The 288,358-nt window shown below is 38.8% G+C and overlaps 5 protein-coding genes across 13 annotated transcripts; 3 read left to right on the top strand and 2 right to left on the bottom strand.

Annotated features, from left to right (window-relative positions):
- Positions 1–69,022: 69,022 nt before the first annotated feature.
- TTLL7 (tubulin tyrosine ligase like 7) lies at positions 69,023–146,301 on the bottom strand. Of its 2 annotated transcripts, XR_015259241.1 has the most exons (23): positions 146,177–146,301; positions 144,491–144,614; positions 125,805–125,980; positions 125,522–125,650; positions 124,493–124,614; positions 123,729–123,796; positions 119,072–119,230; positions 117,230–117,446; positions 115,030–115,194; positions 114,064–114,222; positions 103,920–104,014; positions 103,112–103,259; positions 102,956–103,029; positions 99,847–99,982; positions 98,950–99,036; positions 94,413–94,608; positions 93,111–93,391; positions 90,118–90,252; positions 88,266–88,346; positions 82,641–82,801; positions 77,043–77,216; positions 76,612–76,730; positions 73,465–73,595 (listed from the first exon to the last, which is right to left on the bottom strand). XR_015259241.1 is itself a non-coding variant. In XM_086753803.1 (22 exons), the coding sequence occupies exons 3-22, from the start codon at positions 125,827–125,829 to the stop codon at positions 73,475–73,477; spliced, it is 2,733 nt and encodes a 910-aa protein (XP_086609929.1). In that variant the 5' UTR covers positions 125,830–125,980; positions 144,491–144,614; positions 146,177–146,301; the 3' UTR covers positions 69,023–73,474. The 2 variants fall into 2 exon arrangements, 1 of the variants encoding a protein (XP_086609929.1); XM_086753803.1 differs by lacking the exon at positions 76,612–76,730 and having other exon boundaries at positions 69,023–73,595.
- A 14,080-nt stretch (positions 146,302–160,381) lies between these two features.
- On the top strand, positions 160,382–232,870 carry PRKACB (protein kinase cAMP-activated catalytic subunit beta). 4 transcript variants are annotated; one of them, XM_086753004.1, is made up of 10 exons: positions 160,382–160,556; positions 212,773–212,834; positions 213,643–213,771; positions 217,490–217,588; positions 218,658–218,740; positions 219,278–219,404; positions 221,673–221,768; positions 223,262–223,384; positions 225,488–225,652; positions 229,803–232,870. In XM_086753004.1, the coding sequence occupies exons 1-10, from the start codon at positions 160,511–160,513 to the stop codon at positions 229,926–229,928; spliced, it is 1,056 nt and encodes a 351-aa protein (XP_086609130.1). In that variant the 5' UTR covers positions 160,382–160,510; the 3' UTR covers positions 229,929–232,870. The 4 variants fall into 4 exon arrangements, with proteins under 4 accessions (XP_086609130.1, XP_086609131.1, XP_086609129.1 ...); XM_086753005.1 differs by lacking the exon at positions 160,382–160,556 and adding an exon at positions 161,218–161,282; XM_086753003.1 differs by lacking the exon at positions 160,382–160,556 and adding an exon at positions 196,240–196,496.
- An 8,799-nt stretch (positions 232,871–241,669) lies between these two features.
- SAMD13 (sterile alpha motif domain containing 13) lies at positions 241,670–255,597 on the top strand. 4 transcript variants are annotated; one of them, XM_086753205.1, is made up of 5 exons: positions 241,670–241,792; positions 243,321–243,460; positions 245,272–245,356; positions 249,014–249,125; positions 254,329–255,597. In XM_086753205.1, the coding sequence occupies exons 3-5, from the start codon at positions 245,304–245,306 to the stop codon at positions 254,470–254,472; spliced, it is 309 nt and encodes a 102-aa protein (XP_086609331.1). In that variant the 5' UTR covers positions 241,670–241,792; positions 243,321–243,460; positions 245,272–245,303; the 3' UTR covers positions 254,473–255,597. The 4 variants fall into 4 exon arrangements, with proteins under 4 accessions (XP_086609331.1, XP_086609330.1, XP_086609333.1 ...); XM_086753206.1 differs by lacking the exons at positions 241,670–241,792; positions 243,321–243,460 and adding exons at positions 244,837–244,958; positions 245,052–245,082; XM_086753204.1 differs by lacking the exons at positions 241,670–241,792; positions 243,321–243,460 and adding an exon at positions 243,725–243,832.
- Positions 254,692–283,561, top strand: DNASE2B (deoxyribonuclease 2 beta). Of its 2 annotated transcripts, XM_086753202.1 has the most exons (8): positions 254,692–254,750; positions 255,769–256,037; positions 273,200–273,352; positions 277,122–277,299; positions 278,574–278,655; positions 279,702–279,863; positions 281,384–281,581; positions 282,156–283,561. In XM_086753202.1, exons 3-8 carry the CDS (start codon positions 273,240–273,242, stop codon positions 282,509–282,511), a joined length of 1,089 nt encoding a protein of 362 aa, XP_086609328.1. In that variant the 5' UTR covers positions 254,692–254,750; positions 255,769–256,037; positions 273,200–273,239; the 3' UTR covers positions 282,512–283,561. The 2 variants fall into 2 exon arrangements, with proteins under 2 accessions (XP_086609328.1, XP_010128860.2); XM_010130558.2 differs by lacking the exons at positions 254,692–254,750; positions 255,769–256,037 and adding an exon at positions 269,807–269,939.
- On the bottom strand, positions 263,225–271,763 carry LOC104487562 (uricase). Its single transcript, XM_086753203.1, has 8 exons — positions 271,633–271,763; positions 270,927–271,145; positions 270,045–270,161; positions 269,841–269,919; positions 266,857–267,043; positions 266,246–266,369; positions 265,760–265,843; positions 263,225–264,785 (listed from the first exon to the last, which is right to left on the bottom strand). The coding sequence occupies exons 1-8, from the start codon at positions 271,705–271,707 to the stop codon at positions 264,654–264,656; spliced, it is 1,017 nt and encodes a 338-aa protein (XP_086609329.1). The 5' UTR covers positions 271,708–271,763; the 3' UTR covers positions 263,225–264,653.
- Positions 283,562–288,358: the final 4,797 nt, after the last annotated feature.

The raw sequence follows: 288,358 nt of genomic DNA, 5'->3' as shown, positions 1-288,358 counted from the left end.
TTCAAATGTAATATAAAGGTGGGCTACTACATCACATATTAGCCCAGTAATACATGGTTAAGCACTAGCCGTGACTGGTGCTGAACTTTTTCTCCTCAAGAGCTTGGCAAAACAAGTTCTCTTCTCCGTGTATTTTGATTCAGAGAAAAGTAAAACACTCACCTTTTGAGCACTCTGAGATATAGAGGCCAAAGGTCTACAGTAGGCAAATAGATTAAGAGAGCAAGAATAGTTTTACAGTTAAGATACATTCAGGCAAACTGATTATAATCTTCACCCAAAATTCAGGAAAAATATTTGAATCTCTCACGTGCCTTATTTAGAAACACTTTCCCCTCTTTTCTGTCTATTTGCGTCCCCTCCTCCTTTTGTCTTTGTTTCAAAATACATATGTATACACACACATATCTAAAGGGGAATGCAAAACTCTCTTTCACAAGATCTACATACATAGTGTGCTAATGTTTGGTGGCACTTTTTTCATTATTGCATCTATGTACTCACTACATTCAATTTAGACTTCTGTCACCCTACTTCAGTTCCACAAACATATAATTGCTACTACATTTTCATCAATATCTAATTTACTTCGAAAATATAACAATCTCTGTCCACTTTTAGATAGGGTATTATTTTTCTTATCCACCATTGCTGTAACAATGAAATATGTCCAGAATTATTGTCAGATGTGTTTCTTTTTTTGAAATTACATCATTACATAGTGCCCCATGACAACCAGATACGAAGAAAGAATAACTTCTCAGAAGTCACATTTCTCAATCAGCACAAGTTCACAATTTTAATAGTGTCACAGTCAGATGGACATAGAAGTGACTGTGTATTTCATAAGGTTCCAGAACTACTGTCAGCCAGGACTTATGTGTCACATCCATACAGGAAAAATACTGGAAATGTAAATTATCCTTCTGTCTTCTGTAATACATTTACAAACTGAATCTATTGAGCAATGTATAATGAAGAGATTTCTGACTAACAGAACACTAGCATGTTCAGTATGTGGAAAATCAGGTAGAAAAGTGTATTTTTGTCATTTTCAGCAGTAAGGAGACACCTAACTTTTCACCTGCCAGTTTTGCCAATATTGTCAGAGCTGAACAGCAGCTGAGGCCACTCAACTGTGCTTCCTTGTTTCTTCAAGCCATCAGCAATGTGTCACCATTCAAGCAGGTGCAGAGGGTAGGCACAGTGCAACAAGCACACAGCAGGGACTGGAATCGCTCTGTAATGTCACCGCTGTGGTCACTAGAAGTTGCGGTAGCTCAAGGCCACCCAGCTGGTACATGTAAAAGATAGAAACATCACATCCACTACTCCCACATACAGAGTGAAAGGAACCTTGTCAATTTGATGTATTTATCCACTATGTGCATTTTCTAAGTTACTGCTACCAAGAGATGAGTGGTTATAAACACTCTATGAAATGCAAGACTTAATTTAAATGGTAGTTAATGACTAGCTGAAGATGAGGGATGTTATTATTTTGATGGAGGTCTTGGCCCTTTATAGAAGCTTTTCTTGCATAGTCTGTGCCTTTGAAAGTGATTGCTAGCCCACATGCTATAAACAGTAGGCAGAAAGCATTGAGTTTTCTAGAGACAGCAATCCAAAACCTGCATTATGTGATCAAGTTTCTAAACCATTCCTACCTGTCCAGGAGTTTGATCATGCTACATTACTCCATAACTGGTCTCTAGGATGACTAATGTCTCTCCTCTTTGCACACATTACTTATTTAGACTACAGAGAACAAATTGGCAGGACTATGTACTGTAACATACAACCATTTCAAAATGAGCATTATAAAAACATTTTTTTGGAAACCACGAATGGAACTAGTACAGCAGAAGAGCTTTGCCTATAAGGTGCTACAAGCAGTGAAGATCTCTTGCAACTTCTGTGTTTGGCTCATCAGAGGTGTAATAGCTGAAAGGTAAATATTCCTTTATTTCATACTTGGAAAGTATTAAAACAAAAAATTCCCTTTAAATAGATAGTTGTATTATTTGTAGGAAAAAAATACAGAGTGTGTCTAATGCAGTTTTTTGCAGAAAAAAAAAGAAACTTTTTTTTTTAATGGAAGCAAAGGAAGTTTTTTACTTCCTCTTGTGCTTATATAACTTATCACCATTAACCTTGCAGATAATGTCTTCCATCTTCTTCTCTAATGATAGAAATGAAATAAACTCATCCCACTTCAGCACTGCTTTGAAACTCTCCCTTCTGATGTGTCATCAAAGCAGTCCTGAACAGGCTTTAAAATGAGAGGGTTAAACAAGCTGCAATTCTGCAACGCTTCCTCCTCCCACCTGTTGAATCCCATAACCTAGAAGTGAAAAAGCCACCTGCATCCACACTTGCCAGCTCCATATGATTACTGCAGCTGTATTCAGGATGCAACAGTGGGAAGCAGAATGATAGAAAATAATACTGAGACAACAGCAGTAGTAAGTGAAACTCAAAAAAGAGAACAATATAATTGGGGGCAAGCTAACTGCTACCTGGACAGCCAGAACTATCTTCCTCAGTGCTCTCCACTGCAACTGACACACAACAGTTACAGCCCTGACCTGGCAGCATTTCATTTTTTAAATACCAGTGTTCTTAAATTAAGCCAGAAGGACTCCCGATCTATAATTTTTCTTCTACTCAATAGCATACTGCTGTTTTGGAAAACATCCCATTCTCCAAGGAAGATTATGAGAAATCCCAATCCATTAATACTCTTCCTTACGAGTTAATTTCATCTCTACATAAGTCTATAAAAGGGTTCTTACATGGAGGTCAACAGAGTTGAACTAAAGCTGTGCAAAATGTTCAAAGAGCCACATGAAACTATATAAAACTCACCAGGTCTAAGGTGTGCACTAATAATTTGAACCAGCAGGGCTTTGCTCTAAATTTTATTGAGCCAGAGTACCTTTCATTAAAGTCAGAAATGTAATTTTGAGAACTATCTGCAATTGTACACATTTCTGGAAGGTAATTATTTCACTTTCCCCCGACCCCTGCTTCCAGGTTGAACGCTGGGGCTGTTGCACAAAGCCACTGGTGTAGGTTTCATGGTTAGACTTCTGGAAGCCTAATTGGCTCTGTGTGACCAGCATGACGCCAGCTGCAGCTAAGCAGAGAGCCTCTCTGTAGCTGACTTACATAATTCCTCTTTCCAAAAAGTAAAAATTCTAAAAAGGAACTCTTCTAAGCACTAACACATTGTGTTCCTGTCTTCAGCTGCAGCTGACCCCAAGAGAAGAGCTGCCTATCACCACGCACAGTGAGCGGATCAGCCCTTCTGTTCTGTGGCAGAAGTCTGCGCTTCCAAGGGAGTGGTCTCAGGTTCACTCCCCCTGACAAAGCAATTTTGTTGTTAGAAATCTCCACAAGTTTCCATACAAAGTTTCAGCACCTATTTGTGTAACCAGGGAGAAGGAAGTGAATTGGTGTTAACTCTTTACCTAGCTTCCTAAAAAATCTAGAATAGAGATTCAAATTTGAAACATAAATTATTCCTTAGACAACTGTGCTATCATCCTTTCCCACTATCTCATCCAGGTTTCAAGCATACAACAATCCAATGGCAGAGAGCTAAGAAAGGCTTGTTTCCAGCAACTCTTGCTAATAACCCTACCTAAAAATGTTTAAGTATAACATATGCACTCCACTTTCCTGATTACACAAGCAGTAGGAGCAATTTAACAGCCAAAAACTGTTTACAAGTATGAGAGTTCCAGATTCACATATATTGATGAAAGAAATTTGGATACACCATTTATTTGGGAGAAACGGAGCTTCATCAGTCTTCAGTTTATGTAAGTCTGGTTTTCATAGCTCTTGCATGAGTAGATATATTAAAAAAAAACAGCAGTAGCAGAAGCAAATCCTTATACATAAAAAATAAAATAAAAATGGAATGAGATACTTGGGAAGGGAAGAACTTTCACAGAAACATCAACCAGATCAGATAAGGTGTGAAAGTCAGGGCGTTAGCTTGGCATATCATTCTCATCACTGTAATTTTTATTTAAGCAGTTTTAACTCACATTGCAAGAGACTTGCTCTATTTAGATATAAGTTGAACTAAACATTTTCATAATAATTGAGTCTTTTAGACAAAATAGTATCAAGGACTTGTAAATGCGAGTATTGATTTTAGTGATTACTAAATAGATCTCATTGAATTTGATGAAGGCAATCAAAGCAACAAGATGCAAGACATGAAAGAAATGAGAGATTAAAATTTAGTAAGAACTGGATGACCTTAAAAACTCAAGTAGCAAGAGAGAGATTAAATTGGATAATAAGATGTTATTAAGCTAAAAGCTTGAAATTAAAAGTCACCATAACCAACAGATGACCCAAGGTAAAGTTAAGCAAGCATGCTGTGCTGCAAAGCTGCAGTGTCATGTATTTCCAATATTTATCTATAAGTGTAAGACTTGCTTAAAAAAAAAATAAATAAGGAAATTTGTTGGCAAAATCCAGATAATGACCTTTGTAGAGCATGGTCTAGTGACAAATACATAGCATTCTGTCTTGCCTCCTGAGTATTTGGAAATAGCCGACATCAGAATTTACTTTGCTTATTTTAAGGGTAGAACATTCAACATCTGTTTAAAATCAAAAAACTATGCAGAAACTGGTAAATAGTTGTGATCAAAAATCCCATCCATACTGTACTGTGAAAATGACCCTGAGATTCAGTGATGAAGAATGCATAATTACGGAGAGTAATTAAATTCCCATCTTTGCTAGCATTTGGAAACGACTTTTTCCCCCATAGATATCTGATACACTGAACTATCTTATTTTTTGGTCATTGTCAGCGTCTTTTTTTTCCATGATGTCTCCCTTTAACCTAAACAATTCTCACAGCTGCCTTCTGAAACTGGGAATGCTGTTCCTTTGCATACCTTACACCCTCCTGAGACATCATAAAAAGTAATGTTGAGAACTGGGCACAAGCAGCATATGCAGTAATCATTGTGTTTTGCTTTTCCTTCACCATTCCAGAAGCACATTTTCACTGTAAACCACAGAAAACCAGACTCCACTGTGTCTTCTTTCCTTCCACCCACATCTTCCTTTCAAGCCTCAACTCACACAAATGTTTTGAAGGGGGGAAGGAGGGAAGAAAGAGAAAGAGAAAAAAAGAGACAAAGAGCAAGAGAAAGAGAAAGAGCGAGAGAAAGAGAAAGAGAAAAAAAAGAAAAAGAGAAAAAGAAAAAGAAAGATAAAAAGAAAAAGAGAAAAAAAGATTAAAAAGAAAAAGAAAAAAAAGAAAAAGAAAAAAGAAAAAAAAAAAGAAAATCAACTTTTCCAGTGCTTTTTTTCCAGTTGATTGCTACTCCTTGGCACCAATTACAAATAACTGCTTCACAGCTGAACCAAAGCAGTACAGTCAGCAAAATCACAGCCTTTCCATCCTCAAGCAATCAGAGAGACTGGATGCAAAGTAGCAAAGGTGAGACAGACACCAACCTAATAGGCCAAGGAGGAATACGCCCTCCAGTTCTCCCCAGTCCGGGCAGCCTGGCTGGTCAGAACGTAGATTTCTGGTAAACAATTTCTCTACCCATAGGATAAAGAACTGCAAACTCAGTAGACAGTACAAATCTACTGGGACAAGGGCACTGCAGATCCCGCCACACTAAAACCAGTGTCAAAAACAAAAGTGCGTAATGAACTCACGGCCCAGCTGGAGTGTGGCTCCTCTGGTCGCTGGTCAACAGTGACAGAGGTAGCAGAAAACAAAGACCATATTCAAGGCATCTGCTTAATGACAGGAGACATCAAACAGCTGTCTGTACAAGCAACCTTCTGGGAATTTGCAGTCTGCCTCAATATCACACTTCACACCTTGAGTCCTGGCTCTGGTCCTTGATCCTGCTTCCTACCTGCTCAGCCCTGATTCCTCTTACATTTTCTTAATCCTGTCCTCTGTCATCTCTGCATTACAGCTTGTCCCTAGCTGTCCTGCTTGACCAGCTCCAGCACTGCCTGCTGGCTTCTGCCTCGCTGCTTGGAGTCCTTGGCAGCCTCTCTCAGACCTAAACAATTCCCTCAACCCTGCATTGATTTACTTTTTAATTACTGCAGGTCCTTAATTATGACCCCAGAGCCAATTTGGTACTCTGTCAGCCTGGTCTACCTCAGAAGCACAACCACCCTATCCAGATGATGCAGAATTCAGTTCATCAGGTCAGATTTTCTTTGAACTCCCCAGAAGTCAGCACCACAGCACAGGGGGTGTTCTCACATCTCTGCTGCTTACAAGCTTTAGCAGAGAAGACAGCTTTATTAGGTTCAGCTCAGTCTTCTGTGTAGTGCTCAGTCCTGCATGGTCAGGTTTAACTAATAAGTACCACAGAATGTGAACAAAGAAACATTATAAAGATAAATATACATAACACAAAGAGCAGTTCTGATCACTTTGATACCACACCCTGCAAACCATTGGCAAGTGCTATGGCTTTAGCAGTAATTTTGGATACGGTTAGGTAACTTTTTGCACAGATCACTACAGAAGTGCCTGTCCTTACCATTAAGTAATCTCCCTGACTGATCTAGCAACAGTGTTAGTGGATGTCAAAAAGAATTACATTAATCTATTTCTTTGTATTCATAATGAAGTGTTATATGGTCTCTCTTAAAAGAGAGTGAAAAATAATAATCAGCACACAAACACTGTTATAGCACAAGCATAAAACCAGCCTAGGGCAGCATTTAAAGCTCCAAGTGAGAAACCCTCTCCAGTTCCCATAGGGGCACAGGTGTCCAAGCTGGCTCTGCGACAGCAGCACAGCACAGGCTTGTCAAAATCGTGCTACATCTCTCTGAGGAAGGGACAGTTGTCAGCTAGTACTCCTCAGCTATCAGTCCTACTGCTGCCCCACAGAGCTGCTGGGCTAAAGGGGAGAAAGAATTGACAGAGCAGGATAAAAAGATCACGGCCAGGTGTGAGGTGAATACCCATTACTAGGGAAGTAATCAAGAGCATCAAGAAGCTTTGAAATCGTTTGTGAAAAAATTATAGTCAAGATAGAACGTATTTCACGAACAAGAATGTGATTTGGGAAATCCATTCGCTGTAGACCAACTCTGACTACAGCACCATCAGCTGGATCAGTTGCCTGTCCTTGAGTGACCAAGGACAGCAAGATTCACTCTGGTATTAGTGCCAGGCGGCTCTGCAATCCTTCATCACGTAATTAATAACTTCTACTTTGTTGGTGCATATACAGGTCAGAGGTGCAATAGCTGGTACAAGTCTTTGTCTCATTGACTTTCTCCTTATACATCGACCTCGCTGAATTTGCTCGTTCAACCCTGCCAAATGCAGTACTAGCTGTGAACTGCTACAAACTGTAGAATTCCCTGTCCTCCTGAAAAAAAAATAAACCCTTTCCTCATTTCTCTGTTTTACGCTCTAGCAGACTTGAACACGACCTGCACCACGCCCCCAACTTGCATGTACATAATTTTCTTACAATCCTCCCCCAAAGTTTAGAAAATTATATAAAGCCTATCAAAGACTTATGTCCACTGACCAGCTCCATGAACAGCAGTTCAGGGGCAATGATCCAGAATGCCTCTTGCAAATATGTCATCATTCACCATGGAAAAGTGGAGTTGAAGCACTCTTCCTATGTCATGCAGGAAATCACAGAAGAGACTGACAGTACTCTGGGAATCAAAGCTTCCTCGGGAGGCTAGTCATTTGTAGAGGACACTGCTGCATCCTCTCTAAAGTAGCTGTATTAAATTATTCTCATGCTTTCTTGTTTTACAATTCATCATAAGAATTGCATTTAGAATTATTTTTAAATATTCATATCATTTGACAATGAAAATTCCCATTAATGCAGAAGTCATAAGCACTACTTAAAGAGATGCTCTCTTCCAGGAGGCCCTCATTTCTCACAAACATGCAAAACTAACAGTATTTCATCACTTTTCTTTCAGTTTAAATAATTTATATCCCTAATATTTACTCTATTACCTGTGCAGCATAAATATTAATGATATACTACTACAAACTTTAGAGTACTTTCTGACTACATCAACAAGGAACACTTGCCCTTGGCCTAAAGACAAAAGATTGTCCCTGTGATTAATAACAAAAGTGACAAAATCTTGTAACTACAATCAAGAAACATATTATAGACAAATACTTCATTAGTTTCTAAATGCATTTCACAAAGGCTTGAGATGTGCTTTTAAAATCACGTAGGAAAATCCAACCTGAAATTATTATATTGAGTGGAAGTATTTGCAATCTTTTTATTGCATTGCAATGTTCTAGAAGATCTATGCCTCACATTTAACAGGTTTTTCGTTTCACATGTTGAGCATTACAATACATTAATAAAAACAAAGGTTACTCCCCACTTTTTCTGATTAATTTCACCTTAGTTTTAGAGGAAAGAAAATTTAAATCTTATTTAAAGGCAGAGAATGGAAGGCACTGTCACTAAACTCTCCACCTATACACAAATAAATTAAACAGAGAGCTTTCCTCCAGTTTTCCCTGATGTAAAAACAACACTCATCTATAATTTCATTGACTTAATCTACTCAAAATCTAGAAACTTCTGATGACACGAATCTGTTGATACATTTAAAAGGTTGTTGCATTTCCCTAGTGCTACTACTAATAATGCTTTATCCTAACTTTCTTTAATGCACAAAACTCTACTTAGTGCAGTTCAGCCACCTGATGAGCCAAGGTTAGCATTTGCACCATGCTGACATAAAAACAGTTCATGAAAGTAGGAATCTGCAACTCAGCCATTCTTTAAAGAGTCACAAGTGTCTGGTGAGAGATTGTCACCTTATACAGTCAAGGACAACCTGGGCTCCTGGACTCTGAACTAACACTTGTAATAGAGACAGCCTTTCCCCACTCCACCCCCCCCTGCAATTTTCCCAATTTACTAAAGTAACAAAATCAGCAGTTACCTCCCACCCCCCCCCCACCCCCCCGTGAAGCTGTGGTCTTTAAATGCATTTCTGACATTTTGACAACTATTGACAGTCCTCTGTTAACCAGTGACTGCCCGAGATGGGCAGAATCCTATCAGCTGTCTTCCACAACAATCAGGAGGAACTCAAAAACCAAGTCAGATATGTAGTAGCAGATGAGTTCACTGGTCTTTGTTCTTCAGTTTTGTCCAACTCTTCTTTCCTATGTTTGGCTTGATGATCAAAGTCCAAAATCTGAGGGCTACAATATGCCTAGTTTAGCATGCAAATGCAAAGATCAAAAGCAACCTTCATTTTCATGAACACACACTCACTCTCTTAGTCAACAACCATATATATCCCACTTCTGTTTTTGCCACTGTGAATAGGAGATCTAAATTAGATTCAGATGAAAAGAGAGAAAATAAGTGGCATGTCATTTCCACCCATTCCAGCACAGTTAGCCATGAGTTGTGGCATAAGCAATAACGCATATAGTACAAAATTTCAAAAAGCCACAGTCAATCAGCATGAGATTCCAGTGTGTGGGTTTTTTTTTTTATTTTGGTCTTTATGTTAATAATAGACTGGGTATAAAAAAAAATTTCATGGATTGCTAAAGCATATGGAGGCAGGAATATCTGGGCCCATCAGTCAGGTGGAGAAAGACATTGGCTTCAAGCACAAGGGGAGCTCACTGAGTAGACAGAAAAAGATAACCAGTGTTGACCTCTAATGTTGTTTAGCACACAGATTTAAAACCTAGCAATTCAGACTCTACCAGGAGGATAAGGCTTCTCTCTTTCCCGTAATTCACAAACCTTCCTTACAAATGGTTCCTTCTGGTTCAGTGAAGCCATCTGTAGTTCTCCCTTCATATGTTCAAAATCTGTACAGAGTTGTCTTCAAGATCAGTATTTGATAGCTTTTCTAATAATGTCAGTTAATCTCTGATCCTTTTTTCTACAAGGTCTTCCTTTTTTGCTTTATGCAAAAATTGCCTTTCTATTGCCAGAGTGACCACTTCTCCTCTCTTTAAAAAAGATATTACAACAGAATAGACTGTTGGAAGGGACACACAACAACTATCTGGTCCCACTGCCTAACGAACTCAGGACTGACCAAAAGTTAAAGCGTGTTCTTAAGGGCATTGTCCAAGTACCTTTTAAACACGAACAGGCTTGGGGCATCAAATATCTCATTAGGAAGCCTATTCCAGTGTTTGACCAGGCTGTTGGTAAATAAATGCTTCCTAATGTCTACTTTAAACCTCCCCTGACACAGCTTTGGACCATTCCCACACATCCTATCACTGGATACCAGGGAGAAGAGATCAGCTTGGAACAAATGAAGAAAAGCCTTAGAAAGAGCAAGATGTACAGTAATCAACCATGGAGGAATTACATGATGTTTAGGTGTTTGAGTCCCATTCCTGTTCTCCCTACACCTCAAATGAAACAGAGGGAATAGAGCAGAACACTCCCCCAGTTCAACATTCTCACAGGTCCCAAGTCAAAGTGAATACTATTAGAGAATGGTGCATGAAATCATTTCTACTGAAAAGATGGAGACTCGGTTTTACCTTTATCTGGTTTGTTCAATATCTCCTACAAAAGAACCCCAAAAAACCAGCCTTAACCTAATCTGCTATTCAGTGAATTCCTGAATGGGTAAATAAAAGGATCAGATCATTAGGGAGGAATGTGGACAGTTTCTGTTGATTCTCCCAAGGCCATTTAATTATTTATAATTTCCTTGATTACATGTGAGAGGGGTCAAATCACTTTTGTAACACGTAAGGTTTTTATGTCATTTTTTCAGCTGGCAAGGTAAATGGTTATGGCTTTTTCCCTCTAGCTCCAGATGGGCTATCGTTGTTAATGTCTGTTATGTTAATAGAGTATGCAATATTAAGGAATATAAGATATTTATAACAAGTTATAACAGAGCTATGACCCAAACAAATCAGATATAAAATTTTAATGAATTGGTCCCTGAGTCTATTAATTTAGTTATAGGGTAGAAAACTAGCAAATATATTTTCTCTTTCTCAGGCACAACAGAAAAGCATTAGTCATGGTCAAATGCTGTTGTACACTACTAAAAGAAAAGACTATGTTAGAAGGTGTTATAGAGTTTAATTTTCAGGAAGATTTCTTGGTAACATTACTAATTACAAAAAAAAAAAAAAAAAAAAAAGCTGAACTACATTTTCCAGAAGATATTCCTCTATATAATATGATGCTGAAAATACACATATATAAAAGCCAAGGTTGTAAAAGCCTAGCAAAGCTCTCTGTTGGATTTACCATCATTTGTAGTGGAGTAATATTATATCCACGATCACAATGTTTTCCATTCCTTCTGGGAAACAATGCCTTTTTGCATATGTGCATATATACGCATATAAACACTTATTGAATTACGAATCCCCAGGAATATTTCCTTGGGATACATTCTTCACAACTTCCTGCACACTAGCTTTAAAATCTGCTTAGAAAGTATACTATCTTTTTTCTAGAAAAAATGCATTCAACTTCTGTAGAATTCTTCTACAGCATTTTTATAAAGGCCTTCTGGAAAAAGCCAAAGCAAATTAACAGTGATTTCAAAAATACATTCTACAGATCATACTGTAAACTCTAAGCTATTTTCTGTAGCCTTATTAGATTACCGATAGCATTCAGTACCAAGCATGAGATTTTTTTTTCCAACAAATCAATGAATCAATCAATGAAGGGGGGTTTGGTTTTTTTAAGAGTTCACTTGCTAACTTATAACCAGGAACATGTAATTCATTTGCCTAATGAGTATCAATCCAACTATGTAACTTGCAGTTATACAAGTCTTTAATCCAGATGTTTCATTTTGCTTCTTCCTATCCCTTTCCCTCACTTCTATACTTAAATTTCTCATTTCATCTTTACCTGACTCAATTATCCTTCAGGATAATCTGTCCATATTTTTCTGTATACTCACTTAATTAATAGCACTGCCAGTGCATTATGACTGTTAGAAATGTTACATTGGAAAGTGTTGGAGGTTATTTAATTACACTGTATTAACTATTCATATCCATCAAAATTATATTCCTGTATGCCCCCATGCCTACAGAAATAAACATAAGATATTTAATTATCTCTTTTCCCTGGCTCTTGATCATATATGTTAGTGCTGTGTAACTGAAATTATATCTCCTTGAGCCAAACTGATTTTGATCTCTCCCCGAAATACCAGCTCAGCTACTGCAAGTGATGTCACCACTGTGTTACACGCAATGAACTAGCGCCTCTGACACAGCAAGAACGGCTCTAGATGGCTGCCAGAGGACAGTGTATCTGGCATCCGCCGCTAAGGCCTCCTGTAGGTTCTACGCCAGTAAAAGCTTACACAGATAGAGTTGTGGCTCAGTCCAGCTCGCCGTTTTTCTTTTTTTTTCCCCCAGAAATTGCGTGTCTCACAAAGGCAACACTGGCAGGGTGTCACATCCATACCAATATGGCTTTTGCCTGGTCTTCAGGATATTCTAGAAATATACTGAGTTATACTTAACACCCTAATATGTTTGTTGTCCTTTGTGATTCTCGGCAGTCTCCAGGATTATTTTGTTTGTTTGTTTCAATTGCCATGTAAACCATTAAAAGCTCCCATAAACACAAATATTAATGTACTAATAATGCATACTCCCCTATGCTGCAGAATAACTAACTTTTACTACAGTTCTGTTTTATATAGGGCATAATAAAATCAGCATCTTGGCATTTTACGTTAATATTCTCTCAATTACTTTAATGCTATTAATTAAGTTCTAAGTTTACAAGTTAAATGTTTACTTTTCTGCCTGCCAACATGCAAATAAGATATCAACTCTGAGAGTCAAGTGAGGTCATCTCCTGCTTCATGAACAACCAGCAGAAGTTGAATCTATCACTTAACTCTTTGCTTAGTGTTATCTGTGGAAATTCACAGAGCATTTCCCAGTTGGGGCACACTATGCTAGAGATTTTCCTGTTTGGAGAAGACCAGAAAGGCAATGAAAGATTCCAAACAGCAACTTTTTTTACTTGGTCATAAAGGTATTAAATAGATACCACGCTTCACAAGATTCAACACTCTGAAGACTTGACTTGTGACTGCTTTCTGTGAAATAATTGCTTATTGATATCTCTGTGCTCTCTTTCCAGTTTCTTTTTAAGTACTGCCCCCACGTACTAAAAGCACAAGAAGAATTGATCCCCAGTGGAATCAAACTATTTGAAAATCCTGAAAAGAGCCCGGAAACAATCTCTTACAATCATACATCATGGAGAACCTTATTCATTTCAGAGGGGGCAGGGGAAGAATCTATTTTCATTTGTACCTTATAATGACTTTTTTTTTACTTTTTTTCCATCACAATACTTGCAAAATATGAGAACAAAGTGTATTTCTAGGAGAAACATGAATCAAGCTTGTTGTCTGTATTCACTGCCTCTAACCAATTCCTTGTTAATTTACCAGGACACCAGGATCCAGCCAGCTATGAAGAAATGAAAAGGGGAGACTAGAAACTAAGTAACATGGAAAGGCACTGGTTGATATTTTAACAATTGCTACATGACAAATAAGAGCCCTTTGCAGATGCTTATGGCAGCAGCAACAACATAGTATACCATGATCTAGTGAGAATATCGTCTTCTACTTAGCACACTCTCTTTTCTGTAGCATACAGAACTAGGGTTGGACCATCACACTGACCATAGCTGGTTCCACACAAAGAGTGAGTGGGAAGTCAAAAGTTGCCATTAAAAGACTCATGAGGAATGAGGGGAATACGTTCCTCATGACAAAGCTAGAGCGCTTTGGCTCACATTGGGGCTAAATTGATAACATTCCACATCCCATGTTATGCAGAGGAAATTTTAAAGCATTGTCGTAGTTCAGCCCCAACGGGGACCAGACTACGCAGTCTCTCTCTCACTCCCCCCACTCTCCGAGAGAATAGGAGGAGATTTGACAAACAAAAGAAAACCAGGAAAAAAAAACCAAACACGCGGGTTGAGATTGAACAAAAAGTAAATTTAACAGTAATGACAGAAAAAAACAAGAGAGTGATGGAACACAAATACAGTAAAATAGCTCACAACAGATCTCCACATCCAGTCTCTTCCAAGTAGCAGGAGGCTCCTTTCACCACCCTCCTCACTTATATACTGAGCATGATGTCAGATGGGATGGAATAGCCCTTTGGCTAATTTGGGTAAATTAACCCCAGCTGTTAGCTAATTAGTTAACTATCCCAGCCATAGGGGCTACCAGCTTCAGTTCTCCACCCAGCTCAGGTAAATATTAACTCTATCCTGGCCAGAACTAGGACAAGCATCTTCTAAGTTAATTTCTTACTCACAAGTACCTTGGAAATCAAAACATTGCCTGTATTTCACAAACTTAAATATTTAATTGTTATCAGATAACACAGCTTACATTCTTCACCAGTTTGAAGACAGACATGTAGCAAGGAAACAAAATTTTAGTTTTGCTGTTTCATCATTCAGAACAACTAGTTGCATTAAATACCTCATTAAAAAAAAATTTATAGCATGATAAAGTAGCAGAAAGAGAAGACATCTGGATGACAATTTAATTTATCAGCTGCCTTCTATCCATTAATCTCAGGGTCTTTGAAATCTACTATAAAGTTCATCCCTGGACAGTAAGTATTATAACAGTCGTTTTTCTGAGAGGTAAGCTGGGATACAGAGATCTTTTTTATGTCTCAAGTCTCTAAAAAAAAAAAAAAAAAGTCATGCCACCAAAAAAAAAAAAAAAAAAGCAGAAAGAAATCACACAGCTCCTTCTCTCAGCTTTATCTGAACAAAACAAAAGGATACGTGAAATTGTCCACATCGAGTTACAGGGGGAAAAAAAGTACAGAAAAAGTAAGAGAATAAGCAAAGGAGATCCTACTATCCTACACTCTCTCCAAATGCAAGAGTGTCAAAAACGCCATCTTTAGCCTTCATCCATTGCCATCAGCTTATGACACATGCACAGCTACTACCACTGTCCATCCCTCTTTCTCCCCATTCGTGTGAGTACTGGACCTGTCACCAATAACAGCTGTATGATCTATGCTGGTTTCAATGACCAAAAATTCTTCCCACTAGAAAGATGCTTTCAAATTACAATAATCAAATGCAATGCATTTTTTTTTTAATAAGAACTTGCACAGAAAGCTGGTATACCTTCACATCTACAATCACCTGTGCATAATGGCACACACTAATACTTCTGTCATGTGAAAGCAACTACTGGCACACATAAAGCTAAGCAATGGTATAAGCTCTACATAAAGAAATACATTTTCTTATTTTGTCATTATATTAGTAAACCACTGAAAAACTTTGGGACTGTTTGAAGAACCCTGCAGACAGAGCATTGCAAACATTCCCCGCACCATCCCAACCTAGGGATAACCCTGAGCACTCGAGATGCAGACTTTATCCATTACTGCTGGGGTAGGGAATACAGAGATAAAAATAAAATATGCTCATCTCTTTCTTTCCACTCACCACTCCATTCACATAATCACTACCTGCTGCACTTAGGTTTAATCCTAATTATGAGCAAACAAGCAGTCATAATCTCAAAAAACAATTTCAACATATTACTGCCTATTAGCTTAAAAAAGTCCATTCTCTTTCCTACCAAAAAAATCAATTAGCAATAAACAAGCCCACAGACTATGAGTTTTATTAACAGCTATTTTTTCAGGCATTAACAGGACAAGAGTATAATACCACAGAATTTTTACTACAGGAGTAAAAAAAAGATATTTTGTCTAAAAATGAAATTCTATATTAAAGCAGCAGGGGAAAGGATTTGGAAGCTGTATGGCAGCTCTTTCAAATAACCGTCATTTGCAACTATATTGTAGACTTTTTGTTTTACCTCAATAAAGTAAAATAAATCTTTATGAATTGTATACTGCTGAATTTTGGATTAAAGCATTACAGTTAGGGCTATTTATTCAGAAATACAGAAGACAGTAAAGCTCATTTTCAAATAAAATTATGTATCAGGAAGTAATGTAGAAATGAAATAGTACTGGGTAGAATTTCAAGCTAGAAACAAGTTACAGAAACGTTCTGCTGCTTGTGTACATTCTAGTACAGTACACGTATGTATACAGTGTGGCTTTTTGTATTCAGAGATCATCGTTAAGTGTTTTATGAGCATTACAGCTCTGTTAAAAAGCAGATTTTTTTTTTCTTGAGGAAAAGCAGACATGCATTTTCCTTCTGAGCCTGTTGCTTTGTTCATTTTTTAAACAGCCTTGCAGCCCATCATGAGGGTACTGTATAACTAAATACAAAGTGATAGTTCTCATTTCTCTTGTTTACAGTGAGGATGCCACTTTTTTAAAAAAGAGTTGACTTGTGTTTTACATCACCCTTTCATTAGCTCATCTTGCTCCTCTAGGTTATCCTAGCCATTCATCACCCCGAATTACACGCAACAATGGGTCCAAAAGTCGTCTGATTTGCTGTCTTCTCATACTTGCACCCCAAAGCAAGGGAGGGCACTCTTTTAACCATTAAGGAGGCAGAAGGAGGGAAGACACAGGCTCAGTTCTGGTTCTATTCAAATCTTTAATTCTCCTGTAAGGGAAGTATCAAATATTTTAAAGCATTTGCTTGTTTGCAAGTGGTTTGCATACGTGTGTGAGAACATTAACAAGAAGGAGCTGATGTAAAGTGATAGAAGTACTTCCACCTGAAACTTTTTTCTGTGGCCCATCTTGTCTGTGAAAAGGGTGAGCTCCGCACACGGGCCCCCTGCCGCTCACCAGAGCTCTCCAAGCCTCTTTGCCAGGGGCTGCTGCTGGCAGAGCCAGGCCTCACCTCTCGGGGAGCCACAGCCAAGCCGTCATCTTCCCCTCAGAACTTCCCAAATCCAGCAAGACAAACCCTTTTGAAGCCCCTACCCATCTGAAAAAAAAAACATTACCAAATGCAAAGCTGCCTTGGAAAGTGCAGGGCTCAGCTCAGACCTCGTCTGATCTCAGCCCTCTGAAAGCCGGTCATAAAACCAACCAACCATCCAGGGACGTCTTGCTCCTCCCATGATAATGAGCTATTCCACACCTCCCCTAACAACCCACAGGACTCCACATTCTCAAAAGCCGGATTTGGTTTTAAGATGCCCAGCCTTTTCCTCCTTAAGTCTATCTTTACTGCAGAAAATGGCTTTTTAATGTCCTTTGTGCCAAAGTGCATCTGTTATAAAGACAAAATATTTCAGAGGCAGCACCGTGACTTAAGAAAATATTCAGGACACTGCACTGCAGATTCCAGTCAGGCTAGCTTGCAAGAAACAGAAGTACATCTTTGCAAAAACAGCAATGTCTAACAAAAATAAAAAATTATTTTCCACCAGTGTTAATAAATGATGCATATTTCTTTTGTCAGTAAGCTGTATTTTTTCCTTTTAAACTTTTATAGCATTCAAAAAGATATTTTTAAACATAACACAAGTTAGAATAAATGACGGATCAAGGAAAGTAGTGACTATAGGCAATACAATGACTTGACGCTCATCACAGATGATGACTGTCTGGATGCAGTATTTTAAAATTCAAGTATTTTGTAATTGTTGCAGATTTTTCACACTTCCAACAGCATACATTTTTAATGCTTGATTTAAAAATGTTTATAACCACTAAAAGTGTTTAGTGGTTATGTAGGAATCAGAAAAATGTAATTGAAGGTTATGGGATAAATTAATTTGCATTGAAGTAACTACAGATTTCCATAGAATTTGCATTGTCGAGTTTTTTTCCTCCAAAAAAGCTCTTCCAAATCTGTGATAACATTAGTGAAAAAAAACCACACAAGTAGGAGGGAGTAAAGGAAGGACCAGGGTATCTCTTGCTGAGCTCTCACCAGACATACAGTGTTCTCAATAGTGCCTACATTTGCTGAATTAACATTTATCTTCCAAGGACATACACTTCGAAAGAAAAATTGATTGAATGTGTTGCTTGAGTTTCCAGAGAGATGTAACAGTTAACTTAATAGTGACTATATTTAGGGAAAAACACCCAAAAAAAAGTTATTTTTATTTGTTGCTCTTACGGAAACTTGGAGTCAAGATCAAAGGGTACTTTGATTTGTTTGAAAGTTGTAAATGATCCATTTCCAGATTTTATAAAGTTAGTGTGCAATCTGTGAGTACTTGTGCCATAATCGAGAAAGAAGGCTCTTCAGCTTCACGTGTCAGTGCTGTAAACATGTAAATCTGGAAAATATTTTCCAAGCAGGCAGCCATGTGTAAAATTCACAGAACCTGTCATGAAAGAGCTGCAGCTGCAGAAGTGCAAACTTCTCGCTGCATCTTGAAGAATCCAGCTGGGGGGATGTGAAAGATTTTTTGGGGTTTTTTTTTCCGTCATGGAGGGTTCCAGATGGATTGAGTTGTTGGTGCCATCAACTTTTAAAGCAACACTTCACCCAGTAATGAAACACTGATTATCCAATCACAAACAACAGAACAGAGGAATCTCTTTAAAAATAAAACAGAAAAAAAAAAATCTTCAGTTAATTACATCAGTATGTGAAAGACTGCAGGCTAATTTATTACCATTTTGCCACATGTCCAGATGTCACCGTGCTGAGACCACCAAAGTTATATTATGTGAAACAAAAAAAAAAAATTAAAGAAAAATATAAATTCAGAATTAAACAGCAGTCCAGAGATGCTCTTGAAAAGCAAAAGTACAAAACTGAGATTTGAAATATACGTATTTATATTGTGTATATGTGCATATATACATATACCCACATACACACACTCCCACCTTACAGTTCTGTGGAATAGTAGGTGAAATACAGTTTTGACCACCTCTTCATCCAAGTCCTTTCACCACTGCAGAGAAACTGGAGAACAGAGTTGTGTTCCTCCCTTAGTAACCTTCTGGTCTCAGTTGCTTGGCACTGGATCTCTATTCACCCTCTGCCACCCCCAGCATGTTTGAAAGGACCAACACAGACCAGTCACTGTAAGCATACACAAAGGAGAATCATTCTGGGAAGGCTGAAGTGGAGTGATAAGCACATCCCACCCATTTTCCCACATACTGCTTTGTCATCTATTCTTTTTTAGCTCATCTTCTCTGAAGGTGCCAGGAAATACCAAGACCTATATGCAGCAAAAACTTTTGTCAATGCTTATAGCATCATTACACAATATTACTCACCAAAGCTCAGTGCAGTAGGAAGAGTTAAGCAGAGAACTCAATGATCAGTTTTCAAAGAAAAACAAACAAACAAACAAACAAACAACAACAAAAAAAAACAAAGCTTTATGGTAAGCTATCACAGTCACACAGCTCTTTTACATAGGTGAGAATGTAGTTGTAAAAACATTAAGCAATCTTAAATACAAATCACTATTAAATCACATACCTAAAAAGACACAATTGTCAAATTTAAATCCATGACCTCCCTATAATGTTTCAGAAATGTCTAGCTTTTTAGTTTAAAGTTCGTCCCTTGACACTGAAGCCAATTCTGGGAGACCATCTCTGCCAACCATCTTTTTAAATCTTCACAGAACTATGCAGTATTTGCTGTACATTTATAGTTATATTTAAAAACTCTTAGGATATATTTAAAAATGACATGTATAAACTACCAGATGGCACAGAAAACAACGACAATTTGATGAATATAGAAGTCAGTGCAACTATTTCTAGCACCACTAATATGTAATATTTGTGATACGTAATATTCTGGTATACTATACACTATTTCAAAATGAAATCTGCACTTAAATGCCAATATCCTCTCCTTCTGGCTTCTCACTTTATGACACTAACATAGAATCTCATTCACCAAGCCAATTGAAATTTTAATAAAAGAAAGCTGGAGTTTCTAATAAACTCCCGCAGCGAGCGGATAATACTAAACATCTTTAGCAGCATGGTGTTTTTTATTATTATTTTAGCTGTATATTAATATGCTAGCATTTGTAAACTCTCTAGTGTCACCAGATTTATTTCAAAAGGCTTCTCTGCATTCTGCTTTTGTGAAAAGTGTATGTGACAATGAAATAATAATTTCAGTCAGTCTTTACTATATAGATGTCTACGATGAAAAAAGAAGATACATCTTACCTTAAAAAGGAAAGTTTTGATATTACTTATTTGCCATTTGGGAAGGCAGTATATTGAATTTTTCTGTTGAGGGTAAAATTTTAGCAGCAAGACTGGCAGCATTCAGCAGGCAAAGATTTATTACAGATTCTGCTGCAGATAAATGCACGTGCTTTTTCCTGCCTCAGCTCTGCACTCATGGCCAGGTGAAATGTGCACGGGATACACTGCCCAAACACTGGCCAAAACCTACAGCCGCTCGTAGCCAACAGCGTGTCACGTAGTTAGAGAAAGATTGCTTCAAATATTTTTCAGACCTCATTAGCAGCATTCACAGCCCTGCAAAGCGCCATCCACCCACAGCGAGCACTGGAAGGCATCAGAGCCCAAACCCAAGCCTTCGCTTTCCCCTGGCAACAAAGAGCTTTTCCCTATGAGACCCAGGCTACTGGTCTGCTTCATCTCTCCTGTCCCCTAAGCTTCCAGGATTTTAACACTGCTGGCATTAATGGTTACAAGAGACCAAATAAAGCCTTTGAAATCAATCCCAAAATGGCCCTTTGTCTTCAGTGGGCACAGGGTAAGATATTTAGGAGTCAGGTTCTCCTCTTTTGAGCACAGGAATCTGCCTACAGTGCTTAACTCAAGCAGGTTGCCTCCAGTGTTTGTGTGTCAAATCAATTAGCAGCATGTTTAACAACATATATATAAAACCTGGTACTAATTTTCACAGATATTAAATTTAGCTTTCAGATGTTGAAAACACAACTTTCTTATCTCTTTTGATGATAATAGCTGTGATTGTCAATGACAAAAAAAAATTTGCTTATTTGATTCCTGGGCTGCCTGTACTCTACCATTAATTCATTATCTCTTTCATCTTATTAGTTATGTTCTCAAACTGTACGGTGAGCAAACATTAATTTGAACAGTCATCTGCCCTTAAAATGCCAAAGTTTGTATTAGGTTTTGGCAACTTTAAAGAAAAAAAACTGCATTCATTGGCTTGCAAATGAAATGTATTCACAGAAGAAAAAATTCCTCCCATAAGCTGAAGAAGCTCATCATTAACATTCAAGGAATGTGAACACAGACTTCATAGAAAACCATTAAAATATAAGGCAGCTTTCAGCCTATTTTAAGAATTTCAGAGAAATTTTGCATTCTCTTTCCCATGATGCTATGGTGATGTCAGGCTGCATTTCAAATAAAATGACAATGAAATCATTTTGATTCCATGCAATGTGCAAAAAAAAAAGTCAATTTTTCTCTTGGCAAACTGAAGTCTGAAGTAATTAAGCACTGCTGTGTGGGTGGCAGCTTCTTCCTCTGAAGTCAGCCCGAGATAATTACCATATTAAAGTCAAAACATCATGTGCTGTGCTGATAGATAGATGGATGGAGAGATTGGGCATCTATTAAATGATCCATTTTGTTATGCTCCCTGGGAAATGTGCCATTGATGCCAATTAAAAATATATATTCCAAGTGAGTATTTCTAAGTGACAAAACTTCTATTCAGTAAATTGAATTTATTATTTACTGATCATGAAGTACTTAAAGACACAAAACACCTGGATAGATAACAACCTAGAAGGAGAATTATATACTTTACAAAGTTTACAAACTTCTCATTGCCCAATTGCGGCATTCACATAATGTGCTCTACAACAGCATTTTTAGCTAAGATACCGAGCTATTTCCCTTCAGTCATAAAACCCTTAACTAAGGTGGAAATACAGTACAGTAGACAAAACAAATATCATCTAAGACTTCTGAATTCACAAACGTTCTGTGGTAAAAAAAAAATTAAAAAAAAATTAAAAAAAATATCTTTTTCAATTTTAATAATAAAATATCCCTCAGCACATATTCATAATTAAATATCTTCAAGACTCCATTTTTGGTGTCTGAAAAGTAAATGGACCAAATCTAAGGCATATCAGCAATGATTAATTGGTGCTATTTGTTGAGATGTATCACAGTGAGGCTTAGCATGATGAAAATGCCCCAAAATTGCATACGTAACTAGCATTAACACAGAATAGCAACACTGTCTTTAATGCATACTACTGTCACTCAAACAGTAAAATGTTTTCACTATTAAGATGTGAAGAAAACACTTCCACTAAAATTTAAAGGGAGTATTATTATTTGTGCATCAGATTTGGATTTAATTTCCAGTGATTTCAGAGCTTGGCCGCTTGCATTAATCCCAATTTATCTTGATATCAGAACACATTTATGTTGCGCTTTAAAAACAAAGGGCTAAAGGCAAGGTTTTGCTATCAGAAGCATTACAAGAGCAGCCCAATCTCAATTCTACCTACTCTGAGGGTTATGTTTGATCTCATTTAAATGCTTTGAATGAGATTTACTCTTCATTGTTGCTATGATAAAGGTCACAGAACTAAAACTATGTCTCTTTAAAATTAAGGATAGGAATTTCTGAGGCTCAGAAGAAGGGCTTTTTCATATTGACCAAATATAAATTAAAATAACGTCATATGAAAATACACATGCACTGATATTAAAATGCTAATGAGTTTTCTCAGCAAGAAATCTAAACAATCAGTCTTTTATCTTTAATATTAGATTCAGATCTTGCTCTGAAGCACCTTTCTTAAGGTACTCAGATTCCAGAGAGGCTAGCATTTGAGTAAGCCCAGTATTTATGTTACTGTCTACAGAAAACTCTGACAGACAGTCTTAAGACCTTTCTGTTTAACAGATTTAAGCTAAAATCCTAGGCTGAGTGAAGCTTTAAAATTATCCTGAGGAAACTTTAAGAATCTGTAAGGGCTCAGACTCACAGCAACTGGAATCCAAATACATGTTTTGTAACAGAAGAATATATTCTGTTTGTCTTGTATTTTCAATACAAGTATAATTCAATTTTTCATGTATGGTATAAAAGATAGAACTTTCAGTATACTAACATGCTATTTTTGCTACCTCTTATCAGGTATTTAGCACAATGGCACAGAGATATGAGAATGAAAAAAATCTACAAAAAAAAAAAAAAGCCAAAAATGGTCCTGTAAAAGAGTATAAGTGGGGAACAGGCAGAGTAAACAGAATGAATGGGAGTCTACTCGGCATCTCCTTATTCAAAGCCAATGGAGTTATTGCAGATTTACTTTACTCTAATGAAAACAAATTCCAACAAATTCTGACAGCAAATTCAAATCCTTCCAAAATTAATATGTTAAATACGAGCAGTTGTATATGAATGATTCATAAATAAAAAAGATTAAAAATTAATGACCTGATTTTAAAAATTTGTACTTAAAAATAACCTATGTAAAGCTTGCTTTAAATGTCTCCCAATTTTGAACATTTTCCAAGGTTTGTTCTTCTGTTTTCACCATTTTTTTTACGCTTTCCTTTGTAATCTAGTAATTCTCCTTACAATTAATGATATTTCAAATTCTCTAATACTAATATGAACTCAAGGGGTGACATTTTGAGAAACAAAAAGATTGCATGAGGCAAGAAATCAGGCAGCAGAAGTGCCTTTTCTGTGGAGAAATCAGCCTTTAATTTAAAAGGTGATGACTGCTGATAGCTTCCCACACACACTTTCCCCCACCCCAGTCAGCACTGACAGCTAATTTGCTTTTTGGTTTCCCAGTGCTGCTGCTTAGCTGCTGTTTAAGAAAATGCAGAACATTTAAATCCTTTACTAGTTACCTGTTTTCTTCTTATTTAAATCAGATTTTTTTTTCTGGTAGTTTATGATACTTTCATTAGTTTATGAGTTTTGTTTTAGGAATATCCAGATGTATAAATGTAAATAAATTCTGGTAATTAAAATCTGCAATTTGTAACAAAATGCAAGTTTAATTAATCTCCATTCCTCTCACTTCCCTCTCAAATTTTATACATAATTATAATGCTCAATTTAAAAAAAAATAAAAAAATTTAAAAATCAAGAAGTAGTTTCAAATAATCCCCAAGAATATTCCTCCTCACATCACATATAACAAACAGCATTTGATTAGAAATTATAAGGACAAATCAACGTAAGATTACATCTTGGCATACTTACTTTTCAATCCAACCTGAAGTCACCTTCCACAGGAAGTAAAACCACTTACACACCTGTAGGCAGCCTTCCAATTCCTAATAAACCTTTCTCCAAATTGTGTCACTGCACCTGCATCACTTATCCACCCCTCCTGTAGGCAGGTGTTCCAATTTAACACAGACAGACAAGAAACTTCTCAGGGGCCAGTCTCCTGGCAGAATTTTTGGAAATATTTTGAAAACTGAAGTTCATAGGTCTGACTTTCACCAAAATTTGGCACAAACAAAACTATTTTTGACTTGTGCCACCATCAGGCAGACTGTTACTATTCCTTTTACTACACCACCACACCCAGCCTCAGCCTTTAGCAAAATTTAACTCTTATTCTCTGTAAACTCAATGGCCTTGACCTCAGAGCTCTGGGGAAAAAAAAAAAAAAAAAAAAATGTGTGATGCAAGTGTGGACATTGTCCAGTTTTTTTTTTTAAAAGAGTTCTACCTCATCTCTAAGGAAGTTTGAACTAGGATTTCACATGCTCTCTACCTGTCTCTCAACTGATCATCAAGCAACTGAGGCTACCGCAGCAGCTGAGATGGTGGAAGACCAGTCTGTGAGTGCACAGACCACTCTGCATCTCCGGTGCAGAGAATGGACCAGACGAAAGCCAGGTTTGTAAAGCCTTCCCAGTGCAACACATGGTGAAGTCAGAGAACTGGATAGTTATAAATCAGAGAACTGCTTGCTCTCTTGAGCAGGTTCCCTTTCTTTTTCTTTATTTCCTCAATAAAGACAGCAATTCATCAATTACTTTATGTGCTATATTCTTATATGGTTTTCTAACATGTAATATACATTCACTATATGTCACCATAATAACTAATCTGATGAGCTTTACAGTGTCTGCAAAACTTTGTGTTCCTACACTATTCTGCCAGTGAAATTCCTTTTTTAATACACAGAAACAATTTCAATTTACAGAGGACACCAAGGCTCAAAGAAGTAGGACAATTTGTCAGCTGTCACAAAAGACAAGTCAGTACGTGAAGTAGGCAGACAGCAGAGGTGTCCTAAATACCAACCTCCGTTACCTCTTCCAGCCTTAGGTCATGGTTCCTTCCCTCATTTACGCACCTGAAGCCTCTCAACAGTCACACCAGCAAAGCAAACATCACAGCAGATCTGAAGATCTCTTTTTCCTAGCATGTTGCAGAGCATAAGGATGTGTAACTTCCTCAACAGCGCGGGGCACAGTTGTATTTTATTCTGTCTTATGAAGTCTAACACCTTTCTGCAGAGGACAACTTTACAAAGCAGGATGTTCTCCAAAATCCCAGGGGTTAATTTAAATCATGGGTAGAAATTCAGGACAAGTAACAGGTTACCAGGTACTCACTTGCCTCTAGCACATCCTATTAACTGCTTCAGCATTGAACAAGAGATCAGAAAAGTGAGGCAACAGATGTTGCCTGTCTGGGCTGAAGACTAAAGAAATTCTGCAAACTGGAGCAGAAGATAACGAGAGTATCCCGCACAGCAAGAAAAATCAAGAGATTCGGATGAATGTACTCTGACGGTAATCAGCACTGTACGCCGGTAGTTCACCTTGTAATAGCAACACTACAGGCATTAGTGAGAGTGTTACTTTGTCACGCTACTTGCAATTATGTTTTGCTGTAACTCATGAAGCTGTCAAAACTAAGAAAGCAATTAGGCATTTCCCCATGAACAGGCAAGGTTTCTCCTTCCCACACAAATGGTGCAAGCAAACACCTTAACCCGTGTGCCTGGTGGGGTCAGGCACCAAAACCTCCTCCTGCCTAGGGCTGCCAAGTTTTGTGTGGCTCCATGTGTAACACTTGTATGCCAATTATTAAATGAACTGATTCGCAGTTACAAATAATCTGCATATCAACTAGGAACTTCATTTTACAGACTAAGTAAAAAGAGATGTACAGAAAATACAGAAGGAAGGACCATATGCACATCACAGAGTCTAAGGACAGGAGGTAGCTGGAAGGAAAATGTCTGGGGGGAAGCTGAGGTGCAGCCGAAGGTCTCTCGCCATCGTTGCTCCTCTCTTGAACGACATCCCTGTTTGTCCTTGGTGTCAGCAGCTGGTCCTTTCCCCACTTGCAACTTTCAGGGGAGCAGCAAGAAGAAGAGCAGCGGGAGGAGGCCATATGGTTCCCAGCACATCAAGCACCAGTGAGCTCCCGATGGCAAGCTGCAGTGATGGCAACATGGCCAGCTCATGCTTTCTCTGCCATGGAGACAAAATGCAATTTTCTGGCAGCCCAGTTGCAGGGAACAGAAAAGCAATTATTCTGCTATTGGTAAAAAAAAAAATACATATGAAAATGTGTATAAATTCTTAAAACCTGGGAGCTTGGAAGAGTGGAAAGCAAGCTTCTTCAAAGCAGTAAGAGGCCAGCAACAGGGGAATAAACAGCAAAACGTTGTGCTGCATCCATTTTCCAGATTTTTTGAAAATTGCTGTTATCAAATAGAAATACACAGCTAGGTAGAATGGATAGTTTCACACAGCTTTAGAAAGCTCCAGTTTACTTCAGACAGTCTAATTTTCCTTTAAAAATAAGTAGACTCCCTACATTTCTATTTATTACAATTAGCAGTGTTTAAAATTCTCAATCAATAAAGCATTTTACTTTGATAACTATAACTTAGATTGTCCCTTGTCATAAATAGGATAAGCGCTCAGAAATATTTAGAAGTACTATGTCTTCTATACAGTAAAAGGCACAATGTTTGTATTCTTGAAGACAGAGTGACACCTAAAGGGATTTTGAAATAGTCAAATCTTGCACACTGAATCCAAACTGACAAAGTCAAGGGCATGTCATATTTTTGAAAACTGATGAGTTTTCAGGTTTGCTGTGGTTGATTGTCCCAAGTAACCATGAAAAGAGGATCAAATTCCAATTTTAATGACATGCCTCAGGGTGCCCTGAGGACAACTGCCATTTTTATCTTAGATTCTGCATGTCCTCAGTGAACAAAAGGGGGAAATCAGCTTTGAATGGATTCCTTGCATTGTTGTCAAAAGTAATCCAACTGCTCTAAATATCTATATCCTAAAATATTTTCTTACAGCAGCTTTTATTAACCTGAAGCATTAACAGAGCAGAATATTTAAATGGTGTTTTTAGCAACCAATTCTCCAAGCAGATCTCATGTTCCCTAACCAATAGGTATTATAACTGGAGTCTTTCATAACTGGAGTCTCTCTCTCAGATACATGCACACACACAAACAAAGAAAAATCAAAATACAATATCTAATGGCTAGATTTGGGATCCAGGGTGGTATTTGCATACATACAAATACTTCTACCATATGTTAGGAATATTCTTTAAATTATATCATTTGAGATACACTCCTAAATATAGAAGCCAATTTAGGGGAAAAAAAAATCTAAATCAAGTTTATAATATCAAAGACAACAGTACAGCAGAAATGTACAGCATGCATGCGGTAAGGACGACTTAGGTAGCTTTACAATGGACCTTTATTTCATTCTCCTGTTAAATATCTTCCTGAACTCACTGACAGGTGAAAAAAAAAATCCAACATTAAAAACATATTTTCCTTTCTTGGGCTGAAATCGTAGTGAACTCCAATGATTTTTTTTCTGGGGACTGGGGGGGCACTATCTTTAACTGTCTGTTCCTCTGAAGTAGAACATCTTCTGATGCAGTTTTATTTATTTATGAAAAAAATAATGAACAGTTGTCAGGATGCTATATCTCATTTACAGTCACAATGCCCCAATGAACTACTTAAATGTGGCTCAGCAGCAAAGCGCTGGCAAGCTGAGTTAACTCTTTCTGGCTAAAGAGACAATGAGTCTCAGCTTTGAAGATAAGCATTTACTAAAGGAGAGAAAAAAAGGCATTTCATCAGCAAAGTAATACTCGTAGCAAACCTGTGGCAAGAAAAGAACAAGGAAAACAGCTCTGAAAAGCTGTTCAAAAGAATATTTACTGTATATCAGCTGTAGCAAAGTAGTGTCTTCTGCCTTAAGATAACATTTACTCATGCAGCTGATTTTGTTTTCTGTTGTTTTGTTTTTTTTTAAAAAAAAGAGACTTAGTCCTACTGAACTTTACTAAAACTACAGTGTTTCCTTTTCAAGTCAGAGGCAGTTGGCACAGCTAATGTAAAACAAAAAGTGGGACCTGAGGCACTCAGACAATAAATAACGACAGACCCTTTCAGCAAGTCTTAATCGAGGAGATTAAAGCAACCTGTAACTCTAGATGCATGTTAATAAAACAAGTGGTGAAAAATAGTGAATGGAACATACAGCAAGACGCCTATCTCTGTGCTTCAATTAGTCTTTGTGAAGACTATCTTTTTTCTTCCTCCCCCAGCACTTTCAAACATATTGTAGCTGTCTTAATTATTTGATGATTTTCAAAAGAGGAATGTTTGAGTTCTTATTTAAAGTACAGTGCTTTAGTCTAGTACATTTTTGGTAGGCTACTTGAAACCGCCTGTGATTAGCGCTGGAGCTGGGCCCCGTTCAGATCCTGACCAACTTCCCAGGGCGATCCAGGTTCTCGTCCCGTCTGCTACAATTCTGATAAGGATTCCCAGACAGCCAGCCAGACAGGGCTGTAAAGTCTTGAAGAAAGGACAGAATTAGAATGGTCTTTATTATACCACGAATGAGTGTCTATGGCTGCAAAGAAATTCATTTGCAGTGTATCTACAATGCAGTTTGAACTTTCCCTTTGTTTGGCAAAGCACGTCAAGTCTGATTTAACAATTCTCTTTGTGGCTTTCCTTTTCTCTCTACGGTTTCACATATGTACAAAAGGATAGATGCATGAAGACTTTTGACGAAGTCCCAAAAAAATAGCCATTACTATACATTCTTGTATACAATTTAGAAGCATCATCTTATGAGGAAAACAGTATTAATGGGAGGTATGCAGATAAAAAATTATCTCTGCATATCGAAGTCATGACAGTGTCAGCTGCTAGCATTTTATAAGTCATGGTCATTTCTGTACTACAGAAAAACACAAACCTCATTTTGCATTTAGAAAGCAAGCATTTAACTCTCCAACGAACAATGCAAATCAACAAAGCTGAATGAGTCTCTAGGCGTGAACTGCTTACAAGTAGCACCTACCACACAATTCACGTGTTGTCAATACTGACATTATATTTTATTCCTGAAGCACTCCTAGTTAATAATATCCACAAGCAAAACAAAAAAGTTACTGTTTGTTCAGCAGCAGCAACCTGGACTTTCGACAGAGAACAGGACTGCACTGGGAGAGGCCCTCTCCAGAGCAAGGAGGAGGGACAGTCCCTGTTTTGAACACCTCGACACAGAATCAGCAGGAAAGAGCAAGGAATGGAAAACAGAGCAATATGGATTTGCCCAAGCTCAGTGACAGGGAAGGGGGCTCCTGACTCCCCAGCTGGTCACAGAGGCTTTTCTTGAGTCCACCAAAGGTAACACAGGGCTTATCTGACGGAGAAGAAGAAATGTAGTCCTGCAGGCAAGGCAAAATACAAACCTATACAGATTGACAACACTTTTTATAAACAAAAACTTAAATTTAGCAGATTTATTTTACATCTATATTGTTTTACTTTTGTTATTGTTTCTCTTTTGAAAGTTAAATGAATTAAGTTGCTATGGAGTAGATCAACTGGGCTTCTGAATTTTATTTTTAAGAGGATGTATAAAATAAAATACATCTACTACTAACTCACTGAAATTCCCAAATTCTGAAATATAAAAAATAAGCCACAGGATTTTTAATTTTCCAAACATACTTTAACCAGTGGTGAGGTTTTTTCTTTTAAGGGAAAATATATATTTATCTCAATGCTTTTCTAAAGAGTAAAGAGACTAAGAAAATAATATATTCAGTTCACAGTAGAATGAGTCACAGATGCGAAATCTCAAATATTCAGCTATCTTTGCTACAGCTTATGCACATATCTGTTTCAGCAGAAGAAAAAAAGCAAGCTCAAATAACAAGAAGATTGATCAGGCAACAAAGGAACACAGAAAATGAGACAATAGCAAAAATTAATTAAGTAAATATATCTGAGTACATCTCTTGTGTGCATGAAAGCAGAAACAGACAAACTTCATTAGTTCTTGAATGTCCAGTTGTCTCCTCTGAGCAGTCATCCTGCTCCCACAGTGCCCCCCTTCCCCAGTTTTCCTATATAAATATTCACATTATAAATTACCTAGAGCCAAGAGGAGCTTTTCAGCTGCTTTCAACTGCACATCCCTGAGTCAGGATGTGCAGACATGGTGGGCAGCAAGGACTGGCATGTAAAACCATTGCATTTCAGAAACACTTGGGGAAATGGGACAGAAATAGACACCTTTTGCTCAATTTCCTTTCATTTTTGCTGGATCCCTGTTGAGTTCCTGGAGCATAAAGAGAGAGGCAGCAGAGACAGAGGATACTCACACATTCAATCCATGCTCCAAGTATCTGCCAGCATTAGTTCCCTCGGCACACTTCTACCCTGTCCCTCAGGAAGGGCATCCCTTCATTCAGAGCCAGGAGCAGGACACAGAGAAGGCCAATGCTTGGTTCCTGTCAGAGCCACAGGCCTTCTTCCTAAATATTCAAACCTTTCTCCTCTCTCTTTTCTTGGTGCATAACCAAACAAAACTGGTCTATCAGGAAGGACTGTGAGAAAGCCATAACAGTACACCACAACACAAATGATAAATGAAGGTCATCTTGGAAAATCTCCAAACCAGAGACATCCCAGTTAGACAACGAAGAGCGTTTCTAACATACACAAAAAAGATGCCAAGTTTCCCCCAAGTTCTGTATGGAGCTCAGCTCAGTTAAGTATACACATCCCACATCAAACACAAATACCCATGAAAATTAAAATTAAGCTACAGCCCTCCAGTGACACTCCAACAATTCATTTAAAATTAATGCTTCAATGGATATATTAGAAAAATCTAAATTTGCCAGTGCCTCCTTTTTGGAACTATCTTAAATCTGAAGTACAAGACAGATGTTTCCAACTTCTCAATTAAGTAAAAGAAGTAGTCAGTAAGACATGACCAGTAATTTACATAAGACATCTTTTCCAGTATTTCATGCTGCTCTCTTTATAGTAGGCTCAGTAACTCTGGTGTTTACAAATCAAGAGAAAAGTTAACCAAAACAAGCTATTCAAAGATTCCTAATCCTAAAGCTTGTTTTAAATTACACATGTATTTCAATTCACATGCTCAGTCTTTGAAAACTGAGATCTCTGAACATTATTCTGACATTTTATCCCCAATTCAAGAAAATTACATGAATACAGCTATTTAGGAACACATCAGTATAGGAAATATACTGGAAAGGACCTCCTAGATTATTCTGTGATGGTTGTACGACTATATGTTTTATACCGTCACATGGATATGTGAATGTTCCAACTATGGCACATGATGGTAAGAAACCTTCCAATTCCAATTTAATTGCAGGCCATTCATATCTGTTTGTTGGTATTTTAATGTTGCCCTTCAGCTTCCATAACATTTTCCCTTTGTGTTGTTTGACCTAAAATAAGCACTTCTCTCATCCATCCTACACTGAATTTATCATTCTTGAATAGTAGGGGTGATCAAGAATGTACAATGGTTTTAATACTTACCTGTCCTTATTGGAAATGCAACATCTGAAGAATACTATTAACCACATTTATTGTTTTCAGTATTCGTATCCCATAGCCATCCCTGCAACCTATTCACATATCTGTTTTTTTCTTCTTCTTTTTTTCCTTTTTTGTTATCTCTTATTTTGAAGCCCTTTGATATTGAAGGAAACAATCTGATTTCAACTGAAGAACATTTTACATCAGAACATCAAACTCTACGGCAGGGCTCCCTTTAGTCCATCTAAGTCATAGAATCATAGAATGGTTAGGGTTGGAAGGGACCTTCAAAGGTCATCTAGTCCAACCCCCCTGCAAGGAGCAGGGACATCCCTGACTAGGTCAGGTTGCTCAGAGCCTCATCCAGCCTGGCCTTGAACGTTTCCGGGGATGGGGCCTCCACCACCTTTCTGGGCAACCTGTTCCAGTGTTCTATAACTCACATCGTAAAAAATTTTTTCCTAATTTCTAATCTAAATCTACCCCCCTCTATTTTAAAACCATTACCTCTCGTCCTATCGCAACAGGCCCTACTAAACAGCCTTTCCCCATCTTTCTTGTAGGCCCCCTTGAGGTACTGGAAGACTGCTATCAGGTCTCCCCGGAGCCTCCTCTTCTCCAGGCTGAACAGCCCCAATTCTCTCAGCCTGTCCTCATAAGAGAGGTGCTCCAGCCCAGTCAAGTCAGAGGTGGAGGGAGAAGGAGGGGAATCAATTGCTAAATGAAGGTGGCTTCATTTTGAATATCAGAGGCTTTCCAATGTACAGGTTTCACTACATATAGCACAGTGCTGGACTAGCTGGGTTGCTTTGTCAATGCTTTGCTTTCAGAAGCCAGCTCAGATCTTTAGAATCACAGTATCCTTTAGCCCAAATTTCTCATATTAACTACTTGACAGTAAGTAGAGCCTTTCTATGGTAATAAAGGTCATTTCTATTCACTGCCCACATCTACTTGTGTGCATTATAGCACTTTTTTTTGGTCCCTTCTGAAAAATATATCAATAGGAAAACTCCAAAGCTCTCCCCGCTCCCTCCAATCTCTTTCACAGCACTAAGAATTGAGAAAATCACTTTATGTGAAAGGTCTGGAGTATTCAGTCTTGTAGAGAAAAGCAGAACATAGATAAAAGTTCATTTGACACAAAAAAGAAGGATGGTCAAGGCAAAGTGTGCCTGACATAAAAAAAGAAGGATGGTCAAGACAAAGGGTGCTTTGTGAACAGCAAGCCTCAGTGGCCTTCTGAATAGGGAATGGTCCTTCCGTAGGTTAGGAGGCATCTTTTTTCACTGTGGGTGATCCAGGATTAATCTCAAGCAAAGAAGTAATGATTACAAATTACAGACCAATTTTTATCTTGCCTGCTGTGACAAAAATTACTGAAAAATTGGTTCACTCACCAATGATGAGGCCTCCAACATTGTACACACTAAAATTATACAGAACTATCCTCCAGATTTTTGGCCCCTGATGGAATTCAAATGGCCTTGGAAACACGGCCAGTGGTTTCTTCTGCACACAGATCAACAGTTGCATTTCTGGGCCTGTGGTCATGAATTCACAAGCCTTGGGGAATATTTTTTTGTTGTTTTAATTTTTCCTGAATTTGTGCCTATATACTGTGGCAATTAAACTGACTAGTGAATGTGCTCAAATTGCGGGGCTAGTCCTCAAAGGGTGCCTCCATTCACTTTTTCACAATGTTCAGGTGGGTCTGGGGAAAGCAAAACAAAGATTGTTTAATTCCATGTTTAAATTCCTTTCGGCCTGTAATTCATAACAATTAGGTCTACTCATAGAACCCCAGAATGGAATGGAACCATATTTATTTCTGCAGGACATATCACTGCATTAGAAGAGATGAATAGTATTGCAATATCCCAGGAGAGGACAAGTACTGAATGGGGAGAGGATGCTTTCATGGGATATACGATAACTTTAACAAGAATAACACAAAAACACACCTCCTACGAAACAGGACTTAATAGGCTGAAATAAGGTGCTGTTTGCTCCAGCACCAAGATCTTTGTTCTAATTGGTTTATAGATTGTTATTCTTGGATGCTCTAAATATGTTTTACAAGCACAGAAAATGCAGAAGGGTAATATTCTTCCACAGCGGCATTTCACTCAATACAGTACAGGAAACACACACTCAAAAATTGCTCTTTTCCAGCTCAGGGGCTTTTTGAGCTACAAAAAAATAAGAGCAAAATTCTGCCACAGAAAAGAATGAGAGTGGTCTCTCAAACTAACTGGCGAGGAGGGAAGGCAGATCGTACAAACCAGAACGACTGGGACAAGACTTATAACCCTAGTACTGGTTGAATTTGGAAACAAGACAAACGGTAAAAAGTAGATCATAGCACAAATACTCAGGCAGGAGGTTATTGTGTACTGAAATGTTGAGCTAGGGTTGGGATGGGAGTACCAGGCTGGGGGTTAACGCATCTTGGCCAAAAAGCATCTCCCAGTTGAGAATATTAAAACATTTTAAGAAAAGCAGGATAAAGTGTTATTCTCTCCAGTTTACAGATAAGGAAAGAGAAGAATAGAAAAGCAGATTACTCAATGTCACACAATAAGATGTAAAGTGGGCAGAAACAGACCCCAGGTCTCTTGATCTCAAAATCTCTCCATTTCATTTAATGAACTTGCGTCTCAGATGCAGAGAGATATTACAGTGCCTTAGGGCAAATCCAGATTTTCATAACTAAGCAGAATGTGAATCAAAATGGATAAGGAATTTCATCCTAAGTAAAACTCTTGCTTAAGATATAAAAATGCAAAGATGTGTTTTAAAACGTCAAACAATTTGGAAAGAGATCTTCATTCAACAAAGCAGGACAAGATTTTCCCTTCCTGGCTCTCTGAAAACTCATAGAATAGACATTCAAAATTTCCCCAGATGAACTACTAAGTTGGGTACTTGAAGTTTTGTAAGTTTTACAATATGCAAGAAATTGGGAGCATGCAGAGGCTGGGGGCGAAGAATAAATAAATGTGAGCTTTCAACATTTCTGCAACTTGATCTTGAAAGATCTTCAAGAATGGCACAATGTGCTAGGCAGGCATGCCATATCCTGGGAATGCATGGGAGAAAGCTGGAAGAAAGTTGCAGGACAGCAATTCCCAACCCATGTTTCATGGGTAATCCAGTACTTGCAAAAGCCGTCAGTAGTGTTAATAGTCAGGGGATAGTAAGGCAAGAGTGAAGACAAGGGAGAGCACAAGGCGAAGCATGATGCTGTCTGTAGCACAGCAGTTGTTCAGTGGTGTCACCAGTGGATCTGCAAAGATCTGGAAAATACCTCTCTAATTTCATTTAGCCCACTTTAAGACTTGAAGGAAAGAGAAATAGTTTTACTTAATGTTCTAAGCCACTCAGTGTATGAGGTGGTTGGACAACCACACCAGTTTGTGTTCAGTCTGCACATTACGTTTATGTGCACTTATATCTTTTGAATGCAGCACGGTTATACTTACAGCAGTTTGCAGCTTCCCCAGGAAACCATTGTAAATGGGACCTGTGCCCAATTGTTTTTATCCCAGTTAAGTAAATAAATGAAATATGCTAATTAGTATCTTATTAGCTCACAGCAGGGAGTAATCCAGGGCACTTTGGAAATTATTCTGTCATCCAGGAAGCTGCTCTGTAACAGAATGCAAACTGGCCCAATTCTCTCTTTTAACAACTGTGGATGTCATCCAAACAACAGAGACGCCACTGAGCACAGTCTATAGGACACGGTGATGTTGCAATGAAACCTCCTTTCAGTCTCCCACGAGTCTGGCTTAGGGATACGCTGGCAAATCCCAGGACTAGAGATGCTGTCTGCATTTAAATTTGGGGGTCATTTTGTCAAAATCACTTTCAAGCACATCGTTTATTTTCCTCCCTACAACTGGCATTTCAACTATTGCTCCAGAATACTTTCTGAACTTATCACAAACCAATATTAATCTTAACTCTCTTCTTTTTTTTTGAACGCCAGAAATATGAGGCTGGAGCACACCAGAGGTACATCTGTACAGAACAGGTAAATGAGGGATAAAATAGACATAAATTCCCAACTTTGATATTTTCAAACTGTAACCAAAAACAATTATATTTTTACATAATTTATATAAAATATATAGTTTAAATATACATAATTATATGTATTTTACCTCTTTGCTAACAAAGCAGAATTGCCAGCCTAGTTGTTGCATATTTGTACAGTCAGCCTGGCATCAAGATGACGCTGTAAGTAGTACAGGCACTGTGAGAAAAAGCTTAATAAAAAAGCAGCATTTTCCAATTCAGTCTTTCAGAAACATCCATTTTCAAAGAGCTTTGGGGCTTTTGGGGATTAGACTCTATGACACATCTGTCAGGTTGCCACTGAGCATGTCAAAATTTCCATCATGGTTTGAGTTATGCAACAAAGCTTAGTTATGTTACAGAGATACTGGTAGCACACTTCCTTTTGTTATCAAATTTATATGAAAAGTTACAGGGATTACCTGTGGATTTTCTGACTGCCATTTAAACCAGAGAAGGACCTCAGTTTTTAAATCTGCTGAATAGAGAGGCAGTTTGGAGTGAGTTCGCTATAAAACTCCTAGATCTTCCTTCTGAAAAGACCCACATTGAAAGCATTATATATTGCACAGATTTAAGATGCCAAAATACAAAATAGAAATAATTTTTCTATTTAAAATGTAGCTATTGATGACAAGCAATTTTGTTTTTATTGAAAGCATAGAATCTTTCCATTGACATAATATCTTGTTTTGTTTTGTACGGGGAGACGAGGAGGGGGTGTAGCTCTCTATGTCAGCAACCGGCTGGAGTGTGTGGAGCTCCGCCTGGGGATGGAGGAGGAGCTGACAGAGAGCTTATGGGTCAAGATTAGAGGATGGGGACGGACAGGGGACGTCACGGTAGGGGTCTGTTACAGGCCGCCTAGCCAGGAGGATAGAGCGGACGAAGTGCTCTATAGGCAGATAGGAGCAGCCTCATGGTCACAGGCCCTGGTCCTCATGGGGGACTTCAACCACCCTGACATCTGTTGGAGAGAGAACACGGCAGGGCACAGGCAGTCCAGGAGGTTCCTGGAATGCGTGGATGACAACTTCCTCCTGCAGGCGATAGAGGAGCCGACAAGGAGGGGTGCCATGCTCGACCTTGTGCTCACCAACAGGGAGGGACTGGTCGGGGATGTGAAACTAAAGGACAGCCTTAGCTGCAGCAACCATGACATGGTGGAGTTCAAGATCCACGGGGCAGCAAGGAAATTACACGGCAAGCTCTCTGCCCTAGAGTTCAGGAAGGCAGACTTCGGCCTCTTCAGGGACCTGATGGGCCAAGTGCCATGGGAGGCAGCCCTGGAGGGAAGAGGGGCCCAGGAAAGTTGGTCCATATTCAAGGAGCACCTCCTCCAAGCTCAGCAGAGGTGCATCCCGATGAAAAACAAGTCGGGCAGAAAGGCCAGGAGGCCGGCGTGGATGAGCAAGGAGCTCCTGGACCAACTGAAAGTGAAAAAGGAAGCCTATAGAGGGTGGAAGTGGGGACAGGTAGCCTGGGAGGACTACAAAGAGGCTGCGTGAGTGGCCAGGGATAAGATAAGGAAGGCCAAAGCCCTGGCAGAACTGAATCTGGCCAGGGATATAAAATGTAACAGGAAGAGCTTTTATAGGTACGTAGGGGACAAAAGAAAGTCCAGGGTAAATGTAGGCCCCCTCCAGAAGGGAACTGGTGTCCTGGTTACCCAGGACATGGAAAAGGCTGAGGTTCTCAATGACTTTTTTGCCTCAGTCTTCACCGACAAGAGTTCCTGTCCCACCGCCCAAGCTGTAGAAGGTGCAAGCAGGGACTGCAAGAATGAAGAACTGCCCATTGTACTCAAAGAGCAGGTTCGGGATCATCTGAGGAACCTGAAGGTGCACTAGTCCATGGGTCCTGACGAGATCCATCCGCGGGTCCTGAGGGAACTGGCAGATGAAGTTGCCAAGCCACTGGCCATCATATTTGAGAAGTTGTGGCGGTCTGGTGAGGTCCCCGATGACTGGAAGAGGGGGAACATAACCCCAATTTTTAAAAAGGGGAATAAGGTAACTACAGGCCAGTCAGCCTCACCTCTGTGCCTGGCAGATTCTCCTGGAAACCATGCTAAGGCACATGGAGAGCAAGGAGGTGGCTGGTGACAGCCAACATGGCTTCACCACGGGCAGATCGTGCCTGACCAATTTGGTGGCCTTCTATGACAGGGTGACGGCATCGGTGGACAAGGGACGAGCAACTGATATCATCTACCTGGACTTGTGCAAAGCTTTTGACACTGTCCCGCACAACATCCTTCTCTTTAAACTAGAGAGACATGGGTTTGATGGACGGACCACTCGGTGGATAAGGAGTTGGCTGGATGGCCGCACTCAGAGAGTGGTGGTCAACGGCTCAATGTCCATGTGGAGACCGGTCACGAGTGGCGTCCCTCAGGGGTCTGTGCTGGGCCCGGCCCTGTTCAACATCTTTGACGGCGATATGGACAGTGGGATAGAGTGCACCCTCAGCAAGTTCGCCAATGACACCAAGTTGTGTGGTGCCGTCGACACGCTGGAAGGGAGGGATGCCATCCAGAGGGACCTTGACAAGCTGGAGAGGTGGGCCCGTGTCAACCTCATGAAGTTCAACCAGGCCAAGTGCAAGGTCCTGCACCTGGGTCGTGGCAATCCCAGGCACAAATACAGGCTGGGCGGGGAATGGATTGAGAGCAGCCCTGAGGAGAAGGACTTGGGAGTGCTGGTGGATGAGAAGCTTAACATGAGCAGGCAATGCGCCCTTGCGGCCCAGAAGGCCAACCGCATCCTGGGCTGCATCAAGAGAAGCGTGGCCAGCAGGTTGAGGGAGGTGATTCTCCCCCTCTACTCTGCCCTGGTGAGACCCCACCTGGAGTACTGTGTCCAGTTCTGGAGCCCCCAGCACAAGAAGGACATGGACCAGTTGGAGAAGGTCCAGAGGAGGGCCACGAAGATGATAAAAGGGCTGGAGCACCTCTCTTATGAGGACAGGCTGAGAGAGTTGGGGCTGTTCAGCCTGGAGAAGAGGAGGCTCCGGGGAGACCTGATAGCGGTCTTCCAGTACCTCAAGGGGGCCTACAAGAAAGATGGGGAAAGGCTGTTTAGTAGGGCCTGTTGCGATAGGACGAGAGGTAATGGTTTTAAAATAGAGGGGGGTAGATTTAGATTAGAAATTAGGAAAAAATTTTTTACGATGCGAGTTATAGAACACTGGAACAGGTTGCCCAGAAAGGTGGTGGAGGCCCCATCCCCGGAAACGTTCAAGGCCAGGCTGGATGAGGCTCTGAGCAACCTGACCTAGTCAGGGATGTCCCTGCTCCTTGCAGGGGGGTTGGACTAGATGACCTTTGAAGGTCCCTTCCAACCCTAACCATTCTATGATTCTATGATTCTATGAAATTAAAGTCTTAATTCATTAATAAAATGATACTGCTCATGTTCACTATAATGCCACAGTTATTTCATCTTGATATCTATTAACACCATAATTGCAGTATTTACATATGTGAGTGCTAGCCACTGGAACCAGTATTTTGAATTTCAAAGGTTTCACTTTAAAGTTGGGAAATTCAAATTAAGAAAAGGAAAACAACAAAAACTTGAGTAGCACACCACAGTCCTCTAGTGTTTCAAAACTATGCTAATTACTCTTTTGAAATGGAATTTTTTAAACATAAAGGAACATAAGATCATACTATCTTATACTATCAAGTGGCTAATGTAATATGGGTCTGCTGCCTGCAGCTTCGCAGTGCCAGTTAGGTCACCCAAGGATCAGGTCCTGCTTGTGCTCTCAGGAAGGATGGTTTTATTCTGTATGCTTAAAATCCCTGACACAACATGACTCTGCTTCTCAGGGATCCTCTCCTTTCACAACTAAGAATATTGCATGTTGTGTATCCAGGACTGTTCAGAAACATGCCCAATGGGTTTGTTCACACTGAGCTTATTTTATTTTTATTTTTCCTTTACAGTCGAGATGCTGTAGTCTTCAATGAAAACTAAATAGGAAACATCAGTAACTTGCAGCATGATGTGAACAGACTCAAAGGACTGTTTATAGATCTGTAGAGAATATATAACATGTATATCTCTCTATCTGCCTTTTGGGAATGACCCCTTTTATCATTAGAATGCATGCTTTCCCTCATGCAGAATAGGCCCTTGCTTTTTCAATACAGAACAAAAACTCACAGCCCCAGTGATGCAACACACAAGAAAGTGCTATTTAGAGAAATGAAGCAGTTAAGAAAACTGCAGCCCTCTGACCCAGCAACACTCCTGAACACAGCTGCAGAAGTACCCAGGGACTCAGCCACGACAGAGAACCTGCTGGTGGAAAACCCTCCTGTGGAGTGGCCTGTAAATACCCTCTCTCCACATCTGAACTCGGAGCAAATCCGAGCCCATCTGCTCTTTCACTACTGGCAAATGTTTACTCAGGGGAGACTAAAACACTACCTGTGTCTCACCAGTAGTTGATATCATCGACTCAGCATCAGAGGACAGCAGAACATCTCCAAAGAAGCCAGGAGGACTGTAACACTGTGCTGCCGGTGAGGGGACACCGTGGTCAGCTTAACATTTATCTGCTCCAATAACTGTGGGTCACGTAGTTGAATGTCTGTCTGCTACATACATTTATTTAACCTGTTGAAAAGTCATGTGGAGAGGAGAATGAGCTCTGAATGCTTTTACACTTTTACAGTTGCTGGGAAAAACATTTCCTTGGAATCCACATGTTCGATAATATCCATCTCACTTAGAGTCTGGCCTTCTGAAAGGAAAATTCACAGCCTGGCATCGGGAAAAAAAACAGAGAGAAAAATCCCTATTGACACATTAAATTAGACACGTTTGCAGGGCCGCCAGAGATAGCAATTACTCTGCTACAGCTTCTGTGGACAGATTACAGCAGAAAACACTGACTGCTACCGGGTAATTCTACCTGCTAATTACTTGGGAAGACTCAGGCACTAAACTGACCCGAATGTTTTCAAGGGTCCTGGACCCATTAAAGGAAAGAACTTTAAAAAGCCACACAGTGATGCTGACAGGAACTCTGGAGTTCTTGAAAATCCATCAAAAATATTCTTGCAGTATAATGATTAGAGTTTCAGTCAGCCTCAATCTGTGCAGGCATTCACATTTACCAGCAGTTACAATAAAAAGAAGTGCTTTAGTAGTATGGTGATTTTTTGTAATTTTTTTTTTTGTGTGTATATGTTATATATGGTTTGGGTGCTTTTTTGGGTTTTTTTTTTTGTTTGTTTGGGGGTTTTTTTTTGGTTTTTTTTTTTCCAAAGGCTAAATATAAAAATCACCCACAGAGCTAGTCCTGGTGCCTGCCAAGCATGGAGGGTGAGGCACTAACAGTTTCAGCTGAAGGGAGGTTATACAGTCATGAAGTGCTTCCATTTTGAAACAGGGTGTTTGGATTTGCTAAGTGAAACTGATAATCAAACGGAGTTAAAAAAGAAAGACCCAAACTGAAAGAAATTTGCGCAGTTCCACAGTGCCATCTGTGCCCCTTAGTCCAAGGCCACTCATCCCACTGCTTCTCTGGACTGTGAGGCCAAGGCATCCTTGACTTCCAGGGGAAAACACCCATCACTTTAATCTAAAATTGCTTCTTCTCAAGCAAAAGTCGCAATTCGGGGAGGAGGGCACTCATTGGCAGCAGCACTGCAAAGGTATATTGCTCTAGCAAGGACATGGGCCTCCCTTCCCTCCTCAGCCAAAACTGAGGGACAGAAGCTGAAAGCTGATGCTGAGACCCCTCTGCCTGTCTAGGCTTCACCCAAGACATGCAGTCCCTCAGCACAAACCAACCAAACCTCTCAAACAGGGAGATAATGAGGTGGCATTCTCTGCTGCAGAATGGCCCCAAAGAGTTTATTTTGCCTTGCTATGCAGGACAGGTCAATCCTGTGACGAGATGTCCCCTATGGCAGAGCGAGCTCTGGTACAACTGTTCTGAGCCACCAGGACTTGGGGGTTGCAGGACACAAAGCACGAGCTGGAACTCCAGAGCTGTTCACAAGGGTTTGCTGTGGTTGATAAAGTAGGTTGTCAGATCCAAACCGTTAACTCTCCAGAGAGGTGATACCTTTCAATTTTTTTAGTGCCATGCTGAGATCATACATGCAAAGCTCAGAATTGGAGACCTAAGTTGCCAACAACTTCCTGTGGTGGCAATCACCTGCCTCTAATCCTGTTGCCAGAGAACACTTTAGCCAGGAAACCCTCCTTTCTTCGGCAGCTACTTCCAAAAAAAAAAAAAAAAAACAACAAAAAAAAACCAAAACAACTCTTGACTGTGGGATGTCCAGAAAGAAACCCAGACCAAAGAGACACAAAGATCCTTCCATCATGAAGAAGGTTCTGCATACAGTCACCAAGGCAGGAAAAAGAACAGAAGGAATAAGGAAGCTTTCTGTAAATAAATCTGCATCTACCATCACTTTCCACCCAGCATACTGTCCCTGTGGACAACTGGCGTCGTCCAGTGTCAGACAATAAATCAGACCTAGGTGTCATGGTTACTAGACCGTGACACCTAGGCCTGACCAACACTAGACACACTGCTAACTTCACTAGACACACTGCTAACTTGACATCTCTTTGCAGAATTTCTTTTAGGGTCATCTACAGTACAAAGGCAAGTGGAAAAATCTGTCAGAGCTCCAATATACAGGCAAAATCCACATAATCCAGGACCCATATAATCTGCATTTCAAATCTAAAAATTCAAAATATTCTACCACTGAGACAAGCTGCCATTTGTCATTCTGTAAGAATATGGGTATAATTAAATATTGCTAGAGATACAAAGAAAGCTGTGTTATTTCCTATGAGGAGAAAACGGTGACTTAGAGGTTTTTAATATTATAGTTATTGCTTTTCAGAAACTCTCCTCAAGAAACATTGGAAAATCCCTTCTCTCCAAATAGACACGCTTAAAATTACAGATTCATTAAATCATTGTGTGGGTAAGAAGTTTCTTCATATCATATCACTAGGTTTAAAAGAGAGAGAAAACACAACCTCCTTTCATCTGCTGAGGATGAGAGATCTATAACAGAAAGGGAATACATAAACAAAGCACACTGCTCCTTGGCACAGTCTTTGCTGTCAAAACTTCCTCCTGCTCATGGTCCTTTTCCCCATCATACCTACACTTAAGCTATCACTGTCCCAAACTGTTATTTCAGGCTTGCATTAAACACTTTAGAATTTACCTATTTAGTGAGCAGTAATGCCACCAGCCCCTCAGCCTGACACCAAAAACATCTGATCAAGGCTGTGCAACACAATTTAATCCAGTAGGCAGCTGCCTAACATGAGAAAATATTCTCTATACAATGTGTCTCATCATACACTTCTGAACAAAAATATTCTCTTTATCACACCCAACAAAGAGTCCGCTAATCTTTTTTTGAGATCACGACATACATAAAATGCAGCAGGGATATTAAATAAACATGGCCCAAGGACCAAGGCAGTTGAAAATTACTAGATATATGTAGTTTAGGTCAATCTGGTTATCTTCTAGTGAGTGTAACTAAACAAAATGAGCAGGGAGTAAACACTTTCATAAACTTAAATACTTTGAGCTGCACTAATTTATCTACTCCATCAGACTTAATCTAATTTATCTGAGACAGTAAACAACAAAAAAAAATGTGAGCTGCTCACATTTTCCCACCAATAATATCCCACCATGTTGCCTGTGACTGTGACAACTCCCAGCTGCATTCCACCAGACTTTCACAGATATTACCATTAGGAACTATTTTTTGTCCTTCAGGCTTCACTTCTCTTCTGTAAAACAAGCCGCTATTATCGACATGCTAGTTCTCCAGCTAGAAAAGGAACCAGGTGTCCAAATCAGGGCTCAGTGGAAGCTGATAATTATGTACGTCTACAGATTCTCTGGTTTAGCAGATCCACGCTACCTCCCGAGCCAACAAACAACTCTTGATAATGAGGCACAGAGGTAGCAGCTGCCCTCTGGCTCTGTACTTCTGTGGAGGTGCAAACCTCTTTATGGCAGATTTGTTAAAGCTGGATTTTTAGTTTCTTGCCTTCAACTATACCTTGCTTCAACAGGGTGCTTAGATCTGTAAGCTATTTTAACCAGGCCAGCAGTCCCACCAAAGAAACAAAGCTCCAATGGGCTTGAAGTTAAATATGCACTTGAGAGCCTTTCTCAGTGGTTGCTTCTTTGTGTAGCTCTCCAGATGGTTGCCAGAGCGGCTTACTGTGGAGGTGCAGCATGTTGCACACTGCACAGATACACTGAGAAAAAAGTCCAAAGGATCATCTCGATGCATTTGTAAATGCAGGACAGGTTTCCCTAAGAGTTACGCCAAGTTCCAGCAGTGATTTTCCCTATGACTGTGAGAAAATAATTTTGTTTCTAGGCTCTGTAACTGATATATAAAAGGGACTAATACTTGTATAACAACATTTCACCAACTCATGGAATATTGCAAATGTTAATGTCCATAAAGCACGATGAGCACCCCAGTGGCTCATTAGCAGTTGACTTCACAGTTATACATGCAATTTTCCACATGGGCCACCTCCTAGGGAAAACAGATGGTGAGAAAGAGCATTCCTTCCCCTTACCACCATCCCCCCAAAGAAGTAACTTCTCAATTTTGACATGTTTTTCCCTACTATTAACATTTAACTTCACAAAAAGAAAAAAGTATTGGTGTGTCTTGGAAAAAACAAATAGCTATACACAATAGAAACTAATATATTCAAAAGAAAAGCGAAATGTCTGTATTTGGAAAGTTACATACATAACCTTGCTGGGTGTTTTTTTTTCTCCTCTTCCTAGAAGCCTGCTAGTGTTAAAGATGTATCTGGTCAGTGTTTCCACTGGGCTACAATGCATTACTATACAGTAGATAACAGATGAAATTATCTTTTTTATATATAGTATACATTCATATACAGCTTACATTTGCTCCCAATTTTGTTCTCAAACACAGACATACAAGAACACAAGGGAATTAAAATGCATAGCGAGTTCCAACAGTATCATTCTGCCTCTTACATGGCTGAAGTAAAACCGTCGTGTATGGATATTTTACCTAGTCCATGGAGAAATTCCTTTGTTCCACATCATGGCGGTGGTCGTAAGGCCAAGGAGGGCAAACAAAGTATGATAGTCCTCCTCTCACAATGCAATAGTATTTATCTATGAGATAAAACCACATAGGAATCACTAAGTCCTCTTTTCTCCTGACATAGGGATGTTGATCTAGATAAAGCCACAGAGACAAAGATTACTTCTTCAGCATTGACACAAAGCATTCCAAAAAGACATTAAAAGGGGGGACCATCTTTTTCTGAAAGGTAGAGGTGTTTTTCCCAGGTGACTCACGTTTCATATCTATTTCTCTGCTTGTGTTGTAACTGATTTTAAAGTACGTTTAAAAACAAAAATTCACGTATATTATTTGCAAAGCCTATTGCATGGCTTTCAGTAATTAACTGCTGATACCTTTGAGTGGAAAAGGATGCAAGAGGATCATCACAGGTCTGACACTCCAGAAACACCCTCCCTCCAGCAGCCCAGCACATATGCAGAAGTGCACACACTAATGAATTGGCTAGGTCTTCAATAACAGCTGATTTATATAAGTTACAATGGTTTCTACTGAGTTAAATGTATTTATAACACATTGCAACATATAAATATGCAGCAGGAGGGGACCTCATGCTTTGCATGTCTTCTGATCAGGCACTGTGTTTATTGTCACTCATTTTGAAATTAGATGCCGAAGTAGAAGGGACTTCAATCACAGTAACCCTATCTCATGGTGGTTTCAGAGAACGCCCTCCAGCAAAATGCCTAATTAGCAGTACTTTCTGAAGATTCGGGGCACCCAACTTGAGATAATGTGGATCTGATGTCCAGAAATGGTAAAAATTCATAGTTCGCATTAGATCAGCAACAGCGCGAGATACCTCAGCCTGAAAATACAGAGATGCTTCAGAAGACTGGGCATTACAAGATGCATAATGGGTGGTCACTCCACTCTGCAGGGACATCCAGCAACATCAGAAAACATGTCACGTTACCCAATTCCACTAGTATAAAACTAAGCTTCTTGTTAACAGACAAGTAAAATGAAAAGGAAAACCCTGGTTTGTATTTGAAGATTGTGACATCTGTTCTAGAGTTAAGCATGAGCAGCGTCCCATGCACAAACTCATTTATCTTGGTATGTATTCTCTACATTTTAAGTTGTTCTTAATTTCTATTTCTTTCCTTAAGATTCTTATGTATAGAACCGTTATTTTGCAATCATAATGTACATCCAGGCAGTACTTGAAAGTATTCCTTGCAGCAAGAATGAACTTTAAGAAATTTAGGTAAGTTTACAAAATGCTTCAATAATGCTAGGATTAAAAGGATACAGGAAGAGAATCCCCTATGCCTCCAGCACTTTGAAATAAGAGGAACAGATATTCTTTCTTTCCATTTTGTCAGGAAAAGAGCAAACAAAGTGTTAACATAACCAAAATGGATCACAGAACAAAAATGGTCACATTTCCTTTACTCGTAGAGTGGCACAGGACAGACAGAATATTTCTGTCACTATAAGTTCTACATTTAGACAGGTCAGATAAGAAAGCCCTTGGTCTAGAGAGTGTGGCAACTTTTTTCTTGGTGAGGAAGTAATTTTTGGGTTTTCAAAATCTAGAGAATGATATTTTTGCTTTATAGCTCCTTTTACAGCTGCTGGTTATACAGCTGACATGACTGCCATCGATAGGAAGACACTGCACCAACCCTTATCAATAAGAGCAGTAAGCATCCAAAGACTGGCCCAAACAAAAAGGATGTCATGGTTGCAAAGATTTGAATTTACATTTGAATTTAAATGCTTATGATTACTCAACTGCATTTTTATTTTTTGGCTACGGGGCACAATGTTAAAACAGCCCCACTGAGGGGAAGCTGACAGCAAACCCTCTAATGGTGGTCTCCAGCTGAGAACTATTCGAACTGTTCCAGACGTACTCGTGGGAAAGTGAAACAAGCCTCTGAATTTAGACAACTGTTACTAAAGCTACAGTTTATCTAGCAGGGTTACTACTTTAAAGAGAAATATTTCCAATCCACGCAAGGAAACGGACACTGAGGTACCAGAGGGATAGTTCTCAGTTCCCGTGAGCATAAACTAGTCCAGTTGAAAATTTTGCACAGGGAAAATTTTAGCTCATTGTGACTTACAAGTTTCATTGCTACAGCAACTGAATGGCAGTGTGTTTATACACTCTGCAAATCATCAATATCCTGTGTGCCCATTGCAGTCTGCTGTTATCAGGTAAACCCATTTACTCTCCATGGAAGTGGTAAAAGAAGGATAAGAAGCACTGTGCTCTCTGATTAAAAAAAAAAAAAAAGGCTGCCAGCACCCACAGTTGTTCATCACTTCCACTCAAGAACTAAGAAAAGAGAAAAGCAATATAGACTGTAAATTGTGCAGCCAGCCCAGGAAGCTCAGTTCAGTGGCATCCCTCATCACTTGTGTGACCTTGGTGCGACTTGCTAACAGTCTTTATGGGATTCTTGGGAAGGAGGGTCAGGATGAGGGGTACGACTTCTCCAGGCAATTCACAGCCCAGAGGCATCTGGCAGCTTCTCATGCCCCATATTACATAGACACTTTATAAACATGTCTACTCAATCATAAGAGTTTTTCTCATGAGTTGCCAAGTGTTTGTTAAAGGTTGACCCTTGCTTAGAAAGCAAGAGCGTAGAGAAGGCACCCATTCCACAGGGTTGCCACGGCACAGCCATGGATTCAGTCACACAGATGCTGAAGTAAAACAGTAAGAGTCATGTACAGAAGATAAGGATCTCCAACAGACAAAACCAAACATGATCACTACAGAAATTTGAAGCAATCTGAGAGGTATCCTACAAGTATCTCTCTACTTTCTAGCAGCAAAATCTCCATCTGGCTGTATCTTTCTTTGGATTAATTCACCAATTAATTGAAAAAGATCTCAACTTGACTTCTTCCCGCCTCGCAAAATTTTTCCCTGTACTGTTTCCCTGCTAAAACAAGCGATATCGTGTTGCTCCACAATTTCAGAGGAGCAAAATCTGTCCTAGGACAGGATCTTCAGGTTCAGAGTTGGCAGAAATGCAGTCAAGTTCTGCTGCAGCAGTGCAGATCTGGTGTAGCACCAGCTTTTGCCTTGGGAACAGACCCAGAGCTGCACCTCAGCTCCGCTACAGAGGAGGCCCAAACCGAAGGGTGAACATGATACTTGCTGTTCAATCTCATACAGATTAGAGAGGCAGGTCCATTTTACTGGGAGGGAGCAAAATATTCTCTATGTTACTACTCCAGTTAGTAAAATGAGAGTTTGGATTTTGCATTAACAACTAGGATCTGAAATGAAAAACAACGGATGTACAGTATCATCTGCCATACTGCACATCCAGGAATTGTGAAGCGAAGGTAAAATCCAGTCTGCATTGCTGGGGAAAGTTATAAAAAATTCAGAAGTATTTAATAATTTACACAGTTGGACCACTGACCTTAAAAGTTGTGTTAAAAAAATTAAGAACCTCAAAGAAAAGTTATTCAAAAATACAGACTGTATTTAAAATACATTATGAGTTCTCCAAAATTATTAAATATGATTGAATTTAATAACAAATTACATATGAACACAATTATGTGTATAAGTAAACGTGATCAAATCTGAGAACTTCAGAGCACCACTACCAGCAGCAAGCTGCGGCAGTGAGCGTGACACCTGCAGAAAAAGCCTGGCCAAGGCACCAACAACTCTCATCTGCGCTCAGCTGCTGTCTGGCATACTACAGAGGACATTTGCAGCCTGGCAAAATATTTATTGTGGAACTCATCTGAATTTAGATTTCATTATAAATGAGTCAGCAACCCCTTTCTCCATCATATCTCAGGTATGAAAAATTATCTCTAAATGTCAGATTCTTTCCCTCCATCTTATTGTTTCTAATCTATTCAACCACACAGGCCAAAGTAAAACATCACTTGAACAGTGATTTAAGAAACACGGGTATCATTTGAAACCTGGTATAAGCACAGATGTGTTTGTTAACCGTCACTAGCATGGCATTCGGTGGAAGAAGCGCTAACACACTACCTGAACAAAATTCAAGATGCAATTAAAAGTGAAGAAGATATATTTCACATCTCATTAAAACTGTTATACAGATTTCTTGATACAGAATATCAGTATTTTGGTCAGTTGTCCCTGGATATACACTCTGTAAAACACTTTATGATTTGCTGCAAAGAAACTAGTTCTGGACTACTATTTTACTGTATACACTGCAAAGATAATAAGTCCTTCACTTGAGAGGAATACCTTTTTGGGTTTCAGCAGAAAAAAAAAGAAAGCAGTGTTAACCTGCATGCATGAGAAGTGCATCTTTGATTGTCAAGTGCTGAAATATCTGCTCAATTTGCCTTGACTCGGGAAGTGCTCTCTGATCTCAAAATTGTTGATGCTAAAAAAGTATTATCTTAAAAGAGCAAAGCAGACAGTACTATAAAAATAATGAGCTGGGAAGACTCTTAAGCTTTTTACATAATAGAACCTCTCACTAGACTGAGGAAGATTCCCTCAAGGCCCAGTGTAGCTCTTTACTTTTATTTTGGTTTAAACAGGCAAACACCATAGCATCAATTAGAGACACCACTTATTTACTAAGCATTCAAAGTCTACAGCAGTTAAGAGGATTAATTGCCTTCATGCAGATAAAATTTAAACGTAAGAGATTAAAGACAAACCAACCTGGTCACACACAACTAACTTCAATTAACCTATCTGCACTCCCTAAGAATTTTTATTTATAAACACAGACCACTGGTCCCTATTCAGATCCTGATGCTGCTACAAGTTTTCTCCATGTGAACTGTGAAAGAAGGAGCACCATCAGAACAGAGCCTCAGAAGGAAATAAAAAAAAAAAAAAAAAAAAAAGACAACTCTTGGAATAAACTGTAAAGCAGCAGCTGTAATAGTACGCCAGCTGAACCACAGTGGAAAACATATGGAGACATCCATAGCCACCTTCAGAAACTGCTGGCATTCAAGCATCCAAGCAACTTTACTGTAATCTGGAATTTGAAAACAACTCTGACAGTTAATGACAGCACAGGAAACCATCCAACGTTACAAGCTATGGCTGCTCCATCCATTTCAATGGAGTTACTGTGATCTACAGTGATCTACATCTATCATATTAAACACTACAAAATGGAGACTAGAGCCATTTTATCCTCCTGTAATTAAATTAATGCCAGTTCCAAGCTTCAGCTCTGCCTGGTTAGGAACCTATGTTCTTTCTGACCTTCACTGCACAAGAGACTGCCAGCAAAGAGCTGCAGCAGTAGTCAGGCTTGAATAGTACACGCTTGTCAAAGTTGGTTTTCAGTATCAAAATCAAGTCCAGTTCTTCTTAGTGAGGCCTTTTTCACAACAAAATACTATCTTTAAATCTTCCTGTGCTGTACCACTTGCAATCATTGTTATGTACGAGTGCTGGGAGAGCGGCAGAGGGAGGAAAGGTTGATAAAGACTGTCAGTGTCGTAACCATGGGGTTCATTACCTAGAATGAAGAAGATTTGGTCATAACAAATACAAGAAATTTCATTTAAGCGTAAGAACAAACCTTTTTTCTGGCAATGGGTAATGGAATACTGGAACACATTCCCCAGAAAGGGTGCCGTGGCTCCATCCTTGGAGATGTCCAGAACACAGCTGGACACAGCTGCAAATGACCTGCTCTAGCTCTGAGCAGGAGGGGTGCACTTGGTGATCTCCAGAGGTCCCTGCCTACCCCAGCTTCTCTGTGAGTCTGTGACAACAGCTGAAATAGTGGCACCCACTGCTTCTGGTCTCTGTGAACATGCTTCAGTCACCAACCAGGACAACAGGAACACAAAACCCGCTCTCGGCAAAGCCAGAAATCTCTGTAACTCATCTGTGGGATGGAAGTTTCTCAGCTTCTGATTCTTCTGATCCCTTCTGATTTCAAGCCACAACACATCTTCAAATAGGCCCCTAACGGTATCATAATGCAAGTCGCACATTCAACACAAGATATGATGTGGTTCTTAATTTTTTTTTTTTTTAAACAGAAGTAGAAACCACTGACAGCTGTCACACTGTGGGCCTTCCCAGTGAACAGCAGGCTAACTACATGACAATCAGGTGACAAAGAAGAGTCACATAGAAAAACTAAACCAAGTATCTCTAGTTTTCCTGATTAATAGTTCACTAGAAGCGGTCTTGAGATACTACTACTTTTAACCATTTGCAAAACTATCTATTCAGACAGGTATTTTTCCTACTCTTCCTCCTGCTAGCTCTGTGCAGGTAATGACCCCGGCCAACTGCACAGGATTGTGGATTTTACTTCTCCTTCTGAATTGCCAGTAGAATTATTGACTAATTTCACTAATTTCCAACCCATTACACCTGCACAAAAACCCATGGGTCTTCGTAGATGCATGTAATGTCAGAATTTGGCCTGATGAATCTCTACTGCTGGTGACAGCCCACAAAGCACATCCTACAGAAACTGTGCAGAATTCCCAGTTCAGAAGGGTCCACCTGGCTGCGGCACCTCCTCTCCCTTGGAGCCAGGCTCTTCCTGCTGCACAGCCTTCCTACTAACGGGCCACCTAACTCTGGGTACCTGGAGGAATCAGCAGCTCTAGATTAGGAACACTATTTATTTTTTTAAATGAAGATAGATTAAAATATCTTTTTTAAGTAACTATTTATAGAGCAGAACTATATCTCTTCATTTTCTAGACAGCTGCTCCAATGTCTGGTCTCTCCCTTTTTGGCCGTAGGAGCAACTAGTCCATCTGTAAAAAAACAAAGAGTTTCATTATAAGAAATTGTGTGTATGCTCTCCCACAACATTTTATAGCCAGCCAGCTGACTGCATGATTTCCGGGCTTCTAAATTTTGGATATGGAAAGACAGCAGAGAATCTAATTGGGGACAGATGGGCCACGGCCCATTTCAACAGTTTCTCAGTGACTGTAACCTTTCTGCTAATAAATAATTACAATAAACCTGTGAAGGTTCTTTAAAATAGAAGTGGTTATATACCCAGTGGAATGTAGACTTAAGGCAGAGTAGCAGACTATGTACCTCTTGCCTGTAATTTCCCTAAATGTTTGGGTAGGAACAGTGCATTTCTTGTCCCATTTTCAGGGGAACAGGACGATGCATTGTCTGAAGGCACTGCCTGCACGTCCTCATGTCCTTCAGCTTTTATCTACTCTAGAAATCTTTGGTTTATGTTTCCTTCTTGAAGGCCCCTTCAGTATTCAAAGCTATGAAACACAAGGCCTAGCTTTGTTGTAAAATATTGCATGTGGTAACATCTGGAAGTGCTGTAACAGGATTCTGGAATCAGGGAATGGGTTTATTGTTTGGGGTTTTTTAAATGTAGAGCTTCAACAATATAGCAAATGGTTCACAAAAACATAAACAATACTCAATTACAATAACTCTCTCTCTCTTTCTGATTTCCAAGCTTGATACATTTGATGTAAATATCACTAGCAGACTGAAAAAATCAGGATGTGGGACTTAAAAAAAATTTTTTTAAATCAAGTCTTGCACCACTTCCCATCAGTACTTTATATAAAAAACCTACTCCTAAAACAAACAAACAAAAAAATCCAAAACCTAAATACTTCACAACCTGGAATGAGCATTCAGACCATTAAGGTGAAGCACCAATCAAAACTCCACTCCATCAAACTACTGGTAAGTATGAGGTGTTTCCTTCCTGTTGAAACTCCTCTGCTTGATGTAAATAATATTCATTATGAAAAAAGACACTTTATCTACAGCTCGGTATCTAGGATGTTATCCTAAGACATCGGAGACCCAAATTTAAATTCATACTCCAAAGTTAAAAAAAAACAAAACAAAACAAAACAAAACAGAATTTTTCTCACTCTGAGCAAGCACTTTGATAAGAACATCTCAGCACACCTCCACTCTTGGTTTCAGCTGCTTTGTACACAAGCAGCGTTCAGCTGCTGTCAGCTCAGAAAGTGCCTCTGCCATTCAGCCAGCCTGAAAGGAAGAGAACAACTTCTTCTTCTGCATTCTCCCTTCTTTTGTAGCCCTCAACAGTCACCTCAGCAAGGTGCTCTCAGATTGGCCTGGACTGCAACATTTACACTGCATCACTGATTTCCATTTCCAAACAGTGTCTGTGAATGTTGGGATGAGGCTCTGAAATCCACTCTCCGATCTCACCAGTATGGGAGGAATACACATGCTATAGGATACTGTAATATTAAGCCCAAATGTTAAAATGTTCATTTAAGGCATCAAATTGCCCTCAAAATAGACGTATTAATAACATTTAAAAAAAAAAAAAAACAGAGAGGTGGTAAATTGAAAATTATCCACAAGAAAAACAGAGGAAGCACAGAGGAAGCCTGACCCCATGAGAAGGGATGGACAATGAAGGGAGGCCATCCTTAGCACTGTAATCTACGCAAAGAAAAGCTCTTGTCCATAATGAAACATGTGCTGCTTAAATAACAAAAAACCTTTTTTTTTTTTAACCTTGTATTTCACATTGGCTGACTGGCAGAACCACGTCAGCCTAGAAGTCTTTGTGTATAATCTTCATTTCTTGTCTGTTCTCTTTTGTTTTTATCTTACATTTTATGTGTATACAGCTGGTACATAAAGAACCTTAGTCTGAACAGAACTAAAAATCTCTGAGAAATCCTCACTGAAAAGGAAATCACTGCATTATAGGATTAGTCTGCTGAAAAAAATGCTTTTTTTTTTTTTTTTTTAAGGTGCAAAAAAATGTAGAAACTGACCATGTGTGAAGTCAAGGTCAGCTGCTGCATTCATGAAAAAGGCAGAGCAGTTTGTGTCATCAAAGAAGAGATGATTAGTTTCTCAGTCCCAGGGTGTCATTTCACAAATCTTTGATAACCTCATCAGCTGAGATATCTCAAGTCAGTTCACATTCAAAGGAAAAGCCCTAAATAATTGCCTTACTAGAAGTACTCAGGATTCTAAAAACTAGAAAGCTATTATTTTATCAAACAAACATTAACAAAGTTTTTGAAATAAATTCTAGGTGTTCTATATATTTTAAAGCACCATTTTTCACCTACACATTTAACACTCCATTGCACTTTTGCAAATGTTGAAAATCCCAAATAAGCCAGCTTTTCTTTCTAAACCTTTCCTTCCTTTAAGTTTGGATACAAGTTCAGATCCAGCTCCTCATAATAGTATAAGACACAACTTTTTAAATTATGTAGAACACAAATTTATGCCAAACGGTGCAGTAGTCACACGTATCGCAATGTTATTACCTGAACCTCAGTTGTCCAAAATTCCTGCTAGCTGAAATCAGGTTGTATGCTGCTGTATCTATCTTGGGAACTTATTTAATGTGATTAACTGAAACTCTGATCCTCTAAATTTGTGTTCCTTCTGACATTTGGATTATTAAAGCTATAACTGCTCTGAAAAAGAAAAGGCTAAAATGAGCTAAGAGGCAAAGACTATTCTAATGACTTTGTTATTTTAGAACAAACGCCAGGTGCTTACCCAGACAAGGAGAAGACAGTGTCTCCTACTTTGAATGGCCTACAGTGTGCTGAGACACGATGCTCAAAGGCACAGAAAGGCTTGAGATGAAAGCGTACAAGAGTTACAGTAATATGATTACACGGTTGCATAGTTAAGGAATGTGAAAATCTTGATGGTTCAGTTGCAAGTCTGCTGTCATTTGGTGTGTGTAATTATTATTGATTCACTTCAAGATAGAATCTCAGGGAAAGCACGGAAAAGAGATTTTATTGAGAAGATTCAGATGTAAATGCAGATTTTAAATTATGTTTTCACTGGGCATTAATTTTTTAATGGTATTTTTAATTCTGTTTTCTAAGATTTCTTTTTTTTTCTCCTGACTTCAAGTTATAACATACTCTGCTTTAGCAAAATAAAGTGATCAAGTGGAATGGGCACTGAAGGCAAAGACTCAATAAAAGAGCAGCATGTTTTTCAATCTGGCCTTTTAAAACATCCACTATCAGAGGGCTTTGGAGGTTTAAGGGATTAGGTACCATGACACATCTGTCAGATTATTATGTAAGAAAACTCTCCTGCTGTTTTCTGTGGGTAGAATGTCTGCTGTGGAATATTTAAAAATAGTTTTAAAAACAAAACCACACAAAATAGGCAATATTTCAGTTGCTTCAAAGCATATTTTCATGGGAAAAATTTGATAACTTATATTTCCTGGCCTAAAAACAAGTTACATTTAGCACTCTGACTGCAGGCTTGTATCTGAATATGGATTAGCAGAACACACATGCTTTTACTGTTCACAACAGAGATTATGCAAAAACATCAGGATTTGTAGGTTGGCCTAACTTAGCTAAAATTTACAGAGCCAGGAATCACCAACAGCATGCAACAAATAGCTGTACAATACAAAATGATAATTCACATTACATTTCAGTTATATGCTTAAAAGAATTTTAAATGACTGCTGATCTTAGGAAGTTTTTCTGTATAGAACAAAAGCAAAAATGATTTAATGAAAAAGATCTAATATTATCCTACTGCTCACATGCTTTGTTTTGGCAACACAGTTCCATCTTGTCAGTGGTGCGGCAGAGGCATCCACATCCCACTGCTGCGGGCACTGCAGAGCAACAGCCTTTCTCCAAATTCGCATCATCCATGGCTGGAGAGCTGTAGCTTCATCAAAATTATTATGAGAAGCAGAAGTCTGAAGCCATCATCCACCACCAGTTGGATACTACAAATTTAAACAATTATTGTAAGTTCTGTATTGGTCAATTCTGATCTTCAGGTTCTGCAATTCTCATGCCCCTGCTGAGCTCTTTTCGACATCTCGCCCTTACAGCAGGGGACCAGATGATGCAGGGCTGTGCTGGTGGCAAGAGCTACAGTACTGTGTTACACAAACAAATCACAGAAGCAAACACAGCAAGAGTCGAATTGGAAGTTTCTCCCATTCCAGTAATTTCTCTCTCTTAGCAGCTGAAATTTACCTTTGCCAGAAATTCCATTACCAACTACACAAAGCATTTTAGGCTGTGCTTTGCATAGACAGATGAGCAGAAAATGGTTGTCAATAGAGGAAAACTAGAAAGATGCATACTAAAAATCAGCAAAGATCTGGAACATCACTATAGCTTTGGATCACTAATAAATATGTGCAAAATATGGGGGGACAGATGGCAGATTTTTTTTTTTTTAAACTTATGTGTGTGTATATATATAAAATTTCTCCCAAATCTGACCTTCACAGGAGCACAGTATGACCATGAAAAGGATTCTCTGCTCAGAGATAAACCCCACCTGGGTTTTTATGCTGTCATAACCACAATTTGAAGCAACAGGGCTCCAGTCTCGAGCACTAGCCCCTTACTCTCAAAGGTGCAGGCTAAAGCAAGAAACTACCGTGCAGCTGCAATGTATGTCGGGGCACTTCCCGAGCACATGAAGTTGTCAGTATAGACACACTCATTTGCTTATCCCTTCAGAAACATCATGCCACCTGTTCAGTAGCCCTTATTTTTTGAAGTTTCCCCTACTTCCAGTAAGTGGGAACCTAAAGGCAGTATGTTCTCAGCGACATAAACTCCTTTCACCAAAACTTCCCAGAACTTTGGGTCTAGGACTGGTGGTTTTGCTATTTCACTGTTTGCATTCCCGCAAACCAGAGCATCATGAGTGGAAGTTTTCTACTTGTAAAAGAACAGAGCAGCAACAGCTGTGAAAATTACAGACTTAATTATAATTAATTAAGCATAGTTCCAATAAAAACATTGCAGATTATATTGACTGATATATAACTTGTTAGTAAAGGATAAGCACCTTTTGCTCACAGGAATTGTACAATCTTTGTCTGGAAATATTCAGTCATGTTTTGTCTCTGTGTGTGCCACTGGCACTCACACTGAAATCAGTTTGGTTCACATTGATAAGTTTACACAATTTAATAGTAAAGATACCATTTGTGATTGATTATGTACATACAGAGATAACTACTATAGTGAATCAAAACAATAGTTCAACAATTCAACATTTTTCACAAAAAAAAAAAAAATTTCTAGGAAATATTCTTTGGGTTTTGTCTAGCACAATGTACAAAAACGTAGATTCAGAAATCCACAAGGGTCTCCCATTTAGATGCCTCTTGTGCAAATGCTCTTTCCTCAGCTGGGTTCCCTAGCCTGGCTGTATAACCCATGATGAATCTCTCTAATTCAGAAAGAGGGAATACTCTTGTTGCATACTGGGAGTCAGCATTAGTTTTATAGTCTGAGCTTGCTCTCCTAAGTGACCCATAAGGTCCTTCAGCAGACGTTCTGAATTCAACTTTTCAAACTATGCTAAATACCTCTCATTTGGACAGAATCAGTGTACCACTGCTCTGCGTAAAACTAGCCAAGATTATTTTGCAAGAGGCCATACTTCTGAAACATGAGTTTCAGAAATGCTCTATTTCAATCTCAGATGTGAAGAATCCAGAGTCCAAGTCTTGAACACTTCAGCAGCCTCAGAATTATTAGTCTATGCTTCTTTCTAATGCTTATTTAGTCTGAAAATATTTGGAAAAAGGATAGTGTCCTGGCTAGTAGTCAGAAAAACCTATTTTTATTGAAAAATCTATTCTTCCATAATTCCAGATTTAAATATTTTGAGGAAAATTCATGTCTGTACATGCATGTAGATCTGTAAATATATACACATTTTGTCTTATTTACGTGCAATCCCTACATTTAGACTTCAGGCAGCTTATGCAGACGTCTCTTCTAGTGGGAGTGAAAAACAGGTTCAATCCAAAGCTGATGCACAGCTGGCAAAGAGATGTGAGAGTGGCTCTTCAGGGGCAGAGCCTGCCTGGCACACACAGGGTCACTCTCTGTGCACGGAAGTCTCAGATGAAGAGCGCTTATTCCAACAGACACACCACAACAAACAAGCACAGACTCAAAGCCTCGGGCACAGCCAAATCTTGCTGTATCTTTGCTTAGCTCTCCAGAGCCCAACATACTCTCACTCCCACACCGAGCATCTATCAGAGCTACCTTTTTGTTCTTCGCAGGGAACTTTCACAGAATACTGAATTCTGAAATTAACTATTTTTTATTTTTAAATAGAAGTAAATAGGACCACATACATTCAAAAATCCAGGCTACAGAAGAGCATAATTTTCTTTTCAGTGATCTACACGCCTGGCGCTTCCTGGCTCCAGTGAGCCTTTCATGTGAGGTTTCTAACTGTTAAAAACACACTATTATTTGCCTTGCCTCTGGCCACATTTAGATTCAAATTCACTCCTATTTTACATACACCTCATGTTTCATTTCTCTTACTATGCATCATCCACATTCCTAGTAAACATGATGGGATGTTGGTTTTGCTACAGCAATTCTTCAGCATCTCCATTTTTCCTGCTCTCTGACTGCCTCCATCCTTCCACGGGCCTGAATGTCGTTCAGCTGACATTTCATTTGACCCCCTTACGGGAACCCTAGTAAAGCCTGTTTGGACTACAGGATCTTTGCACCAGTCTTTGCAGAGTTTGGGACTCACCAGAGGGCATCCATTCTGTCGAGGCCCACGTGGCCACTGGCACAAGCTACGCACCCTGCCTCACCACCACCAGTGCCCGCAGGCCCCCTCCACGGTTTGTCCTCCCAAACACAGGTCTACTGTGTGCAGCGCTACTGGACTGAAGAAATGTCTATTACTGGGACAATGGAAATGACTGGAAAGTTCACAGCACTTAGATTCTACTGGCTAAGCAGAAAAACAGCTGCAGCAAACTTGGATCTGTTTTATTTCAAGCTCTGGACTACACAGGAAATAAAACAGGGAGAACGCAGTCAAACCATTCGTTCTCTCCCACATACAAGAGGGAGGAGAAAACTGCCCTTTTCAGCCACAGGCCAGACTTTGTCACTCGTCTCCCCGTTCCCCTTGTCTGCTGCAGTAAGTGCTGCCCTTGTTACAGCCCGCACAGACCCCAGGACAGGGTCCAGCACTGCTCTAAACCAGGGCACAAGGCCATGCCCCCAACACCTTTACATCAGCAAAGGACCACAACGTATAGTAACACACAGATAATGTAAACAACCTGCTTGCTAATAATCAGTCTCAAATCCAAGTTATGAGAAATGAGACAGGCAGGATTTGGACACTGCAGATAAGTACTTGTTGTCAGAAAACAACCTTGTGCATTGAAAATGCCTGGCTCTGTTTCAAGGATCACTTCTCTCAAGTTTTGCTTTAAAGGCATTCACAGTTACTAACTTAAGATGGACATAATATTTTAGGAAAGAGACTTCAAGGAACTTCCACATCCTCACCTAAATGAGTATCTTCACATATCGGAGTGCACCAACTAGCTTTGGGGCTAAAAGGAATATTCAGCAGAATGAAACTGAATATAAAATAAAACAGTCACTACACACTCAGGATGGTGACAATCATTAATATCTTTTAAATGCACATTTCTAGGCTCACAGTATTTTTAAGTCAATCAAAAATATAGCTGATATCATGCCAAAGCATTTAAGAAAACTAAAAATGTTAAGTACATTTTAATGACTTTAGCCAAAGAAAATTCATAAATGCACAGTCTGCTGTTAAAAAAAAAAAAAGTTTCTAATAGGAAAAAAAGGAGCAATGTTTCAGCAAATGTATAAACATGTATCCTAAGTGATGAATGAGGAACCAAATTGTACATAAACATCTGAAAGACAAAAATATGATCCATAAGACATACATCATCAATAGCCGTAAACCTAACTAATAATTGCACCACATGCATCACGTTCAGAGCAGGTAAAATACAGACTCTAAAACACTAGGACAATATGTTCCTGCTTACAACATAAAATGGCCACTCGCCTTAATCACGTACCGTGTGCCTATGTTGCTCTCTTTTGGTGAATGTGCAGTACTGACACAAATTCCTCTGCACAACTATTCCAGCCCTTAAAAATATTTATTCAACTCTAATTCCAAAACTGATCTTACAAATAACCCTTAGCTTCTGATTTCAAACACTTTTTAAAAGCTGGTTTTTTTTTCATCATTGTGTCAGTTAAGAAATGGCTCACAATGCAAAAAGTTAGCTGCTTTTGTCCAAGCTCCTTCGTCAGGCTTAAGTCTTACATGCTAAAGGCTACTTTACCAAAGTGATCAATACCATATCTACACGCACAAAAATATTAACCAACAATATGTTTGTTGAAAGGGAAGAATAATTTTGTGAAAAAGATTATAGGTTGTTTTGGTTCTTTCACATGGCAGTGGCAGCCCCACTTCCCTACCCTTGAGGTTAAGGCAGGAAGAGCAAAGACCAGCAAACAGCAAAGCATCCACTGAAAATTTCAGTGTATATACAGTCGTTGGTGCATAGTGGCTAAATAAACAGGATATGACAATTAAAACAAACTGATCCATTCGCTTTGTGCTCTAGCTCGTTGAGAGAACCCCAGAACTGCTCACACAGAAGAGACCAAGAGTGGGATGCTCGCACAGCCCTTCCCCTCATATGCCTTCCTGCTTCTCGCCCTCCGTGGGCATTCCTACGTCACCAACCACCTGCCTTCAGTTCTTCCTCGCCCGACTCCTTGTCACCTTGTTTTCCTCAGCTGTTGTCCTGTTTTGTCTCCTCTGGGTTAGGCTGTTTGTGTGTACATCTGTTGTGCTATAAAAATGTTTAATAATAATCCCTGTCCTTTCCACCTAGGCTGCACAGAACTGCAGTAATAATGTTTATAACCAATTCCATGTGGTCGTTATACAGGGCCAAGTAACCTTCAGGCTATTTCTCATTTGGGGCAAATAATCTAAATTAAGGAGATTAATCCTTAGAGTACACATGGGCTTACAAGTACTAAAGGTGGGCAAATACTTTTTCTCCATTTATTTTTGTGAATAAGTCTAATCAACAAAGGACAATCTTTTTAAAATAAGCACCTAAATTAAAGCATTCAAACCTACATGTGTAAAAACAGATGAGAATTATTCCTTACTAACATAGGAGAACACTTGCAGTTCTCAGTTATTTCAGTGGTGCAAAATGAAATGAGATTCGTAACACTTAAATCCTCTCTTTTACTGAGATGTATTAATATGGTTTGGCATATAATTTTAGCCACTACAGTTTCAAAGCTTTGTCCTTCTTTTTCTGTGAACAACAAATAAAGAAAAACATAGATTTAGCATAATCATACAAAAAAGTATCTACTGAAAAAATTATTGATATTTAGAAAAATCTCCTATTTTACTATCTTTCAAAAAGCCACTTATCCTGCATGATCCAGATGTACCCACCTAATCTCTAAATCAATGGAAATCACACCAGGAGACAGGAGAATTAAATCAGACAAGAGATTCTGAGTATCTTTAAAGCTTCCCTAAATATCTGTAAGAGAAATTGTGTAGCTGAATTCTGCATCCATGCACAGACCAGAGCCATAGCAGGAGAGCTGCTGTGACCGTGCCGTCTGATGGGTATTCCCACTACAGGGGCTGCCCCTGGAGCAACCAGAAGATGTTACACTTAGTGCAGCTATCTCGATGAGTGAATTTTTAAACTAATTATTCTATATAAATAGTGAAGAGAGATTAATGGAGACATACTTCAGTCAAACAATTCTGCCAAAGACACAAATGGTGAAAACACAAACAGAGTAATTCACAAACAGCACCACACCTCTGGAGCAGAAATTGAGCTGTGTTAACTAACTGCACTGTGTGTGTCTGCAACATACAGCAAAATCAAAACAACAGTGTATTTCAGGGAAAGTATATCAGATAAGCTGCAACAATGGAAACTGATATCAAGAGCACAACCACGAAAATCTGATTATATGAAAAACTGAGGTTATGACATTGGAGAAGACAGAAGATGATCACTAGTAACACAGAGAAAGAGAAATCACAGAATAGGAAAAGAATCATTTTAAAATAAGATCTATTCCTTTTTTAAAGTATTACCTGCATTAAATAAAAGTAACAAAATCAATTACTGATCATTCAAATTTGAATCAGACTAATCAAACTAGTTGCAGAACAAACATTTTTACCTCTCTGCTACCCTCAGATACAGACTTTTCACTTGTAAGCTCAGCTACAACTCAAGCAAGGATATTTTAAAACTGCACTGCAATGTAGAACAGCTCTGTCTTTCAAACACTTGACACAAGTTTAGGTCCAGTGCTTGCTAACATGGGAAGAGTCACAGTGACATCCACGCATGCCACCCCGAGTTCAGAAAATCACTTGTTCCGTGGAATACCACCCACTGCTGCGTCTCTCTGGAAACCAGCCCTGACAAACTGCAAGGCAACTTTCAATTTTCTACTCAACACTGTTAATTGTCTCTTGATTCCCTGGAAGACCCAACCCAGCATCCCATCCCTCTTCCATTTCCATCACCTTGCAAGCCAGCTCTAGAGAGCAGGAGAGAAGCTGCCGCAGCCTGGAGACCAAGGGAAGGGAAGATTACGCTTCCATTCACCCTTTCAGGTGGGAGCTCTCTGCAGCTGGCAGGACACAGCCCGTTACATTCATGATCCTTCAGGGTTCAGGCTGGTTATATGCTGTTGCTGATCTGAACTACACCTTAACTGAAACAATTTCAGCTACAGTTGAGCCCAAATGTGAACAGAAGGCAAAAATTTGTTGGTTACAGGCCCTCGACGCATCTGAGAGAGACTTTCTACCACTGAGGTTTATTAAGGGTCACACAGATTATTTAGTCTTTTAATTTACAGTGTACAGAATAAATGCAAGGTTAAATACCAAATCCCAATAACCCATACTAAGTGGGGGAAAAATGTCTTAAATACTGAGCTTTAAAAATTCAATTTAAAATATAAATAAATAAATAGCCAGTCATTGTTCCTGTAATTATTTTAACTTTGATCTTTAAAATCTGCAAGTTGACTTATATCCTATTGCTAAGGAAATCAAAACATTTTTACAGTTGATAAACACTCAAGTTTACTAGTTAATTAAACCTTTTTCAGATTTTTCTCCTCTTTCAATTTTAACAGAGAAAAAGTTTAAGCTTTTAATAGCAAAATGGAGCAGCATTATATAATTCTTTTACTTGATGTTCTTAATTGCAATTACTGTTTTAAACTAGAGAACTCCTTTGGGGGAGCTTGAGAAGAGTTTGGGTTTTTCCTTAATTAGAGCAGTAATTAGAAAATACTTGCCTTTTCTATACCTCTGATAATCTGCCTTTTTCTCTTCCAAACAACTTCAAGTTTCCCATATCGCTAAGATTACATGAATTAGATTTGCAAGTTAATCCCCAAATTATCTGCAACATACTTAGTTCATATAAGTTACACGTTAGTGACATTCTGGACTCCTGAGTAACAATAATATTTTATGCTGCATTACAAAAAGATACTAAAAATATAATTTTCATGTGACGCCACACAACTCAAAATATGTAGGAAAAGCAAACTGCTTTTAAAAATGAACAAACTTAAGGATGCCACCTTCAATTTGTATTTTTGTGTGTGACAACTGTAGGCTTTTTTACTAAGTGCCACTTGCCATGTTTCAAAAAGAAGCCCTCATATTAGCAACCACTCAGCCTGAGAAATATTACAGCCCAGTGGAGCCTGATTGAACAGCATACGGTTTTCCAGAAACCATCATGACAGATTTCCTTGCTACCTGCCAGCCTAATACCGCCAGCTTACACCCCTTCACTCCTGCCGCCCAGGCCAGCTCCTCAGCGGCTGACCGGCCCCCGCGGGAAGGGGCAGTGGCAGAACAGGGCTGGGTTTGCCTTTGGCCACCTGCAAGGGCAGGCACCCACCCTGAAGGGCTCGGTGCACGCCTGGTTGTCTTATAGTTCTTGTAGATGATGCTTCTCAAACGGCTGTCTGACAATATCGGATCGCACAAATGCTGCTGGCCCCTGTATTCCACCTGCTAAAATAACATGAGGTTTAATATATATATATAGATACTTACATGATATTAATTTGCAGAAAACTACTGTTATCTTAAGAATTGCTCCTCAGTTAAGTAGGGGTAGGGTCATTCACACCATTTGGTTAAAAAGAAATAGTGTCCACAGGAATTAAAGCTTCCAGAATAAATTTTTCCCAGTAACCAATAAATATCAGTACAAAAAGATGGGGTAATTATTTCTGCTCTCTTACTTGACCTTGGCAACAAGAAGAAGTTAAGTTTTGAAAAATCTCCCTCTCTTCCCCAGTGATTTTGCAGAAAACAGCAATAATAACAATACTTAAGAAAAATTATCATCAGTAGTGTTGAAGTAATTCCTTTATTGCCATGGCACCACAAAACCTTAGTCCTTTGTGCTGAAGGGCTTGAGGTCAAAGATGGACTATTTCTCCGGTATTTTGAACAAGCATATCCTGCAGGCTGAGAGCCCTGCCCTCTTAGAAAGGAGAATTATTTTTTATAAGCTTGCCCATGCAGCCTTACAGATTCAAAACACAAACCAAGCCCAGCGTTAGAGGGATGGGAGGAAGGGGGCTTCCTGCAAATGACAACCTTGGCCTGACGCAGGCCCTGCTATCAGCATCTCTGCTATTGGAAACGCTGGCTCTCGTGGGCAGTGTGGCATTAATAGTGACATTACTGACAGCTGCTGCTGACCGGAGCTGGGACAGAACGCTGCGCAGGCGGTACGACAGCCCGTGACCTGCTGTACAGTGGTGCTTTGTCATATGGCTCAGTTGCTTTCAGATTTAGAATCACAGAATCATTTGGGTTGGAAGGGACCTTCAAAGGTCATCTAGTCCAACCCCCCTGCAAGGAGCAGGGACATCTCCAACCAGATCAGGTTGCTCACAACCCCATCCAACCTAGCCTTCAATGTTTCCAGGGATGGGGCATCCGCCACCTCTCTGGACAACCTGGGCCAGTGTTCCACCACCCTCATCGTAAAAAATTTTTTCTGCATATAGTTCCCAGAACTAGAAATAATCTCAACACTCAGCAGTCTAAGACCAACACAACCAACCTGTGAAACCATTTTCCCTAGCAGAACAGCAAAACTTGGTATTAAATTATACAGGGCACAGACACAAGAAGGGAGCATTGCTAGGCTCCAGTTACTACACTGTCATGAAGAGTGATGGCTCACCAGTAGATGTGCAATGAAAGCAAAGTTGCTTCTGAAAGATACAATACTTTCTTTAAAAAGAGTAAAGCACAATGGCACAACAGAGTAAAGTACAATTTATTGTTGAATAAATAATTACAGTACAGTGCTATACTTTCTGCTGAGACTCTGCAAGCTAAACTGCAACTCAGGTGAGATACAAATTTCTAAATAACAAAAATGCTGACACAACAATATGCATATTAGCGTTACTAGATGTTGTTATCATTGTTGATACAAAAAAAAAAAAAAAGATATACAATTGTTACATGGCAGCCAACTAAAACAAAAGCATATACCAATTTTATTTACTTGACTTGACTGTAATAACCAGTAAAGTTATCCCCACTGTGTTGTTGCAGTCTGTACAGGAGAAAAAATTTACTGTGAAATAGATCCCATCATTCCAAAAGCTCATCTGAGAGGCGAGCTTCTTCCAAACGTGGGTGTTTCTCAAGTAAGTGTAGCCATCCAATCACTTCAGCTTTCTAATCCTAAGTAGGTTTTCTATTGTCACTAATAATACATGTATTTATGTACTTGAAAGAAGATGCATAACAGGCAGAGATGTTACAAAGTATATAAATTGGGCAAATCAAGTGTATTTTCTGTAAAATTATTTGCATTCACAGTTAAGAACAGATACTGGGACAGTTTGAACACTGATTCACATCAGATGACCATTCACACTGCTATTAAAGCTTTCTCCTCAAACCCAGAGCTGTTAACATTTGGAAGAATATTTATAAGACGTGCAATGCTTACTGTTTCCTCCCCCTGAGCAGGCTGGGGGCGCGGGGCAGGAAGGGCATAAAAGCTGCAAACTTCCACAGTATAGAAAGACCTGTCTGTGTCAGCAGCGCCTTCCTCCGCTGCAGCGAACAGCCACGCTGCCCTGACAGCTCTAACGACGTGCGCAAGCAAGGTACCAGCAGCTTGAAAGCTGGTACGTGTAAAACTACTGCACTGCATGCTGCTTTTCCAAAATAATTCTCTTGCTGCCTGTGTTCCCATTATTCACCAGTTGTGACCAGTACTGTCATACTCAGTGGCACACCTGCGGAAAAAGCGTGTGGCTTCTCGGTATGTCACAGGGCATGTCATGGCTGAAGGCAGTCAGGGAGCTGCCTCCCCATGTTTCAGGACAAAACCAGAGGATGCAGTGCCAGGAGAGGAACACACACCTGAAACCACTACAGATGAAAGCAAAGGTGCGCACAAACGCGGTGCCTGGCACGCGCCTCAGCCAAGTTCAGTGCACCCTGAGCAGCCACCAACCACACAGCTGTAGGCAATCATGCTGATTAATCTGGCAAATCATCCCACCAATTAAGTCAATTAAAGATTGGAAAGGTGCTGTCAGGTTCAGCTTACCAATGCTGGCAGAAATTATTTTAAGTGCCAAAGGAACTTATTTTTTCACTATAGCAGTAAGCTTCTCAGGTGCTTCTGATTGTAACATGCATTAAACACCAACCAACTAACAGCAATGTGACTAAAAACTGCCCTATACCACATTTACCTAGTACTATGTAATTTTGATGCAGCTACTTCATTCATTCTCTAAACCAGAATTAAAGACATCAGATGGCTTGAATCCTACACGACTGGGGAACACACGCTCACTCCTGTGGTCAGCACAGACCCTGCCCGGGGAGGGAAGCAGCCACGTGCCCAGTGTCCTCACCCAGCAGATGCCCCAGCCGCCTGGAAGGGCTGAACGGGAAAGGGCGCTGGGCTGGAGGAAAGTCCAGCTCTTCCAAGCCTGACACATCTCAGATTGCTGACCATTTGTCCACATGGTCAGGCACTAAAAATATGTTCACCCTGCACAATGCTTCCTAGTTCACTAGGTACCCGAGAAAGCACAGATCTCTGCACAGGACGATTCACACTACTTCTCTCCAGCAATGCTGTTCTTTGGCCAGTTTACTGCCTTTGCAAGGGATACTGAATGTCAGTTATTTTACTAAACAAACACTTGTACTAGTGAAACCTGCAACTGTATGTGGCACACAAGTCTCTGGCAGAGCAAACAATGTCAGAGTTGCAAAGAAGCGACCTGAGCGAGAGCTGGGACCACACGGCACTCACCAGAGGTGACCGCGCACAGGGGCTGCTTGGGGCACAGGTGTGGGCTCCTGGAAACACAGAGTGCTCATCTCAGTCTGCTCTTGTGCCAGCTGCACCACTGCTGAGCCCACCTGTGTGTCACTCGGAGCTCTATTTCTCTTCACAAAGCAAATTAATCCCATCCCTCCTGTGCAATGGCAAGCAGACTGCTTCTGATAGCGGAGTCAGATCAGGACAACTGTGCACTACCTAGAAGTTTGCAAGGTATTGCAGGACTTTTTTTTTTTTAATCATGAAATGGAAAGCTTCTATTTAGACAATACGGTCCTCCATGTCCTTCTGAGAAGCTTCTAAGGGAGAGAGTGGATTGTGGGGAATTGCAGCAGGAACAACCAAGTGGGTATAATGCTACAGATGGTCAGAGACACTCTGCCACTCAGTTAAAAATTACATACAGCATTAAATGAAAGTCTTTTGTTCTGCTACAACCAAGCAAATCATTTTGAGAAGTACAGGCACAAGGAAAACCTTTAACACAAAACCTACCCAGGATAACACATTTTCTCACCAGATCTCCTGTCTTCTTATGGCCGTTTTGGGTTCCACTCCACTTCATGACTGCCACCATCACGCTTCAAAGCCAGTGCTTTGCAGCACATGAACTACCTATGCTGCCAACCACGCTGCAGCTGCACAACCATGCTCAACAAAAACGCGTGACAGTAGCTGTGAGCAGTGGTCTGATCAGGGCACAGCAGGAAAGGCAGGTGTGGGTCACTTCCCTATGCAATGCTGCTCCTAACTCCTGACACAGGCAGGTGCAGAGGGGGACCGACCACTGCTCAGCCAGAGGCAGCATGGCACACAGAGCAGATCCTGGGCATTCATGTCAGCCACCATTTCAGCAGGGTACAGGCTCCACTCGGCTCTGTGGCACCATCCTGGTTCTGGCTAGGACAGAGTTCATTTTCACCTGAGCTGGGAGAGGAGCTGGAGCTGGTGGCCCCTGTGGTTGCAGACACAGCTGGGATGGGTTACTAATTAGCCAGCAGCTGGGATCATTTACCCAAATGAGCCCAAGGGCTGTTCCAGACCGTGTGACACCATCCTCAGTGAATAAAGTGGGGCTGGTGCTGAGGAGCAGCTTTTGCTACTGGGGAGGGAGCTGGGCATCAGGATCTACTCTGGGCTATGGTACTGTAAATTACGTGCTTATTTTCTGTTATTGCTTTTTGTTTTCCATCTCTGTTTTCTTTTCTTCTGTTGTTCTCTTAAGCTGTTCTTATACCAACCCAGGAGTTTTGCCTTCTTTTCTTTTCCCATCCCACTGAGAGGGCATTGGAGGGGCAGAGTGATGGAGTGTCTGTGTCATATTTTAGCTGCTGAGTGGGGCTAAACCACAACAGGCACTAAGAGCAGGCAGGCTTGTCTGGAGGGCACTTAGGGACCACTCACTCTATTATTTTATAGTATGAGTAATATCACTGGTGGTGAAATGAGGGCAGTTTTAAGTTCAGTGTTGAGTTCTTAGTAAGTAAATGTTGCCTTTTGTTTTAAAAGAGGAAACAACGGTTGTTTTTTTTTTAATTTTAAAAACCCAAGAATGTACCTGTCTTGCTCCCCAACAAGCAGAATCTTCTCCTGTTCCATATACATAAACGGTAGCATCTCCTTCAGAGTCTTAACATGCTATAGGTACTTACACACCATCCAAGACTCTTCTCTGTTAACAAGTGATTTCAACAATGTAGGGAACTGAGCAGAGGTGGCAGGGAGAGAACAAAGAACACAGATGTAGAATAACAACTAATGCATGGCAATTTTACCACATACAGAAAAAATTACAAATGCAAATGCTGGAGTGAAAGATTTTCCAATAAGTACACCATTTAACAGTAAATTATTTTTCTCCTGAAAATGGGAATAAATGCAACAGCTTCAAGTTAACTGTTTTCACACTGCATGCAAAGCTAACTTGCAAATATTCACATTTGCTACCACCTAAATTAGGTGTTACAACTGTCAATACAATTCAGTCTTTTCACTTTAATATACAGGGAAAGTAAAAACTGTAAACTTATGGTTTTACATTTAAAAGTGAATTTGTTCTAGAACTCCTAGTCCAGCTAAGGAACCATTCAGATACAGTTTTAAAAGTCGATGAATTTGTTTACTTTCCTGTACAACTAAAAATTAGAGACCAATTTTCCCATAACAAGGATGACACTCCTTTCTAGACAGGACATTAACTCAAGGCTGAGGTCTACCAAACTTTATGAGGTATTTTAAGTAATGTTTCCTTTAACATTACCTCAGCTAAGCAATACTTTTGAAAAAGTACTTTCCTTGCTCTTCAGACTTTGTACTTGGACTTCCAAGCTTGTTAACAAGACACAGACAAGCACTTTCTTTTAGCAGAAAACTCCACGTCCTTAGGCACAGCACAGGTCTGGCTACGTTGAGAACACAGCAAGGTACAGATTTACAAAGGCAAGGTACAGATTTGGACCTGCAGCATCCTGCTGTGGGCAGCAGCACCCTTTCTGCTCAACCCTGGAAGCCTGCTTCACAGCCCAAATGAACACAACTCCTGCAGACTTCAGCAGGAATTTTCCTCCAGTAAAGACTAGAAGAGCAGATGCCATCAGGCCATGCTCTTACAGGGTAAGAGCTGTTTCACACCACAGAGCATGAAGATTTTGTAAGATTTCACAATTGGCATTTCTGAGCCCACCCCTAGAGCTGCACATCCTACCCTCACACTACTGCAGTATGAGAACTGAGGCACAAAGCAGTGAACCAGTATCCGAATACCAACAGTCACTCCAGAGCAGGCACCTTCCTAACATCTACTCAACGCACAAGCTTGCTGTAACTGCACCATCATCAACACAAGTTTATTTCAAGACAGGAGACATGGCGGGACCGGCATCTTTTATGACAGTTATAGTTACCTGCAGACCTCTGCCTTGCATTTTTGTGCTACCCAAGGAACTGTGGTAAGACGGTGCCACCACACCAAGGCAGCACAGTGCCTCACCACTCTGGAGCCTCACCGCCCCTCCTCAGCTGCCCCTTACCTGCTGCTGCCTCCCAGCAGCAGCCTGGGGGTGGAGGGCAGCACCTAAGCTCAGCCATCGAGCCCTGCTGCCACCACCAGCCAGCAGAAAGGCCCAGTGATGCCAGGCTGGCTGGACACCACCAGCTGTGCTTCCAGTCTGCTCTAAGCAAATTATAACACTGTAATGGAAAATAAAAAGCTCCAGTAAAGGGCAATATTTTTGACTGAACATCAGTGGGTTTCTGGAGATTCAGTTAATAAAACTCAGCAAGGGAACCTATTCGTGCTCCAGCGTTCCTAACAGGACCATGAGGAAACCAGGCGGGGCAAGGACAAGGCTGGGCAGGACCCATTGCCCCAGGCGTGCTTGTGCTCCCAACTCAGTTTCCCCAGGGATGCGCCAGGAGGCACCCACAGGCTTCTATCAGCCTAAAAATACACAGCTCCTAGGTTAAAGCTACTCAGCATCCTACTTCTGTATCAGACGGATTCTTTTTAAGTTACTAAGATTATCATACACTGTTAAAAAACATATTACCTTATTTTATTTGTGTCTTAAATGGGTAAAGATCAACTTCTGGTAAACAAATTATCTGCATTCTTTTCCTTCTAATTACGACTCTCAAACAACTTGGAAATAAACTTGAGACCCTATTGTACCATGAAAGGCATTTAGGAGGTTGGTCTCACCTCTGTGTTTGATTAACTAGTTGCTTCCCGAGTAAAGGTTTGATGGTGGGGCTAAGACAAGGGGTCAGCAGATCTGCTGGTCATCAGGCTGAAGGTTCAACCACAGTGGTGCTTGCAAGAACCCCAGGCCAGAATTAATTACTATTTAAAGGCTCATTTTTTAGGACCACCTATCTGATCACAGAGGAAATGCTGAAAGGAGTAAATGCTTCCCCTATGGCACTACCTGGGGTCACACTGTAGGTGCAGCCCATAATTCACCTGTAGACACAGGTGTACACACTTGTTCTGAGGAGCTGTCAGGGAACTGCAGCATTACATTTATTGAAAGTATCGATTCACACATTATTAGGAACACAGTACCACATTAGGAAAAGTTATAAGAAAAATGAATATATTAAGTAACGTCAGACATAAACCAACCATCTGGTCCACTTTTGCACATGCTAAATGTACTTTTTTTCTAGATCTGTCCATACCAAATAGGTATGGTTAGTAGCCCTCATTCTGCTGGAAGAGTATTCTGTACAGACCAATCTGTCCCAGCACTGGCTTCCAAGAACAGAGTTCATGATGTAGTTTAAAAGAAGAAAAAAAAGGAAAAAAAAAATTAAAAAAAGGCACATGAACCTATTATCAGAACCGTTATCCTAACACTGTGTTTGAGTCTGGCAAGCTAGGCTGGAAGCTGTTTTTATCCTTATGGCCAAAAGCAGAATACAACAGAAGCCTCCCCCAAGAAGAGAGAACTTACAGCTTTTATTAGGTCTCACAGATAACCATAGTATGCTTTATCAGTAGTCACTGTACGGACCAAAAGAGAGATACAACTAATGTGAGCATACTCTATTACTAAACTAGTATTACCACAAAAATGAAAGAGACTTTTCCAGGCCAGAAGATGGCTTATATCTGTCTAATCTCAAGAGGTGTTTTTAATTGTTTACAATAGTCTCATTATCATATATCCTACAGTTCTAAAGCTCAGGCACTACAGTACAGGCATCAAAAATCTCACCCAAATTCCCAGTTTTATACACGCTATGACTAAAATTTTAAAAATAATCATTTCCAGACAACTTCAGTCTCAAATCTCTTCAGTCTTTTAAATTTGTTTTAAATATCTGGATATCAAAAACCTCTAACATACTTGCTCCTGAGGATAATTAGCCCCCCAATTATACCTGGAATATATTGATAATCTACAAACACGTTTCAGGGTTATACAATTGGTAAGTAAACAAGTCTTTGGTAAATAATAACTACTCTGTTCTTTACTCTGTTAAAAAACTTAATTTATTTTTAAATCTAGATTAACTTATTTTTTTAATGATTCTTTCTATAATGAATAAGGCTCATATGGCAGAATGCTGCGTGGGATGATTGGGTGTATGTAGCGAAACCTGGATGATGCTTTCAGGTAACAAATCCTGTTAATACTAGGTTCCCGCTCTGCCTTGTTTTCTTTTCGTGCCCTTCAGGCAGGTCCAGGAAGCTGAATCTCAATGAAAGCTTTCTAATGAATTATATTTCCAACACTTAAAGGTGTCAGCAATCTAGAAAATACTGTCCATTGCAAGGATACAATCCACTACCTACTGTAGAACGTATGCTAAAAACTAGAACAAACCAATTAGTTTAAGGTTGAAATAATACATTATAGCTGTAGTATTTCCTAAAAATGTCTGCTTTATCACTTGTACAGTAAAACAGAAAAACTATGCACTATGCATGCTTCTGCGAGTTGGAGATGACTACTTGCTCCCAAAGGAAACCTAAAGGCACAGGACAGAGGCAATGTGAAGGAAAATCTGGTAACAAACATTGGCCTCCATTTATTACAAGAATCCAATTAGAAACTGAATGCCTAAACTGATTTTTTTTTTTTACCTTTTGTGTACTGAATGCCTTCACTTTGGCTAAAAGATACTATAGCATGTCCTTTAAGAAAAATAGCAGCATTAAATAGATCTTGTAATTTCAGAGAAGGAATAGAGATATCTGGTTACACAGTTTTGGGGATTATTTTAAACATATCCAAGAAAGCAGATTACTTTTGATGACTCTTACAGTTTTATAGCTCTACTACAGTTTTTAAATCATCTTCCTTGTTAAAGGATCAATTACATTTGAGACAATAAATAGTATACTTTATAATAAATAATTTTAAAGTCAAAGTATTGTACTTACAAATAATGTAACACTGTAATAGGATCTTCAAGATCAATTCCATTTTATATATTCTGCAACAAAAATAACATTTCTAGTAGGAAGAAATTACTTACAAACCTAGCAAGATCTACACATTCACATGTGCATGTAAACAACTTAACAAGGTTTATTATGTTTCCAGAAAAGCTATGCTTTCACAGTAGGTTTTCAGCTAAATGTTATCATAATATGGTAGTAAATATATAGTAGTGCTTCTATTTAGCTCCAACATAAATTTTAATTTGAAAAAAAAATGGAGTGTCATTATTTACAAAGAACAGCAATTTTCCTTTTGCTTCACAAATGACTGTATCTGTGTGTGAACAAAATGTTAGGGCGAGGCATTCCAGATGAAGTGCAGCTAAAGTTGGACAAGGATGATTTCATGATGAACAGTGAAGGTCCTGGCAATAAATACCTAGAAAGGATATGAAAAATATGGCTGAGTTTACAGGCAAAGTGACATTCAAGAACAAAAGAATTCGTTGTTCATGCACCATACCTTATAATCGGGGTTTTTTTTTCAAGAAATTATGTACGATAAATATATTTATAAAACATACTGGACATGAGGCACTAGCTAACTCAGGAAACAAATCTAAATGCAGATAAACTCTTAGCAAAATTTCAAGGTGTTGTAAGAGGATCAAACATCTTTCCAGTCTTTTATGTTTAAAGCAAGCGGATAAATAAAACAAAATCATTCTGTGTAACACTACTACGAAAAATTGATATTTCACATATTGCTCTCTGTTATTATAGTACTGTTTAAACTGGGTTAAATTCGCAATTGATGTTAACCAGCTTAAAAAAGTTAAGTTGTAAAAAAAAGTTGATTAGAGAAAAAGAGAAATTTTCAGCTTTGGTTTCCAGCTCTAATTCTCTAAAAATAGCATGTTATCATCACTACTCTAGTAAAGCAAAAAACAATGATGCTACAGCCTAGTAAGTCACATCAGGGACTATTTGCCTTATAAATTCAGGCAACCATATAGCCTGTATTTTATGTAATATTACAGACAGCAATTTATCATATGGACTAGATGACCTTTAAAGGTCCCTTCCAACCCTAACTATTCTATGATTCTAAAATATTCATTCTTAAATCTTCTCATGTTATCATTTCCTAACAGTTAATTGCAGAAGTCATTAGATGAGCACAGTGTGCAAAAATAGCATCCACACTAAATCAGAATTTTCTAATGAATTATGTCAATGTTAGGAGGGACTAACATTGCACAAATTATTGCTTTAAAATTGTTGCATCATTCTAATGACTCCTAATGATTAATGATGAATAAGTTAAAAAACTGATCCTACTAATCACATGGATAGAAACAGAATCACACTGCCTATGGGAGACAAACTATACAAGGAAGTGTACACATTTGGTTTGTTTAAGCTTTGAGAAAAGCTGTTATTATAAACATATTATCACCAATACATTTTTTAAACAATTTACAAAAAATAAAGTCTGATTTGGAATGGGTTGGAGGTGAGCTTGACAGTTCACTGTGTCACCAGATCGAGTCCTACCTTTGCTTGATGATACAGTAAAAATCTCTCATGCTTCCCAGAGACTATGCCATGTGATAGATAAGATTATTTAGCAAGCTGTAAGGATCTAGCAGTAGATTGTATTTTTTTAAATGTTATAATACAGGTGAATTTATCAAAATACAAAAACTCTGACTTATTATACATATTAGCTATTATTTTTAAGATATTTGGTATAGTTTTTGAGCTCTTCTATTGTTTTCTTTACACTTTGTAAGGGAAAAAAATAACGTTAATACACATTTACATAAATCCTCCTATTCGTTCTCTACATGACATATAGTTGATTTACAGTTAGGAGACGAGACTGAGAACAAATTTGAAAAGTGAAAAAAGAACGCGGTGGCTGTTTTAATTGTCTTTTTCTCTCTTCTTGTACAAATAAGTTTTCCCAGCTAAAGGCGTATCTATTTGTAATCTCTGAAAGCTTTAGTTTCACAAACATTTGTTTCATAAACACAAACAAAACAAAAAAAATCTGTTTGTGCTCAGAAAAAACAAAGTTCTTCAAATTAGATTTTATAAAGTCTTGAAAAAATTGACTTCTTGTACATTTATTAAATTATATTCTGATATCTTCTTGCACTTCACACAATTTTACAGTGATATAAGAAAACTATTATTAATAGTGCAGATTCTTACATAATTTAAAAACAGAAACATAGATGAAAAGTAAAATAGTATTGTGGTTCTCCCATTTCTAGAAAAATAGTTCATTATCTTACAATTGTGGGGCATAATGGGCAAGCGTATTTATTTCCATATGTATCTTTCATTTCACAAAATTCAAAATATCATGGTTAACTAGCGTATTGCTGTATCCACACAGATGTAACATTCATGGACAAAAATATAAAAAATGTAACTTTAATTAGAGTTGTCATGACACTCCATTGCTGAAGACAGACTGATATAGAGGGCTTAGATTCCTCCAGCCTGTGAAATTTATGAATAAACTCCCATTCAGCATCTGAAGAAACACAGAAACTAAAGATGAGAAAGTTCTGTTGAACCATCCCTTTCAGTGCTTTCCAAATGCAAGCCTTCTGGCTGCACTACGTTAGAATAATCCAATCAGTTTGAATAGTTTGTGGTTGATCACGATGAAAAATTTTCTGCAGTATTAACAGTAAAAGCAATAAAAACTTCAACCTTGAAGATTTTCTAGTCTTAGCTAATCCAGATGACTTTACCACGCTCCCACTTTAGCTCAGTAGATGTTAATATTGAATATGATTTGTTTTGTGACTTATATACTTCTACTTTTGCTGTGACCAAATTCAGTTTGTGGTTGATTTTAAATTATCTTAGAGTACCTTAAGATCCATATGACAATAACAAATGAGTTCAGTGTATCAAATAACTAGTCTGAGATATAGCAAGTAAGCAATTAAGTCATAAAATAAGTTCAACAGATAATATATCAGTTTGCTTTTCACATAATATTTAACTCACAAAGCCTTTCTATGAAATAATGTCTATAAAGTTTTATATTTTAAAAGCATTTATGAGTTTATATAAGTAATAATTCAAATTGCCATTATGGATAGAATTTGGAACCTAAATAATTTGAAACTTGCCTTTAATTCTCCACCTACAACTGTTAAATTGCAGATTGCTGACTCCCCACAGTTGGAGCATTTTCAGTAATCCCTACACTGACAATATTAAAATGCCTATTGTATCTTGTTGGAGAACTAAACCAGTCAATAGAGAATCAGGTAAGTGCCAATTTTTTTTTTACTATATGATGCTGTTTTGCAAGGTTTGAAAATATATTTATGCTCTGTCAGACAAAATAATAAAACTTTCAATCTGTAGGTTTTGGAAATCAACTTTGCAAAACTGTGCAATACAGTAAATCAGATGGCACTTACCTGACCCTTGGCTGGAGCTGTGTCCCTACAGCATCCCATCACGAATGTGAAGCCAGAAGTATCATACATGTTAGGATACCTCTAGGAATGCAAATCTGGAATGAATGACTTTGAGGGATCTGAGAAGGGGAAGAAAGGATATTTTCAGCTACTTGGGCAGCAGGCAACCAAGACTTTAAGAAGTGTAGTTTCACACAAAATGTGTGTTTCAAGTCGTCTTTTAGTAGCACTTCATGAGTGGGCTAGAGAGATTAGAACAATAGAACCTCAGAATCAGGGGAAATGTTAGGGACTTTGCTTTTTTTTTTTTTTTTTTTTTAATACATAGTGAATTAGGCTTAAAGATGGTAGTGGTAGCAACATAGACTCAAATCTGTTCCAATATTATCCTTTAAACTTACAATTTAGGAAGAGAATACTGAAATGTATACCTTGTATCATCCCGGTGGGGGCTAATCCCAGTCGGTGATCCTCTTGAATCTGACGAATATTTGTAAACCACCAGCAGGCAGTGTTTACAAAGCTGTACTATTCGTTGGCAACACTGGAGTTGCTCAGGAGTCACCACCTCTGTGCTTTTACCGAATATGGTTTCCCAAGAGCTCCTGTTATGGAAAAAGACACAACTTCATATTTTCTGACACAAATTGCAATCTGAGAGCTTTACTGCTTTGTATCAGATTTAACAATAGGAGAACAAGAGAAAAAGCATGACCTTGCCTGTGAAAGGTCTATACTGTTTAACACAGAGGCTGGCAGATGCTGAGTCCAAAACACAAATTAAATAGTTAATCTTCATATGTGAAATGTCCACAAGCCATTTTTCACATGGTTTGTTCCCTGAAGTGTTTATAGGGCCATTACTTAGGTTAAGCACATAAAGATTTACTGTCACATAAATGTATATCTGTATTACAACAGGAATAACAAAAAAACACTTATTATTTTTAACAGACTACCACCGGAATGCGAATGAGAAGTGATATTAAAGGAATTAATAAAAATAATAAATTATTTCTAAATGCCTACCTACACAGCACCATAATACTCTTCTTCTAACTTAAGTACATGATACTAAGAAACAAATCCGAAATTAATTTACAGGAGATGTGCTCTGCTTCCTTACCCAAATATAAGGAAATACACATATAAGGAAAGTCTCTCAGTTTCGTCATTCAAATACTACTTATTATTCCTCTGGTCATATGGGGTTGATTTTCTACAATTAAGTTCAACTTGCAAAGTCTGTATCTATAGAAGCATTCCTTTTTGAAACGCAGGCCATCATGCTTTTGTTTTCTTAAAAAGCCGTTTCTCTTTCCAAAAAAAAAAAAAAAAAAAACCAAACCCTACCACAGCAATGTAAACCACGTATGTTTTACCACAGGAGACAACAATATTTCTTTGCATACACCTCAACACTTCTCTTTGTGCAACATTCTGACCAGATAACAGATCATTACATCTGTTTTAAAGGCAATGTGGTCCCTGTGAAGACTTTTCTTTTGGTTAAAACATTATCCAGTAGCACAGATGGTTTGTAAGCTTGAGGTTTTTTTGCTTGTTTTTGAAAGAAGCACTTCACAGAGTGAGGAAAATTGGCTGTATCTGGCTTCAACGTAACATCCAGGATGATTTAGCCTTGTCCACTGAGATCAGGAATAGATTTCACATCCCTGGTGAAGGAAGTTTGTCCTTCGAACAACATCAAAGAACCAGCAAGCTTACATCTGCCTAGTGAGATTTTTAAAATTATGCTGTATTAAGATGGAATTATGAACATTAATGAATAAAAGATAAGCTGTATATATAGCTAACTGGTTTTTAGTATGGCTCCTCAGTCTAGATGATATGTTCCAGCCGAAACTGTTCAGTCTTATAGAACTTCCACTGCATACATAATTTTCAAGTGATGCAAGCATTTCTCATTATTACCCATATAATGAATTGTTTAAGAAATTGTTTATAAGGCATCAAAACTGTTTCATTTCATAAACGGAATAATTCTACTACTTGAAGAGCTACTATTTTCTTCAATATATTTTTCTCAATATTGTTTCCTGTCTGGGAACTTTCCACATGTATTTTTACATGGAAATTAATCTATCGCAGCAAGATGAAGTTCTACATATTACATTTGTTCAACAGACTCACAGTGCTACACATAATTATATTCTAATTCAATCCATAAATCTCAAAAATCTTGTAGAAAAAAAAACTCTCCTGATAAATTCCTTAAGTTCTGGGCTTTGAGGTCTGTGATCACTTTTCTAGTTATGAGGGATTTCATCAGTGAATAATAAGATGTTATTACTGCTGTAACTATGGCCAATTATGAACACAGTGGTATTTAGTTACCCTAATAACAAAGACTGAGATTTGAAAACATACATGTGAATTTTAATGAGCTTTCATATAAATGTGCCTGTGCAACCTCCTCCACGTGCTACACAGATTCAGTTCATACTCTATGATACTGCAGTCAACAGGGATCAGAGTACTGTTACCTAAGGTAGCTTAATTTCTTATGCTGTAACTTTAGTTTCTATATATTAGTAAGAAATAATGGATTCCTCAACAGATCTAGAAAAAAGTATTATGACTGATTGTGCAATATTGTCAATTGCGTGTTATTCTTTTGTTGTGGTTTTGTTTAGTAGGGGGGGCCTAAGGTGGTAGCTTCTGTAGGAAACTGCTAGAAGTCGCTCCCCTTTGTTCAGGGGACTTGGCCAGGCCTAGGGCGGACCCACTGCTGGCCAAGGCCGAGCCGATTGGTAGCAGAATGTCTCGTGATGACGCCTCTGCGATAACGTATTTAAGAATGGGAAAACAGAAAAAAAAAGAGAGAGAAGAGAAGATGTGAAGAAGCTGAGCGGGGGCAGAGGCGCAGAGGGGGAGGCGCAGGCCTCATGGGCCTTGCAGGCCTCACCCTCTGGCCTCTCGCCAGGCAGCCGACTGGGCCCGACTCGGTCCAGCCCGGCTGCAAGAAGTGGAGAGGAGATGAGAAGTGAATGAGATGTAAAAAGATCCTGAGAGACACCTACCAGCCTGTTGTGAGGAACGGCTGCAGACACCAAGGTCAGTTCAGAAGGAGGGGGAGGAGTAATGCGGCTCCTGGCCAAGATTCCCCTGCAGCCTGTGGTGACGACCATGGTGGAGCAGGTTGTCCCCCTGCAGCCCATGGAGGTCCACGGAGGAGCAGAGATCCACTTGGAGCCCGTGAAGGACCCCGCACCAGGGGAGGTGGATGCCTGAAGGCAGCTGTGGCCCGTGGAGAGCCTGCTGGGACAGCTGTTCTGGAGAGACTGCACCCGTGGAAGAGATGACCCACGCCGGAGCAGTTCCACAAAGGACTGTGGCCCGTGGGAGGGACCCCACGCTGGAGCAGGGGAGGAATGTGAGGAGTTCTTCCCCCAACCATGAAGCAGCGGCGTAAAACAACATATGATGAACTGACTGCAACCCCCATTCCCTCTTTCCCCCTGTGCTGCTCGGGGGGGGGAAGGTAGTAGAGATAATGTTAAGCTTGGGAAGAGGGAGGGGTGGATGGAGGTTATCTTGTTCTCTGTCTCATTATCCTACTGTTTGTAGTAATAAATGAATAGTTTTCCCCAAGTTGAGTCTGTTTTGCCCGTGACGGTAACTTTAAGGATTTCTCCCTGTCCTTATCTCAAACCTCGAGCCGTTTTTCCTTATATTTTCTCTCCCTGTTCTCTCGGAAGGAGGGGGGAGTGAGAGAGAGACTGCGTAGTCTGGTCCGATCGGGGCTGAACTACGACATCTTTTTATAACCATCTGAAGTCAACTACCAGTTGATTTCTACCAGTTTTCTCTTACTAATTATTTATTATACAGTAAAACAAATGTAGCTTTATGAAACCATCTACATTGTGGTTATTTCACTGAGGTTTTCTGTTTCTTTGTTTATTTTTTTTGCTAAAATAGCGTATGTCTCGTAGAGATCTAACCAGCAAGACGAAACCTTAAAGCTAATAGCTCTGTTCTTCTCCTAAGACCTTACAAATAGTCAAAGAACTATAGTCAGTATATTTTCATATACTCATGTTGTTTCTGAATTAGCATCTTAATATCGCTTTGTAACATATTTCTCCAAATCCTAGACGTTCTATGTTTATTCCAATCTGTTCTTTAAAATGGCACAACGAACAATAGCACAAGGAAGAATGATGAGAAATTGGCCTCTCTGCCACACAGGTGCTGTCATGAGTTCTCTGCTGTGTATTACATGGCAAGAAGGATGCTTGTAACTGAATAAGCAACATACTGGGAAGGTACAAACAGCCTTTCGGTTTTCTCTGTGAATTCTGTATTAAGTATACTACATGCAGCGTCATCTCTACACATACTGGATATTTGTATATTACTTTTAAAGTATTTTTAGAATCTTTTACATAACAACTCCTCTGACAAGGAACTGGATCTTTGTCAAATATTTTAGTTCCACTTTGGAGTCAGCAATCTTGTTCCACATGAATGAAATTATTGCTAGATGAGAAATTCTGCTCTTCATTGAACTCTTCTGCTGGCTCAAAGATTCTCCTCCTGAGCCAACTGAGCAGCAGAATTGTTCAAAGGTTTTGAACCAAAAAAAAATTGTTTGTAGACAAAAAAAAAAAAAGCAAAATGAAATTTTTCATGTATATTAGAAGATTTGCACACTAAAACTCAAAATAATAACAGCATTATCAAAAAAAAAGTGTTTCAGATTGTTTCATACACACAGAAATCTTTTCTCACTCTACTTTAACTTTTGGAGTGTGCTGCATTCTCAATATCTACCCCTAGCACATCTTAAGGCTGACATTATTTGCATGTTCCCACAGCCTGTTTCAGTGAAAAAAAAAAGCGAAAACTCCAAGCAGCTTGCACAACAAGAAGACTTCAGCAATGAGAAGATAATGGTAAAAAAGCCCAAAAAAACAATGATCTTTCAGATACTCTCAGATCCCTCTTCTTCTTATCTCCATTTTGTGGGGAAACAATTAACACGCATTCTCTACATATGACAAATGACTACATGTGAAGAACATGTTGACCTGTATCCATCAGTATACTATTGTGTTTGCTGCAGTTAATTTTCAATAAATGTCTTAGAAAACCTTAAGCAAGCTAATCAAAACCTCTCTCATTCTTGATACACTGTATATACTTAAAGACAAAATGTCTTTTTGTATGCAATATATTTGCTTCCTTGCAGGGGTGTTGGACTAGATGAGCTTTAAAAGGTCCCTTCCAACCCAAACTATCCTATAATTCTATGATCTGTATTCTTAATTTACAAATAAATTTGGTGCATGGGAGGGATTATTTTATACCTATGATCTGATCCTCCAAACCTATATTTACATGAATGCCTTTGATTTCAGGAAGGTAGATTTTTAAGTGTAGGATATTGAACTTTCAATATATAGCCTGATCTTTTTTCCCCCCATAGAAAACTTATATTTGCTACTCAAACAAAAAACATTTGCTTACCTCATTGTGGACATTGCCTATTCTGCTTATAGTTAAATTCCCAGTAGTGTGGGAAACAGTGAATGTAATCAAGCACAGAAATTCAAACTCATTATTTGTAAATCACAGAACTGACATTGCATTTGGCATGAGATGTCAGCTGCACTTGTGACTGAATTCTTCCCTTGTAAGTCTTGAACTCAGATATGACAATGACTTCTGTTGATGCTAAGTGCACATTTGACACTTACAGTGGTCTGGCCTCAATATTGTGCGTCATTCAGTGAAAGAATTGACCTAAAGCTCAGATACTTTGAAAATTAGATTTTTCCCTTAGATTATTATATTTGTAAATACATTACTAAATGTCTGATTCCATTACTGAAATGGCTGGCCTAGATCATTACATTTGTATTTATACTGCATCTTTAAATGGTTTTAGAAGTTGTTCAACTTATTACAGCATTCTCTTGAATGAAAATGAGCAAAGTATGCCAATATTGATTGTAATTGTGAAGTTATGAAGAAGACTAAGATAAGAAAAATAGGCTTACCCTGAATTACAGAAACAGTTCCATAGACCTTGACCATGGCTCCAAAGTAAGCGATTAAATACACGGTTAAAGAGACGGTACAGATGTAAATTTTCAATGTCTGGAGCCTTCCAGACACGCTGTAGAACTGCACGAACACTTGTCCTGACTATATCCAAAACCTAGGAAAGAGTATTCCAAGCAAATCAAAGCAAAGGCATATTGCAAAACCTAAAACCAACTGTTCACTGATTCACTGCACATATACACACACAAACACACAGGCACAGATGACTGCATAGCTATAAATTCCCACAGATGTCTATGTTTCATTTCTGTGCATTCATCAGCAAACTTTTATGATATGCTTTTTCTGTCAATAACATTTTGCAAAGCCAAATCAAAATATTTTATTTTTATTGCAGAAAAGTTCATTTCTATTTTTTTTCAGTCTGTTCAATACCAGCTCATTTAAATGACAAATGGGGTTTGAAAAGAAACAAAATGGACACAATTACAGAACAGACACAACATAATTAACAACCCAAATATTATATATTTGAAGATTATCTCTTCTTCTTTACCCACTCCTTTTTAAAATATCATCTATTTTATAAAGAACTAAAATGTTCTGAAAAGCTGCAAACTGCTTGTGGTTTAATGTCTGTTTAAGCTCAGCATTACCCTAGATCAAACCATTTTAGTTTACCTGTGATGCAGGAAGTGGTGTAGTGAAATCAATAAGTAAGAAAACAATCGTCAAGATATTCAGAATAGCAATGTCTATAGAAACACAACAGATTTATTATATACGGGCTACATTTAAATGCGAGTGTGTAAAGATGTGGGTGAAGAAAATGCTAAGCTGCATTCCGTATAGCACTGAGTTTCACCTGGTAAGTCCTAGCTGCTCAGTGCCCGCACACACATACAGGCAGTAACACATCCAGCTCATCAGAGTACTCTTGGATACCCCTTTGCACATCCCACTGAAATGGGACATGGGAAGTGGGATTCACCTTGCGTGCTTTTAAACACCTGTACGTTCTCTTAAGCCAGGCCTCTAGGTTCCCTCCATAACCACTGGAGAGAAACAGGCTCCAGAGTGTCTTGGCTTCTGTCTATTTAGATGTATCAACAACACTGGAAATAGTTTTGTTACCCAAGTAGTATTTAGGCACCACGCTGGCACTCTGAACAGTGTAAAATCTGTCCTAAAAAGTTCTATGGTGCATGTAACCCATTAACAAAAAAGCCAGTTAAATCAACGTGATTTCCTGTAAAGGGGACATCCTTACTGCCTCTTTTGCAAAACAGCATCTTCCAAAAAAACCAGTCAGACTCAAGTGGGTGGTGAACTGATGGAGGTATTCATTTAATTGGTATAAGATGTGGCAAATTAGAAGGTACAGTACTTTCTCAGGAAACTTTCAGATATGCATGACAAACTGATTCACACAGTGAAACATCTGACTCTCAAAAGGTGAAGGAGATTTAGCAGAACAGTAAATTACGGAAGCGTGGTGTAGAACTGCTATTTTTCGGTCCTGCAGAACAAACTGTTGTTTATAAGTAGTCTGAATAGACATGATGAAGGAAACAAAGCACAAATATACAAAATGCTTGCAACAGCACAATGAAGCTTCATAGTAAAGAGTAATGCTTAATGGGCACAAAATCTAGATAGCTGTAAATGGCAGCCTTGATGAAATATGTCATTTACAAGTTATTTAAGCTCTATTTTGAAGACCTAGAATTAGTCTGCATGCACAGGTCTTGCAGTAATTCCATGCTCATAATAACCCAGTGCAAATACGATGCTGTCCTCTCCCATGGGAATCTTTATGAATGCAGGTGTCTAACACACTAAAAACCATACCTGTGGTCTCTTCCTCCTAAAGAGTGAGACAGAAAGAGTAGTAAATTATAATCTAAGGATGGTGATCTTGTTAAGCGAGTGCAGGAGCTAAACCCAGGTTTTGGATTGCCCCACGCTTGTGGAATGGGTCCACAGACTTTCAGACACTCCCCTAGCATTGTTAGCCTACTGTCTTAATGCTTCTCAAGCAGCCTTTTCTTTGTGGCTCACCTGATTAAGGCTTTCCCACACAAATGGCCAGTAGCTATGATTGTAGACACCCATTTGAACCAAGTTCCTAAGTTACATAAAGGATTGACTATACATTTATTTGCAATCTTGCACTGAGTAATTTATCTCCCTGTGTAAAAACAGAGCAATTCCGCTCCACACGCATTCTCTCACTAGTTCAAAAAAACATGAACTAAAAACTATGATGCTGATGTAGAGCTTTTTGTTTTCCTTTAGCACCTGAAATTGAAGAAAACTAAGGACTGAACCTTGCATCTTAAAGCAAGCTGCAGTCTGCCTGGTATTCTGGAAAAAAAAAAAAAAAAAAAAAAAAAAAAAACAACAACAACAAAACCAAAACCCTTTCTTGCAGTTTTTATTGTGGTATTGCCAATATGCCAGAGGGGAAAAGATCCCAGTTAATTGTTCTTAATTTGCAAACATGGCCTCAATCATCCACTTCAGAAAAGAGACGAGGCATTGAACAAGAGCTGGAACTTTATGAAACCTACACCCTCATTTTTCTAAGTTCATTTCTCTAGTTTGCCTTCATCTTTCTGTTTACTCCAATTTACATCATTTACTTTAACATAACCAATTATCTAAGTGTAATAGAACAAGATGTTATGAAAGACCATATTGAAAACCCTCTGGTAACCATCAAAACACTTTTAAAGAAATTATGTAAAGTGATGTAACATGAAGCAGTCAACTCCTCCCATACAAAAGTCTCTTTTTCCTAAAAGTCCTGGGAAACTAAATTTCATTTTAGCATTTATTGATTTCATCAGTTTACTCTCAACTTGCTTCTAAATGCCTCCTGTACCTCTGCTGTAATGCCAGAATATTACACACTAAGAATATGAGCAGAAGTTTAATTTTTCTACATCATGTTGAACAATTGTTAAGCAAACATAGCTGTCAGGGACAAACATTGTGAAATCTAGTACATTGCCCAGGTATTTTCTTCTTGTGTGCTAGAATTCCCCAGTAAGTATAGTGAAGGGGACTGAGTTTCTGTTTCGTATTTCACAAAGTTGCAGAAGGTACCTTTGAGACAGATTTTTTACTCGCATAAATATTCTCTACCTTGAGTTCATTTCTCCTTTACCCTCCTCATTGGAATATAAAACATACTTCTTTCAAATCAACAAAAGCTCACACATGTGGCAGTCCTCAGCTGCAATGTCATTGTCAATGTTAATCCATTTTTATAAACTACCCTTCTAAGAATAACTATCTGATTGCTTGAAGGGATTGAGGTTAAAAGCAGTTTAAAAAAAAAAAAAAAAAAAAAGGCAAATCATTTCCAGTGCAAGCAAAGACAAAGGACCCTCTAGTGCTTCAGGAATTATAAGTCTCCTAAGTTGTAAAAGATGTCCTCACAAGAAGAGCGAAGAAATCCACATTTCTGATTGTGCAGTTTTTGCTAATAATGACCTGGCATATCAACCTGTATCATCTTGACTTTGTACATGTGCGCTTGGTTTTGCATGACTGTCAGTCAAATAAAGGACAGAACCATCCTTTATTGTAGTCTTTCTAAAATAATGCCTTAAGGAGAAAATTCTGACTAGCTTGGAAAGATAGGGAAAAAAAAAAAAAAAATAGACAGACACAAGTAAATTAAGCCAGATGGCCAAAAGGAGTTTAGGAAGGGCAAATCAAAGAATGTATAGTAAAACAGCCTCAGTCCCTCAAAGAGCAGATTTATCACTCTCCTTGTGGTAATTCCTTACCACAGTTCTGTGGAATGACCTGTGGGGAAGGGTTGAAAGATATACCTTAACCAGTCTCATGTGAAAGCCCTGTACCTCAGTTGCAACGGGCCCAATTTGGTGACTTCTTTCCACACATGTGGCATCATAGATTAAAGAAAGTGATTCTAGCAACACATCCTCCACTAGCTCTAACTGTCCCAAAGATTACTGCTGAGAAAATGAGATCTCCATTGCAACAGCAGTGTGAATTTTGGGCCCTGTTATCTATGTATGTATATATGTATCTATCTATCCCTCCTTCAGAGCAGCTCTTCCTCCATTATCACCATTTTCTACAAGCCTTCTCTGAGACTCTCTGGTTTGGGGCAAAAGGCTACAACTGCCATATGCACACAATAGAAAAGATCTGTGTGTGTATATTGGGATTACAGCACTCTCTACTGTAATTAAAAAGAAATAAAAGATCATTTTAAGCAAAGGACTACTGAGCAGAACAGCTGTAGGTATCAAACAAAAATGACACAATTTCAGCAAATGAAGTTGGTTGCTCAAGTGATTCCTGTCAATGGCACAAGAAATAATTCTCCTCAATTACAGATCTGTGATGCCATTTGACATGGTTCGAGAAGAATTTTTATTAAATTACAGCCTCCTACATTTCCAAGTTCTTCTTCATTTTGTCATGTCTAATTTAGTTTTAGAAAGCTGTGTGGACACATATTCCATTTAATATCTGAACTTAACTTGAATAGTCAAATACATTTCTATCATATGACATCACATTAAATGGACATGTTTTCTCTCTTCAGTATGAAAAGGCAATATTCAATGAAGTACAATTTGAAACACTGAGGATCACACTGCTGATTTTATAAAAAGTAATTTGAGATGAGGATCTGACATAGTTCTTCCATTCTTTATTACAATCCACCAACTTTTTAAAATTATAATATTTACCAGCAGCATTTTAATTAAGTTACTTTCTTTTATGGTCTATAAAAATAGAAACTGACACATACAGAGATTAAATGATTGGACCTGATATGTTAATCTACATAATGTGTAAAGTGACTGAAGCAGAGAAAGACTTACTTTAGGGGCACTAAAGTATTAATAATAGATATAATTTCTGCTACATTAAGAAAAATAAGTATTACACTAGGAAGATGATTTTGACTGACATATGACATACAGATATGACTTACGGACTACCAGATGTCAGATTTTAAACAGATTAAAAACTCTTTAGATGCTATGCATAACAGTAGCTCCTAGATAGCAGATGAGTGAAGACAGAATGATAAACAAATATTATTAGTCCTTTGCAAGACTAAACCAGTTAGTTGAACATTATAACAATGTCAATAATCTTTGCTGGCAGGCCTATTTTTCATCGAGTGTGATCTGTTGTAATACTGTGGGTCAAAGACTCAAATAACCAAGTGCAATATCACTAATTCTAATGGACTTTTAATATGCCTGGTCTGAAACTGCTGACTTGTTTATCCCTTATCAATCAAATCTGCTGAATCAATACAGTTCTAAGAGTGTTTGCTAAAAATTAGTTGTGTAAGCACTAATCTTTCAGTTTGCTTTTCTTTCAGCAGGCTAATTTTTTAAGAAATTGTTTTTGAAATTATATTCCAGGATAACTATGCTTGTCTAAATATGAAGTAACATAATTTCCTGCAATTGAATTACTTCACATATATGTTTGTATTAATAGCCAGTATTTTAGCATCTCAAGTCACTCCCAACTACTGCTAAACATCAGTAGATACATCGCTATGCGTTGACTTTAGATGATCTTCAGAAAGTGAAATATATGTCACTTACTTTTCGTTGCTTTACAGAATCCAGTTTTACCAACCAATAGGATGCCACTTTTGTTTTATGATACTTCCAATTATCCATAATCTGTAGTCATTGCAAAACACAAGATAAAAGAAATACACATAAAAACAACTGAAATACGGCATTTTATTCATGAGAATTCCTAATGCTAAAAAATGTGAGCATCTAAAAGATTCCTGTGAAAATAACTTTCCTCTAAAAGAAATAGAAAAATATTTCCAAATTTATGTGGGGGAATGTTTGCAAAGATGCGTGCAATCTTTCAGTTTAATCTTACCCTGGTTTCCACCTGATTCTAAGTCATACACTACAAAGCAGCTAGAAACTCCTCTTAACTGACTCAGCTCAAATTCCTTGAACAGAGCAATAAGTTCAATAATCCGTAATTGTTAATCTATTTTAATAGTGAGGTTTTTTGCTGCATAAAGGCCATTAGACATACCTTAAAAACATCCTTTCTATAAACGATCATATATGAACTGCAATACTCTCCCCTTTTATGACGTCTAAGGGCTACCAAAACAGGTCAAGCTGTGAACATACATTTTTATTTTCATTTCATTATTTTATCTTTCTATTCTATTCCAGACCTGTGACAAGTTCTGCTTCACCAAAAACTAATATACCATTACTTGTTTCTTTCCATGATGAAATACTACTTCCCTTCAGAAACTGGTTCAGGCCAAAGAATTCTGCAACAAGCAAGTGCATTATAACCATGCTTATGTGGTATGAGAAAGCACGACCAGATGGAGTGCAAACACACACACACTCCCATCCGTACATAACTATACACACTCTCTCCCATGTTTGAAAAAGAAAATTTAATGAAGCATTTTATTTCTGCTTCTAAGATGAGAAACTCAATATGCTAGTTATTAGAATGCTATCTTCCAGAATCACCCAAAGCAACCACCATTACAGCAGAATCCCTTTCCACTGTGATGCAGTTGCACAGATTACTAGAGACATAATCAACGTTTTGAAAGCTCACAGAGCAGAGGACATTTCTGGCCAGATAATGAATTAGATGAATTTTAATACACTGTGGACTGTGCTTACTACATCAGAATACAATTTAAATTACTAGATTCCTCCATATTTCTACTAGACCGAGAAAAGAACTTCTATGTTATTTTTTTTCTTTCTCAAGCTGACGTTAGTTTCTTTGCATGAGATATTGTAAAATGATTTAAATACCACATTTTTCTGCTTATATATCTTATTATTAGGTGTTGCTTTTTAATTGCCTTTTTGATTAGGGATTGTTTCATATGTCTTTGATAACAAATTATAAGGCTCATCACAATGCTGGATGTAAGAAAGGGTAAGCTGGCAGACTAGAAGAGCCAAAAAAGAGTGTGATGGGTGTCCTTTATGACTAGCACACTTCCAGTTCGCCTTGCAGCATACCATTCTGAGTTGTCCCATATGCCTATTCAAGAGCAAGTTAAACATGTCAAGATCTGTACTAACAATCTCAGATGAAATATAAACTGTTAATGAACTGTAACATTCTTCTTAGCTTACTTAAAAGTTTGAACTTCCCCCATAATGAAAAAACAAATTTTCCTAGTCTTCCTGATTGTTTCTCATATATTTTATAAAGACATAGGAATGTTTTCAGTGCTGCTCTTTTAAGGTCAGAAAGTATGCATTCTCCAAGCTTTCAAAATCTTCTGAATTATCCTGAGTTTTGGAAGTTTTAAGGCCACATGAGCTCATAAACGAAAGAGAAAGCTCATAAATTGAGCTTTCTACTTTCCTTCATTTTAGTGGCCTAAACAATAAGTGTCTACCCTGTGATTATTCTTTCTCATTTATAGATACTTACATCTTCTATAATTAATAATGATTCTTCATCTGTTTTTCCTGGAAACTTCATTCTCATGTCATTGATAATGAGAAGAGTCTCTTTTGTCAAAGCAACTTCTTGCTCTTTTGTTTTCTGTTGCAGCAAAGACTCACTCTAAAAACCATATGAAGCAGAGGAAAAATTTCACACATTTCAATGTTTCCTTGACAAAAATAAATTCTAAATAGGGTGATGTAAAATATACTATTAAAGTGTATAGACATATTATCTAATACATAGCTAATATACACACACACCTCATACACTAGTGCATTACCATTACTTATAGTTGTCAAGAAATTAACAAAAAATAGTTCAAATGTAAGTTTGTTTGAAACAGAATAAACAAATATATATTTCATATTTATGATGCCCACCACTTAAAATATACATTTGAAATTTAGGTAACAGACTTTTAATTTAAATTCATAATGAAAAAAAAATTTATTAGTCATAAAAAAATTCCTTTCAGTTCTTCACTGTAACAATTTAACAGAAAATGCCAATTATGCGTCATTGCGCCAAGATTTCAGGAAGCATTAAAAAGTAAGGACGCTTTGCTCCTACTCTGGTCAGTAGGGTTCCTGACAGTGTCTTTGATTGTGCAGGATTTTGTTTAAAATATCAGTACTTTTTATACCAATACCAACTTGAACCTTTACAGTGTCTGCATAAGACCATCTCTGGAGGGTTTTGTGGCTTTCTTTAAATCTTAGACACTAGTTAGAAGTATTTCTGATCCTCCTTCTTTGCATTTGCAAGATTAAATGGGCTTAATTTTATGTTTTTTTCAAGAGTGAAATTCAAAATTTTTAGGCATTTCTTAATCTTTGTATTTTTTAAGAACTACAATACTTAAAGATAGTTTTGCTTAAGTGATAAATATTTTCAAGCATAATAAAATATTTTGCTATAGGATACATAATAATGTGGCTGAAATAATAGGATAGCCATTATTTCCAAATCCATTTTTGTTTATAACTGCTATAGAAATGTGTCTGTAATTCCCAACTGTAAACGGCATATTCTAAACTTAATTTCCATACCTTTAGAACATTTGGATCTCAGCAGCCTCCAAAAATGGCAATATACTGCTCTTTTCTTGCCCAAAGGATAGATAAACTAATAATTTATCACACACAAATTTTATCAATTTTAATTTTATTCTAACAGTAATATATAGTATATTATTCTTAGTTGCAAAAATAATTATGAACAGAGTTCCACTCACGACACAGTGCTAAATCATGAGTAGTTCTTATCCATTCTGTAAGTAATTTTATTCACATTATTTGAAGAAGCATGACCTAAGCTCTATCACCCAACATAATTGTTCTGCATATCAAGATCATTTCTGTGGTGGAGCTTTCTCAATGAAAAAGAGAGTATGGTTTCTTACTAATGTTAATTTAAGTGAGTAGCCCATTTTTAATGTCAGATGGTAAGAGACTGGTTTTAATCTTTCAGTAATTTGTATTTGATATAAAGTTAATGTGAATAGAAAAATCTATATTAGCCCTGTCTCATTAAACTCTCAGAGTACTTCTTGATGATAAAAGGGTAGTTTTTTAACTTGAGATAGCTAATGTGATAAAAAAATACCTTTAACACGTTGTGAAGACATAATCTTAATGTCTTTCCAATTCTATTAGCTGACTTTAAAGATGGAAAACATGTTAAGGAGTATTTCACAAGATGTCAGCACACAATTTCAAAAGGATCCTTTTTCATCATTTAGACAAAGCCTCACAGGCAAAACAGACAATGAGCATTCTACCAGATAAAAATGATGATTAGAAATAGTAATACTATTAAACAAGTTAATTAGCATTACAAAAGGATTTCTCACAATCAAGGTTCACCACAATAAAGAAAGGCTGCAAATATGGGTTAAAAGTACCAAGTTGTTTTGCCCCATCTCCAGATGAATTATTTGGGTGACAAAATATATAGGCCAGGCACCAAAGCCTGGAATGGAAACGCACTGGCACCAGCACAAAATACAATGCTGAATGAGGTTGGGGACTGATCCCAGCAAACATTTCCTAGGGGTAAGTGGATATGTGGGCCATCATCCAAACACAAAAGAAGAAATGCCTGGGCTGTGAAGGAGATACCAAAGAGGATGATAGTCTGGTCACAAAAGGAAAAAAAATGTATAATTCAGAAATATATTATGAAATTACAACTAACTACACAAACTCTAAACAGCTAAAAGTGTTCAATCTGATCTACTTATTCAATTAATTATGTAGTTAGACTACTTGAATCTAAATGTTTGTCTGTCTTGGGGATAAGCTTCAAAAATGAAAGCAGTTTTATCATCACTTTAAAAAAAAAAAAAAGATGGCCTCTGAGACAGTTATTGCAGTGGCAAATCCTAAAGACAACAAGAATTATATATAAATTTTAAATTGTCCACTTTGGAAGTAGAGTTCTACTGCAGTGGTACAGTGTATGCAAAATAGGTACAGTAGGTTGAAAATTAATTACACCTTCTTCTACAATGGACACCCACACAGTCTTACTAATGTTTTATTCTGGTACAATGTATTTATTTGCCCTTTGAGTATACACTGGTTTCGAAATATTGATTTTTTTTTTTTTATTGTAAAGATTTTTATGTTGGGTACATCCTCATTTCAGAACCAGCAGTCCCTAAACAAATCCAGAAACTCTTTCTATCTTCACAAAACTACTTAGGATAGAAGATTTCCCAGTCACAAAAACTCTAAGATTTCCATTCTCACAAAATGTAACACCTGTTTTGCTGTACCAGAAACACTGAAATATCAGAGCCAGCACTCACTGTAAGTCATAGGCAGGTCTAGAGATCTTATATTCTTGAGTTTCTGTCAAAACAACATTGAATATACTACTTCAGGTTTTCTGACATCGTAAAAATTAGTAATGTATTTAATGAGTTTAACAGAAGTGGACAAATTTTGAATGCAACTGCTGTGTTAACTCACCCCTGAAGAGTTCATATTTCCCAGGCTGGGTGTCTGAGAGACTCTGGCCGAAGATGGGCTGCGATTTAAAGAATGAGACCTATTCACTGGGGATGCACGCTGGATTTGCAGAGATGCTTTGGCTGAAAAAGGACGTTGCTCAGCTGTCTGTGACTGCATAGACAAAACTGATATTGAACGAGGGCAGCTTATAGAACGTCTTATTGGACTTGTGGATGATGTGGGGGATGAACATAATGAAGACTTTGTATTTTTAATGGAAGGTTTCCAGTTCATTCTACCTGCAGACAAATTAAATTAACAATGTAATTACTTACTATTTTCTTAACACACATTTTTCAGTCTTTGTGACTAACAACATATATGACCAACATGTCTGCACATGCTGTACGATAACGTATGTTGACTAACAACTACGTATGTAACAGTCAGTCATGTTAGAGCCCCTAATAACAGATACTTTACATACTCTGTAAGCACATTTATTTCTTCCTCATAGTCAACTTTCATCAGATAGAATCTAGTCCTCTATAACATTCATCATATTTATGACACAGTGCATATGCCCTATAGGTCAAAAAGTATGTGGCTACTGTGTGTGGCCTCCTGGCTGTAAGAAAATTTCATTGATGGATGCCCTATTTGCAGATCTGGTTTCCCTCATCTGCTCCTGCATAGCTGTACAGTTTTTTAATTCGGTCTTCTGCTAAATAAGGGATGTTGCTAAGAAAAAGAAAATTTTAGAAGCAGCATTATATGTATGCAATTACATCATTAAATTCTTTGAGACAACACACCACTAAAATAAAAAATAATATGCTATATCTACTATGTTCAACAGAACATGCTCACAATAATTCTCTGCAGCAAGCAAGAAAATAATCACAAAAAATCTGTGCAGGGATCTCATCTGGAATATATAACCTTCTATATGTCACCAGATAATTTTTTTTTTTGTCCTTTCTATATTACAGAAAATTCAAGCTTAGTAAGACTACTTTTTACAGGGGAAAAAATAATAACCTGCTCAAAAATAATCTAAGACCAAAGAGGAATATTCACACCACTTCAAAGTATAGCCCAGGTGTATTTTTCTCTTTAGTATTCTTGGTAAAAGAATATTCATCTTTTCCTTTTGTTAAAATTAATTTTCATTAATTTAGAAAATATTTTAAAGACAAAACAAGCAAACCAGTGTTTAACCCTGAGTTACAAATGTTGATACATTCTAAAATACTGAAGCCTTTTATATAATTTATCGTGAATGACAGACTTAGTTGGAAAGGTGATCATTTAACTTACTTGATCGTTCCAGAGATTTGTATTTATTTTCTTCAAGATCATATGAAACTTTTTTCTCTTTTTTTCCATTGTGATCTTCCTTTTCAGTTTCTTCTCCCGATTCTGATATACTACTACCACTATCACAGCTGCTATCACTATTGTAGCTCCTAAGTTTTCTTAAGGGCTGTGCACTTTCTGGCATTGAACATAAGGGCTAAAGAAAAAAAAAAAAAAGAAAAAAAAAATTCAATTCCTTCATAATCCCAAAAGAGCAAGAGAACACTTTATTATCACACTGGGTCTCTGATTCAGACAGGTTCATTTGTGCATACTTAAACTCCAACAAATTAGATCGGAAATTTGTCCTTAATTTTAAAATAACTACATAGTAATCCTAATCTTTCTCATATGAAAAGCAGCACAATACAGTAAGGGGGGAAAAAATATTTTCTTTCAAGTATGACTTACACTACCAGACATTTTCTCGAGATCATAAATCAAGTGATACAGAACACCATTTACAGTCAGTTTCAACCCCTCACTGATATTTGCAATAACTGAAGCTGTAGTTTAATAATTATCAACGTGAAGTAAACAAATAAATCAGGGAACCTTGGCTGGTACACTTCTGAAAGAAAAAGTGATTCATCCACATCCTGCAGAAAGCAGAAACTGGAAGAATATAGCAAACTATGCTAGGTGTATTCGGTGTTCCCATATGCACATGGGATTCAGCATCATTAGGAAATTACTCTTGTGCTATTACCAAGGATATTGTGAGACAAAAGATCAAAAAGTAGGAGACAGAGAAGCTGATGCAAGAATAGAAACTGCAAATGAAAATTTTTCTTCTTCCATCTACCATCAGGCAAATAAGAAAAAGGCAATCTCCTCCATTATATCTATTATCCTAAGAAGGCTCATGTGCTCACTTTTTCCCCCCCTACGCATTTTCTTTTCAGTAACTCTGAGCTATAAGAAGCTATGGTGATGGCCTCATCTTCCTAGTCATGTAATGGACCACAACTAAAAATCAGATTTAAAAAAATTAATATCATAATTTCTGAGCATATTTTGAGTCAGAGTGAAACAGAAGAACTCTCAGAATTAATTTAAATTGCCCTATTATCCTAGCATAATATAACTAACCAAGACTTACTGCGAAGGGCAATAGAAAAAAAGCCCCAAAGATACTGTTCCTGCAAGTTACACGTTATAACGAAACATATGCTACCTAAACTTCTATTCCAGCCAAGGAAGGAAGGAGACTTCTGCCACTAACTTTAAAGTGACAGTATGTTTGTGCAAGCCCAAGCTATTGGACCTGATAAGGAAGAGTTGAAGAAGACTATTCCATAGAGAAGAGCCTTGGCAATTGTTCAATTACACAAAGAATATTTTTTATATCTATCTACCTGCCAAGAGGACAAATTACGGTGCCTCAACACTTATTACATTCTCAAAAATAGCTTTCCTAATGCTGTGTATCCAGAAGATATACTGATCAGACATTCCTGATGAGTTACACAAGGTATAATAAACATTTTCAATCAAAACTCACAGGGGCTTTAAGGTAGATCTCATTCCCACTTACCATATGCATGTTCCTCACACATTCTCCACTAAACAAGAATATCCTGACCAAGACTTCACATCAATTAACAAAGAAGAATAAAAAGAAAGGTCAAATAAATTACAAAAAGCAATAATGACAAATAATAGCTAGATCTGGGTTTAAACTGACCTCTTAAAATGATTGCTTAGCAATTCTAATAATCTTGATTTTCCCCTTATGCTAACTTGATTTTTCTTTGATTAGACTCATCTGATTTTATATCAGAATAATAAAAATAAAAGTAATTGCTCATTTCCTTTAAAATATCTGTCATTTTATTTCCTTACTTCTTTTTCCTGTACAAGCAGTGGCAATGTAATAAATGAGTAAACCTTACAATGTGTAAGTATAAGGTGCCCTCTAGAGGCTACAAATAAACCAGACATTTCCAGAATCTTTCTTATTCTAAGTAGAATTCAGTAATATTTTAATTGCAGGCAAAAATGCCTTCAATCTGGGAAACTCTTGACTTGTTTTCTACTCTGAGCTCCTAATTATGTTCAAACAAAAATAAGGCAGACATTTCTAGCAAATATGGAACAGTTGTTACATGCAAAGCTTATTTAAACACACACATCCCTCTACCCCTCAGATATATATATGTATGTACAAATGTATATGAATATATATGTTTCTATGTATGGAGGAGGATGAGGAGGAAAACACTTCTCTCTCAAAACTACTCCAGCTGTTCTGTATAGAGTTTTCTGAGTCCTGACTGTCCCTTTTTATGAGGAAGAGAGTGTGCCCAAGGCAGAGCATCTGACCTCCTAACAGTAACTTCTATCAGCAGGCCAGCCACTGGCTTTTAAAGGCGAACAGGACTTCATGACTTTCTGAAAAAAAAGTCTCATGTTGAGTAACATGATGTGAAAAGTACTGTTCCCTCAGCTTTGTTTTGTCTATTAGATCTTACAGACGTTGCTTTTTTGATATGCTAACGGATCTTTATCTGTAGGATTTTATGATTACAAGATGAGTTTTACAGCTGGATTATTTTCTTACCTGATAGACTGACAGGCAATAGTAAGTTCTACTGCCTGCCTGACTCACTAGATTTCTATACATATCTATATTCAGACACTACATATCTCATAGCAGATCCTTTACAAAGAGGTGGCCAATCAAATGCATATTATTAGCCACGTGCACCTTACCCCTTACAGGAAAGGGGTGATGCTCTTTTGGTACAAGATACAAGGACCATCTGCAATGGGCATCTGTACTTCAAAGAGAGTGAACAGGATATCATGCAACCAGGCTTCACTGTACGCATAATTTAAATGACTGAGAAGTGTATCAGGATCCTAAAAAAGATGCAGGAATAGAGATCCTATATAACATGAAGTGCACACACTGCAAGGAAAAGAAACAACCTCCTTTAGTCAGCTACCTTCATTGCCTTCCCTTTTGATTTAATGAATTTTATGGAAAAAAAAAAGTGGGAAATTAGGTCATAAGTAATTTTTTTTCTTTCTCCTGTAAGTGCAAACAATATTGTACTGGTAGAGCAGCTTGTAAGCTACGGAATCCATTTGCCTGCTATAAAAGAAGACCATGTCATACAGTGTCACTCCTAAATTGATCAAACTTCATCTTAAAACTAATTAAAAGAGGCTTCAGTAAAATTTGGGCTCAGTACCCTATTAAATGTTTATGGCCTCCAGTTTGACAATGGCTTGTATGCAACCAGTGTAGATATAGTATAGATCAAGTCTGCGTGCATACAGTCAACCCTGATAGATGCTCTCTGAGGGCTGCTGGGAAAAGACAGGCTTCTAAAAAAAAAAAAGGAAAAACATGACTGAGATATTAAATTTAAATGAAGTGATGATACAGAACTGAAAACAAAACCTCAAGGAAAAGAATCCCTGAAGAATGTGGATTGAGTGTGTTATTAGGGTGGACTAGACTTTTTCTTTTTTTAATCTTCTTTAAATGAATCCCCCACAGTTAAAGCACTAGCTCACAAAATCCCCATCCTTGTAATGAGGTTCCCGCAAATCTATCTTAGTGCCAGATTGGGTACACAGATCCTCTTTCCAGTATGCATGCCTGTAATAAGATGTAGCTGTTTGGATTCTTGCACGTATATAAAGGACCCCTACAAGCTCAGGGCAATTGTCAGCATTCATTTTGTGCAGAAATTCCCAGATTTGTAAACCATGTCATCAGAAACATAAAGTGCTGTAAAAACAATTTACATGCATCCATAAACAAATCCATCAGAACTCAGGAACATAAACGTAGGCTCTCCTAAGCAGATTTGACCTAGAGTGTTTTCAGGATATAAGAAACATACTTATTTTAGCCAAGCCCAAACTATTTATCTTTACTGGCTTACAGAGATATGCAGTGTATTTAAGGCAAAGAGTTGCATGAACTATGCATACAATCAGAAAGCATTAAGCTAAAAATAATATACATTCACTTTAAAAGCAGATTTTGGATACAAAACAGGCTACAAGATATACTGTACAAGCCTTTCAGCAAGTAAGCAAGCTACAGATACATCATAATCATAATTAATCCTTTGAGCTTCCATAGTGCCTTTTATCCCATGATCTCCGAATTCCTTAGTGGCACTAATCGATTAAAGACGAAAGCATTCTTTTGAAACAGGCCATGGATATAAAAATTATTTCACACACTGAAATCAAGCAATCTCTTGTACAACAGTTGTTGCCATGCACAACAATGCCTCAAAATAGCTTAGAGAGAAAAAGAAGGATCCTATATCTAGTTAAAATTTTAATGGGATTTAGTTGGACAAAAGATAGTTATGCTCCTCTTCATATAAAAAAAAAAAAAAAAAAAAAATAATGGCAGTCTGAGGAAGAAAACTGCCACCAGGATCAGCTAACTAAATTTCCCACATCAAATTCTCAGACTTCTTCTCTACAGAGTGAAATAAAAAATTGGTATCTAAAAGTCAAATACCTTAGGTCCTCGCTGCCTGGTACATTTTCCCATTAGTTTTTCATCATCTATTTCACACTGCTCCAGAAGATCCAAAATGTCCTCCTCCTAGAAATGCGAATTTCACTACAATCAATTCAGAACAGGACATATCCTATCCTTCCAAAATTCAAGCACCAAGTGGTATGAATTTGAAATTACTTTGAATACTAATTCCTGAAATAAGACTATGAACCCCTCCACGGGAGGATATAAAAGTATTTCTTCTCATGCATGCATCTCTGCTTGCAATCAACATTAAATAGAAAGTTAAAATCTAGTCTTAACATTAATTAAAAATAAATGTCTGAAGAAAGGATTGAACACGGATTCCTGTAAAACTGCTGGATGATGCCAACTACAAAGATGGGAAATTATTTCTCAGATTTCAAATTAAATTACATTAGTTGGTTATTATAAATATAGCCATTTTCCTACTGTCTCTGACTACATAAGTAGGCAATCAGGCGGAGTTTTTGGATGTCTTAAACTAGTGGAGCTGGTTTTATGATATCTCTCATTCCAGTCCATAAGAGTGGATGAATAGGCTGGGGACATTACTGGAGGAAGAAGGAGGCAATTACCAGCTCAAAAGCAGTTTCTGCCAACCTCTGGTTTGGCCAGGGGTAAGGCTGAGGATCAGGGAAATGGTAAAGTAGCTTAAAGCCATCTAGCCTGTCTCCACCCTGGGTCCACTGCTGTTCATCCAGATTCAAGGATCTGGCCCACAAGCTGCACAAAGAATAATAATAAAATGATGGAAACATTATCAAATGCTATTTATTAGCCAACACACATGAATATTGTGAAACTAATCCACAAGGTCATGAATTCCAAGGCAAATAACTCCTAAAGCCAATGTTTCTTGTGCTTCAGTACCTTCATTCTTTTTAAAGGGTTATTCATTTCCCGCTGAAGTGAAGCTGCTCTCCCAGCAAGAAATGTCTGGAAAGCAGTGGCTAACAAACTCTCATACTTTTCAAGTAGTGTCTTATCATCAGGAGGGTAAATTCGCCTAAAATTGAGGGGGGAAAAAAAGAGTTTAAGATAGAAGCTGAGATACTTATCACATTAGGAACAAAAGTAGTGCCGCTAATTCACAGTCTCTTCTACAACGCATATGCATTCCATCTATAATGATGATGTAATATCATACCATAAAACATATGCTCTGAACATTGCTTTCTAAATCTCATTTTAACTCAGTGAACACATTGATGTTTAAACTAGCAACCAGTCAGTCAAAAGAAATACCATGCAGGTCATTCCAGAGATACACCAAAACTCAGTTTCACAGTGCTCTGAAATTTCAGTGAGTGTAAATGATGTATGCAGCCGTGAATGATTCGTGAAATATTAACAAAAAATATTGCATGTAAAATTCAGAGCCACAAAATAATTTGTATTAGCAATAAAAGGACACACAAAACAGTGAAAATTTTAATAACTGCTCTGAGTTAATGGGCACGGTGTAAATTAAAGATTGAATATGTACTGCACTTGAATGCTAAATCCTCCAAAATAATGAAGAGGAAGAAATAGATACTATAAGAAAAAAAAAGTTCCTGGTACACAGATGTACAGGGTGACTCTGATTTTCCAGCAGCTATGTCATTATTCTCTAAAATCACAGGTAAGGAGATTATGACAATATGAAAAGCAGGACTTGGTGATTTATTCACACTCATCAAGCAAAAATAGGCTTTGAAGAAAACCACTTCAATCCATTTCTCATGAATGCCTTAAACACAGCCAGAAATTATGAAGGTGGAAGAATAATTTCTAATGTATTGTAAGGAGTAATCTATAAGTTAATTTCACCTGCACTGTGCAAAGCATAGGTACCATTTATATATTGACTGGCATTATGTGACTTATGTTTTTGTGGATCTTTCGTGAACTTTTTACAAGGCTCTTTCTCCTTCTTCCTTTTCAGTCTTTTCCTCCGTGAAAAGGTACCTTTCACAATGATTTTGTTGCAATGAAGAAAGGACAGTTATGATCCTATTAGACTCAAGGCAGTTTTAGAACAAACTTAAGATGGTTTCAGTTTGCATTAAAACGCCTATAGGAGCTCTAATCTAGTTGTAGTCAACACTTTTTAATGGTGTTGATTCTACTATGGCTGAAAAAGTGCCACGGGACAGTATTTAAGGAAAGGATATTCTTTTTAAAATATGTAGATATATACTGCAGCTAAAGGCTATTTCAAAGTCATATATAACTGTTTCAGTTCCTCATGAATTCACAAAAGCTTGAAAGCTGGATCCTCCAAAGTAGGATAACTCCTAGTTTGACCACTACAGGACTCCTACTGTAATCAGTGGGCTAGGTGTGCTTGCAGACTGACACTTGACTAAGCCAACTGCTGAACTGACATCCACAGATTAAATCAAAGCTTGCTGAGGTTGATTGAGGTTTCTCTGAATTTTTATTCAGCAAGTAATATCAATCCATGCAGCAATACTAGCACCCCAAATTTCCATGATTCTGTGGCAATGCCTGACAGAAGCTAGTCCTGCTCTGCAGGAGAACATCCCAAGAAGAAGATATTTCATAATGCTCAGATAAGATTTCTCTGCATCTCTAGCCAAGACTCCTTTACTTCTCAGGCTCTGCTAATTCTTCAGCCTTTTTGCAAACACATGGTAATAAGAAAACACAGAGCTGTTCTGCCCTTTTATATGTGCACATTCCTCATGAACTGACACTTCCCTTTTTCCTGAGGAAAAAAAAAAAAAAAACAAACTTTTGTACTTTTATTGATTTACATTAATCAAAAAGCTAAATAAAGAGAATGTTTGTCTCATTTTCAGTTGAGAATGGAATAAGTAACCTAAAGTATGATCAGTTAAAAAGTTAGACTTTAAAGTTGTTGAAAAAGCAAAATGTAACAAAGCACCATGATGTTTTTCTTTCTTACAGTGTAAGTGATCCCTCACATTGTAGGGAGTTTTTTGGAGGTACTAGTTCAGCTCCACATATGTCAAGAAAGGACATAAGTAAAACTGGGAATGTTACAAAGAAAGACATTTTGTAAGCAAATGTTCATTCCTCAAAAATGAAGATTTCACAGAAACACCCATCTGTTTAAATGAAAACTTTAATAGGAATTATAGAACGTCTGCTCAAAAAAAAAAAAAGCAGAGATGAAGAACAGCAGTAAAGGAATTCTGACTAATTCATAAAAAAAAAAGATGTGAACTCAAACTTCCCATGTCCTGGATGAATGTTATACAGAGAGGGCAAATACTCCCCTCCTCTCTTCCTAGCCATACTCCACTCCTAGGCTTATTCATAGGCCTTGCTTTCACTTCTCATTGAAGCAAATATCAAGAAATAATAATATATCTTTTTAAAGCATAATAAAACAAAATTCTTGTTTTCTGGACAATACCTACTATAACCAACAAGTTAAAGCTGCCTTTTGAATGTATTTTCTCAAGAAATCTGAAGATACTTACATTTACATCTACCAAGATCCAAAATCAAAGTGCAGATGTATGAATATAGTATTTCAAATGCCATTCTACCAAAAATGATGGAAGCACCAATAAAGTTTCTGAACTTTTGGCAAGCTTCATAGATAACATTCAGATTTGATTTTTTTGTAGGGGAATACTCACACCCCTGTATTGCCCCCCCTAGAGATAAGAATCTCTTATGTGATTATAGAACAGGTCCATAATGAGTCATGGTTCTTGGTACACTGAATGTGAACTATCATGTCTTTCAAGGAATTACATTGCACAAACACTAGAGTGACTGATATCATATAAATTCCTAAGTGCATGCAAAAAAAAAAAATTGGAATCAAAACAAGAACTAGCTGAAAAAAATAACTTCACTACCTGGTGTACAGGTATATATTTTCTATAAATGTCTACATATTTTTGGCAAAAAATTATCATCTATCACAAACACTTGTTTCCATTATTCCTAAAGAATGCATTGAATACTTCCTACTAATAGAGACAAAAATAGTTACCTGTAGTTCCCCATGTGTCTATTTTCATGCTCTTCTTTGGAAATCTGTTTACGTACTTGTGCAAGTCTTTCTTTCTACAAATCAAGAAAATAAGACAATTAAAACAAAGAGAGCATAAGATATGGGGAAGAAACAACACATTTTTTTCCTTCCTACCAGTTCTTCTTTTCTCCTTTCCAGTGTGTGGCGCTGCTTCTCCCATTCTGAGGAACCTGGCAACAGTTTTTTCATTGAACCTTGGCCATACAGTCTTTTTTGAGCCTCAGCCTTCTGTTGAGCTAAATTTCTCCTTTTATCACTTGTCCTGAAACACAGATTATATTAAAATATGTCAATCCAATGCAGCTGAGATGAGATGCACTTTCATCTCAATTATATCATCTGTATTTCCCAGTCGTGTGCAGTTTATGATCTAAAATTAAAATTGAAACATTCATTAAGAATTTTTTAAAATGTTAACTTTTATTGCTACAATAGTTTCACATTTTAAGGTGTACTGTAATAAGCCTATATTATAATTTAATGTAAAAACATGGTTCTATTTTCCTGAAATGTAGATTTTTTCCAACATATCCCAACTACAAAGTTTTCCTGTAGAGGCGTATGGCTTTTAACTGTATGTGAAACTATCACCAAAGCAAATTTCCTGCATGGCCATATGCCCATGACTGCACTCATATCCCCACTTTGAGACCTATTTGAAAAATCATTTTTAAAAAAGGAATGAAAATTACTACTACCACTTATTTTTTGCAAGCACATGAGCAAGAAGAAAAATTGAATTTGGGTTAATTTCAACAGCAAAATTGACAGCAGGGAAAACATTTACATTTTGAAAACATTAAGGTGGAAAAAAAAAAGTCTTCATTTTCTGCTAGTCCAGTTCAAATTAAAAAATAAAAAAATAAAAATAAATGAAAGCAACAAAAAGAGAGTCAGACTGAAGAAAAGAGGACAAGTTTACCGTATGTTGAGAAGCTTTAATGCATTTAGCAGAACGCCTTTTTTTACATCATAGTCTATTTTTTGATCGGTTCCAAAGCTTGGGGCACGATTAATCTGAAAAAACAAGATACCGAATACTCAAGAACATTCAGGTTCACTGGGGACATATCTAATGTAATAGGAGAAATCATCCTTTCAAATACAGCCAAGATTAAGAAAATACATGTTGAGAAGCTCACTTCCATTTGTATTTTTTAAAAAATAGATCATTTTGTATCACAGATATTGGAAGCCAGGAGATGTACATTTCAGCCAACAATTCATCCAGACTCCTACAATGAACACCCTTCGAGTACTGGCACTGTGAATCCAGTCTCATCTGTTCTTGGTTGCTGCAACCAGAAAATTTACCACACAAAGTGCTGTTAAACACATTATAACAGACTATGAACCATGCTACAGTAGTCCAGTACAGGAAGAGTTAAATTTTGTCCCAGTTTGAAAGCAACTGTCAATACATCTCTTAAAAGTAACCACTATATAAGGACAGAAAGAGGCTCTAACTCAAGGTGGTCTTAAGTATATTTCAATAACTATTCAGATACACTTTACAGCAACATCTAGAGATCTAAGGTATTAAATCAGTACATAGTGTGCAAACATAAAATAATTAACAGTCTCAGTAACAGAAAGTTTATAAGCTAGGTACAAAATAAGAGATTAAAAATGTTATAAATACAGAAAAACAAGGGAAATGCAACTGGAAATCAGTGAGACTAAATCACACCCTTAACAGCCAGGAGTCTCAACCAACCACCATATAACCCTGGAGAATAACTTCAATTTTCAGAAAGTTTTGTGAAGGGATAATGAAGTAGCTGCATCAACATTTCTAGGAGCATGTTCCAGGCTGGTATCAAAATTTATCAATGAGCAACGGGTGCTAATGAGAGGCAGGAATCTCACCTTGCGAATGAGCAGTGCTGGTTACAGAAGGGACAGATACTAAAGAGCTTCAGAAGTGAAAACTAATACCTTACACTCCATGCGAATAAGAAGGGGATACAGTTAGTATGTTCAAAGCAGAGGCAAAAGCGGTTCATTGAAATAGTATTTTAACACTTCAGATACATTAGACCATGCAGCTATGGGACACAACTATTCTGGCCAGTGAGCCACCAACTCTCCTGTTGCTGACTCCCAGTGCCCCATCACTTATGCTTACAAGCCAAAAGGTACCTTTTTCTTTGAGAACCAGTTTGTTTGCTGGTTTTGCAGACAGCAAATGAGCAATGAGATCTGATGTTGAAAGAAAAATCACTAAAATCCAGCAGAAATAGTGAAAAAGTTTATACATAGTCTTTTTTGGAAGACTTTCATCCAAATATTTAATTGACCCAACTCCTTAGACCAACCTGTTCATCTCCTATCACATCACAAAGGCTATTTTTTTTCCATACTGTGATAGTACCAACATTTATTGAGATTCTTTTTAAAAAAAAAAATGTTAATACGTTCCACTTGCAGCTAAGCAAACATGTAAGCATACAGAGAAATGAGCACAGAGATTAAAATCCTGTTCTCCATCATTTCATTAGAGAATACTGGCAGCTGACAAGACCACAGACACATTGCATCTCATTTTCAACATGAAGATTAAACAAAACACTTTAACTACAGCTGCATTGATTAAATACAGCTGATAACTAAGTTAGAAATATTCTGATTTTGAGATATCATGTTGTCTAATCCAGGAAGGATTTATGTATGTTTAAAACTTATACATGAAGATCAAACAAGGAGCTTTATGTTTTAGTCCAGCAAATACCTACATACCCAAAAAGCTCACTGGACTGAAACAAAGGAGACAAATTCAAGCCCCAACTCCTTATTCAGGAGAAATGTCACATATCGAACAAAATCATTTTCTGTACCATGTATTGAATTTTTTTACTTCATATGAACATATAGCAACTAACAACATTCTACTTTGAAATAATGTTTTTTGATTCATTAAAACAGGTGCACAGACAGAAATACATTTATTAAAACTTAAAACAAATTAATTTCCGATTTTTTATGTACACCAAATTCTTAACTCCAGTGAGATTTCAGTTAGATACAAGGACTTATCAGGAACATGTAAAATGCTATGCTGGTCCAATAAGGAATTCCTAGAGATGCACAGACTGAAGCATCCAACTTGAGAGCATACAAAAGTGCACACTGTTGTATTATATTTGGTTTAGGCACTTCCTAGATTTACAATTTGATGTATAACACTGGGCATAAATTCTGGATTAACAAAAATGTTACAAATACGTGTTACTTATATGAGCACCAGTGAGAACTAACACTATGAAAATTATAAAATAATTTAAGTAACAGTTTCTCTCCTACAGGGTGAATTTTGCCAAATATCTGCATCTGGCACTTCTGAACAAACAAAACCATACTGACTGTGTTTATTAAGTAGAAAATTAAAGTGGGGTTAGGAAAGATGTAAGAAGGCAGTTGAAATGCTATTATGAACCAAAATGCTATTATGAGACATTACACAATCACCCCATATTAAGGTTTCTGTCACGATAACGCGGTCATTTAAGAGGCTGAAAAGCTACAGTATTCATCGTTAAACCGGAGCACTGCTGTATCATCTGCATCCTCAATTTTTTTGACATACCATTCATGACTAATGTTTGAGATCCCAGTTCTACTGGGACCTCAATCCTGAAGAGTAACCAGAGGTGCAACAAAAACAGAGATCCAGTTCTGGATAGCAATTGCAAACTTGGCTTGGTGCAATATGTTTCAGGTAGTAGCAGATGCAGGTCCAGTACAAATAAAATCCAAGCAACTGGGTACCTCAGAAAGTTAACACTTAGAGAGCAGGTGTGAATTTAAAGTTCATTAGCTATTCCATACAAACTGTCCACGTGCATACTTCAACTCCCTCTTGATTTAGTAAGACTACATGCAAGGATGCTTCGCTAGCAAACTTTTCTCTTTAACCTGCTTTATCTGTTCCATGCATCTCCCTTCTCACAATGGAAACTTCAAGAGGCAGTCTCGACAGCTGACCTTAAATGTCAGCTAAAAAGTTTACTTATCAGTAAGTGTAGATGGAGTTATGCAAGGTATAAAAACAGGGAATATCTCCAGCATTCCTACCCAAACCTTCATAACCTGAACCCTGCTTGATCTAGCTGAATACCTTCCATGATCAGCACTACACAAACTAGCAGCTCTCTGGTTGAATCTACTCATGAAGGATTTTATAACACTAATTCTGGAGCTACGGCAGTGTCGTGCATTAGGTTTCTTTGTACAAACTATCTTCAAAACTTCAAATTTTCTCATCTGTTGTATACAGCTATGCACAGAAAAGAAAAACTGCTTAATAAACAAATACAGTATTCCTCTATATAGACTCCTGGAAATAGTGTTTCTCACATCTATTATTTTTACAATATCACAGTTTTATCTCCCGTATATCTGCTTTACTGGTGATGATGCTTTAGCTTCTTTACTTCCTATGACTTTTCAATAGTTATAAAACTGAATTGTCCACATAAGTTTAATTCTTCTAACTGAAGTCTTCAGCATCAGTTTCATAATTAAAATTTCACTGAATATAGCACATACAATTAATCAAACTGCTTGTAAGCACAGCAGTTGTGTAGCTCAGTGTATTTCATAATTACATACTTCTCAGTAGAGGACCTCAAATCTGTAAGGCTTAAATTAAGCAGCGGTTAATGATGTACCTTCTGTGAAGGCTCCCATCCACAGTTACATTTGCAAAGGATTCTGTTTTTACAAAAATTAAACTCTGTAAATGTGTAAGATACATCCTTTTATTCTTCATCAAGACACAAGATAAATTTCATCCTCGCACTTCACATCTCTTCAAAAAAAACCAGTCAAAGAGCATGCTCTCACCTCCCTCTGCTGCAGCCTATTAGGAGTACGAAAATAAATTTTCCACTATCTGTCACATACACCTACTGAAAAGACCTTTCAAATAAAAAGAGAGATTACATGTGACTTTATAAACCTAAAATCAATTCAATAAAATATGACATCCTTTCGATAGCAGGAATCTAATCTCTGTTCAATCTGTGGGACAGCATGAATGTTCTGGAAGGGATCTCATTCTTTATTGAAGTGATTGAGATTGCTAACAATAGAATTCAAAAAGCAAAAGAAATTTATAAGCCATAAAAACCCTATTACACAAAGTGCCGTTAGTGGCTATCATTGAGCAGATATTTGATTAGAGACAATCATGAAGTTCATTCTAATCACTCATTTCTAAACCTCACAAATTGCGAGTGTGCTTACCCTGTTTTTCTTAGCTTAAGTAGAAGGCTGATTTTCCATGGCAGTTTAAACTAAGACAAACCCAAGCTGTCATATTCTCCCTGCTTCATTGTTTTGGCACTGGGGTTCACAGAGAGCAAGGAAGCTGATCCAAATGATCCACATGAAGATTAATTTCACCAAAAATTATTTTTCATCGGTCCTTCATCATTTCAGGAAAGAATCCTACGAGCACCAGTGCCATCACAGGGAACGGGGCAGGGAGCACGCCTTCAACAAAGGACAGGAGGAGGGCAGAGATCTTGCAGCCAGGACATTGATCAGATTAAACGCCACAGAACTGCCTCATACAGGTGCAGTTTCACATTTAACCCAGTCCACTGTGACTGTAGGCTGCCAGAAAGGACTGGTGCTGCCCCATTCTTAGTCTTACCTTCATGTCACTTCCCTCTTCCCTGCACCAGACCAAGGTTGTGAAGTCCCTGCACGACGAAGTTCTGCAGGCTGATCTAGTATAAAATTATGGTTTGCTTGGAATGGTAAAAGAGAGGTTCATACAAACAGCAACCAGAAACATATCATCCAATAGGTATGACCACCAGCTAGAGGCAAGTCGCTAGATCAGCTCTTTGGGCAACTGCCCATTGTAACACCGTATTATACGTTAAATCAAACTGTAGTCTTTTTCACTCTTTATTCCCTGGAAAAGCAGGAAGAGTAGAAGTTACTACTGAAGGCAAATATTGAGCCAGTTAAAGCCATGTGTGCTTAGAGGAATCACTGCTACTGTTTGAGAGAAAAGAGAATTCATGTACAAGCAGAGAGAGGAAAAAGCCAGCAGACAGCAGGAGAAAGAGACCCAAAAATGGCTCTCCAAGGCAACAGAGGGATAGGCCACTTGGGCACAAAAATCACTGAAAGGAATTCTTCTTTGTTATAAATAAATAAAATTTAAAAGAAGGAAAGGATTGAACCAAAGAGCTAGATGAGTAGTCTCACCAGCTGCTCCTCCTAACAGTAACTGGAAAGGTTCTAAATATTGCTAAACTCTTGAGTTAAGGTGCAACTGAGCTTTTACAGCTTTTCTTTTATACATATCTATATATACACTCATCACACAATTGAAATGCTGACCTTGCTGAAGACCACAGGCAGGCAGCGTTAATGGCGCACTGTGCTCACCTAACCGATGGTTAATGCCTGTGTGCCACTCCGTTGTTAACACTGCCTCATTGACAGATACAGAAGTGCTTTGTGAAACATATAAAGTGTTTATTGAAAAATATGAGTAAAATAGGTGCTCTGTGTTGCAAAACTACAAAGAAAAGAAATTGTTCCTTTTCAAACTGGCAACAAGCTGCAATAGAGGTTTTAACAAAATGTTAGTTAAATCAATAATATTTGAAAAATCCAGTGCTTTTATAGAGATTTATTTTTAGGTTTCATTATGTTTTTATAGGCTTTTGGAGTAGAAGAATGGGAATTTCCTACCCTTAAACTTTATATTTACAAAGCTCAGAATTCCTTTGTTAAATTTATCAACTACTAATTTCTGGACATAATGTTAATAATTCTACTTTACACAATAATTTAATTATTGTAATATTATTTTTTAAATTATTCGCATTTGGACTTCATATAACTTCAGGTCTGCAGTTAGATCCCACCCTTTCCAGGAGAAACAAATCCAGTTCACCCAGCTCCTCCTCACACAGCATGTGCTCCAGCCTTCTAAGCATCTTGGCACCTTTCAGTTTGTCGATGTCTCTCCCTTACTCTGGAGGGCAAAACTGGACAGAATATTCCAGGTGTGGCCTCACAAGTGCTAAACAGATCATTACCATCAATCTGTGGGTCCAGTTAGCCAACACCACTGTAAGTACACATTGTTGACTCACGCTCAACACTTAGAGAGATAAGGTGTGACTGAATCTGGTTTATTTTGCCGAAGGTCGGTCATTTTCTGTAAGCCATGTTGCAGAATGAGATGCAGAACTTAACCTCAAATTAAAAAAAAAAAAAAGATTATTTTTATGCAGCAACTTTATGAAAAATGGTATCACAGGAGTAATTCAAGTGCCAGTAAAACACAATTACATATATTTGAAATGTGCGTCATCACAGCTGTAGCCTAAGTAGTACAAGAAACGCAAATACCGTTACCCTATATATTCAGCTGCTTGATATCTGCATATAATTTTACTCACATAAGGTGCTAAATACTGGCTATATGGAACAAAGTGTCTTGCTTTGTCAAATGTGATCATGGGTCACAAGTCTTGGGCAAAAACGCTATGTTAAGAACTCTGCTTTTCCTTGAAAATGTCCCTTAAGATAAAATATTGGCCCTTATTTATCATGTGGCTATCCCTTGTTTCCAGACAAGAAAGATGGTTGCTGACTAATCTGTAAGACTGCAGTGTTGTAAAGTAATCTTGATAATGTACCAGTGACACTGTCACAATAGGTATTCATAACAACTGGTTACCAAACCATTGTACATGTATCTGTCTGCTGAGAGACAGTTATTTAGAGTTTAATGACCCGATAACTGGGACATACGCGTGGCCAGGTTGTATTAATATAGCATCAGTAATTTTATCAGGAAGGCAAGTCTTGAAGATTGTTGGCAAAAACAGGATCCTATGAGGGGCCCCAAAAGTGCAAGTAAATGATGATAACAAAGGCCTTGAAAGTCCAGAGACTCTGAGATACACACCGATCACAGCGGCCAAGTAGTGTTCACTACAGGAATGCAACCTTGTGAACTAGATAACAGTGCGTTCAGGGATAACAAAGAGAAGACAGAGCAGAATCCAGGAAATGTAAAACAAATCACTCATGGCAAAACTTGGAGACAATGCAAAATTGCTGGCCAGTGAATAAATAGCCAGAAAGTGGTCAGTGGCAGCAAACAAAACAACCCCAAGTGAAGCTAAGAGCAAAGAGGAAGAAACCTTCACCATCAACAGTGTGTCCTTCCCAGTGAAGAACACAAGACACTAGCAACTTGCTATAACCACCTACCCATCTTTTTTTAGAGAAGTAGACCTCTCCTGTCCCTTGTTGGCCTTTGGATTTCCAGGGACGCAAGCAGGGCAAACATACCAGAAGAGAAACAAGTAAATGCCAGAAAGCTTGTGTATGTGAGCTTTAACTACTTCATTAATAGGAATTAGCAATCATTGGATACTTTGGCCTAAAATGTTCAACGTCCTTTTAACTGGACGGATAACAAAGTTTTGAATAGATTTTGCTAGTTCAGATACACTAAATAATAAATTTGTGGATCGGTATATAAGGTGAATTTCTCTTACACACATAAATCGAAAGGGAAGCTGGGCACCCTGGACTTGAGGCAGTTATTAAGATGTGAACTTTTTTTCCAAGGATCACAACTTCATGATCCCAACTGGATATAATGAGGTTGAACAAGGCTGCAGTCCATCCAAGAACTTCAACTGTATGACTTTCCTATGTACATAAAATAACCCAGCTTGGAAATTTTGGTCAAAAAGAGTAAAACTGGATTTTCTGGGAACAGAAGGGAGATCTAGGTAGTTGCTACTCAGAAAGGACAGAGTCTACTGGGACTGCACAGACGCTTGCCAGAAACATTTGGTGCCACAAGATGGCAATCACGCCATTTCCCACAGCCCTCAGTTCAGTAGAAGGTTCCGGAAGTTCAGTGGCATCAAGGAACACAAGAGCTACGTTGCATCAGGGCGATATAAACAACAGTCATCTCAGAGAAGCAGAGTCATTGTTATGTTGCATAATTTATTTCTTATACTAGCTTATTAAGCTATCTTTATAGCAGAAAAGCTACAAGAGCTATGGAAACATGAAACTAGATCTACCATCCTAATTCTATTTTGGCAATTTTCCCATAACACTGGGAACATTCAGAGCCTTGTGATTACTACTTGTTACCACTGTTAGAAAGAATTATTCAGTCCCCTAAGGGGGGTTTGCCAAGAGGGAAATGGTGGGAAAAGATAAGAGTGGAAAGCTGAGGAAGATGCCAGAACTGGTTTAGGACCAAAAAAAAAAATTACACATAGATACACATATATATACACACACAGAGAGTGTACATGTATTATCTATAGTGTGTGTGTATATATATACAATGCATATTTGATCTTCACTACACTACATATAGTATACATACTGTGCATGCATATATATACACATACTGTGTGTTTGTTGTAAGAGTGCTGAAAAAACATGAACAAGCACCGTAAAATCTAGTGGATGAGTATAGAAACTGAACTACTAAATTTCAAAGTTTGAAATTTCTGTTAGCTTAGTTCAATGTCTGGAAAAATAAGTTGAAGGATACCTGTATCACCAAACCAGAAAAGGAAATATCAGACTTCTGTATTTAAAAGAAATAACAACCAGGTACACAACTCCAAGTTCTGAAGTATTCTCCAGCAACTCAAAATACCAGAGTAGCATTTACTACTTTATGAGATCCCTCCCTCACAAACAAGGCATCTGGGATAGTATGATTCTCCTCTGAGACCCATTATCATAAATGGTGAATTAAATCCCCTAAAATCTCCATACTGCATGTAAACATCCATGAAGATAGAGGGGTGTCCTTCAGAATGGATTCATTACACAGGCTGACTCACCACCTCTCACAGAACAGATCTGTTACCATTTGCCACAAGGCTGGATGAAATGCATGCATAGATCAACTTCAGTCTGTACTTGAACAACTACATACACTTATACGCAAGCTACAGGCAATCTACAGATTATAATCTGGAAGTGTAGAGCCAAATCAAAGGGATAGTAGGTTTTGCCCAACAAAATGAGAAGATATCAATGCAGTACAGACTAAGTTCATGTCATGTGCTGCTTTTGGCTAGCACATCAAAGTCAGCAAATATGCCTATGTCTGCATGGCAACAGTGAAGGAATTTATATTTTTCTAATTAAAATTATACTGAACCTCTGAGAGAAATAAGCATGACAAAACAAATGTTGACAGCATTACTGGCCTGAGAACAAGGTTATAATTCAGTAAATTAATTGTAAACATTTTGCTCATCGATAGCAAAATCATATTAATTATTTATTGTCAATAGGCAGATACATTTTGCTTTTTTCCTCCAGCTGTACAGTCTCCCAAACTGTTAACATAATGATACAAACTGAAAAAAGCTAACTCCATGTATATGTTACTAATAGTGTAAAGAGGCAGAATAGACAAAACTCAAACATTCCTGCTTGAAAATATGTTCAAGCATCACTTAGGCTTAACTGTGCCTGCAACATGTCAGAGGAGAAACGTTTCTTCCAGTCCATTCACACCAATTGTGTGACAGCATTTCATGTATACTGAATTAGTTTCCTCTGTTCATGTGGATGCTTTTAAAAGCCACAAGAGAGGAGAAGAACACATATCCCCCAAAAAAACCAAAACCAAAAAAAAAAAAAAAAAAGACCATACATTCACAAAAATTGCCAGAGCTACATGCAGAGCCATACTCATGAGGGAAATCTATGTAGCAACCAATTGCTATAAGCAAGGTCCTTCAGCTACATTAACTTGATTAACATCACATTTCTCATTCAACTTTCAAAATCATCTGAAATGCAACATTCCTCCAGGAAGGCAATTACCTTTATCTGAGTCTCCAAAAATCACTGCAAGGGCAGTGTTTCCATATGGATGCTGCAGAAAAAGCACCATCATCAACAGTACCTCCTGCAACGCACAGATTTTCTTTGGAAATTTTCTTACATAGATATGGATTCAGCTGGGAGTTAGTTAACTTTACTTTTAAATATTTACTTTACTTTTTTTGTTTAAAGAGGTTTACCTCTAGGAGCCAGGGTTTTAGTTTTCTGTCCAGCAGAATATCAAATCCCAGGACTTCAAAGCAGACACTGTCACTTCCTGGTGCTTGCCCTGGCCTGCACATGCGATAAGCATGAAGAACATGTGGCTCCGCAACTATGAGCGTCTTCACTACTAACTCCTGTAGGGATTTTTTTCAGAAAAATTCATCAGGAGAGAAGACACCAGTATATATTGACTAATGCGTTTCATACTTTAACCTTTTAAATTCCATTAAAATATCTACTAAAAAAAAGATTTAAAATACCAAATAAATGGTCTATAATAGATAAATAAACTACTTCTATGGCGTAACAGATTCTTTTTTTATATAGCTCTAGAGTATATTGTTATACTTTCCATAGTATATACATACTTTTAGATATGTAATAACTTAAATGCTAAAGGTATATTAGGAACAAAGTATAGTATAGACAATCTTCACCCATTTCATTTTGCAATATAATTTTCAATAAATATTCTCAGAATCATATGTACAGATGATGCCTAAGCTCTAACAATCTCAGACCTGTTCCTCACCTAAAGACACCTGTAACTTCAGTGGTGCAGGTTCCGGTCCACACATATATGCAATGCTGTGTACAATTTTGTAAATATTCACACATAAAATTCAGTTTATACTCCAGAAAAGTCTCCAAGAATTTAAATGAGATGGTTACTTTGCATCATATCACTTATGAGAATAACTGTTTGAAAGAGCTTTCATTCCTCAGTTTAACACTAAATTTATACTCAAACTTTGAATTTGAATTTAGCCTTTTAAAAACTATAATGATAATTTATAGTATGTCCTTGTGGCATGCATTGCTGAGAATTCAGATTGATAAAGTTTCAAAAATCATTCTGGATTCCAGTAAAGTGGATGGCAGAAACAATTAATTTTCCAATAATTTACAAACATAAAATAAAGTGTATTAATTTATCTTACTGAAATATCACTCCAGAATTTGGAGACATCAAGATTATTTGTTTCTAGAAACTCAGTAAACCATTTTATGGAGCGTTTGCTTCCTTTGTCTTCTGTTTCATCGCGTTCAAAGTGTTCATTATGTTTATTGACAGAGTAGTTAGTCAGATGCATATACAATTGACTCTAAAAAAAGGGAGAAAAGACATTAAAACCCCCTTAAATACAAATCTAGAATCATCAATTCAAAATAATTAAAAGAAAAAAAATATGTTAAATCAATAATGACATAATCAAACAGTTCCTACTTGTCAATAACACTATGTGCAGATTTAGTGTTTCTGATTCTTGGAGATTTCATCTACAGAATGTTCTAGCCTTCTTATAAAAAACCTGTGCTTGTATTTAAGCCAGCTGCAGTCAACCAATCTACCACTCAACATCTGGTTAGGCAATATATCTGCCATTTCTACAGGTCTGTATGTAAACAACTAACTACAAAAGTGAAGAGCAATTATCATAACTTACAGAATGATTACATTCCACAAGAAGCAAACAATAAAGATGGTATTTTGAAGCGCTATTTTAGAAGTGCTAAAAAACACTCTGGCATCTGTTTCATAGACAATCCCACATTTCAGTTTTCACTGTAGTTTATTTATGAGAAATCTCCTCATGATAGTGATACTTTAAAATATCTTTTACATATAAACTCATCTGCCGTGTTGGTATCTGCCAAATTGCTCATTTTTAACTGGCTGGTAGCCATACATCAGAGGGAGGTAAATTTCAAGATATACATAACATAAATGAGTGACTGCTAGAGAGCATTAAAAAAAAAAAAAAACCCAAAACAAACAAACAAACAAAAAAAAACCTTTCCAAGGCCAATTTATAAACCATTATTTATATATTTACATTATCTCCCAGTACAGATATTAATTCAGCTTTTCACCTATACTACCATGATGACTGTCCTCATCACAATGACAGTTCTCTGTCAGGTTTGATCCCTTGCCTGAGTGTAGTTGATGTTCTAAGCAGACCATAAGCCTTCTGTTCCAATTCCTTTTTTATAAGATAGCCAATAGATAACACAAGCCTTCTGCTGTCATTTATCTCACTGCACTTACTTATGTTTAAAAAAACCTAATGAAATTAACAAAACAAATTAACTTAATTGCAGGCTATTTAACAATATATTGTATTAGCACTACAAGTAATTCATTTCTCCCATGGCCTCCAATTACTGCTTTGAGAGCCATTCTGAAACCTTTTTCTTTTTTCTGAGTCATTATAAATGTCACCTTTCAATGAAAGTCAAATTATTTCAGACAAAAGCAATTCTTTTTCAGACTATAAAAAATTTGAAGTGTTTTTATAGCATTTGTTAAGCATTTGAACTAATCTTTAGTCTGAAGTTATCTGGAATAATGTCACTGTGGAACAACGACATCAAAAGAACAATGTCATTAGTGATAGGCCAGGTTATTTCATACAATAGACAAACTACAACATGAACAGTTATGAGAATACAGAAACAACCACCTGTTCTGTTTATCCGCTCAGTGCTGCTACTGCTGAGATTAGTAACAATAAAAAAATATTAAAAGCAAACTATTCCAAATATAATATTGTAACTCTTCCAAATATGCCATTTGTACTGGCTTCAAAATTGTACCTGCATTTTTCAAAGGAGCACTAAGAGACAATCACAATTTTAAGTGACAAGTAGGAAAAAAGGCTCTCCATGTGTTGTCTATTGCATAATTACACGGAAGCAGCTCTAAGAGTATATGGTCTGGAAAAGGAAAGATACAATAGCAACAGAGGACAGAGTGAGGTATAAGAATCTCAAATCTACTGATGCCTCCCAATACTTCAAATTCACTATGTATTTAACAAACATCTGCATTTTGGTCTGTGCATCCTGATTGACATCTTTTGCTTTCTTTTAGGAAATATTTAAACTTTTTGCACACATACATGCAAACTCATATAAAATTTTTAACCATAAGCAATAATGTGACTATACTTGTGATTTTGATAGAAAAGCATGAGTTAAATATTTTTTTTCTCTTCAAGTGGCAATGTAAAAATTCAGCCAAATGAATACCAAATTAAATCTCATGTCACAATTTATTTTATTTTACCTCCTCCAACACTACACAAGCAAAATTATACATGCATAAGCAATATATTGGAATGAACTCCAACTTACCAAATTTGAGTCACTGGGGGGATGATACTTTTCTGTGCCCATTCTCACCAGTCCATCATGATATAAAAATACTTTTAATGGATCACAAGAAGTTACAAGAATATACACACGTAAATCAAACTTGTAGCCTTCCATAAGAAATGGCTTGTCAAGATATTCCTGAACAATCAAGTGATCCTGAGCTTGTAACTTTTCTCCATTTCTTATTAAAGAGATTCTGGTAAAAACAAAAGTTATTTTAAGAACATAGCACTTTAACATTACTCTTTGAAATAGACTTTCATGGTCACCCAGCCAGGCAGTCAGACTAAAGTCTACCTGGAGAGACTTACATATCTGATTTGTAGGGTAGAGAAAAAGTGCCATTTCCTTACATGGCTTTTGGTTTCCTGTCCTTTATGGTGCTTCACTGGATGAAAAAAAGGCAATGAGCCATTTCAAAATAACTTTCTGCTTCCTTTGATTCAACAATTTGTAATAATGGGTTGCCTCTACACTTAGAAATTGTTTGGCAGAATGACCAGCCTCCAGTTTTTGTAATTATTCTTCCCCAAGCAGCTCTAAAAATAGGCTTCCAGTCTTTCTTTGTCACAACTTCTGCCCGAGGTGCAGGTTGCAAAGAACTTTCAGGGCTAACCTGACCCAATGATGATGTTTGCGAAACAGGACACTGGTACAACTAAGGATGGCCTAGATTAAGCTCAGCATTTCTATATTCCAGTTTCCCCACATCAGAATAAAAAATGGTTTATATACGGACTATAAACTGGTAGTCCCTAACTACACAGACATTTAAATAACTGTAATAGCTAATATTATTCAGTTAACATCATTATTAACCCTAAATTCCCATAGCTTTGTTGCCTTAATCTTACCCTCTATTATTTATGAAACATTTCAGTGTTCTGGTGCTGAATACTCCTAAGATACTAAAATACTTTCCAGGCATTTCTCTGAAATACGCTGCTACATTTCCCTTCACCTTATCTTTGCCCTTATCAAGCAGGTGGAAAAATAAGGAAATTGAAATTTTGGGAGCTTTACTATTACAGTAATTCTGATATATTTTTAATAATTAAGAGCTTTACTAGACTGTATAATGCAAATTTATATTAAAAGCAATAAAAGCTAAAAGTGAAATATCTAAAACCAAGAGCAGAGTCAAGAATGAAATTGCAATATTTATTTCATTGTTTTTTACTGTGCAGCCCTGTCACAGGTGAAGACATTTCAACTCAACTGCAGGTTGCAGTCTCTGCAGGGGTGTCACCTCCATCCAAGTGTGCAGATCCAGTCGCATCCCCAACAGCATCTCTCCTGTTTCTCCTACACCTTGTGTTTGTCACTCAAATATGTTTGTGCTTCTCTGATTTTCTTTAGTTTTTGCACACAATTGGATGGTTGAGTGGGTTTCCGAGCTGGCAAAAATCCTGACCTTCTCCCACACAACACCCCTGCATCCCCCAACCACCAAAACCCTGCCATTTATGCCCAATAAAATCACACTTCATGAAGTCTAAGTACAGCAGATTAATAAATATATTCTTTAGATAAATTCACAATAAAAATAATCCTGATCTTAAGAATTATTTGAGCCTCATCAGAAAATGTATTCTCTAATTATGCTGCATTCAGAACAACATTAAAACGCCACTTCCATTTAGCTTTATATTTTAGCTGTTTCTGCTCCTTAAGCCTTCACCCAATACATGACCTTTCTTCTACTGATCGTAGAGCTTTAACTACAGGCTTCTTACTAATACACAGCTTCTGTTAATTTTGAAAATAGCACTGGATTTCACCTTTAATGGCTAAGAAGACTGAAGTCAACATGGAACTTACCCATGTCCCATTGCACCATTAGCTGGTTTGACTATGAAAGTTTTCTGTCTACGTTTCTTCTTCAGTTCTTTTACATAGTTCTGAAACTGTGTGTATTCTGCAGGGAAGATCCACGTTCGAGGAATAAAACTATACTCCTGAGGCTGACTCTTGATCATTCTGCAAAAAAAAAAGTGTAATTGAGTTAAAATCTTTTAACTACTTTGATGTCTCAATCCTCACGATTAAAAAGCATTTACAATAATTTGACAAGGAAACTTCTTTAGGAAAATGCTAAACTTCTGCAGTTGTTTAAGAATAATTAGAACTCTCTAACATATTCATATGCATACTTTAAGAACAACAAAAGAAAACTATCTTGTGCATTTTTGCTTATTATCATATTTGCTTATTATGTTACTGGCATCCATCTCATTTCTTAGCATCCATCTCACTCCTGTTATAGTTTTATTCAGTTACTCAGATGATTTAATGCTATTCTTGTTCTTAGAAATATTAAACTTACAATAGACCATGTGATTATAGATCTTTTCCTATTAATAGACTCTTGGATTCCTGTTTTGTTTTGTTTTTTCTTTTGCAGAGGTGGGGATATTTGGCAAGTTTCACATTGGTATGTATTTGGGGAGGTATGAGGATCAACACACACAAAAGGAGAAGCTGGGATATCTGGAGTTTCTTCATGGGTGCAAAAAAATGTTAATATCAAGGACTGAATTTAACATTAAAATGGAAGCAATTTAAGAAGAATTTAATACAGGTTAACAACCAAGTTATAGGAGCAATGTGGACTTGTTGGTACTATGCAGACTGGTATGCCATATTCCCAGCAGAACAAATGTAGTCTTTGCTGAGTTAAATACTAGTGCAGCTAGCTTGTTTCAGGTACTCAGAATGCCTAAAATTTCATACATAACCTCATATGAAGTTAGTTCGGGTAACTCAAAACTACTCTGTAGCATAGGGACACACCTAAAATACAAATATCCACAGAACAACAGAAAGTGACTAGTTGTTTAAGGGAACTTTCTAGGTGAGTTAATTTCTTCTAACTTTGATTTTTTTTTTAATGGCACTAGGATTAATTTTAATATTTTTAATTTATTACTGATTTAGGTATACTTCTACTTTTGTAATGGAAACTTACAGAATCAGGATAACTTAAATGTAAAAAAGACTTACAATCTCAATTCAATTTTTCATTTCTACTATGAGCCTACATAATATTCCTGATGCAGCATAAGACGCCTTGTCTTTAAGTGGCTAAATTCTAATGGAAAAAACAGAGCTGCCAACCACATCTGTAAGGCTAGAACTGTCGCCAAGCCCCACTGGTATAATAGATACACTGTCACCAAATTGTTTGGCCAACTACCCAGCAAACACTCTGCAGAAACCACAATAGCTACAGTAGTCTTGAAGCAGTGTATGAGGTTCAGTGCAGCTTCATTGTAACTATTATTTTCACAAATCTGATTTTATGAAAGCCACCAAATATTCACTGAAAAGTTTTCAAAAACATAAATAGATGTAATTCATGATTCATGCGTATTTTTAAACTACTCTTCATCTAATATATATTTGCAAGTGTTATTACCTTGCTAACTGAATAGCTTATCTAGGCAGAAATTATCCTATTTTTAGGGAAAAAGCAATTTCTGTGTTAGTTTCCATCCCTCTCCAATTATTTATCATATGCATCCTGAAGTGTTACATGATAGAGATTTGTTATTTAACTTACTCACAGGTTTCAATACACATACTCTGTATTCAATTAATATAGCTTCATAGTATTATATATTAATATTCTTTTGTAACTGCAAGTGCATCAGTTTTATATGCCTTTTTCTATCTTATGCATAACTGTATAGACTACAAACACTTAATACGAAGCAGAATACTTAACCATTGTTTACAAGTTCTGGTGCTCACTAAAACTTTCAACAGAAGAATTCAGCTCTGTTCTTTCCCTGCTTGGCCCTATTCAGAAATGGCTTAGGAACATCATCAAGTAGCTTGTGGAATCAAGACCTATTCCATTACAATCGTCCTATTTTCCAGTACATCTGCTATCCACTACTGTGGGTAACGACTTCTTCACTGTGCTGCTCTATCCTTTAGCCTTTGCAGTCCTTACCCAGAGGTCTGAGAATTAAACAGCAAGTTATTGGTTCTTCTGAGTGCTATTTTAGCTCACAGATGTGGTCAGACTGTGCTCTTGTTTCTCAGAGTGCTTTCCGTGCAAAAGAATCAAAGGTGTTGATCTAAACGTAGGATACTAAAGACATGACTTGTCCATCTAATAACACAGGTTCCACTGCCTAGGTTTCAAGATCCACTGACTTTTCAAGTGTGAAAAGAGGTTAGTGGGTAGGTATGAATGGGAATGATTCTTGATCCATGACCAGTTCACAAACCTTTTAAACATAAACAACAAAGATGCTGCAAAAAAAGACCATCTCATACATGCGTCTGTTCCCATTGATCCTGGACACCTTCTCCTCCACTCACTGTATTCATTCTGTAACCACACTTATCCTTCACATGAGGAGGACTCATCTAAAAGACTGTTTGCAGAAATGAAGATCTAGTCGGGCCTACAATGTCAACTCTTTTTTTTTTTTCCCCCCTCTTTTCTGTGTTCTGATTATTCCCTTTGAAAACAATGCTTGTGCCTCCTTTTATTCTCAATTACATTCCTGCTTCTATCTGTTCCACTACTGTGTGTCCCTACATTTTCTGTGCTGGGTTTTCTTCTTTCATATTACACGTGCTACATATTACACCACTCCCTCCCACACTTCTGCATGTGAAAACCACTGGCTGCAAGAGGAACTCCTGAAGTGCAATTCCTCCTGAATAGCTCAGAGTTCGGTAGATTTGTTCTTTCACTCCATTCCCAACAGCTTGCATAAAATGGAAGGGTGAGATCAGTATTACAACAAAGGTAGAAGTAAAAAAAAAAACAAAAAAACAAAAAAAAACAAAAAACCAGCGCCTACTCTCCACCAATTCTCAGCATTTGTTTAATGAACTCTCAACAGCACAAAACAGCTATTCTGTACAAGTGAGTATCACTTGTAAGCCTGCATGCAGCAGAAAAGCAAGAGAACAGAATTAGTGTTTCTTCACTCTCCTGTTCAAATGAATTTTAAGACAGAACAGCAGCTGCATGGAACAAAATCCTTCACTCTACAGCCTGCCCAACCATGTATCACAACTGACTTATGATTTCACATACATATGTCTGTTTCACAAGCAGTCTCAAGGCATATCATTTTGATTTTCATAAATTATGAATACTAAGTATTGAATTGTGAGGCCAGTACTGCAAAAAACCAGACTGATTAAAACCCTGCTGTATCTATTGATATAAGTGAAGGCACAATATAGGTATGTTTGACCCAGAGTTATCATATCAGAGAAACTATTTCCATCCTAGCTATAATATATGCAAGGTCCACATTCAGTACCTTTGAACTCAGAATTCAATAGGTCAAGAGAGGTATAATCAAACTGTATTTGAAAACAACGTGTGCACAATAACGAAAGCCTTTTGTCCATTTTGGTTTGGTTTTTTTTTTTTTAATATCAGAACTGTAGCAACACACAGGGATACCACTCCTACCCAGCTGACCAATGTCATTCCACTGTTCCAGGACCTCTCCAAATAGCTGTTTGCCTTCATGTGCTATCTCAATGTTTTTACTTAGAGTTTAAGTCTGGAAGTGGCAGTGAAAAGTGCCTGTGTAGCATGTATGGAAGTTCTGGCACACACATAGGACATGTAGACACCATAGCAATGTATGTAATATTTGCATCATAATAGTTGCATACATTCTACGTGCTATGTGTTGTAGTTACAAAACAGAAAAAGAAACAGAGAAAAAAGAGAGGGGAGATATCACATTAATTATATTAATAAACACAAACAAATTCTGTTCTGGTAACAGGAAATGCAGTGTGGATAACGTTGGAGGCCAAAAGATTAACTCTATTATTGATTGCTCTTTAAACTAATTTTTGATTTAAGAATTAAAATATTCACACACATTTATGCATAAACTTTTCCTTATTACCAGGCTGAATGTTGAATCATTATTTAGTATTGTTTTCTTACAGGTCTTACTCACAGATTCTCAGCTAGGCTAATTCCTCAGAACCCAGTTACTCGACTAGAATAAGGAGAATTTATAATTAGACAAGAGAGCCTCTCTAACTTATTTCTTATATAAACAGTAAGATGCTTCACATTTTTTTAGTTTGATATACACAAAAATATAGCCATTAATTATTTTAAACAAATAACATCCATCCACATACTAATTCTGTTTCACTGTTCTACCATTACAGGATATATGTCCAACTGTATTATACAACAGTTTAAGGCTCTCCTACATTCTGCAATGCACATTCAGAGAAATGAACCCACCTCATTTCCCACTGAAGTCGATTTGAGAGATACAACAGCCTACCCTAATGCTACAGATCCAGGACCAAAGCCAAAGTTATTAAGAAACTTTGGAAGTTATTCTTCCTAGGAAAAATAAACATAGCCTCCTAGGAAAAATAAACAAACCTTACAAGCAATAATTCAGTTTTGTACTGCATTAAATACTATGGCTGAAAAACCTCTTAATATTAAAAGAAATATTACTTAGTCATGTTTCTTGCCAGAAAATCCTTTCTGCATATCTCCCCCATTCCTGGAAAATGGTTGATTCTCTGAGGAAGGAGAAAAAAAGAAAGTTAATTGGTACTTTTTCGTTTTCCTAGCACACCTAATACAATGATTTAAAATGTTCAACTGCTCAGGCAAATATAATTAGTGGTGTATATAAATTAAGATAATATCTTACATTATATTATGTATTATTAGCAAGATTAAAGATATTGTAAGTTGTATTATCCTCCACCAACATGAGTATGCCCATTTATTTCATTTCGCACATGAAAGGTGACCATCATACTCTTATTCACAAAGCTATCTAGGAACAAAGAATGCCATCACAAAGTAATGGTAAAAAAAAATGAATTATTTATTCACAGAAACTGCGGAGAGAGCTCTGCTTAACTTACTGTTTAAGAGCTTATAAAAGCTTACGAGCAACTTATAAACAATGTTTTGCATCTTCTTTCAAACTCTGATCATTCACAACACCCAATTGGCAGACAAAAGAACATGAAAGAACAGCCCCAAATATTTAAACACCAGATTCCAAGTAGTATGAACAAATAGCTCTGGAAAAGAGAATAGGATTTTAAAATATGTAGTGGTATGGTCTTATTGCAGTATGGTTGGTAGTGTTTTGTGGGGTTTTTCTCTCCATCAAATGTAAATGATCAGAAGTGACACATTACTGAACACTTCAGAGTCAAGTCATTTACTAAGAATGTCAGAAGTCCTAACTGCCACTCTACCTGATAGTTTCGAAGTTCAGCAATCTTTTCTTGTTGCACAGCAGAATCACTCCATATAAGATTAGCTGTTTCATCTTCATCACGTGTTTTCACAAATCCCATTTCTCGTATTACTACACGTACTATGGAGAAATCACATGCTTAAGCAATATTTTGAATCTCTAGAACAGATTCATTTTCAAAAATTTTTAAAAATCAATTAAGTTTTTAAACACTTCCAACATTCAACCCTTTACGCAAGAACAATGTTAGCGTGCAAGCTGTTATTTATCTTGCAATATTTCCATCAGTCTATTGCAAATCTGTCACTAAAACGTTGCAGCACCTCGTACTGTGACTGGAATCAGAGCACTGATGGGAACTAAAGAACTTCAGGGCATTCCACAATCATCTAGTAAAAGTCCACTTGCAGGCTTTTAGACTTAACCTTGACTATCACGTATGTTAATTTTAAAACAGTGATGGCTAAGTATCACTGCAGGCAGAGGACAATAGTGACTCCTCAGTCAAGGTACAGTAGTTACAAAAGCAAATGCATATATTATTTCAATATAAGAAAGATAAAAGACTGATTCTGTGCCAGACATAACTCAGGTTCTAGGAGAAAAGACTTTTCTGAAGTAGTCCAAAGCATCAAAATACAAAACATTAGCAGATATTACTGAGAACCCTCTGTATAATAATGAGACTATTTAACATTCAATTTACACTGCTCATCTTTCAAGGCTTCAAATAAACTTCCAAACACATATGTAAGACATACTTAGATAATTTTTCCACAGCCTCCTTAATTACTTAAATTTTTCATTTCAAGGCCCTGCCCTGAGTAACAAATGGGGAGGAATAGATTCAGTGTTCAAAGTTATCAACTGAATGGTACAAAAAAAGAACAAAGTTTTCTTACACAAGCAAATCCTTTGGAAATTTCTCACTTTCAGCTTGATATAAGTCCATTAATTCACCCCATTAGTTAGCCATTGACATGAGTAAATTATTATTAGGATGAAAACAAAATATGTAGCTTCCTACCAATTTCATATTTTGTGCCAGCGACATTTGCAGTGATGACTCCATTCTTCTTTTTTCTGACTTTTTTTTTAATTGTGCTTTGATAGGGTAGTTCCGAACTCAAAGTCAGAGGAGTAGTTCCACGGTTATCTTTGAAAAATAATGTTGTAATTATCAATATATTTGAATCTTAAATAATGTATACAAATGAACTAAAAATACAAACATTTACTTCACTGCAACTTAGAAGTACAAGTATACTGAATAATTAATAGGCTATATTAAAAATCCAAGACTAGCATACCTCCGTCATTAGGCAAGGATGGCATTATAACCTAGGATAGTGCAGAAGCAAAGCCCAAATTCCGTTCCAAGTTTTCAGAAAATGATGGAGTTGTCAAAGTCAAATTTTTTAAAGCTCCAGTCATACCATTTCAGTCTCTGGTTGTAGCAAATATTAGTTCTGTAATGGACAGATATCTGTGTCAAAAAAATATATATATATACAAGAGACTTTGTTATGGAGAAATTCTGAAAAAAATATAACCAGTGGAATACTAAATATGGAAAGGCTTTTAGTAACAAGACAAAAGTAATGCTTATTTGAAAATATTGATCAAGTTATTGTAATACAAAACTTTGTTCACTACAATTCAATTGCTTTGTTTCTGGGAAAAATAATTTTGCAGTATTAATTTTCAAAATTAGATTATATTACCTCATTTTCTTATTTTCATTTGTGTATGGGAGCTTTTGGGCATGAAAAATGGGAATGCTGAACTCAATCAATACTGAAAGTTTTATCATAGAATCATAGAATCATAGAATGGTTAGGGTTGGAAGGGACCTTCAAAGGTCATCTAGTCCAACCCCTCTGCAAGGAGCAGGGACATCCCTGACTAGATCAGGTTGCTCAGAGCCTCATCCAGCCTGGCCTTGAACGTTTCCAGAGATGGGGCCTCCACCACCTCTCTGGGCAACCTGTTCCAGTGTTCTATAACTCGCATCGTAAAAAATTTTTTCCTAATTTCTAATCTAAATCTACCCCCCTCTATTTTAAAACCATTACCTCTTGTCCTCAAGCTCATTGAATTTATAGCAATTTTAATTTTTAATTAAAATGTGATTTAAAATCAGACACATTGTAGTACGTGTTTTCAGGTACCAAATGGGAAATAACTGAAATCACCTTAATAATCTTTTTCCAGTTTTTCATTTTTCAACATTTTTAAAAGCAATTGTCCAACAATCATTTTGTAACACGTGGTTGCAGTTTCATGACTACTTCATGACACAACGGACATCATTTCAAAGACACTTTGGGCTGGCAAGTATCTAAATTGTGACTTTCTAAAATGAATAATTATTTGCATAAAATGCCATTTTTCATGTCTACACTGATGCAAAATTTCAAATATTTTCTCTATGAAAACACTAACACATGTGAAAATGTCACATATTAAAAAGTTTTTTAGGTCCACCTTAAGCACGTAAGAACAATAGTCTAAAATATGATTTAAAAATCTCAGGAATAAAACGCTTCTAAACACACGGCTACATGGCTTAGGGATGTAGCATTGTTATAACAAAGTCTGCGAGGAAACAAATGTTGTCTTTGGCAGGCTGTTTCAAACAAATGTATGAGTTTTCAAAACATATACAATATAAGTTACTGATTTTTAAATACTTTCACTTCTTTTCTGCAATTATATGTGTGGCTAAAGTTCCTTATACTAGCTTTAGGTTAGTTTATACCACTTGTGGTGAGTTTACTTTAAATAGCTTTATTAAAAAGCATGAGAAATTTCTTCTACTATAAATAGCAAAAAACTACAGTAAAGTCAATTTAGTCATGACTTATTATGTGAAACATATTTGGCCACAAGATTGGACAAGATGTGCATTAGCAAAATCAACAAAACATTACTTACGAATTTTCATTTTTTATTTTCCTGTGTGTCCACATCTGTACACACATCAGAAGGAGAAAGACAGAGATACAGTTATATTCCTGACAAATCATCCTCTTGGTAAGAAAATATAAAAGTAGGTACCTTGAGCTGTAAGATCTTATTTCCTTTCAAGACAGAAATTTACCCTTTCACAGTCCATTAACAGAAAAGGACAAAAAAAAATACATTATTGGTCTTTTATGACTGTCATCAATGTACTAGGGGCCAAATTCTACTTTGCAATAAGAAAACCAAATTTCCTTCATGTTCATTTAGTGGAGTGCCACAAATTATCACTGAAAGGTGACTCTGGGTATTTATCCAGAAAGTAAGAACAGGAGATGTTTTATACATAGATACAACGTTTGACAGCATAGCAGTACCACCCGGCCATACCTACTTGCCACGTACTTTGCTGAACTAGAACTTGCCAAAAAAATCCCTCCAAATTGAACTATAACTGGTGGGCCATTTTAGTCTTTCAGTGGTTTGGATGCTATCATCTGAGAAGGTGGCCTGAAAGTTCTTCTGCCTGCTGACTTACTAAAATTAGACACAGAGATGCAAAAGCAAAGTATTCGTCCTCCTTAAAACCACCGTGAGGGAAAAGCAGTGCTGGGCACAATGACTCACTGAATATTGCATGTTATCTGTTCTCAAGCTAAGAATACCACCAGAGTACAAGACATGTTTAATTCCTGGGAATAATACTGAAGTACGTCTGTTACCCAATTAAGGACTTCTACGCACATACACAAATGCCTAGCAGTTGTTCCTCTGCTCTACTAGCTAAAAACTCTTGACAAATTTGGAAGAATGTCAAGACAACTAATATTTCCCTGTGAGAAAAGCCAGCCCTTACTAATACAGCATGATTTACAAGCTATGATATGGTAATAAAAACCAAGCAGCTCATAGAGCTTTCATTCAGCTCATAATCACAGAAAAATATCTGCCCAAAGTTGCCATAAGTCATTGTATTCTGAAGGGGGACAATAAAGCTGCAAACTACACTAGGTTGTCAAATTACTGTTTCTCTTTCTATAGAAACTATTCTACCCTTTTACGAAGAATAGTCTTTCGGGTTTAAATAGGAAGCACCAACACTCAAGGTCCATAACTTTCAACCCGTCAACTTTTTAGCACACATACATAAATTGATGGTAAAGATTTATGGTCACCTTTAGAGTATTCTATGGACAACTAATAGTTTGGTCATATGGAAAACAATTAGTAATTAGACTAATTCTCACAAAAATCTCTGCAAACTGATCATTGAACTAACTCTTTTCTTGACAAGTTTATGGATGACAAAATTTTCATCACTACAGCTGAAGCATGCACTACTCTAACGATGTCAAATCTTGTTACAAAGACACATACAGTCTATTTGTCAAATCCTGGTTTAAACTGAATTCTTCAAAGGGATCATTACTGTACTTGGCATTCAAACTTACTCTAGGATTTTAACTTTCCACAAGCACTGTCCCATGCCAATAAAGTCAAACTGTAGTCTGCCTTAAGCTTGTATATAATAATTCAAAACTGTTTTACAATTGCTTCACTCCTCTGAAGTTGCACATCTCTAACCAACCATTCCACTGAATACCAAAACACCAGCAGTTCTAAATTAGAAGTAGTCTTCCAAAAATATTTTACATAGGATGCAATCCTTTCCTTTGTTCCTACTGGAACCATCTCTTTTCCAAAGGGTAAATATAGATCCAATGAAATCGGACAATCCCAGCTTTTCTTCCCACGTCAAGTGACAGGTACAGCATCTCATCTGGGGGAAGACATTACCTGGACCACTAGCTGCAAGTTGCACGCTAAGCCATGGGAGCAGAAGACTTGCTTCTCCTTAGACCTCCATGCCTTCTGCATTCCCACGGCAGTACTACAAGAAGTTCCAATTCTGCAGCAAGAAAACCTAAGACCAGGCTACTGAGGAAGCTGCAACTCTCCCAGGTAAACAGCAACTGTTCCTCGGACCACACTTCAGATAAGCAGTTCTGTAACTGAGGGAATGGGACACTTGAGAGAGATAGAAATACATCTCTGAAAGCAATAAATGAAGGGTTGCTGCTGAGGGGAGGGAGCTAGAAGGAGAAGGGCTAACAGCAGCCATGAGCTCCCACACGTCTTTCCTCTTTTTGACTTTACACCAGAAATAACCCCAGAGTTACTTCATTCTCTGACCCAGGTCCTCCCCAGGCACCTTTTTCTAGCTCTCATCTTCTGAATGGTTGTTATTGCCCAGCTCTACTCCCAGTCAGAGCACAGATGTCTCAGGCATGCTGAAGGAAAAGAACTTGCAGCGCAGACTGCTTTGTGAGCAGCCTCTGCCACTCCGTTATCACCAGTTACGGGGCAAAGCTTGCCGGATCAAGCAACAGTAACAGCAGCAGCATTGTCAGGTTATGAATACATCAAATTCTGAGGCAGTTCTTATAAATGTGACAAGTTTTTACTTATAAAATAAGCACAGCCTTTAACCTGCGTTCAGCTACAACAATGCAGAGGCATATCTCTCTAGTAACCTACCTTAAAGCTCTGTTTCTAAGAGGCTGCTTTTAATAACATGGAAGAAAGTATTCTATTTCCAAACTGGGATTGATGGAGCTTCCTTAACCTTGGCAAGTCAGCTATCAGGAATCTCTGAATTCACACTCTGACAGAAAAGGATCACAGTTTCTGCTGTGATCATCATTTACCTTCTGAAATTGCAATACACACAAATCAGTGAAGGTTTTGTGCTCACCCATACTGATTCAGGTGTGGCTGAACAAAAAAAAACTTAACCTATAAATGGAAAAAGACTTGTGAAAAAGAAATGAATGCATCTTCATCAGGTTAGCACATTCTTATGCAAACAAGTACTTTGAACAGAAGTGTTCTAGGGGGAAAAGAAAAGATGAGATGTTATCGTTACCGTTGCCTGGCAAAGGCGTGAGAAAGCCAGCAAGAGAGATGTGCTGCACACAATCCTGTCCTAGAAAAAGACAAAAGAAGTAAAAATAAAAAAAAAAGGGGGGGGGGCGCTTTTATCCTCCTGGGACAGCAGAGGTGGAGTACTCTTGCTGGAGAGTGAAGTGCTGCACACAGACAGGGACCAAAGCAGATGCTTGAGCCCATCTAAGGGAACAGCCTGAGCAAGGTACGAGGGTACCTGGGTAAAGGGCAGGGGACAGTGGGAAGAAGCGATTTCATAGTTAACGGAATGATCCAGGTTTCCTCGATAACAAGCTGTAATATGTTGTAGAAAAGAAAAAAAAGAGTATTTTTTGCTGCTATACCAATTAAGTGTGTCATAAGTAGTCAGTAAATTGCCTGAAAAATATTCTTCTGGCCTACATTATATAGAAGTATTTTTTAACAAATCCCTCTCATTTCCTAAGTTATTTGCTCCATACTGCTCACAAGTTACCTCTGCCTTTCATGATCCTTCACTTCACATCCTGATGCAGCGTGGAGCTGAAAGGGTTTTTTCCAACCTCTAAACAAGAGCTGCATGCCATCAGACCCTTTTTTCCCCTGAAGAGTAAGCACCCCAGAAAAAGGTTGAATTAATTAGATCAAAATAGAGAAGGGGGAAGTAAAATTCAAACTTTAAATAAAGCGTTGCAACTTGAGAATCTATTCCAAAGAACACTCAAGTCAATGAGATTCTTCAAGGAAACTTGGATGATACCAGTAACTATTAAACCACTACTGTGTACGCTAACAAAAAGAGACTAGATTGCATATGCACGTTTAAAATAAATTTAATCTAACAGATCTAAGCATTAAGAACGCTTAAAGCATTTACTATCAAAACACTCCATGTTCCAAAGCAGAGAAAACACAATGTCACTCAATGCACTGTTTTCAATGTGCTGGCTATTGTGACATTCCTGGTGACCAGTTTGAAAAGCTCCACAGGCTACGCATGTGCTTAACTTTACATAAATGAACTGAAAACTTTACTTCCGAGCTGAAGCCACGGCACATACTTCAAGACTCCTCAAAGACAACTAACATTTCTCAAGTGTCTTCCTGTTTACCTAGATGAAATGCTGCAAAAACTAGATTGTCAGTTTTATTTTAATGTCCTGTATTCTTTGTGTACAGACAAGTAATCACTCACCAACAGTGGAATATTTTAGAATAGATTTTAAAACTAGCAGGCTGCTTTCCTCTGAGCCCATTAGTGCAATTTACTCAGTGCTGTCAGAAGTGTCTGGAAATGCTCAGTAGCTGGGAAGAAATTCACAAAGCTCCTGACATAAGGAGCTTTCACTCTGAAATGGAGACATACTGAAGATACAGTTACAGAACTTGACAGATGACCATAGGGACAGAAGGACAACATCACAGCACTGCAATCCCCACTTCCCAATTAGCTGAAAAATTAAAATAACAAAAATTTCACAGAAACATGAAAAAGAAAGAAGTTAAAATAGTGTCCAGATGATTGACCTAGCAAACATCGGAGTTTTGGTTTTTTTTCAGTCGGATCTTTATAATTAAGCTTTCTGCTCCCTTAGATCTTAGGGTGTGAAAGGCTGGATACACCGCAGTAGTGAGAAAAAACAAGATGCTATTTGAGATCTAGCCCAGTTATACAAAACTATAATCTACTGTTGGTCTGGAATTAAGATATAAAATGCAAATTCAAAATGAGATTAAGACATTAACAGAAGTAATAATAGAGAAAAATGCCTTCTTCACTATCACCCTCAAATAGGAAGGTAATAACAATTTGCAGCAATTAAACTGCAGAATTAAAAGCATCACATCCTTTTAGGATTATTTTTTTAATATGTGTCTTGACATAAACATATGTTGAAGTGTTCCTGGTACAATGAAGTATAACCAAGCAGTTTTATTGTAACATGCCAAAAGAACAATTTGGTGGCAAGTTCTCATTCCTACAGATAAATTCTAGATGCAAAAAGCAATCCTCATTTTGACACTCAATGTCTTGAACTGATAAGCTTGTTTTTAAAAAGCTGTCAGCCGGCTTAAAAATGCATAGACATTAGGGCTTGGTTCAAAATATTCTGAAATAAAGGGAAATCTATTCATTTCAACAGCCTTCGCTCTCACCATTAAATGAGATGAGAAGTTTATTCAGCAGTTCTTTCAGATTAAGTGAAGGTAGAGAGTTCTCAGATGTCTGATTTGCTGAACAGACAGCTACAAACTACACAATATAAACAGCATGATTTATACAACTTAAACTTTCTTGAATCATGCAGTTCTGTAAAACAATTCTCTGCAGTAGTTTATCCAAATGGCCAGCATTTCTAAAGCTTCCAAAATTTCTCTGAACTACCAAACTACCAAAATGGCCAAACTAAGCTGTGGTAACGGCACACTATCTCTGAATCCGTAAGTTACAGTTACTTCAGTGTGAGTTTAACCTTACAACTGCTATTTCCCATTTGAGATTCCAATCAATAAAGGCCCTAGAATCAGTCTTAGCCTTCTGCAACACAGCTTATATAATAAACATAATTTTATGCCTGTTTAGTAATACTGAAAGCATAAACCATCCTGACCCTCCCAGCCTACCTTCAAAACACAATGCAACACAGAGCCTGCGTCACAGTTGTGAACTCGTATCTTTTGCTAGTGAACATAAAAGATGTGTTATCTGAAATGGCTGAGCACAACCCTCCAGTGTCAGCTCTGGGGCTCAGCCACACACGTTGCCTCAGCAGCTTTGCAGTCTCAGTTCATGGGAGACTTTCTTTTGGTCTTTCGTCATTTTGCATTTCACAGCTTTGGGCTGGGTTATTTCATTGTTCATTATCACAAAAGGCTGATGAAATGGTAAACATATATCCCTGATTCGGAAAACAGGAAATTTATTAGAAGCTGTTAAGATGGTGGAAGTGTCACAATGTGTTTCATGGGTATTAGTCACTTCATACTCACAATTTAGAGACCAGAATTGGGCACAGAAGCAACTTTTTTATTTTCGTTGCTCTCTTGAAGCAATATTGCTTCTTTTTGCTCTCTCATTCATCCATTTTCAAAAAGGAACCTTCACATCCTTGGCCAAATTTAAATCAATTTCAAAGCTTTCAAAGCTGAAGATTGATTTTCTTTTTAAAAATGACCTCCAAAGTGCCTTTCATAGCAGAACACTCAATGTGACTATCTGTTGGCTCGTTCTCACCCTTCAAAAGCCCTTCTTAATGTGATAACATATTTCAGACTGTTAGCAAAACGAGCAGCACAGAGCTTCACATTTATGTTCTCAATATTGAAAAAGAGAGACATCAAAGAAAGCAAAAAAGAATTAGAAGACTACAATAAAAAGGACAATGCTTGAACCTTTTTCTTGTTCAGTAAAACATAGGAAATACATTAATTGACAAGGCAAGTTAAAAGAACCTGTATGACTTAAAAAACAATAACAAACAAAATGCAGGGAACTTTTAATAAACATCATTTAACATTCATAATGGCAAGGAAAAAATACTGGCAGAATAGCCCAAACAAACCAAAGCACAACCATGTTTTCATACAATAAAATCTTAATTTCAGAAAATATATATCTGCATCACATATTACTTAAAAAAAAAAATAAATATCAGCTTTAATGTTCTACTCTGCCAGGAAAAAGCATAGGCAATGCACAGGTATCGTACCACTGTTTACCACTTCACTAAGTGTTGACAACACCATAAATCTGCCAGCAGGACAGCATTTCACTAACTCTAGAACAGAAAGTATTCCTAGGCCTTGATCACAATAAGTTCCACTGAACACTGCTGAATGGAAACTCGTCTCTATTTATTGTAACCACCTACCTCAGCAACTCCAACAACCACTCTGCCTTCATTTAAAATAGCGTTGGAGTGATCTAGGCATTTTCAGCCTGGAAATACATGCTATGTTAGAGTGCATTGGCCACATCTGCTCTGCAAGCGACAGCTGAATGGCATGAAACCTACTGCCCATCGGAGGGCTGGACCCCTGTCACCTCAAATGAAGCATTCCCTTTAAAATAAACCACAAGTGGACCCTTGTTTGATTTGCCTTGGGGACACCGAGTAGAGGAAGCTGTGCTGACCATCAGACTGCCGCACACTAAGGGTCAACTCTCTTTATGGTGAGACAGCCACGGACACTGAAGAGAGAAACAGAGATGATAATCTGCAATAATAATTATGTGTAACAGTAATATCGAAGTCTGACATTAACTATGTGGTTTTGGTAGGGGGAAGGATAAAAAAGAGAGAGTGAGGAGAGGAATTGAGCTGGGGCACCTGTGGGAACATCTCTGCTCTGCTTTTGACTTTACAGTGCACCATGCATGCTCTTCATTACAGCACATGAACATACACCAACATGTATCACAGGGTGTTTTAAATTACATATGCTAATCACTGCTGGAATGAAACTATTCCTTTCTTTTTATATCATTCACTTCTCAAAAGATTTATTTCTCCAGCAAGAGCTGGAGATCTTAGGGATCTACAAGACAGGACAACTTAACATTTTACATATATTAGCACAGTTGTCTTAGTGTAACAGAAAAAGCACTAATCCTTTAATGAAGCTGACGTATTTGCAATTATTCCTTATACTACAAATAGCCCTTCCGGGGAAATTCACTAAGGATCTTGGGGAAGCGGGTGAAGGGGAGGGGGAAAAAAAAAAAAAAGAAAAAAAAAAAAAGAGAGGATATCTTTAGAATGTTCCCCATCACACATCAAATTCTTCCTCCTGTGCTTGAAGTTGGTGGCATTGGTTTGGTGTGACAGCAGCCTCACGTTCAGGGATAAAGGAATAAAGGAACACAGGTACAGTTAAAATCATTCCTACACGCTCTGTATTGCAAGAGCCCCACCTTAGCCCCACATGAAGTCTGTCCCATTACATCTCACATTCTACAGGCCTACACTTCATAGATCTATTTCAGCATCTCTAAGCTGCAGTCATCACGCAAGGCCCACGACGACTCTGATTGAGGATTACATCATCCTAATTCACATGCTGCCAAATAACAACATCTTCTAGTTTAGCAACAAGGGTGCTCCCACAGCAGCCTGAAATACAAACTGGGAGATGTTAGCCTGCAGTTTCAGCATCTGATCTGAAAACATTAAATAAAAACCAGGCCCTGAATAACTCACAAGAAACATCTATTCAAAGTCTTCTTGACCATGAAAGTACAAGAAAGTTGTTCATACATGATCACCAAATTGTTTATCATATTATACTGACACTTCCAATCAATTTGTTCAGCTCCACTGGGAATACTTGTATGCAGGTTGGTAGACCTCTAATATTTCAATGACTGTGCCATATACTTCTACACTGTAAAAAATAAATGACAAGCAGAAATATGTGCAGTTGGCCTACAGTATCACTAAGACTACTGCAGCCAACACTCAGTGCTAGTAATAGTTTACAAACAGCTCATCAAGCCAGCCAGAAACTCCAGCAGCTACAAAACATTTTGTCAAAATGCTTAGTATTTGGGGCTCAATGGGGTACCACTGATTTGAAAATATTTTTGCAAATGAAAGCAGGAGAAAATCAGCAGTTTCAAAAGGATGTGAGTCCTCAGAAGCTTCTCTAAATGAAATTGACCCCATTTATAAAAATTCCTTAAAAAGGCTGGATCGGCTCCAAACCCTCTGTGTCACGCTATTTTTATCCATTGTAAGGGATCTAAATAGAGTTACTATCCTCATCAGCAGTGAGATGAGACTCCAGTATCCTACTATAGGAATATTTTGTCTGCATACTGCTCACCTGTAGAGAAATACAGCATGTAGTCAGAAAGCCTAGAAAAATAACATGCCTTAAATATTGACCCTAAATTGATTACCCAAAACAAGAAAGAAAAATGACGTGCGTCAGACTTTATACACACTAGCTTTAATTTTTGCTTAAAAGAACAAAGCATGAGAATAGCCTACCAAAAAAGTAATTTTCTGGGATATGCTTTAACTCACAGGATCAGCATAATGTACTTTCTGAATGATAAGTACAGTATTACTGATGCAACCCTGTTGTAGTGAACTGCTTATTTATCACACATTGCCTCTGAGATACAGAGACCATACTGACAGTGGCATCATAGCTTTTAATGCAGTTTATAACAACTCCAAAATCAGAGGAGATAACTGCCCTAAGCATGCCTATTTGCCTTCATGACTTTAATCACAGTAGTAGCACAGTTCCAAGTTCGGAATAATATCACAGTTGGCCCTGTGCTCATCCATCTTGGTCAGCTCCCAGAAAGCAACACTTAAAAGCAATTGGCTCTGGACTGTGTGTTTGTTTGTGGTTTGTTTTTTTTTTTAAAAGAAAAACGAAAGTCATTGTGTGTTGGTTAACAGCTATGCTTGAGAAATGTACTGAAATAAAAGTCCTCAGGCAGTGGCTACAGCAGTGGGATATTAAATTCATTTAGCAGGGCTCAATTTGATTTTTCATTGCTTTAAACTTGTATTTTTTTAAAGGTGCATTCTTAATCAAGGAGAAAAGCATAAACTTATACAATCAAATGTACACTGGCTGCAAAGTTAACTGGTTTTCAAATATTCAAAAGAAACAAATACATTAATTTCTTATTATGTTATAGCGACACACACACCACCACTCAAAATAAAACATAACTGAGAATTGATTCACACACAGGTTTTTTTTTAATCACCATATCATCTTAGGTTGAAAATTACAATATTTCTTGGTTTGGTTATATTGACCCGATGACCACAGATAGGGAAAAAGGAAATGCACCAAACTGAGTCAAATGCATTCATAAATACAAAGGTATGGAGAAGTTACAACACACTTATTAATCAGAAGAATAAACCTTTCAGTAAATGTTTAATGCAAAGTGCCAGCACAAATGAGGATGAAGACCACCACTGATAATCCAAACAGAAAGAAATGGAGAATAAACTGGGATTCATAGTTGGTTATTCATCCAGGACTCTGAACGTTGTTTCACAAATATGAAACTTCTTCCCAATATTTTATGCTCCTTTCATTGCTCAAAGGAAGAAAGAGCTTTGTTCTAGGAAAATTTTCCGGTTTCAGCATACAGAAGAAATGTACACAAAGTACAAAATTTGCCTCAAGTGTACAGTGTAAATGAGATTAAGCCATATGTAACAAGATCTCCTCCATGGCCCAGTCAAGTAAATACAGACATTTCTACTGACTTTTGCGGACTTTATACCATAGCGTTTCAGTTCCAGAACAGCCCTACTGGTGGCACAATTCAGGAATATAATTAAGACACAGACTCATTTGGTAAGGAGACCAACCCACGTCTCATCCACGTCAAAACTACAGTCCATCTAAACTAAACCTTCAGCACAGCAGAGGTTACAGCTAAAAATAACTGAGTTGCCTCTGAATTTCTCTTTCTCGACAAAGATTATAAGCTTCAAGTGCCATTTTCAGAACCGCCTGGCTGTCTAGAGGCAGTGCTTCACATTTCATAGCTCATGTAGGATGCGCAGGGTCAGAAACAGGGAGTACTGTAAGGCAATATATAGATATATTGCCACGGAAGAAGCTTCATGCTGTTCTCCAGAAGCACATTTTGTCTTGCTGATGGATCAAAACTTAAGAAAATGCTGCTCAATCTAGTTCTTTTTATTATAAGGGAAGATAAACTGAAAGCTCAAGGATGGATGAGTAAGAACATAAAAACAGAGAAAAGACTCAAGAATCCTGGAAAAAGAACTCATTCTGAAATATATGTGGTGGACAGAATGCATAAGTATTCAAATCGAAGGTAAAGTATTTCAATTAATAGTGAAAAAAGAAACAAAAAACTCAGAGGCAGCATGTAGCAGGATAATATACCAAATTCTTCTGCATACAAACTACTTCAGAGTGCAAAATGTTTATTTATCATGGATTTAACTGACAAGATTATATACTGCAGAATAAACGATCACACCAGGATCTCCCACTGATATAGAAACAGATTTAAAATAATTTTCCAGTAGAAGTAGCAAAATGAAATCACTTACCATTAGTAGTGCATTGCTGAAACTCTATGAAGAGTCAGCCCTCTGGAAATAGATTTTTCTGTCAATAATTGACAGCTGATACAGTTTCAGGCAGCACCGGTACACCAGGGAAAGACCTGCTGCAGCAGCAGCTCCTTCCCATTTAGCCTATCCCTAGCACTTTTTAGATCTCTTCCTTAACCCTTTCTAGGTATTTTCTCCCCGTGTTTTGGGTGAAAACAGAAAGGCATGATACATGTTATAAGAAAAGAATGCATTATTTCCCACTTTACTTAGAGTGTGACAAGAACCGTGGGAAGAAAGTCAGTAAGATTTAGTCATAACAATAAGCTAAAGAGAAGTAAAATCTAAAAACAGAAAATGACTCAGTGACTGGGAAGGAGTTATACCAGAACAATGATTTCTCCAAATGTAGAATTCAGAGGTCAAGACCACAGTAACATAAAATAGTAACAGAGAAGTAAGCAAAATAAGACTAATAGTTCATAAATTGCTGTAAGAAAAAAATGGTTATGATTCTCTTCCAGTTTTGGACCAATGAGATTCAGGTTTGAAATCAAACTTATTTGGTTTCAGTGAGCCAGTATTACAACCTTACAAAGCAATTTTTAAATGTTTAAATCCTAAGTGAAATGACAAAAGAGAAATGTTACTTCCTTTCCCAGGATAATGCTTCTGTAGCATTCCAAAACCATTCACATTTCTTAAATGTCGTTGTTTTCTTTTACAATTAGATCAATGAGAAATTGTTTTCTGACATCATTTCACAATATGGCTTTTCTTTGTCATATTATTTTTCTTTTTCCTTAAGAAAAGATAGGTCTGATCTGATGGCTCAGTGCAACATTTTAATAAGGGTGGACTGTGGATCACACAGGCCATCTGACAATAAAAGATTTGGAAAATTCTTTTGTTCAAATGGCTTATTTCTCCTCACCAAATTAAAAAAAAAAAAAATGGAGAAAACTGGAGAAATCAACTGCACTCCATTCTCGTGTGTCAGTTTTACAGCAGTCAGGCCCATTGCATGTGCCAGACAAGACCGACTGCACTGCTACTATCATACCTGTAGTAAAAAGACAAAGTATTGTGGAGAGCCAGATTTAGTGAGATGGAGAAGGACATATTCACGTAAAGTGGCTGCAGTGCCATCCTTCAGGAATCTTATACAGGCAGAATGAAGCTGGGAGCCAAATGTGCAAAGGCTAACATATACATGAAAGCCATTTCCTCTAACTTCATAAGACTAGATGTCCTCTCTGAACCAGAGAGTACCTCTTGCTTGACCATTCAAGTAAAATACATAAAGTCAAACAAATGTGCATATTTGCACCATAAGTACAGAGAAAATAATGCTCTGAAAACTCAATAGCTCTACGGTAGTTCGTTGCTGTCTTCACCAGTTTATAAGAAGTAAGGTTCTCCCTTTCCCACAAATCACTAGGGAAAAACATTAGAACAAAATCCCACAGGCAACGCTGCAACCACATTTATTCCTCAAAGACAAAGACACAACAGTGGATTCATCCGTATACATGTAGACCCCCACAATATAGATACAACCTTCGCAAACAGCCTACATACAGTCAGTGCAGGCAGCTGCAGGTATCTGGACTGTAGACGTACAAACATTGGTGAGATTAATCCTATCCAAGTTGCTCAGCATGAAAATCTCACTCTACTTAAAATGACTAAATAAAAAAAAAAAACAAAAAACAAATCATACAACCAAAAAACCACAACCCACTAAGGATTAAGGCCTTTACTTGGGCCATGACTGGACAGGTACATCTTCCAAAACTGAAGAAGAGATTAATTCAAGGACTTTGAAACAGTGATAAATTATAGGAGGAAACTCAGTGCATTGAACTGAGACAACTTCTTGTGAAAGCACAGAACTGGAGTGAAATCTGGACATCCCTCCTGAAGTCTCTTCCCACAGATGTCTTCTCCTCATGGCTCCTCATGCTGTCTTGGTTCCAGTTTTCTTATATCCAGCTGTTGCAGAAAGTCAGCCTCAACTGGAACGTTCATCTATTATCCTCAAACAGGTGGAGCAGCATTATGCACGCATGTCCCACAACTGACTGAGAGGTATTTCTTCTTTATCAATTAAACTAAACTGTGTGCTGTCTATCTGCATCAGACATTCCAAATAACCTACTCACAATAATATATTTTCTTTTTTACTTTCATTTCTCAGAAATTTTATTTAATTTTCTCAGAAAACATCAAAGACTTGCTTCCTATATGTGTTTGCATTCCTGAGTGTTGCTTTTGGCAGAAAGGCCACAATGTCCTGTCATTTTCATTTCATACCTAGAGGCCACAGGGGAAAGTAATATATAGGGGTTTTTTAAGCAACTGCTTGGGGTCATTAACTGCATCATTTCTCAACTGGTGTCCAGAATTCAAGTCTAACTCTGTATTGTTCCCTCACTTTTCTTCTATTTTTTCAATTGTGGATGCTGCTCTGGGTCAATATCCTACAAGATTCCCAACTCTACTGAAGATCTTGTAACAGTCCAAGCGAGCCCTGATTCCTGTCTCATCATGCAGTAATGCTTTACTTTACTAACTGAATATATCCTCTCCATCCTCAGAAACATTCTTTTCAGAAAAAGCTTCCATTTTTAAAATGGTACAAAATGTACCAAAGTCATGTTCTCACATCACTCTTGCACAATTTTAAGCAAAAAATCTTTTATTCAAATTAATGCCTAATCATTAATGCTCATTAGTAATTTACAGCCTTTCAAAGACTTCAAGCTGGCATAAAGATAATAAGTTAGGATAATATTCTATCTCTTTAAAAAGCCACATGAAATAAAATGCAATAAAGTAAATGCTTTTTCCTGGGTGAATAAAGTGCATATCTTTCAGATGCCTTCCATCAATAATTCATATATAGTGTTTTAGTACATTTCTCCCACCCCACAAAGATCAGCTTGAAAGGATAAAACAATATAACAAATTCACAGAAATTTCATGTTCAATGAACACTAAACATGTGACAACCACTCACAAAAGCAAAGAAAATGCAGACTTCCATCACATAGCTCGATTCTATATTTTTCAAGAAAAGTCCATTCTGAGCAAGCAAATAAGAGGAATTTCCCCATCAAAACTCACAATATTCTGCCCTGTCAGTCCACTCTTTTTTTGGGTTCATAAACAGTATCTAGATCTTTGCCTTTTCGCCTGCATAAATTCAGTATCAAGCATCTGATTTATTTTTCTCATGCTATACTCCAATGCTTCCACTGCACCCTATAGGGATATTACTATGCTGGTTTTCAAGTGCTAAAAATAAAACAAACACATGTCAACCCAAGGACAAAGTTGGAAAGAAACATACTTTAATGTAACCAAAGAAGAATATATTTAGCATTTTGCGACTAAGCAAGGATAAAAATAGACTTGTCAACACATCGCTGTGTCTAACTGTGAAGCCCACACCCCACTCAATTCTTTCTGTAACTTTTGTTCTATATGAGAAGTGGATTTAGTCTTTCTTCTTAACAGTTACTGTCAGTACTCTGTTACTACTGCTGACCAGTTCAGAAGAGGCTTCTGAACTGCAGTGTAAAGCACTTCCATCCTTTTAGGCAGTCAGTTTTCTATCAATTAACAATAATGTAGCCATCTAAGGTGCATTTAAGCAGTGGTGCATATCAGACTTCAATCTGGAATCCTTCCAAAACCAAATACAAGCATAAGTGGGAATTGGCATGCCACTTTCTCCACAAAAAGGAAAGTGAAAAATGAGTCCTAAGTCAGAATGTTGTTTTCTTTTGTATTTCTTTCATTATTGCTGTTAATTTGGGCTCTCCATAAAGGAGTACTGTTTCTGTGTCCCCAGAGATGAGTGCTCATGAAAAAGAATATGTAAATATATTCTTAAATATTGCCTTTGAAACAAAGGGATTTTTAAAATTAAGATCTGAATTTTAACATTCTAGACTATTTGAACTTATTTTTTTAACACTGGGAAAATAAATACTACAACTATATACACTCATCTTCATTTTGGAGATCCTGTATTCAGGTGAAAACTAATACCAAACACAAGAACCGTTATGCCTGCTTTATTTAGTCCTTTAAAACAGAAACCCAAAAATTTATTCTACTATGGTAGAGCTTATTTCCTGGTGTACAGAATTCAAGGCAAGACCAAAAATGTCGAAAAATGAGTATAAATTAATGTGATAGTATTTTAAATCTAATTTGTACAGCTGCATGAACATTTAAGAGAAGGCAAGGAAGAATACTGGGAACAAGCCAAAAGTTAAAACTTTAACCCTACAGAACCGGTAGGTTCCTGGATCCACCACCACGAAGGAGAGTATCCAATAGACCGAGGTGCTGTGGAACCCCCTGGTCTGAAAAAGCTTCAGGCTCCAAGAGAGGTGCTACTGTGGAACAGGAAGATTTGCTCTAATACCCAACAGCTTCAAAGGTTGACTGCTGCAGTATGTCACAATGTTTTTTCTCCTGTATCCATTTACAATTACAGATTATTCTCTTACCCATCAGTGTAGCAGACATCAACCAATTCCATTCTAAATTTAAGATACATTAGTATTTTAAATATTAATGTTTAAAAGGCTCGTTGGTTCCAGTAAACTTTAAAGGAAGCTCTTAATGTCTGCAAAAGGAGTAGTTACAAAGTACCATTCTGGCAAAGTTTTAGTTAAGCATTAATGGATCTCTAAAGAGCTTTCTCATGCTTAATAAAAGCCATCTGAATCCTACTGCTGGAAGTCAAATGGCCTCAATTAACTTCCTAGGTGTGTAGAACATAAAAGTGAATCTGAGGCTAAATATTCTAAAGTTCACAAGGGAAAACTAAAATTCAGGTAAAATCCTCCAATACATATGCTGTGGTACTTGCAATGCATTTTCTTAACTTTGACAGTTTGTATGCACCTTTCCAAATAAAATGAACTCCCACTATCTTCATACAGACTCTTGCTCTCTCTTAGGAAAATACGACTATTCCCTCCTCCCTCAGATCATTATAGAGTCACTGCGTCAACTCTGGATGATGGAAATATCCCATCAAAAAAGTAAAAGACTGACAAGAATTCATCTTTTTATTCAGGGACTGATACAAAGCCTATCAGTACAATTCCATGTCTTCAAGATTTAGGATTGCACCAAAAATCACAACACTTCAAAGCAGTAATAACACTCAACATTTTCTGAAGGTTTGCAGAAACTTAGAGATATGAGAAATAAGCATTGTTTGTTTCAATAAGCTGTCTTTACATTGATAAAATTATAGCACAAAACTAAAAATATTAGTGACTCATATAAAAAAATTATCTTGCAACATGTTGTCATGCTCATTTTTTAAGACAGAAGCTTTGCAAAAGATGCAAAGTAGTTTGGGAAATGTAATCAATCTATTACTTCAGACATTAAGATTTCATTTCCGTTTTCCAAGGATTTCCATCCTTAAATTAATAATGTGTTCTCAATTTGTATGCAACATCTGCAAGTATCTATTAAATGCAAAAATACTCCTTAACACAACATTAAAACATAAGGAAGAAAAAAAAAAACAAAAAACCACAGAACATTAGAAAGTGTGAAAGTTCAAGATATGACTCATTTGCCATACATATCCTCCAGAGATTTTTAAAACTTGTAATCTCCACAGATGGAGATTCAAATCAAGAAATGGTATTTCAGTCTTTCTTGATGCTGACAATTCAAAGCAAGCACATTCAGCAGTCAGCATTAGTCTGCCACATTTCACCTCCAAAAATATGTTTATGGCTTTCATTATCAACGCACAGTATTACAAAGATCTTTGGAAAAAATCCTAACTATACAAAAGATTGCAAGATGGTTTAGTATCTAACTGCTTGTGGACAAATTCATCTCACAGTTCTTCAGAGCTGTCCACAACTTAACCTACACTGTCAATTTAACACTGTCAGCTTTGGAAGAGCAGGGGAACAAACCTTTATTTGATTGCAAACCTGAGCCTCAGATTACTAAAATGATTGCGAGATTACTGGAATAATTACCTAATAACTGCTGACAGGCTCCATCTCTTGGCCTCTTCCCACACTCCCAAATCGGTACGCAGATCCCTTTGGAAGTATGTGGAATCTATCCAAACCATCAGAAATATAGAAAGGGGGCGCTTTTCTAAAAAAAAAAAAAAAAATTAAAAAAAAATAATAATAAAAGAGAGACAACTATTGTTCTAGACTTTCTTGCATAATACTACCAATACCTACAAGTACAAACAAATTCTTTCCCTATGAAAGAAATTCCATATTCTGCATGAAATCGCTCATGTGATTTTCTGGAACTTTGTAACATTTGTCTTCAGAGAATCTGGCTTCACAAGTAATATTTCCATATGTTAATGCAGACATTATATTTACTCATCATGTAGGAAAACCTCTGCATAATAACTGCTTCTGTCATTTTTTTTTTCAAAGTAGCATTCACGCATATCCTATTTCTATTAAAAACTACATTCTAGTACTTAAAACAGGGGCAAAAGCTTCTACTGATGCCAAGTCACTGTCTATTTTGAGATACTCTGTAGAATTTGGGGGACAATCAAGTCCCAGACAGAAAAGTGCTTCTAGTCTTCCAAGTGGGAAAACAACCAGCACAATTTTTGAGTATTATTTAGATAGGTACTAACACCTTGGTACCTAAAATTAACGAAGTATTTAGACAGAAAAGTATACTGAATCAGAAAGGGGATTGCTTGGTTGGTTTAGAGGGTTTTGAAAAGGAAATAAATTTAATTTTGATACTCAAACTGCAAATACATAAGATGGCAATCAATATTGAGACCTTAAGTCGGTTTCACAAGAGTTCAGCAGTATGTTCAAAATCCAGCATCAACTGCTTTTCCCTTTTGTTCACAACTATGTGTGGTTTCAACAGCAGAAATTCAAACAGATCCCACAGATGATGGGCTTTCTACTAAGCACAGGAAGATCCTTGACTTGCATCTCCGGAGATTTAACTTGTTCTACATTTCAGCCTCTAGTGGGTACCACTGCCAACAGACGATCCCATTTTAACCCGAACTGGCTCCAAGGGGACCTGCCCGGGCACGCGATGCGACCTGCACAGATGATGGACTTCGCGTGCAAAATTTGGAAGGGGGAGAAAAAGTGAATGCCTTTAATCCCGGAACACCGCCTCGCTCCCTGCTCCCCACGCCGCGACGCGCAGGCAGGGACCCTCCCCTCCCCTCCCGGCACAAGGGCCGCCCGCTGCGAGGCAGGACACTTCCCGAGGAGCCGCTGTCCACCGGCACCGCACCGCGCCGCCCCGCACCGCCCGGGCCCCACCGCCGCCCCAGGTGAGGGCTGCGGGAGCGCGGTCCGGCTCTGCGGGCAGCACTTCCCAACAGCCCGCATCCCCTCGGGCCCGGCACCCGCGAAACAGCGGGGGCTGGCGGCCCTCCCCCCGCCCCGGAGCATCGCCCCGAGCCGGGGACAGACCCCGCTCCGGCACGGCCCGAAGCGGGACCCGCACTCCGCGGCTGCCCGGCGCCCCTGCCCACTCCCCGGCACCCGCAGTCCCCGGGCAGGGCCGGGCTGCCCTTCCCCGCCGCCTCTCCTTCCCGGGCGGCGATGCTGAATCACCGTGGACAGCCGCCCCGTCGCCTCACCCCGGGGAGGCGGCGAGTGAGGCGCGGGCGGACAGGACGAGCACCCCGCCGCCCCTCCCACCGTTACCTGTCGGGACGGGGGTCCTTCGAGCACTCCGGTCCTCCCGCGGGGTCAGGCCGGGCGGAGCGGAGCGCGCTGCGCCTCACGAGCGGCGCGGCGAGGCGAGGCTCTCCCGGGCGGCAGCATCCGAGCCGGCGCCTGCCGAGCCAGGCGCTAGCGGGAGGAGGAGGAGCGTGAGGTTAACGGCGAGGAGCTGGGAGAAACCATTCCCCGCGAGGGGGCACCGCCGGCGGCCGGCCAGGCGGGGCGGGGAGGACAGGCCCTCCCACCCAGGTACGTGCGAGGAGACGGCCCGAGGAGAGGCGGGCGGTGTCCGGGGAGCGGGCAGGCGGCGCCCGGGGCGGGGGTCAGCCCTCGCCGAGCCGCCGGTCACCCCCACCACGGCTGGCGGTGGGAGCGGCCCGCGCTGTCTCTCCGCCAGAGGACGCGCGCGGAGGACCTAGCAACCGCGCGTGCAGCGCTTCACTAGCGCGGGGCCGCTCTGCGGCGCGGAGCGCGCTCCCAGCAGGGCCGCCGCGGGCCGAGGGACCCCGGGCCTGGCTCCGGCGGAGGGGAAGCGCCTCAGCACCGCGGAGAAGCGCTGCCGTGAGCAGGGAGGGCACCTCACCGGCCCTGGAGCCCCGCGGGGGCTCCGAGCGGGCATGGCCCTGAGGTGCAGGGAGCCTCCCCGGGGCCCCGCAGGAGCGGGTGGCGGGCGGCAGCGGCGGGGGGAGGCGGAGCGGCCTGCGGGAATGCGGGCCCCGGAGCAGCCAGCGGTCGTGTGCGGACAGGGTGCCGGTGTGGCGCGGCCTGCCCTCGCCTGCTGACATCCCTGGGTCTGCGCTGGTTTACAGCCGGTTTCAAACCATGTTTTTCCCCTTCCCGTTTGGGCTTATAACAAATGTTTTTTTTTCTTCTGCGTGCGTAACCTGCTTGCCTCTCCGAAAGAGGCGTTTTCCTGAAATACTGTGTGTCCTAGCATAAGGCACGTGACTTAATCAGATAAATGCATTAAAGATTAAAAAAAAAACAAACACTAGTCAAATAAAGATTTTAAGGAATGTTATCAAAGGAACTAAATACGTTTTATAAAAAGCTTTTTTAAAAAAAAAATTAAAATCCCAACCGAAATTTAATCCCTTATCTCAATAGATTATGTAGCATCCTCTTCGTCTGTTTATTGAGGTTAGAAGCCAGATTCATAGTGGAAAAACACCACGGCACTGGATTTAGGCTGATTTATGTTTGCCATGTAACTAGCCTTAATCTTTTATTGCATTATTTTGGTTGCTAATGTTTGGATTTTCTTCTGTTTTATCAATTAATTAACTTACTTTATTCATACTACCACATTCTTATATCACACATTCCTCACCACTACTAACATTTAAAATCAGTTTCAGTCATACCTTTTCTGCACAATCTCTTGGCTAAAACAGGCCTTCCATGAGAATCTCTACAACCACCTTTCTGAGGTAGTTAGAAATAAGCATATTCAGTAAGCTTAGTCTAAAGTTTTCTTTTGGTCAGAAAAAAACACAAACAGAGAAAGCTGACAATGTTAAATCATGTGAAGCAAGTTGGTTGAAAATTTAATTGCAACTTATCAGCATTATTTTTTTTGTTCTACTTTAACATCTTGCAAGGTAAGCTGATATTTTAATAGGAACAGATTGTGGGCTTCTTGCAAATACTAGAATGATTGTTAAAGGACAGAAAGCCACACAAAAAATCCTTTAGGGAATCCCAGAGAGATGTGAGACTGTTTTCTCATGTGTGGTATGGATTTGTAGCTTGTAAAGTTGAAGAATTTCTTACTTTTACAGACATGGTATTTTTTTCATTGGGTTTGATTACAATTTACATTGTGGTTTTCACTGCTAAGCAGAAATTATAATTTATTTACCACTCATCCTTTGTTAGGCTTGTCAAAAAAAAGAAGCAGAGGTATAATTTCTGCCCACAAACATGTAATCTCATGGAAATTCACATGCTTGTTTGTGTAGGTAAGTGTTTGTTGATCTAAATTTTAATGAAAGAAATCCCATGTTAAAGCAGAAGCAATGGGATCTAAGCCTGTCCTCGTGTAAGCATTCTTTATGTTTCTCACAGCTGTGAGAAAGCTGTGTTACAGGATGCTTGTAGGGAAAGGTTTGATTTTCTTTCTGTTAGTCATTTGGAATGTTGCCACTGACTGCAGATGAAACCATTTACAAGGTTTACATGCATTGCATGTTATCTCCAGGTCAAAGCATGCTTCGGGCCTACAGCACATCTTGCCTGCTTTGTTTTAGCTGTACATCTGCTTTCTGTACCCTAAATCAGGTCTCTACACCCCAAAGTCTGAGGTGCACCTCTGCTGAGCAAGTTACGTTATCTAGTGGCAAGAGCAGCAAATCACAAGTTTATGGTGAGAGAATGTACCCAGCTACTGCTTTATACTCTGCAGGCAAACCCAGAGCTTGGCAATACGACTGTGCCCTCCTCCCAGCTCTGCTCCTGGAAGGATTTTCTAACAGCCTCACTTGCAAGGTGCAGCTAATGCTTCCCCTTTCCAGAGCAGGGCTGGTGCAAATGGATGCCGGTCTCATCTCAGCTGGGAAATCACAACCTATGACACAGCCTCTCAGCAAAGACCAGAGCCTGACAGCACAAATGCTTTTTCTCATCTCCATTCCTGGGAGGCAGGAGGCATGAATCTCTTCCAGAATGTGTTTTTTAGCTGTTGTTTCCCAGAAACAGATCAGATTTACTTTTTTTTTTTAATGTGACCTGCATTCTTAATCACTCTGAAAGTAGATAGTACTCACTACCTCCATGTTGAAACATTAGAGCTAACAAAATTTAGTAAGAAAACAAATCAGAGTATTAAATACCCAGATGCTTGATTAGCAGCATTAGAGTTATTTTTAATATTGAACTAGTTTAAATATTGAACACTGATGCACTTGAGTCAACAGATGTACCTAGATAATTATTGTAAATAGAACTAGCAATAAAAAATATCTTTTATAGCATGAAGATCATCTTGTGAATTTCTCAAATAAAGAAACATAGACAAAATAGAAAACTAGAGATCAGGAAGAACGTGCTTTCTCAGAAAACTACATATTTAACACTTTTTTTTTTTTTCTTTCTCCTGTATTTCCATCCAGGGATCCTGGGTACTTTTATGACTTTAAATTGTTATAGTAGTAGTAGTAGAACAACAGGGGCAATCAGATCAATCCTGTGTGTCAGATAAAGGCTGGTTTTTTTAAGCACAGTTCCTATTTCACCTTTCTTGTTATTAGTAATGTCCTCCCTGAATACTTACGGCCACTGTAATGCTGCATATATGTAATCCATCTCAAAGTCCGTAAATATAATTACTTCACATTACAAAGAGAATAATTGAATTCCTTAAAGAACATCGGTCTTTGAACAAAGTCACAAAATGGGCTTTGAAATGCAAACCTATTTCTCCTATCCACTCAACCATCAGCTTACAGAGCTGCAGTAGGATGCAGTCTGATATGATCCAGAAAATTTGAAGTTGCATTTTGCCTCCTCTTGAAACAGGTTGTATGACCATGCCACTGTTAGTGTTGGGGAATGCCAAAAAAAAACCAGTTTCAAAACATTAGAAGTAACAATCATAAAGTTCAAAAGCTTTGAAACAGAATGAGCATGTCGCTGTATAATAGGAAATTTAGCTATTCCAAATGTGTGTTCTTCTGTTTGCATGAAATTCCTCTTGGAATATATTTACTAAGTAGTTAATTATGCTTTTCTGAACAGGTGCATTTTTCAACTTGCTATAAAACTATGTCCAACATAGTCTGTGCAGTCAAAATCTACTCATTTCCTACTATCTGACTACAAAATATTACCAATGAAGAAACAAGGTTCAGCTCAAGTTCCCTCCCTACATTTTATATTCCCTCAGGATTCTCAGCCCATACATATTTTTTGCTTCAAAGAGCAACACCCATTTCTTTTATAATAAGCCATCTGCTCAGTGTGTTAGCAAAATCCATGCAACAACTTCCCAGCAGCACCAACACCTGCTAATAGGGGATGGTGTTTCAGGCAGATACTGCCAGCCTGTCACAGCTTCTTATCTCCCATCGCTCTAATCTTCAGAGTACAGTCTTGGATTATCTCCTGGAAATCAAATGCCCAACAAGATGGCTTGTTATTTTTTTTAATATATCAGTAAACATGCTTGATTGAGTTCATTGCTGCTGTAAACATCCTTTATTATACTGATCAATGTGAATTTACAAGCTGCAGCAGTATGGTATTGACACAACAGAGCATTTCATGTACAATAAATTTTACAGTCCTCATCACTCCAAACACGCTCCGGGTGGAATTCAGTACTGATGTAAGCAGATACCATAACACCGAGGGTATCCACAGACTACAGTCAATTACACTCAAACTTAATGGGGCCCCTTTGGTTCAGGCATGTTTTTGAACAGCTTTAAGATATGAGCAATTCTATTTTTAACCACACTAAATATAATTTCAGAATGTCTTTATCTGTTTAGTAATCAAAGCTCGGAGGTTTCAAATAATCTCTTCAAGTTCCCATCTGTTGTCTGCCTCTGTTTAAGAAAAAGGGAGTGCCAGTACTTCAGCGTTTCTTTTTGTTGAGCAGCCATCAAACAAGTTAAAAAAAATAAATTATTTACATTGAATGAAGGCTGGAAGAACAAATGAGGCACAAGTTGAAGGAAAGTGGAAATTTATAGCTGCTGGTTGACTAAGTTAATGTGGTCATCCAGGAAATAAAAGCAGTTTCCAGAAATATTCACAAATTGGGGTAAGATCATACAGCATTACTGAAGCCTGCCTATGCTATTGCTGGCCTGCAGGCCCAAGTAGAGGGGTGTGAGCAGCTCCTCTTGGCAGCTGGACATAGGAATTAAACCATTATTTAAACAATATGGTCAGGAATCACCAAGAAAAATGGGAATGAGAAAGATTTCTGCCCCAAAGTTGTGCCATTTCTCATGTAATCAATGTGTCCTTGCACAGTATAAAAGTTCTCTGCATCCTTTCAACCCACATCTTACCAGGTATAACTGAAAATAGTTTCATACAGGTTTATTGAAATACATCTGAAGGGATCAGTTAATTAGTTTGATGTATTGCAATGTGACAACTATTGTTTGTTATTTTGTTTTACTATCACCATAACCCTTTTTAAGGAAGATAATTGCTGTCTAAGCTTTATGACAGAAAAAAGCTCTAAATCTTTTGAAAATGTTGATTCAATTGACAGAAAAGTCCGCACTTATTTTCATTATTAGAGTCTCTTGATGCTTTGTTAATTTAAGTTTGAGCTAGGAGAAAAAGAACTAAATCCTTTGGCATATATTAGAATTTCCTTGAATAGGTTAGTATACCTTTGTCATAAGCAAAAAAATTTTTATTCACTTGACATATTGTCCAAGAACTACTCAACATTCCTGTCAGGTAAATATTACGCATTTCCACTAAAGCAATTGATACAGATTCAAATTTATTCCAATGCTGTTGGTTCAATACCATGTCAGCAGTGACTTTGTGCCTATCAGATAAGTACATTTTGAAAGCCACACAGAAGATAATGATCTGAAATATGTACAAGGCTGAGAAAATCCATCTTCAGCATTGATCTAATTTACTTCACACTTTGTATACTGTTGGGAACATGACCTCTGGAGTCCCTGGCAGAATGGAGTGCACAAGTCCTCCCAGATCCTGTTCATGTGCTCAGATTATTGTCAGACTGTTTTACAAGATTTAACGTATTTAAGATGTATTAATGTATAGCTTTGTGATGTTTCTTAATAAATGTCATTTTAAATCAAATTATTTTTGTACAGTATCTTCAGAATTTGTGTTCTGTATTCCTACAGTAGACTTAACTAGCAAATATGTTTCAAAAAAAATCTTAGTTCTAGATACAAGTCTTCACATTAGCTAAACTACAGAGACCTTCGTATTACAGAAATACAATATTTTTCATATGAAAAGGACTATTGAAGTGTTGATCTTCACTTAAATTAAAACTGTATGCAAAACACTAATCTGAAGTCTGGATTTCATTAATATGCATAATTAAAACATTGAAATATGTTAGTTCTTCACTGTTTCTACATCCAAGTGTCCCAAAATCCTAGGTGATACAAGAACCTCTATATCTAAGCCTACCATTGTACCTCAAAGCAGTTTCCAGCTGCATGGATAACAGTTTTGGGGTTGTTGGGGAAAGTATTTTTTTATACACAAGTGTAAATTAATTTTGCAATGGTGACACACACTTTTTAATGACAACAGGGCTATAGAATCCTCAAGGACCTCTGTTTCATGAGATTTAAAAAAGTGTTTGAAAACATTCTGTTTCTCTCTCTTGGTGGATCAGTCACACATCTATCAAATATACAGAACATCTAATATCAGAGCACATTCTGCCAATGGCTTCTCAGGTTCTGGAGTTGAGAGGAAAAAGCTTTTACATTTGCATTACAACTACTTGAAAACTCCACTTCATCTTTGTGTTGCTGAGGATTGATATATTCTTCTTGGCTAGCACCATAGATATTTCTCCTTCTAGCTTTGTCAGTCAAACACAAACCAAAAATAGATCTGCAAATATTAAATAAACTTTCAAAGTTGGTTTCTTGGCTGCTTTTTTTCAGATGCAAAGTGTCTTTTACTGTTTGTTTCTTGCATGGATTTTTTTTCACAAAAGATTCACATCTATGAATTCAATACCATAATTTTATTTTATTATTTCTCATAATAAGAGGTTACTGGTGTAAATGTTCCTTTGGAGGTTTAGCTTTCTGGTTTGTAAGTGTGAGGAAAAGGAACCACAGAGACATATGATTAAAGAACATCTTATTGTAATCCTCCAAGCCTGGAACGACTCCTCATTGATGGCACTAGCAATAAAAAGAAATCACAGAAAGACACTAACAAGAAATTGGAGCATTTAAACACTCAAACTCTGGAATACCAGAAACTACCGGAAAAAAAGGCAAGAACACTTCAATATACATCTGGAAGCAGTAAGTGTTATTTAAAAGCAAGTCAATCAGAAGGAGGTTTTCCTTCTGAAAATAGCAAGTGCTGATGCATTTGGCGTATTTAAGAGTTTTCAGCAATCCAAGCAAAGGAGGATATTCATGAAGCTGTTATAAAAAAAAAAGAGGACTACTGCATTCTAAATAAAAATTAAGCATACAAAAGTTACATGCTTTGAACCTAAAAGTTTAAAAGTATTTTGTAGTTTATAAGATTGGGGAGACAATTTTATCTGTTATAGGTGTTACAATAAAGCTTAGAACTAGCCAGCCTTAGAGTAAGATCTAATGAAGATTCGTACATTAAAAAAAAAAAAAAAACAACCAAACTTCAAATTTTAAAAAGCCACGGGTTTTCAACAGAAAGTGGAGAAAATAATCCAGAAATAGACTTCTGGGAGAAGCAGACTCCAGATGAGGCAATTTAGAATCTGCCAGGAAAGTAGTACTTGAGTAAGTGTTGGACCGGACAGTGCTCTGACACCTTAGATATGACCAAGAGCTCAAAATAGCGTAAGACAAAGAAATTAGAGACAGAAAAGCATGCAGAGCTTGAAATCATAAGCAAGGAATAACAGCACAAATAAAGCAGATGGGAGAAGCTGAACGTTCAGCGAAAGCTTCTGTTCATTTGACTGCAAGCGCCAAGGGTCTGAACCACGAACAAACTGCATGTTGCTGACACCTCTGCCTTGGATGGCTGTTTTCCTTAGAACAAAGGACACTTGCAGAAAAAGATGGTGTGTGCAGAAGAAATAATAATGATGAGAACAAATGGGACATATGACCTTCAAGTAGTCATACGTGCACAACTGGTGTTTCTAGGAACTGTGCAGTAACCCTAAGAGAAAATCAACAGGTTGTAGAAAGATAAATGGCTAAAGTCCAGGTTTAGGAAAGTGATTTTGTTTCTGTTTAAAAAATACTGTTCCAGATATAAATAATAAACCAGGAAAAACATCTTGGACTCTTTTTCTATTTTTAGATGGCACTACTAAAGATATTACAGCTGAAGAGCTAATTATGCATTAAAAAGCTTTTTAGTTAGACTTCTCTAGCCAATACAGTGATACGTGACCATGGGACACAATTTACAGGACATGCATTTGAGCAGAATATAGTGACAGATTTAGATAAGTGACTACTAGTCCTCATCATTCCTAATTTATTGGGTGCCAAGTACGGACAAAAGCCTGGTGAACTCTTTGTGTGAACTCTCTTAGTTAGAACTAAAGTGACCTTCATTTCAAATAGCCTATTTCACTTCCAGAGTGAGTTAGGCTAAATCGAATTAAGGTCATTTTTAATTCTGAAGAAAAATACATACTGAGGCATTTAATACAGCTTAGTCTACTTTAAATTAACAGCTGTAATTAACTTGGAGATCTCTGTAGATCAGCCTGTTTAGGAGCAGAGAAGGAGATTGCCAGGGGTATTCAGATATGCAGGAATGTGGGATTTGGGGAACAGCAGCCAAATCTGGTATTTAAACCCAGCTGCAATGCTGGCCATACAGAGAATTACAGCTCAGGCAGGTACATATTCATAACCTGAGCAGAGCCTACGTCCTCAGGGTAAGAATTACCAGTAGGGATGGGCACAACCATCCATCTATATCTGCCAATCCCTTGCAATGCAGGCAAACAGCACTGTTTTTGTTTTTAATATCTTCTTTATTCTGTAAAAGGTAAGTGATTCAGAGTCTCAATATACAGTAAGAGCAAACAAATATCAGTATAATATTGATCACCTCTCAAGTATGGTAAGCATGCAATAATGAAGTCAACTACCCTTGAAAGTGTTTTACTGTATACTTTTTTAAACAGCTATGCATTTGAACAACTTTGACTACACAAGTAGTATTTCTATTGAAATCTGTGTGACTAGACTAGAATCTGTCAGACTATACCATCAATTTCAACTTGAGTTTCATTCCTTCTATAGTTCATGTGCAGCAATCCAAATGCATTGCTGAACTACTAAAAATACAAAACCAAAATGTGCAATTTTTTTGGTTTTTTTCTGTACTCGATTTTTGTACACCATCAACAATTCAGAAGTGCAGCACATCAAGATAATGCAAAACACCTTGCTTTTCTTAGGCTGAGCAATCTGTCATGGATTCAAAAAATTTGGAACACCTGTGTAGAAATGCAAAGGACTTCTCTTGATGTGGATAAGGAGACTTTTAAAATAAGTCTGATGCAGCCAGATACCCACAAGAGGATCACAAAGCCAGTTACAGAGGCAGGTCAGTAAGAATTTTCCTTAACAGTAATTAGCAATTTCTTCTGAATCACAAATTTGCAGGCAGTGTCTTCCACAAATATGTAATAATCTGCAGAACAATTCTACGCAACTGAAAAAAAAGCTCTGCTTGGCTGATAGCAAGAGACTACACCCCCTCTCCCGAATGATTGTAGGAGATAATGGCCAAGAACTGAGCAGCTGGACTTGCCCATCAAAGAAGTCTGTACTTTATCTCTACAAAAAAACATGGCTACTCAGCAGAACATTGATCACAAGACAGCACCTGCCAGCTTCTGTGAATTACTATATAGCCTCTATCCACAGAAAATTTGACAGTCTTGTCAAGGGACAATACTGATGGCAGACAAAAGCATAGCCCAAATGTACCTGTTTATATGAACTATGTTTAAAACATCATAAAAAAGACACCTTGCAGCTTTATGGCTCTTGAGTGGTTTGTGGTGAAATAAGTGTAGCTAAAAATCAATAAGGGAATATATGAACCCTTTGCTTCTGTGTTTACATGCTTTCTTTGACCAGGGGCTGTCTTGGGAAACATCTAATGCCAAGAAGGGAAGGGTGGCAGTGGTGAAGTGTTGGCTGCTGGTGTAAACTTCCTTTGGAGCTTTAAGCGTATCTAGTCACACTGAAGAAAGCCTAAGTTACTCTTAATTAAGAATCCCTCCCTCTTGGAACAAAAAAACTCTCAAAATTTCAAGTGTCACAGTGTGCAGCGTGCTTTCCTGAGCCTCCAGATTGCTTCTAGATTCACAGTTGGAGGTGATCAGAAAGCATTTTTCAGGAGATCCAGCAGAGCGAGTTGCTGCCCAAGCTGCTCTAGTGTCACTGTAAATTCAGGTGCTGGTAATCTCAGATACTGGGACAACGTGACCTAAGACCTTTGACTCTCTGCGAGGACAGGTCCTCACCAGGAATGAACTGGGCATCAGTGGATTTGGTCTCACCTGCGCAAGGATGGATCACTCTCTGTACAGCTAGTGCAGGGAGCAGGGGGAATTGCTGTACTCCAGCCTTCATCCTTTCCCTTAGCACATCTACATGACATAATTGATATATTCTTGGCAGGTCTGAAATTATGCTGCAGTGATGAATATTCCTGTTTCTGGGTCAGAAGCTGTAAAATTCGGAAAATAATTTCCATATTCACTGAGAGATACATATGCTTCTTGGCACATTAGCAACTTGCTAGAAAAACATCCCACGCTGGCAGAGCAGGGGTTAGCTGAGAGCAGGACATGCACCAGTAGTCTGGAACAAGCTGAAAGAAAACAAAGAGTTAAATGTCAAATATATCAGCCTGTTTAGGAGCAGAGAAGGAGGTTGCCAGGGGTATTCAGATATGCAGGAATGTGGGATTTGGGGAACAGCAGCCAAATCTGGTATTTAAACCCAGCTGCAATGCTAAGGCTGGCTGGCCATACAGAGAATTACAGCTCAGGCAGGTACATATTCATAACCTGAGCAGAGCCTACATCCTCAGGGTAAGAATTACCAGTAGGGATGGGCACAACCATCCATCTATATCTGCCAATCCCTTGCAATGCAGGCACACCTTAAATGCGAGGGAAGAAAATTAAGATGCCTAATGATGCAAATTTAGTGACTTGTTTCAAATGTGTATCAAAAACAACTGCTGTGTTTGCTGCAGAAATGCCGGTCTCATCTAAAAATTGGAATGATTATGGAGTGAAATGATACGTGGCTCCAGAAATAATTACCGTATGAAAAGGTGATTTCCATTAAAAGCACGTGAGAGCCTTTGATCTAACAGAAATTTATCTTTTCTGTCCTGAAATAACCCTCTCATTTTTAGTTCTATGTAGAGCAGAATATGCAAGTTTAATCAGGGAACTATACATCTGCTACAGAGCTTTAGGCTTTATCAGAGAAAAAGATTGGTCTTGCTAGGATATTCCTAATCGATAGTTCCCAACAAATATGTAGAAAAATGGATTAAAATCCACTGTGAGTCACTGAAACTACACCATTAAATGTATACAGTTCTAAAACTAGTGAGCTGACTTACTTACAGTATAGCTATTTTTTTTAATCCTATGCAGATCAGCAAAACAAATGAAATTTGAATATTTAGATTGCACCATTACTGAAATATTCTAACATATCCAAACAGAGTATTTTTCAGATTTGCATTACTTAATTTTTTAACCAAATGTGTTGAATGAAAGAAGACAAACTACTTTTGTATGAGCAGTGATATGAGGCATTCCAGCATCAAAGCATTTTATATAAGAAAACCAAAGGATTTTATATAAGAAAATTAACGCAAACTGAAGATTAGGGCTAGAGTAAGAGTTGATGCTCTGAACGCTAAATAAAAATTTATACACACAACATATATAATCTATACTACATCAGTACATTCTGCAGTCAATTAATGATTATTAACTTGTTAATATAGTATAAGTTGTGTAAGTGGTGTGAACAAGAATGCAAGTGTCCGGTCCTAAGTCCTTGGTTCTGTTATCTGCGCTTAGACATGTAAAGCTGGGATTGTGGAAGTGGTTCATTTAATGTTTCACAGCACTGTTCACTTATACTTGTTGTATTTTTTTATTACATGCTGCATGTGTATTCAGAGCATGTGCTTATTTGAGAACTAGCGTCATGCATTGCTGCACATACATATGCAGTGCTATGTGCGTATATATAGGATTTTGTGTGTATATATAGGATTTTGCTGGAGTATGTGCAACAGCCAGCTGATCCTTGTCCAGCAAATCTCAAAGGGCACTAACGCCTATTGGACCTTGGTGGATCCTCACGTATGGAGCCTATGCAGCATAATTTGCTAGTGAAGGGATGAGCTGTAATGCCAAGAATATGCTAAAGATGTTGCAGCGTATCTCATTTGTTAGTGACGCTGCTGCTGTCTTCTCAAGGATATCAAAATGCCTGTCAGCACCTGGATGAGAATCAGCTGACTCAGATTCAATCTGGCCAAAATGAAAATGACGATGGCTGAAGTGGGGAAAATGTTTAAAACTGGGGTAACATCTTTACCTATCTGTGATAGTGTCTTTCCATATTTATTTAAATACTACAGTGCTTCAGGTTTCTATTTGTTGTCATTGTCTGAGAGATCAAGACGGTCAATGGCAAAATAACTCTCTTCTTTTCCCAAGCTTAACTTCTCCTGGTGCAGATCTGGCCTTTGCAATCTACATGCTCTTCCCTGACCGAGTGAATTACTGGTAACTCACTGAACCTCTGGATAATTGCATAAAGAACTCAGACTCCAGCTTTCACAAAATGAGACAACCCTCTTCAATAATAGCAGCTTCACTACCCCAAATGGTTTGCAGGTTATTTCCTCGCTATGTCTAAGTCTTGTTTCTGATCTTCAAAGCAATAAAGACCTGGCTTCCCCAGAGACTGCTTCTTTAATCATAAAAACACAGGTACTCCTCTGAAGCAAGCAGTATCACACAGATCAGGATAATGAAAGTGAAAAGATGAAAACCAAGAGAAAGTCTGAACTGAAGTGTTCACTGATAGAATTTCAACCTACAAAACATCAAGATCATTCAGGTAATTTTTACCAAAACTTTGCAACTGGATAATCCAGGCAACTTGTACGCTGTCAAGGCAGAGCCACAGGCTGGCTAGATCTGCCCAGTGCTCACATGCAATCTACTCCACAGTCTCGGCAGACTGGAGATTTCCCAGAGGTATCTGCTTTAGTGCGCATTAGTGTACGTGTATGAAATGCTGCCTTACAGAGAGCAAGGTAGTTCAGTATTAGGCTGCGACAGTGTGTGCTGCACCGGCAGACAGCCCAGGATGTCAGGAGAGGATTTTGCTAGTCCCTGTGGAAGATGGTAGTCCACCACCAGAACGATTCGTGCAGCCTGCAGCCTTGGGGAAAGAATGCTGCCAGAAGAGGTTGGGTATCGTATAAATTGTCCTGGCAGAATATGTATGGTTTGTGATCCCTAAGATTAGCACTCCTGGTCTCCACTCTCCCCACTTTAAAGTGCAAAAAATAGAGCCTTCTTTTTGATAAGCATTTCCTTCCAGAGCTAAAACACTCGAGGCACTTCACATGGTAAATATATATATTTAAAGAGAGCTATCATCAACTTGAAAGCCACAATACCACTTGAAAACACGTAGCTGTAGCTATTTATGACATGAGTGGCAGCAAAAGCGGGGAGGAAAAAAAAAATCTTTCCTGGCAGCTCGCTTCCTTTCTGTACTACTTTTTTTTTTTTCGATAGTCTGTTGAGCCATGTAAATACGGTTTGTGAAGAGGCGGCAAGTGCGAGTTTCCCCCTGCGCGCTGCCGGGGTGCAGGCCCGGGCGGGCCGGCCAGGCCCAGCGGCGGCTCGGCGAGGCTGCTGTCCCCGGGCCGCCGGGATGCTTGGGGCGGGAGAGGACGGCCGGGCCCCCGGGGCCAGGCGGGCGCAGCCGCAGGGCCGCGGCGCACTCGGCCTCCCGGGGTCACCTTGGGCAGGGCGCGCCTCGCCCCCGCCCCAGCGGCCGCGCTGCCCGGGCGGGTCGGGCCTGCGGAACAGCGGGCACGGCGCCGGCGGCGTACCCAGGCGCTGAGCAGGGGAACGCGGACGCCGCGGGCAACCCGCCCGCCCCTGCCCTCTGTCAGCCGCTGTCGAGGCGGGCGCCGCCCCGGGCTCCTGCAGCCCCCTCCCTCCTCCGCTCCGGCCAGGCCGGCGCCCCCCGCTCTGGCCTGCCCCGCAGCGGCGGCAGCAGCGGCCGGGTCCGCGGACGGCGGCGCCCCGCGCGCCCCCGGCGCGCGGCGTAGCGGGGAGGAGGCACCGCCCCGGCCGTCATTTCCGCCGTGTGTCGGGGTGGGGGAGGGGGGGCAGAGCGCTCGCCTCCTCCTCCGCGGCGGCCGGAGACACAGAGACCCAGCGCGGGGTGAGGGGAGCTTCAGCCGCCATCGCCGTGCCCGCGGGCCGCGCCGCCCCGCCAGCCGAGTCCTGCCCCCGCCCGCCGCAGCCGCCCCCCTCCCCCCGGCATCCTTCCCGCCCCGCGCCGCCCCGGCCCGGCCATGGGGAACGCAGCCACCGCGAAGAAGGGCAACGAGATCGAGAGCGGTGAGTGAGGGGGGGATCCGCCGCCTCCGCCCGCCGCCTGGCTCCCCTCCCCGAGGAGGGGCCGGCAGGCCCGGGCCGGCGCGCCCGCCCTGCGCCGCCGCCGCCGCAGGCCCCGCGGCCTAGCGGCTGAGGCGCCGAGCCCCCCGCCCCGCGCAGGCCCGGCCGCCGGCCCCCGGCTCGGCTCGGCTCGGCGCGGCCTGCTGATCGTCGCGGGCAGCCCGCCCTGCCGCCCTTCCAGGGGTTTAGCGTCTCAGGAAATAAGCAGGATAAATCCGCCCGCGGCCGCCGGGCCGAGGCCGCCGCCGGGCCGCGCGTCCGGCTGTCCCGCAGCAGGTGTCCGTCCCTGGCGAAGGAGGAGCTGCCGGCGGGGCCGGGGTGGCGGCGGGCAGGTGTCAGCGCCGCCGCCAGCCTCCATCCTCACCCCGGCCGGCTTGGCTTTCCCCACCCCCGAACACACCCTTGCCGGCGGAGGAGGCCGCCGCGCTGCGCTCCGTCTGCGGCGGGAGGTCTTTCGTCCCGCTGCGGGGAATGTAGGTCAGGAACCGCAGGGACTGCCCGCGCCCCGCGGCCCTGCTGACCCCGCCGGGCCTGCCCGCGCCCCGCGGCACGGCACCCGCCCCGCCGCGTGTTTACATCGCTCGGGAGCGCGCTCGGGGCGAACGTTGCTCTCCTGAGCCCTGGGTAAGATGGAAGACAAAAGCGTGGATCTGAACTTGCCGTTGTGGGGTGCGTTTTGCTGCTCGTGTTTTTCCTTAAGTATTTCAGCATAATCTTGAAATAACATAAACTCGATTCAATTGTTGGTGGGGAAAAAAAAAAACAGACTTTATTTTTAGTAAGCTAACTTCTTCGCTTCTGGTGGAAAACTTTGGGTATGCTTGTGATGGATGAGAGAAAAGATAAGATGCAGGGAGAGCAGCCAGTTGTGCAAGCTCAGTGTTCCTGCAACAATACCCTTTGTTACTGGAAATTCCACGGGCGTTCTTAAAATGACAAGAAGTTTACACATCGAAGTTGCTTTTTGGTTTGTGTTTTTGGTTGGTTGGTTGGTTGTTTTTTTTTCCCCAGTTTGTTTACCTTTTGTGTGTTTACTACTGAGGTTTGGGGCAGAAGCGGGTAACTGGATTTGCACAGGCTGGTGCCTGCGTTCCTCTGGCTTCCCGGGGATCTGCATGGGTGACTCCCACTGTGGGACCAGGGGCTCAGCTTGACCTACCCAGTTCTGCTGTGTGGTTTTGCCTTTCAATTCTTGTGTCTTATCTCATTATTGTTATAGATTTCACAATCAAAATGTTTTATGAGTATTTGACCATTATTGTTTAGTGTTTTTATTTTATTTTATTTTGTTTTGTTTTTAGCTGAGTGCATTACTTTTTGATAGGAAGTATTTTAGCCTAGCTATAAAGATATGTGTGGGCAGAGACAGAGAGTGTGGATTGTTTGAAGTACTTCAGATGACCAAAAACCAGGCATTTTGTACTTCATAGTAGCTGTATTGCTATTAATCTTTGCAGTTAAATAACACTACACCACACAGTGTTTACTTCCATTTTAATTAATTCTTTTCTTATATTACCAAACACAGTGATTTTTAAGTTGCAGCAGGACTTTACTTCAGAACTCCTCTCTCTCCCTTTCTTAGAGTTTAAAAATGAAATGCTGCTAGAGACATCAAGCTCAGATGTTCAATTACTCAGTATATTTAGCAGCAAAAAGCTCTGTAATGATACAACTTCTGTAACGAGAAGAAATTGATCATCATTGACATACTGCTGGGATTCGCTTACTGTGGATGATCAATAGTATATGAATACCATACATAGAGTAAATTATTAGAAGCAGTATTTGGCTTACTGGCAGTGAAAGTTGATGCATAATCTATTCATACAATACATGGCAGCTAAAAAAGTAAAGAAATGTAAAATGTGATGGAGCTGGAATATTTCTGATACATATTTGCATTGTTAAGCCAGTTTACCTGTTTTGTGTGTTAAGTGTCAGTAGTAGCAAATTTTGGGATATTTAAAATGAAGTTGTTTGAAGTGGTAACAGAAAAATAACCAGGTTTGACTTGTAAAATTGGTGTCATGCGCTTGATCCACACATGGAGGGTATGTTATTGTGTGGATCAAGGACATGCTAAGGTCCCTGAAAGAACAATGAAGGGTAACGCAGCTTCCACTGATAACTGTACGTACGAGTTCATGAAGTGTAATTTGAGACCTCTTTCACTATCTGTGGTCAGCACAGTAAATGCTGTTCACCTAACCTGGCCCTTATATTCTTCTTGTTTATTTTAGCTTTCCATGTATATCCAAATGTCTTCAGTATTTGTTATTTCACTCAGGCCGTCGAGAGGAATAAAGCCAGTTGTATGTGAACACTAATAGTAGAGTGGAGCAAGTGTTCAGAGTATTTCTAGGCAGAAGTTGCAGGTGAATGAAATCTGAATGCTGGTTAAGTTTCTTAAACTTAGCCACCAAAAAAGCCAATCAGGCTTGCATAGCAGGGAGGGCAAGATACATGTCTGTATATACAAAAGATGGGAAGCTTCAGTGTGGTCTGTTAGGGTTTTCTTTCTGTGCCCTTCTGTTCCAGGTTCTCCTAATATACAGTGGATTTTGATTTGGAGGACCAAAAGTAAAAGTGATCCTTTACTAAAGAAAAGCCTAAGCGTTCTGTACCCATTTTCAACTCTGTGCCCATTTTAAATGGGTTCTTGGTCTTTCACTGGGCACAGCAGCCTACAAATTCTAAGGGTCTTTTGGAAAAATTATATTAGTATTTTTCATTTGAAATCTGAAGAGACACTTTTAAGACACTTTGTCTTAAAAGATTCTCTACGTTTGATCCCTCATCCTAGTGTTAATTTAATTATTCACTTCATTGTTCAGGGTTGTTTTTTTTTTTTTAGCTGCTCAATCTACAGCAGTTGAAAAAACTACTTTTGCAATTTATGAGTTAAAAATATCAACATGTGGTAAATTACATTTTTTTTTTTTTTAAACAAAAACAGGCCATGGGAAGTCTACCTTAACTTGTTGCAATTAATGTAGGAAAATGTTAGCTTTATTAATATTCAATATCTTGGAATCATTTGTTAAGGTAGCACACAACATAAAAGAAACATAGTTACAGCACATCTCTGAGTTTAAAAAAAGGTCACATAGTATTTTTTTTAATCCAGTAAGTGGATCTGTTACTTTCAAGATCATTATTGATTTTATATGAAACAGGAATGTTTTAACTTTACTAGGAGTATTTTCTAAACAAGAATGAATGTCAGCCTGGCAAATTGTAAAGTTTGTAGACAGTTTTGGTTTTTTTCTTCAGATAACTCAATAATGCAGATTTTTTAAGTAGTTGCTATGTATGGCTCTGAATTATTTGCCCCTTTAGATATGCAAGGTAATGTCATACGTGACAGAAAGAAATTTGTTTAGAAATTAATAGTAATCTCACTTGGTGTTTTGTTTGGTTTGCTTTTTTTTTTTTTTTCCCTCTAGACTCAAGAATACTTAGCTGTGATATCGTCTGTTTCTTTGTTTTTAGTCACCAAACTAGATTAGAGACCAGGTGATTAGAATACACTCTTCGGTGACTGGAAGGTTTGTATACTTTCTCTTCTTCCAATAGATCTTGAAGCCACACAGGTTTGGCTTCTGAGTTGCGTTAGCCAGGATTCAAATGGTGCTTGCTGCTTTTTCTGTAGCAATATGTGGTAGTAAATTCCTCTTAAAATTGATGTTTAAAATTAAACTGTACATAATTTCAAAACATAATTCTGTACACATATCTTCTTACCTGGTAGCCTCCGGCTTCCGGTGCACGAGGAATTTGTTAATCAAACATGGCTTTACTAACTTTGACTTGTGTGGTCTTTAAATAGCCAAGTACAGCGTGTGTGATGTTATTCTGCATGTGAGTTTTATCTTCATTCACTCCTCCTCCTCAAAGCGTTCCCACTACAGTATCTTCAGTATGACAGAGTTCCTATTATAGTCAATTCTTCTCTTTTTAACTCTTATTCTGTAAGTAGTGCTCCTTTGAAGTGTACTTGACAGGAAGATGCAGCCTTCTTAATTTTCCTTTGCCAAGTAGATTTTAACCTCCTCAGAGAGCATTTCTTAGAACTGAATTTTTTTTTTTTTTTTCTTTTTCATGTGCATTCATTGCTGGGTCATTCTGCTATATTTCCTCATTGAGGACCAAAAAGAGACCACAGATTTATTCCTTGTAAAGACTGGATGAGGCAAAGTTCTGTCACTGCTGATCAGGTTAAAATTGGTGAAGCAGAGGTGAAAAGCTCCATGCCCATTACTATTTCAAGCTTGCTGATTCCCTGTCACTTTTCCAGAGGCCCTTGTTTCAGTGTTTTTGATCTGAGTGTAGTTTTGTTCAACGGCTGTTGTGTTTTTCCTTCTGCTCATTGTGTTTATGCTCTCTGATTTTGAAACAGATAGCTTTTCGAGCCTTATTTACGCATTTTAGAACATCAGCTATAGTATGTATTGTATAAAGAGTAATTAACAAGATATATATGCCAGTAATACTGGAATGGACTGTATGGATAACATCTCTAAACAATGTATTTAAAGCTTCTTTCCTTGTATTTTTGAGCTTGTATTGTCTCACTATTGATCAGTTAGGTTTCAGCAACTCCATCATCTGGAAATCAGAAGTAGTTATGTTTACTTGCTGAAGAAATATCTAAAAATTCCTTGTCTATAATCACCATTGTAAGACTACCAGTATGCATCATCTGAAAATTCTGCTGTAGTTAAAAACAAAATGCTTATTCACAGCTTTGACTAGGAAAGAGAGAGGCTGTCATTCAGTAAGTGATAACCACTTGGTAGCATAACAAAAGGTCAGAAGGACCCCCAAGTGATAAATTATTTTATCTATTTAGCTGTTGTAGTTAGACCTTTATTACAGGCTGAGACTGCTTTAAAGACAGATTATTTTAAATTACTTGACGTTCCCTTCTTGCTGGGTTTCTTTAGTGTTCGTTTGTTTACCTATGTATCCACACTCATTGAAATGACAAAATAAAAAATAATATCTTAAAAAATACTCATTTCTTGTATTTTTGGCAACAGTCACGTTGTTCCATAGTGTAATTTAAGACTAAGTCTGCATTGCAAAAATTAACTGTCTCATTGGTACAAGGAGCAGAATGTGAACAGAGAAATAAGTGGAAAAACTGTAAGGGTGCAATGCTGCAAGTTACAGTGTCGTGGGCTGCCCTGCCTGCATGGAGGGCTGTGCTCCACGCGGTGCATGAGGCTGTTGGGGAGTCTTCTCCAGTTAGTTAAGTTCTTCCGTAACTGACACATCTCTCTGTGGACAGAGCTGTGGAAAGGCCTTTGGCTGTCAGATTTTGTGTGTTTTGCCTGCGTACTTGCTATAGACATCATGAAGGGCTTGTTTACCCAGAAGCTTCTTTTTTTAAAAAAAAAAAAAAAAAATTAACACTACAGCCTTTAGTTTAATAAAGGATATTGTCTCTTCTACACAGCAGGTGGGTTCTGGATGAGATCCAAGTAGAGTGGTTTTTTTGGTTTTTTGGTTTTTTTTTTTTAATTGGTGCTTCTGGTAATTTAAGCTTGCGGAATTTTCAGTAAGGAAGCTTGAGTTGGTAAGGATTTTTCTTACAAACTTGCAAAACTTAAAGCTAGAACTTAGGAAAGAGTCTGACCTGCAGTGCTGTTCTCAAGCTTTGTCTTTGTTACAGGTGCAAGGTGTTATTTCATAAGCTTTTCTTTCAGTTGCAGTTCTGCTTTTCTATCCTCTGCCACTTTTTTTCCCGCCTCTGTGCCCTCAAGTGTGCTGGAGCAACTATTTATGAGACAACAAGGTGAACTGAATTTGAGATTGATCTAGGTTAAAAATAACCTTGCAGAAGAGGGAAAGCAGAAGGGACTTTAGTTAACCTGGGTTGGCTTTCTGATCCAGTTCACTGCAGCTACGCTAACAGTTGTACCAGTGCAGGTGGGATAGGCACAGAGGTGAGACTGGATAGCAGGCACAAAATAGAGGCTGCCTAACTGACTGCTGTTGCCGAAAGGAGGGCTGTTGTGCTGTGGTCTCAGGCCATACTGCAAGTCTTTCCCTGCCATACGCAGTTTCTATGCTGTGAGGTGGATGTGCTCCTAGGGAATGGGAGAGAGGACAAAGTAGTGGTGGAGCAGTGAGGAGGTAAGTGAAGTGAGAAATGTGTTGTCTTATGAGTTGCAAAACTAATCACCCTTTCCACCCCCCACACAGCCCCCCCCCCCCCCCCCCCCCCCCGTTGCTATGGTTGGGAAAGGTTTACAGAGATTCCTTGGTGTAATTTTATTTATTTGTGTTAGCCTAGTGTTCAGGAGGGCTGGTTGTGAATCAAGACCCTATTTTGTTTGTACAAACACAAAACAGACAGTTTATTCTCTGAAACCCACATGTTCTGTTTCGGATAACAAGATTAATACAGACAGATGGGAAATACAAGATGAAAATGAAACTAGTAGTTTGTGTAGCAGGAGAACTGGGATAAAGCAATTTTAGGCTACATTTGTAGACACTGCTATGCAGGGAGCGAAAAGGAAGATACTGGTGTAGCCCTGCCTGTGGCATTCAGCATCAGCACCAGTAGACAGTCGTCTCTTTGGTATCCTGCTTGCTGTTTCTTCAGTGTCACAGCAGAATAACATCGACTAAGAGTAAGATTTCACAAAACAGCTGAGCCCACCTGGTGGCTTGTACTGTTGAAAAATACATTTTTATTCCTAGACCCTTCATGGGTCACAATTCTAGTGGTTTTCCTATCCATTGATAAGCAGTTTTACATAGACAGAAAATTATGTGGTTTTTATCCCTTTGGGTTATCTATAATTATTTTGCATGCCAAATCAATTCAGTGAGGTGTCAAATGGCAACAGGGAGATTCAAAGGAAGTGATGAAAGCACTGTTGGCAATGAAATGGTGAGGCGGCAAGAGAAAAAAAAAGGTCTCTTTTCTTAGTACTGAGCTCTTGGATTAACTCAACAGTTTCCTAAGACCTCACCCTGCTAACTTCTTGGAAAAATGGTTGCTCCAAACTACCTCTTTCCTGTCTGCCTTTGTTCATACAATGAATTATTTCAAGGCTGGAAGTTTTTAGTGAGAGATATTAGCACCCAGCTGTGTGACTTTGCTCTTTCAAGCCTTGAGTTATATGAAGAGAGAGAAAAACATAGCAAAATATTCTTTCCATCTTCGTGTTTACCATCTGGATCTTTAAGACAATAATATTTTATAAGAGTTTTTTTTTTGTTTAATCTCTTCATTTTGTATTTAGTTTCAGTTCTTTTTTTTTTCCCAATTTGATATTAAAACTAAGAAATATACCGAAGTTTTTATTTAATTCATTCATTTTCTCATTCATTAAACTATTTTCTGTTATTACCTGCCCAGAGATGTTCACTTGTAATAGAGGGCTTGCTAGCTTGTGATATAATGAGTTCTGGTATATATTCCTAAATACACATGTAGTAAGGGTTGGGCTAACTGTGTGGGTTGCTTAACATTTTACCATGTAGTAAAGGTGTGGAAACACTGAAACACCTTGTTTTGGTTTTTGGTTTATTTTTAAAGCCACAATTTTTATGATTTCACAACCAGTTTGGTTTTGATATTTCTTTACATTGGGATATCATCTGTCTATATTTTTGAGCCATAGTTTTAAGGGTTTTAGAAAATCTTTCAGAAAATCAGAGAGGTATAGGAATATACTCTGCATGTTAGAGATAAATGGACCTCCAGACTGTGAGAATGCAAAAATCTTTTGCATGACATTGCTGTTCTTGGCCAGAGAAAGCCTGATGAGCATTTTGAGCCAAGTTCTCTCCATAGGAAGGACAGAGAATTACCTTGCACTGACCGTTTCTTCTGAGAGATAACGGTATCCATGAGATACACTGACACTGAAAGAGTAAGAGGTCTTACCTGTGATGTTAAAACAAGAGGCATAGAAAAATCCTCCTTCAACACATTGTTAGATGAGTGAATGTCTAATCTGCTCGATCATTTGTAAAGGTGTTAGTTTTGTTATCTCTCTGCCTCTTGTTAACTTTTGTTAAAATACTGTAACGTTTAAACAGAGGACATCAGGAAATTCTGGTTTATTTTATTTAATTCAAGTTAAGCTGCTTCCAGCAAGTATGTATTTGTTAACCTACTGCGCTTGCTGTTTGCACTCATCTGCAGCTGCAGTGTGGTTCAGGAAATTTAAAACAAAGGAAACTACATTTCTGGCATGAAGATGGAAACTGTAAAGATAGAAAAGATGGTTAATTTGCCTGTGCCAAGAATCTGTTTGCTCTTCCCTCTCAAGAAATGACATAATTAAGGGTGTATGTACTCAGATACATCAGCAGGTGCATTGTAGTAGTAATTAAGGTGAATTTTGATTACTATGATATTAGGCAGTTTGAAATTCTTTATTTGTCTTGTAGCAGGTAACAGTAATAAGTTTATTGTGTATCTAAATTCTAATTGTTAAGCGTATGATAATCTAGCCTTACTTTGCACAGGGGAAAACGTAACTTAACTGCCCAAAGTCTATTATTAAGATAAAGTTTTTAATGCAAATTACCTGTATCCAAGCATTTTATTAACTGATCCAGAGATTAATATGGAGCCTAGAGGTTTTAATCAGGGTTTCTCATTGAAAAACAGGATAAGTGGTGAAAGCAAGATACAAAAAGCATTACTTAGCTAAAGTCATGCCAAACCAATTTGAAAGATCATGGTATTTCCTGCTAGCAAGTGTCATGATGATGAAAGGAGAAGTTTTCATTGACTTGTGAAGGACTATTTTATAGCAGGCACTTCTTAAAAATTCAGTGCTTCAGTCATATGTTTGGTCCTTGTGAAAACTTGTGTAATGAGAAGGGAGGATCTCAGTGAAATCTAGAACTATGCATGTACTGCAGATCCCAGCACTGGTACTCTGCTTTGGGAATTACGGGTTAAGCATCCTGGAGCAGTAGACAGCAGCAGTGCATCTCGTGGTCAAGCTAGTTTGTCTCCACTGCCTTAAAAATCTACATTTCAGTGGTACTTGCTTATGTGAACTGAACTTCAGAGTGAAATAAGGTGCTAGATCATTTAGCTTAATTTTATGTTCTATATGAATATCAAACTGCAAAACAAAAAAGTTTTGCAATTAGTATAAGTCTAAGCAGCTTCATGGGATGTGGAATCACCTGGAAGGTTCAGGGTGTGTAGCAGTTTTTTCTTAGGGTGTCTGCTAGTTCTTTTGCAAATTAGCAGAATTTTTTTTTTTCTCTTCTTTGAATTTCTTCAGGACTAATGATCAGATGCAAAACTGACACAAAAGCAAAATTAGCTTCAGTTTTTCATACAGATTACTCTTATACCCAAGAACAACAGTTCAATTTCTATCTAGATTTTTGTGTATTGTTATTACATACTTTCTGCCAAAAGGTTACTCTTTCGACTCTACCTGCATCGTTATCCAACTGCTCATTTAGTATTCAAATGCAGAGTTTATTTCATTTGCATATTAACTGAGGTTTTTTTATATTTATTTTCAAGGTATAACATTGTTGAACTTTAAATGAATGTGGCCACAGTTTTGTGGGGTTTTTTTTCTCTCCTGCGTTCATTGCTGAGTAACATTTACTACTATCTGTAGGTAACAAACATATCAAACATGTTGCATCTATGGTGAACACTCAGGAAAAGGTTGGCAAGGATGGCAAGAAGTACTGAATGATTTCCATATGAAGAATGTTTCTATTGGCTTTTTCCTTAGGGATAGATAACAATTTATTCCTAATAAAACATTAGAGCCCTCCTTGAGAATGAGGTGCTACAGAAAAAGAGAATAGAAAGAGGCCAGGCAACAGCTGGTAAAAGGAGGAGTGTGAGTCGAGGAGCCAAAGGGAGCACTAAGCAGAGCATGGTCTGGGTCTTGTCCATGTCCCATCCTGGAAGAGAGAACTGGTGAACGCTGGCCAGAGGTACCTTGCCTGAGGTGGTGAAAGGGTCATCCTGTGAAGAAGCTTCCTGTTAGTGGTGGCTTGGTCAGAGCCAGTGGAGCTGATGAAGAGATCTTGCATCGCGCAGAGCCTTAGAGAGGGAAGTGCATAACTATGAAGGTGAGCAAAGAGCATCTTAATAAGAGGTTTTGGAGAAGCTGAAGGAGGGTTGCCACTTGTCCTACTTGGGTCATGGCACGTGTGTCTTCTACCTTATCCTAGAGGGAGCTGAACCCTATCAACAGCGTTATGGATGTGCTTGTCTTTTCCTGGCTGGGCTCTGGATTTAGCTCAGAGTCCAAGCCGGTCCACCTGGCATCTTGCCACTTCTGATGGTAAGAGATCCTGTCTCCTGCTGTCTGGGCAGGGCAAAAGGTGAGAAAGTGAAGTACGAGTGCATAGTGGAATTTTCCAAGATGAAGTGTGAAGATGAACTCGGTGTCATGAAGCCTACTGAAATACTGTGTGAGGAAGCACACATATCACAGGGGCAACAATCTGCTGGTGTACAAGTTCCGTCCATCCTGTAACTAGGAGTTACGCTGTTGCTATGGAGATGGCATTGCAACCTTGGTGATGGGCTTCATGCAACATACCCAAAGCCACATTCCCTATTTTGATTCTGCCACAGATGCCAGGTACACTTGGCGTGTTGTACAGTTTCAGCCATCTGAAACATCAGCATTTTCCTTTGATACCTGTTACGGTGAGTCCCTTATTTACCTACAGTCCTAATCTTTGTGCACTTAACTATGTGCCTAGCAGTCCTTGTCTATGTCTTCCTGTAATCTGACGTAAGATAGTTTTACATTGCACTAGTCTATTGTTTTCTTTATCTAAGTGGTACTTTTTATCTCATCTTTTCATCGTGATGATTGTAGGTGCTACTTGTATACCTTCAAGCAGGATTTTTTTTTTTTGGTGGATGGTATCTCTTCAGAAGCTTACCGTTTCAGAAGCTAAACTGATAGTATAAAGTTGTTCCCTTCAGAGAGTTGGGTTTTTCTATGCTGGTTGTTTTTGGTTTTTGTTTAGTTTGTTCTTTTTTTTAAGCAGATGCTTGGACCTATGCCACTTATTAAAGAAAAGCATTTGTGAAGTAATTGACAGCAGGAATATAGAACATAATTTGGCCAAATAGCTGTTGTGCTTTTCAACCGTAGGACAGTGTTGTATGAATTTCTAAACAGTTATAGACACAATTGCTCGTTGGTATTGCTTAGAATGGTTTTTCAGGACCTCTTTTAGGAGCAATTTTATGGTTTCTGCTGGCAAGAGGTGTATTTTCAGAGCAGAACCTGATTTTTGCTGATATGAATTCTTTTAAAAAACAAAACAAAACATGATTGTATTGTCTTTAGCTTGAGGTTTGAGGCTGTAATTATGATACCTTCTTCAGCTTACTGCTTACAGAGTAGTTACATGACCAGTTTTCTTTGGCCGTAGAGCTGACTTGAAAAATTCCTGCCCTAATCACTCCTGCTGCTCGGCTTGCAGCTATAGTTTGCTGCTGCTCCTCCTGTGCTGATACAGCTGTTTGAAGACTGCTCTGAAGTGTCACCGAAATGGTTAAAATCCTTCCTCCTGCCTGGCTCTGCTGTTTTAATCCATTAATTTCATGGACCTTTCTTAAAATATGCCCTCACCTTGTGTTGGACTGATACAAAGAAGGGATGTGGAAGGAGTGAAACGTTGTAGGTGGATTTTGCTTCTGAAGAAAAGGTACTAAGCTTTTTGATGAAGGGAAAGAGAAAATGCTAGTGTTGCACAGTGTTGAGCTAAGCTTTTAGATATGTTAAATTGAGATGGTTTTTAATTTGAGGGGCTCCTTGGAGCCTTTGCTTCAGCCAGAGATGCTGCTGACTTTTGTGATAATATGCATTAACATACCATCCTCAAATACTGTCAGCAAAAGTTGTCCCATTTTTGCTTAGTATTGAGACTGAAATAGTATTTGTAACATTTTAGTTCAGTTAAATGTGATTCCCCTCATGGTCATCAGAGCAAAATTTATTTTGACCAAGTTATTGAAAGTATCACCAGCCTTCCTCTTTATATTTTTAATTACTCCAGAATGTGCTCAAGTATTTGTTAGGGGAAATAAAACTGGAAGATGACTAAAACATTCTCCCTACTCACACGCTGTATCTAAAATGACCATGTAATAGGAGGAACAGAGATATGCAGATCTGTGCTGTAGCATAGTGAGAGATGTGAAAGAACCAGGTATCGAAGCTAGCCTAGGTGATACAGTCAGGCTAGAGGTGTAAGCACTGCAAATTTAATATGATCTTCAGCAAGAAAAACTAAGGCATGTCTTGCATTTACCTTTTCTGCTTTTTAACTGAATTTTCCACTTACTATTGAAGATCCTGATTTTCTGCAGGATATGTTTTTAGTTTAAAGTGGAAATAAAGTTTGTAGCCTTACTGCCCTTTCTTTCAAAAGATAACTTGTCGTAGTTCTGCCTTTCTTTGTGTGAAAATAATCCCTAACAGAAAATAGTAGTTGGCTGGTTTTCCACAGTTCTATTCAGAACACTGTAATTTTCTCCACCAACTAAATTGACTCCTTCATTTCCACTAATACATACAAACTTACTTGTTCCGCTGCCAGTCTTGTAGTTAAGAGGACTAGCCCAAAACGCAGTGGCTGGGAAAACAGGGTAGTAGATACTCAGTATGGAAAGCATATAAATGCAAGTCTTTCACATGCAGTCTCTTCAGTCTTGTATGGAGAAGCTGAGTAGCAGAGCAAGTCTGTTGAGCTTGACTGATTGTAACTTGTGCAGCACTCGAGAGAGGTTTATAGAAAATGACTGCAAGTTGGGGAGGAGAGAATAGAGATTGGGTACATTTATGAGAAATGGAGCAGTGGTGAGAGTTTGCCTTCCTCTCAGATGGCGTGATGGTGTGTGGATAGCCTGAAGAGGGCAAGAGTTATATGAAAAGCAGGTTTGATTTCTTCTTGAATGTACATTTAATCATGAAAAACAGACATTTAGTGAGTTTGGGGGAAATGTATGCTGCAATTGCAAAAAAAAAGCAGAATATATTCATTGTTATAGGTGTAAGACACAATGCTGGCTGTTTCCTGAGAGGCAAAGTAATAGTGAATACTGAAGAAGGAAGATGCAAGAGAGTAAGTAGTATTATTAGTCCCTATTAAGTGTTTACTTATGGTACAGGTAGCAGCAATAGCATTGTGGCATGAGGAATATTTTTCCTCTTCTAAAATGCACAAGTACACCACCTTTATGTATTAAAAAATAAAAAACAAACCGAAACTAACAACCACAAAAGCAAACAAAAAACACCCTCCCTCCCATCCCCGTTGACACCCCAGTTTTTCTTTATTGGTAATAAGGAGCATTACCTTCTTGATGTGATAGAAAAAAGGTCTGATCATCCTGTTACACAAATCTCTTGATATTACTTCTCTCTGGGATTCTCGTTTGCTCACTGACTAGAGGCCATTGGGCCTTTACTTGTGCTTCAAAAATGTGATGAAATTGTAAATCTCCCTCTTTATGGTTACATCAAGAACTATTGAATAAAAGGTAGCATTAATTTTTTTTTTCTGATGTTTTGTCATATGGCAGAGTGTGTTCTCTCATAAAAGATTAAATTGCGGATGCTGCTGACATCTGTTACTGTTTCTTTGTGTATTTGGAGGAGGGTTATCCAAAACAGAATAACTTGTCTGCTGCAGCAGCAGCAACTTTGCAGTATACTTTGATAGGAGACAATCTGGAACCACAAACAAAAACAATACTTCATTTTTGTAGTTGTCCATTCTTACTGGTGGTGTTTTGTGGTCTAAACACAGCTTAATTGTCACAGTGTTGGATAATTTAGAACTAAACTTAGGGGACTGCTATGTGAAGTACCAAAATACCGTGCTTAGAATTAGACATTGTTGCTGTTTAAAAAGTGTTTCCAGCCAATCGTTCTTCTCCAGTACTTCTTCAGTGATGACAGTATTTAAGAAGGGACAGCAAAATTAGAGTAGTTTTGAAAGATGACCTACAAGTAAATATAAATCTGGTTCTTCAAGTTGCTACAATTTAAGAAAGCAAAAATGTAGTAATAAGAGTAGCCTGATATTTATAGCTTCTTTATACTGAAGTGTGCGTATACTGTATGGATAGGTGGAATTCCCTCAATAACTGAAAGAACATCTGTGAACAAGGGAATGAGGAGATGTCTCCCCAACACTACTTGTGACTTTTCAGGTTAGAGAAAGTGAGAAGGATAACAGTTTTATTACAACAAACATAACTGTGCTCCAGGTAAGGTAATTGTTTGTAAACATCGTATGGTATTTTGACAAATAAGATACTGGTGAGTGATACATTTCAGTTGAAGTTAGGAAAATGGGAAGAAATGGTAGTTAATGTATCAGCTTTGATAGCTTGAAGCATTCATGTATTAGTAATTTAAAATTCTGCAATATGTGTTAATGTTCTGTAGCGTTATATGAGATACTACAGGAAATCGGAGGTCAGTTTACTTTTTTTCAAGTAAATGCACAAGAGTGGAGACGATGGCCAGTTATTGTTCCATTCGTATCTTAAAGTCATTGTTTTTGCCAAAGCAACCAAAAGAATAAGCTTATTTCAAGGGAAGGTTTTTTTTTTTTAATCAGATGTATTTGTTTTATTCATTTATATAAAAGGAAATAAAGTATATGTGAAATATTACAGTTTAATTTGAATCTCAGAATGTATGGATGATACTACTATTCCAAACAGCAGTAATTTTGATCAGAAGATGATGCTATATATGTAACCTCCCTCTAAGTAGACCACTGGTGGTGGTGACGTAGTTGTATTTTGTAATTTAGGTATCTGCTTAAGGGTAGGAAAAAAGTGGACATTTATGTTCAAAGTTGAATTTTTAAAATTATTTCATTAATGAATAAGGGACTTGCGTTTCTTCTGTTGGCACTTGTTCATGCTAGTATGATAAAATTTTTTCTTAAAGAGGTTTTTTAGCTTCTTAACAAAAGCATTTTTAAGAAGTCATTTTCACTTTAAGCAGCTGAAAAGCTTTTTACAGTGAAATTGGATATTCTGGTGATCTGTTGGACAATGTAAGTACAAGGTTCTCATTGATTCAAGTTGCACAATGCAGTATTGCTTGGTGATTTGTTACCAAAGGTAGTTTAGCTAAGGAACAAATTTTTCTGAGTATGGAGACAGTTTTGTCTTAATTCAGTGTTTCTGTTTTAGCGCATGTAGCAACATTAAAAATGTGAGTATCTTCTTTATTGAAGAGTATTTTCTGTTAAGTTGTTTCCATTTAGTGATTTTAATCACAAACACTATTAGGATTCTCACTAAGAGAAAATATATTGAGTTTGTGTTCTATTTTTCCTGCTACCAGGTGTTCATACACTCTGTGTCTGTCTCTTTTTGCTTTGTCTTTGTTTATACTAAAATCTAGTACAGAAACTACCACAGGCTGCCAAGATTGTCATTCTTACTGAACTTAACCCCTCAAATCCTGCACCTACTCAAGTCATCAGAAAGGCATTTTACTTTTAAAAAAGGAGGACATGTACATCTTGTTGAAACAAGGTGTTATAGGGTACTTTTAAACTCTTTGTATTTCAAGAAGATATTTTAATCTCGTATTTCAGGATAACAGGGATGTTTTAAATAATAAACAGTGCTATTTTGGATTTAAAACTTTATATTTTAGTATTTTTAACTACTAGATATTAGTTAAAATTTCATTTGCTTAGAGTAAATATTACGTTATTGCAGTGTGGTTTTCCGTATCTTACTTTGCCTGATAAGAATAGGATTATTCAGGCCCTTTGGAGATATGTTCCCTTTGCTGTCCCCTCTTGCTATCACATTTGTGCTATTTTGAGTTGGATGATTTTTAGTAAAAGTGAATGATGGAAGTGCAGCTTTCCTGTTCTTGGTAAATAAAACAAAAAAATCCACCAAAGTTCAAACCAATCAAATTAATGCTTTCAAATGGAAAAGAACAAAACCAGGCAGCATACTGGTAAAATATTTCGGGAAGGAGAATTATAGCACTTGGGGAGTGTGCCTGGATGTTGTCTGGTAAAGGTGTGCGTGTGTGTGTGCGCGCCTTTCTGAGAGGGGAATCGAGGACACAGCAAGAACGCCCCAGATACAGTTTGAGTGAACATTGGAACATGGCCTGTGAAAACATAGCAAGGTATTTTTTTTTGGCTGAGCATGTCTAAAGAAGCCTAATTACAGACTAATTACAGACAAACTGATACACCAGTTTCCTTTCCTGGGCAGTTAAATACCAATATATGCTTTCTCTGTAGAAACTGCTTCTCAGAGTTTGTGATCACATGCCACCAGATATACTATGTGTCAGTTTATTTTGCAAAACTTCCTTGCTGCTAAGAAAGTTTGCAATTCTTACATAAATTTACATACATATATAAGCTTTAAAAAAAAAAAAATCTAGTGCAACTCTTCCAGTTCTGCCACACCTTTGTCAGTCCATGAATAAAGAGTCAGCTTAAAAAATGAATTTTTATGATCATAGAGCTCTGTTAACAACTGGAGGATTCCTTGCTTGAGCAAATTAAAATCGGTATCATGGGAGAGGGAGAAGATTTTACTAAGGAATTGAATTTGTTTCTCTTATTCCTATGTATTCCTTTTGTGATTCTTCTTAAACTTTCAGATGTAATTAGCATACTCCATCTCCTTTTTTTTTTTTTTTTTTTTTTTTTTTTCCAAACTGTCTGTCTTTTCTTTGTCATCAGCGGTATGAAAGGAGCCCAGTATTTTCAAAATTTGCCGTTCTTCTGTTTGAAATGTTTTCTGGGACACACATTTTCATAGCTGATGTGGGAGAGGTTTGTGGGAGGGTCTGCTGATAACCACCTCTTAATCTAGATGAGCCATAAGGTGATACTTGGCTTTTAGGTTTCTTTTCTAAAACCTCTAAGTTTCTGTAATCAAAATGAAAAAGAAAAAATGTTAATATTGCAAAATCAAAATTTAAAGAGCAGGAAATGCAGAATTAAAATTACCTGGGCAACTGTATTTCAGTTCCCGTGCACCTATGTTGTAAGAGAAAATTGCATGATTATATGCTGCTTCTTCAGCAGCCCCAAAGGATCTTGCTACTTTCAGTGCATAGGATATTCAACAGTACTCATTAAGCAAAGTTTGGTTTTATATTATCTTTATTATTTTCAGTGCATGTCTGTCTGCCTTGTTTACTGCACATTATTCTTTTCCTTGGGAGCTCTTTACAGAAATCATTACCTTAGTATACGCCTGTTTTGCAAACATTGAATTTACCTTTACAGGGACCTGCTGAGGAGGTTCTTTTATTCCCATTTTAGGAATAGGGAGCTAAAGCACAGAGGGATGAGGGTAAAATGTTTCCCTTTATTTAGGGAGCCGTGTTTGATGTGATAAAAGCTTTATTTCTCTGGCATATAATACATTAAATCCTCTGAAGTGTTCAGGTGCTGTTTATATAGATTTCTGTGACAGTTACAGTTGTTTGTACTACTTTGTGGAACAGGCACCCAAATACCATTTGGTCATCACGGGGGACAGAAAAGCAGCAATACGTGCAGCTGAAAATAGTATGGTTTAAGGAACTTGCCACATAGCAGGGATAGTGTCCGCCCCTCAAGGATGTCATTCCGTAGTCTTCATCACTGTGTCCTGCTGCTTCCTAGAGTTGTGTAGAGCTTTCCACCCTACACAGAGGAGCCCTACAGATACATTTCCTTCACCACCTGATCCTGAACGAGTGCCAGGGCAGTTCAGTACGCTGTACTGCAGGTGGTATCAGTCCGTGGAAAAATGAATGCAGGACTGTATCTGTTGTTACAAAGCATGTGTAAAAGAGGACCATGTTAAGGTTACTAAAATGATGCTAATTCTGACTTTTTTTTTTATGCTTTTGAATATCAAAATAAGAAATATAAATTAAGTTTTTAAAACATAACTTTCTGTGTGAAATAAATTACGTAGACACAGTTTGATCTGTAAATATCTTCTTATAAAAAGGGAGTAACTTCTACTAGTCAGTTGTTGTCTTTATTCATAAATATTCATAATTAGTATAACAGTAAGTTGATAGCAGATTAGTTCACTTTATCCAATGTCAGTTGAATTTCTGCTTATTATTTATTGAATGTACAGTAAAGCTAAGGGGTAATACATTAGCTTTTTCAGTAGCAAAGTTTGTAGCTTGTATATCTTTATGCTCAAGTTGGAGGAATTTATGAAATATTTTGAGAAGACATCAATTTGTATAGATACTGCCTCAAGTTTAAAAAAGGAAACTTGGGATTGTGAGAAGGGAATAGGTACTAGTGATGAGACTTTACTCCCCAGAAGTATTAGGAAGTAATTTTGCTAAACTCAGAAGCACTCTTAAAAACCGCACCCATCTGTGTTTTGTAAGAATAACAGAAATGTGTTCAGGCTATGGTATCAGAGTATGACAATTCTTGGTAGATACGATTTGGCTCTTATCCAAGGTCAGACCACAGTATTTGTTGACCTTCCTACTTAGGCTTGATGCACTGAAAATCTGGGCTGTTAAACTTGGGAGTCATATGATTGTCTAAATCCTTACTTCTCAGTTGTGGTGTTCCAGAAAAACAAGGCAAAGCAATGCAGTCAGGCTTAGCAGTCCTATTGCTTTTAACCATTTCTGAATTTCTGTTAGGGAGAGTATAGCTTTTATGAAAATTATTAGGTTTTTTAAATTAGTTGGTGTTACTAAGCACCTTTCATCTGAGAACTGGCATCTAACTGCAAATATTTATTAAACAATTAACTTTTTATAAGACTTGGGTATAGAGCAATACAGTGAAGTAACTTCTTGTAAGTACCATAGGCTTTCAGTAACACTTCTAGTAACTTAAAATAATGTGTATCTTCATTTTTAGCCCGTCTTGCCTTTAAATTGGCAAGTCTGTTACAGAGAGAAAACTATACCTTATTTTATGGCAATTAGTATATCAATTTACTTCACGTTCTCAAAGTGCTTATTAATTTTAGCTCAAAATAGATCAAATGTACCACATGTGACTGCTGTATCATAATACTACTTATCTATTTTTAAATCTAAATGGACTCTGGGAAAGTACTTTGCAAACTTCTAGCTTCTCTTGCAGAGCAAGTTTCATATGTATTTCTGGGTAAAGTGCCTCCTAATGCAGTCGTGTGTTATCTGTTGCTCTTACTGGCCAAATTTCAAGGCTTCTATGTTTATTAATAAAAAAAAACTGAAATAAAACTCAGGTGAGTTGTGTAAATCCCTTTTCAAAATGAGCAAGCTGGGGGACTCCATCTTCATTTCAGTCCTGAAAATGTTCTGGTATCGCAAAGGAAAATGAGATGTATGCTGTAAGTCGTAAGCTCAGAATTGTATTACAGTATTTTGTTTTGTAAATGTTTTCTCTGTGAACTTATATTCAACACCAAAGAAATAATTATTGTTTCCCTGTGTGTATGTTGTAAGCTTTTCAAAATGTATTATGTGTTTCTTATTAAGACGATATTGACTAATGGAAAGCAAACAGTCTTAACCTTTCTTACTCTGTAATCATGGTGTCATGGCTCAAAAGTTATATCTAAGTTAATATTGCCTTTGTAATGGTCAATTGAGATCTCTCTATCACCACCACGTGTGATCCAAGTTAAACGTTAGGACTTTTCTAGGAGGATCGCACCTCACCAAATTATCATAGTCATGAAAATGAATAGAGAGAGAATCTCCAAGGCAGTGAAGAATTTCAGTATTTTCTAGGATGAAAGCAGCTGTGAAATAAGACAGATAAATGTAAGGAGAGCTGATGAAATGTTACTGAACTGGTTGGTTCCATGGTTGCATCTGAGTATGCAGTTGTGTTGTACACTAATTGTAGTTTGGCTTTTGAGCATAAATCTGTGTAATTGCCATTTGTAGTAACTCAGTCTGAGAGTTACAAAGACAAAAATACCAATGACAAGCAGCACCACGGAGATGATATCAGTATTTAACAAAACATGATAAAGGAACATTGATTATCTTTGCAGTCTGAACTGCATCATAATTTGGGATCCAAGGGTGTACCCTTAGGTGACAAACATTGACAAACACAATCCACAATAGACTACGGATATTTTCATTGCTTAGCCTCTGAGCCAAATAGCAGTGGTGCTACGTGGGTTTTCTGAAGTCACAATTCATGCTGCAATCTTGTCTCTGGCTAAAGAGGTAGCACCCCAAGGTTAGATAGATTTATTTATTTATTAATTTCATATAAGGCATCAATATGTTAGTGATGCTGCAGCCACTAAGTTTTACACGTTAAACCTCTCAATCGGTATCTGTAGCAACATCAGATACAGATTAAGGAGGACAGCAAACAGGTTTAACAAACTCTAGTGTCTGAGGCATTCTTTTTTCTCAGCATGCCCAAGCTGTATCTGTAGTTTGGTATTTGTATCCTGAGTCAGCTATTGCTAAGTCAGAAGTCGCTAAAATATTGAAGAGTATTAAAAAGTGGGTGTTTCATCTTTCATTTATGCACAGTTGACAGTCAGTAACTAAATTCAGTTTTCATTTCAGTTTGAGAATTGAAATGAAAGGAGTTGAGATAATGAAATTGTGTTTAATCAATTTTTTGGCCTTTGACCTTCTAAAATTAATATCTAAAACAGAATTAAGGGTGGAATTGTATGTAGACATGGAGTGTTGTCATTTAAGTTTAAATGTCTGAAAAATTAGGGCAATGAGGGGTTAGGGGTTTTTCCTCTTTTCCATGAACAGTGACAGGGCAGAGCTCTTTTAGTCTAGAAGAGTTTTGCCGACGCTCTTGGGGACTTGCATGTGCAACATCTCTCATTTTTTGTCCAATTCTGTGGTTTTTTTAAATGAAGCCATAGTTGGCACCTGACTTTTTTTTTTTTTTTTGGCATGATAGGTTAAAGCTATTCTAATTGTTTGGGAAAATACTAATGAAAATGCCTCTTCTTGCTTTATGCCTTACGCTTAAACTCAGGTTTTGCCTCTGCTCATGGTAGTTGTTTCAGATGCAGAGCCCTCATCCTGTCCTTCCTTAGCTCCTTGTTTCAGTTTTACCTCTGTCCTGTGTCAGCTCCCTAATGCAGCCTTGTGTAAGGGCTCAATTCCTTGCCTGTTAGCCCCTCCTCTGCTTTTTTTTTTTTCTTTCATTTTTAATTCCACTCCCTCCACTCTCCACCCCCCAGTCCTGTTGCAAAATATGTATTTTTGACTGAGTGTCGGAGACATTCTGGTAAATTCAGTATCGTATCTGTATTTGTATCATCATGGTTCCTGAAGTGGACACTTATGGCAGAGAACAGAAAAATATTTTCGTTTAAAGTGGTGTATTAGCAGCTGAGTAATTATTTGTAAGCAAAGAAAGCAGCATAGTTTCCTTTATCTTTTGTATTTCAGGCTGTTGCATCACTAATTAATCTCAAGGTTTCTGGTGTAAATATTACTATCATATCTTTAAAAGATTATTTCACTCTTTTGAATCAAGATATTTTCTTAGTAGGCCCTAATTTGGGGTTTAGTTGGCTTAGTAAAAAAATTGGACTTTATTAAATGTGGCTTTTGTTTCTGTATACTTTTTATTCTCTTAATCTGTGGTATGTCAGCCAATTTAAATTATTTGTTGTCAGAAGTCTGATGTTAATCCATTTTCTTGACTGATGTAAAAAAAAATTAACAACAATGTTTGAACATGAGGATGCCAAATTAAGCATATGAAACACTAAAGTAACTCTTAATTTGAACAAAACCAGTCAATTTTATTTGAAATTGTTTCCATAGTTAAACTTCAGTTTTATATTAAATTTTAGACAACCAGTTATTTTTAGACTACACTTATAAATTAATGAAAACTGATGGAATGTATGATTAGAAATTTTGGCATATTGAGTAGTCAGGCTGAACTGAAAAATATTTGAATGTATAATATGTGGGACAAAATTATATCAAAGAGCTATTTGATTGCAAAACCAAGGGTGCGAAAGGCTGCTTTGAAGAAAGAAAGAGAACATCTGAGCTTGGCTCCACTGTACAGAATGTGAGTATGTGGCCTTTTGTCTTCCAAATGGCCAAGTCCCAGTCATGTGTCTGTATACTTGTATCTCTAGATGTGAATACACTCCGTTAAGGGAGTGAAACAAATAATTTTAATAAAAACTGTTCAAATGAGAGGGAGGAAGAGAGATACTGTGATTTTCAAAAATACCACATAACATGCATATTTGTATAATGATACTTATATATGATATTAAGAATTAATATATTTACCTGGAAACATGGGTTGCATTTTTATGGTATTGAGAAAAATTTATTTTTGTGCAGAAGGAGAAGATTTAAAGGTTCATGCTGAGTTTGTTGCCTGCTACTTTCATAACTATTCTAGGTGACTGCCAGCATTTTGTTGTCAGGGTTGTTAGTTATGGTTTTGTTTGGAATTCTACTGAAAGTGTGCTTTTCTTATCTGTATTCCTTGAGCTGGTTCCTTCAAGTAGAACAAAATTTGTACGCAGAATATCAGCTTTTTTTTTTTCTTAGGGTGAGTATATCTGTACTGATTTTTTCCTTAGAGGAAGGAAGGAAGAGAGACTTTGTGTTTCAGCATGAATGGCCATGAGGCTGCAAGTTTTCCAGCAAAGTATAAAAGCTTTGATCTTCTAGCTGAAGTTGTAATTAAGGAGTAAGAGAAGCTGATTTTAGGTTAGATTTATAAATTTTTTCTGTGTAGGCTGGGTAGAGTGTTAGGAAGAAACTCAATAAACTGCATCCAAGTGAAAGCCTGTGAAGCAAGCGTAAGAGGTGGAAACAAATTTAGTATCCCGTATTTGCTTTTGGATGATTTGCTAAGTCTGCTTTGTTAATTCTGTCAAATAACAAATTGATGAACTATATACAATTTTAAATGCTACAGTCTTGGTGGAGGATGGTGATGATCTTTAATGATGTGCTTTTAATAAAGACTGCTTTTGAATCTGAACTAATGGTGTAGCTTTTCAATTACGAGAGTAGAGTGTGCTGCTCTGTTTCTCGAGTTCATGAGTTGAAAAACGAGACGATAAGATACCTTCAGAGCTTGACATCCATGTGATATGTTTTTACTGGGTTTGGAATACTTGTCTCTGTAGGGGCTGGTGCTAGACATAAACTAGTCCAATTGTTGGTGGATGTAATTTAGAGTTACTGAAGCAGTCAGCATTAATGGAGTATGGACTACTGTTGTATTTAATCTGCTTTTAATTAGCTCATGGACAGAGGTCTTAATGAACATATACCTAAAGATAATAAGGAGGGCACAGAGGTATAGATAATCTAGTAACTGTGATAAGTGAATCTCCAGAAAGAACAATAAGCGAGCTGGTTATAAACTGTTAGCAAAATCTAGGCGAGTAATGAATCTTCTAGTGCTGCTTTTATTTTAGCTAAGGAAAGAGCAGCACAATTTGAGTTAGTTCAAGTAATTTCCTTCATGATTGCCTCCTGCCCATTTCTTCCTTTTTCTTTCTATCCATCTTCCCATATGTTCATTTTAGCCCTGCAACATCCTTAGCACGTTGTTAGGTTCAGAATTGAATCATTAAGGACTAAAGTAATACGTTCCTATTTTGCTGGGTCTTCCAGGACCTATCTATTCATTGTACCCTCTGAGAAGGGTACACTTAGAATCACGTTCAGCATGTAGTCCCAAAAGCCATTGGTCTTCAGAACTCAGTCACGTTTGACATCCTGAACGCCCAGCAAACCCTCTGGGAAGAACGTGAGATTGCATTAGAGAGCATATAAGCATGGTTAACCTTTCACAACTTTTCAGAAAAATTAGGTACCAGCAGTGTTTTCAAAAATTACAGTAATACACCATTTGCCTTATTTGGATGATAAGTCAGTTGGTATTTTCTTCTGAAAGTGTTGTCTTCAGAGAGGCAAAGGAATAAAAATGTCAAAGTAGGTTACCCAATAATTCACAAGCAGTCCTTTTCACATAAGTATTTAGACTTTTATTTCTGTGTAATTTAAGTATTGGATTTTTTTCTATCATATAAGAGAGGTAAGGAGAGGGCTCAGTAATTCTCATTACGAAGTTCATTATTTTGATATTTCACTTAAATTGGATGACATGTGTTTCCTTCCACTCCCCCAAGAGTGGAGGAAGGTGGATCTTATAGTGGAAATAAGTTTAAAAATTCACCCAATGTATTGCAACTGGTACCTCATTTTGGCAATTTTCTTGGGTAGAGTTTAACTTAGGAGGAATTGGAGGGAAACCAGAATCTTCCCACATGCCATGTGACTCCTAGAAATAACAATCCTGTTTGGAGGTTGTTAGGAAAAGTTATGAGCATCTGAGAGCCACTCTGAGGGAAACAGGAGGGAGAAAAGCAGCCTCTGGCTAGTTACAAAAGTAAATTAAGATGATAAATTCAAGATAATGTGTCTTCAGCTCTGCCAAATTAGAGGGATTTTTGCTTCCTAGAAAGGCACACAGGATGGTATTATAAGGTAGACTTACCTGTTTAAAATAGGAATATTCAAAACTTTTTAGTAGTAATCATGAATAGGATGCCCTTATCACTGCAAGATTAAGGATAACATTCCCAGTTATTAGTGGGAATACCCCCCAAATTGTAAAGGCCTGTCTAGGCAAATTCTCTGTTTTCCCAGTGTGCAATCCGCAGTGGAGGTGTGTGGTGAAGCTGTCAGTTATTTCAGACATGCACATTTCTATGACTCCAGACTTTTTGGCAGAGATCTCTCATTTAAGGATGAAAATATTTGGACATTTGTCATTTGTCACAGATCTCAAATTCTGACCTGTGTAGCTTTCTTGTGTGTGGTTTGGGGTGGGTTTTCTTTGCAAGAGTTCTGCTGATCAGGACAAATCAAATACCAGTGGCATCTCTCAAAAACAAGCAAAAAACTTGTCTTTGAACAGTTACTTGTTTTTCTTGGCTTACTTTCATACATACGGTCATCATGTAATAAGCCTAAGTAATTTATAATTAATCTGCGAAAGGTCAGAGCAAGACTCTGAAAGCTCTTTGCCTGGAAATTGTTAGCTCCCGGGTCTGACAGCTGTTTCTTATTGAGTAGATCTTTTGGCTTTTGAAACTAAGGTGAGAATGGAGTTAAAGGTGTGTATATACTGAGATTACTTACGTTGTCGTGAACATTTCATTGATGTAAATGTCAGAAATAGAAACCAGTGGAAAGAAAACTGGAGAGTGAACTTTGGTAGTCAGTATTGTTCAGTATCAAATGCATTGGATCTGTGCCACAAAGATTTCTTTACCTGGTAGAGTGTTCATTAGCTCAGCAGGAAAAGGGAAGGATCACTGCGTGGTCAAATTTTGCTTGAATACAAGTTTGAGGAATTCTTTACATAATAGTGGTATAGAAGAGTCTTGCAACATCCTTTTTGAGGAGAACATCGGGTTGCGTGTCAGTGCTTTGAGGTGACCTAATGTGAGAAGCTGCTCTTGGTGGCATTTCACAGCATGAAATACAGTGATTTTTCAGGATGCAGTTTTTAGTTGTTGTTTGCTCCTATTTCTTTTTAAAGCAAATAAAAGAGAAATACAGTTACAACTAATGGATGTTCTTGTATCTAATTAAAACATCACTTCAAGAATATTTGCTGTTAGTTTAACTGTCAGTTAAGTTTGTTACATTTAAGAAAACAAATATTTTTAAACCGATTTCAATATTGTTGAGCTGTGGAAAAGTTTGTTCTTTCTGCAGTCTCATAGAGTGAGCTATAATAGAGCTGGACAGCATAATAAGAACCTACTTATTAGAAAATATTTGATTTTTAAATAAAATGCAGGATTGTCAAACTTCTTGCAATAAAGATGTTATGTATTATCAAGCACTGATTTTTGCACTAAAAATAAGCAAAACTTGTATGTTCAGCACAGCTTGTAACTTATTTTCTGTAAGCTGGTGAAGAACATCACTAGTTTCTTTTCATCTTATTAAAAAAAAATCTTTGATCATTTTACTTTGAGAGTGAAAATGCAATTGCAAGGTTGTGACTACTTGAGGATACAGGCATTGTATCTTTTCTCTGCTGTCATTCATACCATGTGCTGAGCTGACACAGCATGTGACTTGTTGGATTTGTTGAGAGAATTACAATTGCTTCTAAAGCTTTTCTTAGGGTTCTCTATTGTGAATAAAGACATTTATATAGCAACTTTTAGAATTTTGTTTTATTAATTATTATTATTCTTAAAGTTGTCTTTACTTGGATTAATAAATATCAAGTGGAACAGCATCTTGGCAAGTTTACATTAAGAAAAAAAAAAAAAGAAAAGAAACAGCTGTGCATTTAATCTTGTAATGTTTCTATCCTGGAAAGTGCTTTCTGCTTTCCTGTACTTTAAACAAATGCTAGAATAAATTAAATATATTTGTAGTTATGTATTTCTCTCATTCTTACTAAGTGTAAGAGTGAAAGATAGATCTTCTGACCATTCTGCCTGTTGGCAATTGCATCTTGCAATAAGGTTTTCTCAATTTCAAGATACTCATCTGAGGTTTACTTGTTTTGGCCTTTATTGTAGAGTAACACTTTGGAATGCTAAAGGATACTATGGACTGAGGAGTAAAGTGTGTGTTTGCTGACTGGCAGCTGGAAGGCACATTTCATAAACAGCAAAAGGGAAATATTTCATTTTAACTATTATTTTTTTAACTTGGTAAACTACTTCTATTATATCCAAATGCAAATACTATTTAGGAATATATCCAGGCTGCTAATAAAAAAATTCACCTTACATGAAACTGGATATAAATTATAATTTATAAATGAAACCCCATCACAGATGGGGTAGGGAAGACCTATGCACTTTGCTGCTACCTCACTAAGAAAAATAGCCAGTAATTAGAAAGGTGGTGTGGGAATTATTTTCCATCTAAGTAATTTGAGATATTTAGTTGTGTTTACACATCACATTACAGATGAATGACTGAGTACTTTAAAGCGTACTGTTTGGTATTACAGTTTTTGTACCTCACACTTTGGTCTTAAACCAGCAGATGGCATTTGTTGCTCCATTTAAGTGCACACTAATATAAATTATGTAAACCCAGTGTAATTAACTTCAGTATACAGAGAAATCTTGTTATCTGAGCTGTACTTCTGATGCCTCTATATTAATGCAAGTTCTTGTAACTGGGATACTGCTTACTTAGCACAATGTGCATCAGGAATATTTAACAAACTTTGAAATATCCTCTTACATGTTCTACAGCCCCTCTTCTTGAGTCCAGCAGCATCCGTTCTACTTTTCAGGGATTTAGTGCAAATTTTCCATTCTGGCTGCTGCGAGGGATAGTGCTAGATGTCTAGTAACTCAGTCTTTGCCCTGTTTTGTAGAGTATCTGAAGCAGAGCAGGCTGGTAGGAATGGAGGTACCGGGACATGCCAGGGCAGCCTGTAGTCTAGCAGCAGTAAGGTGCAGGAGTACAAGATCTGTTCCTAATACAAGTAGAGGCGTGCGCCTCTCCACATCACATGACCAAGTGTTTTGTACTTTAGACCGTACTTTATGAAAGGCACTACTGTATTCTGATTTGCACTCCGTACTCCTATGAAGAAGGACTGTCCTTTCTGATGAAGTAACTTTAGTCTTGCTTTCTTTCTTATTTGATATTTTCCTAGTTGAACCTAAATGTCATGTAGTTGGGGAACACTCCAGTTTTGGAGGAAAAAAAAAAAGTATTAGTTGAAAATATTTAGTTCAAAGTGGAGTCATTTGGTTTTGTTTTGGTTTTTTCTACAAGAGTTCAGTTTTGTCCCTTCTCTTACTTCCTCCCATTATCCCAAGAATTAGCTCTAAGCATGGCCCTGGGTCTCTCTGGTTTAATCATCTTCTGTTAGGCGAGGCACTCTTGACTCAGGACACACAATGCTTAATTTCTCCTAAGCAAGGAGTTTCAAACATAAATGCCTCTTACAGGGCAATTCCTTAATATAGCTAAGTGGCTAACCCAAGGAAGGCCTGACCAAACCTGCAGATTCTAGAAAAAATAGCGCTCCTCTACCCTAAGCTTTCTGTAGCCAAGATCCCGTCCACGGCAGCTGCTTACCTGCAGGAGCCTTTCCTGTTTCTGTGAGAGCCAGGTCTTTAGCATCATTGTTCTGGTGGGAGATGGGCCAGAATTCAAGCAGGTAGCTTCTCCTTCAGCCCAGTCAGATATTGGGTTGAAAATGTCCAAGTTCTTCTAATTCAGAAACTTCATCTTATTCCATTTGGTGAATAACCCATTAATGCTCATTATTAATCAACAGTAGTAAATATTTTGATGTAAGTTAAGTGGACCAAAAACTTTGTCTGCTGTCAGTTCTTTTCAGAGAGGCAGTTACTGAAGTCATATGCTAAATTTCTTCAAAGTTTAACCTTAGATTTTAATTTAAATAAGTCCATATGCTTGCTTATTTTTTCTAGACCTCATTTGTGCAAAAGCATGAACATCTTACTTAGTCTTGGCAGACAGTATTTTATGCAAGCGTAACAAAAACCACTGTCATAGTTCAGCCCCGATCGGACCAGACTACGCAGTCTCTCTCTCACTCCCCCCACCTTCCGAGAGAACAGGGAGAGAAAATATAAGGAAAAACGGCTCAAGGTTTGAGATAAGGACAGGGAGAAATCCTTAAAGTTACCGTCACGGGCAAAACAGACTCGACTTGGGGAAAACTATTCATTTATTACTACAAACAGCAGGATAATGAGACAAAGAACAAGATAACCTCCATCCACCCCTCCCTCTTCCCAAGCTTAACATTATCTCTACTACCTTCCCCCCCCCCGAGCGGCACAGGGGGGAAGAGGGAATGGGGGTTGCAGTCAGTTCATCATATGTTGTTTTACGCCGCTGCTTCATGGTCGGGGGAAGAACTCCTCACATTCCTCCCCTGCTCCATTGTGGGGTCCCTCCCACGGGCCACAGTCCTTTGTGGAACTGCTTCGGCGTGGGTGATCTCTTCCACGGAGTTCAGTCTCTCCAGAACAGCTGTCCCAGCGGGCCCTCCACGGGCCACAGCTGCCTTCAGGCATCCACCTCCCCCGGTACGGGGTCCTTCACGGGCTCCAAGTGGATCTCTGCTCCTCCGTGGACCTCCATGGGCTGCAGGGGGACAGCCTGCTCCACCATGGTCGTCACCACAGGCTGCAGGGGAATCTTGGCCAGGAGCCGCATTACTCCTCCCCCTCCTTCTGAACTGACCTTGGTGTCTGCAGCCGTTCCTCACAACAGGCTGGTAGGTGTCTCTCAGGATCTTTTTTACATCTCATTCACTTCTCATCTCCTCTCCACTTCTTGCAGCCGGGCTGGACCGAGTCGGGCCCAGTCGGCTGCCTGGCGAGAGGCCAGAGGGTGAGGCCTGCAAGGCCCATGAGGCCTGCGCCTCCCCCTCTGCGCCTCTGCCCCCGCTCAGCTTCTTCACATCTTCTCTTCTCTCTCTTTTTTTTTCTGTTTTCCCCTTCTTAAATACGTTATCGCAGAGGCGTTATCACGGGACATTCTGCTACCAATCGGCTTGGCCTTGGCCAGCAGCAGGTCCGCCCTAGGCCCGGCTGAATCCACTGAACAAAGGGGAGCGACTTCTAGCAGTTTCCTACAGAAGCTACCACCTTAGGCCCCCCCTTACTAACAAAACCACGACAACCACTTACACAGGTCGTACGATACTTTCTCTTTTGATGAGAAGTAACAGGGTTTGTATAAAACTTCTGATTGTATGTCAAACTATCTCAAATAGTGCTATGAAGTAACTATAGAGGGTTATTTTAGTAGTTCATGATCTGGAAGGACATGAACCAAGCATAGTTCCACAAGTACTTTCAGAAGATTTCTTGTATTCATATGAGAGCAACTATTAAAAGATGGCTCTTCGCCGAACTTTTTTTTGTTATGGACCTACTATGTAATCTTTTATTCACATTCTGAAAACCTCTGTCTAGCAATGTGACAGTCAGTCCAGAATGTAAGCACCAGTGAGCACGTCATCTTGAAGGAAGCTGTAAGAAAAACAAGGAGGAAGGAGCCATCTTAGAAAGGAGAGGAATCCAGTTCTCTTCGGCAATTTGGACAGTTTTGTGGAAGATTTGGCTTGCAACAAGAGAGTTCTTTCCCCTTCTTCTCAACACTAGATTTGGGACTTTGTCTACAAGCTATTTGACTTCAAAATAACCAGATATGTGTTGACCAGATATGTGTAGTGTGATATATGTTGTCTAATTTTGACAAGAAAACTGATGGGAAGAGTGAGAGCTTTTAGCTTGTGTATGAAAAATCAGATGCTGAATACAAGGAGGGTTTGACTGTTCCCCCCCCCCCCCAAGTTCTTAGTTTTTTTTAATTACTATTTTTATTCCTTTTGTATCATCTTGGATAAAGACTAAACTGCTAAACTGTGCTGTTGGACCATGCAAGCTTTAATTTATGCTTCCTGATGAGAGATGAAGGTATTAGATGTCTGCTGCAATTAAGCTTGTGTACAGTAGATGCCAGTAGAGGTCTACTGAGTCAAAATAGAAATATGACCAGCATTTCCATAGCAACAACTTCCTCTTGGCAATCCTATTTATAGAAGTGCTGCAGTCCCAGCTTTAGTACTGCTCTCAGAGGGGCTCTCTAGTAAGGGTTAACCTTTTTAGAAGAAGTACAGTAAACCTACACTAAGACTGCATGGGTTTACTTTCTTGTGTTTTATTAAACAGTAAAGTTATAGGTTGTGTTTATTTTGTTTGTGTACATTTTGAAAAAAATCTTTGTTTCAAAATGGAAAGCCGTTAAATCTGTAAGATATTAGCAAATAATGCTCTTCCTTCTGTGTGCTTAAAAAGAAATGCAAGCTAGTGGCATAGTGCTGGACGTATATCAAAATACATCTGCTTTTTCAAGAAGCCTTTTTCTGCCTCTGTTTCTACCCATAATTATTTCTGAAATATGCATGCCTGGCAAGGCTCAAAATGGATTGTGTTTAATTACATAATTTCTGATGAAAATGTTTTATTTTTTAGTTATGAAATAGCTGTCTGTTTTACATCCTTTTCTGTCAAGCTTTATATAACAGCCAGACAAATATCATACATATTTCCTCAGCTTATAGCACAGAACAATCTAGGTTCTTTAGTATATGCTATTTAACACATTTTAGAGTTATTAAGTGCTTATAAACTTCTGTATTTTCTAATTCAAAATTAGACTAATTATTTTATTTTTCTGAAATGCGTTGGCTGCATCTTTCAATTTACAAATATTTTATTGGTCAATAAGAGACCTGTTAAATCTAGCAAATCCTCGAGCTCTTAAAAGTGAAGGAACCCTTGCTAACATATTTGTATCAAATAATTGCTCACTCCTTTTGCAGTAAATAATAAATACTAAAGTTGGACTTTCATTGTTGGAATAAGTGATGCATAAAGGAAAAGATGTACTTTATCAAGCCATCAATTTTTAAAGCAAACTTTAAAGCAAATAAATACACTTCCTTTAACTTCTAGGAAAAAAAAAAGTCTGTTATTATTAATTTCTAAGTTGTTTTTCCATCGATGACAAACAAAATAAATATACAGAAAATGTCACATTATGTCTTTTATACTTGTGGATAAAGGCCAGTGCTGAAAAGGAGACATACTAATTTTAAGTATTTAAAATAAGAAGCTAGAAAAAATATTTTTATTTAGACCTTAAAAAGAAGTAGAACATGCATGAACAGGCAGATTGACTCAGCTTCGTAGGTAACCAGGAAAATACTAGATTTCAAGATTTGGAATTAAGACCTAAATTTGAGTTAGCTGTGGGTGATCTGAAACTTATTTTGCATTATGGATCCATTTTTCAATGTTCTGTCAAGGAATACAGTTATTTCTTAAAAACTCCAGTATGTGTTTGATTGCAAGATATTCATGGTTAACCTTCATTACACACTAGAGAAGACACTCCCAGCTTTGATGTAGTGTGAGGGAATTTCAGTTATGTATATGAAACCAAGTAATATGGCATAGATTTAGGAGTAAAATAAATACATTTCAAAGAGCTATGTGTATATGTATGTGCTGTATTTTTAAATGTTTTTCTGTTTTGTGCCTCTTCAATATTCAGGAATTTCATGGTAACCGTACTTGGGAAACATCTAAAATATTTTGAAATTATAATGTGTGCGATTTTCTGTATTCAGTTGGCAGCTGACTAGTCTTAATGCCTTCGAACATTAGCTGTTTTAGATAACTGACCTGAAGTAGGCTGTCTTTTTGTAACAGGTTTCCTAGGCCACCGAGGCTGTCTGTAGAGTAAAAGTTATTCAGTGAAAGTTGAATGACCTAAACAGGCTTGATATTATATGGGTCATACCTGTGCAGAGTTTACACACCTGATATCACTTGCATTGAGCGAGTAGAGCATCTGGATGTTTGTGGTCTGGCTGGAGTACAGCCAGCTTTTGCTCCTTTGGGAAGGTGTAGGAGCTTACCCACAAGCACTGCACAGCTTTAGATCAAAGCTGGCTCAGGTTCTTCCAGCTTGGAGCACGAGTAAGATGACCTCAAGTCTGTTTGCAGATGTCTGTGTAAGCATTTAATTGTATTTAAAGATTTACAAACTGTTCTAAGGAAAAGCACTACTGGCTAGTGGAAATCTTAAGACAAGCAGAGCCACAAAATTTTGCCTTTGATAAAGCATCATCCATTGCCAGTTACTGAGCTTTTGTGCAGTAAAATACAATATCGGAGCTTGTGGACTCTGCACTTCATGTGTAACATAAAAAGTCCTTGGTGTGGATAAATTAATGGTGCATTTATTCGAAAGATTAGTATGTCAATAAGATGAAAGATTAGGTAGAAGGAAATGGGCGATTCCACCTTTAAAAATCATGGACTTCAGATGAAGACCTTGAAGTCCACATGGAATGTGCACTTCACAGAAAGTCAGTGTGGTAGTATTTTGTATTATCATTGGGCAACACCAATTAATGCCAAAAATTTACAAGTTTAGGAAAGTGTATTCCTATCTGTGTATAAAAATGACCAGTGCTTTCTTTTCGTGTTTTGCATGTGGAGAAGAACTTTATAATAGAGTTTGCTGGCAGTAGTTTGTAAAATTCTGGCAAATGCAAGATTTCTTTTAGGATACCTCTTAATAATCCTTTTTTTTTTTTTTTTAATAACCTGTTTTCACTTAAATCAGTTCACTTCTGTGATCTCAGTGGGTGGATATTTCTGCTTCCTATTTTTGGCACCTAATTCAAGGGTCCAGGTTAGTCACTTGGGTGCATTCGGAGCTCTGAATTTTGGTGGGCAGATTTGATCTCTGCCAGTTGCCACATCTCTCCATTGACTCTGGAGGGTTGGCAGACTCTAACTTATGTAATGTGAACTTATGTGAATTTTGTAAATCGGGGAAACGAACTGGTTTAGTTTAAGACTTGTGTGAAAGAGAAGATGACAATAGCGTAAAAGCTTAGAACCTATAGGAGGGGAAAGAGACAAGATGAGCACACTGTCATGCCAGGTGGCTTTGTTTACTAGAGAAAATAGGCAAGATCAGAGGAAGTCATAGTCTCTTGGAAGGATTCCCTGGATGCCCAGAGACTTGTGGTAAGCTACAGGAGAGCACAGCTGTATGATTCCAGAGGGGCTGTTCCAGCCCCAGAAAGTTCACCAGGCGGGAAAATGAGTGTCTAGGTGTTGTCTAAGTGTTTCTTCTACTGCCGTATGGAAGGTGGCATAGCATTACTCTATCATGAAGTGTTTGGTTACAAGGGGCACATAACATATCCATTCTGCCTGTTTGTGACCCCTGCTAAGGCAAATGGGACCCCGTGGTCATCACTAGCTCTTGTTTCTGGCAGCAGAGCCTTGAACTGACAGGGTGTTAGGGAAGTCGGCATTGATCCTGTGACAAAGCAGGTAAAAGGCTGGAAGGCACAAGGTGGAAAAGGACCTGTAATGGGATCCAGGGAAGTTTGCAGTGCCTTACTCTGACTGGGGCGAGTAGCATGGTCACCAACAAGATAGCAGGTGCCCATCCAGATTTGAAAACCAGTGTGTAAAATGTAAGTGTTTAGGCATTTCATTTCAAATTTTGAACAGGTGCTGGAGAAAGAAATCTCATTTCCAGAGTATATCTGGAGCCTGAAATCAAAGGACATTTTTGTGCTTTGTGTAGAGTCTAGAAATTTAAAATGTTGCTTTGATTGAGGCCAGTTACAACAACTTTGGAAATGCCCGTTAGGAGGAACATAGCCAAATCTGTAAAGTCTGTCCCTCAGCATTTTTATTGTTTTATCATTATCATAGGCGGCTTGTCATCATGATTTTTTTTCTGAAGCACAGAGCTGTTATGAAATAGTTATGTAATGTCCGAGGATGGATATCTGTTGGCATTTGAAAACTATTCAGTGAGAAGTATGGTGGTGAAAAATGAGAGGTATGTCTTAAACACGTGTTGACTGTAAGACAGGAGACAGATTGTGGAAAAGTTATTTCAATCTTTCTCAAGAATAGCCTTAATTCTTAAGAAGCTACATCTTATCTATGCAGAAGATGTACTGGGAAACCTGCCTGATGTATGTGTTTCCATTTGCACAAAAAACAAGTATTTAGTATTACCCATTGTAAGCATGCAGAATTACATAATTTGCAGATTAATATAATTCAATGTTAAATACAGCTTTCAATTTATTTCCCTTATGTTCTGCGCGGTAAGAATTACACTTTCTAGACTTATGCTACAGTTGAAAATACTTGGATTTCTTGTGAATGAAAAAACTTTCTTGTGCAATTCTGGGAGACTTGCATGCAAAGCTTTTATGTAAGCAATGTTGGGAGCTGGTGACCGTGACTTTGTGACTCTCCTTCCAGCTGCCTTTGGGGCTGCGAGAGCACACACGCTGCTAGATAAGGATCTGCCAGTGCTGGTCGTTCTGGTAATTTCTTACTGAAAAAGTTAATTGCATTTGAACCAAATGCATTTGAACCAAAACGCATTTGGTTCATTCTTGGAAGTAAGCAGAACCCCACTTGGATAAATATAATGCCATCGTGTTTATATGTATGTTAGAATTCAACTTCTTCAGTCTTACTTTCCTTAAAGGAGGAAAAGAATACTTTCCCCTCGCCCAATCATAAAGTAATACTTTCTTCAGTAGCTTCTGCACATAACCTCCTTGCTTAGAAAGTTCTTTAATTAAAAACGTAAGATTACTAATGATTAGATTACAGCTGGTTATGTTTGCTACGGTGCTGGTAGTACTCCATCTTAATAACAAGAGAAGAACTGCAGAATAGTCACTTTTCTTTTTTTTAGATATGTGGTAAATTTAAAAAACATATATCTGCCTTCTGATCTTTACTTCTGAACAAGTTGTTTGTAGTATTGTAACATAAAATGTATATTTAAATATCAAATACGTGATGCATTAAAAAGCTATGAAAACACATGCTATAGCAATTATTGCATATTTTTAAATAAAAAAAAAAAAATTCAGATTAAAAGAGACTTTCAGCAGTATAAACCAGTACATTATAGAGCTTTTCTTAACAGGAAGTAGAAGAGAGTGGTGCTTAGAAAACACAGCAGACAGGAAGCTTGACACATGCATAGCTCTTAGCGGCTCTGGGTTGTCCAGCTTCCTTCAGATATTTTCTCTTTTGCTTTTGTAAAAGCTGCTGGCGTGTATAGATGGCAGCTCAAAAGGAGGTACCTTGTAACCAGTGCACAGGGACAGCCACAGCGCTGCAGAGACTGGAAGGTTTTGCCAATCGCCTTTTCCATAGGCATTCCAAGAGTAGTGCGCATGAACAGAGAGCGGCGGCTCTGGAAAATGAGAGCCAACATTGCTCTGAACTTGCTGTCCTGTGGGACAAATCAAGTAAGTAGGGGGTTTTGTTTATTTTATAGATGGTCGCTCTTCAGTTTGCCTAGCAAGTGAAGAACATGCATCTTTGTAATCGAATACAAACACTGATCTCTGGTACATTCTGGGGGCAATTTTATGGTTCATTACCTAAAGATACTAATTTGAAGACTAGCATATCGCATCAGGCAAGGGGGAGGTGGGAGGCTGGTACATGGACTGGTGGCTGGCAGGAGGATTTATACCTCATCCCTTCTTTTTGCTTAAAGCAAGGTTGACTTGTTTTGGCAAGCCCCTCACTCCAGTTTTTACTTCCAAATTACTTCCTTTATTTTCAAATTAAATCAGCTAGTTCCACAGAAATAAAAACTCATTACAGATTGTAATGTTTCAACTTTGGAATAGGCAGACATTGCTGCACAGATTTAACTTCTAATTAGAGGGCTTTTTATCATCATTGTATTTTAAGGGATATATACATCAGAATGCTCTGTATACTGGTAAACAATATAAAATTGTGTTTGCTTTTAACTATTACATGGTAATTTAGTGTGGGAACACTGCTTATCATTAGCTTTAATTTCTTAATTAGTGAACAGCTTACAGTATTATTTGTATGGATTAAAACTTCCCATGATTGCATTTTGGGTAATAAAAGTGAGAGGTTTCAAAAAATACCAGAATCTAAGTAAATTGACATTTGATTTTCATTTTTTTCCTTTTAAAGCCGTGCATTATTTTGCAAAGCAATTATTATCTCTGTGGTTAAATACTCATTTTTAACTGTTTACAATATGGTAATTGATTATAATTTTGTTCCAGATTTCAGATTCATTGATGGATTTGAGATAGCACAATTGTTTCTGTTGAAAATAGGCCTTATTGGAAATGCTTACCATCACAGTGTTACCATGAAGAAAATCAATGTTTATACGTCTCCCTGCTTGCAATTTTAAATGTTAGATAAGCAGGGAGTGAATCTATTCTCAGAGGATAAGCAGTAAACATAGAAACAAAAAGGTGTTAAGGCATTGACCTAAAATAGGTTAAATCTAGGTCTCCCATATGAGATGGGAAAGCATCAACTAGTTTTGTTGGGAAGGTAAATGATGAAAGTGCATAAATTCTGAGCTTCCACTTCTCCAAAATATTTTCAGCTTGGTAAAAATAGATGCATACTTGTGTTTATGTAGAAGCTCTGTTTTTATGTAAATATCTTCTTGAAAAAAAATAACACTGAAGCATTTTTGTTTATTTAACATGAAGAAAAAAATGGTACTGACCTACTGACACTTACAAATTGTGACCTGTTTGTGTACAAGTCTCTGCTATTTCCCCCCACCCGGTATTTAAGGCGGGCTTCCTCATATGACATGCTTGATGAGGAAATGAACTGTCGTGTCTCTTGATGATAAACATGGTGAAAATGGCTGCTCCGCGACTGCTATTTTAAGTCATAATTAAGCACAGTGGTTGCATGCAGTTGTGTTCTGAGGCAAAGATACTGAGCTGGTAGCTGAATGGTGGTTGATTATATAGCTTTGTTTCAGGGTGAAATTCTGGATCTTCATACTGAATCTTTACTCTCAATTTGTAGATTAATTTTTAAAAATAATAAAAATACTGTAGGAACACATGGACTAAGTCTACATTTAGAGATTCTCATTTCGCTACCACTGTAGCTGAAGGAGTGACAGCGAAGATAAGGAGCACAGTGGGGGGACTATTTCAGTCTGCTACTGACTCCTAATTATATCTTTAGGAAAGTGCATAATCTGTGAAAAATTTTTGTGAAAAATGAAAGAGAAACAATTTTGGTTGTTTGTTGTTTTGTGGTTTTTTTTGTTGTTGTTGTTTTTGGTTTTGTTTTTTTTTACACCTGTGAATTCAGGTCATAGATTAATTTCACAGAAAGTTTAATCGTGAAGTTACTCGTGAAGTTTTACTGGGGTTTGTCTTGTAAGGATATTTGAATATTCTCAACTATTCTGCCTATATCACTGGAACTCATGTTGGTGTAAGGTTTTAGGTGAAGCTACACAGCAGTTAGTGTGAATTACTCTTGAAGTTCGAGGCAAAAGCACTGTTTTTAATTCCTGAAAAAAGTTTGGCCAGTGACTTCTCAGAATTGTTGTTATTTTAGGTTTGAGGTAGAATTCGTTTGAAAAGAAAGTGAATAGATTTATACCTTCCGCTGTAATGCAATACTGTGACGGCTCTGTTTCTGTGTGTGTCCTTTTACAAGCAGTTACTGCTGAAGCTATGGGTTTGCTGCCGGGGAAGGAGCTGCCCTGTGTTGGGTGGGCTTCTTTTTTGTGTTGTCAGTTGCCTAGTGGAGTGGGTTTGAGGACTTTGCCATGTGGTCTTAGGGGGTTTTCAGTGGTTAATTTTGAAATTTAATGTCTTTGCTTCATTATTTTGATATGTAAAACATAATTTTCCTGAAGTGCCTTGGATTCTTGGTTGATGCATGAAACAAATGAACAGGTTTTGTAAAATCCTCAGAATGCAGTAGGGCAGAGGTGGCTCAGGGCACCGCGGGCCTTGGAATCTGTTTTATAAAGCTGATTGAGCGCACGTGTGACTGTGCAGCCTGACCTGGTAACCAGGTCGGTTGTGCTGCAGAGCCAAAGGATGAAAGGGACGTGATGGTAGTCATCAGGAGGATGTTTCATCCTTAGTTTAGACATCTTGACTGTGACCACTTGCAACTATGTGGAACCTACATTTTGATTTCTGTTTTGTTTTCATAGTTGCTTGTTGCTCTTTGAAAGATTGAAATGGGAAAGGAAAGGAGAATGAGGCTGCTTCGTTTTGAATGTAGAGACAGTAAGATCCATGTGAATCTTTTATTCTTGAACAAATACAAATATTTTCCAAATCTGTGCATAGTAAGAGAATGCATTAACAACCTGGATAACTGAAATGGTCAGGAGAATCACCAGTATTGCATCTTTCTGTCATCTTCATAGTCTCTAAATTGCTAATAGATGGGTGATGAATAATCAAAAGAATACTACTTGATTCAAAATAGTATCAGTATACTTCACATACCGTGGAATGTCTTAGAAAGATTTAGCTGAATAATTACTATATAAAAATGTAGAGAAAAATATGTGAAATATGAAAGAATGTCCAGAGTACATTGTGTGAATTGATTAAAGCTTTAGAATAACTCCTAGTTTGGGTACAAGTCAACAGATAATTCTAGTCTAAGGTTGCCATGGAAACAACCAGTGCTTGATATAATTGAGAACATCTTAAAACCTCCTGGTGTTTGCATGCTTTTTTCCCCCTGCCATTTTGAGTTGCTGTAGACATGAATAGGTAGCATTGGTCAGAACAGAAGCAGCTAATGAGCAAAACCAAATATCCGTGTCCTGAATATTGATTTTGGTTTACTACTGGCATCTTGTGCTTCCTAGTTTTTTTTTTTTGCATCACAAGAAGCTCGTAAGGAAGAGCAGCTCTCTGGATTCTGTGTGCTCCCTCTTTCCAGTTAGTGCATAAGTGTGTATAGAGATTGAATCACTGATCTGGTAGAGATTAACATACTTCATCAACTGTTGGATTAATATTAGGAGCAATATGTTTCTGCAAACTAGCTTTTCAGCATGAATGGTAAGTCTTTTCTGTTACCTTTGACACTATTTTTTTGTTCAGTCTTCACAATCAGGAAAAATCTACCAGGTTTCCCTTTCTTGTCTGCATAGCTGCATCAACTACCGATCTCTTTGTTTTTTTAATCGGATCACTGTGGTTTCCTATTAAAAATCACTAGTCTTAAAGATTTGCAGTTTTTTTGTTAAGCATTTTGGTTTGCATAACTGGTATTTATTATTTCAAATTCTGTTTTAAATCTTTATTTTAGAAATAACTGTATCACATAATTAAATAAGGCACAGAGTCTTTTTTGGAAAATTTATATTTGAATGATATTTAGGTCATTTCACTCAATTTTCTGTGCTAGTCGTAATAAATTATTTTAACTGAATTGATACAAATAAAGGGACCTTCTGAAATAATTATAATTATCACCTGGAAATTCTGAACTGGCTTTTGATGTTTTTCATCTGAACCAGCTTATTCTTCTATAGTTTTTATTCTTTCTAAATGATGGGATAGCAGAATAGTTGAGGTCATTCATGGAAGCAGGGGAGGGGAGTCTCATTTGAAATATTATAATAGATCTAGTAAACTTCTCGGGCAGGTATTTGCTTTCCAAAACTGTTGTGACTACTTATTATAATGTACTTTGAATTTAATAGAATTATGAAGTACTTTATTCTTACTTGGAATATTATCGAAAGTTGTATCTAATTGTATAAACTGTACATCTATTTTCTTAGAAACAGATACCCTTTGAAAATGGTTTGCAAAAACCCTAAATATGTTAGTTTCTGAAATTATGCCTTTTTGTTTCAAGCAGATAGTCTGGAGCTTTGGAAAATGACTTAAGAGTGTTAGAGATTGACTGAAAAGAAAGAACAGTTAATCACGTATGTGAGGTTTGTCTGTGTGTGTGGTTTTGCTTTATCCTCCAGGTTTAAAGGACCATTTTAACAAAGGTTTCACTTTTGTACATGCCATGAGATAAAGAGTGGGAGGAGTCATCCTACTGCCTTATCTAATACCAGTTTATATGTGCTTATCTCATACAAATGCGTTGAGGACATCTTCCCTGAAATGAAACGTGTGGCTGTCATTTCCTCGGTGCACGGAGTACAGTATACAAATGTCAGGACCGGTACAGATAAAAGGACAGGGTTTCAGAACTTCCTGCGTACATTATGGAGTTTTATGTTACAGCATCCTGGCTGTTCAAGTAAACCTGAACACGGGCTGTCCCTGGAAGAGGTGACCCAGCCCTCCCGTGTGTGCGGGGGTGCTGGCAGATGGGAGCTGGTGGGGAGCCGGTGTGGCCTGGTGGGCTCGCAGCCGGCCTGTGCTCGTGCGGCAGGGACACGGAGGCAGCCCGGCCTCTGCGCCAACACCTGCCCTCTCTGGAAAGCGAGGCCAAAGCGACAGCCTGGCTGCGATTCCTCGGCCTCACGCGCTGCCTTTGTCTGCCGATGGCGAGGTCTCTCGTGGGTCAGAGTCTCTGCTTTCCACCAGTTACCAGGCTGGGTTGTCCGTCACCTTTTTCTCTGCCTCTCTTACAGTTCGGTTTTGGCTTCCACAGGAATTAAGGTTTGTGGAAGTCAACTTTATGAATTTTGAATTTTGCTGCTTGGGCTTTTTGTTTGTTTGTTTTTTTAATTCTGTTATGATTGAGTCATTTTAAGGGAATAAATTTCTTACACACTAAATGAAGAAGAGGTTACAGGTATTTGGTTTTGTTGGTTGTTTTGTGGGGATTTTTGAGGGAGGGCGTGGGTTGTATTGTTTTGTTTTCTTTTCCCTGGGGCTTTGTTCTGCAATTTACATCTGTAGATTTCATTCATCTTGACATCCAGGCTCCCGGTTCTACTAAAAATGATTATAATAATAATAAATAGCTGCAACTTTTACCAAATGCCAGTTCCCAGTCATAAGGATCTATAAATCAGAAATCTAATTTTGATGTGGAAAGGTGACTATTTCCTCTTCCATCACGTGAGGATTAGATTAAGTCTTCGCTGTAAACATTTCGCCATTTAAACCACTTCTGCTTTTCACTGCACCTTTGTGGCTGCTTCGCTGCAGCAGTGTTACATTGCACCCTGTCAGTGGATAAAGTCAGATGCTCTCCTTGTGAAAGATTGCCAAGATGCAAGTGAACCCTCAATGAAGAAGTGATATATTTTCTTCAATTCCAAGTACAATTGGCTTACTCTTTTTTCCCTCCTTCTTTCTTTTCTTTTTTTTTTCTTTCAGGAGAGCTCCAGTCACATGATTTTTAATTTTTTTTTTTAATTTTTTTTCCTTCCTAAAGAGACTTGAAAGAAGGAGAACTTGTTTGTCTGTTTCTTTAGGGTTGTTTTTTTTTTTTTTTTGAACAGCAGATCATTCTCGAACAGATAAAGCTGGAAGGCCGAGTAAGACCAAGTAACTTTAGTAGCCCCGAGCTCCCAGTTCTGAAAGGTGTTACTCTGCTAGCTCTTCTGTTTCACTAGGAATAGGCTTAATAGACCCGAATATCACCAGGTGCATCGTTTGGCAGTACTCTACTGCAAATAGAGGTAATTGCTGATACAGAAATTTACACTTGTAAGGTAGTAGTTACCAAATTTGTGTGGAGACAGATGGAGCGGTATGAAGAAAGAATGTGAGTAATGCTGACGGACTCTGCTGAATTATTGTCTGGATTGGTGTGCGCTGGAGAACAGGAGTGTTTCAGGATAGAGGCTGAAGGAAGGTAGTGTGAATATCTCAGTTACATGCATTGGCCACATCTTTTAAGGGCAAGGGACAACAAGTAGCAACTAATTATGCCCACTGCTGAAAAGACTATAGAAAATGGAAGGATGCCATGGAATGTCCAGGTGCTAGAACTGTACAAATTCCTATGTGCATCTCATAAGACTAATGGTTTCTTCCTTTCAAAAATTCCCCAGTGTTATCTGTTACCCTCTGACAGCACACTAGGATAATTTTTTAGGTGTTGACCTAAGTCCATGTTTTGTTCTGTTTCTTATACGAAATTATTTGAAAAAAGAAAAGACAACACAAGAGTTGCTGCATTGCCGAAGTTCTTAAAATGTATCTGTTCACTTTAGAGTCCCTCAGGGTGCTTGATTTGGAGTATAAGCGAAAAATTAGTTTAATAAAATTGAGGTTTCTTTTAAAAGAGAGGGTTATTTGGTACATTGTAATCTTGCATCTCTTGAACTGTTACTTACTCAAGTCCTTGTTGTGACATTTCTTGCATACGTTTTGTTACCAGAAAGATGTATTTTTCTTTCCTTGTTTTTTCGTTTACCTCTCAAATTGTTTGTATAATTTTCTGTTGCTGGTTCCTCTGAGTTGCTGGTGGTACTGCTGTTGCAGGCCCAAGTTTACAACACAAGTTTTCCAACTTTAATTAATGAGGTTCTTAAGGGCAATTTTGTAACTAGAAAAATGGTTTTGGTGTCTGCCTTGATTCATTCTAGTTGCTGACAGACACTCCAGTACATTAAGAATTCATGTTTAGTTTTTTTTTGCTTAGATCTTTTTTTGCAGGGTTTGCAACTCAATTCTGTGCAAGTTTTATGCCTGCCTTTTATCCAAATAAGCACTGACTTCAGCCGGGTTCTCTCTAAAGGTTCATTCTTTATGGGAAGGGATAGTAAACGCTCTTACCTACTTTTTGCCTGCCCTAATCCTGAGGCAAACAAAAACTTGTTGTTCACTCAATGTGTTGAATTGTGAAATGTGTTTATTTACATAAGACTTCCTTATTCAGGAAGTCAGTCACTCTGCTATTTGAGGTTATAAATGAACTTCTGCTTGGCTAGTTACTGCAGGCAACCCTTTCCTGTAAATATTGAAAGTGTGTTCTGCAGAAGATATGTCAGCGCAGCAATGTGTCAGGATCTCAAATCTTGCAAAGAGATGAAGAGTTATTTTACAGATTTACCATGGCAGCTGTGAAGATGTGTCTTGCTGATCTCAGTGCATGTATATGAGAATTTCTGTAGTTTTGTTGATGTGGTACTGCGGACAAAGTAGCTTCGGAGGAAGCAGACTTACACATGAGTGCAGCTAAGCCAAGATTGGCGTATCGACTATGGTTTTGATGCCTTGTATGAAATATTTGAAAAAAGAAAAAGCAACACAAGAGTTGCTCTTTTCAAGTAACTTGTAAAATGCATCCATACACTGAACAGCTCCTGCAGTTGTTTACTTCGGAGTGTAAGGAAGAAATTAGTTTAGTGACACTTGTGTTACTTCTAAAGAAGAGGATATTTGTGCATGAGTGTATCGGGTATTACGAGAGGCATTGCCCGCTTGCAGGGTATTTATTAGTCAATATGCAGATCAGATTAACTACCTGCAGATTTATGCGTACTGTTTCTCAAATCCAGCCATAAAACACACTCAGTGATGGGTGCCCAGTAACATGTTATCCTCTTTAGGCACTGAACTCTTACAGAGAGGAGGGTGGGGCAGTGCCATGGCGAGGAAGTTGGTGCTAGCCAGGTAGCCAGTGTCTTACAGTGCAGAGGGGTGGACAGCTTAGCTAAGCAAAGCTGTGGCAGGTGCTGTAAACATTGGGCTTGGTATGTGGTTTTGACTGTAAAAAAAAAAAAAAAAAAAAATCTGATTAGTTTGTATATTTGTGTTTAACTAGTACAATTTGCTAAAAACCTTTACTCAAGAATGTGATACATTTAGAGGATATTTTATAGTAGTGCCCTTGAAAATGTTGTTCTCAGAACTCATTCTTAAAATGTATTCTTTTTCTTTTTTTCACATGGTAACCATGGAAATATATGCACTGCAGAAATTTTCACACAGTTTGTTTCCTTTGTAAAGTAATACCTGTTATATTTCATGCAGACAGGCAATCTTTTCCACTATAGGTCCTCTCAGTAGTTGCAACATTTCAGGTTACTTACTGGATAAAGTTTCAGCTACAACTATAGAGGGTGGTGCTGCACAGATGAAGCTTAATTCCTAATTGCTCACAAAGCACATCAGTGTATGATAATTAAGGATTTTACATGTTAAGATTTCTTCACATAACCTTTTCTGTATGAACTAATTTTATATATAGGGAGTGTTAAGTACTGTGCTTAAAATGGTATTGTGGTAAATTAATGGTATTAAATTTATAACTTATTAATTTGAAATTTTAACTTAATAGAATTAACTTATCTAATACAATAATTGAAAATTAATGACTTAGAATTATTTCTCGGAAGCCATTTCAGTAGTCCAAGGCCACACTTTCATGGTCATGTTGCACTAGCAAGAACTAGCACTCCTTCAGAAAAGGAGCAGTTCTCCTGCCCCACATATTTGCCCATTTGCACCCCTCTTCTCCCTTCCTTCACCCCAGGCAAAGCGTTCATGTGGTGAAAAGAGCTGTGAGCTGCTGTGGATTAAAATTAGCTTCCCTCGTCACCCCCTGCCTTCTGTCCGTTGCTTTTTAATCTGGCCTAATTCCCTGACCTGGCTTGGCAGTCGGCCACGGGGATGGTTTTGCTCTTTCAAGGAAGGTCATGATAGAGAGGCAGGAACAAGTGACTGTGGAAGGACAGGTCTGAGGTTTTTTGTACTTATGCCAGCCCATACGGAACACTGAACTGCAGCCTAACAAACCAGACTACCATTTCTTGGATTTTTAAGCCTCAAAGCATGTGGATTGTTGCAAGAGAGGTAGCAGATTTACGAATGGGTCATCTTCAGCAGTCTGGAATAATTCCTTTTAACACTTCAAGGGCAGGAAGAAGGTATGAGAGTACTTTCCTTAGGCCAAAGCTTAGTTTTAACGTATTCCAGAATTAACTGGATGCAAGTTCTGACTGGTTATTTTAGAGAACTGCAACCAAAAAAATCAATTCAGTTTAGCAAAAGGTTGCTACTAACTCTTTAATTTGAAAGGGAGGCCTGGGCAAGAAAGAGGGGTGCCACCCTGAAGGACCAAAAGACCCAAAAGGATGGAACATCTGTCGTCCCCGGAACCTGCAAGAGACTTTAAGTTATGTTCCATGCTTGGATGTTCAGGTGAAGGTGTTCTGCTTGTCTGCATTGAGGAAGTCTTGCATATAATCACTAATTTAGGATTTGAATAGTAAATCCTAGCTTGGTCCATAGGTTTTGGTTGGTTGTTTAGAGATTTTTGGCAGAGAGGAAGAGAGGCTTTTGGCGTAACTGGAAAATGCAGCATTTATCTGTGTGTATCTTGAGGGAGGAGTCATGTTTTTAATGAAATATATTAATTTCTACATTTTGATGAGCATTGGGTCTGGATTCTCTTTCAGATTAAGAAAGAAGAGGGTTTTTTTTCTCATCTGTATTCTTTTTTTGGTGAAAAATGATTGAACTGGCACAAATACACATGTACAACTCTGCTGAGCTGAGCTAGCACAAGACTTGATTGTGTTTGTGACTGAATAAATTTACACTATTTTGGAGGGGTTTTTTAAACAAAACGTCAGGAATTTACATGTTAAGTGACTTGATGTTAGTTGGGTTTGGTCGTGTCTCCCCAGTAGTCTCTGTTACGTTGTACTTTTGGCATTAGCAGGGTTCGCTGCCTCTGTTTGGACCCATACTTTATGATTTAAGAAAAAGAATAAGGGGGGAAGACTGAAAATTGTATTTGGAAGTAAAATTTATTTTATTATCTCTAATAAAAACAGAAGAAGAAAGTCTATCTGACTGTGACAGTTGAGTACAGTTAGAGTATCTACTGTTCAGAATTCAACAGCCATAGGTATTATCCATGATAGCTGAAAACCCAGCTTCTCTTTTGGTTTGTCTAAATCTGTCATATCTCTTATGCAGGCTGTTACTCTCTAGCCAGCCAAGTAAAAGGTGAAAATTAAGCACGGCCAATTTAATTTACAGTTTAAAGTTATAGCCTGTAGCACGGAAAATTAAGGAAGAAAAAAAATTAACCAAGTTGGGCTCTTTGTAAAGCTCTTAACTGTTGCAAATTTGTTTTTGTAAGACTGACAAAATACTGTGTAGCTCTAGACTTCAAAATTGTGGACAGGATTAAAATATAATTTTGCCTGTGTTTCAAATTTTGTGTTGTAAATGATGAGAACAATTTGTATTTTACAATTGCTGCACATTGTAAATTAATTCCTGAATGTGCTCTCTTCTAGTCTTTAGGCACTGCAGCTGTAATTGCTCTTAATTTACTGTTTATCCTGTTCCTCTCCCTTTTTCTCCATGGTTTTTTCATGTCCTTCTTTTCTTCACTTCTTACCAGTCCTTCCCAGTATTCCAAAGAAGCGTTTACAGTGTGCAGTTAGAGTAATTAATACCACTTCCATTTTAATAGCAAACTTTTATGCAGTTAATAATTCTTACATGATCCTTCATTTCTAAGAACTTTGAGGTTTTGTATTCCAGCAACAAGAAGAAACGAGAATATTCTTGCTGGTCAGTTTTTCATAAGAGAGCCAGGAAATGTGTTTCACCACAAAATTAAGACAAGATTGACTTGCCCTGTACAAGGCTTGTATCACATTGGACTTCTTTCCCCCACCATTTTCATATTGTGAGAAACAAAGCATTTTGTTCTTGTTGACGATCTGTTTCAATGATACCATTTTAGTTTGTGTCTTGAAGAGTTTCCCAGCTATTAAAATGTTAACTGGTGCTCATGCTACTTCCTTTCAGTGTATTAACACTTAGTTGTGTTTACTTTCAAAGACTTACCAGAGTAGAAAAAGCTTGCTGTAAGCCTTGTGATATTTTTCCTGCTAATCAAAAAAGAAATTTAAAGGTACTTAAGACAACAGGTTAATGGTGTAAGAGTGGTGCTTAGAACTTGAATCGTGTGCTTCTCACTTGCTCCTGAAATGTGGTACCATAACCACAGGATTCATTGAAGCATCTGTATACATCTTGATAATGTTTAAGGCTATAAATACTGGTTTTCTAAAAATGAAATATACACATGTATTTATCAGAATCTCTTCATACGTATTTATTTTTCCATTAAATGAGATTGGAGGTTTAATTAAATAGCCCATTTAATTCCAGACTTCAAGTGATTATGTTACAGTTTTTGAACAGAAATTGAATTGTATTTTGATAAAGGGCATTTTAAATACCAAGCAGAGATTGGCATTTAGCACAGCAGATGGGAGTTTGTAGTGGTGCCCAATGTTTAGTCTTAATCAGTTTAGTTCTTGCTTTCTTGCCATGAATCCTATCCAAATACTTTCTTCCCCCCACCCCCCAAAAATAATTCTGGCTTGCTGGCTCTTGTGGGAGATGTGCTTGAGAATAACAAATACAGTGCACGTGGGAGGTGGGAGAAAGGCGAAGTAATTCACGGTAACTCCTCAGGACTGCTCCATCTGTGACCCCTTTCCCTCTGCTGTCATTGCCTCCCTGCAATTGCGAGGTCCTAAACCGTTTTAATTTTTTTCAGGACTTTTTTTTTTAATTATTATTATTATCTCCTTGTATACCAGTATTACCTAGGAACCTCTTGATCCCAAGTTCCACTTCCCTTAGAATCTCTTCTGCTTCCACTTCCCTTAGAATCTCTTCCGCAGCCGTTCCTGCTTGCCGCCATGTTGCCTTGGCTCTGCATATACAATATCTTGTCCAGCTGTGGCTGTTCCTGTAGCGTTTCTTCTGACCAGGGTTTGAACTGAAGCAGGCAGAAGTTATAAAACTGCTTTAAGTCTTTCAGTTTTAAGTTTTTGGCCATTACCCAATTTCTTACTACCTTTTTCTGAATCTCCCTAGATTTCCTACTGTATGCTTTGGGTGTTTGCATTGCATAAAACTTGCTTCTCCTGCCAATGATTGCTGTTGCTGGTCGTGAAGAGCTAGGTTTGCACTGTGTGTTTGTGCTTACCTGATCTCTGGACTGCTGGTGCCCTCCCGAATGCTTCCAGTTGTTTTGAGCCCTCATTGTGCCAGTGCTGTTACTCCTGCTTTGCTCTCTCCTTCCTGCACCTTCCTTTCTTGAGCAACAGCTTTTCCTCCCTTAGTTTCAGCCTGCTTTGCTCCAGCTTCTGCTGTACCCATGAAACCAGTCTGAATAGGGTCTGTTTGCTGGTCTTTGCATGCACTCCTTGCATCCTCAGCTTCACTTCGCTCAGTCATGTATGAGCAATCCTTGCTCTTCAGTGCTTATGAGAACCTGTATATCAACATCTCTTTTTTTTTTTTTTCTTTTTTTTTTTTTTTTGTTGGTGTTGCGGGGGGTTTTTTTTGGTTTTTTTTTTTGTTTGGTGTTGTTTTTGGGGTTTTTTTGGTGGTGTTGTTGTTTTGTTTTGGTTTTTTTTTCCCCTCCAGTCTTAGAAAATTAAATCATACTTGTATGGCGACCATGTAAGATTACCAAGTGCATTGCAGTTTGCATTGCAGCATATAGCAACTTCAGCTGCGCAGTTCAGACTTTTCAAGAGGTTTTGTTGCTGTTGTTGGGTAACGAGACTGAAATTTGATTGTGAATTTTTTCAGAGACTGCTTGCCATTTCTATGCTATCTGCCACATGCCATGCAATTCACACATGCTGTCTTTTGGAACAAAGTGCTGAGTAGTGGGAAGATCACCTGATTACAAGTTTTATTGTGATCCAGCATGCTGCAATGAAGATAGATACACTTTTGTTAGCAACAGTTCTTTGGATGTGTGTGTCTTGGAATAGATTAAACATGCCAACTTTGTCTCCTGAAGTTCTGTAAGCTGTGCTTATTTCTGTGATGCATCATCTTTTTTTCGTACTGAATTTAGCTGCCTTTGGGGTTTTTTTTTCTTTTCTTTGCTCAACCGTTCTGTGATTTAGCATGAGTCATTCTGTCTGTGTGGGAAAGGGCTGGTTTATTACAGGGTCCATTCTTGAGCGGGGAGGGGAAAGGGTGGAATGTATTTGTGTTTTCTCTGTGTTTGTTGTGGAAATGCATAAAACTTTTTTTTTCTCTCTCTTTCTTTCCTCTCTTCATCATCTCATCTGTGTGGGTGAATGTTCCTGCAAACCCTTGGGGAACCTATAGAGACTTTTGGTATGCTCATTCCTTCATTAGTGCCCAAAGTCACAGATGCTAGGAACGGTTTAAAGACTAGAAAAGCAAGAGTCACATCCTAACAATGTAAAGTGACTAAAAATGTGCACTTGAGGAAAACTTCTAAGTTGTCATCTAATGAACCTATTTGTTTGCATCATCACAGAAATACCAATGGCCACTGCTGTCCAGTTGGCGTAAATTTTGATTCTGCACTTGAAAAGTTGAAATGAAATGTGTTCTCCTGCAGCAAGAGCTAACGCTTTGTGATCGAGATACGATTTCCAAAAGTATCTGTCCTGTTTCAAATTCTAAGTCCTGTTCTCAGAAGTGCCTGAAGTGTATGCACTTATGTTGTCTAAATTCTGTTTGAAGTCTCCTGCTGAATTGTGTTGGAGCTGAACTACGACACCCGGGCTCCAACACAATTCAGGAGGAGAAGGAGAGCTTGTGGCTTCCTGATACTCTAGAAATGAGAGATCTTTCTCATGGTTCCACAATTTCTATGTTTCCAGCTGGTTCACATTTTTTTTCATAAACAGCATTCTTTATTCCATAAGTAGAACAGAGACAGATGACTACATGTAAATGTCATTGTATATTTTTATAAATACTGAGTAATTATATTTCAGTGCAAAATATATGGAAACTTAAAATATTGATTTACATGAACAATGGAGATAGCATGAGGGATATTTAAGACATATGTACTGTAATAACATGTTAAAAATGAGACCAATTATTCATTTTTCAGTTGTACTATCTACTATTAAAGTTTAAGTTTTAAGGCTCAGCTTTTTGGTAATCTTGATGATCATCTTAAGTTTTTTCTTGGCATTAAGAGAAAATAATGTTCATGCTACCTTAACATCAATTTATGTTTTAAAAACTATCAGTAGTCATCACTTTATCAAGTCATCTCTGTTCTCCTAATGGAAGAAGGATCATCAGGCGTGAATTTGGACATTGTTAGCTTCCCTTTTTTTGTGTTGAGAAATTATTTCATGCGGCAGGAAATAATGTCCTTTTCTCAAATTAGGATCGTTAAAAGTCGTTACATGAGTAAACCCCATAATTTTAAAAAAAGGGAATATTTTCCCCACACAGGATAAATATGTCAAACGTTTTACTGATTAGCCACTAAAGTATTTTTAACTCTTAGTGAGTTGTAATGCCAACTGAAAATAATTCCTTTGATATAAACTATGTTTTTCTTACTCAACTGTAAATTTAGGATAGTAAATATGTTCCTCCTCACTGAAATGGCTTGTTTCTTTTAAAATAAAATTACTGAGTGGATATAATGCTTTAAACACTTTTCTAACCTTGAGGTCTGCCAGAACTTCTGACAATTTTTCTGAAAGTTCCGTTATATTGATGCTGCTCCATCAGAACCAGTGACGGTGGGAGCCATAAAACTTCCTTGAATATTTTGTGATACTTGAGTCCCATCGTGCACTTGAGAGAGTGGGGGAAAAAGGAAAACAAAAAAAAAAAAGCATGACAAGCCTTCTCCAGGGCTTGCCATTGTCTTTACTGCTGCTGTAACAATACTGGCAATAGAAGAATGATAAGACAATCTTTGAAAAGTTCTTTGTACACACTAGTATTCTCTGAAAAAAAAGTGTAAAAAAAGTTCTGATTCATCAGATGATTGTTTGCAACCCCTTATAAACTTATTTTTTTTTTTATGACCGTCCAAAGGTAAAATGCAGTTGCTAAAACATGTATTTCTAGATATTGACCAGAATAATCTTGGCACACTGCTGAGTATTTTTAGAAATTGCTCATGGCAGAACGTCACAGTACAGAAAATTCACTATTATTAAAGTTATATTATGTGAAATGATTCAGAGAACACAAAAACAGTATGATATTTTCTTCTTGGTTCTGTGACTCTTTCAGAACCCCAGCAATGTCTGAAACACCTCTTGTTTATGACGCTGCGTTAAGTAATCAGCATTGATCTGGCTGATAATTGATATTCCAAAAATAGAGCAGATGAAAGATGATCTGAACAAAATATATTGGTGCACATTTTGAACAGTCGTCCAGAATTTTGCTATTATACATTCCTTCAATTTCAATGGAAAATCAATGTTAAAAATATCTATTCTCTGACTGTGGGCATGCCTAACGTGCAGTGTTGTTGTAGCCCTGTGCTTTGTCTTTGCTTGCAGTAATGCTGTCCATTTGGTACCTGAGCTTGCAAACAGCCTTTAAATAAAGGTGATGGGGGGGAAAGCAATGAGATTGACATTACACTCAATCAGTTGAAAGAAAATGTAACTTTTAATTAACAAAAATAGTTTAAAACTCTATCTTTGTGGAATGACTATTAATAAATGTCAGGTGTTTGTGGATTTCCCCAGTTTAATTAAGAAAATCTTACATCACCTTAAAGCCTGCTTGCGTATACAGTATTGTGAGTTACTAGAGCTAGTGAAGTTTAAGTAATTTGTGTAGAATGATGTAATTACTCCCGAAAGCTTAGAGGTCACCTGGAGATACTGTAGAAGTTAGAGGCATTGGTGCTTGCTTTTGTACATGGTGAAAATAGCATATTACAAGTTGAAGAAAGAAGTTGATAATGAAGCTTGCATATTTTGTTAACAAAGCGTCTCCATTGCATCTGTGATGAATTACATTAATTAAAATGTATTTTTTTGTGTGTTTTCAGTGAAAGAGTTCCTAGCCAAAGCCAAAGAAGACTTTTTAAGAAAATGGGAAAGCCCCCCTCAGGTATCAGTCATTTAAGCATTCAATAATTTTCTCTATTGCATTATTTCAATAATGTTATCAATGTGTTACCACTCCATAATGAGCAGCACAGAAAAGAGAAATAAACTTAATGGTTTAATGCAATTTTTAAAGGAGTTCCCATTTTTAATGTCAGTTTTGTCATTGAAGTTCATCAGCAAAGATTCTTGGGTCTTCTCTAGATTTGAGCTTATGAAATGCTTTCTCTTACTGAGAATGATGTTCACCGTCTGCGTGACAAGACTCAAAATCTATCGGCATGTTCAACCTGGCTATGTACAAGTTGAAATTAGGGGTTTGAGGTTTTGAGGAAGGGTCATTGTTGTTTCTAAAGCAGCATTTGAAATGTTATGGTAATGAACATCTGAGAAAATTTACTCAGTGATATGCTCTCCAGACAACTCTCGTGTATAATTCTCTCTAGAACTTGGGTTTTATTTACATGTTCTAGTATTCTTGTTTGTGAAACATGAGGATGGTATTTATCTGCATGTTAAATTCATTATCTGTTTACTCCTAAATGTTTCTTGCTAAGCACATGTCATCTATATGGACAAATTATAGAAATGTTGATACAATTCAGTTAAGTCTTCTATTTTAATGAGCGCAATGTAAAAATCTCTTATTAAAATTTGACAGGCATGAAATTATAACAACATTATAGTTGGCTATAGTTGTCTGATAAATGTAATTTTACTCTGTTTTCTTTCATAAATGAATTCAATTCATTTGACAAGTTTAAATTGTCTTTGGGTGTTAGATTGTAAATAATGTCATTATGTACATGTAGAATACTGCTGGCCTAGATGATTTTGAGAGGCAAAAAACGCTTGGAACAGGATCATTCGGAAGAGTTATGATGGTGAAACATAAATCCACAGAACAGTATTATGCTATGAAGATACTGGACAAACAGAAGGTTGGTGTAATTTATAGTGGTTTTTCTGCTACAAAAAAAGTTTGATGTAGGCAAAGATCCTGGTAGCTGTGGCTAAACTGTGTTGCACTTACTGTGCTTTTGCCTATTGCACTCGGATACTGATGATACTTTAAACACTGGACTTTCTTAGCCAGCAGATTCAGTTGTTGGGATTGTGTAGAATTCTTAAGACAGCCAGTAACAGTAATGGTAGGCTAAAGAGACTCTTAAGTAGTGTCCAAGGCATTAATAAAATGTTATCAGTTAAATGCCTTGTTTAGCTTTGCAAAGTGGCCTATATATTCTTTGGCAAAAGCAAAATGCAGTGCTGTAATTAAAATAAAAAAAAAAAAATGTACTTTGGCAGAGTAGCTCAAAATTCTGGAAGACTCTTTGGAGCAGAAATTATAAAAAATTTCATTTGTGAACTAGAATTTAACAAATTATTTGCATGAATAATTATTTTTTCATTCTTGATCCAATGAGGTATTACTTTTTGTATGCATAGTTATGTAATAATCCAGTTGCATCTATAGTAACTACATATGTTAGAACAGTAGTCTCTCTCTCAGAACAGCTGTCACACAATAGGCATTTTCTGTGTTGAAAACTTATGCTGTAGTCTGAATCTGTAATGTTACTCCAGCCAGAATTTTTTTAACAGCTTATTACTCTTAGATTCTAAGTAAGCAGTGTCATTTGGTAAAGTTTAAATATTAAATAAAATATAATTCTGGAGTGCAAAGAAGTATTTTTAAGAAGTTTACCAATACAATTATTTTTTTAATGGTTTTGACGGTTTTTCAAGAGTACATTATTTAGACTGGTAGAATCTAAGGTCCTAAATATAAAAGCTCTTCTTGCTTTGTAAGGCACTATACATAACTTTGCTGCTATATAACAAAAAAAATCATATTAAGAAAATATTAATCTGGCAAAGATAACTTAACAATCAGCAAATGATAAAATGAAAGTCAGTGTTGCCTCAGTGTGTTGCATTATTACATTCCTGAGTCGTTCTGTATAATGGTACTATGGCAGTGACGTAATCAAACGGTTTTGCCTTAGTTGCAGTTCCATTATTCTTTACGTGTGATTTGGGGTCCTAGGCCCTGAATAATATGTAATTTAATTAAAGAATGTTTTATAATGGTCAGACAAGAAGAAACTGAAAAAAATTTATGTTTTAGTGTCAATTCTGGGGGGGTTTTTCGTTACTTGGAAAAGCTCAGTTTTTTGCAACTTCAGCATTCTCCTATAACAGTGACTTCTAACTTTTGTTTTAAAAAATGTCTGTTTTAATTAAAAAGGCATTCCAACATTGTGCAACTGAAAGACAGCCCAGACCATTTCCACCCGTGTCACCCACCATTACCTCAGTATGGCTGGTGGAATGCTGAGAGGAGCGTTGCTGTAACATGAGGCATGATGACCATCCCGCTGCTGCACGGAAAACCTATCATCAAATTTCAGATTTTCAGCTATTTTTTCTTTGAAGCCTTTTTCATGAATGGCTGAGTCCTTGTCACTGGAGCAATTTAGGAAATGACATCTTACTCCAGAAAGCTCCCATAAAGTGTTTTTTTGTTTTTTTTTTTTTAAAAGAGTTAATTAAACTCATTGCTACCTCTCAGTAAAATTGGAATAAATAATTGGAAATAATTTAAATGTAATTAATAGATTGGGAAGCTAGATCTATAAAATTATCTGGTAAAACCTAAAATTCACATGTTTAATGATTGCAGTGGACTTGTAGTAAAAAATTCACAAGATTAAAGATGTTTGCTTCCAGGTATCAGTCTTCTAGTAGAAGATTAGATAGTTTTGTCTATAATCAGAAGTCTGAAGTGTTCCTTTAGGAAATACATGCTTTTTAAACTCAGTTTAGCATATATAATTACATATTTGTGTGTTCTGTTAGAAATATATTAGTATTATATTAGTAACTTCTATTATTTGATAAAAAAAATAGGAGGTGGTTTAGGGAGGACACGTTTCTATCACATACAGATGTTTGAAATCAGACAATGTGCAGGCTGGTTATCATTTTTCATTTACACTTCACTTGAAACACGAGAAAGCATATTGTATGTCCCTTTGTTATCCAATCTTATGCTTGGTTTATTGGGATATGAAAAAAAAAATATCCTACATGTTGATGTAGCCAGTAGTTTTTTGTGTAGGGTTGTTATTCCTTTATTTGTCTACCTTGATTTAAGAAGGTTGTAACATAACATTGCTTGGCTAGTTTCATTATGTAATTGTTTTTGGGAAAAAAAGTGTTGTTAAAAGCTCAGACACAAACAAGCTGTTGGAGAATCTGCCCGTACCGGATGCCATTTGATCTACAGGAAGCTGTCATAGGACACGGCCTGAGCTTGACCTTAAATGTGAGCAAACCAGTGTTTGATATTTTGAAGTGTTAAAGAGCAGCTTCAGCCTGTGGTATTGCTGCTGTCACCCTCCAGTATCTAATCAGCAGAAGACACAGGAAGGGTGGTAAAGTCTTGTCTAGCATCACAACTGAATGCTTCACAACATCAAACTAAAACCTTAGCTTGCTTGCTTTGATGGCCAAGGTAATTCAAGTACCATAGCTTTTTAGGGATGAAGGGGACAATTCCCACAAATGAGCTGATTTGAGCAAAATTTTTATTTGGTGCCTAAAGATCTATGATTCAAAAGAGAGTTAATATTTTTAACTCACAATTTCTTTTGTATGACATTTATTTCAAAACAGTAGTGTTTTTCTATAGATACTACCTTTTGCATCTAAAAGATAAATATAAACACAGTTTCACTCAGTGTTGCAATACCTTGCTTATCTGTTATTTATAGCAGTTAGATTTGATTTCCAAACATGTAAAAACAGTCTTGTTTTGATCACTCTTACACATTTTCTCCTTGTTTCCTCTGGGGGGGGGGGGGGGGGGGGGGGGGACTTGGAAATCATGTCATTCTTAAAATGAGAGATAGATAAATTGTGCAATATGGATTAAGTAAAATGGAAAGAATCACTTATGCAATGTTGGAATTTAGCACAAGGAAACAAATTGTTAATTACGCAGAAAGAGCAGTGATCAGAAAGCTGCCACGTGCTGCCTTGTTAACAGCTTAACAATATAATGGATTCCAAGCAGATAGCATTTGATTTCTTTAGTACTTTTGCTAAGAGGTATGCTAAGCAGAAGACCAAAACCCAGTGAAAGGTCCGGCAGAAGTAACTATTGTTTATAAGAATGGAAACTTTGAATTTGTATTCTCCTTAGTCTTCTCCTCACTAATATGTGAGCTGTATAAAGTAAGTCAGTTTACTTCTGCGCACACGTAACAAAATTCATAATTAAATGTGTCTGACACAGTTTCCTGCCTTTCTTAGCAAAGGGTCCAAAGATCAAATGGATTTTATTGAACTGTCATCTTGCTGCAGAAGTATCTCCACTGCAAACAATAAAATTAAGACATGTTTTCCTTACCTTAGTACTTAGCATGTACTAAGAAACACTATTTCTAGAGTTGTCTGCAAACCATATTGCAGGACTATTACTCTTTAAAATGTCATTAGACTTTTTAATCCTTTCTTGGCACTGTTATTGTACTGGTAGTCTGTAAGGTTTTTCATTATAAAGTTACAAGCTTGCTTACAACTAGTGGTTTACCACTGAAAAATTTATCAACAATATCATACTTAAATTGAGGATTGGTTTTTCTCTCCTAGGTCGTCAAACTGAAGCAAATAGAACACACACTGAATGAGAAGAGAATATTACAAGCAGTGAACTTTCCTTTCCTTGTAAAACTGGAGTATTCTTTTAAGGTAATCATTATTTTGAAAGTAGTTGTTTGGATTTCAGGGAATTGCATGCTCCAACTGTAGATATTAAAACATTTAACTTCTATAGTACAATAGTTTAAGTATTTTTGTCTTCAAAGATACTTCACTTGGCACTGTTGCCAGGTCTTGAGCAGGAGTTCCTGCACTTGTGTACACACTTGCAGACAAACTAATTCACTAGGTGATGATTGAAAGGATATTCCAAATAAATAAATAAAAATTAAATTAAATTAAATTCTTAGAGATTTCACTTGTTTTGTAGGGTAACTGGCTTTTGTACAGCAGGGAGCCTTTAGGCATCATTCTGTCTTTGAGAGAAACCGAAGGATGTATTTCTGTACCAATATATGGAATGGTAAATTTGTACTAGTTCTGCAGATTTTGTACTTTTGTACCGGGGGCAGGTCTGAATGACAATGCTAATCATGAAGGAAAGGACTTTGATGTTAGCTTCTGATTTCGTGCCGATATGTGCTAGTCCGCCTGTAAAGAAATTGAGTATTTTCCTAATTTGTAGAGTGATATGAGTCCTCTATGGATTTCTTTTATTCCCCCCCCCCTCCCCCCGTGCCCGCCCCCCCCCCCCCCCCCCCCCATTTTTAAATACAGCTTAACATGAACAAACATATTATACCTTAATCTTCACAGTTTTGAGGGTTGAGGCTGGGACTGTGGGAGACAAAAATACCTTGGGCTGTCAATTATGAACTTTTTAAGTTCAAGTTTTAAGAGTGCAAGGTCTTGTGTTGCAGTAGGCATCATATCCTCTCTTCCTTCGGGTCACTTATACACCATTCTGTGTCAGGAACTTGCTAATTATCTTTATTGAAATTTGCTTCAAAATAGATTTCTTGAGATATATGATGCTCCTTTTGTCATGTGTGTCTGTACTTTTTCGAAAACTTCTACCTGTGTAGCTGTACATTTGTTAAAGTTGTTGGATGGCTATAAATTTTCATTTTCATTCTTTAGTAAAATATACTGTATGTAGGAATTACAGAGACTATAGCATGCCTAATATATATTTGTGTATGTTTACTTGCTTCCTTAGGACAATTCTAATTTATACATGGTAATGGAGTATGTTCCTGGTGGTGAAATGTTTTCACATCTAAGAAGAATTGGCAGGTTCAGGTGAGAGTATTAATGACATTATTCCTTTTAAAAAACTTATGTTGCTAATTTAGGAGGAGGATTTTGTATAATTTGTCAGTATTGAAGAAAAAATTCTGGAGGGGCAAGTGCTCTTAATTTACCCGTCTTTCAGTGGACTTAAACTAGTCAGGCAATGAAAAACTTGTAATTATTTCTTATTTTTCAGTTAATTAATGCAGGCATTTGTGATGTAGGTACAATAGTCTTGGAATTCCTATGCTTATTGTCACTGAAATTGATGATAGTTTCTGAAAGTAAAATTTAAAGTGTAAGGTCTGTATTGTGGCATATGTTTGTCTTGATTTGCATGTATATTTTAGCTGCAAGACTTAAATTAAATTTGGGAAATGGGTGTATCAGTTCTAAAATGTTTGCTATTTGCTTATTTTTTCCCTTGTTACACAGTAAAAGAACCAGTTAAAAGATACTTTATTTGTCTATCCCTGGCATTTACTTGGTTGTTTCAGTATCTTGGCATAGCATTGGGGTACTTAATATTCTTTTAATTCTTCACAGTGAACCACATGCACGGTTTTATGCAGCTCAGATAGTGCTAACATTTGAGTACCTCCATTCATTAGACCTCATCTACAGAGATCTAAAGCCTGAAAATCTTTTAATTGATCAGCAAGGATACATCCAGGTATGATATTCTTCATATATTTAGGGAGTGGAGTCTTGTCTTACAGTGTAGGGTTAAGTAGTTCTAGCAAATGTGTTTAGAATAAATGATCTGAAGCTGATTGACATGTTAGCATGCATTCAGGGAGCATTAAAATGCCCTGCTGCTTAATAATGGTTAAAACCATTGGGTTGTACTTCCTCTGACTAAAATTAAATATGCACGATGGAACTATCTGCAGTTGAGCAAGTTATCAAGGTTTCCCTTGGGGTCTGTGGTGAGAATCAGGCTCTGTTCATCTGACCTGTTTTATACGTCTGCCATAGAACAAGACAAAAGGTGCCCTAAAAAGTCTGATTCTCCGCGTTGTCTATATAAGTAGTTTAGGATAACCAGCTTAGAAGTCAACACCGACACTACAGTACTTCATTTCAGTCAGATGAATCCCACCCTTGGAGGGTCCTAACCTTCTTGGCACATCAGGAGGAAGAGCTGAGTTGAGATCAGATCAGAATTGCAGTGCTGCAAATGACAACTTTGGGTTTACAACAGCCTCTCGTGGCACCTCCTCATCTTCCTTTTAGCTCTTACGTTTTTGATCTCAATGGCAAATGGGAAGGTGTATGCAGCAACAAGCACTCTGCAATGCTTTGCAGTCCTTAACCTATAGAATCTCTTCTTTTCTCATTCTGTCACCTTTTGCCATAGCAGAATCTAACAGGAAAATACGTAATAAAAATGTTTGAGAGAAGTGGAAAGGATTCATGTCTTATGTTGTTTATAGCTGTAAAGCAATTTTGCATGGAGAATAAAATCACATATAGGGAGAAGAGAAATAAAAGTTCTATTAATGTGGTTGGGGAGCACCATTAATGCAAAGCTATGGACGGCTTACTGCAAAATTGGTAACTCTCTACATGCAACGGTATGTTTTTGTGATGGTGGGCAAACTGTAAAAGATGACAGGTCCAGCAGTCACTCTTCCCATGTGAGGTAGGTTTGCTTTTGCCTCTCAACAGAGAGGGGGTTTTGTGTTCATATGTTGATACTGCAGCTCCAACTAAATTTTGTTTAGAAACTCCTTTCGTTTTCTTTTTGAATTTTAAAGCCATTACTGTTTGTCACATGTCTACAGTGTATTCTTCTCACTTAGACTGATATGCATTCACAAACACGGAAATGATTCTTTGCTGACTGAACCAGGTCTGTCTAGTGAGCACATCACCCTCTCTGTTCAGTTCCAGCTGTGATTGCTGTGGTATCTACCAAAAATGAAGCAAAAGTTGCCTTGATAGATTGAAGTTTGGCTTGTTTAATTGTAACACGAGTGTATCAGAAACATCAGCACATGTTATTCTGTAATTAGGAATGATTATCATTGTGGTACAGTGTGTTTTCGCAGGGAATAGGTTGAAAATTATACCAAGAGGGATGAAACAAAAGAAATGGTTCCCCAGGCAAGCACAGACTTGACAGCTTGAAACTGATCCCAGAATTTCACATGTAACTCCCTGGCTTCCATCTGCATTCCACAATACGGTCCAGGAAAAAATCACAGAGAGGGTGATATTGCATACAAAGGTCTGAAAACTTACTGCAGAAAACATGACAAGTGGAGTGAAGAATTTGTAATGGCCCAGAACTTGCCATTTGCAAATACAGTTGCTGCTGCATTTCCTCTCCAGTCCTCAAATAAACAAGGTTGGCTGTGGTGGTGCTTTCAAAGATATTCAGAATCAGAAGTTACTGGAAGACCTCTCTTGTGTTGTCTTATTCCCACACTAATTTTACACATAACCTTTATACACTTATGCAATAAAATTCTAAATTTACAGGACTGGCGGATATCTGGACCCTTTTTGCAATTCATTTATTTGTTAACTAAAGGAAAAGATAAATATCTTGTCCATAGTCACATTCTTTAAACTTTCAGCAGTATAAACAGTCTAATGTGAAAAGTATAAGAAAAGTTATTAATGGAATTACAGTACATGTGGAAGATTAGTAAGCCATATTTCCTACTGGTTTCTTAAATTATAAATAGAAGCTTATGTCGGGGGAAAATACGTATTTTCTGTTGTTTATTAATTCTTTCATGAGAAACCCTCTATCTGTCTGAATTAGAAGTATCAGAAGGACTGGCTACTGAAGATACATCTGATGATATGATACTTTGAGGAACAAATTTTTCTTCTGTATAAGATAGCTTTCAAAATATTTCAGAAGTACTTAATTTTAAGTTTCTTTGTAGAAATGCACTTACAATCAACTTATTTCTTCTGATGACAGGTCACGGACTTTGGCTTTGCAAAAAGAGTAAAAGGAAGAACTTGGACGTTATGTGGGACTCCAGAATACCTGGCACCTGAAATAATTCTCAGCAAGGTACTTTGTCTTGTTACTCAGCTCTGCATTTGATGCAGTTAAAACATATCACCTCAACTTAAACTCTGAGGAATAAACAATTTCTAATACTTCCAGAAATCAAATCTTGACTAGTCAGCTCTTTATGAATTACATAAAATGCCATCATTGCTTTGTAAATATTTTTTAGTATACTAAAACTTACTCCAAAGCAGGGATTTTCACATAACTGTACCGAACTTTCTACATATGTTTGCCATGTAACTTGTGAGGGGAAAAAAGAGATTTAAAGAATATGTAATTAGGTTATTTAACTAGCATCCTTATTCTAATAGCAGATCTGAGTGATTGCATTCTGAAGTGGTAACAGACTAGAACAGGAGCTCCAGAGGTAACAAGAACGGCGTATTAGATGAGTCAGTAGTCATTGAATAATCAGTTCCAGAGTGTTTCAGGTTTAAGGCACTTCACATGAAATGGAACATGACAAACCACTGATATTACACATGAAGTACATGCAGTCTAAGCTTACTGTTGATCAGTTTGTGTCTAGTACTTGCACAAGTGTTTGAACATAGAAGAAATATTTTTTGTTATATAGCTGTTCAACTGTAGCCCTTCGTGTTTTGCAAAGGGAAATATAGTTTATGGAACTGCTTATGATATAAACAATCATAATACATGTTAAATTATACATTTAATATGTGGTTTAATTAAATACCCTTTGCAGGTCTTTAAAAGGAAACCAAAAATACTTTTATTGGGGGAGAAAATTTTCTTTTTTTGTCCCAGTGTACCTAAAGCAACAGAAGAAATTGCAATGTGTGTACTACAAATTCTCCACAGTAGATTTTTCAGGAAAAACTGAGTTTTAGCCTTGAGCTTTGTACAAGATCTCAGAGGACATATATAAAATTGATGGATTTGATGGGGTTTTCTGTCTTTTTAAAATTAAATAGGATTTACCAATGATTTTATGTTCAGGCTTTAAACATCAGATCATAAGTGACTCTATAACAGCTAATTAACTAAACTTTTAAGCTCTTGTAGCTAGTTTAATAAATATGAGAACGAATATTCCAAAATGCAGATAATCAAGCAGAAAGATGATGGTGTACAATATAGGAAGTGGTGTTATATTTAATGAAATTTCACTAAGCTTTGAAAGACGTTTCAACCATTCTGTAACAATATTATTTTGATTTTTAAATAACTAAATAAATAAATTGTGTCCATTTCTGTCACTTAGAGAATCTTGTCACATCAGCATAAGAGTATCACTGAAACTCAGCACAGGAATGTGTGCAAAGTATTTCAGTTTCATCACTGTTTTCACTGTCATCACTGTATTAGGTTTGAATCTGTGAGGCTCAGTTTGGTTTGAACTAGGTTGTAAGTTCTGTATTAAACAAGCAATAATGCATTTGCTTTCTTTGTATTCCATAGATGTAAATAATGAAAATCTTTAACTGTGTTAGAAATGTACTAACAGTGATATTTCTCATTTTATCCAGGGTTACAACAAGGCAGTGGATTGGTGGGCATTAGGAGTGTTAATCTATGAAATGGCAGCTGGATATCCCCCATTCTTTGCAGATCAGCCCATTCAAATTTATGAGAAGATTGTGTCTGGCAAGGTGAGTGAAGGTTTTGTGTATTTTTGCAACTGCAGTTTTTTGTCTTTGCAGAACCTGGTTTTTGTGTGGAGTAGATGTGGAATTTACTGGCTACTAGACAGTAAGCAATTTGGAAAGAATATGGGAAAAGTTTGTAATGTATACTTAAGCACGAACATGGTTATTAAAAATCAGAGTTCTAAAAATCTGCTCCCTGCCTTCAAATTTAAAATGCAAGTTATTAAATTTACAGACATTGTGGTCTTATATCCTTTCATGCCTGGATAATTTTTATCCAACAGCTATTAAAAACTATTTAGCTGTATGCTTAATTTGCGTAGCCATTTTCTTTTCTATAAGTATTTTTGCAGCTTTTGAGAAGCTCTAAACAGTTTCTGTAATTCATAGTAGGTTTCTTTACTCCTGTAGTCCTGTAGTTCAAGACATGTCTAATGTTCTGTTCAGCTTTCATTGTTATATAAAATTTTCAGAAAGTGTTTCCAACTTTTCCCTTTTATTTTTCATTAGTATCTGTTAGTGTGCCAGATAGCATGAAAATGTGATTATTCTGTTGTTTCTCCTGCCAGCCAATGTTGTCTCTTCATGTTCCTTTGTGCTCACTTGTTTGTTGTGGTTCTTCTCTTCCTTGTCCCTACATAAACACATGCTGTGCTGCACCTTACTTCCTTCTGTAATTCTAATCAAGGGAAGAGCCACAGGAGGCCGTACGCTGCAGTGAGACTGATTCCTGTCTAGGACCTTATTTAAATCAAGAAGGTGGTTGCTCTTTGAAAGGCTTAATACTGTGACCCTTTGGTTGTCTCCATGAATTTACAGGAGTTCATTTATAAAGATATATTTTTTTTAAGAAATCTTCTAAACAAAAAAAAATGTTTATCTTCTAAATTAATTTGGGCATTTTTTGCAATTGTATCTAATTTGCTTGACATTTGTACTGTTGATCATCTACTTTTTTTTACTGAGCCTGTAGATGGCTGGTTATAGAAACAGCAGTGGACTTGAACTCTGGAAACTCTAACATTCAGTTCTCAGTTAGTAGTATATTTCCTTTATAACCTTAAGTCTTTCATTTCATGTACCTCACGCGTTTAGTTCTCTACTTAAAGAATTGAGGTAATATTTTGTTACTTCTCAGCTAAGTATTACAGTCATTAAAACCTGTGAATTTCTCATACTACAATAGAGCCATGCTGGCAGGTAAACTGAAGCAGTGTCCTTCATTATCAGACCTTTTGATTTTGCAACATGTTTTTGTTAAAGAATTCCGTGTTCCACATTTGCATCATAACTGATCAGCTCAATATAGGGAGTGTGAAACGCTGAGACTATAGGCTTGATAAATACAACTTTCTGCCTGTTCTTTTCCTCTTTTTTTTTTCTCTCTTCCATCTCAAATGATGTCAGTAGATCTTTTGCTAGTAAAACCCTATGTAATTACATCCCATAAATCATCAAATATTTCTTAGCCAAGTTTGAATTAATTGTATTAGCAAGTCACTCGTGCTGTCTTCAAATAGTGCTGTTATTTATGTAAGACTTCTGATGTTGGTGTATTTAGTTATCAGAAACAGAGTACAGTACAGCATAAAGTTCCAGACCAAATTTTCATATATGATTGTTGAATGTCCAGTTATTTCAGAGTGTATCTATATATTTATATGCTGTGTATATGCTATACTATACTGTATCTCCTATGTATGTGTATGTATATATATATAATGTAATCTAAAAATTTTGTTCTTGGAAAAAAGTTCAGAATGCCTTGAGATGATGATGTGTTGGTGAGACACCAAGTTAAATTTAGCTTTTTTTATCATTATTACATTAAATTCATATTTTTCCTCAACTCAATCAGATCTAGAAACTTTCCGTTCAAAAAAATGGTAGATGCACAAGACAGCGCTATTGCTAAAGGCTCTGTGAAACAGAAATATCTGTGCAACAATAATCATCTCTCTTTTCATGCATTTCTATTTTATTTGTTTTTAGAGGAAGAATAGAAAATTATCCCAATGTTTCCTTTTGTGTGAATGTTGTTTTACTTCACAGAAGGGAGAATCAAATTTGTGTATTGTTTTTAATGTTGCGGATGTATATTTTTAGGTAAGGTTCCCATCACACTTCAGTTCAGACCTAAAGGATCTTCTAAGAAATTTACTCCAGGTAGATTTGACCAAACGATATGGAAATCTCAAGAATGGCGTAAATGACATAAAGAATCACAAGTGGTTTGCAACTACAGATTGGATTGCCATTTATCAGAGAAAGGTAAGACCCTTCCTGATTGAAACTATTACAAGTCTTTAGCAATTTTACTTCAATCCCTTAATTATTTTTGCTTTCCTAAATCTGTCACACTTAATAAAGCTCAGAAAAGATGAAAGTAGTCTAACACTCTGAAGAGTTTGTATGAATTATGTTTGTTTCTTGTTGGTATTTTATCTTGGACCTCTCTGTACATTAGTGTTCTCTTTAATACATATTCTGCTTTAGTCTATTTCTGGAATATCTCAGAATGAGCCATCTCCTGCCTCTCTCGCTTTTTATTTAACCCCTCCTATAGTGGCATCTATAAATACTCTTCCACAGGAAAGAGCAATCTGTTTTCCTTTCCAGCTAGTACATAGCAGTCAGACTGTGCTTCAGTGTGGATGGAGCTGTAGCTACAGCTAGAGCTTTTCTTTTTCAGCTGAAGAAGTACGCTCCCTCCTTCTTGCTCTTGCTTTGTCCGTGATTGGGACAGCATCAGATGTAGAGCATGTCTACTCAGTCCTCAGTGTCTGCTGAGGAGTTTTTGCCTTCTGACACTGCACCTGTAATTGTCTGCAGTTCCATAAGCTTCAGGAATGGAGAGAACCCTGCTGAATGCTGCTGTTTTCTGGCATTTTTTTAAATTGTTTTCTAACCCTGCCTGACCAACATGACTTGCAATGTAGTTTTTAGAAAGTCCATGCCTAGTTTGCACTATGAACTCCAGGCTTGCATAAGGATGAGAGCAACAGAGAGAACTGAGAATATTTTCAGAGAGCGAGCAGCCATTAACATGTCGGCTTGAGGGGAGCACAATAGTGGCTGCCAGGATGGATAAAGCAGAGCTGGGAGAGGAAACTGCGGAAGGGGATAAGGATGATGACAATTCAGTCTAGGACTGTCTTCCAGTAGCTCGAAAGCTCCCTCTCCCCTTCAAGGTAGAGTCAAAGTTAAATACCTGTAGATTAGTGAGTTACTAAAAACAGATTCCTAAGAAATTTGTTCTCTTAAGTGCAACCTCTGAATTCTTGGTTTTTCAGCAGACAGCAATAAACGACTAAACGTCATTGGTGTTGTCCCAGAAGACTCAGGTGGAGAAGTAATTTTGTGTCTAGATATGGGTAAAAAGGTTAGGGTCAAGTGATAACATTTAAAGGAATTGGTTTACACTGTTGAAATGCTAACAGTCTTGATTATAGAGGCATGAACTTGCTGCTCTAACAGCAGTATTTTAAAGGCCAAGCCTAAATACTAACAATAGTTTCTAAAAAGAAACTGGTTGTTTGGCTGCACAAACTGACAGTACAGTTGTTGTAGTATTCACTAATGTATTAATTACTAGAAGACAGGGTACAATTAACACATCTTGTATTCTTTCTATTAAGTATAGATGTTTTTAGAAAAGATTTCCCATTGCAGAATTGTAATTATCTGTTCTTTGCTTTCTTAATGCCTCTTTACAAGGACGTTTTATAGGCACTGAGTATCGTTCCCCAGTATGCTGTCTGGGGACACCCAGGCCCCATAATATTAAATCAGATGTTTTAATAGTGTGCTGAACATTCTTAGTATTGCAAGTGCACTGCTCTAGAGAATTACTTTCACAGAAAGAAGAAATATTTTAAAATAGGAACTAGTAGTACAGTCAGAATAGCTATTACTAGTTTTAAAGGATTGTGAAAACTGATACTGAATAAGTTTGAAGCTTCTAATTATAAGGAATAAATACTGTAATACTAAGGGTTTAAAACAACAGCATGGATTGTAATATCATTTAAGCAGTCACAGAAATACAGTAAGAAACTTTGGATTTGTACCAGCTTTTCACAGTGGCTGTTACCACAGCATGTGTTTTCCTGAATAGACGTAGTGTTCCTTGGCAGCTAACATAATGTAAATAATTTGTTATGCTACAGTCTTAACTGAACCAGTCAATTACTTAATATTTCAGATAAGATCAAGTCTTGTTTTCTTTGTGTATTTGCGTAGCTGTTTGTAAAAATGCTGCTTAATAATATGGTTGTACAAAGGGCCAAACAGGCATTTTTACTATAAACCAGTTGTTATCTCCTGCAGTCTCTCTTTAGCTATTTTCTTAGTGAAGATAATAGGAAAATGAGGCATCTCATTCGAACATGTTCTAAAATTCCAGTAGTAAATAAGATATTTATTTTGCTCTGAGCTTTGTTGTAAGGAAGTAATTGAAAATCAATTTGAGAAGACACAGAGACAGAATTCAGGTAACGGTAAATGTGTGGCTTTGTAAGCTAGGTACGTACACAGACTGTGTAATCTCTCAGGATAAATCACCTGAAAACATATACATGTGACAATTGTAGCACCATCTATAAATGCACAGAGTTAGTGTTATTTCTTGAAGGTGTGTAGTGTTATCACCCAAAGTCAGCAAAGTTTAACTTGTATGAGTCTGTGCTGTACCTCTTTAATTTACTGAGTTCCACACAGCACACCCCCTCCCACCATCAGTAATCTCCATGGGGCACTGAGCAGTTCCATGCCTGCACAGTGTGATCTGGTCCCCCGCTTCGGCTGGAGCCATGTCTGCCCTGCTTGTATGTCTCCCCACCACGCTGCCTCTGGCACACGTGTTTCTTGGGATGTCCCAGAGAGGGATACCTCTCTGATTATTTTGCATTTCCAGGTTTAAATTTGGATAATCTCAATAATTTTGCTATAATTTTGCTTACTGTAAAGGTGGGTAAATCAGGCACCTGTCAAATAAAAGAGGAATGCAGTACTGATAATGGTGCCTCCAGCTCCAGTTTTTCCTAAGCCTGTTTCAGTACAGTATCTCTCCTCCCTGGTCTTCCATTCTCTCTAGTCGCTTCCCTACCATCCATTCTTCATCATTGCCTCCCATCAACCCCAAACTCTGCTTATTCATTCTTTCAGCTTGATTCTAAAATTTAGGTTATTTTAAAAAGTAATCAAGCTTCACTTTGAACTTTATGAGGTGAAGAATTAGGTTTTGAATTAATGTTAGCTGACTGAAGGTGGAATTCAGTAGTCTGTTCCCTAAAATAGCATTTTAGTGTCTGCAAGTTGGGAACAACTCCTTTATTTTATTTTAATTTTTTTTTCTTCCCCTAACAGTGTAGGGACAGTATAAGTTGTTTACCAGTAGAAATGCAGGTGTTGTGTAGGCTGTGCAGACCTGTATCTTCATTTAAGGTCAACTTTAATTTAACTTCCAAGATAAGTAGAGACTGAAGTGCACTAATTGTGACCAAAAAAATTGAAACTGTTAAGTTATAGCCAGACCCAAGGATTTATTTTTTTTTTAAGGTCAGCCTCAAAAAGCTGCAGGTTCCCTCAGCTTTAAGAAGCAGCAGTTAAGGTCCTGGAAAACAACTGGTTCCAGTACCTGAGCGTGAATGGCTTACTACCATACAGTTGACATGAGATGCACTGAATCTCAAGGCTGATCAAGTATGTGTATTTGAGAGGATATGCAGGCAGTCTTTTCCAGAAGGGGTTTCCCATCATTAACTATAGCTGCACTGACTTTCTGTACAGTCGTTCAGTGACCCCTTCAAGTCATTGCTTGTCTCTCAGTTGTGGCCTAGTTTTGAGAAGGCTTTCACTTATCACAGTTAGGTCCTAGGAGGAACTTTGTAGGAGATGCAGAACAAATTGTTTTAAATTTGTATTAGTGAAGTAGAGAAAAAGTAGAGAAAGTAGAGGATTGTTGGTAAGTAGGATGAGAAGGGTTCCCAACAGCCCTGAGATTTTTGAGTAGTGTTGATGGCAATCAATCTACTTCTCCACTTCTGTCGTGACCATGCAACTGTTACATGCAGCCCTCGGCACGCTGGGAAGTGCATCACACAGCTGGTGAGCTGAGAGCAGGGTCTCTTTTGCAAGAAGACAACTAAACTTTCTTTTGAAATGGAAGTAATTTTTAATTGATGTTTGTCTGTGAGATATTAGTCTTTTTCAACTTAAATTCATACATCTAGGCCTGCACGTTCTTAGGCTGATTTTATTTATGTGCCACGACTTTAAGCTAGTTCACTGTAATATCTGGTTTCTTGGCAGGATTTGAGGAGAAATGGCAATATTGTTGTGCTTATTGCCGCAGTGTTAAATCTAAAGGTATCAGGCTGATAGCATTTCATGTGCTTTTTCCTTCCCCTTCCAAATACAGGTAGAAGCTCCGTTCATACCAAAGTGCAGAGGCCCTGGAGATACCAGCAACTTTGATGACTATGAAGAAGAAGATATCCGTGCGTCTCTAACAGAAAAATGTGCAAAAGAATTTGCTGATTTTTAGTAGGAGTAAGAGGACAAGATGACATCAGGGCTCACATTGGGATCTTTGCACTCTGTTAACAGATGAGGTGGAGCTGAGACCATCATATGTCAAAACAGTTACCTAGTTACTTCATTCCACAAAGCTGACTGAGGTCTTTATTGCCATCTTCCATGTGTGCAGTTTGCACCAACCCTTCTAACTAGGCACAATTAAGCAAGCACTGTTTGTGCAGTAACACAGAATAATAGACCACTTTCCTACTTAACTTTGGTTTCTGTCGTTCTTTGTTTCTGTGTATTGTTCATTTTTCCCCTTTAAAATGAAGTAGTTTTTTACCCAAGAATGCTCCATTTTATTTTGAATAATGTATTATTTGTGTGAGTGAAATGGAAGGTGTTGCGGCTAGTGTGATTTAGACTGAAGTGAAAGATAAATGTTGCTTCTAGTCTGTGCCAGCCAATAATTCTTGTCTGTCTTGTGTCTGATGCTACAATTTATAATAATTTTTTAGTAGCTCAGACTAAACCTAGCCAACATTTTTAGCATTTTTGAAGGTAGTATTTATCGCCATATAAATGTCTGCTAAATTAACTTAAAAACATTTCTTCCTGGAGACTGACCAAAATTCAGTAGAATCAATTGGATGGCTTAGGTAGGGGACAGTAGCTAGACCCCGTGCCTTGGTTTTCTACATCCCTGCAGTTTTCGTCACTGCCTCCTTCCTTTGTATTTCCCACCTAGGCAGTAGGTAAATTGCCATAACCAGACTGTACCATGGAAAGCTTACAGTCTTGTGCGAGGGAGTAATTCCACCTGGTCTGGATTTTGGACCATATTTAACCAAGTCAACTAACCAGCATTTCAGTTGGCAGGTATGAAATGGCTTTTTCAGGAACATGAACCCATAACTCTTAAAGGAAGTTTTGGTCAGTATTGTAGAGAATACGATTTGTTTTGACTCACGTTTTCTTCTTTTTTTTTTTTTTTTTTTTAAAAAAAAAGCCAATGTTTGGTCTCCCAAAGTATTCCTTATTTTGAGCCTTTTGTGATTTAAAAAGGCATCCATTAAAATAAAAACCACCACACCACAAAAAAACAAAATGCGCTCTGCCATTAGCTATGAAAAACAAACGGTTTAGCAAACGCAAAGTAATGTTCTAGATGCATCGCTGGATGAACACAATTATTTTTTGTTAGCTGTTAAGAATAAGAGGTTATTGCCAAGTTTTTATTCTGGTATACTATATTAGTAAACTGAGGATGGAGTACTGCTACAATCATTTTCTTTTTAATTACAGCACTTCATTCACGAAGAAACGAGACAAAGTTTAAGAACTGCAAGAGCTGGGTTTATTTTAGTTGCGTTGTGTCTTCATTTCTAACCTACTTTCTTTCAATCAAACAGAATGTATGGTCACACAGATATAAGTATTTGGGCTTTATTATGTTTTGTATACTCTCACCAACTGACTTAAAAGATACTGCTACCATGTGCTAGCTTTGGGCACTTTTACACGTTTATTTCAATGTTAATTATCAGTGGCTCAGCACTTTTTCGGGGGTTGCTTTTAAACTTTTTCATAGTAGTTTTATTTATACACTTGATTCTGGCTGTCTCAGTGACCTGTCTTAAAACAGCACATCTAAACAGTTTAAACTAGACTCATATTTTATGATAAATTTACATGCATACAAGGATGAATTGTTTTTAAAAAAATGAGCTATATTGATACATTGCCATTGTATTTGTTTGAATGTCAGTGCAAATAAACCACTGGCATTCCTTCCTTTTAATCTGTATGACACTTCTTTAAGAAAAGCCTTTGTAGACATTTTACGAAAGAGTATGAAACGTACCATCCAACATTCTGTATGTTTAGGTTGTTGAGCATTTTTGCACAACATCATTAGGAGGCTGACACTGAATGCAGTCTTTGTCCACCCATATTTACATATGTGCAAGAAAAGTATAAGATACTTTGCTGTAGCAAATTTTATGTAACAAAGATATATCGTCACATTAATAAATTTAAAGAAATCCTTTGTATGAAAATGTTAAAATCTTTTGTATTTCATTTAGACCAAGGACATGCTGCTGTATGCTAGCTGTATGCGATAAATTCTACAGTAACTTTGTTGTCGTTTATGAACTTTAAAAGATTTTAATAAATGTTGGAGATCACAATTTGATTCTGTTATGATTTTAATTTTTAATCATTACATTTATAACTCCAGTAAGGTTCAGAGATTTTTCTGTTTTGTAAAACAATGTAATCATTCATCTTGCGTGTACAATAAGACAAAAGTCTAGGAAATTGGTTCTGACACGTCTGTCTGATATCCAGATTAAATTCTACGTGGGCATAAGTGGAAAAGTCATCTTAATGCCAAGATATTATGCTATTTTTTAATTTCACAAAAATCCTGTTAGAAAGTAAAATAATTTTCCAATATGGCATAATAGACTTCAGTATGGAAATGAGATTCTATTTTGGAAAAGGAGGGGAAGTGTGCAATTTCCAAGGCATTAGTGAGTACATTTGACAATGTGAGTATTATACAACCCTCTCATTTAAACACAGTCATAAAATATAACTACAGAATATTATGTTACCTGTATTTAATTTGAAAAATCCTTTTCACAATATGGAAAAAACTGTATATCTATGACAGTAGAAGCTTGTTAATTTTACACATTTGAGGAATTAAGTGTTGAACTATATGGTATATTTTAATTGTACTCTAGTTGTATGTAACTTTCATTTCCAACATAAAGGATTGTATCTCATTAAGTAAATTGCTTTTTTATTATCTTGTCAGTTGCATTAAAACCCTTATTTTTAAATCCTTTAAAGTATTTTACTAATTTTTGCAAATAATTAGATGTTTTTAAGTGCTGCAATAGTGTGCAATATAGTAAACATTTATATACAGAAGTGCAAATTAAATTATGTACAACACTTGTGCTGCTTCTTTGTGAATCAGAATGTTGTATGATGAGAGTCATTGCATCTCCCCACACACTGCAAACGAGGTTTGAAAGCAAGAGGAAAAGGTTGTGAAACCTGCTGCACGTACTGGTTGGGACCCGTTAAGCTTTACACTAACTAGGGTGTTTGGAGCCGGTGGTGTGGAGAACACTAAAGGCACTATGAGAAGTCAGTGAGTTGGACTTCTTAGACAATCAAAGGCAAGCCAAGCGATCATTAGCTGCAATATTGTCTTCATATTTTCACATTCAGACTCTATGCTTTTTATTAAAGATAATTGCCTGTTTGTTAACTGTCTGCAGATCCCGCTGTACAAACTTTGTGCTGTGTCTCATTGTGCTGTGAAACAACTGATAGAAGTAAAGACTGTTCATGGTCTTGGCATTGTCTGTCTTGAGGCTTTTTCTGCAAGTGTTGTTCGGAGAGGCTCTGGTACCCGCTGTGTGTCATGCAGCTTCTCCTCTTCCCGCTTTCTGAGCAGAGCTTTGGCCTCATTGCTTCTGCTGCTGTACACGTACTGACTGGTTTTGTGTTCTTGGTTTCATAGTACAAATGCTGTTATTACATTTTAAAGACTTTGGTACTTTTTCTAAAGCTGAGCTAAGAAACTGCAAAAATATTTTCTTTTGCTTTTACTACAGCTCCCATGCAAACACAGCATGTTAAGCAGCAGATTTGAAGGTGTCATTCAAATCTGTTGTTCTTCTAATTTGCCGGTGTAAGGACTTATCCCAGATAAGAATTTGAGAACATGGGAAATGGGTAAAAAGAGGATTCCATTTCCTGCTGGGGTGTGTATAACTGATCTGGATGTTTTTTGACAAAAAAAAAAAAAAATTCTATGACTGCCATAGTTTTACAAGTGTGAGTCTTGTGCACATTTTCAAAAAGGTTTTTAATTGACGGCTTGAGGAGCCAACTGATTTGAGACCTCTGACAGAAGGGATAAAATATGAGTGTCTAATTGTCAGGTTGTCAGGCTTCCAGTAAAAGGGTTAGAGCTCCACAAGGATGTTTAAACGTCTTATAGATAGTAAATATTTGTCATCTTACACAGGAATTATGTAAAGTGTTGGGTGTTTTAGAGGGATAAGAAGCTTACCTTGGGGCAAGATAGGATCTCAAGATAGCTTCCCTTCCTAACTTCTGAATTTAATGATGAATAAAAGCTTTAATTAAATCTGAGGTCTAGTCACATTTTGACCTTTTGTTGTTGCTTTTTTTTTTCTTTTGATATACTACGAAAAGGGGTGCCTGCCTAAAGGAAACTTACTTACATTGAAAATGTAGTTTATTCTTGTAATTCACTGCTACAAAAATTTCCTACTTTAGTGGGATAAGAGGAGCTTGAGGTTTCCATGAAACCATTGAGATGAGTTCCCCATAGTCTATTTGAAAGCCAGTAAAATTTCCTTTAGAATCCTTACAGTCTGGTTGTCCTGTTGCCTCCCTCAGAGGGTCAAATACAAATGTTTATGCAAAAATTTATTTTTTAAAAATTGTGTTTACGTGGCTCTTTCTTTGCTTTAAATTTTAAAAGCAACATATTTGTGGTGTTTGTTTGCATTAGCTCATGGTCAGTGAAGAAAGACCCAGTGACAAACTTGCACATTCCTTATTAATGCTCAGCTTCCAAGATGTAGTCCATGTTTATGGACTACACAGTAGCAATCTAGTATCTCATTGCAAATTCTGCTCTTCATGTTGAGAAGCAGCCTGTCTGAGGATGAGGCATCTTTGCTGAGGACAAGATAGAGAAAATACTTTGCCCAACACGAGGACGTGGTTGCAGCACAAAAGCTCTTTAGGATGAAAAGATTATTCTAGTTGGAAGGAGTTTGAGGACGGAGGTCAGAGACTTCTTTCTTTGCTTCCAAGATGCTGTGGAAGATTGAAGACACAGGCGTACGTATATTGACTCAAATGGAGCAAGGTCTCAGCAGCCTGGCATGTCAGAGTGGCGCGTTCTGAGTGTGTCCAGTTAGTTACAGGAAGAAATACAGGTCAATGCAGTAAAGAGAAAATTGGAGAGCTGGAAAGGCTTGATTAACTTTCTGAAGTTCTTCCACTGTCAAGATAACCTGATTGAAAAAAAAAAAAAAGAAAAAATTAACACCTCATTTAAATTCAATGGCATATCAATGCTTTGGTCTACACAATATCACAAGAACTGTCTTCTACTGGAAGCAGTGTTCTTTACTGTGCATCTACATTGCTATTTCGAATGTATATATAGTTAAGTAATAGTTCAACAAAACGAATGCTTGATCAGTTTCCTCCATCTTTATCATCGTCTTTCTACTGGATGTTTTCATAAAGTGGGGATCCAGGCATCAGGACTCCATTAATGATAGGTAACACCTTGGATGAGTAAAACAATTCACCTGTCTCACAGGTGTGTTAATTGAGGTTAAGCAATCAATATTTGGTTATTTAATAAATACTCAGAGTTTATAAAATAATTTCTTTTTCAACTGCCACCTTAAAAAAAAAATTATAATGTGTGCCCCCAGTAAATACATTATCTTTTTTTCTGTTTATTCTCTTACCATACGTACAGGGAAGTATGCATCGAGCAAGCTTGCTTACCAGTTGGAAAAAATGAGAGGAGCTGAGCAAGTAGCCTTAGTAAAAACATTATGTTGTACCAGGATCGAGATCATGGTGGCAGAATCATTCTAAGGGTTACACGCTATACGTGGATAATGTAGTGATATAGTTTGTTAATGTTAGCATGTTAGTTCATGTCAGGAGTGTGGTTCTCCTTCTATAGAAAGTATCTGCTCTGTGGTTTAGGACATAACCGAGGGACTTGGCTCCAGGAGGACATCCACACCAGAGAGCCACCTCCCGTGGCCAAAGCACGCAGAGCTCATTCATTCTGGAAGAGAATTTTGTAACGGGACTCGGTCAGCTGCAAGGTATGTTTCCTGCCAAGAGAAGTACTGCAGTGAATGCTGGGGGAAAAATAACTCCCTAAAGTCTCACAAATTAGTTGGTCTTCTTTAAAGCCAGACAAGGAAACCTGAAATACCAACAAAAATGCTTTTTTCACTTGTGATTTGTACAACCCAAAGCTGTGCTTTGGAGCATTCCTATTATTATGTCTGAAGTTATTAATCCTGCAACTGCTTATTGACAGACGGAACTCAACTCTGACTTTTCTCAAACTTCTTTTTATGTTACAGATTACCACAAAAACCTGTAAATGAAAATGAATTATGATTCCTGCTTCACCTAGCTTCTCTGTAACGCAATGCTCTGGCTGCATTCACTTGCCAGTAGATGGCACATTTGTGTGGCATGGAACAGTGTGAGAAATGTCAGCTGCAGAGCAGAGGAGAAGCAAGAGACTTGAAAAATATGTAAGAGCAGTAGGGAATGAGAAATACAGACTGTGTCAGTCACACTGTGTCAGGTAATACATGCAATACCAACCATGAGTATTTGCTGTTTATGTATTAGTAGAGTTAATTATTACATTTGCATTTTTTTACTAATTTTCAGATCAGCATCAGCGAAGAAGGAATTTGTAATACTAATTTGAACAAAAGCATTTCTTGTATAATATGTGTGATTGCACAAGATGTTTGAAAATTCCACTAAAAATCCCTGACTGATAAATCCTATTTTCATTAGAGGCTAAAATCCAGGGGGGTCTGTTTTAAAAGCACACAATCACATGTCCGTATTACATACACTTGAAAGTTAAGAAATACGTTGCTTGTAACCAAAGGTTGTCAAAAAAAAAAAAAAAAAAATTAATAATTGAAAAATGCTTCTAGGCTGGTTCATTAAAAATATAGTATTTATAGTAGAGAGGATATACATTTTTAGAGAGTTGGATGCTGATCAATTTTAGATGTATCTCTACTAATTCTAGTTACAATGTTTACAGCCAAAAAAAAACATTGTTCAATATTTTTCTGAATTATGTGACCACCAGAGCAGTTGGGGAGAAAGTAAAGTCCCAGCAAACGTGTTCTTAAAAGCATCTCTGATCAGAGCCTCATCAACCACTTCAGAGCTGAGCAAATTTTTAAAAGGCCAGTTTAACTGTTACAACCTTAATGCATAATTTTTGAATGTCATATCTGCTCACGTTCATGTGTGAATATCTGGTTTTGGTTTATATCAAAAGAGAGAGTAGAGAGGGGAAACAGGGTCATCAAATGTGCAGTCCACCCAAATGCCTCTGAAATATGATCATTCTGCAAAATAGCTATGGTTAGTGAAGGTGGACACCCTTAAAGAGCTTGCCATTCTCCAAGTGTTGCGTAGATCAGATGCTCAGAATTTTTTTTTTTATTTTTTAGGAAGAAAACCATAAAGGAAGAGACTGTTTTGGCTGGACTCCACAAACCAAGGTGGGTTTGTGACTGAGCCTCTGCTCCTCTTTTCTTTATTGAGTGTATACATGGTCCTGAATCTTACTGACTTTGGCTTCTAAGAAAACCTCTTGACAAAAAGGTGATGTAAGAATGTTACAACAATTCTTTTAAGGGAAAATCCATGACACCTCAAAGCCTGGGTAGGATTGAACAGAAACCTCCATGGGCAGGTGTGGAGAAGGCCCTTAATGTCCCCGCGTTGAAAATGGAGGAGAGCTCAGCACAACTGCATTGGAACATGCTGATAGGTGGCTACTGAGGAAACTAGACATTAGTCTTATCTGTTGTAAAAATAATGCATAAGTTAGGATTTTTAGAAATGGAGGAGGTTTTGGAGGTTGTCCCTGCAGAAAATATTTTCCAGCTTGTGGACTATGTGTCTGTAGTGGATGTTCCCTCGGTCTGGGTGCAGGTCTCCTCTGTCTCCTGAAAAGGTGTTGTGCGAGAGCTGTACGGGCTCGTAGGCACGCTGGCTTGCACGGGGGTCTGTACTGGGCCCAGTTCCCAGGCACAGTGTTCAGGGAAGTAAAAGCTCATACGGGAGTTTGGCAAGGTATTGGAAGTCAACTTCCCAGCCAGGACAGTCTTGTTACTGGGAAGATGGCAGCCTCACCCCTGTAAATATTCTCTGGAGAATGATGGGGAGGAGCAGAGGTGCAGGGGGAAGCTGTCTGGCAGCAGTCGGGTTCCTGCCTCCCCTGCACCTGTGAGTCGCACTGGCACCACCGGTCACTGAGTGGGTCACTGGGCTGCAAGGCGTTGAAATCAGGCATTTGATGGTTTTTCAGTGACAGGCAGGTTCTTCACTCTTGAGGGGGGAAAAAAAATAGCACTTTTTTCTTAATGTAGTGTTCGAAATACAGTTGAGATTTCTGCTTGTGTTTTGTTGACATTTTTCTGTCTGTAACTGTGTTTTTCCATTCTTGTGTGCATGTTGTGTTTCTTCATTTGCCTCACTTCATACAACCAAAGCGCTACCTTTCAGATTTCCTGTAGATTTACCAGATATTTCACTGAGATGTCTCAGCCATATTTATATAAAGTATTTTTATCAGGCTGGATTCTGTTTTACAATGTTGGTATTTCATATGAATACTTTTCCTAAGCTTCTTGCTGCATTATCACAAGCTAGGAAAACATGTGGCAGGTGCCTCTGCTAGTATGGGCAGAATGAGTTGTGTTTTATACATTTTTTTTTTTTTTTTTTATATAAAGTATAAGCTTTGAAATAACAAGGGTTTAGGTCTGGAGAGTAGCTTTATTAAATATGAGCAACTATCAGAATAAGGAGGAGCACAACAAAATAAGTAGGGCAGGAAATTCTCAGTGAAGTGGATGTAATTCACGTGCAGGAAGATTTATTTAAGCAATTCAGTCTTGGAAACCAGAGGAAGCAAAAGCAGAAAGGTACCACTGGCCTTGCATTGTAGTCAGCTGCTATACACATTTATTTTTAGCCTCATGTGAAGAGGGTGGGACTCTAGTCATTTTATTGGAGATTCATATGATTACAAAAAAAAAAAAAGGTTGGATAATGCTTATTGTGTGAAAAGAATCTTAGTATATTAAAGCAAAGATTTAAGGGACTCCCCATCAGGACAAAACAGAGGGTCTTTGCCATCCTGTTAATTACTGCCTTGGAAGTAAATCTGAGCAGTGCTCCTCCCCTCCAGGCTTGCAGAGAGGGAGCTGTGTTGCTGATTTGGCACTGTGCACCTGCAGAACTCTTAACCCATGCGTTGATCCTGAAACCCAGAGCTTTTACAAAACTTTTTGCACATCTATGGGCCCTGTTTTTTACCTTATAAGAGTGTATCCAGGTAATGGAATATAAATCAAGGCTGACTGGCTCTTGTGCTCTGACCTAGTACTTAAACATGTGCTTCAACTTAATTGCCTTAGAAATGAATGCCAGGTTGGTACAAGTCACTCTGCAGTATACTTGCCATGGGTTTTCTGCCTTCCTTCTCTCCATGCTTGCTTTACACCAATGCTACCTTTGGCCTTTTGTCTAGGCTTTATGTAGAACTTCAGAGCAGCATGACGATGCTCAGCCATGCAGAAAACCCTGGCAGGTCAAGGGGACAGTGAAGAAGACCCAGCACGGCCAAGGCGTGAATCGAAGAGAGGTGCTTCATTGCTGCACTCCATGGGCGAACTGGAGTACCTTGCTGGGAACTGTCCCTCATTCCTCCATGCAATGCCAAAGTAGGGAAGGGAGAGCAGGACGATGGGTATTAAGCTGTTGAGGCTGTGCGGCAAGGTAAGTGGCAAAATTCCATTCAAGCAAGGTAGAAAGAGTATGGACTGGAGTGGAAAAGACCTTCACTGAGGAAAGACAGTTTTCTGAGAGTAAAGTGTTGGAAAGGTGCAACCTGGACAGGGATTTTGCCTCTTTCTGGGTGTACAGTAATTGCCAGGGAACGTGGAAAAGACCCTGAGGTGCTTACCAATCCTAGGATGTCTAAAATCATCAGCGCCATACAGGTGTGATAAAAGGCCTCAGTAAGCATAGCGTGGAGTTTGGGGGCTACTCAGAGCAGACAGGAAAGGCACAAGGTACTGCTGAGACCCTACCGCACCCCAGGGTGCAGCTCCAAATGTCAGCTTCTGGAAGGCAAGTGTACACAGAGGAAAGCAGAACGGGCTCAGAAAATGCAGAGCTTATTACAGAGAGAGTCTGAAAGGACTACAGTCATTCAGACAGCAGAGTCTAGGTAAAGCAAGTAAACACCAGAGAAACAGAGAAGCCAACTAGTAAACAAAATAATATTACTATAGGAATGAATAGGTATAAACCGTTCATGTATTGTTCACATCGTAAATTAAAAGTTCTTAACCACCAGTAAAAGGGAGCTTGACACCAGCTTTCCTATTGGCGAGCGGGGTGAGGCTCCAAACCCGGCACTGGGTGTTGATGTGGTTGTGCAAGGGTTTGCCTGTGATGGCAGGAGACCAAACTCCACGGCCTGGAAGGTCCCATTTTATTCCTGTATTGCTAGGAAGGAAATGATGCAAAAGGGATTCTTAGACTACTGTTATTAATAGCCTGGAAACAGCCATAAATTAATTCAGCTTGGGTGGCAAGCAGTCATCTTAAACCTGTGTCACTTCCACATCTGGGAGGAGAATTACTTAAGAACGGCCTGTGCCCCCGTTTGTTTGCCCTGCCCCCAGTGCTGCGCGTTCAGAGCAGCTGATGATTTTTGACCGCTGATCACATTTTGATGAAATCTCCCGTGTATTGGCGCTCTGCTTTACTTTCTTCCTCACGGAGAGCAGCATTTCCAGCCTGGCCGCCAGGAACCACAGATGATGAGCGCTGGCCCCAAAATGTCTCCCTGAACGACCACGGGAAAAGCATGGCGCTTTCCAGCGTTTATTGCACGCCACGGTTCGGTACCAACGGCAGCTGGCGGCCTCGCAGGCCGCGCCCCGGTCGGTTTCACCGCCGCTGTCTCTCTAAGCGTGTGCCTGAGCGTGCGCGGCCGGGCGAGGTCGTGGCGGACTCCATTTCCCAGCAGCCCCCGCGGCTGCCAGGCTGGCGGCCATTGGCCGGGCGGGGCGGGGCGGTAACGGTCCAGTATCGGTCCCGGCGGCCGTTACCGCCGCACCGTGCCCGGGGCCCTGCCCGGCGCAGCCAGCCCTGGGCGCTCCCGCTGTGCCCAGGGGTGGCTCTGAAGCGTGCCGTGGTCGAGAAAGAAATATGCATTTTATACACGACGTGACCCAGCCTACTCTGCATACGTCTAGTTTACCCAGAGGAGCTTTCCGAGCATCCCTCAAGGTGAAACCACTGAAGTCCTTCATTGTTTTCTCAGTTAACTTCCCTATGGAAATATTTAACCGTGTTTTTACCCACGCCACTGGAGTAAGAAAGGTTTGAAGGGCTTTATTTTGTTCTGGGGGAGCTGAAATTTGGTGCCCACTGCACAGCTGACAGGGTGCTATGCTCTCCTTTGCCACACATGCAATGCATTTTGTCTTCGTGTGCTGCCGTCGCTTCCAGGGACAGAAAAAAAGAAAAACCTTTTCAGTGGAAAGCTAGCATTTTCCAACACGCAGAAAACAGGTCCTGCTGGTGTCCAGCACCTACACTGGCTTCTGCGTGTTTCCCCTCGTGTAACCGCAGAAGTTCAGGAACAGGCAGGGTTCACCCCTTACCTGGATCGACCAACCCTGCTCTCGCTTTGTTCCCTGCATGGCCTGGAAACGTTTTTTTGCCAGAAGCGGGATGCAAATAGTCAAACAAAAGTCTAATTCACTTTCCTGCTTCATCTCCCTCCAGGCATAATCTCATTTTAATTAAATTACCTTACCCCAATGAATGAAAATACAAAGCACAGATCACATTCCACATAGAATTTTTCCACAGCCCGTTTTCTTACAATTCCTCTATCTGCTGTTCAAGGTCTTTTACACAGAACGCATCCACTGTGTGAGCCTCATTTCAGATACTCTAAGGATTAATTGAAGAACATGATGGAAGGAAGCGGAGAGTGTGAGTAAAATAGCTGGTTTATATTTGTATCCTCAAATGTCAGTTCATTACCAAAGTTAGAAACCAGCTGATGCAGAAAACTCATTATGGCCTCATTTAGATTGCTTATTTCTTAAGAATTGCCTTGCGCAGCTTGCTTGTCCAACACAAATATGTCACATTTTACAGTACACTTTGGGATGTGAAGTAGAGAGTTTTCTTTAGGGGGTGGTATGTTTAATACTCTACTTAACTTTTTATCTACATTTTTTTTTTTAATCCAAAGCAGTGAGGACTCCCACTGCTTTCCATTCTCAACACTCCTATCTATACTCGAGTCCCATGGTTTGCATAGTTTTTGCAAGCTTTGGTTATTTATTTGGCTGCATGTAAGTCAGGCAAAATCAAATTGCCAGAGGAGTCACGTCTACAGTCCTTTGCAGAAAAGTGTAGTTTTCCTGTGATGTTAGTGCTTGTAACTGCCCAGGTATTGGTTAAGTGACCTGGATCTCTATTCACAAGTGCAGCCAGGATGCAGTGAGCTGCTTCTGGGAGTGAGACAGATGCACAGTGCCTGGGACAGCGCCATGCGCCCGCTCTGCGGGGCCAGTGCCAGCTGTGGCACTTGTGTCACGGAGCCGTGACTTGCTCTGCAGAAATCAGGCTGAAGTCACCAGTGGAATCCCCAGGTAGCCGGTAACGTCCCCCTTGCCTCGCAGTGAACAGCACGGGTGTAATTGTGAGTGGTTTGACTCAGAATGAAATTCCGCAAGTAAAACAGCCCACAAATTTGTACTAACCCAGGCTGGAAAGGGTGGTCAAAAGGTCACAGCATCTCAGTTGTGGTTGGGATGCAGCCCCGGTGCTGAGGGGAAGTCTGCAAAGCCTGTACGTGGGGAAGGCAGGGTACGTTGGATGGTTGGTATTGTTTGCTTAATTTCCCTCGCAATGACTGTGTCATCCATGTAACACTTCTGTGCTGTTAGAAAATATCCTGAATCAAGCAAAATTTGAAAGAAAAAAGGAAAGTTAGTGTAACAAAGAAAAAAAAGAGTGCAGTTGCTGGAGAAACTTGCCAACATTTGTATTAATCTCTGCAGGCAGGATTTTAATCCCAGAGGGCCAGACTGTCATTTGTAGGCACTTTGAGTTGTACCTTAGTGCACAGCAAATCCCGTGGGCATCTGTGGGTCTCCTTCTGAAGTAAGGTACGGTGCTTACACGAGTCACAGATGTATCTGTTGCCAGGAATCGCTGTCTCCATCTCCGCTCCTCCTCTGGTCCCAGCGGTGGCACGGTGGCGGTGGCACGGTTGTGCTGACTCTTTCCCATCACCCTGAGCCTCCGATGCTCCAGCCCCAGAGGAAACCAAGAGTTGACGCACGTGTCTAGGAAATAATTTTTTTTTTTTGTGACCGTATCAATTTTCCGAGGTCTGGCTGTTCCTTTTTGCCCACCTTGTTCCTCGGCTCAGTAGTGCATCCTTCACAAACCTGTGGATTTTTTCCCCTTTCCCCTACTCTTACCGTTACTATCTCCGCCCCGGTAGGCAGGAGGAGCAGAAATGTTCACCGGGAGGTCCCAAGAAGCCCAGGTCCTGAATCTGGCACTGAGCGCTCCTCTGGGCGGGTTTGCAGCCGCCCCTGCCCGCAGCCCACCGGTACCGGTACCGCCGCGGCTCGCCTCCAGGTAAGCGCTGCCGGAGGGAAGCCGCTCCCCCTCTCCCACCCCCAGCACCACAAACGTCCCAGGGCGCCGTCCCGAGCCTTCGTCGTGCGGGCGCTGGCGACGGAGAGGGAGTGGGACCCCGGGCACCCACCCCGGCCGCGGTGGTGGAGGCGACGCAGCGCTGCGCCTTTAAAACGTCCGCCATGACGCGGGCGGCGGTTGGTGCGGGCCGTGTGTGGCGGCCGCGTCACGCGGGCCGGGAGCCAGGCGGGGCCCGTGCCCGGTGTCAAACTGAGCCGCCTCGGCGCGCCCCGCTGCCGGCGGGGGGGCGGGGGCCGGGGCTCCGCCGCTCCGGAGCCGCTTGTAGCAATGCTTTGGTTTAGTTGCTCGTAGGTAGGTTTTCTGTCTTCCTTCCTCCCCACCCCTCCCTCCCCCCCCCCAAAAAAAAAAAAAAAAGAAAAAAAGACAATGTGGTGCAGTGCTGCCTGGCGAAGGGTTTCGGAGGTGCTTGTAAAATGGTGAACGCGTGTCACAGCGTCCCGGCGGAGCCGCCACCTCGCCCGCCGCGGGGGAAGGGGACCCCCCCCCCCGCCCCCGGCCCGGGGGCTGCGCGGGGCGGTGGGCTCCGCGGACGGTCCCCTGCCCCGAGATCCGGGCGGCTGCCGGGTCCTGCGCGGCCGGGTGCGGGGACCCTCCGCGGACGCGCTGGTGCGGCTGTCGCTTGCAGTCACCTCAGGTGAACCAAGAAGTGATTTGAGGGAATGCGTTGAGTTTCGGGGTCAGCGGTGCAGGAAGAAGCATCTTTTCGGTCAGTTTGTTGCTCTTTTCTTGGTGCTTTACATGCTGCTAGCTGTGTAATAAAGGGTCTCTTTTTCTTTTTTTTTTTTTTTCCTTTTAACAGCAGTATTAATTGCTATCCTCTGTTTTTGCAAAGTTTTAGCTGAAGAGCATGATTTCCCTATTCTGTACTTCCTAGAGCTCTGTGACATTTCACTGGCATCCATTAATGCTACAGCAAGAATATCCTGAGTCCTTGGTCAGTTCTTTGGTGCTTTCTGAACTAGAAATGGCTTACTCGGGAACGGAAAGAAAAGACTCGGGTCATTTGTGCCTGTTCCGTGGAGTGGTGGAAAAGGCTGTGTGGTGAAAGTACTCCAGCATGCTATGAATAGGGAAACAAACTCTGTTTTCTCCTGTGTCCTTTGTACGCTCCTTTCCTTTTCAGAGTTCGGTATACCATACCCATACAAGAAGCTGTGCTAGTGCAGGAAGGATGGTCTTACGGATAAGATACTGATTTAGGCCTCAGGAGTTTGACGCTCAATTAGTAACTCTGCTTACCAGCTTTATGTGTGAGTTGAGTTTAAGTCGCTTTGTGCTCATCTGTATGCCAGATTCCCCGGCTATGGATTTCAAAACCTCACTAGGAATAAGATCATCGTACGTCTGTTTGGTCCTTTGTGCAGCAGGGTGACTGAAGGCATAATAAGTTTTCCTGATACCTAGCTATATATTTCAGGTCAGTCTCTATGTAGATAAATATATAGTTTGATCAAAATTTAGTTAGTTTCAAAAAGAATCAAATATAACATTACCTTCCTTGATTTTTCAGGCATGAAATACTTCTTTTGTTTGAAGCACAGGTCAGCTTTTCCTAGTTTATTAGCTATTATCAGCTTTGCTGGGCTTCTGAGGAAAGCAGTCTTTGACAGCACCTTTGCTCTCAGGTGGAAACATGGTCGTGTCTCTATAGAATGCTTATTTCTGTTACATTATGTTGCTGTTTTCATGCTAATAATTAAACACAGCTTTTTTCCCCCCCTATTGATCAGTTGCTGAAGTAAAAGAAACCTCTATCCTCCCCATGCTAACTGTTGACATGGAAAACAAGGAAAATGGCTCTCTGGATGTCAAAAAGTAAGTGAACATACAGTGTTCAGTTTATGTGAACAGCACGTGGATTTTGATTGTAGTTTTCCTTTGACTTAATGTGGTTGGCAGTGGTGGGCACCTCCATCTTTGCTCATTTCAAACCTTCTCTGTCCTCAGTTACTTTTATTGTATTTCAACTTTGAAACAGAAGAGTCTTGGGCACTGAATTGCTTAAAAGTGGTATGTGGGAGGACAGTATAGCAATGGAGAAATGCAGAAGCTTCTAACTTAAGTTAGGAGTATACCTTTATCCATTGATTTTTTCTCTCAACCAGAGACTAAAGCCTGTTGGTAGCACTGTAGCCACTACTCTACCTCTGCTCACCTGTCTGCTAGTGGCTTTTGCAGAACCAGTGCCTCGTGGCATGAAGTGTGGTAGGCTGCAGGCTAAGGGATAGGAACTGGTTTGGAGCCGTTTACGTATCCTTAAAGATTAGCAAAGGATTAGATTAGATTTAGGACTAGCAATTCTGAATGAAGTTATGATCTGGGAAGTGGAGTTCCATGTGGAAAAATTTGGCCTTACTGCTTTAGGATTATAGAAGCCATGCTGAGATAGATATATACATATATCGAGAGGTATATTTAAGACAAACAAAAACCCACAAATAAAGGTACTAGAGAGAGTTCTTAGTCTCTCCTCTCAGACTGCAGCACTTCTGCCAAGCTGCACCTCGTTCTTCTCCTTCAGATCTCTTTTCCATAAGCCTTCCAAGAAAACTTGACAATGCTTAGGCTTGCAGGCACTAGAGTAGTGTAAATGATAATAAAAACAATAACAATAATAATGGTCACTTCAGGGTGCTGATAAAATACCTGATTGTGTCACAGCATCGAAAGATCTGGTGGCAGCCATTAAAATCAGCATGCTCTCCCTTCACTGGAGACATTGACTACACCACACCAACATAAAATGCATTTCCCTGTTCAGTGGCTATGAACAGGGAAATGTCCCTCGGAAGCCATCTTCAGTTGGCAGTCTTGCTTCTACAATGAGGACTTCGTGGTGTGGGTGCGCATACCTACAAAGGAAGTATTTGTCACTTTCTTGAAGTGGTTATAAATAGCTTGGATAAAATCTGTTTGTTCACAGTTATATCCTTTCAGGCCTTGCTGCTTCTGCCACATGATGGCAATAAAGGCACAGGGACAGTGGTGAAAAGCAGACAACCTAATCTTTATTTAGTATCAGTGCATCTCTTACGTCGTTACAAAGCCTGAAATGCTAGTCCTCTTAAGATTTTACAGCATCCGGGATGTCTGGCGTTAACTGGTGTATGGCTAAGCCATGGCTGTTACATATTCCCTTGTCTTGCCTAAAGAATAGAGCCGTGTGCAACAGCAGGGCAAGGAGGAGGCTGTTAAAGTCTAGAAGCCAAATGAGCATCTGTGTGGGTAGATGGGTTAAAGTCCAGCCAGCCTCCAACAGTCTGCCATGTGCCTTTGAGTCTTCTGCAGCTGTAGCTGTGGAAATTGGCTCCACTTGAGGTCCAGCATGATGCTATTCCTTGAGGCAGGAACTTGCAGTTATTTCCTGTGATTAGTTAATGACTAAGGTAGAGCCCCTGAAGTCATTGCAGTTGAGCCTGGGATGCGGCTGGACCAAGCTCTAGTTCCCTAGTGATGGAGGAGCAGGTACATGAAGAACTAATGCATCTGGGCTGAAATACAAAATTGTGGGAAGAAGGGTTTTGGGACCATATTGAAATTGAAGTGTTTTGGGAAGTAAGCAAAATACAGTTAGGAGGTATTTTTACAGATTGAATCTTTTATTTGCTGTTTAGGAAGAATTAAATTCCCTATCTTTTAGGATTTATTATGTTGGCTTTTTTTTTAAATACTGAGTTGTTTGGGTTTCATTTGTTTATTTTAAATTTTAAATAGAACATGGGTCATTAGAAGTGATAGTCTATGTCTTAGGGGAAATGCAAAGATTTAAATATAAGTCTTCAAATGCTGCTTTTACAAATACGTGTAGGGTTTGTGTGGTGCTTTTCACATTTTACTTCTTAAGCCTCAGAATGTGCACAACACCAAAAATCTTAATTGAAAGGCTCTTTGATTAAAAACAAATTTAAAAGTGCAGCTCTGATAAGGCCAGATAGTCTCATTTTCAATTTTGCTGAGTGTTGCCTTTCTGTGTAACCACAACCAGTGAAGCAATTCATGAAGTAAGTCATTACTTGATGAGCAAAAGTAAGGAATTCTGGCCCTTTGCTCATTGCTCTGAAATATGTGTGTATTCCATGTGATAAGTGAAAGAAACTGCTTTGAGAAGGCCAAGTGCAGCATACAATGTGCTATTGAGGTCGCAGTGTGAGGGCTAGAATTTTCATGGAATTATAGAATCTTTAAGGTTGGAAAAGACCTCCAAGATCATCAAGTCCAACCATCAACTTAACACCACCATGCCTACTAAACCATGTCCCAAAGTGCCATGTCTACATGGTCTTTGAACATCTCCAGGGATGGTGACTCCACCACTTCCTTTGGCAGCGTCTTCCAGTGCTTGACCACTCTTTTAGTAAAGAAGTGTTGCCTAATATCCAATCTAAACCTCCCCTGCCACAACTTGAGGCCATTTCCTCTCATCCTATCACTAGTTACTTGGGAGAAGAGACCAACACCCGTGAAAATCAAAGTCCTGCCTCTAAGCTTCAGGACCTGCAATGGATAGGATTCTGACATCTGCCCTGATCTGTACTTTTTCAATATTTCTTCATTAGCCTTATGGTTAAGCATGCAGAACAGTGGAGAATGTCTGGCGTGAACTTTGGGACTTGTAGTTGGAGAAACATGTTAAAGAAGTTTTTTCTTTTGATGTCTTACTCTTCATCCTGCTAAATTGCTATAGGAAAGGCAATCAAGCTCACTGTGTCTTTTTTTATCAGGAATTTGCAGATACACAAAGGTTATCTGAGATAGGGTGATGAAAGGTTGGGTATACAAATACTAATATGAATGATTGGTTGTTCTTAGTACTGTGGAAAGCAATTGCCTGAGGTTAATCACAGAAGGAATTAATTATGGTTGTGTTTAACAGATGTTTTCTCAGATTCATAGCTATTTAAAAAGTCCATAGATTTGTCAAAGGTGAGTCCAAAAACAATTTGAGGAAATTTTCTATATTGAGCAATTAGTGTAATCCTTGGTGCCTCTCCTTTTTTTTTTTTTTTTTGTTTTGTTTTGTTTTGTTTTACAAGGTAAAGATGGTTTCCAGTAGTGTCTACCCGTGTTACAAGGAAGCACAGTCTCATCTGGGAAAAGAATGATGCACATACTTTATAAGTGCTTGGTAGCTGAAAGCAAGCTGCAGTCTTGAAAGACAGGGATTTGGTACCTCACTCATGACAGTCTATGTTCTCCAACTGCAAAGGCAGCACACTTGCAGGAAAAGATTGTGACTGATTACCTTTGGCTGCTGTGAAGATTCATGTACTTTCTTACTTTCTGAAGGGAGAGATACCTCAGTTGTCTTCAGCATCAGGTCTTTGAAGTGGAAGAGAACAGAAGTGACTCTTCTGTATCGGGGCGGGGGGAGGTATGTCCAAGGATACTTTTCCTGGAGGAACAAGGAAGGAGGGGATGTACATGGGGTGTGCACACATTTAGTGATTACTTGTCTGGATTTGCACTTTGCAGTTCAGTAGAGAACGGGAGACCTCCAGACCCTGCTGACTGGGCCGTTATCGATGTTGTGAATTATTTCAGAACAGCTGGATTTGAAGAACAAGCCAATGCTTTTCAAGAACAGGTAAATCTGTTAGGAAGCACCTTTTGGCTGCTACCGGTTTCTCACATAGCACATTTTTGCCATGGACTTGGTTATACCCTGTTATATGTTAAATGGGAGTGAAAATCCCACAGTAATGGGGGGATTTGAGTCTGTTATTGGGTGAAAATCCATGGGACTGTGATCTTTGAGTAATAATATTGTTCTACAAGGTGTGGATAATGTGTGTGAGTTTGTTTAAAACGGTCATCTGAAAGGTGAGGAATCTAAACAAATTTTCTGTCTTGGACTTAGTCTTTCTATACAACCCACTCAGTTTCACAGTCTTGTTATTTCAAATATGAATGGTAATTCCCTTATTCCTTAGTGTATTGTGCAAATACACTCATGAGTATTTATAAAATCCGGGGTTCCTAAGAAGCAAGTTGCTTTTGAAGATCTAGGTGTGAAAAAGGGGCTACTGTGTTGCATTAAACTTGGCAGTGCAGGTGAACATGGAAAGGACAGGTTGGCAATAAAGGGGAAGAATCTTTTTAGACACAGGAGCAGCACGTTTGTAGCATTCAGTCTTAGAAAGAGGTTGGGTCTTCGTTTCTGGGCCTTGTAACTTCTGATGCTAATGGATGGCTTCTTTTGTTAGTTTTGATCAGCAAAATGCTTAATGGTCGTAAGGCCCTTTGTAACTCGCCTATCGGCACACTGGGAAAGGTGTCTCAGTAGGGCAGGATAGAGAAGTTGTCTCACTTGGCCTACAGCCCACCTGTTCCATAGAGAAGGACCTTACATCTCCAGACTGTCAGTTCAGCACCTTCCCTGGTAAGTCTGTAGATTTGTGTGTGACTACCAGGAAATTAGTTACCAACACTTGTATTTAGTATCAGAATAGATGGCTTGACCTTCCAAGGCACAGAGCTACTGCACGTTGTTGGCAGCTGTGCAGGGAAACTGTACACCTAGGTGAAATAATGTTAGTGTTGGTCAGGTTATTCTTGCTGACCTTCAGCACCTGGACGGTGAAATCTCATCTGATTGTAATAGATGAGTATCACAGTATCTAAATTTATCTCTTTGTTCTTGGGGGTGAAAAGCCTGATGGTTGGATAATTCTCTAGCTGAATGCAGAGAGGCTTTTTCTGCAGCTGCTACTAATTTTTCAGAATTTGAAGATGAGTAAACAGGCAAAAAAAATTAAGTGTATCCATTCCTTAATACTGGCATCCATGTCTCCTCAACAGCCCTGGAAATGTGACTTTAAAAAAATCCACACAGGGAAAGTAATTGTGGCCTCTGGGCCTTATACTGATAGATACCTCTGACTTTCATCAAATATCTTAACCTCTCGGCACCTCAGCTAGCTTGTCAATAATATTGCAGTAATTACTACTGATCTTGCAGCAGCAAGGTGAGGCTAACTCATAAGTTTTGGCAAAGCAATTTGCAACAGCCTGATAGAAAGCAGCATAGAAGTAGAGTGTAAATGTTTTATTAGTATTCTGCAGCAAGGGCAAATGGCTTCAGGAGGATAGCTGAAGTAAGCTGCTTTTTAGCAGTGTGTTGCCAGGGCTCTGCTAGGATAGCCATGGGCAGAAATGTGGCTGTGATTCTGCTTCCAACTTCACTTTATGCCAAAGCCTTGGAGAGAGAGGGTAACAGCTGCCACCAGGATGTGGCCAGGAGACGCGGGACAGACGCTCACAGATGAAGTCGTTGCCGCTTCCTTCCCCCTCCATTCCCTTAGCAGCACAAGGAGCAGCAAGTGCCTAGTTCTCTATGCCGTCTGTGCCAATCCATTCCCCATCTGCACCAGGAACAGCCCCAGAACAACCCTATTTCTAACCTCTTACCAGTGGTGGTGTTCTGTTTCCTCTACACTGTTTACTAGCCACTAATTTTAAATCTGCATACTTAAGGTATTTGTTATCAGGATCTCACAGGCCTTCCACGAATGACAGTGCAGTCAGGTTCACTTTGAACTCTTATCCGTCCTCTGTCTGTAGAGTGAGCAGGCATGAGCTGGAGCTCCGGCCATCTCTGTTTTTCTCTGCCATTTGTACAGTGGCTTGCCTGACCCCCAGAAACCTAAATTCATTTGGTCTGCTACTGCCCTGAAGAGGTACTGGAAGGGAAATGAGGTTGTAACTGGTAAAGAAAAGTATTCTGTTTCACCTACAACACTGGGAAATTGTTTTCCACTGAACTGCTTCAGGAGGGGTAGCACAATAATTTCCTTACAAAACATCCATAGCCCCAAATGTAATCCTGAGATCTATCATTACATTCAGCTTTTACACAGCAGTAACTGAGTCCAAGCTTTCTTTTGATGAATCTGGATACATCTGGACTCACCCAAAGCAAGTAACTCCAATAATTTTTTAGACCTGAATTGTTCTTACAACATTTTAAGGAAGATGAGAATACATTTTATAAGTACTGTAGAATGTTTTAGTAAAAGTGTATTGTAAGCCCTTGTAAGGAGCAATGGTTGTATGATGATTATACATTATTCTTTCTTGGAGTTCCACTGATATCAGCAAGTAAAAAGAGCTCACTGATGAAAACAGATTCACCTGAAAGATGTTGCCCAATTACAAAAAGCCATAACATCAGCAAGCAAATCAGACAAGCCAAGAAGTTGAGGGCAAAGGGTAACTAAAGAGGGACCAGATGCAGGTTGAGAGTGTGAACACCTGCAAAGAACTGCTGCCTGCCAGTACATGGCTGAGCTTTCTCTAGGAGCCCTGGGAGCACAAGGGGCTATGGCTCACTCAAGGACTGAAGCTGTTTGCTGTGTCTCAAGACATGCTAGCACTATGCCTGACTTTCATTATTGCTCCTGTGGATTCTTAACTGTTAGTACTGCAATAGCCAGGTGAGCCCAGGTAACCCAATGGTAGTTTGCTGGCCTCACTGCAATGCCTTACCAAAAGGGAAACTGGGATTTGATACTAGGTTGTGTCCACTGTGGCTTTCTAGCAGAGCCATGGCATGGAGGAGCATGTGAGCATGCTGGCTGCCATGCTTTTGTAGTAGCTGTACTGTCAAACCTTTCAATTCTCAGTCGCTTGGAGAAAGAGCAGAGTGAGTGCTGGGAGGACATGAAGCTGAACTGGTCCTCTGGTTATTTGCTGATGACAATATGCTATTGCTGCTGAGGTCATCTGGCACCGCGGGGAACTGCTGCTAGCTCTAGTTGTGCACAGGGGTGCCTCTGCAGGTGACATTAAAAAGGTATATCGAAAGCTGGCATTGAAGTTGCATCCTGAAAAAAATCCAGAAAATAGAGAAGTAGCAGAGAAGAAATCCAGAGAAGTCACCAAAGCATACAGAATCTTACCTGGTGCCGAAAAGCGGAATGACTACAACAAATCTACAGAAGCAGGTTTAAGTAGAAAACTAAAAAGAAGTGGAAGAGATAATGCTTACATTGCACACAAAGATATAAAACACTTGATTTCTGAATACATAGTAACTTATTTCTACCCAGATATGTTTAGAGAATCAATTTTCTATTCATTGAAAGCCTTAGTAGTTACCAGCATTTCTGGAATTCACGTGAAACCCCTGTGGAAGAAGAAGGGAAAGGGGTAGATGCTTTTTTCCTGTTCTTGGAGTTTCTCCTGTTCAGGTACTGGATTTACTTCATTTGGATCCTGCCAAGCTGGAGGCTGTTCTTCCTCCATAGCATCGTTGAACAGCAGCAGAAAAGGCAACTTCAGATCAGTCATAGTAATGAGCAAAATACTCACTGGTGTCAAAATTCCCACAGAAAGAATTGTGACGAGTGGAAAAGAGAGGATAGAAACTGGTTTTAACCAGTAACATTCTCGACAGTAATTGGAAAGAGTCACCTGCTGTAATTGGGTAAAAGTTATTGGAAACTTTTTTTTTCTTTTAGAAATACTGTTACATTGCGCTTCTCTGAGGGATTAGCAGTCATATCTCTTGGGGAGATTTTAAAGAAATTCCATTTTCAACTGATCTTTCACTATGTTGTGATTTGTCCATGTATTTTGTATTTATAAATTTTATTAAATCATAAGAGAGAGCAGTCCAGACAAATGCATGCTGAACTCTAATATAAGTCTTCATCTTTTCACGTTGAGTTGTAATCAAGGACAGGATCTCTGATATTTCCAAGACAACATTTTTAACATTTCTAAGCAAGATGCTACAATTGATGTATGATATTTATAGTATTTATAAAAATACAAAATGTTGCCAGTATGTTATCATGGACAACAACATTATATGCAAACATTTGAACTGGTTGTTGGCCATTGATAACAAATTCAACATTTATTAGTGTTTTTTTAATTTAAAGTAAAAAGGAATGCAATAGCAGAGTGAAGTCCAGTGCAGGAGAATGCTATAAGGCTGTATACTTCTTTGGGCTATGACAAGCTTGGGAGGTCTGGCTGTATTGTGAGACACCAGTCAATGCGTTGTTGTGTAGGTGTAGCTCTTGTTTCCTGAGTAAGTGCAGTGTGATTGAACTGTAGGAATGTGTAAAGAAAAGGATGGTCCCATGTCTAAAATGGTAATGGGGCTTGGCAGATGTGGATTCTTTCTCTTCCATTTTGACGTTTGGAAAATAATTTACAGGTAGTTTTCAAATATACAAACAGGTTTTGAGGTGGAAAAACTCCAAAGCCTACAGGATTTCTAATCTAAGTAGGCCAGAAAGCTAAGGTTTAACAGAGGGGGAAAAAAAACCCCACCATATCTGTGATTTTAAAGGAGGAATTTTAAGCAGGAACAAGTAGAGATAGTTGACACCTAAGTGAGCCTTTTAAAGAGGGCACCTGAAGTTATTAGCAGATACTGACTAGTCCAAACATGCGTATCGCTGTCAATGGTAATTCTTCTCAAATGCACTTTATAAGCCTTCCTCTTAAAGAGTATCCTTCCCTTAATGGCTGATAATTAGGCAATCTGCGCATGTACCTATTAATTTGAAACAGAATTACACGGAGGGAATTTTGAAATTAGGGTCGTTTGGGTTTTGTGCTTGACTGAGTATTATTTATACCTTAGTCAGCATAGGTGAGCACTTGTAAAGCAGACAACAGAATTTAGCAGCTATATAAACATAGTTTCAGGAAAATAAAGACTACTATTTCTTTTCTCATTGATCCTCTGTAGTAGTCTTCCATTTGCTGCATGACTGTTCTCATCTGTTAGATTTGTACATTTGTCTTTATCAACTCTTTAATTCTTCTTATAGGAAATTGATGGCAAATCATTACTGTTGATGACAAGAAATGATGTACTGACTGGACTTTCATTAAAACTGGGGCCTGCGCTGAAAATCTATGAATATCACGTAAAACCTCTACAGACACAGCATCTAAAGAACAACTCTTTATAGCGAATTGTCTAGTTGGGGTCAGGTTGGGCCTCAAACAGTAAATAAGCAATTTGGTTTCATGTGATGGAACTTTGTAAAGAGAGACTGTATCTTTTAAGAATTTAAACCAAATTACAATATATATCCTATTGGATAGAGTTGGCAATATACTATATACTGAGTCTGAACTGAGAGAGGTGTTGTGTATTTTTTACATAGTATATAATGATTTTCTCTTTTAGGAAGTGTCAATGAGCATGTTGAGATAGCTACAACACTGTATCCAGAACAAAAGGGAGGTATGTCATTCTCATTTTTGAGCCAGACATGTTCTTGATTTCATTAATTAAAATACCAAAAAAAACCCGCCGAAATAAAATTTGCATGCACCTTTGGGAGAGAGAAACCAATTAAAGTGGGTTCAGTTTACATTAAAGACCTACTTAAAATTACTATTTACAATTTTAAGATGGGACTGACACTTGCCAACTCACCCTTTTTTTCAGAGGGTCCTATTTTGACCTTATTAAGGTTTACTTGTGGTATGCTGCAATGTTTAAAGCTGTACATACAATTAACACAACCCCTTCGATAGCAGAAGGCATTGCTAACAGGTGAAACTGAGTTGTGTATTTTTTGTTGTCCTTTAAATTTTCAGCTTGTTTTCACCTGTTTTTAATAGAAGTTCTATGTAAATTATAGATGGTTTTTAAAAGTTTGTGTTGCTTTACAAAACAAAACCCCCTTCATTTTATTCCTTTTTTTAATTTATGATAACTTGTTTTCTAACATTATGCAGAAATTTGTAAAAAAAGTAAAATTCTGCACATTTTTAATATTGTCTGTCGTTGGTGTTGTAATAGTTGATTTTTTTTTTTTTAATGCTTTACTTAACGATTTGAATACTTGTTTTAAAAACTGAAAGAAGCTGTCTCGTCACCATACATCTCTGTTAAAAGAGAGTCTTGTTCAATCTGTTTGTACCAGTTCCCTATTTGGTAGGTTGCTTGCTATATCCCAATAAAGCATTGCTTATGTTTGGATTCAGTTTACTTTACAGATCTTTTACTTTCTCTGTTTCTTTGTTGTGGTATATTGGAGCTTCTGTTTTTCTCCACTTTCCCATTAAAAAGGTACCAAAACCTACTTAATATTCTATGTTCTTGTCATTACTTTTAACACCACCTACCAAGATATTTAAATGTTTTCATTATTTTTGCTTTTTCTTATCTAGCGTTGTATACTGCTGAAGGAGAGAATTTGAAGCCCTGGTCACAGTTCACCAGTAACATCTGTGCTTCTTTTACCCCTTTCCAGAGCTGTCAGTGGTGCAGAGGCGCTGTGCTGGCCCGGGTACAGTGGGAGATAGCCCACAGGTGGTGCTAAGTGCTGTATGGGCTCACCATCTTCTCTGGCCCGGAGAGCTTTGTGATTACTCCCGGAACTGGGTAAACCCTCCAGATGTGAGGTTGCGTCAGAGAGGCTGAGCGAAGGAACTGGGAAGAAGGAAATAAGCAGGAGAGTGTGGTGAAAGTGGAAGTGGTGTGGGAGGAAATGGTGAAGGGGTGCAATTGATAAGGGAGAAGGTAAGAGCGATTGGTGCTTTCTGCCAAGTGGGGACAGGATTCAGGGAGAGGAAGGAGAAGCTCCTGTAACCTCTTGCCTAGGTGGTGGCCTGCCTTTGCTTCTGACTTGGCCAAGTGCAAGGTGGCTGTTGATGCTACAGTGCTAGGAGAGTTGCTTATGGTTTCTGGTGTTGAGATTTGAGAGGAGATAAAGCTACATTAATAGCTATGTGTAGGTGAAGCTCACAGTATATGGTATGATACGTAAACTATACAGCTGCATGCTTTCTTGTATGCTTTCTAACCTTTACATTCTACGACATATTTGTTTGGAATTTGAGACACATTATAGGAGACAGGGATGTATTCACCATTTCTCTTTCTGTCCCGTGTACTGTGCTCACTTCAGGTATTGGTCTGTTAGCAGCAGGTTTCTAAGTCACAGTCTGAATTCTGCTTATGATTTTATTTATAGTTTTGTAGCATCCAGAGATACCTATTGGATGTAGGGATCTTCTGGAAGACTCTATTCAAATAGAGAGCATCGTTCCTGCCTTGGGGAGTTTTTAGGTACAATCTGTATCAGGCTAATTATAGGCTGCAATTGAAAAATTATACATGAAACTGCTAAATATTTTAATATAGAAATAGGTATGTTTATGAATAGGATTATGTGAAGCAGCTGCCTGTAGCACTCTGGAGATGCCTGCCAGCCCTGTATTTGTAGAATTATTGTCAGAGTAGAAATATATAGTGCCATGTTACTGAAGGATGAATTGAATATTCTCTTTTTCTCTATTTGCATGTGTGGTGTGGGATTGATGCATTTTGTAGATCTATGGATGACACAGAATTAAAAGTAAAACATATCTCTTCCATCAGGGAGTACAAATCTACACTGTACAGCCATGAGAGCTCATTTGGTGATTACTGAGCACTGTGCTTTCTTTTAATGTGTTTTAATGAGCAAATGAATTGCACTCAGAAACATCCAGATTGTATTTCGCTTTTGATCAGCACCGCTAACTGGTTCATACAAGTACAGGCCTGATGGAAAGCTCGCTGCAAGCGTGAAGGGGAATTTGGAGCATGTTACACAGAACTGTAACAATTTCTTTTTACTGTTCCTGATCTATTGTAGTTTCCTACTGTTCTCTGAGCTTTCTAATGTTGCTGTTCTCTTTGTGCAGGTGACTGTTCTGGTTTTTATCTGTTACATTCTCCTTGCTATTTCTGGGAGAACAAAAAATCTTTTTTAAAGTGACTGGAGGGTTTGAAAGAGGAAGTCAAAGCCAGGTTATTTTTAGCTACCATTCCTCTTGCAGAAAACACAGCTGCTGTTGAGATGAGGAAGCGACTGATGGGCATTACTGGATATCATGTCAATACTGCAGTTCTGAGAGTTGCAGAGCTATGCAGGAATCCAGTTTATAACATGCTCTTAATGTGCCTGCAGCAAGGAGGGTCCCGCTTCCTTAAAAGTGCTCCCTGTGCTTTGGGTGGTGGTTAAGCTTCCAGGTGTCTGACTCCTTGGCTAATACTGGGTGTGACAGTGACAGTGGTCTCAGTGATGCAGGTCTCCTTGCTTTCACACTGAACCAGCAATTTAGAGAGCAGTCTCCTTCTCCTAGAGGCAGCTTTAAGGAGCAAAGCAGCAGTCAGCTCCTCTGCCCTGCTGCTGGTCAAGAACAGCATAAGAACAGAGACACGTGCCGCAGCCAAGGTCCTTCTGTTCCCTCTCTGTCCTCTTCCCTGTCGCTCCGCTTACCCTTTTCATAATACCACTAATGCACATCTACTGGAATCTTTCAGAGCACTTTTAAAAATTATTTTAAAGCATTACAATATTCCTTTTTTGTTATAATGGTTGTGAAATATATATTGATATTGTTCATCAGCTCTGATGTTTGCTCTCCACTCAAGCTGTAGATATACAATTGTCCTGGTTTCAGCAGGGACGGAGTTAATTTTCCTCTCAGTAGCTGGTGTGTTTTGGATTTTGAATGTGAAGAATGTTGATAAACATTTGATGATATGAGTTATTGTTAATGAGACCAAGGACACTGTCTGGCTTTCCAAGTCTCACTAATGTGCAGATGCAGGAAGCTGGGAGAAAGACAGACAGAATAATTGACCAAAGAGAGTATTCCATGCCATAAACGTCATGCTCATAAATGTCATAAGTGGGGGTTGCCCATGGTGGGGGAGGCATCGTTGTTTTTTTTTTTTCCATGTCATCTTTTTCGCTTGCTTGCTGGCATCGTTCCCTCTACCTTGCTGGGTCCCTCTCCCTCCTTTGCTTGCTGCTTGGTTTCATTTCTGTGATAGCTGCTTGGGACGGGCTGTATTGGTCATTCAGACATCGAGTGGTGAGAAATTGTGCATTGTTCATTTTGTATATTTTAGTATCCTTATATTTTGCTATTATTGTAATTTTCTTTTCTAGTAAACTGTCTTTATCTCAACCCGCGAGTTTTCTTTTCTTTCCAGTTCTCTCCCCCATCCTGCTGGGGAGGGGGAGGGTGAGCAAGAAACTGTGTGGTGACTCGGGCTGAACCACAACAACAATGCACAGCACATTCTCTTTGCATGCAAAAATGGTGCCAAGTACCTTACATAAAGTACGTGTAAGGCAACTGTTGGCAAAGTATGGAGACTGTGGCTGTGCCTCTCCACCAAGGTCACTTTCTCAACCCGGAGAAAATTGTTCTGTCTGCTTGCTGATCCCATCCCTGTGTATTATTGTTCCCTTTAAAAGTTTGTTCTAATGTGGTGAGCTTTATCAGTTTGTCGAAAGTTCTCTGCTTTTATGATTACAGGAGTCCGCAGGTGTAGCAAAGGGAATAGCCACCCATGCATCACTCCAGCTGGTTAGAAATGGCCCAGGCAAAATGTGACGTTAGGCCCTCACTGTCGGTGATTACTTGCTAAATGAACTCCTCTCTTTTCATTGCCTTTTTCAACATGTTCAAATTCCACCAAGTCCTCTACCTGTTCCTCTTTCTAAAAATCAGCATTTAATTGGTCTGTTATCTTCAACACTCCTCTTTTCTCTGTTACACTTATGTTACAATCACAGTTTTTTGAAAAGCAGAGTCTTACTTTCTGTGAGTCTGGGGGAAGCTACAAATTTATTTCTCACTTTTACAATGGCAGTATTGAAGGCTAAGTCTGAGCAGGACCAGAAAAACATCATCTCACTTAGTCTTTGTTCCGGTTCTTTATTTCCAAGTCAGAACAGCAGTTCCTTCCCTTCCAGGAATGGGTTTTGTCTCAAAAGTCATGTTGAAAATTAATTGCCTGTGAATGTGCATGCGAACAGTGTAACTGTCACTGGCTCAGTAGGCAGCAGGATGAATGGGGTGATATAGAGAAGGGTCTGCTCTACTCTCTCACCTTCGCCTCAGGGACAATTTGTGCAGGCAATGGTTTGGCTTCTGCTTCAATCTAACAGAGAATGAGAGGACTTGGTGCTTGGAGATGTCAGCCAGGATTGCCCCTCCATGTCCCGTTCCACCACGTGGAAGGCCTCCATACACCTTTACCTCTGCGTTGCTCAGTTTTGACAGCAGCTTCCCCAGGGGGATGTGCAGAGGGCAGTGGCTGTCATTAGCCCACCAGCAGCCTGCAAGGGAATAATGGACAGACTGATTAAATAAATAGTTTTCATTCCTGTTGGAAAAGGCTGTGTTCTTTTTGATATGATAATATAACAAGTTATTAGATTCTTTTTTGCTTAGTCCCTGTAATTAGAGAATTGTTTGATTTAGTGATGTTCCTTTGGATCCCAGATGTGTATTCAACTTACTCCCAGAATAACATTAGCTGGTAGATGCTGTAAATTTGGGGAATTCAACTGTAACCTCAAACACGTGGAGAGCCACAGGGGGAGCACCATGAAGACTGCAAGAGGCCCTTGGTCTCCATTTGAGAGTTTCATTGCTCCTGAAGGCTGCTGGTGAGTACAGGAGACCACTGTTGCATTTATATGCTGCACTCGTGAGCATCTGTGTTAAAGGAACAGTCAGCAGTTATAACTGCTATATCATCAGCTGATCTGCTGATAAGGCAGCAACAAAAGTCTTGGTGTTGGCAGGCTTGCACTCATCTCAAGATGTTCTCTTTCCCTTTTCAGATGATTGCTATAATCCAGCTGTATAATGCCACTCTGTAAATGCTCTGCAGTACTTGCTGTGTTGAGGATACCACTCTGACTTTGTAGCAGCTAAATTGTACCGGAAAATGGAGGAAAGGCTCATCAGTTGCACTGATCTCTGATTCAAGACTAATGTTGCATTATCTTGTACTAGTGGGTTGCAGCAGGAGAAAGGAAGTAAAGAGTAAGGAACTTGTAGCTGAGTTTGGTTTCCCAGCTGGCGGCCAAACCATGGGGAGACGTGTGGAAGCGGGTGCCTGCCTTGGTGTAGCAACCCTGTTTCGCAAGGATACTCCTCTGCTCCCTCCTCCCTTCTGTATAAATACCACATGCCCGTTTGCCTGGGCTTCTCCACCTGGAAATATGTGTATTCTAGAAGATTTGGAGACATTGCAGGAGTGCACAAGACCATTAAAACTTGAGCTGTTGTCTCTTCCAGTCAGATGTAGACGTTAATGTGGGAATTCAAGCCTAATGCCACTCTTGAGAGGTGGCAGAAGCCCCCCTCAGTACTCAAGCACTCTGGTTTCTGCTGTTAGGTTTCCCTCTGCACAAAAAGTTTCTCGACACACTTCTTTTTCTAGTTTTGAGTCCCTCCGATACTGTTTGGTTTGGGTGTTGTGTTTTCCACTTTGAAGTAGCCACTTAGGAGAGATACTTGTCCTCACTGATTTTTTAATTTTCTATTCTTTCCATTCCTTGATTTGTCTGATATTTTTTTACTGGCACTGTATTTCTCCCTCCTCTTCCCTCTCCCTCATCTTTCCTGCTTATCTTTTAGTATCTCTTGCTTGTTACCTTATGTTCCATTCCAGGCTGGCCCCTCTGTGTGCCTCTGTTCATCAGGACCTGGGCTACAAATGTCTGTCCCCGCAGGCAAGCATTTACTTGCAGCAATACCTGACCTGCTATGTTCAGCTAACGAGGCTGCATGATTTTACCGTTGCTTCTGCCCCTGAGGTCCATGAAGCGCTCCTCCAGCTCTCTCTGGCAGGCAGCAATGGGGTGTGTGCCCCTTTCCTGGTGTTCTCCACCATTTGTTTTTTGTGAGCCTGGCAGAGGTGAACTGCTGTCCTAGTGTGTCGTCTGGGCTGGATCTTGAAAGGAACACTGCAGGCTTCTACTCAATGTAGCTGAGAGTTTGCAAGTCTGTAATAAAACTATGTAACAAGTAACCGCACCTCATGTTGTTTCCTATTTGATTGCCATAGATCAGTCACACACCAGCTGATCTAGTAAGTGCCATTTATATGTGTATTTATGTCTATATATGAATACATATGTATTTATGGGACCAGGTGCGTGTGCATGCACTGAAGTACCTGTGTGTGTGTCTTCTTTCTCAGTCTGCTATGAATGTTTTGCTACTCACAAAACAGTTTATAGCCTAATTATAGCTGAGATGTGAGTTGACATTTTTGATCCTATAACTGGAGAAATTAAATAAGTTTCCTTTCTGTATACAGCTGTGCACTTTCCAGGAAGAAGATGGTTGGCTGTTGTATGTACACAAATAGTGGGATTCTGACTTCAAAAGTATTTATATTGAGATTTCAAGCCAGAAAGGGATTTTTTTTTTTGTCACTTTGCCAGCTCTGTTCAACTTAGAGTCAGGGTTCTGTATTCCTAATGAAAGCAGGCTGTAAAAAATAAAATAAAATAACAAGACAACTTTAAAGAACTAAAAATGTAGCTGCAATAGTTAATAAAAACTGACAGGTTTAAATGTGTCAGAAAGTAGGTAGCCTGAATGTATATAGAATAATACAGACAGTGAAGACAGATCACTTGTACTGACCCTGAAGGTGACATTTCATCTCAGTTTCAGATATTGGCTAATGAGTTTAGCTACTGCATTTTATCTGTGTGATGTTGGTCACATGTAGAGCGTGATCAGCAGCTTGAGGAGGACTGCGGTTGGACTGCCCTGGGCAGCTATCAGAATTGAACAGAAACAGGATGTGAAAGAATCAGACATTAAAATGATAGTAAGATGTTTGTGCACTTGAAATACCTGGTTTCTTGATAGGAGGCTCCAGGCCCTATAAACTACTGGGATATAGCCCAGGACCAGCAAGGTCCATGTTATCAGCAAGAAGATGTATTTTAAATGGCAATTTTATGGTTTGCTAGCTGCTACTCATTTTTGTCAAGTGTGATTTCTTCAGCAAAGCATCCCAGCTGCCTCTGAGTAAAAAACAGTAGGCAACTTGAATAGCTCCTCAGGACAGGAACTGGGGAAAAAAAATAAATTTAAATTGAAATTTAAATTAAATAAAAAATTTAAAATAATGCAAGTTCATTGTGGAGACTGAATCTAATGAAGCCAATGAGAATTTGGTCAAGTTTCAGACCCAAGTAAGTCTGGCTAAGTCCCATTTTCAATAACGATTTATGCCATTGTTATCTGAATATAATTGCCGCATGGAAAATTTGGGCTTCTTCCGATTGCCTAAGTGCTTTCTTTAAAAGCAATCTGCCCACATAAGTGACTCATGTTTGCAGTGCTGGATGGAGCTGTGCCGAGATGCCTTTAAAGACTTGCTGAATGTCTGCACGTCAGTGGAGGTTTATAGAAACCACACTGCATGAGTGTACATGTGTGCTTGTTGCCACAGGAAAGTCTAAATAAACTTTGTGTCCTCATTCTGCCGTGAAGGCTAGTCCACTACTACCTTACAAGCCCACAAACAAAGCACAAATAGTAACGAAGGAAACCTTCTGCCTAATGCAAAAAAAAAAATTATAAGGTGGAAAGGAATTGGCTTGTGAATATCTGCCTTGTTTAGGATGAGGTAAATGCTGAGATGTTCAGTAAGATCCTTCATCTATTTTTCTGTTACTTGTGAACTGTCATTTGGAACAATACTGGTCACTTTTTGAGATAAAATTGGCTGGACTAAACCATACTTCTTTTACTTAAAATATTTACATTTATATGTAAGTAGTAAATGGTTTAATTTCTTATTTGGTAAATAGTCAAATACTGGTTTGGTTTTTGATGTTGCTCTTTATTTGCCCTTAAAAGATACAGTAATAAATTACAAGCACCTAAAAATACCAGAAATAGTAAGACATAAGCCCGCAAGTACAATACAACGTAGTCTAACAAGGTAAGAAAGAATGTCCTCAGCAAAAGCTTAAACTTTCAGAATTGGCTAGTGCCCAGGGAACAGCATATCTGGGACAGTTTCACTCTGTGGTGTCATTTGTCCTGTTGTTTTTCAGGAGGTATCTCAGGCTTGTGAACAGTGTCTTCCCTTCATATCTATAATGCCCTGCTCACCAAGGCAAGTTCCTATCTTGCAAAGCACCTCAAAATGTCACATGGTGCAGAACATACTCCTAATTTTCCATGCCTATGAATTTAATGATTGTACCCAGAGGAATGCTGCAGGTCTGCCAAATTGAGAAGGCACAAAGGCAACTGAATTGCAGTTTTCAGAAGTAACTTTGGGCACTTCTCGTTGGATTTGCACTCTGTAACATGGAGTCTGTAAAAATGCCACTTGGAGAAAATGAGAGCGACGGTTAGAAGCTGTCAGAAGTTGAGCAGGATTTGTGTTGCAAATGCGGTAGCCACAGTTTGCGAGATGAGAACTGTTGGCTGTATAGTTCTATCTCTATGTTCAAAGCTAACACCTGGGCTAACTAAGGATAGATATGCATTGTCTATCTGTCTAGCTTTCTCCCTACCCCTCCCAAAAGTAATATGGTTACTTAGGTTGACTCCTGGCTGCTCAGAAGTCATGATGAGATTATTAGACTAAAGAAGACTATTTAATTAAACTTACAGAGGTAGCCCAAAACCTCAAACACCTCAGCGATTAATATAAATGTAATTATATAGTAACTGTATAATCTGATGAGTAGCAACAGCAGCCATACAGTCAGAATATGTGCAGAGAAGTTAGTCAACAGCTGTAACTATTCACACTGCAAAGGAGACAGGAGATACTTTTTTATTTCTTTTTTCATTTCCTTCACAAAGAAATCTGTGTCTGACTGATTCCTATTCAGTTACTGGGTCAGAACCTCAGCTGTGTAGATCAGTGTGCCATCAAGGGGTCATGACAGGTTACGTCAATGAAACATCTGGTCTTGTGCCTGTATATTCATTTTACTCAAGGAACATTAATAAATAGAATATACAGAATTGCTGCTTTTAGATGTCATAAACATGTTACAGGCATTATCGAATTAATTGTTTCATTAAGAAGTCTGGGAACAGCTGGTTTAAAGATTAATTGACTATCATGTTTCCAGCTGGGATTTTCAAAAGAGTGTAGGGGATTTCAATCTGCAAATCACACTGAGATTCAGGGACAGACTTTGATTTCTGAATTCCTGAGGATCCTTCAGAAATCTCAACTGCAGGAGTTCATAGAGGGAAAAGTAGTCAGCAATGGAAGAAGGAGTATACATTGATAGGAAAGCCGTACTGTTAAGGTATTAGGTAGGTGTAAGTGTAGCCAAGAGGTTCAGTTTCCCTGAGCAGCTGCCAGTCCAAACTGCCTCTCATCTTTTAGCACATGGCCTTGTACTTCTAAGAACTTCTTCCTGCCAAGCGTGCAAGCACAGGAGCCATAGGGAGTTTCCACTGGAACCAGAACCTGAAGGGGATGAGCACAAACACAGAGGTCATTTCTGAGACAGCGATGCGCCAGCACCATCATAGCAGAAACTGCAGCTATTTTCCTCCTCATAAAATCATGCCCAGGCCCTTTCCTCCTCCTGTGAACATCAATGGCAGATGTTGCTGTTATCTCCAGTGAAAGTGGATCTATAATGTCTGCCTGAAAGAGGGCAAGGGTAGGACAGGATGCCAGCAGAATCACAAGACTTAGGGAGGGAGACTAGAACATAAACTATATGTTGTTGGTGCAGAATGGAATAACTCGGTTTCTGTCATGTGAGGATAACGTAACAGACTTTCAGGTGGACCCGGCTGACATCTGGAGCAGCTGTGGAGGGACAGCAAATATGTCTCATCCCAGAGATCTCACCCTCTGCCTGATCCCAGGCTTATACTCATCCACTGTTGGACCAATCTGCTTTGGCTACTAATGGCTACAGAAACATCCCTTCCCTGCTCCTGAGGAGTGCTGGTCTTCTCTCACCCAGAGTCAGCCCGTGGCCTAGCTAACCTGCTTGTACCAGGGTGCTCCCTGGCCTCTGTGGTGTTGCCGATGGAGCAGAAAGGGCAGCCATAGTGGCCTGGCTTTTCACACTACCTGACTATGTGAAAGGACGCCATGATGCATTCTGCTTGCACAGGTTGACATTATAACTAAAAGTCAAATTTAGTGGAGAAAACAGGAATAATTTTTCAGAGGTAGTATCTGTTACAGATCCCTTTGATCTCCAAAGCATTCCACTGTGCTCCTTTAGCTTTTATCAACAACACAAGAAGGCAATTATCCTTCTGCTGTAATCTGTGTAAATCTCTTTTAGAGGTAAGGTGGAGCTTTCACTGGGGCTGGGGGAGAAAGTTTGCTCCCTTTAACTCTGTTCTGTGCAGAACTGCTGCTGTGCTTTAAGGTTTTCTAAAGAGTCCAGGCAAGTTGTGTTTGGAGCATTTACTTACTTCTTTGTCGTTGGTCAAGCCTAGATTCTTCATGTCTACGACATTATAAAAAGTGTTGTTCAAGACGACTTCTATGACCTGTACCTGAAACCACGAAAACGGATGAAACAATGAATTAGGGCAGCTTTTCAGCCAACAGCCTGGCAGTCTTTTCACTCACTGTAAAGAAAAGCAATGCAACCGCCCCGCCCCCCTCACCCCCAGCCATATGTACAGTTGATCAAATGCAATTTATTGAACGTGTAGACAATGTTGTAGCACCCCTTTCACTTTTACTCATGTCCTGCCAAGCGCTGAGTGATATTCTCCCCCATGGTGTTCATGTGAACTTCTCAATGTGTTCATACTTTTTTTCAGACCATCTAGCTGTACCACCAAACAGTTTCCAGAACTGCCAGAGGAAATATTAGACTCATTTTGGTCTTCTCAGTGGTCTGATTAACATTCACTATTAAGTAAAACATCAACAGGAGGGAAAGAAGATACCTGTGACACTTTGGAAAGGACACACATCTGGATACAGTTGACAGTTTTCTGGTAAGAGGGTGAATATTCCCCGCAGTCAGGTGGCCCGGCAAAGGCTTCAAGGATACATTCACGGATTTTGTTCCTAGAGGTAACACAGGTTCTTACAAAACCTTGCATCAGCTGTGTCTCTCTGGAGGTATACAATTTTACTGTGGGGTGGGTTGTGGTTTTTTTTTTTTGTATTTTCTCTGTCTTTTCTGACAAATACGTAGCCCATGGGATTTTATAGAAGAAAAATTTGCATGTCCTGTCATCTTCAAATTCCACCCCCCAAACTCTGTAATTCATAAATAAGTGTTTTACTGAAAGTATTTAACAGATTAGTTGAAAGTTTGTTCTCCTAAGGTGTTCTGTCCTGAACAGTGACCTGTCCATTGATGCGCCATCAGAGAGAGGAGCACCCCCAAGGTGTGCTGCCCAGCCCTCATAACAATTAGGGCAGCCACTGAGATCTGTGAGAGTGGCTGGTGCACAGCAACTGCAGATCTGGCCCCTAAACCTGCTCTATCATATAGAGGGATTTTGGGATCCTGGATTAGGTAATAATTCTTATTTGATTTGACGTATACCATATGCAGTCAAAGTCAAAATCCTTGCATTCGCCGTATGACCATTTGCAGAAGAGCTCTCCACATAAAATCCTGTCTTTCCTTTCAGGAAGTGTGGTGTGTTCATTCTTATAGAAATTTTCAAATCCAGACTGTGTTGTCTTCATAAGTTTCAGATCTTTAATTCCAGCAAAAACAACCAGAGGACCTGTGATCCAAAAATATGAGACAGAGTGAACTCTTTTTCAGGCAGAAAGAAAGTGAGTTTTGCATCCGTAAGAACGAGAGGGCGAGGAGCCAATGCAAATCCCTGCAGTTCAGCTAATTAGCGCAAACTGGCACTGGTACAGATGCCACCCACAGGTTCAAACTGATGCTGTTTTTGCTCTTAGCCACTATTTATAAAATGTGCTGTTGTAGATCACTGCTGCACGGGTGGATTATCATCTTCTAATGACCAAACAGTTGTGTCCTGAACTTTTTCTTCTGACAAACCTTTTGGATGGCAGCTAAACAATTTCAAGCAGTCAAGCAGTCAGTTATTTAAAGCACACCAACCTGATAACTGAAAACTTCACTGACCAGAACTGCCAAAAAAAACCACCAGATTCAAATAAAAAGGAAACTTTATGTCACACAGGCTTATTCAGAGCCTGTACAGAGTCAGTGGCTGAGGCCCAAGCTGCTGTTCCTATGCTGCTCTTGGTGCTCACACCAGCTAGTTCAAAATTAATCCTTGAATACATCTGGCACATGGTAATCTTGCCTTGGACTGGGAAGACTGACAGACTTTCTCTTTAAACCGTGTCTTTGCAGGAATTTATACTGGAAATTTCTAAATGACATGATTGTTTGCAGGGTGGTTTTTGTGTTTGTTTTTTTTAATGCTCTGTCACTGGAAATTATCAAAACTGCATTTTATCTATTTCTTCTCTTGTTTACATTCGTTATTCTGTTTGAATGAGTCCAAGGAGGTGTATCCATAATTTTGGCTACATCCACCTGTTATTTGCTAGAGCTTTAAAAACAATCTAAAGAAGAGACTATCCTTGGACAGAATATTCTGGGGTTTGTTCAGATCTTGATGAATTTATTGCTTCAGTATAAGATCGTAATACACAGGTATTAACGCAGTGCAGATACTATCAGTGAACCTGGAGATACATTTATCTCATATTCAAAACCATAGCTTTGTTTGAAAGAGCTCCTCGCAGTGGCTGATGTACTGAAAGGCTGCCTGGCCGTATGGCAACCGACCTGAAACTTGTCCTGGAGAATCCAATGCCTACACAAAGTTTTTGAGGTGAACAGCCTGTGCTGTGCTTTCAGTATGTTTTGTGCTTGTGTTGTCTTCAGTTGTCAGATGTTGACTCTGTTAAGTTACTTATGATGTTTTCAGTTTCAAAAAACTCTGAGCCTTTTATCAGCCAATATAATGGCAAAAAGTAAGCCTATAATTCTATTAAGACTCACTAGGTTTCTTTTAATGATGAGAAAAGTGTTTAAAGTTAGGATTTCCAGAGAAATAAATTTCTGTGTCTGGCTGATAGGTGCATAGGAGGATGCTAAAGATAGAGAAGGTTCTCTTGTAAGAAAAATAAAAGGGATTTGAAAATATTTTCTTTGGTTGTTATTGACCTAGGCAGGGAATCCTAAAGAAACAGCTGAAGGGCTACCTAAAGGGAAGACTAAGAAGGATAGGCAGTCTCTTCAGTAAATCCTAAAGGCTTTTTGTTTGTGTAGAACCTGAAATTGCAGAATTTCATGCTGAAGAAAAATTTAATTCAATCTGCACATTAAGAGCAGCAGCTTTTCAAGAAAGCATAAACTTTTTTTTTTTTAAATTCAGATTTCTTTCTTAACATTTTCCAGAAACCAAAGTCAATACTACTGAGGCTGCTAAAAATACAGCAGTAGTTAACATTATTAGGAACATTAAAAAAGATTAGGCCAAGAGGCACTGGAGACTTGCACCAGCTCTCTCTTTTCTTTCAGCAGGAACGCAGGGACAATACTCAAAGGCGCCTTTCAGAACCTGTGTCCTGTCTGTGAGTGAAACTGGTCTTGCCACTCATCCTAACCCTAAGATGTTAGGAAAATAGGGAGAGAGGCTAGGATGGGAAATAGTTCTAAGTTACACTAGGGCAGTAATAGATAGATACTGAACTAATGCCTAAAACCTCTAAACCCACTGTGTCAAACAATGCAGTGGTCTCAGCTCAGTTCCCAGTAGTCTGAGATGGGATAAATGGAACACCAACACAGTGAGATTGAACTTACGCTCTTGTTGTGAGTCATAGCAAGAAGAGATAATTTTTACACTCTCTTTGGAATGCCAATTTACAGACAGTCAGTTGAGCTCAAAAGCCTATATCTTTTAAGTATCACAGAACTAGTGAAGGCAAAAGGTGCTTTATTTACGCATGGCATGCAAAAATAGTAAGCGCACTCTGAAGTATTTTCATGTGAAAAATTGTTTGCACGTAGACCTGAGTGCTCACGATGTTCAAGCCAGCCTGGCTTGCAGCAAAGAAACTGCATCTTTCTTGGAAATAAAACCAAGGCATGTTGACAGGGTTTTGAAAATAACTGCAAATTACACAATTGGCCTACAGCAGTGTGGTTTCATCGCACATTCTCTATAGGGTAATGATAATCGTGAGACTGCAGAATACAGTGTAATGGTAAAAAGTAAGCAGATCATTCTCAGAAGGCTATTAAATCCTGTGACAATGCATAGCGGTTCTGCTAGATGTGCTGTTGTAACCATTGCATGTTTAGGATATACATACAAATGTGAGCAACATTAGTTCTTCAGCCATGTCTCAGAGATCAAGGAGTGCAAAATTAGGCTGTAAAAGAATTCTTTGTTTTAGACCTCTGGAGCGGCCTGGCTGTGCTTGTAAGCCCTGTAACACCTTTGATTATTATCTCTAAAGCCATCTTCATCTCTCATCAGTGGATTTTTACAGAGAAGTAGGGGAAGTTGTAAATTCCTTTCTCACCATTTCGGCACTGCTCAGCTTCACAAAACCGAATCCCATCAGGAACGCAGATGAATGAGTGGATGTGGGGAACACCATTCTGCAATTTAGAGCAGACATGTAAGTAAAAGTGCAGTAAACACTATCTTAACTTGAAAACAGGAATTAAGAGGATGACAAATGGCTCCAGCATAAACGAACTGAATTAATAAGTATTTTAGATACCTCATGTAGACGTTGCCATGGTACTTCTTGAACGTAGGTTTTGACATATGCCACTTGGCAAAATGTTGTCATGAAGTGTTTGCAGATATCTATAGCAAATTGTTCTAAAGTTGGGATCTAAGACAGCAAACAGTATAATTAGAAAGAAGAAATTCCTTCATGTACAAAAGTCGATAGTTCTGATTATTGTAAATATTTGGGAAGGATCAGTGTTGTTAAAAATACAGATTTCTCTCATTTTGGGTTTTGTGCACTGTGCTTAGTCATTTGATCAGCCTGCAGCACACGCTGCAAGTAGCAGCTACAGAGTCAGGTCAAAAATCTCCCATTCTGTGGTACAGCAAGCTGCAGTCCTTGGACTGAGAGAAACTGCAACAGAAGCCTTGCGCTTTGGGGATATAATGCTGAAATAGTCATAGCAATATTCTGATTAAGCTTTACAGGCTGAAGATGGGATTTCCTTACTGAGACAGACAATTTATGCTACCGATTGTCAGTATGATAGAAACAATTGAGGGAGGTAAGAGCACAGTTAACAGGACTAAGAGGAGTCTCACACACTTTGAGATCTTCTGTTTAAAAATGCTATATAGGAATAATGCAGTATTATATGCTATTTTTTTTTTAAAGATGGATTTATATGACATATCTACAAAAAATACTGCTAGCTCTGTGAGATAAAAAGGCTTTTGAAAACTAAGGATAAGCTCTGGAGGAGGAAAAATTCTCTCCCAAATCACTGAAGGTGACTTTAATGCCAATCTGATGTGCCAATGGAGGAGATATTATTTTGATGCATTTTGAAAATAAAAAGTTAGTATAACAAATACTTCTAAATGAAGTCATAGGAAACAGCAAGGCTAGTTAAAAAATAAAAAATACCCCATTTTTTTTGGCCAACACAAGGACAATATTCTTTATGGTGTCTGTAGGTATCACAAGAGAGTTGTTTCCATCCAGGTACTCCTGAGCAGAAGTCAGCCGGAGGTGCGTGCACACTTCCACTTCTTTAACGAAGTGCGTCTTCCCTTCTTTATGAAGGCGAAGGAACTTAATTGTGTTCTTGCCATACTCACAGTTGAGGACTTCTACATCCTTGATCTGCAGAGAAAATACATGAAAGTTGTAAAGGAACTCAGTGGAAGCCTGAGTTACACACAGTCAGTGAAATGTAAACAATGCTTATGGCCCTATATAATGAAAATATTTCCATCATAAATTGCAAAGTCCTGATGGGAAGAAAAAACTCTTTAGGAAGCTATTATTACATTGGTAGCAGCTGTGATAGAATTTTAAAATTTTACGGGGGCCAGATCATATAACATGAGGGACAGTGAACTCGTCTCTCTCATTCGTCATCTTTTGGATCAGTCCTGACTTCACTGAGTGTCCCGTCCACCACCTCTTCCTGAGCCCAGAGTGTCCCAGTGCATTCAGTCACCGCCGGTACAGCTGCGCAGAGGGCAGACAGCCTTCACACCTGCGCCCTCCACAGTCACTGCTGCAGGCCTGGCTCTGCGGGGCTGGGCTGCGCCTCTCTGGGTACAGCTCCCGATTTCCCATGGCACAAAGAATAGACTTTCACTACCTCCCACTCCACCGGCTCCCAGCTCTCACAACCACTGACACGCTCCAAGCGTGCGACGCGCTGAGCCCTCTCCATTTTCAGGCAGAAGCTGTCAGCATCCTGCCTGGCAGAGCCCCCCGTTAGCAGGCAGAGCCCAGCAAGCGCTCCACACCCGCGCACAGGGGTGCAGGCATTTGCTGCTCCGAGGCTGAGTGAAGCGGTGAGTATCAAAGCAATTCTTCCGTGAAGGGTGGGAAGGTTGCTTTGTAAGCAAGCAGAAGCCCCAAACAGAAAATGGAAACAGCTGTCATGTGCTTGGCACGTTGTGTGTTTTATGACCCCCTCCCTCCATGCATATTACAATTCCCGGGAGCAAGAAGCAAGGACAGACCGAGCCGGGCCAGTGGAAAGCATTTCCTCACAACAGTATTACAGTTCTGGTCTCCCACAAAAGGGATTAGATGCGAGTCTGAGCAGCACGATTCAGGTCTTGATCCACACCTCCAAAATCCTGGCTTTCTGGGATCATTGCTTTTGTTTGCACTAAGCCCTTTTCAGTTTTATCCTCCTTCTGTCAAACACACCCCATTTACACATCTACTGCAGTGTTGCAGAGGCTATTGTGGAAAGGAGACAGGATACTGTGAAGGTTGTGATGATTTCTGTTATGCTAAAATATCCAGAGCTTGTTGCACTAGGCATTCCCTGAGGCTGAAATATCCCATACTCAGTATCAACATCTTTTAATGTAAATCAGCACCTTTTAATGGAAGCATAATGAGGAGGGAGAAAGAATATTTTACACAACAAAATAGAAATTGAAGCTTTTTGTGTGTGAGTTGCTAGAAGATTATCAGATGTAAAATTGCTCAATTCAGACATGTTTGTTCCTAAGAGAAATGCTAATGCACGTACAAGATAATTAAAAAAAAAAAAAACCAAACAAAAACTAATTGTAAGTAAATTACTGTGGCTTAGAGATCAGAGCGCTTTCTCTGACTGTCAGTCCCCACGGGCTCTATCCCCACAGACAACTGGAGGCCCCCACCGCCGCAGCCAGAACCGGGCAGGGCTCAGCGCTTCTCCAGAAACCCTCCTTGCAGGATGGGTGCAGGGGCTGTGCTCGCTGCAAGGGCTGCAGGGAGAACCACTGAGATGGAAATGATTTTGTTTTGCTTGTGTGAACACTGAGGTTTCTTTCAGATAGTTGCAAAATATTCGTACTTCAGTCATGCAGCACTAAAAACAAAACATAAAGGGTTACAGTATCTGCAGCTTTGCTTTTTTTTTAAAGCAGAATACCTTGAATATTTTCAATAGTCAAAATACAACCTCTGAAAATGCAAATATAAGGTTTTTTTCAAAAACATAACTTGACAACTGTCATGTTGCCATTTTGTTGCCCAAAGAAATCCTGAGCGGTGTCCAGCAGCCCCCAGGAGCCCTGGCCCCATGGCCGACAGCCGTCCCTGCAGCGGGAGCCGAGCATCCCGGGCTGGCTCTGCCGTCCCGGGCCGCCGCCTGCGCTGTGCTTACTGCATTGTAGGGCAGGAGCTGACAGCTAACACAGCACAACTTCTCCTTTTAGAGCCTGCTCAGCGCTCGCCCCGTGCAGCCGAAAAACCAAAATGCCTGCGGGATCTCCGTGGTGTCACCCTGCTTTGCTACTGCTGCTCTCCTCTGCGACCCTGCGGGCAGCTGAGATTTCCTGCAGGAACGAAGATGGAGAGGCAGTGGATTGGTGAGTAAATACCACGCAGGGGAGAAACGCTGGGTGAGTAAATAATGCTTGAGATTAAACTGTGAGAAGTAGGTGGATCACTGAGAAGTAAGTAATGCACAGCAATCACTGTTTTAATCCTGTTTGCCTGTGAGTAGTAGCTGAATTTTGCATTTTGAAAACCTGGGATAAGTTACTGAAATGTGATTTCATTTCACTGAACCAACCACCCTACTGCATCATGACTAACTGCAAAATAATCACCGGTTTACGCAGCGTTCATGTCTCACCATCAAAGGGAGCGCAACCTGTGTTCAGGTGCCAAGGCTGCGCCCGCCAGCAGCAGCCCCAGGGGCTCCTCTGGCTGAGGGAGCTGGCCCAAGCGGGGAAAACCTCCCTACCTCACCCTCAGCCTCATCGCTCATACCCGAACAGCAGCGTGGTGGGACTTGTCCCATTGCTGCCGTCCCCGAGCGGGAGCGGAGGCTGAGCCACCCCAGGAGGGTGAGGGATGGGGGCAGCAGGCTGGGAAAGCGCCGTCTGCGCCCTGTCCTGAGGAGCAGAGGTCATTTCCCAGTGCCCGAGCTGCCGGCGTGTTGGAGCTGGGACCATCCCACTGCCAGTAGCGAGCCTGAGTTTGGGTATTAAATGATTAATTGGATTAATGCGCTTTGAAGATGAAAGACGCAAAGTATAATGACATAATATCCAAGCCAAGTTTAAAAACGAGGGCTTTTAAAAAAGAGCATGAAAGCCTCTCAGAGATAAATATCAACCAATTTAAAAATAAAAGTGTCTTTTTCATGGAACAATGATTACTTTGGGTAGAAGTGATACAGAAGTATCACTTGCACATCCCTTCCCTTGCACACAGAGCTGCCTGCAGGGGAGGCAGGGGCTCCTCACACGTGGGCAGGCTCGAGCCGGGGTGTGAAGCCAGCTTTGCTCTCCATTGGCATAGCATCAAATGTACGAGGGTCCGGACCATCCCTGTGACTTGTCACCCTTGCCAAGGCCCTTCTGGATAATGTGATTTTTTTCAGGAATCAGACGTTAGTTGGTGCACCTACCCAACAACTTAAAGGTAGGAGAAATTTCATTTCTCTGCAAACTGCAATTTTTCCTTGCAGAATGAGTCTGTGTGTGTTAAAAAAAAACCCAAACCAAACAAACAAAAAAAACCCCAAAAAATATTTACCACCCATTTCTTAAATGAACACCATTTTTGTATCCAAATTCTTTGAAAACTGTAACTAGGAGTAATTCACCTGTGCCTCCATGTGAATGCCAGCGACCCGTTGGCAGATGGGAGCGGGAGGGTCTGCACAGCTAAAACCATGTTCTTTTCTGCCCAGTTCAGCAGGGAGGACATGGGGGATTTCCTTTCCCTATTTCCTTTGCCTGTTGGCAAGGGTCATCCTAGTTTATTGACAAGAAATAGTCAACTTTTGCCTGATTCTGGATTTGGTTGCTATGAAGCTGATAGGAGAAGCAGAACTGAAACTGCTGAGAAAAGCTTCCTCTTCACCAAAATATGCCGATGCCCTTTCAAACAAACACAGCACTGCAGGTTTTATATTCAGTTAGCAAGAGCTTTGTGTGACTTCCTATTACTCAGTGGTTTCATCCTGCAGTATTCCATAATTACTGATCATTAGCATTCACACACCCTTTCATTTGCCACTAAACCGGAGGAATCACTTCCCTTATCTGACTCGATCCCAGCTGCGCTCCGCAGCCGTGCCTGCAGTCCCTACCCATGTGCAGAGCCTGGGCTGGCAAAGTGCCCCCGTGTTTTCATTCCACTCCGGAGCTCATCCCTCCATCCTCACGGCACCTCACACAGGGGCTACCAGCGCAAATGGCCGTCGGTAGCCGGATCGGCTCTCTAAGGAGGGCAGAAAGTCCTTCCTTTATCCATCCAAACTCACTGTGTTCTGTGGGAAGCTTTTCATGCAAATAAAAGCCAAAACTCTGCTTTCTGAGAAGCACTGAGTCAACAACTAAAGTCACAGATGCACAGTTTGGGGTTTTTTTTTGGGGGGGTGGGAGAAGTGAAGATGTGATTAAGAAGTAAAAATGTGGATATTTGTAGTAAGTTTGTGTTCAGTCACAAGCAGACAATGTGACCGTGCTAACTGGGTATAAGCGGATTTGCTCTTCCTTGGTTCTCAGGAAAATAACTTTCAGTCTGCCCACAAATGCTGAACCTCTTGAGAAACTTCCTGTGCACATATAGCAGTGGAGACTTTTATCCAACTTTAATTGCTAATACATTCAGCTGTACTGATTCTAATTCCAGTACTAATACACTGGGAAGGCCCAAAACACATATCCATTGGGAACTGGCAAGCAATCTCCTGATAGCTCACCTGCCAGCATTTCTGTAAGCGTACCTGCCAATGTGTCAGATGCAAGGCTGTGAACACCCCGAGAGTGTAAAACTTCCAGTACATTTCCAAGCAGTTTGGAAAGGCTTTGTGTACTAATTCCTGGATCAGCCCGTCCTACTGTAATTACTGCTATTCCTCTCCTTTCCAAATCATCATTTCAAATCAAGAGAATGTTATGAGTCCTCGTGCATGGGCAGCTCTCCCCAGCCTTGCTGCATAAATCACTTCCTTCTCTCCTCTGTGATCTGTCATCAGCAACAATTTCTCCTGAGATAATGAAGGAACATCACTCAGTGGCAATGCAGGTGGATTCGCAGGATCACCAGTGGTGTGTGTTTCTCTTCTGCCCGTACACGTACGTTTCCCACAGATTAAACATTCCTCTGGCAAAATGCTTTCCTGGCACTTCTTGCCTGCTTTCGGAGATGCCTTTTTTGACCAACTTGAGACTGTAAATCAACCGGGCAAGGCTCACTCCTCCTGATATACTTGAAGGGTTAAGCACAGTCAGGCTGCATTTTTGGTAAATAGTACGGGACGGAAAATAATGCCACTCAGTTCTTACTATTGACATAAATAACGAATTACTCAAGTAGAGCACTCAAAGAGAGAAGCTCAATTAATTCTATTGTAATTAATCCCATGGACTTGCGCACTGGGAAAACCTGTTTACTTAATCAGGAACCTTAATATCAACTGAGCCATTTACTGACACTATTGAGTACTCTACAATTTGGAAAAGATTTGTGTTTTTGCATACTGATTTGCAAATATCCAGTCTGCAACAGTTCCGCAGAGTGCAAGTCTGTTATGAAAAGTAGGATTGGAGCATGATCATGTGGCTTTATACATATTTTGTGGGTTTAATATGTATAAAAATAAAATTACACATTTTTATAATTTTAATACATAATTTTATCTATTTCATATAAGGTTATATTTATATAATATAAAAATGTTTTGGTCAGGGTGTCCAAGTCCACCATGAGAACGTCAGACTGAATTTGGGACCTGAGGTTCTCTACCAGAACCAGGAGCAGTAGGGATGTGGTGGCTAAACAGGACTCCAGACCAGGGCTACCCCAAATTCTTTCAGGGTACCAACAGCGGTCTGGCCACAGCAATGGGAGTTTGGTGCCAAATCAGCCTTGCTTGCTAAGAAGCAGGACAAATTTGTCTGCAGCTGGTATTGTGCTGCTGAACTGCTGCTGGTCCCTGCGTGGGGTGACCTCCTCGAGGCTGAGACGTCCACACTGCACGTGTGTGGCACTGGTCCCCCTCTAGCATAGGCATCCCCGGAGTCACCCTTCTCTTAAATCCTCAGGTGAGAAGGAGATATTGATTTACATCTTCAAACAGGATGATTGTTAAAAAACAATTACTCTTCACTGTTGCAGGTTTGCTCTTTACAAGTTGCCAAAACATGCCAAAGGAGAGATTCCCGTCCTGGGGCTGGAATACATGTACATGGACGCCCTGGCTCCGGAGTGGCAGCTCGGTAAATACCTCATCAACATGACACAGGGTGCTCTGGGACAAACACTGAAGCAGCTGTATGAGACATACGAATCTGAGGCAAGTGACATTTAATTATCGTTTTGTTAGTATGCTTACTTGATAAGACATGCAAATGAAATGAAACCAACCAAAATATGGTATGGCCAGACCTGACCAACTAGATCCACTAAAACACGTCAAGGGGTGCATATTGACAGCTGGGCAGATTATTTGCCATTTTGGCTACAATTAGAAACTATCCTTGAACTTCTAGTCAAGCCTTTCACACACTGAAAGTATTGCCCATCAAAAACGTCAGTGTTGGTACACAGCCCCTTTAGCTTCTTCTCTGCAATTCATGTTGAGCAACATCTGAAGCTGTGAACTGGCTGTGAGCTCAGACCGGGGCCAGCGGTGGCTATTACAGACACTCATCCCAAGCCCTCTCATGTGCATGCGTTTCACACTCTGTTCTCAAATCAAATCTGGGTTTTACTCTTCCCCTTGAAATCACTGTGACTGCTTCAGCAGTGATATGCTGCTTGTTAGGCCTTTTTTTTCCTCCCACAGTCAGACACCTCATTTATATTTGTGTGAAGCAATTATAAAATACCACAAGATCTGCCAATAGTTATTTTTTTTTACCATCTACACAGTATTCTGGAGAGGCTGGGTGTGTCTTTGCATTTCTGCTGTGGGTTAGTGGTAGGGCGTCATTAATTTATACGCAGAAGAGATTCCCAGAAGTCAGTCAAATATTGGCAGTCCAGTCAACTGTCCTATTCCAGGTCTCACTGTAATTGTAATGAACTGTTTACAAACTCAAAGTACATCAAGGGGGAACACGTGTCCCAATTCCTTTGAAGTTCTCTGTTCAGGGGGGATAAGGTGTGGCTATATGCACGTATTTTGAAAAACAAACATTAATTGCTTGTCCTTCATAAGAACACTTGTCGTGTCTGCTTTTCCTTAGCAAACATTTTCACTGGATCTGGTTGCTAAATCAGAGAGAGGCACAAAAAAAAAAAAAAGAGGGGGGAACTTCTTTGCAAGTGAGTGCCCAATAAACCCATGTAAATTCTCTTAGTGAGAATATCTTCTTGAGGAAGGGCTACTACAGTGGTTCAGAGCACTTCTACTTTGTATTAACCGAGACCCTAATGGTGAGTCTTCAGGTTTATTTCACTTAACTTCCGCAGAGACTGTGTCAGCTGAACTGGGAGAAGGATTAGGCTCATGATGTTCACACAGAGAAGTCCTGAATCCTTTCTTCTGTTCCCAGCAGAAGATGTTCACTTAAATGCCTTCATTTTACTGAATGTCATGTTTCAGAAATGTGTGTTTTCCTGCAGAAGAACAGCATTGCATATGCAATATACAACGATGAGGTTCCTGAATCAGACTCCGATGGCTGGAAAAGAGGACATACCAAAGGTACAGGGATTGCCAAGCTACTATTTTCTCCTTTCTAGAATCGTGGATAGCATCTACTTGTCTGTTTGTCTATTTGCATATCTAAAATTTCTGCCTGAAGCAAAACTGGAGAATGATTTGCATGGCGTGTGGTTTGTTGTGTAGTTACATGTGCTGCAGCTTTTGTTTTGGTTTTGCTATGCCTGCGCTGTGTTGAAGAACTCTTAGGGGTTATGGACCCTTTGTTTTCAAGAGTTGAAAGTCATATAGCTCCTTTCAGCGAGTACAGACCACATCATCCTGAGCCTAATGGCAACAGCAGTACAAGATGAGAAGGGAAAGGCACCCTAAATATAAACCTCTCTAAACGCTCTCTCTCTGGGGCAAGAAACTGCGGCCAAGATCATGGAAGCGCTAAAGTAGGCAGTTAAAGTAAAGTGTAAACTTCACTGGAGGTCTAAATGTTCCCTTTCAGTGGAGGTCTAAATGTTCCCTTGAGGAAGCAGATGGGGTTTGCCCAGCCTGACTCTGGGATGAAGATGTTTTGCAGGGTTGTATTTCCAGGCTGCAGCAATGGGGAGGGCGCAGGAGCAGTGCTCCTCCCCAGAGCACCCTCCTGCAGGGCCAGGCATAGACCGTCTCTCTGCTTCCCCCGTGGAGGAGAATTTGGTCTGGGGAAGAAGACACGGTGTTGATGGAGTCACTTTCCCCTTACGCAGTGAATATATGAAGGGAAGGAAAATGAGCAGTGGAGAGAGAGAGTCACAGCCACTAAATCATCAGACTTTTTTGAAGACAAAATCTGAGCAGAAAAAGAGAAAGGTTTGGAAAAGATATTTGTTTTCAAAAGAAGCATGGTGACAGTCAGAGTTAGGCTATGCAGGAGAGAATTAATGCAATTTTAATACAATATTAGTGTCTCCAGTAATCCATTAATCTATTCTACAGCCAGTTTACTGTAGATATTAACACACTGAAGTGTGGTGTCTGCAGCAGCAAATCCAAAGTAGGACACATCTCAGGGCTTTTTCCTCCTTAATTCATTTGCAATAACCTTTTATTGACAGGATTTCTGCTCTTGGACAAATCACAAGGCTTCTGGGTGATTCACAGTGTGCCTCTGTTCCCTCCCATCCCTGAGGATGGTTATGGGTATCCAGCTACTGGAGAGTCCTACGGACAGTCAGCCATCTGTGTAACCTTCACATATGACCAGTTCACAGAAATAGGTATGGAAAGCTTCTCCCTTAGAAAGCCTTTGCCCCACCGCACCTCTCTGACTGCTTTCCTTGAGGCTTCACCTCAGAAATTGCTTGTTCTTGTCCTTCGTTGTCAGATTGGGAAACCAAGTGGGGCCTGGAAACAGCATTCTTGGCTTCAGTTATGTTTATCCAGCGATCTCCTGTGTGAATGTGGGAAATTCACTCTTCCGCTCTATCTCCGTCTCCCCATGGGGACTATTGGGATAATAATAGTCATGAGTGCGTATCAAGGGTAAACTCAGTCCATGGATACAAAGTGCTTTGGAAATAAAAAGTAGGATGATTAATCATTTTCAACAGTAATAGCTCATTCAGCTGCAGTCATCTGCAGTTTTAAAAATGTAAGGCAACCACTGCTTGAGCTGGAGTAGTAGCCTTGACTCATCAGAAATATGAAGCATGGAATAAATATCACCCAGAATTTCCCCAGGTACTTTTTGCCATATAAAATACCAATACTAAAAATAAAAAAATCCCAAAATCTATACCTGTAAGATTCAGAACAATCTGACAGTGAGATCTGGTACTGGAATCCTGAAAAGGGATTATCAAAAGGTGTTACAAGAAGTCATACTGATGTGCTTCTTAACACTTTTCACTCTGTTTTTCACTCTTTTCTTGGTTACAAAGCTCAAATGATATTAATGAAACACATACGCTGTGCAAATGGCCAGGCTGGCCACACCCCAGAGCTATCTAAACCAGGTTCCTGTTTGTGGACGCGCATCTATGCATGTGTTTAGGGAAAGAGGACAAGAAAATGAGACGCAGGCACTAATCCTTTTCCTGCTCCATCCTCCCAGCTTCTGGTAATCTGTGGTTCAAGGATTTCCTGAGCCGGGAAGACTGGAAAGTTCTGACGGACTGGTCTTCCATGAACTCATCTAATGAGCCCGTTTGTTCCCTTGTTCCTTACGATAACCACGGCAAGGACTTCTACAGTTAAGCTGCGCACTGTACAGAAAAGTAAATTTATTCTGCAAATTCAATCCAGACACAGAAAGTCAAGGTCTGTTCTCCCTAAAACCAAACTACACCCTTTGGCAGCTCTTCTGTTTGCATTTGGCTTGGCAACTGTAACTGACTGGAAACTCTTCCTGTAAATACGGACAGGCTTGGATTTACACATGCTGTATGAGCACTGTGTGAGGCTTAGAGGCTTGAAGATGATCATGGGTGGAACTGTCAGTGGACCGAGACCACCAGTTAACAGTTCTGCTAATAATAATGAGGTGTAAATGGAACAACCTGAGTGTATTCTCCCAGCCAGTCTACGTGCTGCAGGGCCGGTCAGAATACAAAGCAATTCAGCGTGTTTTTGGTTGCTAAAATAAGATACCTTGACACTGAATTCTTGAGCAGGAGATAGGCTGTGAAGATTAAGAAGGATTTAGCTTTCCTTCCCAAGGCAGAACTTTACTCTCTTGATTGCTTCACTTTAACCCATTTTAATTCTGCATTTGTTCATTTCTTTGGATTTTTCTCAGACCAACAGATGCTGAGTTACAATCCAGGAATCTACAGCTGTTCCATCCCCAGCATTTTCCAGGATGATCTCCCAAATCTGCAGAAGCTCTGTGCAGGGTCCAGGCTGCCCTCTGTCCCCTTGCACCACCTCTCCAAGCTCCAGTCAGCTCATGGGGAAACCTTTCTCCACTTTGCAAAGTCACACTTGTTCATAGATGGTAAGAGAACCTGTTGCTCTATCTATCCCACATTCTGAAGCAAGAAATAAGCAATTAATATATTATTTGACAATTAGTATTTTCTTTGAGGTAGAAAAAGTAGTTCAGCTTCAGAAAGAAATGTAACAGAGGGCAAGGAATGATGTCCCATCATAATATTATCTCAGCCCCACAAAGCAGAAAGCTGTCTGGTGCTTCAAATGCCTTAAGGTGTTTAACAGTGGGATTTTCAGAAAATGTATTTCCTGTTATTCAACAGTAACAACAAAGAAGAAAATGGGGTTTGAATAATTTGCTTTTTTTTTGTTATGAAGAAGGCTTGAAATTTTTCTTTATTTTCTTTTTTTTTTTCCTGATGATTGTTTGTAACAGGTTTTCCAAGAGAAGGAGGAAAAGTAGAAATGAATTTCTGAAACAAGTGTCAAAATAAGGGGTGGGGGGTTTGGGGGGAATTCCCTCTGGCTCACTTGATGCATTGGAATGAAAAAAGCCCAGTTTAGGTGATGCTTTTCAGTCCCCTCTAGAATGAAGGAAGATGAAAGACTGATTTCCTACACCCTGTGTTATTCCACAGATATCTACGTTGCCTGGATGGCTCAGGAACTGAAGACTGATTTGTTGGCTGAGTCCTGGCAGCATTCTGGCCAAAAACTTCCCTCAAATTGCTCTCTTGACTACCACGTCTACAACATAAACGTAATAGGGACGCCATGGAATTCCACCTTTTATTCCATTAATGATCATTCCAAATGGGCCGTTTCACGCAAATATGAAGATCAGTGGACCTGCATCGGAGATTTAAACCGTGCTGCCGAGCAAGCTTGGAGAAGCGGTGGGTTCATCTGTACACAGAATGAACACATCTACAAAGCCTTCAGACATCTGACAATCCACTATGAAAGTTGCACTGGTGCTTCCACATTGATATAACGAACCATTCGTCCTGAACAGCACAGCCCCTTGTTACATAGGAAGTGCAGGGAACACCTCCCTTAAACTGTATTTTCACTCTGAAATATGGCCTGATGAGTCACCAGATGTGTTCAACCTTCACCTTGTTAGCCACAAAAGCAGGTGGTTTGCAGGCAAATTACGGCTGTTTTTCTCTGGGTGCCAGACCAGCAGGCTCTGCATGTGCTCCGCTCTCTCCCCGGCTCCTGTCGCCGTCAGCAGGACAGGACACCGCTGAACAAGGCTGCCCCAAAGCACATTGCCGTGAGTGACCTGCACGGGCGTCCCCAAGGGAACTTGTGAGTGATGCTGGGCATGGCATGGCAGGAACCACAGAAACCTGTCTCGTTAGCTGGGTTGTCAGGGCTGGGCAGTTAGCTAGACAAAAGTTCCCCAAAATGCTTCAAAATAGCCCGATGTTCCAGGCACTGTTGAGATCAATCACAGCTTTTCTGCTCAATTTGGGCTGAATTCCTTAAAAAGCTGACATAATTGAATACAGACGGGGAGATGAGTAGATCTGTGGACAGGAAGGCTTCATTTTTACATGATTAATTTTTAGAGAAGAAATTAACTTTAAATCATTTGTAACCAATAGCTGGGGAGTATTTCTAGTGCTTTTATTAACGTACAGCAATCTTATAAACAAATAAACATGTCCAAAATATGAATAAGCAAAATAAATTAAGAGTGAGAATGGTCTGCTTACAGTCTCCCTCTTCCACCTGTATATTATTTGGGGTTGGTTACAATGTTTTATAGCTGCCAAAGGAAAAATGGAGACAATTAGAAAAAAAAATAAAAAAGGAGAAAATATTTGAAGGAAGATGTTATTTCACATACATTTTCACACTTCAACAAATGTGGCTGTTAATTTTCAAAACCTGCAGTCACAGGCTTACGACTGAAGTTTGCATGGACTTGCAATAAAGACAAAGCTAATTTCCAAAATCCTGATTCACTCTTGGGCTCAGATTTCAAAAGTGTGTCTGCATTTAATATGTTCCTAAATATATTTATAGGGTTATATCTGACTCGTATTTTTTTTTCCTGAATTGCTAATATGAACTCCAGTCTGAAGAGCTGGCTGTCCCACTAACATTTCTGTTTGCTGTGTTCGTAGTCCCTATCACTGATTCTTCACAAGTGTCTTAAAAGGAAGTAGATATAAAGAAATGCCCCACAACCATAAGAAGTTGTCAAAGATTTTCTTCCCTTTTCACCCTGAAAAATCATCCAAACAACAAAGTGTACGAAGTACCAAACAAATTAATTTCAGAAAACATCTGCACATGCTTCTGGAATAAATACAAATAACGTATCTGGCCTGCTTAATGAGGAGAATTGTGCAGGAATAGATTTCATATTTAGTCAGTCTGGATCAAAGGCAAACCCGAGTCTCTCAGCTCACTGGAAACAGATAGCTTAGATATTCTGAAAGAAATAGGTCATCTTCTTTTCCCTGCATATGACCAAATAAATTTGATGATAATTTCCTTGATAATGTTTTTCCTCTGATGTTTGTCAAATCGTTTTACAGAGATACTTTCTGTTGTTTTACTAGCTGTGGTCAAGCAACACCTATTTGTGGCAATGGAAATTGCCAGTGACAGAGAATGCTGAGCAGTGGGGTGGTAGGGCGTTGCTCAGATAGGCCAAGATAAAACTCATTTCTTTTGCCCACCTTTTCATGGCAGACCCTAACCTAACTACCTCGCTGAACTCCTATGTCTTGCTTTGCATATGCGTGATCTCAGCATACAGGAATGACGAGAAATTCTTCACTGGAGACAGCGCTGGTGACGTTCACCGTGGCGCAGCAGAGGGCACCGGGACCTGTCACACAACCCACATTTCTTATGGTAGATGCTCAGCCACAACATTTGGGTCACGGAGTTCAATAGCAAAGAGTCTCCAGCCGCCAGCTGTCACAACCGTGCTGCCACAGCCCGACTCCCCAGGCTAAAAGTCAGCAGTTTATCACTTGACTTTAAGTGCTGATTGCTATTCTTAATTATTTGATCAATTGATAGCTGTCATAAAGCTTGACAAGACTACTTACAACATTCCTCTTTCATTATATCCAAGACTGGAAGCTAATATTTTAGCTGTTCCTGAGGAGGCACAAACAGGGGTGGAAAGATGGAGAGGGACAGTTGTACCAGACAGCATTACAAGCACCTAAACAGCCAGGTTGTGCCCAGACTCATTTCAGTGGTGTAGCAATAAAAAGGCTGCAGTTCTGGTTCTCTCATTTTTTGACTGTAAAGAGCTTTAATTCAGTTTTGCCTTTATTGTGTAACTTCCATATTTGCATATCCTGATATTTCTACTACAGACATTATGGAACATGGGCAGAATCTTTGTTTCCTGGAACATACTGATAATCAAGATAAACCACACAGATTTTTAAGGGTTTGTGACTCTTAGGCTTCCTGTGCAAAGGCAAGACCATACACCACTTACTCAACTTCACATGCCCTCACAGCATGCACTGTGATCGATCGTTGGTGTGAAATATTTATTTTTTCATATTTTTAATATACATATTCATAGAGGTTTTAATTTTAAAATGAGCTGTTCTTTATCCAAAATGCCAAATGCTGAACAGTTACTGTTCCAGTGACTCTCTGCTGCCCACTGTGACCCTTTTGACTGGGCAGACCTCCTCCTGTGGAAGGGGACATCTCGTGCTATCCCCTCTGCCGTTTCAGGGGGACCTGTCCAGCAAAGCTGATTCTGCAAAATCGGCAGAAGCCGTCAACCCTGGCATGGAGAGGGAAGAAAGCTGGTTTCTCGTCTGGAAACCCAGAGTCTCTTCTCCTCAGCGTGCAGGTATGGCTATTCTGACCCTTGGGCTCTGTTCTAGTTAGACTAAGTGAGAACATTTATTATACATGAAAATTGTTTGCCGAGGGAGTAGGAGAGGCCAAAAGCAGACATTATTAATCCACTAAACATTACTGTACTGCAGCCAAGTTTGTAACAAACACAGCAATAGGGATCATTGTTTGGTATGAATTGCCTTGTAATCATTTCCACAAGCCGAGACTCGGTCCCAACACACCTGAGAAGCTCGCAAGGGGCAGGGAATGCAAATGCAGCCTCCCAAAATACATGCCTGCCACTTGCTTGCCCATCGGGACGTCTCCTGCCCTCACCACAGTCACTGTCATCCCAGAGCAAGGGCAGAACTCTCTGTTACTGCTCCAAAAAAAAACCAAACTCTTGATGATTTTTCTATAAATCCCTGTATCCCTGAGGATGCTTGTATAACACTGGTAGTTGTGGATTGTTCGGGCGGTGGTTTGCTGTGTTGGAAGACTGCAATTTTACAGAGACTTAATGCAAGAGGTCAAAGGACTAGACATCAGTCTCGCTAGAAGAAAAGCTAGGGAAAAAAAAAATTCAAGGCATTAAAACTTAAACTGTGTAAAGATTAATTCCAGCTGGGCAATTATAATACTGGAAAACAGGCACAGGCATTGCAGCCCCAGCCCACTTCACAGGGCAGCTTTATGGTGGGGTTGCTTCTGCTGTCTCCACAACTACTGAAAATACACTGAGCCCTTGTGATGGGAGTGATGAGCAATGTACTGGAGATTTCTCAAGGACATCTGGGGCTCCATGCCAGCTGTCTGCCAGCAAGTCAAGAGAAACTTTGGGAGAAATTTCTCTGACTGAGCTGGGAATCTTCCCTTCTCCGAGGCACACCAACTTAGCCTGGCCCTTGGACCTCTCACAGAGGTCTGCAGGTCTATTTCTGCACCACAGCAAAGCCCGCTTCAAAGTGTGCCAGATGGCACTTTTTAAAAGTACAGAAGTCCTGCAAAGCCCATGAGGTTTTGACCATTTTGCTGTCAGTAATGCCCATTCTTCCAGCTACCCTTGCAAACCACACACGCTGCTCCCTGCTCAGCACATTTTGTGTAGTTTTCTGCTCTCAAAACGGGAAGCTTCCTGTAAACACATCTCATGTGAGCGCCTGTGTCAAACAGGGCTTCCTCAGCGTGCCTGCCGTCCGAAGGGAGAGGGTTATTTTTGCGGGCATGTAGGCACCTCTCCTCCCTCTCTCCTCTTTAAATACAGACACTCCTGACTCTTGAGAGTAATGAAATGCTCAAGAACATCATTGTGAGAATCTGTTTTAATGTATCAAAGCACCCTTGGCGTTATTAGCACAGTCACGTAATTACCCCCAGAGAAACTTACACCCATATGTTAACGCCCATAAATTATTGTGTGGATCTCTTTTATACCTTTATTTTCAGTTTCTGGGGAAGATACATCACTGGGTACTTAGTATAGTAATTGCTTCAGAACGCGTAAACTGTCCATGCCCTGGGTAAAATGTTCGGGAGACGCAGTGATGCTGGCAGTGTCTTCTAAAAGCTCCGTGCAAGTCAAAGCCTAACTGTGCTCAGAATGCGATGCAAGAATATGATGCACCTCTTTAATTTCACAAGAGACTTCTTAAAAAGACAGGAATTTAAAAATGAGAATGGAGATTAACAGAAATTTGTTAGGCAAAGGGTGGGAAAAAATCCCTTGTAGCAGGGAATAAATTCATTGTACAAGGCAGAGTGCCTGATCTGAAACTTGAAAACAAGCTAGGATATCAACATCAGTGTTTTCCAGATACCCCAAGTATCTTTGCTATATCTAAAACTTTTCTGTTTAGATTGGAGATACCAGATTAAAGGTCTAATCTGCTGAAGGTTCTCATAATCCTTATGAACTTGGCATGAATGCAGTAAAATAAGCTACATACAAACTCAGAAATCAGTTGTAGCACTTTCAGACCTTGGCTTCAGACAGGAGCTAGCTCATAATATAATTTTTTAATGTAGGCCCATTGTATGCTTATCTTTATGGTTTTTAACTGATTTATCCTGGTATCGAGAGTTTGCTATTCCATGCATATTTGATATGTTCATTTTACTCAAACTGTTACATACAAAACATTAAGACTTGAAAAAACATATCTTGCTTTTTATAAACAGCTGTGTTACACTTTTACTCAAGTGATTTTAGTAAATCTTCTTGATTTTGTTTTTTTCAGTTCAGTTTGTTTGACATTTCCTCCCAAGGTATCTGGTGACTGTTCTGATTCTCCGACAAGAGAGAGAAAAGTAAGTAACATTCTTCCCCTCCTTTGATCACTTTGCAGCTTGGGAAATGCAAAGTGATGTTCAAATATTCAAAGCTTTACTGGAACAGAGCACAATATTTCACGTTGCCTGCTAGAGTGCCGGCAATTGCTACAAGTGATTCACTGTAGTCCACTTGTACTAGCATTGCCTAATTTATTAATTACAGAAATTTTGCACGCAAATTAGCCACACATCATAATACAGTAACCCAAAAATCTGTCTTCACATGTATTAAAGCCCGCAAACAAGCATGCCATATTACAGTAGTAGACAGTTTTCCCATTACAATCCAAAACCTGACAAAAAGTCACTAAAGGCCATTTAGTCAAGTGTTTTCTTTTTGTTCCTTCTGACTTTCTAAAGTACGAGAGTATGTAGCTCCAAGCCTTTTTTGTCTGTCTTTTTTTTAAGTTTCCTTCTTGCACTAAGGATTTGCCAGCCAAAAATCAGTATTCCTCTTGCTATCATGCAGTTTTAAAACATATTTTTAAATACTGGTATGAGTATGCTTAGCATCACTGTCCACCACGTCATGTTGAGGATTAAAAATGCCCAGCTCAGTACGCATTTCAGGAGCTGTTTCCGTCCCTGCTCTGAAAGCTGCTCCATTTCACACACTGACCTTGTACATCCCAGGCATTGTGCTAAGGAATCTGCATCTTGCTTTCTAACT

The sequence above is a fragment of the Chlamydotis macqueenii genome, chromosome 8, assembly GCF_036417535.1.
Source record: "Chlamydotis macqueenii isolate bChlMac1 chromosome 8, bChlMac1.mat, whole genome shotgun sequence".
NCBI classification, from domain to species: Eukaryota; Metazoa; Chordata; class Aves; order Otidiformes; family Otididae; genus Chlamydotis; species Chlamydotis macqueenii.
The sequence above is the reverse complement of the archived record's forward strand: the minus strand, read 5'-3'. Positions and strand labels throughout refer to the sequence as shown.

Bases quoted from the DNA above. Each gene is read 5' to 3' on its own strand.
- LOC104487562 (XM_086753203.1), bottom strand. From the start codon at position 271,707: ATGGAGAGGGCTCAGCGCGTCGCACGCTTGGAGCGTGTCAGTGGTTGT. The intron at 270,162-270,926 runs GTATTTTTTATT...TTGCTGTCTTAG, and splicing joins TGTTGGCCAAAAAAAATGGG to ATCCCAACTTTAGAACAATT. The intron at 266,370-266,856 runs GTATACGTCAAA...TGTTACCTCTAG, and splicing joins TTTGACTTTGACTGCATATG to GAACAAAATCCGTGAATGTA.
- PRKACB (XM_086753003.1), top strand. From the start codon at position 196,307: ATGGCAGCTCAAAAGGAGGTACCTTGTAACCAGTGCACAGGGACAGCC. The intron at 212,835-213,642 runs GTATCAGTCATT...ATGTACATGTAG, and splicing joins AATGGGAAAGCCCCCCTCAG to AATACTGCTGGCCTAGATGA. The intron at 218,741-219,277 runs GTGAGAGTATTA...AATTCTTCACAG, and splicing joins AGAAGAATTGGCAGGTTCAG to TGAACCACATGCACGGTTTT.
- DNASE2B (XM_086753202.1), top strand. From the start codon at position 273,240: ATGCCTGCGGGATCTCCGTGGTGTCACCCTGCTTTGCTACTGCTGCTC. The intron at 273,353-277,121 runs GTGAGTAAATAC...TCACTGTTGCAG, and splicing joins GATGGAGAGGCAGTGGATTG to GTTTGCTCTTTACAAGTTGC. The intron at 279,864-281,383 runs GTATGGAAAGCT...GATTTTTCTCAG, and splicing joins TGACCAGTTCACAGAAATAG to ACCAACAGATGCTGAGTTAC.
- TTLL7 (XM_086753803.1), bottom strand. From the start codon at position 125,829: ATGCCATCCTTGCCTAATGACGGAG. The intron at 123,797-124,492 runs GTAGAGTGGCAG...CTCCTTCCTCAG, and splicing joins CTGAACTTCGAAACTATCAG to AGAATCAACCATTTTCCAGG. The intron at 115,195-117,229 runs GTAAGTTGGAGT...CCCTTTTTTTAG, and splicing joins CCCCCAGTGACTCAAATTTG to AGTCAATTGTATATGCATCT.
- SAMD13 (XM_086753205.1), top strand. From the start codon at position 245,304: ATGCTAACTGTTGACATGGAAAACAAGGAAAATGGCTCTCTGGATGTC. The intron at 245,357-249,013 runs GTAAGTGAACAT...TGCACTTTGCAG, and splicing joins GGCTCTCTGGATGTCAAAAA to TTCAGTAGAGAACGGGAGAC. The intron at 249,126-254,328 runs GTAAATCTGTTA...TTCTTCTTATAG, and splicing joins CCAATGCTTTTCAAGAACAG to GAAATTGATGGCAAATCATT.